Source organism: Leopardus geoffroyi, chromosome X (assembly GCF_018350155.1).
Source record: "Leopardus geoffroyi isolate Oge1 chromosome X, O.geoffroyi_Oge1_pat1.0, whole genome shotgun sequence".
Classification (NCBI taxonomy): Eukaryota; Metazoa; Chordata; class Mammalia; order Carnivora; family Felidae; genus Leopardus; species Leopardus geoffroyi.
Window position 1 is genome coordinate 41,032,205 of NC_059343.1, and position 276,784 is coordinate 41,308,988.

The following is a 276,784-nucleotide window of genomic DNA, read 5'->3' on the forward strand; positions in this document are numbered from 1 at the left end:
CCACATGATTGCAGAAGGGAAACTCCCACAATCAGCCTAGGGCCTCCAAAATAAATTACCACAGACTGGGCGGTGGGGGGCTTAGACAACAGAAATGTATTGTCTCACAGTACAGTACCCGAGGCTGGAAGTCTCAGATCAAGGTATTGGCAGAGGTTGGTTCCTTCTGAGGGCTGTGAGAGAAGGATCTGTCCAGACCTCTGTTTCTGGCTGGTAGGTAGCTGTCTTCTCCCTGTGTCTCTTCACATTGCTTTCCCTCTATGAGTGTCTGTGTCCAAATTTCCCGTTCTTGTGAGAACAGTAGCCATATTGGATTAGGGCTCACCCTAATGACCTCGCTTTCACTTACCTCTGTAAAGGTTCTGCCTCCAAATTAGGGTCCCATTCTAAGGTACTGGAGGTTGGGACTTCAACATAGGAGTTTTGAGAGGACACAATTCAATCCATACATGACACAGCCTAAGATTTTCCTGATTTTTCTGCCACCAGTTTTGCTCAGTTTGGCTAATTTGGTCCAAGTATACCCTTGGACCAAGAGGTTAGAAAAACGAATCATGAGGAAACATTCTTTTGCAACCCTAAAACCCAAAGAAGAGTTAACCAACAAGGCTTCAAATTCCAGACCAAAATTCTTCAGGGACACACTCATACCAATCTTCAAATCTTGTGATTTAGCTGTTGATTACTGGAAAATAGCAGCAATCACACTGCTCCTGAGTAACGTTAAGAAAAATTACATACAATGTGGAAATAAGCAGGGTGGTTTTGTGGCCTTTAAACACCGTTCTGGAGGGGCACCTGGGTGGCTCAGTCGGTTAAGCGTCTGACCTCGGCTCAGATCATGCTCTAACAGTTCGTGAGTTTGAGCCCCGCATCGGGCTCTGTGCTGACAGCTTGGAGCCTGGAGCCTGCTTCAGATCCTGTCTCTGTCTCCCTGCCCTTCCCCTACTGGCTCTCTGTCTCTCTGACTCTCTCTGAAATATAAAACATAAAAAAAAATTTTTTTAAAGAACAACAACACCGTCCTGGAGCACTGTCCTATGAGCTTGACTAAGGTTCAGCTGACTCTGTAAGGGAATGTGACTTGTTTGGTATGTAGTGTGCTACTGATCAGTACTCAGATATTTGAGAAATCTGTAAAGTTAGAGGCCAACTTCCAGAAAACTGGTAAAGTGTGATGATTTTCTTTTCTGCCCAGTTGAAAAGATCCCAAAACTTATGTGTCTTTTTCTTTTATAAAGTTTATTTATTTTTTTTTCAATATATGAAGTTTATTGTCAAATTGGTTTCCATACAACACCCAGTGCTCATCCCAAAAGGTGCCCTCCTCCATGCCCATCACCCACCCACCCCTCCCTCCCACCCCCCATCAACCCTCAGTTTGTTCTTAGTTTTTAAGAGTCTTCTATGCTTTGGCTCTCTTCCACTCTGACCTCTTTTTTTATACTTATTTATTTTGAGAGACAGAGAGAGCAAGCAGAGGGGGGCAGAGACAGAGGGAGAGAGAGAGAATACCAAGCAGGCTCTGCACTGTCAGTTTGGAGCCCAATGCAGGGCTCGAACTCATGAACCTGAGCCAAAGATCAGATCATGACCTGAGCCAAAACCAGGAGTCAGATGCTTAACCGACTGAGCCACCCAGGCGCCCCTAATGCATCTTTTTCCATTTAGGACATTAACCAGATTTGTATCCATGGTAGCAACGTTATTTCAATAGTCCTTTTTCTTTCCTAACTATATAAAGCCCTACTTCCTGTATCCTCTTTGAGCCAGCTGGTTGACCTTTTGACTTCCTCATTAATGATTTAAATAAATATCGGACGCTGGGTCACTGCCGGTTGGTATAGGAATTATGTTTTTAATATTGTGAAAATTAGGCTTTGTTAGTACCCTCTTCAAGCAAGGATTTTCTTATCAACTAGGAGACAATATGGTAAGTCACCATAAAATTGAATGTTACTTTCGTTAAAATAAAAAGCTGGACAAGAGTTGTAGGTATCGAATTTATTTCAGCTTGAAAGAAAGAACGATACAACAGCTTTGATAACAGCTTACACTGTCTCAACAGAAAGTGTAAGCATCAGTCTTATGAACGGTTTGAGAAAAGAAAAATCTGTAGTCATTCCAATTTAGAATTGAAATGCTGGGCCTGCATATAAATGTCAAGATCCTAATTCATCTTTCTCACTGGAAAGTTTTTAAGAGTTTGACCAAATCAGTACGTCTGGTCGTCTGAATGTCTCATTGTCTCTGCGGATGGTTAACAGAGCAGTATAGTTTGCAGCAGGAATCGTTCTTTGCTTATCTGACTCTAGCAGCTGATTTTTTTAAGTTTACTTATTTGTTTATTTGAGAGACACAGAGACAGCTCGAGTAGGGGAGGGGTAGAGAGAGAAGGAGAGAGAAGGAATCCCAAACAAAATCCACACTGCCAGCGCCGAGCCCAATGCTGGGGCTCGAACTCACGAAACCAGGAGATTGTGATCTGAGATGAAACCAAGAGTCTGACGCTCAACAGACTGAGCCGCCCAGGTGCCCCTCTAGCAGCTGATTTTTGATTGGCTTTCATCAGGCTGCACCAATTGACTTCCACTCCCGTTGAGGTTTTTCATAAGTCGTTGGCAATTCTACAACATTACAGTATAGCTAATGAAACATAAGTTGTAGGGCCCTTCAGTTGTATGGCTCCTGTACGTATCCTAGAAGGGGCCCTAGCAATTTGCTCTTCATAATTTTGTATTATTTTTCTTAAAAAGGACCCAACCGCCCCCCCCCCCCCCAAAAAAAGAAAGAAAGAAAGAAATCCTACTCTTAAAAGTCCCAGGAAGTATCAGGCCTGCTTAGTTAGGTGTTGGCCATCTATGTGATAACCATTTTCTTGTGTAAGATTTAGGAAATGTTATCAAATATCCTTTCACTAAAACTTTTGCCTTGTGCATCAGTTATTTTGCCCAAATCTTTCTTTTTCACCATTGTGGAATTATTTTTATATGATACAAATGTTGATGAGTAGCCACGATGTGGGTTGGGATCTTCTAGATGTCAGATTAAGACTTTTTTTTCTTTTTTTTCTCCACGGGTAGAGGAAACCAGAAGATGATCTCTCATTTAGCTTGGGTGAAATGGGAAGTTGCTCTCTTTTGTTAATAAAATCGCAAGGAGGGGCACCTGGGTGGCTCAGTCGGTTGGGCTTCTGACTTGGGCTTGGATCATGATCTCACGGCTCGTGAGTTCTAGCCCCACGTCAGACTCTGTGCTGACAGCTCAGAGCCTGGAGCCTGCTTCAGATCCTGTCTCTGTCTCTGTCTCTCTGCCCCTCCCCTGCTCATGCACTGTCTCTCTCTCTCTCTCTCTCTCTTTCTCTCTCAAATATAAATAAACATTTAAAAATAATTAAAAAAAAATAAAATCACAAGGATAAAAACAAACTTCATGAACTTCCACACTCTGATTACCTCTGTGGGTTTAGTTTTATCCTAGTTTGTCCCTTTCCTGAAAAGTATTGAAATGAATATTTGGAAGATGGAAATTCTACTATAAATTTTTTTTTTAATTCCAGAAGCTATTTTTTTAAATAGTTTCCATTGGAACTGCTTTGCTTGTAAAAAGTTACTGGAATTATTTTTATTTTACGCTGCTAAATCCATTCACTGCTGAGACGTCTTTCTAGACTCTTCCACCCTCCCCACCCTAATCTGAGTAAGAAGTCTGTTTCCCCTGTTATTCCTCTTCTGTACTAACTTCCAAATACTTTTTTCTTGGCTTACTTTAAGAATTTTAGCAATAGCAGTGACTAAGATAGCCTATGCTAAGAGCAGTCAGAAAAGCACAGCATTTGTAACCTGATCACACACGATTTTTGATGCTTTTAAAAATAATTAGCATTGGTGAATAAGGTAGTAAAAGAAAATTGGTAAGAAGTACCTAAAAGCTAACGTATGAGCTGAACGTTGGCTCAAAAATCTACTAAAAGAAAAAAAAATTATTGCCTGAGCAATTTTTTTTTTAAACCTTCCAATACCCTTCTTCAGTACCTATGGGATTCTTATTGACAGAGTTGACTCCCACTGTGGTGGCTAGCCTCTGAGATGACACCCCAAAGGTGTCATTCATTCCCTTGTTTAGTCCCCTCCCTTAGTGAATCAGGACCAGCCCTGGTGCGACCAATAGAATCCAGTGAAAGTGATACTGCGTGGCTTCTGTGGCGTGCAGCTTCTGTCTTGGCCTCTTGGAACGTTTACTCCTGGAGCCCTCAGCACGAGATGCGAAGCCCGACTAGCCTAAGGCCACCTTGCTGGAGAGATCACATGAAGATCCCCTGAGATTTCATAGAGAGTTATTTCTGGCCAGTCCCCTAGCCATCCGAATCCTCCCAGCTGAGGGTCTACACTCAGCATGGAACAGAGCTCAAGTGTCCCCATTAAGGGGCGCCCGGGTGGCTCAGTCCGTTAAGCATCTTGACTCTTGATTTCGGCTCCAGTCAGGATCTCCTGGTTCGTGAGTTCGAGCCCCACGTGGGGATCTGCGCTGACAGTGCAGAGCCTGCTTGGGATTCTTGGTCTCCCTCTCTGTCTATCCCTCTCCCATTCGCTCTCTATCTCTTTCTCTCAAAAGAAATAAATGAACATTAAAGAAATAAATGAACATTAAAAATTTTTTTTAAATAGAGTAGGGATTTTTTCCAGCGGCTGTTGCTGCCGTAATTGATTTATTCATGCTGTGGAGGTATACCTCTTCAGGTCTGTCTTCTGAGAAGCCACAATGTCACTTCTGTGGTCGCGACACGTGGGGAACCCAGACTCTCTCAGGAGCCTGTGGCTAGGTACAAACCCACAACCCAACTTAAAAAAAACTTTTTTTAATGTTTATTTATTTTTGAGAGACAGAGCGAGCGAGTAGGGGAGGGGCAGAGAGAGAGAGAGAGGGAATCTGAAGCAGGCTCCAGGCTCCCAGCACTTGACCGATGGATAACCATTCTGTTATTGACTGGCCAGCAGTTTCTGTGGTTATCTTCCTTGAGAATGGGAACTAAGATATAAAGAGATTGTAGCATGCACTTGGACAGGAAGGCCAGGAGGAATCAGGGTGGGATGGCTATTCTCAGCCACATATATGGTATATGCCCATGAGTACGTAAAGAGAGCTGGTTTGCACACACACAAAAAAGCGGTAATGAGAATCCATGGTGGGAAGGGAAGAGAAAAAGAGAGAGGAGCAGAAAAGAAAGAGTAAGAAAGAGAAAGAAAGAACAGGACAGAGCTCTGTACTAGCTCTGTTCCCTGGCTTTCTAATCCTGAGTTCTTAAATTTTAATTTAATTTAATTCTTTATTTTATTTTTGGTGAGGAGTGATAGTGGGATGGATTTTTTTTAGTAAAATTTTAAGTGTTTATTTTTGAGAGAGAGAGAGAGAGAGAGAGAGCAAAAGCGGGGGAGGGGCAGAGAGAGAGGTGGGGACAGAGGATCTGAAGCGGGCTCCTTGCTGGCAGCAGACAGCCCGATGTGGGGCTCAAACTCAAACTCACGAACCAGGGGATCATGACCTGCCCCAAAGTCAGATGCTTAACTGACTGAGCCCCCTCACCCCTGCCCCCCTGCCCCGGGTTGGGATTATAATTTTTTTTAATTTTTTTTTTTTGTATTTTAGAGAGAGCGAGGGAGAGGGGCAGAGAGAGAGAGAGAGAGAGAGAGAGACTCTTAAGCAGGCTCCACGCTCAGCACAGAACCAACATGGGGCTCAATCCCACAACCCTGGGATCATGACCTGAACTGAAATCAAGAGTTGGATGCTCAACCAACTGAGTCACCCAGGCACCCCGGTGGGATGGAATTTAACAGAAAGGGAACTTTATCTTCACTTTTGCTTAGGATCCCAAAGATTACTGTTGGATATAGATTTTTAAAAAAATTTTTTTAGTGTTTATTTATTTTCGAGAGAGATAGAGACAGAATGCGAGTGGGTTAGGGGCAGAGAGAGAGGGAGACACAGAATCCGAAGCAGGCTCCAGGCTCTGAGCTGTCAGCACCAGAGCCCGACACGGGGCTCAAATTCACGGACCATGAGATCATGACCTGAGCCGAAGTCAGATGCTCAACCAACTGAGCCACCCAGGCGCCCCTGGATATAGATTTTTGTTTTAGGTTTGAGTTTCTTGTTAATGAATACTGCAAAACTATGAGAGTTTTAGGGATCGTTCCTCTAAAATTAGTTTTGTTGGGGCACCTGGGTGGCTCAGTCAGTTAAGCATCTGACTCTGGCTCAGGTCATGATCCTGTAGTTCGTGAGTTTGAGCCCCCCATCTGGATCCGCACTGACTGTGCAGAGCCTGCTTGGGATTCTCTCTCTTTGCCCCTCCCCCACTTGCACTCTAAATAAATAAATAAATAAATAAATATAAAATTAGTTTTGTTGTTTGTTCATTAAGAGGAGCAGCATCACTGTGGGACAGAGCCCCCATAGGCATCAGATGGCCTACACAGATACTTTACTTCTTTATTTCAGATCAGTCAGAAGGGAACACATTCAGGGTACGAGTGAGCTCTGGGTTTTTCTTGTCCCTGCTCAACCACTCTCATTGTGACCACAGATTAGTCCCTTCATCGCTGTGTACCTGTTTCCTCCACTCTACTACACGGTGGTCACAATTTTAACCTTCTATGACTCTAAAATATCTAGGGGTCTTATCCAAAACATCGTCACACAGACCTTTCATCTCAGTCTGAAGAAGAAAAAGTATGTGCTAGGTTAAGACCCTGTTGCCTAAGATCTGGAACTTATATTTGCGGTAATTTCTAATATCTGAGCACATGTACTTTTTCTTCCTGATTGTGCAGTAAAAGACAGGAAGTGAAAAAGGGAACATTCTTAATGCTCAAGTTAAGTCAGAGACCCATTTAGGATACATACTCTAAATGTAAATAAGGGTGGGAAAGTAAAAAGTTAACCAAATTTGAACCTGAACTGATCTGCATTTGCTGTCCCACCAAGATGTCAAAATACTGTGCTCAGAGAATTAAAATAACCTTTTTTTCTATTACAGAAGCAATACATGTGTATTGTAGTAAATTTAGCCCAAGGGTAACAAATGTTAATATTTGGTGTGTATATATATATATATACAGACAGACAGACCCTATGCCATTTGCTCAGAGCTGTTTATATGGCAATGCTTGTGTCCTTCCCTAGGCTATAAATTCCAGAGGAGAACCCCTTTACTAGGACATCTCGCCCTCGCCTCATCGCACACACACTTCAGACACTGTCTTCGATAAGGAATATAGAAAAGGTTGTAAATGCTTCCTTCACTAGCATGCATTCATTCATGCATGCATTCATTTGACAAACATCTTATCGAGCACCTAGCCTGGAGCTGAGCCAGGCCTAGGGAATTCAAAGATACATGCTCTTTGAGATCGGCTCCTTGGTCTCAAGAAATTCACATTTCTAATAGAGAATACACAAACAATTATTTTATTAAGTACTTGTGCAATTTTAGAGTGATATGCAGAAGTATTAAGAAAACACAGAAGAGAGGGCAAAGGGGGGTGTGGCTGGGGGAAGTTTCCGGAAGGGGCGACGGGGGCCAGACGGTGTGGCGCGGGTGTGATGAAGAGAAAATTAACGAATTTCAGGGCCCCTTCCTGTGTCAGCCGCAGTTCCTGCTCCCTCGCCACTTGCATCATAAAACTGAAGCTTAATGTTCAACTAGGGATCCCTCCCGCGCCTAGAACTTGGAAACTGAGAACCAAGGGCAAAAAGACGGCGGAGCCAGCACTCCCAGCGGCTAGAGAGCCCCAGGGAGTCCTCGGAGGGGCGGGGCCGGGCTGGGGGCGGGGTCGGCCTTGCGTGCGCCAGAGCCGGCCGGGCCCGCCACTGGGGGCCGGCGCAGGAGCGGGGCGCGGATTGGTTGTATGGGTCCGTCGACCTCTCTTCATAGGCCGCGCAGGGCCGCTCGCGGGGCTTTGATTGGCTCACGGGGCGCCGAGTGGTCATTGGCTGCGATGGGTCGTCTGGGCGACTAGGAGGAAAAAGAGAAGGGGTGTTGGGCCTGGCGGGCTAACCCGGATTGGGGACAGCTGGCGGTTCCGCGGGGCGGTGTCCGGAGAGCTGCGGGGCCCGGGAGCCCGGGGTCCACGCCACACTCCCAGGAGGTGCCCGAACCAGCGGGCCGGCGAGGAGTAGCGGCCAGCGAGACCCGCAAGCCGGGACCATGGGCTGCTTCTTCTCGAAGAGGCGGAAGGCTGAGAAGGAGTCGCAGCCCGAGGGCGAGGAGGAGCGGCCGAAGCAGTACAGCTGGGACCAGCGCGAGAAGGTAACCGAAGTCCCTCGGCCATTGGTTTCGGCCGTCCCGAGCCGCTCAGCCGGGGTCCCTAGCGGCCCCGGAGGGCTGAGGGGGGCCGACCCAGCGGATGCAGTTCGCGCGCGCGCGTTCTCCTCTCTCTCACGCGAGTAGTTGGAAGTCGGGGGGGGGGGATGACTTTGCGGGGGGGGGGAGCGGTGAAATAACAGCGCCGCGGAAGAGTGTGAAAGCGCTGGAAGGCGCCTTCGAACTCATTGTCAGAGTCCTGGGGGCTTTCCCTCCGGTCCGAGGGCGGACGGTAGGGAAGGAAGCAGAGCCTCAAATGCCCGTAATCTCAGATCTGTTCATTTCACCCGCTGCGCGGAGCGGGGTTTTGTCCAGTCGTCGAGTTACACGTGGGACCGATTCTCATCTCTTTCGCCGCTCACGTTCGTTCTGTGGCTGTTTTCTCTTTTGTCTGCCCCAGCGGGTAAATCTCTTTAGTGCCTAGTGGTGTATTCTACTGCTGAATTTTCTGTTACCGAGTGGACTGTTGATTTTGCTTTCCCTCCTCCCTCTTCCAATTCCCCGAAAGGAATAATGAAAAGCGGACCAGTCTTGGAATGTGTGTTAAGACTGTATGGTGAAAATAACCAGCATAAACCGGGCAGTACTTTACTATTGTTTTCAATGAATGAAAACGCCCTTCTTTTTACTTCGGTCTATAAGACAGAAATGAGAAAGCTTTGAAATGTCCACTGGTGTTGCACAAAACACACTTAGTCATAAATTTCATAATGTTTCCTCTTTCTACATAGTTCTGCATTTGTGCTTACTAAATTACTTTGATAGACTTCTCAATTATTTTTCTTTTCCAGAAAAAGATTTTTTAATAAGCGTTACGAACAGTTAACTCCTTGCTTAATGCAACTTATCTTTACCCGTGAATACTTTAAAGTTGGTATTCATGTTATGATTTCAGAGACCTTCCCGCATGGTTTTCAATCGCCAGAATAATTTATTCATGTAAACTCAGTTCTCCAAGTGTCAGCTTTAAGAAACTGGAAGCTTTTTGCAGAATTTTGAGTCGCAGCTCTCTGTCCCATTTTTCACATCCTTCTTAGATTGCATGGTATATTCTCTTATCTATACTTGATAGTATTATTTTATTGCCTAGGAATGGAAGGTGCTGTGATATCACACACAAATATTGCACCTATGATTTAGGGCACCTGGTTAAGTGTTACGATTTCCTGGTTTCTGAGTTGGAGCCCCACATCGGGCTCTGTGCTGACAGTTCAGAGCCTGGAGCCTGCTTCAGATCCTCTATCTGTCTCTCTGCCCCTCCCCTGCTCGCACTCTGTCTCTCTCTCCCCAAAATAAATAAAGATTAAAAAAATTAAAGTTATTTGGTGGACAGTTTTTTAAAAGATTCATTTCCTCAGTCTTACTATTTCTAACAATGCTCTTTAACCTTGAACTGTCTGCTATAGAGAAGCTTGTGTGTTTGATTTTTATTTCAGCTTTTTGTTTTGAAGTCATAGGCTAAAACTAAAGTGCTTTTATTTTATTTAGAGTAGTCATGGTCGCCCTTTGGATTCATTCATTACTTCATAATAAATTGTCTTAAAGTTAACCTTTATTAATACAATGTTCAGGTTAGTTAGACTCTCATGTTAATTATTCTCCTTTTAGATACGTGGATGTGTTCTGTGATTTTTTTTTCTTTTTCTTTTTGGCTAAGTAAATGCATCGAAAAATACAGTAGTGGACACCAACACCTAAGCTTTCTGCCCCATATGAGCATGTAATAAACCTTCAATTGTAGACACTATTTTGTGATCACAGGGAACATTTTGGGGGAACACTACTAGGTACTGTAATTGTAGAGGTGGAAGGCCTATTACTGGATATGTAAAATAAGCTCATGCCTCTGGATATGTGCATAATAAAAGTTAAAATCTTGATCAAGTCATCTAATCAGAATTTTCTAACTAAATGAGCATTCTATTATGAAAACAGTCCAGTTTTAAAATCTGTTGGGGGCACCTGGGTGACTCAGTCCATGAAGCTTCTGACTCGTGATTTCAGCTCAGGTCATGATCTCATGGTTCATGGGTTCAAGCCCTGCATCAGGCTCTGCACTGATAATACAGAGCCTGCTTGAGATTCTGTCTCTCTGCCCCTTCCCTGCTTGCTTGCTTGCGCTCTCTCTCTCTCTCTCTCTCTCTCTCTCTCTCTCTCTCAGAATAAATAAACATAAAAAAAATTTGTTGGACTTGGGGTGCCTGAGTAGCTCAGTCGGTTGAGCGTCCAACTTCGACTCAGGTCATGATCTCACAGTTCGTGAGTTTGAGCCCTGCATTGGGTTCTCTGCTGTCAGGAGGAACCCACTTCAGATCCTCTGTCCCCCTCTCTCTCTACACCTCCCCTGCTCATGCTTGCTGTCTCTCTCTCTCTCAAAAATAAATAAACATTAAAAAAATCTGTTGGACTGTTCGAGAAAGAGAATTACCAGCTTACATTTTGAGACGGTGGAGGTACCACATTTCCCAACATTGCTTTTTTCTTTTTGGGATTTTTCTTTTTCTTTTGGAATTATTAGGAGTTCACTCTACGGTGCCTCATTTATGGTAGCCTACTAAATTTTATATGATTTTAAAGATTTTTTTTCTAGTTCCTTATCTCTCGTGAGGCCAGTTTGGGCTAGTGTACAAATGTTCTGGATTAGTCCAATGATACTTCTACTGAGTTTAGCATGGTCTTGCTTGCTCCTAGAAGACTTTAGTTGTACCTTATAAGGAACAGAATGCAAATACGTCCCAGAGAACATAAGCGAGATAAGTTTTAAAGTTACATCAGACAATTACCATTCAATTATAGATGCAAAAACAAAATGCATTGCCTGAAAAATTTCCTTGCAACGTGGAAAAGTGGTGTCTAAATTTTTCCTTAGGTTGTGTAATCACAGGATCTTTATTGAGAGGCGCCCTCTGGGTTTTGGGTTTTGACTTGTGTAATTGGGTTGGTCTTAGGGGACTGAAGCTAGGAGAAATTGTCTCAGGATGTTTGGAGACTAGGTGTTGTCATGGCAACTGATTTACTGTAATCAACAGTGTATGAAGCTTATTTTCTATTGCTGCTAACTTTGAAAAAGCAAAAAAGTTACTGTACAATTACTACATTGGCATGAGAAATATTTTCGGGTTGTAACATCAGTTTTTAAATCATTTGGAAAGAGGGGCGCCTGGGTGGCTCAGTCGGTTAGGCCGCCGACTTTGGCTCAGGTCATGATCTCGCGGTCCGTGAGTTCGAGCCCCGCATCGGGCTCTGTGCTGACAGCTCAGAGCCTGGAGCCTGTTTCGGATTCTGTGTCTCCCTCTCTCTGACCCTCCCCCGTTCATGCTCTGTCTCAAAAACAAATAAACGTTAAAAAAAATTTTTTTTAAATCATTTGGAAAGAAATGCTTTTACCCTTGTTATCTGTGTACTGCCTCTCACAGTTAGACAAATTATTCTATATATATATATATATATATATACACACACACATATATATACATATATATGTGTATATATGTGTGTGTGTGTGTATATATATATATGCACTCCAACACCAAGGAAGACTCAAAATTCTAAGAATTATCCCTGCCCTTAATGAGCAGGCTGGCTTTATTGAGTTAAAATAGGAAATAATTTAAGTATAAACAAAGAAAAGAGGAGTGGTACAGAAAAGAAGTTTTCATTTTCTGGTTATTCATACCAATACTCTCCCTAGATGATAGAAATGAGGATTAGTCCTCTAAACAATGCTGGCCTAAGTATGAAATTTGTGAATTTGAGTATGAGCAACACATCTTGTATCCATTACACTTATCTCATGTTTGGTAGAAATAAAACTAAACAAAAGCCTTCTACCGGGGATTCGAGTAACTGCGTTTTATTTGGTGTCTGTGTCGTGACCTATCCAATAAAGCAGTCAATTTGTGTATTTCAGGTTCTTTGGCTATAAAATGGGACAGTGATAAAGAATTTTTTACTATTTAATAAGGTAAAGCCCTGGCCTGAGGGGTTAGACAACAGTGGTCACCTCTGAGGATAGAACTCAGACCAGAGATTGCCAGGGAGGAGGGGGATTGGGGGGGGGGGCAGAACCGGTCTTATTATAAAGCAGATCATAATTCCTAGGGTTATTCATCAGGAGAAGGAATGGCTTTGTGAGGAACTGATGTGCATATTAATCAAAAGATTCAGACAGTGCCTGGATGACCACCTACTAGAAAGAAGCATCTGCATTGAGGAAGGGGCTAGATGCTGTTTTTAGTATTTTAAGTATGAACAGTGCATATTCTAGGTATCCATTGCTGCATACCAAACCACTCTAAAACTTAAGGGCTTAGAACAATGGCAAGTACTTATTTTGTTCACAACTCTGCAATTTGTTTAGGGCTTAGCAAGGTTGACTCTCCCCTCTGTATGGCATCAGATGCAGCAGCTTGACTGAGGACTGGAAGATCTGCTTTCAAATATGGCTTAATAACAGAGCTGGCTGGCAAGTTGATCTGGCTTTCGGCTAGGAGCTCAGCTAGGGCTGAGGGCCAGGGGCCTCTTATAGTTGCGGCTTCCTTGCAGCGTGATGGCTGGGTTCTAAGGGCAAGTGTCCTAAGAGGGACTGGCAGAAGCTGCATGACGTTTTCTTTTCTTTTTTTCTCTTTTCTTTTCTTTCTTGACTCTGAATTCTCTTTATTTTTTTTTTAATTTGTATTTTCCTCTTTTTTTAATATAATTTATTGTCAAGCTGGCTAACATACAGCATGTACAGGGTGCTCTTGGTTTCGGGGGTTGATTCCCGTGATTCATCGCTTCCGTACGACACCCAGTGCTCATCCCAACAGGCACCCTCCTCAGTGCCCGTCACCCATTTCCCCTCTCTCCCCTGCCGCCCCATCTACCCTCAGTTTGTTCTCTGTATTTAAGAGTCTCTCATGGTTTGTCTCCCTCTCTGTTGGAAACTATTTTTTCCCCCTTCCTTTCCCCCTGCATGGCGTTTTCTAACTAGCCTCTTAAGTGATGTAGCATTACTTCTGCCACATTCTGTTCATGTTCAAGGGGAGGGGACCTCTTGGTGGGAGGAGTGTTAAAGAATTTGTCTACGTGTTTTACAAGACCAGTGCTCTAACCCCTGAGCTATGGAGCCAACCATTGTCTACGTGTTTTAAATCTTTTTTTAAAAATACTTATTTATATTTGAGAGAAAGAGAGCACGCCCGTGAGCAGGCGAGGAGCAGAGGGAGAGGGAGACAGGATCGAAATGGGCTCTGCCTTTACAGCGGGGAGCTGGATTTGGGGCTCAAACTCATGAACTGTGAGATCATGACCTGAGCCAGAGTTGGATGCTTAACCGACTGAACCTCCCAGCCACCCCCACATGTTTTAAATCTTTTACATGAAGTTGTTGTTACTGCTTTTAAGCGATAACTAGCTTTTTGTTTATTTGTTTTCAAAATAGCTTTATCAGTAATCAGGAAAATTAAAATTAAAATCGCAGCGAGATATCACCTTACACCTGTCAGAATGGCTAAAAGCAGAAACTCCAGAAACACCCAAGTGTTGGCGCGGATGTGGAGAAAAAAGAATCCTCTTGCACTGTTGCTGTTGGTGGGAATGCAAACTGGTGTGGAATACAGTATGGAGGTTCCTCAAAAAGATAAAAAATAGAACTACCCTATGATCCAGTAACCACACTACTTGGTAGTTACCCAAAATATACAAAAACACTAATTTGGAGGGATATATATACCCCTGGGTTTATTGCAGCATTATTTACAATAGCCAAATTATGGAAGCAGCCCAAGTGTCCTTCAGTAGATGAATAGACAAGACGTGGTGTACATATATGTCAGCATATTATTCAGCCATAAAAAGAGTGAAATCTTGCCATTTGCAGCAACATGGATGGAGCTAGAATGTATAACGCTAAGCGAAATAAGCCAGTCGAAGAAAGACAGATACCATATGATTTCACCCATGTGTGGAATTTGAGAAACAAAACAAATGAACAAAGGAAGAAAACAGAGAGAGACAAACCAAAAAACAGACTCTTAACTATAAAGAACAAACAGATGGTTATCAGAGGGGAGGGGAGTGGGGGTATGGGTGAAATAGGTAAAGGGGATCAAGAGTACACTTATCTTGGGGCGCCTGGGTGGCTCAGTCAGTTATACGTCTGACTTTGGCTCAGGTCATGATCTCATGGTTTGTGAGTTCGAGCCCCGCATTGGGCTCTGTGCTGACAGCTCAGAGTCTAGAGCCTGCTTCGGTTCTGTGTCTCCCCCCCCCCCTCTCTCTGCCCCTCCCCTGCTCATGCTCTGTCCCTTTTTCTCTCAAAAATAAATAAACATTTAAAAAAAATTTTTAAAGTACACGTATCTTGATGAACACTGAGTAATATATGGAGCTGTTGAATCACTATACTGTACTCCTGAAATTAATATAACACTGTATGTTAACTACACTGGAATTAAAATTTTTAAAAAAATAAAAAATGTGTTTAGTCCTGAAAAGGACTAGAAATAAATGTCTAAATTTTCTAAAGTTTTTATAATAAGCACACCTTATTTTTTTTTTTTTTGAGGGAGAGAGAGAGAGAGCACGTGTGTGCGAGAGCACCCATGAGAGAGGGGCAGAGGGAAAGGGAGAAAGAGAATCCTAAGCAGGCTCCAAACCCAGTGCAAGCCCTACATGGAGCTCGATCACAAGACCGTGAGATCATGATCCGAGCCAAAATCAAGAATTGGTCGCTTAACTGACTGAGCCACCCAGGCACCCCAGGCACACCTTATTTCTATAATCAGATATATATGCAATGTATATAAATAGAAATATTAATAAAAATGTAATATCTGGGACCAAATATATAATTAATGGATACCTTGAAAGACTAATATAGATTTCTACTTGACTATTGATTATAAGTCTGTTCAAATCTGTACAAACATAAAACCAGGCATAAATCCCTTATGGTTATACCATTCTAAAATGATAAAATAAAAAGAAAAATTTTAAGCACATGTAAGTATAAAGCTAATTAAATTAAAAAAACAACTTTAATATTAAAAAGTAACTTTAATGAGATAGAATTCATCTACCATACAACTTACTCGAATTGTACAGTTCAATAGTTTTAATAACTTCACAGGGTTATGGTACCACCGCTATGATCTAATTCTAGAATACATTCATCAACCACAAGATATCCATACCTATTAGTAGTTATTCCCACTTCTCTCTGCCCCTGCCCCCCCCGCCAGAAACCACAATTTTACTTTCTATCTCTATAGATTTGCCAAATAACGCAGTATTTAGTCTTTTGTTACTGGCTTCTTTCATTTAGCATGTTTTTGAGATTCACCCATATTGTAGCATGTATCAGTACTTTATTCCTTTTTATTGGTGAATAATATTCCACACAATAGATATCCACTTATAAATTTTGTCTAGGGGCGCCTGGGTGGCTCAGTTGGTTGAGCATCCGACTGCGGCTCAGGTCATGATCTCACAGTTTGTGGGTTCGAGCCCCGCATCAGGCTCTGTGCTGACAGCTTGCTCAGAGCCTGCAGCCTGCTTCAGATTCTGTGTCTCCTTCTCTCTCTCTGCCCCTCCCCTGCTCATGCTCTGTCTCTCTGTCTCTCAAAAATAAATAAATGTTGGGGCGCCTGGGTGGCGCAGTCGGTAAAGCGTCCGACTTCAGCCAGGTCACGATCTCGCGGTCCGCGGCCCGTGAGTTCGAGCCCCGCGTCCGGCTCTGGGCTGATGGCCCAGAGCCTGGAGCCTGTTTCCGATTCTGTGTCTCCCTCTCTCTCTGCCCCTCCCCCGTTCATGCTCTGTCTCTCTCTGTCCCCAAAAAATAAATAAATAAATAAATAAGCGTTGAAAAAAAACAAAAATAAATAAATAAATAAATAAATAAATAAATAAATGTTAAAAAATTTTAAATAAAATGAAATAAATTTTATTTGTCCAGTTTATGTATCCATTCATCAGCTGATGGACGTTTGGGTTGTTTTCACTTTTGGGCCATTACAAATAATGCCGCTGTGAATATTCATGTACAAGTTTTTGTGTGGACATATATTTTTATTTCTCTTGGGGTCATCCCTAGGAGTGGAATTCCTGAGTCATATAGTAACTTCTGTGTTTAACTTTTTGAAGCTCTGCCAAGCTTTTTAAAAGTATACCATTTTATTTTATTTTATTTTATTTTATTTTATTTTATTTTATTTTATTTTTCATGTTTATTTATTTTTGAGAGATAGAGAAACAGAGCACGAGTGAGGGAGGGGCAGAGAGAGAGGGAGACACAGAATCCGAAGCAGGCTCCAGGCTCTGAGCTGTCAGCACAGAGCCAGACGTGGGGCTCAAACCCACAAATCATGAGATTGTGACCTGAGCCGAAGTCCGACACTGAACCGACTGAGCCGCCCGGGCACCCCGCACCATTTTCTGTTTCTACCAGCAGTATATGAGGGTTCTAATTTCTTCAGTCACATAAAATTTTGATAAAGAGGAAAAGCGCAAAGAGTGAAAAATGCATGGGACTGGGTTTTTAATTTGCATTCTACACACCAATATACCTCCTTGGTAGAGGCATTTAGCTTTTCCAGCTCTCAATTTCCTAGGATCCCTTCCAGTTGTCTGATTCTTTGAGCATCTCGGGAGAGGAGAGGTAAGCATTGCTAGAAGCATTCAGGCAAATCTGGGTGAACAAAGCCAATGTGATAGGCTGTAAGATTAGATTAGGTGATATGGAAAATCCTTTTCTTTTTTTAATTTTTTTTACTTACTTTGAAAGAGAGAGCTCTGAGAGTATGAATGGGCGAGGGGCAGAGAGAGAGGGAGAGAATCCCAAGCAGGCTCTGCACTGTCAGCGCGGAGCCTGATGCAGGGCTCAGTCTCACGACCATGAGACCATCACCTGAGCCGTAATCAAGAGTTGGACGTTCAACCAACGGAGCCACCCAGGTGCCCCTTCTCTTTTTCCTTAAAGTTTTTTTTATTTATTTCATAATCTCTACACCCCACGTGGGGCTCGAACTTGTGACCCTGAGATCAAGAGCCACATGCTTTTCCAACTGAGCCAGCCAGGCACCCCAGAAAATCCTTTTCAATCCTAAAATTTCATAATTCTATTTTGTGGTTATATGTTTAGCAACATGGTGAGCTAATATAAATATAATGCTTCACCTTTGTCTTCATTGTACTTAAGATCAAAGTACTGGTATTTATTATTTCTATAATTACATGGCACTACCATTTTCATTTAGGAAATAACCTTTCAGCTGTATAGCTATGTAGTCCTGAAATTGATTTAACAATGTTTAAATTTTAAGTAATTTTAGTTTAATTGAAGTGTAATTTACATACAGTAAAATTTACCCTTTTGAAGTGTACAGTTCTGAGTTTTGGCAAATGAATACAGTCACATAACTGATCACTACAATGGAGATATAGTACAGTTACATCAACCCCCCAAATTTCCTCATGCTCCTTTGCGGTCAAGTCTGCCCCTAGCCTCTGATCAGTTTTTTATCCCTATAGTTTTGTCTTTTTGAGAATGTCGTATAAATAGAATCCAACAGTAACCTTTTGAGTCTGCCTTCTTTCACTTAGCATGATACATTTATTTATTTATTTTTTATTAAAATTTTTTTAATGTTTATTTATTTTTGAGACAGAAACAGAGCATGAACGGGGGAGGGGCAGAGAGAGAGGGAATTACAGAATCCGAAGCAGGCTCTAAGCTCTGAGCTGTCAGCACAGGGCCCAATGCGGGGCTTGAACTCACGGACTGCGTGATCATGACCTGAGCTGAAGTCGGACACTTAACCGACGGAGCCACCCAGGCGCCCCAGCATGATACGTTTAAAATTCATCCATGTTGTTGCGTGTATCAGGAGTTCCTTTTTATTGTTGAGTAGTATTCCATTATTTGGGTGTACCATGCTTGTTTATCCATTCCCCAGTCGAGGAACATTTGGGTTGTTTTCAGTTTGGGTAATTATGAATAAATCTATTATAAACATTTGCAGACAGGTTTTTGAGTGAACATAATTTTTCATTTCCTTTGGGTGAATATTTAGGAGTGGGATTACTGACTCATATGGAAATTGTATATTAAACTTCATAAGAAACTGCCAAACTGTTTTTCCAAAGTGGCTGTGCCAGTTTGCATTCTTACGGGCAATGTATGAGAGATCCAGTTGCTATGCCACCAGCACTTGTTATGTTCAGTTTTTCTTTTTTTTTTTAATCTAATTTTAGCCATTCTAATAGGCATGCATTGGTGTTTCATTGTGGTTTAATTTGCATATCCTTGATGAGTAATGACGTTGAGCATTTTTCCATGTACTTATTTGCTGTCCATGTATTTTTGCTGAAGTGTTTATTAAAATCTTTTGCCCATTTTTTAAAATGTTTGTTTGTTTATTTATTTATTTAGAGGCAGCAAGCATGAGCAGGGGAAGGGCAGAGAGAGAGGGAGACAGAGAATCCCAGCCCGTCTCTTCACTGTCAGCACGGACCCCAACTCGGGACTCTGTCTCACGAACCGTGAGATCATGACCTGAGCTGAAATCAAGAGTTGGATGACCAACCGACTGAGCCACTCAAGCGCCCCTTTGGCCCATTTTTTACAGGATTGTTTTCTTAATTGTGTTTCGAGACTTTTTTTTATATAACTTGGATACAAGTCCCTTGTCATATGGTGTGTTTTACAGATTTTTTTTCCCGCAATTAATGATTTGTCTGCTCTTTACGGTGTCTTTTGAAGAACAGATATTTTCTATTTTGATAAAAGTCCCAATTTTTAATTTTTTCTTTTATGGATTTGTGTTTTTGGTTTCACATCTAGAAAATGTTTGCCTAACCAGGATTACAAAGATTTTTTTTCCCTCTGTTTTATTTTAGAAGTTGTAGGGTTTTTGGTGTTATAGTTAGGTTCTATGATCTATTTTGAGTTGTTTTATATGGTGCAAGATAAGGGAATTCTTTTACTTTTTTTACATATAGATTTCCAATTGTTCTGGCACCATTTGTTGAAAAGACTATGCTTTATTGAATTGCCTTTGCACCTTTGTCAATGTATACACAAGTCTATTTTTGAACTCTCTATTCTGTTCCATTGGTTTATGCGCCTAGTAAACATTGGTTTCTGTTTGAATCTGGTTAACTATGAAGAAGCAGCCAAGAGAATGTTTTAGGAGCCAGATTGCCTGGGTCTCAGACTCAGCTCAAGCACTTACTAACTGTGTGAATTTGGGTAAGTTATTTAGACTCTCGGTGCCTAAATTTTCTCATCTGTAAAACAGAGATAATAGTACACAACCCTCATAGGGGTTTTTATGAGTTTTGAGTGAATGACCGTAAAGCACTGAGCATGGTGACTTGTTCCTGTACATAGCTTCTTATACTCCTGAGCCTTATTTTGGACTTCTGTGCAGATGGGCTTTCCACTAAAATTAACAGATTCTGGGGCGCCTGGGGGACTGAGTTGGTTGAGCGTCCGACTCTTGGTGTTGGCTCAGGTCGTGATCTCACAGTTCATGGTTTGGAGCCCCATGTCGGGCTCCATACCGACAGCATGGAGCCCCCTTGGGATTCTCTCTCCCTCTCTCTGCCCCTCCCCTGCTCATGCTCACTTGCTTGTGCTCTCTCTCTAAATAAATAAATAAATAAACTTAAATAAAAATTAAATTAACACATTCCATTATTTCATCTCAGATTATCATTATGGAAATTTAACTGCAGAGATGAATTTTAATGGAAAATTTCATTGCTGCTCAGTAAGAAAAAATAAGATGTTCACTTTTGTTTTCTGTTAGGAAAATAATGCTTAACTTAGTTTAGTAGCTGTATCGGGTGAACTCCAACTGTTGAAATAGTTTCTTTGATTTCAAAAGTATATCCACTACCTTTTGTGGATTATAGTAAGAAATACAGCCCAAACTACGCTCACTTCATAAGTGGCTCTTGTGAACAGGTAGCTTGAAATATGACGTTTCCATGTTTGTTTCTTTAGGCACTTTATTTGAAAACTAGTAACTTGCAAAATTCCTGTGGTACTAAGCTTCAGGTTATTTATGATTACTTTTTGTTTTGAAGAACTTCCAAGATTTGTTGAGGAAGTATCCTAAGTTTCTCCTTCGTGGACCATATTGACAATCTGAATAATTTTATACTATAGAACTCTTTAGCTAGAGGGTTAGTTTCTCCCCATAACTATTAGAACTGAGGTATCCAGATAAAGTACTTAGACAAATAGTAAATTACATTTAACTCCTTAGCAGTGACATTTGTTATGGACTGAATATCCGTGTCCCTCCAAAATTCATGCGTTGAAGCCCTAACTCCCATTGTGGCTGTGTTTGGAGATGGAGCCTCAAAGGAAGTAATTAAAGGTTAAACGGGATCATAAAGGTAGGGCCCTGATCTGATAGGATTAGGTTCCTTATAAGAAGAGACCTCAGAGAACTTGTTGCATACTCACTCGGGAAGGCCATGCGAGGATATAGTGAGAAGGCAGACGTTGTCTGCAAGCCAGGGAGAGAGGTCTCACCAGAAACCAACCAACTGTGATGGCACCTCAATCTTGGACTTCCCAGCCTCCAGAACTGTGAGACATAAATTTCTGTTGTTTAAGCCACCTGATCTGTTATTTTGTTATGGCAACCAGTCTCAGTCTCCTCAGGCTGCCATCACAAAATAGCATGGGCTAGGTAGCTTTAAAGAGAAATTTATGTCTTAGATGGTTCTGGAGACTGGAAGTCCAAGATCAAGGTGCCGGCAGATCAAGTGTCTGGTGTCACAGGTCAATATTGCTGGACATGAGTTAAAGCGTCAAAACCAGATTTTATTCAGTAACTACTGGCAGTGGGGGACAGAGCTGAGCTCCTTTCCAATTTGTGCGGAAGTGATTTCAGCGATTTTATTAGGAAAATGAGGGAGCAGGGAGAGCAGGGGCTTCGTAGAGTCAGAGAAGTGAAAATTGCAAAGTTGGTCAGTGTGAATGTGATTAGACGAGCTGTGTTCATTAACTCAGTTATCAAAGTGTGGATTCTATCCTCCCACAGAGACTGGTAGACAGAGGCCCTATCCTTCCTGACATTTATATTTCAAAGGAGTGGCTGTCAGGTCCTTGAGAAAGAGATTTCTGAATTTTAAGACTTACATACTCACAGCGGTGAGTTCTTTTTAGTAAATGCTGTAAGAAAGGGAGGTCAGGGGCCCATTATCAGGTATTGGCTAGAACAAACAGTAAATTTTCCTGGCAGAAACATTTTCCAGGCAGGAATTATAATGGGGGGGGGGAGGGGGGTTGAAGGGTCCTTCTAGAGACAGGGCTTTGTGCTGCTAGAAGCCATGCTTGTGTTTGGTCAAGTCTCTTACTCCAGGGATTGGGCCAAAGTTGTAGTGTGCCAGAAGTTTCCCGGTTCTCACTGGTGAGGGCCTGCGTCCTGGCTCCTATTCAGTTACCTTCTTGCTATGTACTCATGGCCTTTCTTCTAGTGTGTACACAAGGAGAGAGGGAGAGAGAGGGAAGATCTTTTCTTTTCCCTTCTTCCTTCCTTCTTTCCTTCTAAGAGCATTAAATCCCATCATGAGGCCCTGCCCTCAGGACCTCCTCTAAACCTAAAGAGCCCAACTCCAAATACCATCACCTTGGGGGTTAGGGCTTCAACAGATGAGTTTTGAGACGACACAGGTATTCAGTCCTCAGTCCATATGGCTTCCTGCGCAGACTACGATAGCAGCTCGGTCATTTCAAAGTTAAGAGTGGATGTTGTTTGTGCATTTGCAACAAGTCTTAACTACAACTACTGATATTGTACTAATTATAACTAACGTAGTTGAAATTTCTCCGTTAAATACCGTGCATCTTATGTATCACTTGCATGCAAAACACATCAGCTAAATTCCTTTAAGTCATAGGTATTAACTGTTCTGTTTTGTTATTTTTATCCAAACACTGGTTTGTTACATACTTAATTCTTAGATAAACGTGCTTGCAAATGTTTGAACTTGCTATCCATATCTCAGACAAAGATAACTTGGCCAGAACCTTGAACCCCAAATTAATTCCCCAGGAAAATACACGCAGAGTGTCACATCAAAGTTTTAAGGAGTTTCTGGTACAGTGAGATAAGCCATAAACCGATAAACTGAAGCTTGAAAATTCCACTTGCCCATTGAACTTGAGGCCTTGGTAGAGCCAGGCCAACTCCTGGGCTCCTTTTCCCATACTCATGGCTTTCTTGCTCTTCTCACTCCCCACTGTGGGAGGTGGATCAGTGCCAAGGTGACAGGCTGAAGAAGACCAGAGAATTGTTTTGTACCCTCCTTAAAGCCTAAAGCAGAACTGGCTGAAACCACTCTTGCATGTTCCTTTTTTCCACTTTAAGGCCTGGACTAGATCCAGATCCCGGTAGCCTGCGCCATGACCACATTCCCATTCCCATTCCCGTCTTCCAAGTGGAAGGTAGCCTCACCTTCCTTTTACCCCAAGTATGGGAGGGAAGAGAATGTAAAAAGGAGAAACCAGGACTGATATTAGGAGTGCCTCTGCCTGGCTTTGTGTATAATTATCTTCCTACTCAAGTTGGCCAACTTGAACGGTGACCTAACTAAATGCCCCTAAGAACATCATTTTTGTTCTTGATCCTTATCAGGGTCTCTCTTCTTTGGAGATAGACTGGAGAATGGGGTGTGAAGTGTATGATTATCAAACTTAGTTACCCTTCACGTTTGTTTATTAAAGAGAAACCTAGGGGCTGCCTCCCTCAGGTTACACTCCGAGGTAACAAAGATTAAGTAGTTTAAATGGATTCAGCAAGGATGTGTGGAGTGCCTCTGTGGTGCCAGGCACTGTGCTTAGGTACGGGGGGAAAGCAAGGGGGAGCAAAACAGATAATCCCTTCCCTCATGGAGCTTATGTCATAATAGAAGACCAGTAGAATACAGATAATAAATATAATTCACACATAGTGCCTTAAAAGGAAGCTAAGTGCTTCGGAGAAAAATAAAGAAGGGTAAAGAGGTAGTATTGGAGGCGGTGTTTCAGTTTTAAATAGATTGGTTATGGGATTCCAGCCCAAAGATCACTGCACAGGAAGGGACGGAGACTGGTATTTAATGTAACGTAGATACTCCGAAAAGGGAGAGCAGGCTTCTGGTTGAGGAAACTGGAAAGCTTCACAGAAAAAGTTTGACAGGTGGACAAGCAGACCTAGGAGAATGCTGTCTGGGCAAAGGAGAATCAGAGGACATAGACAAGTCACAGAAAGTGACTTCAGATCTACTGAGGAAGAAAGGTCCCATAGGAGAGCAATAAGAATTAGGAGTAAAATGTAAGTTGTTATTACATAGTAGTGACTTACATTGAAAGATCTTCCAATATTGAACCATTTTCACGCAACTCGGGATGAATCCAGCTTGGTTGTGGCGCTTCCTCTTTTTATGGGATTGATTTAATTGGCAGTTGTCCCCACCTCCACCCCCCGCCCCAATCTATAGGCATGAGCGAAATGAACCTAAATTTTCTTCTTTTGCTGTGTCTTTGTTTTTCTTCTTAGGATCTCACTGGGAAGGCTAGTAGCACGAGTTAGGACTGTTCCTTTGTTTTCTATTGTCTTTTAAGGTTTGCATAAACCTGGGATAAATAAAATCTGAATCTGCTTATAAAACCATCAGGGCCTGGTGTTTTCTTTGTGGGAACACTTAGCTAGCCCACTGCTTCTATTTCTGTAGTAGTAATAGCATTTTATTTAGGCTTTTAACTTCTGGAGTCAGTTGTGATAAGTTATTTTTCAAGAGATGTGTTCATTTCATAGACAAAATTTCTTAAAGCTTGTTGGTATATAGTTGTTGATGCTGTTCTCTTTTTAACCTCTACTTTATTTAGGGTGATATCCCCCTTTTCATTCATACTATTTGTGTTTTGTTTTTATTTCCTTGATCATTCTTTCCAGAAGTTTGCCTATTTTTTTCCTTTTTTTTCCGCCCACCCCCCCAGCAAAACATATTTTTGGCTTTGCTGATGTTTTCTATTACATATTTAATACCTCAATCATTAACCTCTGATATTATTTTTTTTATCTTTTTTTCTCCTACTTTCTGTAAGTTTATTGTGTATTGTCTAATTTCTTAAGAAGGACATTTAACTGCTTAATTTTGAGTGTTTTTATTATAGCTATTTAAGGTTATAGCTTTCTGTCAAAGCACCATTTTTGCTGCATCCCAAATGTGGTGTCTTAACATTTAATTCAAGTATTTTTAGATTTGATTATGATTTCTTCTTTAACCCATGGTTTATTTAGCAGTATGCTTTTTAAATTTTCAAGTAGGCGTCTATTCATGTTTTCTGCCCAAAGCATGAATAGACACTTCTCTAAAGAAGACATCCAGATGGCCAACAGGCACATGAAAAGATGCTCAACGTCGCTCCTCATCAGGGAAATACAAATCAAAACCACACTCAGATATCACCTCACGCCAGTCAGAGTGGCCAAAATGAACACATCAGGAGACTATCGATGCTGGTGAGGATGTGGAGAAACGGGAACCCTCTTGCACTGTTGGTGGGAATGCAAACTGGTGCAGCCGCTCTGGAAAGCAGTGTGGAGGTTCCTCACAAAATTAAAAATAGACCTACCCTATGACCCAGCAATAGCACTGCTAGGAATTTACCCAAGGGATACAGGAGTACTGATGCAGAGGGGCACTTGTACCCCAATGTTCATAGCAGCACTCTCAACAATAGCCAAATTGTGGAAAGAGCCTAAATGTCCATCAACTGACGAATGGATAAAGAAATTGTGGTTTATATACACAATGGAATACTACGTGGCAATGAGAAAGAATGAAATCTGGCTTTTTGTAGCAACATGGATGGAACAGGAGAGTGTTATGCTAAGTGAAATAAGCCATACAGAGAAAGACAGATACCGTATGTTTTCACTCTTATGCGGATCCTGAGAAACTGAACAGAAGACCATGGGGGAGGGGAAGGAAAAAAAAAAAAAGAGAGGGAGGGAGCCAAACCATAAAAGACTCTTAAAAACAGAATAAACTGAGGGTTGATGGGGGGGTGGGAGGGAAGAGAGGGTGGGTGATGGGCATTGAGGAGGGCACCTTTTGGGATGAGCACTGGGTGTTGTATGGAAACCAATTTGACAATAAATTTCATATAAAAAAATAAATTTTCAAGTAGGCAAGAATTTTTTTAATTGTTTTATGTTGATTTCTGAGAGAGAGAGAGACAGAGCATGAGTGGGGGAGGGGCAGAGAGAGAGAGGAAGACTCAGAATCAGAAGCAGGCTCCAGGCTCTGAGCTGTCAGCACAGAGCCCGACACGGGGCTTGAACTCACAAACTGTGAAGTCGTGACCTGAGCTGAAGTTGGTCACTCAACTGACTGAGCCACCCAGGCGCCCCAGTAGGCAAGAATTTTTAAAATTATTTTTTGTTATTAACTTTTTAAGTTTATTTATTTATTTTGAGAGAGCAGGGGAGGGACAGAGAGAGAGGGAGAGGGAGAGAATCCCAAGCAAGCTCCTCACTGTAAGCACAGAGCCCAATGTGGGGCTTGAACCCAGTACTGTGGGATCATGACCTGAGCTGAAGTCAAGAGTCAGATGCTCAACCGACTGAGCCACCCAGGCACCCCTTGTTATTAACTTTTAACTTAATTACATGTTGGTCCCATGTCATAGTTGATAAGTTATCTATTATTTAAAATTTATTTAGGCTTTATGATCTAGTACATGATTTATTTAAAAAGCGTTCATATGTCCTTAAGAAAACTGTGAGTGTACTGTATTTATTGGATGCAGAACTCAGGCTTATTCTCATGGTATGGTTCAGATCTTATATATTATTGTTGATTTCATTGTTTTGGTCTGCTTGACTAATCAGTAGTTGAGAGAAGCAGCATTATTGAGGAGGGCACTTGGAATGAGCACTGGGTTGTTGTATGTAAGCAGTGAATCATGGGAATCTACTCCCAGAACCAAGAGCACACTGTATACACTGTATGTTTTACATATAAATTATATTTTATTTTATTTTTTTTAATGTTAATGTTTTTATTTATTTTTGAGACAGAGAGCATGAGCAGGGGAAGGGCAGAGAGAGAGGGAGACACAGAATCCTAAGCAGGCTCCAGGCTCTGAGCTGTCAGCACAGAGCCTGACATGGGGCTCGAACTCACAGACTGTGAGATCATGACCTGAGCTTAAGTCAGACGCTTAACCAACTGAGCCACCCAGGCACCCCAATAAATTATATTTTTAAAAAATAAATAAAATAAAAGCCAGGAAACTGAAGGGGAAAAAAGACACTCCTTAGATTTTAATCTGCCAATTATGAGGGTTTGGAGAAGTCCTGGGCAATTGTCATAGTTAGTCCCTACCTATTTTTTTATTATTTATTTTGAGAAGGGAAGAGAGAGGGAGAGAGAGAGAGAGAGAGCGCATGAGCGAGAGCGAGTGCCAGCATGCATGAGCCAGGGAGGGGCAGAGGGAGAGGGAGAATCCCAAGCAGGCTCCACACTGTCAGCACAGAGCCTGACTCGCTCAAACCCATGAACTGTGAGATCATGACCTGAGCCAAAATCAAGAGTCAGATGCTTAACTGAGTGAGCCACCCAGGTGCCCCCCACCCCCACCTATTTTTTCCCAGCTCTTCACCAGCACAGGGTTTCTGCCCTGCCCTAAATTCACTCTGCCCTGCCCTGAAGTCTTGACCAGAGATCTGAGTCCCAGCAAGTGTGGGAGAAATACTGTTGTCTCAAGATTTAGGGGAGGAAGAAGCAAGAGCAGAAACCCTAGAGGTTCCTTTTCTATTTTATCCTCCCACACTGTACCACAGGGATTTCTCATAGTTTCCCCTTTTCTTGGTGTTTTCCTTACTCAGTCCCTTTGGGGTTGATCTTGGCAATAGGGGAGCCAGAAGCTATGCTAGTTGGGTTTCTTGGTAGAGACCAAACTGGAGTATTGCACCTTGATATACGTGCGTCACCTGTAACGTCCTAGAAATAGAACTGCTTGAACACTTCTTTCCACATTAAACCTGTGTTGCCTCTATATTTTTTCTTTTCTTTCTCTCTCTCTCTCTCTCTCTCTCTCTCTGTTTTTTGTTTGTTTGTTTGTTTGTTTGTTTGTTTGTTTGTTTTGTGTGTGTATGACACTACCAAGATCCAAGCACATAAACCAGAGCAGTGTTTTTTCAAACCTAGAGGTGGGATAATAGAAAATATTCAGGGTTTACCACAAAACTAGGGTAAATATTATTTGTGAAGCTTTTACTTCCTCGGTATGTGTACATGCACAAATACTCACAAGTATGTGTGCTGGGCTGTGCTGAAGAATCTACTAATGTGGATTATAGTCGGAAAAGTCGAAAACCACCGAATAGAGAACGAGGCATCATTTTGGACCCGTCCCTCTGCCTTCCCTCCTACAGCCATTGAATTACTAAGTCGGTCGATTCTACTTCCTCAATAGTTCTCAAATGTATCCCGTCTTCCTCTTCCCTCCCAACCACCACTCTGCTTCCAGCACTTTCTGGATGACTGCAACAATCTTCAGATCCGTGCTCCACCTCCTTATTCCGATCAGAGTCATCTTTCCGAAATGTACATTTTCCTTACGTAAATCCTCCTGTGGCACCCTGTTGCCCACAGATGACTTCCAGGCTTTATAACATGGCCCCTGCCTACTTCTCTAGCTTCATCTGCTAGCCTTCTAGTATCACAGCTAAACACCAAACCGCTTTCGGTTTTCCTCACTTTTCTCTGATGAATTTTATTTTGTTCATTCTTTCACTTTTGCCTGGTGTGGGAAGGGAGGGTCCTTTACTCCCACCCCTTTTGTGGGGGTGAACTCCAGCTCGTGTACTCTGACTTCGTATGTGAAGTCTTACACCCCTACATCCCCCACCCCTGGAGTCCCTCCTCTATGTTTCCAGAATATTCTAGGCATCGTGCATTGCACAGCCAAGTTGTTTTTAAATCATCTGTTTAGGTGAGTGTTTACTTTTTTTTTATGGGAAGTAACTAAACATCATACTCATGTTAGTGCCTAAAAGAATATCTAGCTCATTTTGGGTGTTGGTCAGATGTTGGCTGAATGACTGAAGATCTGGAAAGTTCAAGCACCTTTTCCAAATCATGTTGCTTATAGGTGACAGAATTAAGACTGGGAAACAAAGGGCCTCTTTTATTGTTTCAGGCTACAGACGAGTACTCCTTCTAGTACGTAATGTAAAACTGAAAAAGTACATTTATTGTGCAATACCGAATAAATCACTTTAAGCTAGTTTGGTAACAATCAAGATGATTAAGTTAACCTTTGTGAATAATCCATTTTGCCTACTGTAAGGGAGTCTATTTCTGGCACATGAACAGTTTTGGCGTGAAATCTAATATTTGCAAAGAGGTAAAATAGTGCAAGTAGACTCAAAAGTAATTTGGAAAAATCAAAGTGACCTTTTTGTGACTCTATTTTGAGCGGTCAGTTAGAACTTTAAAATATGTAATGTGACGGATTCCAGGCATACTGTTTAAAACGTGATGTGAGCTTTAGTTTAGAATATGTAAAAGATGGGAATGGTGGCATTTGAAGAATTACACTGTAGGAAAAGCTCAAGATATGTTTGAATCACATTTACAGATGCAAGTTATGACATAGAATGATTCTTGTACCTTCAGGTTCTTCCAGTTTCTGTAGCATATTGCAGAAATCAGTCGGGGTTTAGAAACTAAGACCCATCCATCAGTTTATTGAAGGATAGAGAAATATATTTCAATCTGGGCCTATCTCCAATTTCAGAAGTTTTTAGAGAAGCAGAAGCTGTTTCAAATTTCCACTTGTGGAATTTGAGAGGCAAAAACAAATGAATAAAGAAAAGAAAAAGAGACCAACAAAAACCCAGCCTCTTAAATATGGAGAACAAACTGGAAGCTGCCAGAGGGGAGGTGGGGGGGGGTGATGGGTGAAATAGATAAAGGGGATGAAGAGCACATTTATCCTGATATAATGTATAGAATTGTTGAATCATATTGTACACTTGAAACTAATATGATGCTATGTGTTAACTATACTTGAATTAAAAAAATAAAAACCAAAAAAGTGAAGCATCAGAAACAGAAAAAGGGTCAGAGCCGAAATATCCCTTAATAACATCCAAAGTGCTGTGTGTAGGAGGATTTCCCCAATCGTTTCCAAAAGGTATTGTTACAGTTAGTATGTTGAAACAGGATCCAAACAGTGTCCCCACATTGGTTGGCTGATGTGTCCTTGAATCTTCCTTTATCACGGTCTCCTCTCCCTTCTGCCCCCCCCCCTCCTTTTATTTATTGAAAAAAATAATTTGCGCTCTTCATTTTCTTACTATGTTGCAAAGTCGAGGAGAGTAGGAACTTAAGATTTTAGCACTTAAGAATTGTGCCTGGGATCCAGTAGACACTTGACTATCGGACTATAGTCTATCGGACTATTATTTGTCTGATGCTGTTGATAATACTCAAGGCCTGTGTTTTGTCCCTGCAGGTTGATCCAAAAGACTACATGTTCAGCGGACTGAAGGATGAAACAGTAGGTCGCTTGCCTGGCCAAGTGGCAGGACAACAGTTCCTCATTCAAGACTGTGAGAACTGTAACATCTATATTTTTGATCACTCGGCTACAATCACTATCGATGACTGTGCTAACTGTGTGATTTTCCTGGGACCTGTGAAAGGCAGCGTGTTTTTCCGGAATTGCAGAGATTGCAAATGCACGTTAGCCTGCCAGCAGTTCCGTGTGAGGGACTGTAGGAAGCTGGAAGTCTTTCTGTGCTGTGCCACTCAGCCCATCATTGAGTCTTCCACAAACATCAGGTTTGGCTGTTTCCAGTGGTACTACCCTGAGCTAGCGTTCCAGTTCAAAGACGCAGGGCTAAGTATCTTCAACAACACCTGGAGCAACATTCATGACTTCACGCCTGTGTCAGGAGAACTCAACTGGAGCCTTCTTCCAGAAGGTGCCGTGGTTCAAGACCATGTTCCTCTCCCTGCCACCGAAGAGCTCAAAGCTGTCCGCATTTCCACAGAAGCCAACAGAAGTATCGTTCCAGTGTCTCGGGGTCAGAGGCCGAAGAGCAGTGATGAATCCTGCTTGGTGGTATTATTTGCTGGCGATTATACAATCGCAAATGCCAGGAAACTAATTGATGAGGTAAGGAGAGAGACCGGAGAAACAGACACACACCAAGGTAGAAGCACACCACTTTCTGGAGAACTTTCTTTTCAAATTGGCTGGTAGAAATACAGGCAGTCCTTGGGGCACCTGAGTGGCTCAGTCAGTTGGGTGTCCGACTTCGGCTCAGGAACTCGAACTTCAGGAGTGCGAGCCCCGCATCGGGCTCGCTGCTGTCAGCGCAGAGCCCGCTTCAGATCCTCTCTCTCCCTCTCTCTGCCCTGCCTCCACTTACTTGCCCTCAAAAATAGATAAAACGTTTAAAAAAAGAGAAATACAGGCAGCTCTTAAGTTACAGTCCTCTGGGCCTCAAAATACTTTCCCAAAGAAACTTTTAAAAATACAGTCCAATTCAGTAAGCATTTATTAAGCACTTACTGTGTGAAGAGGTACTCTGTTACCGTATTTCATTGATTATAGGATGCACATTTGTTTTCCACGTTTTTGCTTATCTGAAATGCATCTTGCAATCGATGGCAACTTAAAGCTGATGAAATATGGCATGTGCCGGAGATGGAGATACATAGGCGAAATTCTCTGCCCCCAGAGAACTTCCATTCTTTATAATAAATGATTGCCGTGGAAGCTTACAAAGGTAGTACTGCAGAGTAAAGCCTGGCCTCATTTATTAGGAGTTTGGCTAGGGAAGGTAGGAAAGACATTTCAGAGTACAGCTTTTGGCCCCTGACGTGACTGTGGGAACGAGCCCCACACCACTCGCCTTTTCCCTGTTGCTATGTGAAGGGGCAGCTGGTGTGTCAGAACGAGGGTGGGGGCTGGGATAGCAGCTTGTGGGCTCAGGATCAGGGACTTGGTGAATTTGGGACTAGAGAGGAGTTCTATCGGGAGCGGCTCCCACTTGCAGAATACCTGGGGACGGAGAGATGAGGGGCTCCAGGAAGCAGCAGTTCCTGCGTTGGCAGGTGCTCCAGTGGGGAGACAGCAGAAGGCTGTATTAATTATCCAGTAATCAGGTATCCTTCAGAAGGAGTCTTTGAATTTAAAAATCAGACTTCCAGAAATGAAGCAGCGAATGGAAAACTTACCAAGTCTCTTTTTGATTGGATTTTTAAAAATATTTATTTATTTTTGGGAGAGTGCAGGCGGGGAGGGGCAGAGAGAGGGGGACAGGGAATCCGAAGCGGGGTCTGCACTGACAGGCTGACAGCAGTGAGCCCGATGTGGGGCTCGAACCCACGAACCGTGAGATCATGACGTGAGCCGAAGTCGGATGCTCAACTGACTGAGCTACCCGGGCACCCCATGGATTTTCTAGAAATTGTAACAGTTCTGTCGAAAGGAAGATTATAAGGGAAAAAAGCCCCACCAAAGATGACCTCCTCTCTGTGGCTACACATCCTACAGTGTAGAAAACCCGTGTCTGAAATCCATAAAGCAGATCTGAAATCTAGTTTTCAAAACAACAGAAGCCAAAGTGCACATTTAAGACTGTGGTATTTTCTTTTTTGTTCATGCCAATCTGATAAAAACATGCTGTGAATCTGGTAAGATATAGAAAAGTACTTCTGGCCTTCGAGCTATCTAGTCACATATGTTAATCCAACATCTGAGAAGTCAGTATTTGCTTTATCCTGTATGGTGATTTTTTTTTTTAAAAATCTACATACAGTTTGCAGAAGATATCATTATTCAGGTTAAACTCCTTTTTGGTGGGTAACAAGGAGTGGATAGCACACTTATTTTTTAAAAAGCCATCAGAACAAACACCGTCTTTCCTCATGAGTCATCATATGTTCTTTACCTTTTCACTTGCGGTATCTGATGTGTGAAATGACAGTGTCGTGTGCACTTGAAAACAACACGACCAGGAAGAATGATGTTCTTTAGATGTCCTTCTGGATTACAGAAGAGTTTGAAACAAAAACGCAACAACAGCAATAATAATGGCTAACACTTAGGTAGTGTTCACCATATGCCAGGCATCGTTATAAGGGGTTTAAATGAAGTAACTCACTTGATTTAGAGTAACCTATGAAATAGGTGCCGTTTATTTCCCTTTTTGCAGATAAGGAAAATGAACCACAGAGAGGGTAAGTACCTGGCAAAAGGCCCCTCAGCCAGGAAACAGCAAGAGCCATGATTTAAATCCAGGCAGCCTGGCTTTGTAGACCACAGTCTCAGCCCTTAAGTCCGATGCTACTCTGCTGCCTCAGCAGTAGAGGAGAGTTGACAGGTGCCTGGTGGAGCAGGAATGTGAGGGAAGCACGGGGAGTCAAGGCAGATACCACCCTTCAGCCTAGAAGGAAAATCCCTGGGACTTTCGGGTTGGACTTACCGTAACTCTCTAATTCCGAAAGCACAGAATTAGGGACTAAAAAGAACAAAACGAAGAAGACACCGAGTACATGTGAAGAGGGTATCAAAACATGCTAAAAGATCACCAATTTACATGTTAAGAGAGAGAGTACGTATTTATTTTATTTATTTTAATTTTGTAATGTTTATTATTTTTGGGAGAGACAGAGACAGACAGAGAGAGCAAGCAGGGAAGGGTCAGAGAGAGAGGGAGACACAGAATCGGAAGCAGGCTCCAGGCTCTGAGCCGTCAGCACAGAGCCCGACACGGGGCTCGAACTCACAGACCGCAAGATCATGACCTGAGCTGAAGCCGGCCACCCAACCGACCGAACCACCCAGGCACCCCCTTTTTTTAAAAAAAAAATTCTTTTCAGTGTTTATTTTTGAGAGAGCGAGAGAGAGACAGAACATGAGCAGGGGAGGGGCAGAGAGAGGGAAAGGGAGAGGGAGACACAGAATCTGAAGCAGACTCCAGGCTCCAAGCTGCCAGCCCAGAGCCTGACGTGGGGCTCGAACCTGAGAACTGTGAGATCATGACCTGAACCGAAGTCGGACGCTCAACCGACTGAGCCACCCAGGCCCCTGAGAGATTACATTTTTTTTTTTCAATGAAGCTCAAGTTCCCAGGAAAATATGTGTAGGAGCTACTTAATTCTGAGATGGAAAAAACAAGCAAACAACCCTTGAGTCTTTCTCATACCATAACCTAAATACCTTAAGACAGCCTCAACTGGAACTGTGATTGCTGACTCTGGTTGGTTATGTTCAACCCTAGGACCAGCACAGAATTTTGATTCACATTATTTTTATAAATTGAATGTATCCTAAGAGTTTTTTTAGTCTAGGAAGTCCAGAGAAGCTGGATAAAGCAGAAAACACATTCCAGAGTGAATCAAGAGAAGTTACTGGGCCTCAATTTTCTCACCTAAAAAGTCAGATTTCTTGCTTCCTCTTGGCTACATCACAGATATGCACAGGACAAACTAATGTAAAAGTGGTCTGAAATGTTCGGAAGTAATGTATTGCATAATTTAAAGTTGGGTAGTTAAGCACTATTTTCAAGTCTTTAAGAGTAGAAGAGTTTCCATGAAAAAGGAGTCTCCGGATATCTGCAGTAAGATATCGAAATAGATCAAGTTTCATAATCCCTTATTTGTTTTTAGGTAACAGTATTTTGAGTTAATCGTCTTTTGTTGGTTTATGTGTCTGAGTATGAAATGAGAGGTAGAGGTAGTGAGCTCTCTAGAAAATTAGAAACAGAGGTAGGATTATTCCTGCTATTTTAAGTGACTTTGCAGTCATCACCTGGCAGTGATGCCCATGCACTTTTCTGCTACTTTTTTTATGTATGTTTTTTTTCTGAGGCAGCATTGAAGGCTCTCAAAAAGGATTTGAGTTTGAATCCAATTTGATGGAATAGTATGGAATAACGTAGCCATAGGGTGAAATATGATGAGCCACTAAACCTGACTTTATAGTGGAATAGCTGGGAAGTATTCACAGTCAAGTAAGGGAAGATTTGTAGAATATCATATAAGTATCTGAATTATTATTATTATTTTTTTTTTTTAGAGATCTCAGTCCAGGAAGTTATATATGCTAAAATGTTAGCAGTTGTGGTTATTCTTAGGAAGTGGATTCAGAGCAGGACTTTCTTCTCTTTTTTGCAGTTATATGGGTTTTACAATGAACAGGTGTTATTTCTGTAATGGGGGGAAAACGAACACTGGGAGGATAAGAGGAAGTATACCTATATGGCAGGGGCGTCTTTGAGTGATAGCACCTTGGTTCATATTTGTTTCTATTTTTTATTTTTCAAGTGTTCTGTATTGAGCATACATGTTACTTAAATTTTTTTTTAATGTTTATTTTTGAGAGAGGGGGAGGGGCAGAGACAGAGGGAGACACAGAACCCGAAGCAGGCTCCAGGCTCCAAGCAGTCAGCACAGAGCCCGACGCGGGGCTCAAACCCATGAACCGCAAGATCATGACCTGAGCTGAAGTTGGATGCTTAACCAACTGAGCCACCCAGGCGCCCCCATGCATGCTACTTTTATACTTAAAAATCCAAGAGACTTTGCTAAAAAAACTAAGTGGTTGAATTCTGTGCAATTTTTAAAAACTACTTTAATAGTTATTTTAAAAATCAACGTGTACTTGTGGCTTCAGATCCTGTGTCTCCCTCCCTCTCCTTCCCTGCTCACGCTCTGTCTCTCAAAAATGAATAAACATTAAAAAAAATCAACGTGTACTCACTGTACAGTATTGTAGCAATGAAGAAGAGTAGAAATAAACTTAAAAACCATCCATAATGTACTCTATCTTGAATAGTCTTTTTAGGAATAATCTTTAATTTATTTAGTCTATAAGCAGATTAACAGGGTTCGAATCACAGTTCTCTTTATAGCTGTGTGACCTTGGGTAAATTTCTTGGCCACTCTGTGCCTTAGTTTCCTCACCTGTAGAATGAGGGTAATAATAGCACCTACCACACGAGAGGATTAAATGTGTTACACATATATAAAGTGCATAAAATTGCCTGGCACACAGTAAGTGCTCCATAAATGTAGTCTATTATTGTGCTATACCGTATACATCTGTATCATGCTTTTCAAAATTATTACTTAAGCTCTTCCCCCTTTTGTCGTATGTTATATTTCATGAACTGTGCTATTTCATCATGTGATGAATGCACCCTAGTTTACTTACTTAACCATTCTCACTGGACGTTTGCATGTGTCACCAAACTCCTTACGCACCACACACTAATTCTTAACCAGAAACACCCATCTGGAAAAATCTTGCGTATGTGAAAACTTGTTAGAGCAAACACCCTGAATCAGAGTGCTGATTCAAACAAACATCAGCATGCTGTGTCACGGTTTTATGTCGAAAAATGCTAGAATAGGAAAATAATGTTTTAATCTCAGAAGTTCATTTTAAAATCCGAACGAAACTTTATTTTCCACAGATGGTTGGTAAAGGATTCTTCCTAGTTCAAACCAAGGAAGTGTCAATGAAAGCTGAAGATGCTCAGAGAGTTTTTGGGGAGAAAGCACCTGACTTCCTTCCTCTGCTGAGTAAAGGTACCTTCTGGATGATTGGTGTACTTGTGTGGTTATCCTCCTGATGCATGATTAGAACTACTCTTGCCCTTAGCATTTCTCTTACATTGCCTTCTTTTTCTTGTTTATGTTTTTTTTCCTGTTACTATTCACAACTGGCAAAAATTTTGGGGCGCCTGGGTGACCCAGTCGGTTAAGCGTCCAACTTTGGCTCAGGCCATGATCTCGTAGTCCTTCGGTTCAAGCCCCAAGTTGGGCTCTGTGCTGACAGCTCAGAACCTGGAGCCTGCTTCGGATTCTGTGTCTCCCCCTCACTCTCTCTCTCTGCCCCTCCCCTGCTCTCACTGTGTGTGTGTCTCTCTCTCAAACATAAACATTAAAAAAAAAAGTCAGAATTTCACATCATTCAAAAATCCCTGTGTAACTAACTAGAAATTAGGCAGTAGGTCTTTTCCCCCATTCTGTCATGTTAGTACTTGAATGTCACATTTCATTATTATATATTTTGTTATTTCTAATTCTTATTGTATTGTACTACAGTGAGTGACTGTTTTGTTCTCCCTGTACAGTTACAAAGCACTTTATAAGGATTCTTTCTGCTTTAGTGTGCTTTGACCCTACTGGAAAGGAAATAAGAAATATAAACAAAATGGTATACTATTTTATGTATTTAATATGATTAACTTTCCATGCATAATTAGGATTGTTTTCCCCAGTGGACAAATGCCACCAATAAATTTCAGATACTGAAAACATGTCTGCAAACAGAGGAACTGGAATTTGTGTGCCCTCCTGAAGGGTTATATCTGCCTACATGTATTTGAAGGTATACCGATTCTAAAGGACAGAGTTCTGTTTGTCCGTCAGAGCAGGGGCATGGTTTGCTCAAGATTCATCAGGCTTTTCTTGACTGGCTGGAGCCAATATGTGTAGTAATATGCCGTGCTGATGGAATATACCCTAAAAAGATGGCATGTCTGCATTTACATGCTTTTTATGTATAAATTGTAATAACCGTGAAACCTATATGAAAATGTTGGAGGATTGTTGGGAGAATTTTAATAGCTAATGCTGGGTATGACTCAGCCATTAATACAGTACTTCATACACCTTTGTGGTTATTGTAGCAATATGAAGGATTTGCTCTAACCCAGTGCCTGCATCTACTATAGAGTATATATATCAGAAATTATGACCTGGCTCCTTTTTCTTTTTTAAGTATAATTAACATACAGTGTTATGTTAGTTTCAAGTGTACAGCATAACGATTCAACAATTCTGTATATTTCTCAGTGCTCATCATGATAAGTGTACTCTTAATCTCCTTTATCTATTTCACTCCTTTCCCCACTCCCCCTCCCCTTTGGCAACCACCAGTGTTCTGTATTTAAGAGGCTGGGGTTTTTTTTTTGTCTTTTTTCTCTTTGTTTTCTTAAATGCCACATATAAGTAAAATCATAGGGTAGTTATCTTTCTCTGGCTGACTTATTTCACTTAGTATTATACCCTCTAGCTCCATCCATTTGCAAATGGCAAGATTTCATTCTTTTTATGGTTGAGTAGTATTCCATGTTATATGTGCGTATGTATGCATACGCACACGCACACACACACACACACACACACACACACCCCACATCTCCTTTATTCATGCATCTATTGATGGACACTTGGGCCGCTTCCATAATTTGGCTATTATAAATAATGTTGCTATAAATAATGTATACATAGAGGTGTATGTATGAATTATAGGGTTTTTGTGTTTTTCGGGTAAACACGCAGAAGCGCAGTTACTGGATCATAGGGAAGTTCTGTTTTTAACTTTTTGAGGAACCTCCATATGGTCTTCCACAGTGGCTATGCCAGTTTGCTTTCCACCAACAGTGCCTGAGGGTTCCTTTTTCCCCACATCCTCACCAATGCTTGTTACTTCTTGTGCTTTCGATTTTAGCCATTCTGACAGGTGTAAGGTGATATCTCATTGTGGTTTTAATTTGCATTTTCCTGATGACCAGTGATATTGAGCATCTTTTCATGTGTCTGTTGGTCATCTGTATGTCCTCTTTGGAAAAATGTCTGTTCAGGTCCTCTGTCCATTTTTAATTGGGTTATTTCACTTTTTGCTGTTGAGTTGCATAGGAACTTTATATATTTTGGATATTAGCCCCTTATCAGATATTCATCTGCAAATATCTCCTCTCATTCAGTAGGCTGCCTTTTTATTTTGTTGCTTTTGTTTTTCTTGCCTGAGGAAACATACCTAGAAAAATGTTTCTATGGCTGATGTCAAAGAAATGACTGCCTATGTCTTCTACTAGTTTTATGGTTTCAGGTCTCACATTTAGGTCTTTAATCCACTTTGAGTTTATTTTTGTGTATGGTGTAAGAAAGTGGTCCAGTTTCTGGGGCGCCTGGGTGGCTCAGTCGGTTAAGCATCCAACTTCGGCTCAGGTCATGATCTCAGTTTGTGAGTTCGAGCCCTGCATCTGGTTCTGTGCTGACAGCTCAGAGCCTGGAGCCTGCTTCGAATTCTGTGTCTCCCTCTCTCTCTCTGCTCCTCCCCTGCTCATGCTCTGTCTCTCTCTCTCTCTCCTTCAAAAGTAAATAAAAACATTTCAAAAAAATTAAAAAGAAAGTGGTCCAGTTTCATTCTTTTGCATGTAGGTGTCCGCTTTTCCCAACACTGTTTGTTGAAGAGACTGTCTTTTCCCCATTGTATATTCTTGCTTTCTTTGTCATAGATTAATTGACTATATAAGCATGGGTTTATTTCTGGACTCTATTCTATTCCATTGATCTGTGTGTCTATTTTTGTGCCAGTACCATACTGTTTTGATTGTCTATAGCTTTGTAGTATATGTTGAAATCTGAGATTGAGATACCTCCAGCTGTATTCACCTTTTTCTTTTTTTTTAAGTTTTATTTATTTAAGTCATCTCTACACCCCACGTGGGGCTTGAACTCATGACCCCGAGATCAAGAGTCGCATGCTCCTCTGACTGAACCAGCTAGGTGCCCCTCTTCTTCTTTTTCAGGATTGCTTTGGCCATTCAGGGTCTTTTGTGGTTTCATACACATTTTAAGATTAGTTTCTGTGAAAAATGTTGTTAGTGTTTAATAGGGATTGCATTAAATCTGTAGATTTCTTTGAGTAGTATGGACATTTTAACAATATTATATTGGTTATTCCAATTCATGAGCATGGCATATTTTTCCATTTCTTTGTTTCATCTTCAGTTTCTTTCATCAGTGTTTTATAGCTTTCAGAGTACAGATGTCCTAGTTCCTTTGATGCAACTGTTTTGACATGGGAGCATTCTGATGGAACCTTGAAAACAAGCCTTTAAACTCTCAGCAGGTTTCAGAAATTGAATCAGCAGGGGCACCTGGGTGGCTCAGTCGGTTGAGCGTCTGACTTCAGCTTAGGTCATGATCTCATGGTTTGTGAGCTTGAGCCCCACATCAGGCCTGCTGCTGTCAGTGCAGAGCCTGCTTCGGATCCCGTCTCCTTCTCTCTCTGCCCCTCCCCTGCTCATGTTCACTCTCTCTCTGTCAAAAATAAATAAACATTAAAAAAAAAGAAATTGAGCCAATAATAATTGTAATGGACATCTTAAAGTGTGAGATTAGGGATGAAGTGAGTATATGGGCAGGTCTACATTAACGATTTATGTGCTCATGAAATGTTAGTGGAGTGATTTAATAGAAATGCTCCAACCCCAAGTGTAATATTTGTGCTTAAGTAACACAACATTCCACATGGAAGAAATAAAAGGACTAAACAAAAGAACTAAAACCAATGGGCAGATGTTACAGGAATTTCAGCAATAAACATATAAATAACTTTTAAAACCAGAGATACCCATAGGAAGTACTCACAGTCTAATGAGGTCATGCCAGGTCACGGGAGCCAACTTAAATCCCTTTCCACTGGCCAAACTTGGTATAATTTGGGCATCACAAAGGATAATGAATGGAATTGATTTAACAACAGAAATCCATGTATCCTGGGGCGCCTGGGTGGCTCAGTCGGTTGAGCATCCAACTTTGGCTCAGGTCATGATCTCGCGGTTTGTGAGTTCGAGCCCACATCGGGCTCTGTGCGGACAGCTCGGAGCCTGGAGCCTCCTTCGGATTCTGTGTCTCCTCCTCTCTCTGCCCCTCCCCTGCTCATGCTCTATCTCTCCATCACTCAATAATAAATAAACATTAAAAAAAAAAAAGAAATCCATGTATCCATAGTGATGATGAAAAAGGGAGGAGGAAATAAAAGGAAACCTCTTCTCCACTTTACAGAATACTATGAACTAATAAATGTAGAAGGAGTGATAAACTTTGGAAATCACCATCATCCAATCCCCAAGGTAATAATTAATTCAGATAAAGATTATCAGTGGGTGCTAAAACTGTTGGGGTAAAAGTTGCTAATAAATAGGATATTTATACATTCTCATTCAAAAGGGAAATGTATTATTACAGCAGAGATTTGGTAATCACTCCCATCAAACTTACCATCATGGAGGGCAGGACAGCCTGACATTGTGTTTCTTCTGATGCGATGCAATAAGAAATTCATGGCATCACCTGTGATGAGCTCATCCCAAAAATAACTTGAATCCAATCAAGACTTAATTGCTAGTTTATCTGAAAGAACGGAAATCTAGGGACATGTTAAATGACACTATGAGAAAATAATGATTCAGATCTTAAAAAGAAGACATTCTACAGGACGACTGGTTAGCACTCTTCAGATAATGTCCTGGGAAACAAAAATGATGGGGGACCATTGTGGATTAAAAGAAACATAACAACTAAATACCATGAATAAAACTTAATTGGAACTTGGATTGGGATGGGGTGAACTATAAAGCTATAAAAGACATCTTGGGGAAGCCTCAGGAAGTTTGGAGATAATATTATGGAATTACTGTTAGTATTCTTAAGTATGGTAATGATATTGTGGTCATGTGGGAGATTCGTGCTGAAGTGTCATGACGTCCTGTCATCATGTCCACTCTTCAAATGGCTGCAAAACAAAAACAGGGTGGGTGTAGCGTGTGAGAAAGCAAATGGGGCCAAATGTTAACATTTGATGGGTGTTAACATTTGAAGAGCAAATGGATGTTTTATATTATTCTTCCAACTTTTCTATATTGTTTGGAATTTTTCAAAATAAAATACTGGGGAAAAATTTTTGGCTGCCCAATATTGCATTGACTGATATGGAACAGGGAGCAGGCTTGTCAGTGGAAATATTCCAACAGGACTTGGGTGGATTGGGTCCTTATCTAAAAGTGACCATCAATCATCCTAAGGAGGGTTTCTCAACCTCAGCATTACTGACATTTTAGGACGGATAACTGGGTGGGGGGCTGTCCTGTGCATTATACGGTGTTTAACAGCCCCCCTGGCCTCTACCCCCCAGATGCCAGGAGCACACACCCCCAGTTGTGGCAACCAAAAATGTTTCTAGATATTGCCAAATGCCCCTTGGGGGGTAAAATCTCTCCCAGGTGCAAACCACTCTTCTGAGCCAAGGGCAAACTTTTTTTTTTCCAGAAAATTCACTTTAAAAAATTTTTTTTTCAACGTTTATTTATTTTTGGGACAGAGAGAGACAGAGCATGAACAGGGGAGGGGCAGAGAGAGAGGGAGACACAGAATCGGAAACAGGCTCCAGGCTCCGAGCCATCAGCCCAGAGCCCGACGCGGGGCTCGAACTCACGGACCGCGAGATCGTGACCTGGCTGAAGTCGGATGCTTAACCGACTGCGCCACCCAGGCGCCCCACAGAAAATTCACTTTTATTTCAAATACCTTGCACCTCAGAGTCTCTAAATCTTCCTCTCCAGTTAAAGCAGTTACTCACTTTCTTTTTTTTTTTTTTTAATGTTTATTTATTTTGAGAGAGACAGCAAGCAAGCAGAGGAAGGGCAGGGAGAGAGAGAATCCCAAGCAGGCTCTGCACTGTCAGCGCAGAGCCCAACACTGGTCTCAAATTCATGAACCTGAGATCATGCCCTGAGCCGAAATCAAGAGTCAGACGCTTAACCGATTGAGCCAGCCAGGTGCCCCACAAATTATTTACTTTCAATCAGTAAAGCTTTTTGACTGCTAATTGAGAAAATTCATTGTGTTTTCCATCTTGAAAATCTAAACCTGCCGAATCCTCAGAACCATCTAGGGTGCTTTTAAAAACATAAGAAAGACCGATTCGAAAATTTCTGAGACATACTCTTAGAATCTGCATTTTAAAAAGTTTCCCCAATGACTCTAATGATTAGTCAGACTTGGGTTCCTTTGTTTGAGAGGGCCATTCATTCATTCATTTATTCAATAAACACAAGATGAAGTCTGAGAAGTAGTAAAAGAGTCCGATGATAGAGGGCCTTCTAGGCCATTGTAGGGACTTTGGCTCCTAGTCTGAACTGAGAAACTTATAGCTGTGTTTTTGAAGTATAGTTCACATATAACGCATTAGTTTCAGATGTACAACAATGATTCAGTATTTGTGTATATTGTGAAAGTATCATCACAATAAGTCTAGTTAACGTCTGTCACCGTATGCAGTTCCAAATTTTCTTTCTCATGATGAGGACTTTGATGGTCTACTCTCTTAGCAACTTTCCGATACGCAATACAGTATTATTAACTATAGTCACCATGCTTGGCATTATAGCCCCATGACTTACATGTTTTATAAGTGGAAGTTTGTACCTTTTGAGCTCCTCACCCATTTGGCCCTCCCCTCACCCTACATCTCTCTGGCAACCACCACTCTGTTCTCTGTATCTATAGGTTCAGGGTTTTTTGTTTTTGTTTTTGTTTTTGTTTTTTTTCAGATTGCACATATAAATGAGATCATACGGAGTTTGTCTTTCTCTGACTTATTTCACGTGGCATTATGCTCTCAACGTCCATCTGTATTGTTGCAAATGGCAAGGCTTCCTTTTTTATGGTTGAGTAATATTCCACTGTGTATGTGTGTCTGTGTAAACATGCCACATTTTCTTTCTTCATTCATGGACATTAATGGTTGTTTCCATATCTTGACTGTTGTAAATAATGCTGCAGTGATCACGAGAGTGCATGTATCTTTTCAGGTCAGTGTTTCCATTTTCTTCAGGCAAGTACCCAGAAGTAGAATTGCTGAATCACATGGTAGTTCTAGTTTTAATTTTTTGAGGAACCTCCATACTCCTTTACATAGTGGATGCACCAATTTACATCCGTACCAAGAATGTCCAAGGGTTCCCTTTGTTCCACATCCTCACTCACATTTGGTTTTGTTTTGTTTTTTTTTTTAATGTTTATTCTTGAGACAGAGACAGAGTGTGAACAGGGGTGGGGCAGAGAGAGAGGGAGACACAGAATCCGAAACAGGCTCTAGGCTCTGCACTGTCAGCACAGAGCCCAACGCGGGGCTCGAACCCACAAACTGTGAGATCGTGACCTGAGCTGAAGTCGGACGCTTAACCGACTGAGCCACCCAGGCGCCCCTGTTGTTTCTTTTTGATGATAGCCATTCTAACAGGTGTGAGGTGATAAATCTCATCATGGTTTTGATTTTTCATTTCCCTAATGATTAGTGGTGTGGAGCACCTTTTCATGTTCTTGTTGTCAAGCTGTATGTCTTCTTTGGAAAAATGTCTATTCAAATCCTCTGCCCATTTTTTAATGATTGGTTTTTTTTTTCCTATTGAGTTATATGAGTTCTTTATATACTTTGAATATTAACCCCCTATCAGATACAAGATTTACAAATATGTTCTCCCATTCAGCTTTTTTTTTTTTTTTTAAGTAAGCTCTAGGCCCGACATGGGGCTTGATCTCACAACGCCAAGATCAATACTTGAATGCTCGGGGCGCCTGGGTGGCTCAGTCAGTTGAGCATCCGACTTTGGCTCAGGTCATGATCTCACAGTTCACGAGTTTGAGCCCCACATCGGGCTCTGTGCTGACAGCTCAGAGCCTGGAGACTGCTTCAGATTCTGTGTTTCCGTCTCTCTCTCTCTCTCTCTGCCCCTCCCCTGCTCACACTCTGTCTCTCTCTTTGTCAAAAATAAATTTAAAAAACATTTAAAAAAATTTTTTTAAAAATACATGAATGTTCTACCGACTGAGCCAGCCATGCGCCCCTCAGCTGTGTTTTTAATAAACTTTTTATGTTGGAATAATTTAGTTTTACAGAAAAATTGCAAAGGTAGTACAGAGAGCTTCCATATACCCTTTATCCAGATCCCCTAATGTTAGCATAACCGTGGTACATTTATCAAAACGAAGTAATTTACATTGGTAAAATACTATGAACTTAAACTGTAGTCTTTATTCAAATTTCACCAATTTTTTTCCAGTCATGTCCTTTTTCTCTTCCAGAATCCAGTCTAAGATCCCACGTTGCATTTAGTTGTCATGTCTCCTTAGTCTCCTTTAATCTGTGGCGGTTTCTTTTAGTCTTCTTTGTGTTTCATGACCTTGAAATATTTTGACAGTACTGGTAAGTTGTTTTATAGAAGTTCCCTCCATTTGGGTGTGTCTGATGTTTCCTCTGCTTAGATTGAGGTTTGGGGGAAAGAGGTGAAGTGCCCTTCTCATCGCATCACATCAGGGGGTACAGGATATCAACGTGATTTATCACTGGGGCATTGGCTGGCCTTAGTTCAGCCTTGGTTCTGCCAGGTTTCCCAAACACTGCAAAGTTCCTGCTTTTTCCTTTTCGTACTTTGTTCTTTGGAAGTTGAGTCACTAAGACCAGCTTACCCTCAAGGCGAGGAGAATTAAACTACACCTCCTGGAGGTGATGGTATCTGCCTACATTGTTTGGAATCCTTCTCTAAGAAATATTTGTCTCTTCTCCCCCATTTATTTATTCAATCATCTATTTCTATCAGTAGGGAACATGAATATGTACTTTATTCTTTGGGTTATAATCCAGTACTATCAAATTATTCCAGTTTTAGCCATTGAAAGTTCTCTTAGGTTGGTTCCTCTGTCCTTTTGACATGCTATTGATTTGTTTATTGATTTATACCTTATTATGCCGGATAAGACTTCCACTATCATGTTGTATAAAGTAGTGAGGAGAAGACGTTCTTGTTCTGTTACTGGTCTCAGAGTCAAAGTGTTCAATCTCACCATGAAGAATGATGTTGGTTGTAGGATTCTCATCTATACCTTTTATTAGGCTAAGGGAGTTTCATTCTGTCCCTAGTTTGTTGAATTTTTATCAGGCACGGATGTTGAATTTCGTTGAATGGGTTTTTTTTTTCTGTATTTATTGAGATAATATGTTTTTTTCTTATTATTTAGTCATTTAATCTGGTGAATGACTTTTGTTGATTTTGAATGTTGAGCCAGCCTTGTATTCTTGAGATGAACTCCCTTGATCGTGATAGATTGTCTCTTTAATAAATTGCCAGTTTCAGTTTGCTAATATTTTATTGAAGATTTTTGCATCTTTGTTCATGAGGGACATTGGTCTGTAGTTTTCTTGTAATATCTTTGTCTGACTTTGATATTAGGGTAATGCTGGCCTCATAAAATGAGTTGGGATGTGTCCTTTCTCTTCTATGATCTTGAATAAATTTTGGAGAATTGGTATAATTTCTTCTTTTTTAAGTTTATTTATTTTGAGAGACAGAGAGAGCAGAGGAGGGGCAGAGAGAGAGAGGGAGAGAGAAAATCCCAGGCAGGCTCCATGCTGTCAGTGTAGAGCCCGATGTGGGGCTTGAACTCACGAACCGTGAGATCATGACCTGAGCCAAAACCAAGAGTCGGATGCTTAAACTGGCTGAGCCACCCAGGCGCCCCGGTATCATTTCTTCTTTAAATGTGTGATAGAATTCACCAGTGGAACCATCTGGGCCTGGAGATTTGGGGAGAAAGATTTTTAGAAAGTTTAATTTACTTATTAAATTATTTACTTATTAGTTTACTTACAGGGTACTTAGGGCTATATTTTTCTTTTTGAATGAATTTTGATAGTTTTTGTCCTTCAGGGAACTGTTTCATTTCAGAAATCTAAGTTATCAAATTTATGGACATAGAGTTGTTTATAGTATTTCTTTATTCTTATTAACAACTGTGGGATCAGTAGTGATGTCCCACTTATATTCCTGCTATTAGTAATTTGAGAAGAAGCAGTTCTTTGTTTCACTGATTTTTTTTTTCTATTGCTCTTCCCTTTTCAATTTTATTGTTCTCTGCTCCACTAAGTATTATTTCCTTCCTTCACTTGTTTTATATTTGATTTGCTTCTCTTTCTCTAGTTTCTTAAGATTTAAGCTTAGATTATTGATTGTAGATAATTTCTTTTCTAATACAGTTGATTCTCATTATTCACAGTAGTTATGTTGAGTCACTGTGAGCACTGAGGTAGTGAGTACTGCTCCTAGGAGAAATATGGGGTTAAGTTTCTATAAATCTCTGGTCACAACATTTTTGTCAGTCAACCCATACATAATCTTGTCATAAGTTTGTTTCTATCCAAAGACATCTTACTCAGTATATGTTATGATTCGTTCACATCGAGCCAACAGCACTATATAACTCTTACCAAATGAAGCTTATCCAACAGGTATTTTCTCTGAAAGGCACATCACAGCCTTCCTAAGCTTAGGGACATTAGACAGCACTTTTGCACTACATCTGGGGGCCATTTTAAACAGCAGGATCACCAACAAGGCCCACAAAATGTGGGGCACCTGGGTGGCTCAGTCGGTTAAGTGTCCACTCTTGATTTCGGCTCAGGTCATGATCTCATGGTTCCTGGGATGGAGCCCCGCATTGGGATCTGCTCTGACAGTGTGGAGCCTGCTTGGGATTCTCTCTCTCCCTCTCCCTCTGCCCGTACCCCGCTCACATGCACACGTGCACGCTCTCTCTCTCTCAAAAATAAATTTCAAAGACTTTTAAAAATGTTATTAACCCCCCCCACACACACACACACACAAAATGTGGAAAACACGGCACTGAAACTGTGAAAAGGACACTTGGTTACGGTGTGAGAGCTGAAACAAGAAGGCAGGGGATCGCTTTGTTCAGCTTCACCTGGGAACGTGGGTGTCAGGCAGCTCAAAGCTCTTGCTGCTCTGTGTTTGTCTATGAATGACCATGAGAACACCGCAAGTATTCATTTGGGGGTTACAGATAAATTTTACCAAGTTGGCAAATGTGCACATAAGGAATCTGTGAATAATGAGGATCAACTGTGTATGTATTCAGTGTTAAAAAGTTTCCTTTAAGCACTGCTTTAACTGCATCCTACAAATTTTGACATGTAGTTTTATGTAAGTCACGGCATACTCACTGTGTTTTATAAATCTGAGAATCTCTGTCTTTTTTAAGTTTATTTCTTTATTTTGAGAGAGAGAGAGAGAGAGAGAGAGAGAGAGAGCAGGGAAGGGGCAGAGAGAGAATGGGGGAGAGAGAATACCAAGCAGGCTTTGCGCGATGCCCGATGCAGGGCTTGAACTCACAGTGAGCTCGCTGCAATCAGCCTGAGACTGTCAGCGCGGAGCCCGCTTCACATCCTTTGTCCTCCTCTCTCTCTCTCTCTCTCTCTCTCTCTCTCTGCCCCTTTCCTGCTTGTTCTCTCTCTCTCTCAAAAAAAAAATAAATAAAACTTTAAAAAAACGTTAAATTGGACACTTTAAATTCTTTGTGTTTTGCTGCTTTGTGCTATAATGGCAGAGTTGATTAGTTGTGATGGACACAGTATGGCCCACAAAGCCTAAAATATTTCCTGTCTGGTCCTTTACAGAAAAAGTGTGTTGACCCCTGTTGTAGTTCAGACTATTTTCAGTTTCCCTTGAGACTTTTTACTTGATCCATTGATTTAGACGTATATTGTTTAATTTCCAAACATTTGGACATTGTCCAGATGTGTTTGTTATTTCTAGATTAAAGCTATTACGGTCCAAAAACACACATTATATGATTTCTATTTTCTTATAGCCTGTCTTGGTGACTATTCTGTGTGCATGCAAGAAGAATATATACTCTGCTTTTTGTTTGGTAGAATATTCTATAAATGTCCACTAAGTCAGTTTGGTTGATGGTGCTATTCAGTTCTTCTGTATCCTTCCTGATTTTCTGCCTACTTGTTCTGTGAATTACCGAAGGAGGGAATGTTGAAGTTTCCAACAATAACTGAATTTGTCTATTTCTGTTGTCGGTTCCTATCACATTCTGCCTCATGAATTTTGAAACTCTATTGTTAGATGCATATACATTTAAGATTGTTACGTCTTCTCGTTATTATACAGTGTCCCTCTGTCTCTGATAATCTTCCTTGTTCTGAAATCTACTTTGTCTGAAATATAGCTACTCCAGCTTTCATTTGGTTCTTTAGTGTCTCATCATATATCTTTACCCCTTTTCTTTTAATTTATTGAATTCTGTAGATCTAAAGTGAGTTTTTATAGACAGCATATACTTGGTTCTTGCTTTTCAATCCAATCTGATTTCACGGTTCGTGGGTTCGAGGCCTGCGTTGGGCTCTATGCTGACAACTCAGAGCCTGAAGCCTGCTTCATATTCGGTGTCACTTTCTCTCTCTGCCCCTCCCCCCCTCACGCTCTGCCTCTCTCTCTCTGTCTCAAAAATAAACGTCAAAAAAATTAAAAATGGGCACCTGGGTGGCTCAGTCGGTTAAGCTTCCGACATCAGCTCAGGTCATGATCTCACAGTTTATGAGTTCAAGCCCCGCGTCGGGCTCTGTGCTGACAGCTCAGAGCCTGGAGCCTGCTTCAGATTCTGTGTCTCCTCTCTCTGCTCGCTCTCTCTCGAAGATAAATAAACATTTAAAATTAATTAATTAATTAATTAATTAATTTTAAAAAATAAGACAAATATAGATCATATTTTACTGGGGGTTTCAGAGCAGAGGAATGTCACAATCCCTTTAAAATGTAACTTTTACCACTGTGGTTGCTCTAAGGGGGAAGCAGAGCCTGGCCTGGAAGGCCATTGCTGTAATCTGAGACATGATAGCGATTCATTCCAAGGTCATGTTAGATAACATAGAAGACGGTGTTAGATAGGACATCCAGGCATCTTTTTTGCTTACTTCAAAATCTCAGTTTTTCATGACAGCTCAACTATTTAGATTTAAAGCTACTGCCGACTATTTGATAACATGTTCACACTAAAATACTTTTTTAAAAAGGTAACCAGTGATCTTTATTGACCTCCTAGTTCAGTTTGAAATAATCACAGTAATTGTAGTCACCATCCTTAGACAAGTAGGACTGCTTAAAAAGTGCGTTGTCAGGGGAGTGGGCGGGGATGGGCCAGATGGGGGATGGGCATTAAGGAGGCACTTGTTGGGATGAGCACTGGGTGTCATATGTAAGAGATGAATCACTGGTTTCTATTCCTGAAACCAGTACTACACTGTATGTTAACTTGAATTGAAATACAAATTTTTAAAAAGTACGCTGGCAGTATTGTAGGTTTCTTTTTTAATTTCGGATTATCCACACACGTTAATCAAAACTGCTGCACCCGTCCACCTTTTTGGTTGGTGTTTCTTTGTTGGCAAATTATTTGGTCACTTACTGGAAGTTCATCATAATCTATTTAAAAAAATTTTTTTAACGTTTTTTATTTATTTTTGAGACAGAGAGAGACAGAGCATGAACGGGGGAGGGGCAGAGAGAGAGGGAGACACAGAATCAGAAGCAGGCTCCAGGCTCTGAGCCATCAGCCCAGAGCCCGACGCGGGACTCGAACTCACAGACTGCGAGATCGTGACCTGAGCTGAAGTCAGACGCTTAACTGACTGAGCCACCCAGGCGCCCCCATCATAATCTATTTAAAGAATATCAACTGGGGCACCTGGGTGGCTCCGTTGGTTGAACATCCGACTTCAGCTCAGGTTGTGATCTTGCAGTTTGTGGATTTGAGCCCCCCATTGGGCTTGCTGCTATCAGCTTGAGACTGTCAGCATAGAGCCCACTTTGGATCCTCTGCCCCTCTCCTGCTTGTGCACTCACTCTCTCTCTCTCTCTCTCTCTCTCTCTCTCTCAAAAAATAAATAAAACTTAAAAAAAAAAAAAACGTTGACCTGCACACTTTAAATGCATGGACTTTTAAAAAAAATAAAGAATATCAACCAAGTTGGGGCGCCTGGCTGGCTCAGTCGGTAGAGTACGTGACTCTTTATCTCAGGGTCCTGACTGAGTTCAAGCCCCACATTCAGTGTAGAGCTTACTTTAAAAAAAAATCAACCAAGTTACATGCCTGGGTAATTCCAGCAAAACTGTGTTCCTGAATTCTAGATTATGTTCTCTTTACAGAATATAGGAACTTTCAGTAATAAATGTTCGACTTTAAAAAATGTATCTACTGTATTTTCTTGTAGTGATCCTGAATAAAAGCATAATCTGTTCTACCTTAACTCAAACTTTCCACTGTCTGAAAAACTGAAAACCCTACTTTTATCATCAGCTTTTTCTTTGTTGCATGCCTTTGACTTGTGGGGGGAAAAAAAAAAACCTGGTAAGTTGTCCTGTAGTATGCATGGGTTTGTTTAATTTGTTCCTCTCGAGTTCTTATAGATCAGAAGTCAGAGAAAAGCCTTCTTAAACTCAGGTTTAGTTCCATTTTTGGCAAGACTATTTCACAGATGGTACTATTTCCTGTAGCATTCAATGAGAAGGCATATCATGTCTGGTTGTTGAACTTGTAGCTGATTGATCAATAGGTTCAGGTGGTGATGGCCTTAGCTTGTCATCATAGAGTTTCCTGTCCGTCTTCCCTGTAGGATGCTAAAACCACTGATGATTATCACCTGGATCCAATTTTTATTAGGAGTTATGAAATGATCATTTTCTTTTTTAATTTTTTTTAATGTTTATTTTTGAGAGAGAGAGAGAGAGACAGAGACAGAGTGTGGGTGGGGGAGGGGCAGAGAGAGAGGGAGACACCGAATCGGAAGCAGGCTCCCAGTTCTGAGCTGTCATCACAGAGCCCGACGCGGGGCTCGAACTCATGAACTGTGAGATCATGACCTGAGCTGAAGTCAGGCGCTCAACCGACTGAGCCCCCCAGGCACCCCCAAAATGATCATTTTCTAACCATGTCACTTCCTCTGCATATATTAATGGATGTTAACAGACCTTCTCGTACGCCGTAGCTGTTTGGTTAACTTGAAATACACTTCGTATCAGAAAAGCAGAATAAAGGGAAAATAATTAAGCATCTACTTTCAGAGCAGTGAATTGGTGCCCTAGCAAGCTACCGTGACGTCCAGTGAACTTTCTCTCTTTTCTCAATATCATTTTGAGCTCCTGACTGTTTCTATATCCAGTATGTTTTAATACAAATTGCAGTCATTATTCCTTCTGTGACAGTGTCCCATCTTTGGCAACTGGGAGCCCCTTCAGGCTGGCTCCGGTGTCCTTTTGGTACAACCGTATTGACCTTTGATAGTCTCCTTGCTTTTCGGTTCAACAAGATATTCCAGGTTAATTGTCTCCATTTCTTGCCCCTGACAGAGAACCATGCATTTTTCTGAGCAGACGTTCCCCACTTAACCTTCTTTTCTGTATGTAGCACCTATCTTGATCTATACACTGTGATGCCGAAAAACCCATACTTTGTCCTCTGTATCTAATCGTGCGGTTTACATTTAGACGTTGTGCCGTTTCTGTGTCCGTTGTTTGTATTCAGTCACAAGCCCAGGGCGCTGTGATCTTTCTCCTTGTTCCTGTGTCTTGTCTTATGTATTTCATGGCTTAGTACTTAGTTCCTGTGTCTTGTCTCAGTATTTCATGGCTTAGTACTTCATTGGTCTCCTTTGCCCCATATTTGTTTAATGGGTGTATGTCCTTTTTTTAAGAAACTTACAATTTTCTGGAGGTTAGGACATACCCAGTACTTAGGAGTTGAAAAGCCAGTCTACCAGGGAACATAGTGATAAGTGAATAAATACGAATTGAATCAGAGGACACATTTTGCTTGGCTAACTCATGGCCACCTTGGCCAATAATTTGATACCAGTAGTTCCAGTGCTACATTTAAATCCAAGCCAAACTGAATCATAAATCTTGACGCTAGAACTTAAAGTGCAGGTGATTTCAAAGTATTCAAATGAACGCAAGGGCAAGGAGGCACAACTGCTCTACTCACGGAATGAAAACTGGGAGTCTTTGGTTCTAGAAAAGCACTTTCAGATGGTCATTCCTTTTGGTGCCTGGCCTCAATTCCTACTTGGCCTAGAGTCATTTATTGGTGGCCCACGACGTGGCCGGTAAGTAGGAGCATTGGAAGCCAGGCCGGCTGCCTGGCAAAGCCGACTTGTGGGGACTTGGATTGCTTTTGATCATATTTGTCATCAACCCTTTTGTGTGCTGCTAAAAGAGTGGGCTTTTTGTGGTTTTCATAGAAGAATGAAAACCAGAAAAGCCAGACTACCTACAGCACTTAAAAATGTGACCCTGGTCCTGAAAGAGCACCGAAGCTACCCGTCGTGTGATGAGACCCTGTCAGTCTGCCTGATGATTACAGTTGAAGAAGTAGCTGAAGTGATATGGCCCATCTGTCTACTTCCTTCTTCCTCTTCTCTTACCCCCAAGGAAGAGGCTGGGGAGTCTTCAGAATATAAAGAAGAAAAAGATTCATTTCAGGGGTGCCCGGGTGGCTCAGTCGGTTAAGCATCTGACTCTTGGTTTCGGCTCAGGTCATGATCTCACGGTTTGGGAGATTGAGCCCCACCTCGGGCTCCCGCTGAGCACTGAGCGTGGAGCCTGCTTGGGATTCTCTCTCTCCCTCTTTGTCTGCCCCTCCCGTTTGCAGGTGTGCGTGTGTGTGTGTGCATGCGTGCGTGCGTTCTCTCTCCCTCAAATAAATAAACTTAAAAAAATAAATAGATTTGTATTCCTGTTCAGACAACACATCTTGGGTTTTCTTCTAGGTCCTGTTATTGCCTTGGAGTTCAGTGGAGATGGTGCTGTAGAAGGCTGTCACCTTATTGTCAACGAGATATTCAACGGGACCAAGGTACAAGATTTTATTGACTGTTTCTTTTTTTTTTTTCCTTTATTTATTTTTGAGAGAGAGACAGAGTGTGAGCAGGGGAGGAGCAGAGACAGAGAGGGAGACACAGAATCCGAAGGAAGTTCCAGGCCCCAAGCTGTCAGCACAGAGCCCGACGTGGGGCTCAAACTCACGAACCACGAGATCATGACCTGAGCCAAAGTCGGACGCTCAACCGACTGAGCCACCCAGGCGCCCCTTTATTGACAGTTTCTATTTTAGTCACACCTTTCATTTCATTTCCTTTTCCTCATGGTCAAATAGTGCTTTTTTTTTTTTTTTAATGCCTGTTGTTGCTTGGAATTAAAAAAAAAAAACGGCAGATCATGATTTTTTAGACTCTGTGGTGAATAATTAGGAGCCAAGCTTTGGCTGTTCCTTGCCAAATTAAAATTGTAATAGCTTAAAAGTTTACAAAATAAGAATCTACTAATTTCAAGACCTTCAATAATACATGAGTTTCTAATGTAAAAAAATCTCATTAAATGTCTAAGTCCTTCCTTTTTGGAAAACTCATGATACGCTGAAAAATGTTCCGTTTCTAAGATTATATATACTTTGGACAGATGAGCCTGTTGCTTACTGTTCATTTTGATTTGCTTCAGTAATTCTCCATCAAACATTGAATCTCAGCTATATCTAGAAATCATTACGGGTAGGTAGTTTCTAGATATGTTGATGAGGTTGCTGCAGCTAAGGATTTCAGACTTAGTAACTTAATAGAACTCAAAGACCAAACATATAAGAATATTAAATGAGTGCTGATATAATTATTTTTTAAGAAATATCTGAGATGAAATTTTTGGCTTTGTTGTCTGATCTGGCTTATAGTTTCTTTTTTAAAAAAAATTTTAGCAGTTTTTTTTTTAACATTTGTTTATTATTGAGAGACAGTGTGAGCAGGGGAGGGGCAGAGAGAGAGGGAGACACAGAATCCAAAGCAGGCGCCAGGCTCTGAGCTGTCAGCACGGAGCCTGACACGGGGCTCGAACTCACAAACTGTGAGATCATGACCTGAGCCGAAGTCGGATGCTTGACCGACTGAGCCACCCAGGCGCCCCCATGGCATATAGTTTCTTGAACTTGCATAATTTAAAGAACATTGTCTTTTGTCTCATTTTATCACCACGACAGTCCTAAGGGGAAGGGTAGATGTAATTAGGTTGAATAGAAGAAAATGGAGAAAATGGTTATATGATTTGGAGGTTTTAGATCTGAATGAGTCAGAGATAATCTAATCCAACGTTCCCATTTTACAGGTGTAGAACGTGAGCGCAGAGAGGTTTATTGAACTGTCAGCCTCATACAGCTAGTCTATGAGGAAGCTAGACTAGAACCCAGGTCTCCTCTAATCCCTGGCTGACATTTGTAAAAACGAGTTTTGAAGGGTTCTACTGAGTACTGCTCTACTGATGTTTAGAAAATACGTTATTCAAAATTAGTAATATATCTTTAGCAGCTTTCAGAAAGATAATCTCAAGTTTTGCTCTTTAGCGTGTTGAATTTGTTCTCAGGAAAGAGAAGAAACTAAGAGTTCTTTAAATAGGGGCGCCTGGGCGGCTCAGTTGGTTGACCGACCGGCTCTTGACTTCAGCTCAGATCATGGTCTCACGGTTCGTGGGGTCAAGCCCTGCATCGGGCTCTGTGCTGACAGCATGGAGCCTGCTCGGGACTCTCTCCCTCTATCTCTCTGCCCCTCCCTTGGTCATGCACATGAGGGCGTGTGCGCACACACCGTCTCTCTCTCTCTCTCTCTCTCTTTCTCGATGCTCCTCCCCCGCTCCCGCTCTTTCAAAATAAATGAACATTTTTTAAAAAAAGTTCTTTAAGCCTCTTTATTCAGTGGCTTTCATAACATTGACTGTTGGATATTTACAAAACAGTAACATCCCAAGAGTGATAAAGTACAGCTGAAGTATTATGAAAGCAAAGACCTTAATTACACCGTAAAATGCTTTTAAAAGAGTTCAGTGTGCATTATAGCTACTGAAACTGTGTTCTATGGATTCTACAGAATACTGGTTAAATATTATAGACGATGTACTTGAATTTCTTTTAATAGCAAGCTTGTTCTGCAGATGACGTGGGCTTTGGAATTTGGGGATTACTGGTATTTATTTTTTTGCTTCTTTTGTATTTAAAATAGATGTTTGTATCCGAAAGCAAGGAGACAGCGTCTGGAGACGTAGACAGCTTCTACAACTTTGCTGACATACAAATGGGAATATGAAGTGCAACATGGAACCAAGGACTTGATATTAAGCCCTTTTTAAATTGTGTGTTAGCGGTTTTTACTAATGTTAAAACTGTCAAAGCGTACTTTTAAATAAACTGTTGAATACTGCATTATTTACTTCAGGTTCGAAAACAGTTCGTTTTGGGGGCGCCTGGCTGGCTCAGTCGGTAGAGCGTGCGGGTCTTGATCTCAGGGTCGTGAGTTCAAACCCCGCACTGGGCGTGGAGCCTACTAAAAATAACAGAACAACAACAACAAGTTCATTTTAAGTTAAGTAGTTTTCATCAGCTTAAAAACTACTTGGCCCACTTCAATAAGCTTGCAGTTTTGTTTCTCTGCTGAGGATACTGTCATTAGGACATAGAAGTGGCTAGCAGTTCATCATTTTAATCCTAATTAGATATTCTTTCAAATCCCTAAGAATTTAAGCTTTCCTCAGTGCTCCATACTATCGTTTGAGAATACATTCCATTGCTTCTTTTCTTCTTTAATTTAGAGAGATTTGTTACTAGCTGATCGATTAGAATGAACCTCTGCACATTTGTTTTCACGTATTCATATTCGGTTAAATAATTGCTTCCTAGTTGCATAATACGACAAATGAGATTTTGTACGTGGAATTGAGATAATGCTTTGTAAATTGAATTTTTTTTTAACAAATAGGTATTTGACGACCAGTTTTGCAATTAACTCTACTAACTGATGTTGGTATAGCTGTTTAAAGACTACTTCGTGAGTAGTAGGATTATCTGAATAAATTCCACGCCGTGTCGTTTTTTTACTACAACTGCTAGATACCCTCTTCTGCTTCTTGGTGAGAAAATGTATATGCAACACTAAAAGCACAGGAACCCCGTCACCGGCAGTTTTCAGAAAGGCGAAATCACCTGCTTGTGTGGGTCATCAGAAGGATGAGAACGAAACCTTGTGACATTCAGGTACGAAATGCTTAGTCACGATGAAAAGCTATGCAGGTTATTAAAAAACTAGATCAATTTGATGGCCAGTAGATACACCGCTCACCAAGTTCTGTTCACGTATGACGAAATTCCTTCGACTGCTTTAAAGCACTATTTTCCAAATCAACCTGACTGTAATAATTTCCCAGGAGGTAGGGGAGAGCTACGGGTTTAAAAACCCACATTCCTGGGCCCAGTCCCCAGATACACCGATTCAGTCTCCGGGGGAAACCTGGCGGTGAGGAGTTTGCCGTAATCTGAAGTGATCAGTTCAGAAGATGTTGATGGGGTGACCTGAAGAGAAGGGGCTGAGCCTGCCATGCACACCACATTTATTTAGCAGCTAATAGGAAATTAGCTTTCATAGCTCTATTTTTAAAAGGAACCTTAAATTTAAATCTATTTTGGTAAACCAAGACTGAACATAGCCACTTATTAAAAATGCCTCTTATGATTGTTACTAAAAATGTACTTTCGTGTGTTAACTGCTTTTGGATACTTGCAGATTAATTTATAACTACTACATTGAACTGTGTGTGGATGTTCAGAAATAACGCAAAGACTTTTCACTTTAATAATATTGAGGGGCGCCTGGGTGGCTCAGTCAGTTGAGCGACCGACTTCGGCTCGGGTCACGATCTCCCGGTTTGTGAGTTCGAGCCCCGCGTCGGGCTTTGTGCTGACAGCTCGGAGCCCGGAGCCTGCTTCGGATTCTGTGTCTCCCTCGCTCTCTGCCCCTCCCCCACTCATGCTCTGTCTCTCTCTGTCTCAGAAATAAATAAACATTAAAAAAATTTTTTTTAATTAATAATATTGACCACCTCCCCTATGTCTGGCCTCGTGGTAGCCATAGCATTGTGTCATTTTGGTCTTTTGTAAGAGCATTCTATACTACCTACTCAGCCTCTCCTTAAATCCGAATGATTTCATAAGATGCAAATAAGAATTGGTGACAGGTTTAACATCATTTCGCTCATAATTCACAAGCTTTGCAATTAGTGGTCAGAGGGCATTAACTTTTCCCGTAGTTAGGCCAAATTAATTGTATTCCTTCTGATCATTAATTAAATGGCGATCATTATTCAACCCCATTATTCACACTTTAAAATGATTGCAGTACTTTTTGTTTTTCAAAAATATAATCCAGAAAGATTCTTTTGTAGTCCATAAGCGTGATGATTAGGTATTCATGCCGCTGTGTGACATGTGCCTCCCTCCAATCCTGCTATGACCTCGGCACATTACCCATGTGATGTGAAAAAAAAAATCACACAACGTTACGCAAAGCTGTAAGCTGAGTTCTTTATTTTATCTATGGCATTTTGGCAAAAAAAAAAAAAAAACCCTCAGGAATATAACACATAAGGGAGATGGGAATTTTAAAATATCTACTAAATTTAGGATCTATTAACCAAAGCCTAAAATTTTATATTCTTCAGTTGGACGAGAGCTTTTACCTAAGTAAGCTTCATTTGTCTTTAAGGACAGTCATTTGACTTCTGAATGTTTGAAAAGGTTTTTAAAAAGTCGTGCTACGGTTGTTCTTTCTATAATTCTAAACTCTGATAGTAGTTATCCTACATTTAATTTGTGAATAGGTTTTGAATTCATGAACATTTATTAGCAATGAAAAATTAGTAATTTTATTAAGTTATACATGTTTAAACGTTATATTAGCTCATTTCTCTTGTGTGATCAGTACTGCTGTTCTGGCTTCTGTATATTTCTGCCTAGCTTTTGTATGTAATTTATGCCTAGTGTTTATAAAATGTGATTTGTAATAAATGTTGTTAAAATGAAAATGGCTGGGGTGCCTGGCTGGCTCAGTCGGTAGAGTGTGCGACTCTTGATCTCAGGGTCGTGAGTACAAGCCCCACGTTCGGGGGGTAGTGTTTACTTTTTAAAAAAATTTTTAAATGAAAATGCCTTAACACTAATTTTTCGAGTGCACTTCTAAAACATACATTTACTTGTATGTGTGCCAAGATGTGACCATGGCACATATTTTTTAATGATAAAGGTAAAATAGACTGGTCTAATCTCTGTCTTATGCTAATGAGAAACAAGCTGTGTGCCGTGTGTGTGTGTGTGTGTGTGTGTGTGTGTGTGTGTGTATACACAAAGCACTCTAGAGAAATGCAAAGGAAGCAGAAAACTTGTTTTAATCTCAGGAATTCCCAATATAATGTTTCCTTTGTTAAAAGATACATTTTCTTATGATTCAATATCTACTAAGATTAGGCATTTCTCTCTTTCATATTTAAGAAAATAATGAATTGTTTGTGATATAATTTCTTTCAGGTTTATACAAATGGACCTTATTTTTAAGTTACTACCAGATTGGGGTGCCTGGGTGGTTCAGTCGGTTAAGCATCCGACTTCGGCTCAGGTCATGACCTCATGGCTCGTGAGTTTGAGCCCCGCGTCAGGCTCTGTGCTGATGCCTTGGAGCCCGGAGCCTGTTTCCGATTCTGTGTCTCCTTCTCTCTCTGCCCCTCCCCTACTCATGCTCTGTCTCTCTCTGTCTCTCAAAAATAAACAAACATTAAAAAAATTACTACCAGATTTACTAGCTTTTTGTACTCAACCTCTCCCCCCTCCCCCTGCCCCCGAGCCCATAAAGTACTGAAACTGTAGATTGGTTAGTTTTTAAAATAACATTTTTTCTATGTATGAAGCTTCTCCATGTGCATTTAAAACATGGGGGGGGGGGGAGACAGAAATGTACAAGACAATAGAAAAATTCCTTCCTATTTATTGGATAATTCTCGCTGCGTGGAGTTTAGATCTTATTTTTCTCATTTAAAAGGGACATATTTAGGGGCGCCTGAGTGGCTCAGTTGGTTAAGCGTCTGACTTCAGCTCGGGTCATGATGGCACTGTTGGTGAGTTCAAGCCCCACATCAGGCTCTGTGCTGACAGCTCAGAGGCTGGAGCCTGCTTTGGATTCTGTGTGTGTGTGTGTGTGTGTCTCTCTCTGCCCCTCCCCCACTCATGCTCTATCTCTCTCTCTCTCAAAAGTAAGCATTAAAAAAATTTTTTTTAAAAAAAGGGACGTATTTAACTGTGTTCCCTATAGGAAGAAACGATACTGTCATTAGGGTATGATTACTCCTTCAAAATCCATCCTGGAAACTAATTTATCCTTTAAAAGCATAACACTAAAAAATGTGAATTTTAGTTATGAAAACCTTTTTGTTCTAAAAATGGAGTCATTCACTGTTGACTTGGGTTTTCTTCTCTGGTAGATCGTGTTGGAGGGGTTGGCAATCAGTCTTACACAGTAAGCCTTTAAACTACGTACTTCTCTCTTGACATTTTGGCTTTTAGTGGCAAACTCCAGCAAGATGATCAGAAAAGCAATCTCTTCCTTTTCCAGTGTTTGGGGGCTTTCCTGGTGAGGGCAGGTGCTCACGTATAAGTAGGTGGCGAGGGGGGCAGGAGCACAGGTCGGCGAAGTCCCAGCCTTGGCACTTGGGTTCTGATCCCCGCCCCCCACCCAGTGGGGTCCTGCCTTCCCCACTGAAGTTTAATGTGGTGCACTTGTAATCATACTACTGAGAGGTAGCTGGCAAGTGGTATGACAAGTAATTAAATGATGTTCATAAAGTGTACCTGGGAAAGAAGACATACTTTATGAATGGTAAGTATTCATAAAGCGAGAATGGTGTTCTTTTCAAGTAGTTCAGCTGGGTAGCCATACACCCACCTACAAATGAGCGACTGAATAGGAGAAACCATGTATAAGAGGCTGTTAAGACTTAAGTGCTGTTTTGTTTTTTCCTTTGCTTTTTTCTCTTTTTTTTTAATTTGTAATTTTTTTTTTTTTTTTGAGAGAGAGAGAGAGCATGAGCTGGGAAGGGTCAGAGAGAGAGGAAGACACTGAATCCGAAGCAGGCTCCAGGCTCCGAGCTGTCAGCACAGAGCCTGACGCGGGGCTCGAACCCACCAACCACGAGACCATGACCTGAGCTGAAGTCCGACACCCAACCGACTGAGCCACCCAGGCCCCCCTCTTTTTTTTTTTTTAACATTTATTTATTGTTGAGAGAGAGAGACAGAGTTCGAGCAGAGGAGGGGCAGAGAGAGAGGGAGACACAGAATCCAAATCAGGCTCCAGGCTCTGAGCTGTCAGCACAGAGCCCGATGTGCCAGGCTTGAACCCACGAACCGCGAGATCATGATCCAGAGTTGGATGCGTAACAGACTGAGCCACCCAGGTGCCCCCTAAGTGCTGTTTTCTTATGGTTGACGTACTTACATTTGTCAAATGTAGGTCAATTTGTCAGGCTCATTAATAAAACCTTTTGGGGCGCCTGGGTGACTCAGTGAAGCAGCCAACTCTTGATTTTGGCTCAGGTCATGATCTCACGGTAGCGAGATCGAGCCCCGTGTCGGGCTCCTCACTGACAGTGCGGAGCCTTTTCAGTATTCTCTCTCCCTCTCTCTCTACCCCTCCCCTGCTCGTGCTCTCTCTCAAGATAAATAACCAAAAAAAAAAAAAAAAAAAAAAAACACACACACAAAAACCAAAAAACCTTTTATAGTTGTCCCTATGTATGTACACCTAACCCCAGCTGGTCCGCCTGAGACCCCGTGAACACCAACCCTAGTCCCCTTCACAGCCCTCGTTCCACTCCGAGATGAAAGAAACCATCAAGAACCAGGAGAAACTCGCCTAACTCCAGGCACAGTGCGCATTGGTGGAAAAGCAACCGCTCGCCCAAAGAAGATGGTTCATACAACAGCTATAACAGGGCCACCTGGGTGTCGGTTAAGCGTCTGACTCTTGATTTCCTGCTCAGGTCATGATCTCGCGGTGGTGACATCGAACCCAGCCTCGGGCTCCACGCTGATCACGGAGCCTGCCTGAGATTCTCTGTTTCTCCTTCTACCCCTCCCCCTGCTCTCTAAAATAAATAAACAGGGCCACCTGGGTGGCTCAGTCGGTTAAGCATCCGACTTCAGCTCAGGTCATGATCTCGCGGTTCATGGGTTCAAGCCCCCGCGTCAGGCTCTGTGCTGACAGCTCAGAGCCTGGAGCTTTCTTCGGATTCTATGTCTCCCTCTCTCTCTGCTCCATCCATCCCCACTCATGCTCTGTCTCTCGAAAATAAATAAACATTAAAAAAATTTAAAATAAAAAGAACAGCTAAAAGCAGATGAAAAAACCTTCAGCTCTCCTTAAAGGAGTCAGGGGTAAACAATACCATATTGAAAAGGTGAATATGTTCACAAGCCAAGTTAAAGATAAAGATTCCCCAAGATCAAGTTGTGGGGAATTGTGATGAGGCTTCTGAGAACGAAGCACCCTGAATGGAGTCAACTGCTGAAGGAGATACGACTTGAGCAAGTTACTGGGAGCCGCTATTTTCTATAATGGCTGCTTATTAACATTTTGTTTATAGATGTGATCAACCCTGTATCTCTCCTATTTTTAAGCCCAAGCCCCTTGAACACTTCCGCTCTTTTCAGTCTGGGCTGGTACTCCATTCATTCTTTGCTGCTAGTTAAGCTGAAGAAACCTGGAAATAAAGTTTGAAACAGGGTTAATAAAGCTCCTTGCCTTGGGGCGCCCGGGTGGCTCAGTCGGTTAGGCGCGGACTCTCGCTTTTGGCTCAGATTGTGATCTCATGGTTCGAGGGTTCGGGCCCTGCATCAGGCTCTGTGCTGACGGCACAGAGCCTGCTTGGGATTCTGTCTCTCTCTCAAAAATAAACATTAAAAAAAGAATATTTTAAAAATAATAAAGTTTTTGCCTTTATTAAATAAATAAATAATCAAACCTTTTATACTATTTCACCCTAACTTCCAAACAGATCCTACGTTAAGCGATTTTAAAGTGTATCTCATTAGAGTCATCTGGTTTTAGTCCTTTGAAGGATCTGGACATTTTCAGTCCCTTATCTTGCAGATGAGAAAGTCAAGGGTCAGAAAGTACAATCACTGGGGGCGCCTGGGTGGCTCAGTCGGTTGAGCGTCCGACTTCAGCTCAGGTCATGATCTCACGGTTTGTGAGTTCAAGCCCCGCGTCTGGCTCTGTGCTGACAGCTCGAAGCCTGGAGCCTGCTTCGGATTCTGTGTCTCCCTCTCTCTCTTTCTCTGCCCCTCCCCTGCTTGCACTCTGTCTCTCAACAAAAACTAAATGCTAAAAAATATTTAGAAAGTTTAATCACTGGGGCACCTGGGTGGCTCAGTGGTTGAGCCCGCTACTCTCGATCTCCGCTCAGGTCATGATCTCTGGGTTCGTGGGTTCCAGCCCCGCATCGGGCTCTGTGCTGACAGCACGGAGCCTGCTTGGGATTCTGTACCTCCTTCTCTCTGCCCCTCCCCTGCTGTGCTCTCTCTCTCTCAAAATAAATAAACTAAAAAAAATTAAAAAAAAAAAAGTTTAATCGCTGAACTACAGCGACTAAATCCCTTGACTTTCCCCCCAGATCACCGGGAAAACGAGTCTCAACTCACCTGTCTTCTATATGATGCCTCTTTGAACTCTCATTTCCTCCTCAGTGCTCATGCAGTACTCTAAATAGATTTCCGAGTACCTGTAACACTTTATTCTATTTCCTTACCCACTTTTCCCTCGCATTCAAAGTGCGATCTGTGGACCAGCCTCACCTGCATCACCTAGAGCTGGTCGGAATCTCAGGCCCCGCTGCAGATCTGTCGAGTAAGTTTCTACGTTTTAACAATGTTCCCGGGATTCATACGGACATTCAGGTTTGAGAAGCTCTGTCCTAGACCACTAGTTCGTCAAGCGCTGGAATCAAGGCTTAGAAATCTTTGCGTTCCTAGAGAGCAGCGTAGGGGCCAGTAATATGATCTATAATTCAATAAATGTTTTTAATTGAATGACACAATCCAGTGGTTTACTCTCCTCTCCTCGATTGCCTTTGGAACAAACACCATTTTTTTCTATATCTACACCCCCCCCCCCACCGCTGCTCTGTGTTATAATAGTAAACCCCGGTGTCTGCCCACTTCAGGCTCCACGGAAGCTTCGAGAGCTTCAGGGGAATTTGCTGGAAACAGAGATAAGAGCGCATCAGTTTCTGACTGAAAATTTCTTCCGCTGTGTATTCATATTCCAATTTGTTTATTCAATTAGGAAATAAGTTGCAAAAAAAAAAAAAAAAAGCCTAAGTAGTGATTTGTAGATGTTGGGGCTGAGTTGGGGGGAAAAAAAAAAAAGCTGCTTGCTTTGGGTTTATGGAGGAAAGCTAGTCAGTCTCAGATCTGTTACCCTCCCTCTTTATTTCTTGACATCTTCCCACTTCTTGTGTTCAGGGACGAGCTTGTGGCCACCATCAATAAAACACGGGCAGGACTGTCCAGGGAAGTGTTCAGTGTTGCTATAAATCTGGGGATGGGGGGCGCGAAATATGGCGGTGACAACGACTTTTACTTCTTTCCTGGAACAAAGGCTTAATTATAGATGTAAAATTTGAAAGAAAAGTAAAACCCTAAGCGCCCACGCTACCCTTTATTTACTTTAAGTGGTTTTTCTTTCTGTTTCCTTAGTAGAAAATAATGATGTCTTCATATGAGACTTCGCTGTCATTTCCTATAGGGAGAAAGCGTTTCTTTGCATTTAGTCGGTATAGACCAGGATTCAGATGGCATATGATCACTCCCTTCCTGTTACTGTTGTCAAGGTGATAAAAGAGAAAACAGAACGCCTGCATAAATGCGAGGCTCAGGTTGGAAAAGTCAGAGGTTTTGTAGCTTGAACCAGGGCTCAGCTTGAGATGAAAAAAAAAAAAAAATGTGCTGACCGCCTTTATACATCTTTGCTCAAGTGTATTTTATTTTAAATCGTTTGGTGTTGACATGTACTTGTAAAGCGAAATAAATGATTGAAGGCTATATGGCAACGGGGCAGCGTTTTTGAGGCGTATATGGCATTCCTCATAGTGAATCTGACAGGACTACGTATAGGTGCTGTCCTGATTATTGTTATAATGACGTTAAATACAGGTGACCCTTCAACAACATGGCTTTGAACTGTGCAGATCCACTCCTCCGCAGATTTTTTTTTTTTTATAAATACAGTACGGTACTGTACATGTATTTTCTCTCCCTTAAAATGTTCTTTTCTCTAGCTTCCTTTGTTGTAAGAATATAGTATATAATACACAGAACATATAAAATGTGCTGATCGACTGTTTGTTACCACAGTAAGGCTTCTGGTCAACAGGAAAGCTATTGGCAGTTAAGGTTGGGGCGGGGGGGGGGGGAGTCAAAAGTTATACTGGATGGGGGGGCCGGCACCCTTGACCCCTACATTGTTCAAGGGTCAGCTGTATAAGGAAAATGGTAAACCGTGGTATATATAGTAAATAGATGCTCAGAATGTTCTAGTGCCCTTCCTTCACCCTCATAAAACTCATTTCTAGGAGTGAATTTTTAAAAATTGTGGTAAAAAGGGGCATTTTTATGGGATAATGTTGCGTTCCCCCTGCCCTCTCCCCCACCTCAATTGTATGTGAGGAGGTACCTCCCACCTTATTTGAAGGGGCAGAAATATTTCTTTTTAATTTTTAATGTTTATTTATATTTGAGAGAGAGAGAGAGAGACAGAGAGAAGGAGTGATAAGGGGAGTGGCAGACAGAGAGGGAGACACAGAATCCGAAGCAGGCTCCAAGGCTATGAGCTGTCAGCACAGAGCCCGGCGCGGGGCTCGAACCCACAAGCCGTGAGATCATGACCTGAGCCGAAGTCGGAGGCTTAACCGACTGACCCATCCAGGCGCCCCTACAAACCTCTGTTTTTATGATCGAGGACACTGAAGCTTACGGAGGTTAGCTAAGTTGACTGTGGTCAAACAGGTGCTAGGAGCATAGTCTAGACAAGGCCAGAGAGAGCAGATTAACTCCAAAATCCATGCTCTTAACCATCGCACGGTACCGCTCAGCAATGATAACAATAGTAAAAATGATTGCAGCTGTTTATTGAGCACCTGCTATGACGGCCGGGCACTGTGTTCAGGACTTTGCATACATTAAGCCGCTTGGCCTTCACATCAAATATACGAAGGCTGTGTTATCGGTCCCGTTTTGCCAGACAAAGAGATCGAAAGTTAGGCCTAGCACCTCATTCGTTTAGGGTCGCCCGTTTGAGATTGGTAAGTGGGGGTACCCTAAAGGATGAGATCAATACGGTTCAGGATGCGTTTGGCCAGGGTACGGCAGAACCTGAATCCGGCCCCGATGCCCCGCTTCCAGGGGGTCTCCCAAGGGAAATCTATGCTCAGAGGATAAAACAAACCATAGCGTCCCTTTATTATTAGCTGGGGCCTTGGCCCCAAACTCCAGTGTATCCCACCATAAGGAGTGAGGCCATGAGCCACCACTGCAATTTCCCATGCCCGATAGGCCTGAGGCCTCCAAAGTCCACATTCTAGGCTTGGTTCTTCCTCCACTGAGGTGACAAGGCCCTGGCTAGGGGGGTTAGGGGAAAGAAAGACCGTTTGTCTTGACGCCTGGGAGTCTCTGCCCCCAGAACAGAGCTGCTGCAAAGGAAGGGCGAGTGAAATGGCCCTTCCAGACAGAAGATGGAGACAAACCTATACGAACCACTTAGCTCTTTGCTCCTCTGTAAGTGCCACCCACTGTGGCTGTGGTTCAACCCAGTGTTCTAGAATCTTCCCCGTCCAGATCAGCACTCCTTTTTGGGGTGGTGGCGATGGGGGTGAGAGAGGAGAAGAGTAACCCCGAGCTTCCTGCCCCCTCAAGACCAGCATTAGTAAATAGCACATAGTAAACGGTAGAGCCGAGGTTAAAACTAACGTCTGTCTCTTAACCACTATTCCAGAGGGAGAGGCATATCCAAAGTCCTTGTGGGTATGGGTCAAAATACATATGACTGGGACACCTGGGTGCCTCTGTCGGGCGAGCGTCCAGCTTCGGCTCAGGTCATGATCTCACGGTTCGTGAGTTCGCGCCCCGTGTGGGACTCTGTGCTGACAGTTCAGAGCCTGCTTCGGATTCTGGGTCTCCTTCTCTGTCTCTGTCTCTCTCAAAATTAAGTCAACATTAAAAAAAAAAAAAACAAACAATAAAAAAACTAACGAAAAAAGCAAATAAAAAATAAATCGCACTTTTCATCACTCTCATGTGCTTTCAAATGTCTCCAAGCTGCCACAAAATGTATTGCATGTTTTCCAGCCCGTGGGTGTGAAACGTAGAACCAAATAATATTCGGGTAATACACCTGTACCCAGATGCACTGTGTGTTCATTTGCTCCTTCACTGATACGTCCACTAGGTTATTCGTTAACTTAAAAAGGGAAAGGTCATTTGGTGCCAGGTACCATCCTCGTGATGACGAACGCCGCTCTCCACCCTCCGCGAACTCGTTGAGCGTGGCTCCCGGGGCCAGGCACCGTGCGAGACCCCTTTCCTCCCACTTGGTTGACACGCCGTCCCCTTTGGCCGGCTCATTTCTTTTCTCTGCCCTTCCTTGTCTGCCCTGCACCTCTGCTGTCATCAGGGGACAGAGCTCCGCCTGGGGTCCTCTGCCTCCCTCACACGAACTTTTCTCACACCTTCGACCGGCACCCCTAAGCCCAGCCATTCCCCTGAATTCCACCTTCAACCCCCCGCAGTAGGTTCGTTGAAGAGCCTGACGGTCTCGCTCCGAGTCTCACCATCTACCAAACTGAACTCCTCGCGCTCCTCCTTCCCAGATGGTCTCCCTGACCTGGCATCCTCATTTCCGCGGATGGCACGCAATTGTCTGAGTCCTACCATTGACCTGTGGGGGGTCATCTTAGCATGTGGCTTTTCTTTTTGTCACCCCCACGAGGCAGTTCTTAAGCAGCCTCGTTGCTGAAATGCTCTCATCTTCATCCTCTCCTTTTCATGTTCATCCTCGCCAACCTAACGTGGGCCATGGTTACTACTGTCAGCCTCCTTGCTGGGGCGCCTGCTGAAGATCCCTGCTTGCTTCTTGCCACGCGTCGCATACACGGCAGGGCAAAAGAGCTAAATCGTTAGGAGCATGGCCCCTGGGGGTGCTTTTGTTATTAGTTTTGTATCGTCTTGTGACATCTTCTATTCTGGCACTCTTAAATCATTTCATTTTCTCCCAAACTAGATTGTCAGCTTTTTAAAAAATTTAAAAAAAATTTTTTTTTCTTTAATGTTCGTTTATTTTTTGAGAAAGCGCGAGCGGGGGAGGGGCAGAGAGAGAGGGAGACACAGAATCCGAAGCGGGCTCCAGGCTCCGAGCGGTCAGCAGAGCCGGACACGGGGCTCGAACTGACACTCCACAAGATCATGACCTGAGTCGAAGTCGGACGCTTAACAGACTGAGCCACCCAGGCGCCCCTAGGCTGTCAGTTTTTTGAGTAAGCTGCATAACGCGTGCCCTTGTGTTGAAGCCCGGGACCACTTTCTTAACAAAAGCAACATCAAAAACTGAGCGGCAACTGACATGCCAGGTACTTTCATAAAATTAACCTTGGTATAGCCCACAGTGACTATCACACGATGTGGAGATAAGCCAACAGATACTTATCTGTTTGAAGAGCTCAGTCGTCCATTTTAGCCATTTGATATCCTGTCAAATAGGGCACGATCCGTGGAAACTGGTCTTTGCTTAAATTCCTCTCTCCCTGCCTGGAATCCCTTGATCACTCTCCCCCTTCCCTCCCTCCCCCTTACCCCAAAGCTTCACATTCTGCCCCTTCTTCAGGACTGGCCCGAGTTCTGTATCCTCCAGGAAGCCCCTGACCCCTGGTCATTTGAACCGGTCATGTCAGAGTTGCACCGAACAACAGTGTGGACATGAGAATCCTCAGACCTGGATTTGATGTACAATTCTGCTACATATTTCCTGGGTAGCTCTCCACAAGCTGTGTTAGGTCTTCAGTTTTCTCATCTGTAAAATGAGACTTATGATGGCTTTGCAGTTATTTTGAAGTATTCAGGGAAATAAAAGTAAGTAAGAGGGCTAGCCTCAGCGTTAGTTTTTCTCTTTGATCATACCAAAACCTTGGAGTTTTACTTTTCTCGTGTCTTATTTTTCCAGAATGATGCAAATAAGTCCTGTTTGGATGAGTACAAACATGTTGGGGGCGGGGGGGGGGCTCTGCTACTCTAATACCTGCCACTCGATCGAGAACTTCTTTTGAATATCTATGAGCAGTGAACCTATGAGCTGAAACAGTAGGGTGTGTGTAGGAGGACAGAGGAAACTGTTAGCAGGGTACCAAAAAAAAAAAAAAGAAGAAGAGGAAGAAGAGGGGGAGGAGAAGGAAGACGATGATGCTGGGTCTCACGTAACACAGTCTTTTTTGTTAATGTTTACTTATTTTTGAGAGCCAGGGAGAGAGAGAGCGTGAGCGAGGGCGGGGCAGAGAGAGAGAGGGAGGCACAGACTCCAAAGCAGGCTCCAGGCTCTGAGCTGTCAGCACAGAGCCCGACGCGGGGCTCGAACTCACGAGCCGGGAGACCATGACCTGAGCCGAAGTCGGGCGCCTAGCCAACTGAGCCACCCGGGCACCCCTCATGTAATGCAGTCTTGCAGTAGGCAGATAGTCAGCCAAGCAACTCCATGATGTGTGTAAGACCCTAGGCTCTCTCTTCCTGCCCTGCTCTCCTAAACTTGTAGCTTTTTCTTTGCACCAGTAAGATGGGTCTCATCATCCAGGATCGTGACTGCATTCCAAGTAGAAAGAATGGAGAAGGTGAATGGCAAAAGGCCAGCTGAGTCTGTCCTCTTCGTCAAGAAAACAGTAACTTTCCCAGAAGCCTTACTCAGTAGACTTCTACTCTTCTCTCTCGTTTGCCGGGGCTGGATCACATGGCCACCTGAACTTTCTAGGGAGGCTTGCAGAGGTGAGTATTCTTCCTGAGCACATCATCTCCTTGGGAAATGGAGGTTCTGACGGTGAAGGTGAAAAGGATGCGTACTGGGTAAACAACACCCAGTATTTGCCACAGGAAGCTTACCATCTGTTCAGTTAGGATACACCATGAACAGATGGGGGGAGAAAAGGCTAAGAACATTTCCAAAAGTAACCAAAAGGTTTCCGCAGAGGGAAAAAGAATGGGCTGAAATCATTTGGCTGAGGTCTCACGGGGAAGTAAATTCCTAAGAAGCTTCCAAAGAACTTTCGGAACAAAATTATTGCTGTTGTGATTAAAACGAACGCTGGCTCACGTATCCCATCAGACACGTAGGGTTCACGGATGGACTTGGATGGAGCGCAGAAAGGCTGGAACCGTTTTCACGGGCTCCTGTCCCACAAGGTCATGGGGTTTCTATCTTCAGAAAGCTGAATACAGACTCTGAGAACTCGTTTAGATGATGGTTCCCAAGAGGAACCACTCCTGGGCCACACATGGTGTGGTTTACTTTCAATATGGAATACGATGTTTAGTCTCTAAAGCTGAGCATTCTCTGGAATCAGACACTTCCTTAACCCTTTTGACATTTCTGATTTAGAATCCAATCTAAAGAGAGCATACAAAGTTCAGGGAAAATTTAAAAAAATTTTTTTTCTTAAGTGCATATCGATGCTGGGTTTACACATAGAAATGAAAACAGTGATTGTACCATCCAGAATGCCACCAGAGAAACAGAATCTTTAGGATATATATATATATATATATATATATATATATATATCTCAAGAATTTTAGGGGCGCCTGGGCGGTTCAGTCGGTTAAGTGTCCGACTTCGGCTCAGGTCATGATCTCGCGGTTCACGAGTTCGAGCCCTGCATCAGGCTCCGTGCTGACGGCTCGGAGCCTGGAGCCTGCTTCGTTCGGATTCTGTGTCTCCCTCCCTCTCTGCTCCAACCCCGCTCGTGCTCTGTCTCTCTCAAAAATAAATAAAAGTTAAAAAAATTTTTTTAAATCTTATTGGAATGAATGGGCTTGGGTGATTGTGGGGGCTGGCTAGGTCAAGTCCAAAATCTTAAGTCTGTAGGGAAGAGCATCAAGAAGGGCAGGATGGAACTCAGGCACGAGCAGATGCTGCCCTCCACAGGTGAAAATTCTACTTTAGGGGAAGCCTCCGTTCTGCTCTTAAGGCCTTCAACTGATTGAGTCAAGCCCACCCAGATTATCTCGGATAATCTTCCTTACTTCCAGTCAACTGCTTAGAGATGCAAATCACGTCTATAAAATACTCCTAATTTAGGTTAGCATTTGATTGAAAAACTGGGGACTGCAGCCTAGCCGTGTTGACACAAAACTGAGCCTTCCAGTGATGGTTGGTGTTTCATTTTGTTTTCAGTTTTCCACCAGTGAACACTTTCTTCTTGGTGAAAATAAATCATAAGCCCAGACAGGCTTCCAAGAAGGGAGAGAGTCAATATCATCAATCTGTGGGATTGGCATTAATACGTATTTGGTCTATGAAGGTCATTAACCATCTGGTAAAAGGAAGCTTCATTGATTACAGCTCCTCCTTTGGGTGTCTGCTGTTGCCTGATTCCACTAAACTGTTTCCAGTTTATTGGTAGGAAAATTAGTTCTCCAGTTCAATCGATGTTTAACACCTAAAAAAGGAAGGAAGCATTTCAAGGAACAGGTGTGTGTTTCTTCACTTGTAAATCATTTCTTCATGCCACAAATATTTAATGAGTACTGGGCTAGGTTACTTGTTTATTTCCACTCTCCCTTGAGATCAAAATGGTGGATTACACTTGTAGGAAAATATCACTTACCCGAACTGACTTAAGGATACATTGTTTTGAAACCGAAATAAACCAGTCACCATTAAAAAAAAAAATGGTGGACACTTGGGGCACCTGGGTGGCTCAGTCAGTTAAGCAACCGGATTCGGCTCAGGTCATGATCTCATGGTTCATGAGTTCGAGCCCAGAGTCGGGCTCTGTGCTGACAGCTCGGAGCCTGGAACCTGTTTCAGATTCTGTCTCTACCCCTCCCCTGCTCATGCTTTGTCTGTCTCTCTCAAAAGTAAACATTAAAAAAAAATTTTTTTTTTAATGCTGGATGCTTTAAATACTGAAACCTACACAAGAGCAGAAAGCATTTTGTTTCGAAATGTACCTACCGTCTACGACTAATGTGGGAAAAGTTATTTTCTTTCGGAGCCTCAGTTTGCTTATCTGTAAAATGGGAATAATGCTTGCTATCTTGAGAGTTTAGGGGAGGATTAGATGAGAAAATATGTTCAACACTTGGAGCACAGCTGATGCTCTACAGATACTGATTTTTGGCCTCTATGTATATCGTCTCAAGTTGATAGCATTGTTTGGATATCAATATGAGGCAAAGAATCAAGCGAGGTTGCCAGTGTCCATGAACTGACTATACTCTCTGTAGTTTCCTTTGTAGTTACTTATGTGCATATAAAGACCATTTTTACACGTTACCATTTCTACACAGGTGTAGATAAACTTGTCAAGTATTTACGATTGCTTTTTTGCCCGAAACATCAGCATTCTTTCCCAATTTTATCTGGAAATGTTCCCGTGAATCATAGTGGTGAGGTTCTGAGCAAATGTTAGATGCCACCAGATTTCTCAAGTTTGAAATCGTTTCTGACTCAGGAAAAAGGAGTATTCTTAAATTCTTTTCCAGATCAGACTTGGTCATGTCTGATGCACTAGTTGGCAGATGTCCAAGTTGTTTCGTTTTATTATTAACTGTTAATTATACAAATAATATTTTATTTTCCCCCCAAAATGTAAATGAGTCTAAAATCTCCTTTGATCCCTACTACTCAGTGGTAACTACAATTATCAATTTGGTCTGTATTCTTCCCGACCATTTGTCTGTGGATTTACACATATATTACAGGATACAGACAGATGAACTTACGTGGAAAGTAGCTATTTTACTCCTCTAAGGAAAATGGGGCCCATTATTGATTTTATCATGTAAACTTTGGTGTGATGGGTAGGAGAGATTGGAGAGGAGAGAAGGAAGAGAGGTCTCTCCGAAAGTGATTGTTTATTTCTCTATGGTCCATTTCACTTTGGTTTTTTGAGTCAGTTTCTTGCAAGTTACACCACCAGAGTGTCTGCTGTGCACATGCAGAAGCAGCTTAAGGATGCTGCATCCAGGGGCTCCTGGGTGGCTCAGTCGGTGGAGCGTTCGACTTTGGCTCAGGTCGTGATCTCGTGGTTTGTGAGTTCGAGCCCCACATTGGGCTCTGTGCTGACAGCTTGGAGCCTGGAGCCTGCTTCAGATACTGTGTTTCCCTCTCCCTCTGCCCCTCCCCTGCTCATGCTCTCTCTCGCCCTCAAAAATAAATAAACATAAAAAAAATTTTTTTAAAAGCCACTTCTAGTTTCATCAAAGGGTCACGGCTCGACAAAGACTGGATACGCAACCCCTGTGCCTTCTGAAAGTATCTCTCCACCAAAGCCTATCATCAGTCCCATTTTACAAATTAAAAAAAGAAAAAGGAAAAAACTTTGGGCTTTAAAGTGTAAACTGGGGGTGCCTGGCTGGCTGAGTCAGTAGAGCATGCCATGCTTGATCTCCAGGTCATGAGTTCAAGCCCCACATTGGATGTAGCGATTGCTTAAAAAAAAAAAAGTGCAAACTGAGGTCCCAAGGGTAAATTCTGTTTTCCAACGGAAACAAATCTCTTCGTTAAGCATTTCATCAATTTCTTTTAAAATAGGAGGGGAGGGGCGCCTGGGTGGCTCAGTGGGTTGAGCGTTGGACTCTTGATTTCGGTATAGGTCATGATCCCAGGGTCATGAGATCGAGCCCCGAGTTGGGCTCTGCACTGAGAGTGGAGCCCACTTGGGATTCTCTGTCTGTCTGTCTCTCTGCAAAATAAATAAAACGGAAAAAGAAAATAAAATGGGAGGGGATTTCAAGTTCCAGACAAGATGGCATAGACTCCTTCCTCCCTGCTCCTCCCTGCTAAGAACAGCTAGAATCTGGGTAAAGAATACAAAAGCCCATCACAACCAGACTCTAGTGGTGGCAGGGGGACCGTGGGCCAGCTGGAGACCACAGGATTTGAAGAAACACGGTAGTGTGCTCCCTGGTTTTTCAATATCCCCGGCCGGGTTCTGGAAAAGCCTGCAACCTAGAATCTCCAGAGCAGACAACAACCAAACAAAAGACGAACAAAACCAAAGAAAAGCTTTTTCTTTCTGGCCCAAAGACCAGGAAAGGAAAGAAACCTTTGACAACACCTACCCTAACCCAGCCAGAGGTGTCAGCAGAGACTGGAGCAGGGACTGTAGACTATGGTTCCTGTCCGTCCAATAGCCTGGGGTGGCTGGGGGCAGGGGGCGGGGGGAGGGAGCCCCGCTTTCCTCTCCCTCCGAGAATACCAGCTCTAGACAGTGGGAGCGTGAGCAGCACCAGGCAGCCTGGGGAAGCACTCTCCTTCCCTGCTGCTGGCGCCGGTCCAGAGCAAGCCGGGAGCCCCAACCGCACCAGGCTCCCCCGGGGGAGCCACGCTCTGCCACCCCCCCTGCGTGCCCCCACCAGTGGCACCAGCGGGAACCCGCCGAAGAGTCCACACTGTCGTGCCCTGTCCCTGGCAGCAGCAGGTAGCCGGGGTGAGCACTTTCAGCCCCTGCAGGCCTGGCATCGCCCAGTCCCCCATCTGGTGATCTCCTGACCCCCACCAAGTGGCAGGTGGCTAGGAAGGCACTTTTCTCTCCTGCCAGTGGTGTCGGACCAGAGACTGGGGGGTGGGGGTGGGGAGTGTGGACATCTGCCGCTCCCCTCCCACCTGGCGTCCGCGGAGGATCCAGAGAGATGTTTCCCGGACCGGGTGTTGCTGTGTCAGCGGAGACAGAGCGAGGAATCTGGACTTTCACCCTTGTCTGCCAGTGGCAGCTGGTGCCCCTCAGGCTTCTAATTATAGAGTGAAGGAAGGATCTCAGGAGGGAGCTGGAGAAAGGGATTCTGGAAATCGGCATGGGAAGTAATGAAAGACACCTGACTGGCCCAAAGGTAAAAGGAAATCAACAGGCCTAAAAATCCGAGAACAGAACCACGATCTACGTTTCCAAAGTGGCTTCAAGTAGCACACAAGCAAAGCAGACCAGAATGGCGCTGCAGGGGTTCTAAAAACTAAACTGTCGTTGGAACCAGAGTCCACAAAAGTAGGCCACGATCCGCGCGCGCTCAACCTAAACAGAATAACTGCCTGCTAACAAAGAAGATTTAAGTAGGATCCAGAGCCTCCTAACATCCAAAATGTCCAGGAGACGATGGAAAAGCACACAGCATCCCCAGAGCTAGTCAAATCACAACTCGAAAGGGAAAAAGACAACACACAGCACTGAGATGAATCCGATGTTGGAATTACCTTACAAGGACTTTAGAGTGACCGTCATAAAAAAAAAAAATGCTTCAGGGGACGCCTGGGTGGCTCAGCTGGTTAAGTGCCGGACTCTTGATTTTGGCTCAGGTCATGATCTCACGGTTCGTGGGTTTGAGCCCCACATTGGGCTCTGTGCTGACAGCACAGAGCCTGCTTGGGATTCTCTCTCCCCTTCTCTCTCTGCCCCTCTCCCGCTCACCCACTCTCTCTCCCCCCCAATACATTAATAAACATTTTTAAATGCTATAAACATCTTTTAAAAACACTTAATAAACATTAAAAAAATAGTTACAAATTCTCTTGAAACAAACTGAGAAAAAATATAAAATTTCAGCAAGCAAATAGTTATAAAAAACAACCAAATGGAAATTACTGAAGTGAAAAATAATCAAAATTAAAAACGGACTGGATGGGCTCATAGTAGCATGAAGATGATGGGATAGAATCAGTGAACTTGAGAACAGAACAATAGAATTTCTCCGATCTGAACAAAAGAGAGAAAATAGATGAGGGCAAAATACCCCAGAGTCTCAGAGCCTGGTTGGACAATAATATTCATAATATTCATATCATTGAAGTCCCTGAAGGAGAAGAAAGAGTGAGACTGAAAACAAATTCAAAGAAATAATGGCTCTTTAAATTTTTTTAATGTTTATTTTTTTTTTTGAGAGAGAGAGAGAGAGAGAGAGACAGAGATGGAGCATGAGTGGGGGAGGGGCAGGGAGAGGGGGAGACACAGAATCTGAAGCAGGCTCCAGGCTCTGAGCTGTCGGCACAGAGCCGGACATGGGGCTCGAACTTGTGAACTGCGAGATCATGAGCCCGTTGGACGCTTAACTGACTGAGCCACCCAGGTGCCCCAAGAAATAATGGCTCTTAACTATTGAGAACAAACTGATGGTTACAAGAAGGGAGGTGGGTGGGGAATGGGTTACATAAGGGATGGGGATTAAGGAGTGAACTTGTCTTGATTAGCACTGGGGGCTGTATGCAATTATTATTTATTTTTAAAAAATGTTTTAGGGGCGCCTGGGTGGCGCAGTCGGTTAAGCGTCCGACTACAGCCAGGTCACGATCTCGCGGTCCGTGAGTTCGAGCCCCGCGTCAGGCTCTGGGCTGACGCTCAGAGCCTGGAGCCTGTTTCCGATTCTGTGTCTCCCTCTCTCTCTGCCCCTCCCCCGTTCATGCTCTGTCTCTCTCTCTGTCCCAAAAATAAATAAAACGTTGAAAAAAAAATTAAAAAAAATGTTTTAATGTTTACTTTTGAGAGAGAGAGAGAGAGACTGAGCGTGAGCAAGGAAGGGCAGAGGGAGGGAGACAGAATCCAAAGCAGGCTCCAGGCTCTGAGCTGTCAGCACAGAGCCCGATGTGGGGCTCAAACACTCAAACCACGAGATCATGACCTGAGCTGAAGTCGGATGCTTAACTGACCGAGCCACCCAGGCGCTCCTGCAATTATTGAAGCACTATATTTCACACCTGAAACTAATAAAACACTGTATGTTAACTACACTGGAATTAAACGAGAATTCAAAAAACACACAATATTGAATATGTAAATAAACAAAAGTAATAATGTTAAAAAAAAACACAAATAAATAATGTTTGAAAATGTCCCAAACTTGGCAGACATAAACCTACAGTGGTTTTTTTTTTTTGTTTGTTTTAATGTTTATTTATTTTTGAGAGAGAGAGAGAGAGAGAGAGAGAGAGAGAGAGAGAGACGGGGAGAGGGGCAGAGAGAGAGGTAGACACAGAATCCTAAGTAGGCTCCAGGCTCTGAGCTGTGAGCTCAGAGCCGGACATGGGGCTCAAACTCGTGAACCATGAGATCATGACCTGAGCCGAAGTTGCACACGTACCCTACTGAGCCACCCAGACGCCCCTAATATAAACCTACAGTTTTAAGAAGCTCAGTGAAACCCAAACAGGAAAACCCAAAAATGCAACACCAAGACATATCGTAAATAACTTCTGAAAACTAAAGAAAAAGAAAAATTCTTGAATGCAGCCAGAGAGAAAGAAACTATTACCTGTAGAGGAGCACTGATTCAGTTGATAGCAAATTTCTCATCTGAAATCATGAAGGCTGGAAGGAAGCGGTACAGTTTTCAAATGATGACAGAGAAGACCTGCCAACTCTGAAGTCCATGTTCAGCAAAAATATCCTTCAGGAATGAGAGGGAAATAAAAGACATTCTCAGATGACATAAAACTTATTAAATTTTCACTAGCAGATTTACCACTAACGAATGGCTAAAGGAAGTTCTCCAAACAGAATGGAAATGACAGCAGAAGGAGGCTTAAAACGTCAGAAAAGAAGGAAAACAATGAAATGTGTATAAATAAAGATAAATATCATAGACTCTCCTTTTCCTCCTTAGTTTAAAAAAAAATTTTTTTTTAACGTTTATTTATTTTTGAGACAGAGAGAGACAGAGCGTGAACAGGGGAGGGGCAGAGAGAGAGGGAGACACAGAATCCGAAACAGGCTCCAGGCTCCGAGCTGTCAGCACAGAGCCCGACGCGGGGCTCGAACTCACGGACCGTGAGATCATGACCTGAGCCGAAGTCGGACGCCTAACCGACCAAGCCACCCAGGCGCCCCATCTCCTTAGTTTTTTAAATCATGATGCATTGCTGAAGCAAAAATTGTAACACCATCTGATTTTGGGTTCAATGTATGTAGAAGAAACAGGTAAGAAAATGATATTTAAAACATTGCAGAGTAAAGGGACCAAAGGGAAAATGAGGTTTCTACACCCAGTAGACGGAGATAAGCTACATATGCGTATTTTTTTGCTTTTCTAAAGTTTATTTATTTTGAGAGAGAGAGGAAGTGGGAGAGGGACAGAGAGAGAGGAGGAGAGGGAATCCGAAGCAGGCTCTGTGCTGAGCCCTGATGCGGAGCTCGAACTCGCAAACCATGAGATCACGACCTGAGTCAAAGTTGGACATTTAACAGACAGAGCCACCCAGGCACCCTACATACGCGTATTTTAATACCTAGAGCAAACATTAAGAAAACCATGTAAAGCGAAATACTCAAAACCACTATGTATGTCAAAATGGAATTCTAAAAAATATTCAAGTAACCCACTGTAAGGCAAGAAAAGGAAAACAGAAGAATGAGAAATAGAACAATAAAATGTTAGACTTTAGCCATAAGATATCAATAACTATGTTAAAGGTAAATAGTCTAGGGGCGCCTGGGTGGCTCAGTCAGTTAAGCATCCGACTTTGGCTCAGGCCATGATCTCACTGCTCATGAGTTCGAGCCCCGCATCAGGCTCTGTGCTGACAGATTCTGTCTCCGTCTCTCTGCCCCTCCCCTGCTCGCGCACTGTCTCTCTCTCTCTCTCAAACATAAAAAAATAAAACATAAAAAAATTTTTTTAAAAGGTGAATAGTCTACATACAGAGATTCACAGAATGGTTTTTAAAAACAACCCAACTATATGCTGTTTACTAGAAACTCACTTCAAATATAATAACATAGGTAAGGTAGAAAGTAAAAGGATGGAAAAAGATGTACTACTTAAATGGTCATTTATGAAAAGAGTGGTTATATTAATATCAGATAAAGTAGACTTCAGAGCAAACAAAATTACCAGGTACAAAGAGGGATACTGCATAAAAGGGTCAATCCACCAAGAAGACACGGCAATCCAAAATGTGTACGCACCAAACAACACAAGAGAGCTTCAAAGTACATGAAGCAAAATCTGATAGAAGTGAAAGGAGAAATAAATCCACAATTATCGTTAAAAACTTCAATATGCCCTCTTAGCAGAACTACTACACATGAAATCAGCAAGATTATACAACTCAAAACCATCAAGCAACAGGATCTAATTTATAGGACACTCCACCCAATAATAGCATAATTCACATTCTTTTCAAATACCCACGGAACAGTCACCGAGAAGGATAGCTCATAATCTGGGTCATAAAACAGACTTCAACAAATATAAAAGAACTGAAATCATACAGAGTATGTTCTCTGACCATAATGGAATCAAACTAGAAATTAGTAACAAAATCAACAGGAAAATCTCCAAACAGTTGGAAACTAAACAACACATTTCTCATGGATCTATAGGTGAAAAAGGAAATCTCAAGAGAAAAATTTCAAAATACAATGAATGGAACAAAAATGAAAATATATCAAAATTTGTGGAATGTAGCTTTAGCCAAAGCAGTGCTGACGTGGGAATTTAGAACACTAAATGCTTACTTACATCAGAAAAGGGCAAAGGTCTCAAATCAATCATGTAAGCTCCCACCTAAAGACACTAGAAAAAGAGGAGCAAAATAAAATGAACTCACAACAAGCAGAAGGAGAAAAATAATAAAGATAAGAGCAGGAATCAATCAAATTGAAGAAAGGAAATCAACAGAGAAAATCAATTAGACAAAAAGCTATTTCTCTGAAAAGATCAATCAAGTTGATAAACCTATAGCAAAAGAGGAAGATGCAAATCACTAATACCACAACTGAGACAGGAGAATCTTACTACAGATCCTTATAGCCATTGAAAGGAAAATAAAGTCCTCACCCCAGTCCTCAACGCTTCTTTGGAAGAAAGATGCTATGTGAATGTCTGCCCATAACACATACATAGTCAATCCATGAACAAAATGTTCATAAACTCTGTCAGTATTTGGAAAAGAAACTAGCAAACTATGAAATTTATTTGACATTAACCCCCACCTCCCCCGCAAAAAGAACTACTATATGATCCAGCAATCCCACTTCTGGGTGTATGTCCAAAGGAAACAAGACCATTATCTCAAAGAGGTGTTTGCACTCCCATGTTCATTGCAACTTACTCACAATAGCCAAGGTATGGAAACAACCTAAGTGTTTGTCAACGAATGAACAGATGAAGTAAATGTGGCATATATATACAATGGAATATCATTCGGCCTTACAAAAGAAAAAGATCCTGTCATTTGTGACACCATGGATGAACCTGGAGGGCATTATGCTAGTGAAATAAGCCAGACAGAGAAAGACAAATATTGCATGGTATCACTTGTACGTGGAATTGTTAATCAGTTAAGCATCCGACTTTAGCTCAGGTCATGATCTCACAGTTTGTGAGTTTGAGCCCTTCATTGGGCTGGAGCCTGCTTTGGATTCTGTGTCTCCCTCTCTCTCTCTATCCCTCCCCACTCATGCTCTGTCTCTCTCTCAAAAATAAATAAACATGGGGCGCCTGGGTGGCTTGGTCGGTTGAGCATCCAGCTTCGGCTTGGGTCATGGTCTCACGGTCCATGTGTTCAAGCCCCACGTCAGGCTCTGTGCTGACAGCTCGGAGCCTGGAGCCTGCTTCAGATTCTGTGTCTCCCTCTCTCTCTGCCCCTCCCCTGCTCATGCTCTGTCTCTCTCAGTCTCAAAAATAAATAAAAACATTTAAAAATACATAAATATTAAATGTATGTATATAATAGGAAATAAAAGGGCAAAGTCACAGAAACAGAGAGTAGAATAGTGGTTACCAGAGGCTGAGAGGGTGGGGAAAATAGAGGTTGGTAAAAAGGTATGAACATTCAGCTATAAGATGAATAAGGTCTGAATTTCTAATGTATACCACAGTGACTATAGTTGATAACACTGTATTGTATAATTAAAATTTGCTAAGAGAGTAGAACTTAAATGTTCTTACCAACAAAAAGGGTAAATATGTGAGATGATGGATGTGTTTTTAAAAAAGGAATACCATGGGGGCGCCTGGGTGGCTCAGTCAGTTAAGCATCTGACTCAGTTTCGGCTCTGGTCATGATTTCATAGTTTCGTGAGTTCGAGGCCCATATCAGGCTCCCTGCTGACAGAGCAGAGCCTGCTTGGGATTCTCTCTCTCTCTCCCTCTCTCTGCCCCTCCCCTGCTCTCTCTCTCTCTCTCTCTTTCTCTCTCTCTCAAAATAAATAAATAAGCTTTTAAAAATTAAAAAAATTAAAAAGGAATAGTATGAAAACCCCTAGGCATTTAAATTTGACAACTTAGATAAAATGGACCAATTCCTTGAAAACCACGAAAACTCAACCAATATGGGATTTATAATCTGAAGAGCCCCATAACTATTAAAGAAATTAGATTAGTAATTTAAAAGGTCTTGGGGTGCCTTGGGTGACTCAGTCACCCACTCAGTCACCGGTTGAGGGTCCAGCTCTTGATTCGGCGCAGGTCATGATCTCACAGTTTCATGAGTTTAAGCCCCGCGTCAGGCTCTATGCTGCGCAGAGCCTGCTTGAGATTCTCCCTCTTTCTCTGCCACTCCCCTGCTCGGACTCTCTCTGTCTCTCTCAAAACAAATAAATAAACTTAAGTAAAAATCAAAGGTCTTAAAAAGAAAGCTCCAGGTCCAAATGGTTTCACTAAACAATTCTACCAAACGTTTAAAAGAATTAATACGAAAAAAATTTCTACCAAACTACCAAAATTCTACCAAACATTTAAAGAATTAATACAAAAGAATTTACACAGTCTTTTCCAGAATACCAAAGAGGAGGGAACACTTCTGTGTCAGTGGTCCCCAAGACCATGCCTGGGCCCAATGATTCACTAGAAACTCAGCACATAGTTAGGCTCAGGGCTATGATTTATTACAGTGAGAGACTGCAGAGCAAAATTAGCGAAGGCACAGGGGGTGATGTCCAGAGAAAAAACCAGGTACAAGCTTCCAAGAGTCCTCTCCGACTGGAGTCATACAGGACATACCTTAGTCCTCCAGCAAACAGTTGTGACAACACATGTGAAATGCTATCTATCAGGGAAGCTCCTGAGAAACTCAGTTCCCAAGGCATTTATTGGGGTTGGTCACATAGGCACCGTCTGCCTAGCATTTACCAAAATTCCAGACTCCCAGAAGGAAAGCAGGTGTCCCACACAGACCATATTGTTTGTACAAACAGCTTAGGCACAGCGAGCCACTCTTATCAGTCCTGGTAATGATGGGAATCCTCCTCAAATCCAAGTTTCCAGATGCTAACCAAGGACCAACCTTGCAAGCAGGCCCTTCAAAGGATGGCAGTCAGGCCTGCTATGTTAACTCTTGTCTGCACAGCTTGGATATCAGGAGATTTGAAATTTAGTCGCAGCAGAAATCACACATGCTCAAACAGTTCAGGCATGGCGAACCACTCTTATCAATGCTGGGAATGGTGGGAACCCTCCAGAAATCCGAGTTCCCAGTAGCCTTCCAAGGGCCTTCTGTGTTAACTCTTTTCTGCACAACTTCCCCAACTCATTTTATGAGGCCAGTATTATCCTAATTCCGAAACCAGCATTCGTTCATGATAAAAACTCAAAGCAAACTAGGAATAGAAGGGGACTTTTTCGGCTTGATATAGAGCAGCTGGTAGTTTTCTTTATGGTGAAAGATGGCACGTTTCCCCCTAGGACAGGGAACAAGGGAAGTATGTCCACTCAAATCACTCTCACTCAACATAGGACCGAAAGTTCTCGCCTGCACAATAAGGTAAGAAAAGGAAATAAAAAGCAGACAGATTGGAAGGGAAGAAATAAAACTGTGTATTCACAGACAACATGAGTGTTGTGTAGAAAATCCCAACGAATCTACTAGAAAATTTCTAGAACTAAAAAATGGGTTCAGCAAAGTCAAAGGATACAAGATCAACACACAAAGATTAATTGCATTTCTATATACATACTGATAATGAGCAATGAAACCCCTCCCACAATACTATTTGTAATCACTCCAAAGAAAATGAAATACGGTGTACAATGAACAAAACACGTATGGGATCCGCGTGCTGAAAATTCCAAAATGCTGAGGAAAGAAGTCAAAGATCTAAATAAATGCAGAGGCACACAAATCATCTTCGTGGACTGGAAGATGCAATATAATAAAGATGTTAATTCTCCCCCAAATGGATCCGTAAGTTTAACACAGTCCCTTTAAAAATCCCAGCAGAGTTTCTGCAGATATAAACAAGCTAATTCCAAAATTTATATAGAAAGGCAAATGACCTTGAATGGCTAAAGCAATTTTGAAGAATAAAGTGGGAAGAATCACTCTACCCAATTTTAAATCTTCCTATACAGCTACAGTAATTTAAACTTTGATATTCACAGAGGGGTAGACACATAAGAACAACAGAACAGAATAGGGAACCAAAAATATCCCCACACCATTCGTCCAACACAACATGCCCAACTGATTTTGACAAAAGCAATTCAACGGAGGAAAGAGAGTCATTTTAACAAGTTGTGTTTGAGCCATCAGACCTCTATAGAAAAAAATATGAATCTCGACCTCATTAAGTTCACATTTTATAGCAAAATTCAAAATGAATCATGGTTTAAAAGTAAAGTATACAACTACAACACTTTTAGAAGGAAATAGAAGAGAAAATTTGTGGAACCTGGTGCTAGGCAAAAAATTTCTTAGACACGACACGGAAAGGACAATACGTATATGCAGACATTGAGGGGTGCCTAGGTGGCTCAGTGGGTTAAACATCCATCTTGGGCTCAGGTCATGATCTCATGGTTCGTGGGTTCGAGCCCCGCGTCAGGCTCCGTGCTGACCATTCAGAGCCTGGAGCCTGCTTCAGATTCTGTGTCTCCCTGTCTCTCTGACCCTCCCCCACTTGCACTCTGTCTCTCTCTCAAAAATAAATAAACATTAAAAAAATTAAAAATAAACGCAGAAGTTGGACTTCGATAAAATGAAAAATTTGGGGCTGCAAAATCCCTTAAGAAGATAAAAAGACTGCTACAGACTGGGGGAAAAATTGCGAACCATGTATCTGACAGAGAACTTGTATCTAGAATATATATAGAGAATTCTCAAAATTTAACAGTAAGAAGCAAACAATACAATCAGAAAATAGAAAAAAGACATAAACGGACATTGCACCAACGAGGATATACAGATGGCCAATAAGAACATGAAAAAATGTCAACATCATTAGGGAAGTGCAATTGAAAACAAAGAGAGATCACTAGACACCCATTAGAATGGCTAAAATAAAATTATAGTGACAATACCAAATGCTGGCAAAGATGTGGAGATACTGGATCTCTCACACATTGCTGGTGGGAATGTAAAATGGTACAGACAGTCTAGAAAATGCTGGCAGTTTCTTGTAACACTAACCTTACGCTTAGCATCTGACCCAGCAATTGCACTCTGGGACATTTGTCGCAGAAAAAGGAAAACTTATGTTTACACAAAAAACTACATGACTGTTCATAGCAGTTTTATTCTTAATAGGCAAAAATTGGAAACTATCCAAATGTTCTTCAACGGGTGAAAAAACGCACCGTAAACACTGTAGAACACCAAAGCATAACAACACTGCTAGTTAGCAGGGGAAAGGAATCAACTATTGATACAGGCAGCAACCTGGGTGGATCTCAAGGCAATTATGCTGAATGAAGAAAAGCCAATTTCAAAAGGCATGATTCCATTTCCATATTCTTGAAATAACAAAATTATAGAGATGGGGAACATGTTAGAGGTTGCCAGGGGTTTAGGGTAGGTGAAGGAGGGGACTGTGACTATGTTGTGTAGCAGGAAGAATTTTTGTTGTGGAGGAACCGTTGATTGTGGTGGTTACACAAATCTACACATGATAAAATTGTGTAGTAGTATATACACAGACACAGAAATTAGTGCATGTAAAACTGGTGAAATCTGAATAAGGTCTGTGGATTGTCCCAATGTCAATATCTTGGTTATGTAAGATATTAGCACTGGGGGAAACTAGGTGAAGAGTACATGGGTCTGTCCTGTAATATTTTTACAGATCCTGTGGATCTATCATTATTTCAAAATGAGTTAATAAGACAAGGTAAATCTGGAGGACAATGAATGTTTTAGAACTCACACATTTGTGTATTATGAAACGGAATTACAGCTTTACTATGTAAGTCAGACAAAATACAGGAGAGCCTACATTTTTGTCTAGCCAAGAAATGTAAATGAAAATGACAATATGAGTTCATGGTAATTGTACATGGTCCATTTCCAAACCCAGATAGGAAAACCATAAAGGGTTTGTTGCTTAAACATCTGTATGAGTTAGGATTCCACCAGAGAAGCCAACCAATAAAACATTTTACACACACACACACACACACACACACACACACACACACACATTATTTATTTATTCATTCATTCATTCAAAGATATTGGCTTACACGACTGTGAGGCTGGCTAAGCAAATCCAAAATCTGTAGGGCATGCAGTCAGAAAGGAATGATCGGGCCCACCCAGATTATCCAGGATAATCTCCCTCACTTTAAATCAACCGATCAGGGGCTTTAGTTACATCAGCAAAATATCTTCACAGCAACACGTAGATTAATGTTTGATTGAATAACTGGGGCGGTAGCCTAACCACGTTGACACCTCAAAAAGCCACACAGCATCACAGGCCATTTGTGCTGGCAATTGAATAAATTTATTCTGTTCCTAGCCACCCTGGCTTTATTATTATAGGTAATTCAAGCGCAAACAACTTAAATCAACAGTGGCCCACAATGAGTTTTATACATGAGGGTCCACTTACAGAACTTTAGAGTTGAAAAGGGCCACGAAAGGCTTAGTTTGTATTTCAGCACAGCCAGGGCACCTCCCCATCGTCCTCTCAGGCACTTATCCGGGCTGAGGCTCCCCCCAGGCAGCAGCGCGCCCAGCAGGAGCAGAGAGGAACCCACCTGGAGCACGACGCCGCGGGTGCGGGAGCACTCAGGGGGCGGAGCCTCGAGGCGCGCGGCGGTGGCGACGGCGCCCAGCCCGCCAGAAGAGCGCGCGGCGGGCGGACGGCGGGGAGCCAGTCGGGTAGGGCGAGCGCGGCCGGCGGTTGGGGTGGGGGGGTGATTGGGGGGGGCTGGAAGGAAGGGGAAGAGGCGGAGCGTGGGAGCGCACAGTGTCAGGAATACAATAGTGCTCCGCGCCGCTTCAGCCGCCGCCGCCACCGCCGCCGCTGCCGCCGCCGCTGCCGCTGCCGCCGCCGCCCAACCGCCGGCCCAACGCTGAGGCCTGACGGGCCGGGCGGGCGAGGGCCGAGGGCGGGAGCTGAAGCGCAGGGGGCGGCCCGGGCGGATCAGGCGGCGGGGCGGGGGGCGGGGGTGGGGAGGAGATTAGGGGGCAGGTGCGAGGGAGGGGAGAGAAGAAAGCGAGCGGTTAGGGGGGCGGTTACCACCCCTACCGGACTCGCCCGGCACATTGCCGGGCCCGAGTGTGGAGCCGGGAAGGAAGGAGCCGCGACCTAGCTGCGCGAAGGTAGGCGCCACCGGAGCCGGACGCGGGGCGAGCGGGGCTGGGGGCGTCGCGCCGGGTGGGCAGCGGGAGTGGCGGCCTCGGGGAGTGGAAGCGGGCGCCGCGGAGCGCGGCGTCCCGGCCCAGCCTCGCAGCGTTCCGGGGCGCCCCGGCCCCACATCGCGGTCGCTCCGGCGTCCCCGGCGTCTCCGGGCCGAGAGCGTGTGTGGGCTGAGGTAAAGTGCCCGCCGGCCCCTCAGTCGGCCGGGGGAGCGCCGGCTGGCCGACGCGGGGGGCGGGGGGCGGGGGGCGGACGCCGGAGCTCGGGCTCGGCTACGGCTCCGCTCGGGCAGGAATTGAGCGCCATAACTGTTGCGGCCGTCCCCTCCGGTGCCCCCTCCCGGCGCCCCCTCCCTCTCTGTGCTCTGCCCGGTCTCGGGGCTCCCGGGGTCAGCCCCGCGGCGGGAGGACCTGCTCTGCGGGCCGCCCCGGGGCCGGATGCTCCGGGGAGCGGGGGCGCGCCCCTGGCTGTTTCGGTGTTGGGGGGCGTGCGGAACCGAGTGCTTGGCGAGGGGGGCCGGGCGGCTCGGGGGAGCCCGGGTGCCCCCGGAGCAGGAGCGTGAGCGCCCCGCGGGCTAGCGAACTTTCCCTCCCCCTCCCGTCATTGTTCGGGCGCTGCCGGTCCGGGGCCGCGGCGACCGCCGAGCGCCGGGCGGTCCGGGGGGGAGGGGGGTGGTGGGAAAAGCGGGAGGGCTTTGCGAATCTTACGGGAAAATTTTCCCACCGCTGGGCACGGCAAAGTTAACTTTTCTCCAGCGATCGAGTTGGTTTTATTCCCTCGGCCGTGGGGCGATCGATTTAAAAAGAGAGAGAGAGAGAGTGAGAGCGTGCCTCCCTCCAATCTTTTTCTCTCGCTTTTCAGAGCCACGGCTTCGGTGAAGTCTGGCTTTAAATTGCGCAGGGCAACCTGCGTTTATTATTTGTGAGGAGAGGTGTGTGTGGGGGGGGGCGGGATCTCGAGTGAGTGACTGTAATGGTGGTATGTGAAGGCATGTTTAAAAGTTGGTATCATTGTGTAGCCCTGGGACATATGTAGTTCCCAGGCATTTGGCAAGAAACTTGTCTGGCCGCTTCTCTGACTTTCTGAGTTGCTAGGAAATCATGCCCTCAGATGTGCGCAAGGTTTTTTGATGTGAGAACCGTTTATCTGTGATACTGAGGATGGGATCCCCGCCCCCCCCCCCCCCCCCCCCCACTCCGGACGCCGTCTGATTGTATAAGAAATCAAAACCGTGTTGGTGGTGATTTCAGTGGCCTGGAGGGAAGAGCGACCTCATTCTCTGTATTCAGTCCGGTAAAGATAACTGTCTGCTTCTCTCTAAACTCGGAAAGTAATGGAAAATAATTTAGGTAAAGACTGGTTGCACAACATCTTGGCTCAGTTTAAGCAACTCAGAATCCACTTTCCCAGAGTAGTTCTCTTAAATACCTTCCCTGAAGCCACTTCTTGCCAGCCTGGGGATGGGGGTGAGGGTGAGAAAGGAGTCGGTCTGAACAAAGCATTGTGTTTTATTTAATTTAATATTTTTATAACATCTGTAAACAATGGGAATGTGGATCCCTGCCTCTGTACCCTTTGAATACCTAGTTTTCATGCTTTTATAGCATCATGTGATTACTCTCCGGATAAGTGAAAATAGATTTTTTTTTCTTTTTTGTTTAGCCTAGGAGCATTTTACCTCTACAACATCGTTTTCTTTTTTCGTTTAAAGTGAGCTCTGAGCTGAAATACTCGAATCGTAAACGATAATACTTCTCTTCAAAGGGGTGAAGGGATTACATGAGATTTTGGGGATGTGCTTCTCAGTATTAGCTACCATCATTGCCACCTTTTCTTTAGCTGTGCTCTTCTCTACAATTTTGTTTGCTAGAGAAGAGTTCTTAACCCAGTATCTTTGCCTGGAAACAGCTCCTTGCATTTTTCATCCAATCAGTCCTGGGATACTCTGGGATGCAGGTCTGGTTCTAGAACCCACACATTGTCTCCCTCCTTTCTGAGTCATGTTGCTGTGCCTTGGCAGTGTGATGAGTGCCTTCTCACTTTGAGTAGCCTGTGAATCTTGGTCACAGGTAAGAGAAAGTGGAGAAGGGCCTTCCACTCCTTCCTGAGGTGTTTGTGATCAGCTGTGAGAGCCAGGAGTAACGTGGAAGCAGCCTTAGGGGTGCCTGTGTTCCCCCTTCTGGCCTGTGGATGAGGTTCTGAGAAGGACAAGTTATGACGCGGAGCTCTCAAAGTTGAGACACATGGGTTAGTGAAAGTAAAAATAAAGAACAAACGATGTGAGGCTGGTAGGTTGGGTATGATCCTCTCCTTTGATAATGTTTGTCTTTTCCCTCCCTTGTGTTCCACCAACCATAACAATCCATTTCTCTCCTCAGCTACACCAGTCTATTTCGTCTTTTTGCCCACTACTTTGAGGTCTGACTGGAAAACTAGGCAAGTATTTTGGGGGACGTTGGGGGAGGCAGGAGGCACCGGGTGTTTGTAAAGGCATGGCATTACAGAGGGCTCTTAATAAGCCTTGATCAGGGATACAGAGGTCCTATTATCATAGGACATAATGCATCTACCTCCTCATGGAGGTTATACAAAACAGGATCTATCTGAGGAGGGTAGAGATCATATGCTGGCTTACATTAAAAAAAAAAAAAAAAGTCTCAGGGTGCCTGCATGGCTCAGTCGGTTGAATATCCAATCTTGATTTCGGCTCAGGTTATGATCCCAGGGTTGTGGGATCAAGCCCAGCATTGGACTTTGTGCTGAGAGTGGAGCCTGCTTAAGATTCTCTCCCTCCTATGGGGCGCCTGGGTGGCGCAGTCGGTTGGGCGTCCGACTTCAGCCAGGTCACGATCTCGCGGTCCGTGAGTTCGAGCCCCGCGTCAGGCTCTGGGCTGATGGCTCAGAGCCTGGAGCCTGTTTCCGATTCTGTGTCTCCCTCTCTCTCTGCCCCTCCCCCGTTCATGCTCTGTCTCTCTCTGTCCCAAAAATAAATAAACGTTGAAAAAAAAAATTTTTAAAAAAAGATTCTCTCCCTCCTCCTCCCCATGTCTCCCTCTCCTCTCCCCCTCCCTCCCCCTCCCCCTTCCCCTGTTCCCCCTTCCTCCCCCTCTCTGCCTCCCCCTCCCCCCTCTCTCCCTCCCCCCTCTCCCCCTCCCCCCCTCTCCTTCCCCCCTCTCCCTCCCTCTCCACTTCCTAATTACCCCCCCTCAAATAAAGTTTAAAAACTTTTTAAGAAAAATCTCATCAAGGAATAACTTACCTCACCTTATAGGTGAGGGGTGAGTGTTGGGTGACACCCATCTGGCACTCTTCTGAAGTGGCTAATATGAGGACACTTCAGTGGTTTAGAAGTTTCTCACTGTTGTTCAGTTACAGTGGCTGGGAAAGCTGAAGCATTCTGGTTTGTGGGGGAGAGTCTAGGATGAATGGGTAAAAATAATTAGTGAATAAAAAGGTGTTAGCAAATGCTCATTGGAGACCAAGTAACTACCACATTGAGTTTTTTGTTTTCTGAAATACTTGTGACTCCTCTATGGTTATTTTTGCCTCCTGCCTGTAGGTCTCTCCATAGACAATAGCAGTAAAGCTCTTATCATCAAAACTGCCTCTGTGGTTCTCTTGGGGGACAGAAAGAAGGGTCCTGGGAAGAATTTGCCTGACCCCATGGCTAAGCTTGGGAAAAGTAACTCAGAAGGCAGTCAACTGAAGAAAGTATGTAGGGTGCCTGGTATGGGGAAATGGTACTGAGGTTTTGACCAATAGGAGATACCCATGTGTTCGTTAATACTGTTTAAGCAGTAAATAATTTAATCTCCATCACAACCCAGAGGCCATAGCTGAGCTCTGCTACCCAAGGAGTTCCTTGTCCGTTGATGTTGGCTGACAGGCAAGGAAATCCAAGCCTGGAATGTGCTTTTTGGAATAGCTGACAAGAGAATATGGTATCAGCATGGCCAGTACACCAGCCAGACCTTGTGTGTTGGAGTCTCCTGGGACAGTTCTTCTTATTAGATTTTAAAAGCTTCGGGGCGCCTGGGTGGCGCAGTCGGTTGAGCGTCCGACTTCAGCCAGGTCACGATCTCGCGGTCCGTGAGTTCGAGCCCCGCGTCGGGCTCTGGGCTGATGGCTCAGAGCCTGGAGCCTGTTTCCGATTCTGTGTCTCCCTCTCTCTCTGCCCCTCCCCCGTTCATGCTCTGTCTCTCTCTGTCCCAAAAATAAAATAAACATTAAAAGCTTCTTATTTTGATTATAATTACAGAAATATTGCAAGAATAGTACAAAGAACTTCTGTATTCCCTTTACCCAAGGTCACTAATTATTACTAGTTCACTCCCACTTGCTTTATCATTTGTTCTTTCTTTTTCTAAACCATCTGAAAGTAACCATTGCCAGATTAGCACTTGTCAAGGGCATCCTGTCCTGAAGGGTGGCTCAAGTGTAGCAGTGGAGTATAGCAGAACTTTGGTGGTGATGCAGGGCCCCAGAGGTAGAGGGGCGTCTACCTATAGCTGTAAAGGGCATATGTGTAAGTCAGGTGAAATCAATGTATGGTGCTACATATAGAAATCATTATCAGTTGTAAAAGTGGTTATGATAAACTCTACTTTTGTCATCCTTCATGTCAAGTTTGTTGCCAACTATGCCAAACTTCAAAATTGTTATGAAAATCCACTCCACCACTCCAACTTTGCAGCCGTAATGTATTCTCCAACATTTTCATTTAATTCGTTCAGCAAATGTGTATTAAGTGCCTACTGTTTGCTAGGGGTATAAGAGGTGAAAGACAACTCATCCCACTGAGAGTTCAACATCCAATGTAAAGGAAGAAGGAAATCTATGGGGGGGGGGGGGCGCGGGCGGAATTCGGTTGAAGGAGTTTACAGGAAGTGCTTAAATACCAGACTCGTTAAGGATCTGAAGAGTAGATACCTGGGAGTAGAATGTGAAGATCCATCTTCTCTGAGGCTTGCTGCTCTTAGATAACAAAGTTCATGATTGGGGAAGCCTTTGGTGGTGTATACAGCACAGGCTGTGGGTTCAGGCCAACTTGGATTTGAATCTGCCACTTGATCTTGGCCGGTACTTCTCTATGCCTCAGTTTCTTCATCTGCCTAACCACATCTCCAAGGTAATAATTAATTGAGGTCAAAATTGCTCTGTAAACATTCATTTTATCTTCCCCCCGCAAGAAATGCAGTATGTGGGGAAATAGCATGAGCAGTATTAGGTATTAAAGTGGGATGCAGGGGAGTGTTTCTATTTTTCCTACAAATATATATGTAATTGCTAATTGTACTGAGAGCTATGATGAAGATCACTATAAGGGATAATAACAACAGTAGCTCTGATTTGTTGACCATTGCCTGTGTACTGAGCACTGTACTAAGGTACTTAATATAGTATATCTCTGTGAGGTATGAGGCAAAGCTAACTTGCCCACGGTCACACAGCAAGTAAGAGGTAGAATGCTTTTGTAAGGGAGACTAGCAAGGTTCCCTGGACCCTGAATAATGAGCAGGAATAAGCAAGGCAAAAGGGAGGAGGGATTGCCAGGCCAAGGGAATACCAGGTGTTGTGAGGGCACTGAGGTGGGAGAGAGATGTGGAGAGGATCCACAGAGGTTTGGCTAGGACCTGGGGAAAGAGAGATGAAGTAGGCAGGGGGAGATTGACAGGGCCTTATGGGACCTCATTAAGCAGCTTGTATTTTATTCCAAGGGCAACGGGAGGCTGCTGGAAGGTGTTTTCCACCTTAAACCATATGGGGTGTGTTGGGGGGGGGGTGTGGTGGTGTGGTGTGTGTAATCCAGAAAAACATCTAGTGAGGCTTAAACAAAAGTAGCCTATAAGTCATTTCCCCTTCAGTGTCCCACTTTGTGATCCAGTGGAAGCAGTGTTTCTGGCCCAAATGTGTAGATCTTAAGCAGTTTCTACTGCCCACCATTAACACGGCTAAAAAGAGTTGCTGTGATGCTGGAAGAAGCTGGTCCTGCAGACTGTTTCTAGAAGGTTTAATTAGGTTTATATATCTGATGCATTTTAGGCTGCAGTAAGGGAGGTCTTTCAGCTTTCACTGAGCCCTGTCAAATGGGGAAAAAAGTAAAATTGGGAGAAGTCATTCCTGGAAACCTGAGTTGTGTTAGAAATGGAACTGTTGAGTATAAGACTTTGGTTTAAATATATCATGATAAAGATGCTTCAGTGACTAAATGGAAATTTTTAATGCTTTTTGTTTTTTTGGTGTGTGCCATCTGTGATGGCAGACAGCACATTTGTGAGAATCTGGGAAGACTTAGACATTTTTTCAGTACTTATATATTTATTTATTCTCGTCCAGGTACTGCAGGTTTTTCTGTTTGAAACTATTTCTTTTGTGCAGAATCAACTTCACAGGAGGAAAACCAGTGTTCTCTTCCCCTTTCCATATGTACCAGACTGCAAACATACTTATTTTGAAGTAGCCTATGTCAGTTAGCTTTTGGGGGGCAGGGAGGGTGGTTGGCTGATCTAGGTTGGCCTTGCTCACACATCTGGTGCTTGTCAGGCCGGTTGGTCTAGGCGGCCCTAAGCAAGGATGGCTCATCTCCACTCCAAATGGTCCCTCCTTCGGCTGGCTGGTCTGGATGGGTTAACATTGTGGTCTCAAAGACACAAAGAGTAGCCAGCAAGAGCAAGCTCCAGTGTACAAGCACTTCTCTTGTGTCTGCTTGTGTCATATTTGGTATTGTCCCATCAGCCAAAGTAGGGAAGTCCTTCCTTGGCTAAGCCCAGAGTCATAGTGGGAGGGAGACATCTAAAGGTGCAAACACCAGGTGCCTGGGTGGCTCAGTTGGTTAAGCGTCCGATTCTTGATTTCGGCTCCAATTCTTGATTTCAGCTCCGGTCATGATCTCACAGTTTGTGAGTTCAAGCCCTGCATGGGGTTCTATACTGACAGTGTGGAGCCTGCATGGGATTCTCTCTCTGCCCCTCCCCTGCTCACGCTAGCTCTCTGTCTCTCTCTCTTTCAAAATAAATAAGTAAACTTATAAAATTAAAGGTGCAAATTCAAGGAGATGCAAAAAAAAAAAAAAACTGGGGGCCATTACTTAAGTAATGCAAGATAATTATTAATGTAACCTCTTTTCCTTTGATAAATCTTGTTAAACACTCATTTCTAAATGTACTGTATTCTTGAGATTAAGTAATACAATTGGGCCATCTTCTCTTCTACTGAGTGTGGAGCTGAGTGGTGTTTTTTTCCAGAAGGAAACTGAAGGGAGACAGTGTGCTCTGGATGTAAATATTCTTGTGAATGGCTTGACTGCTCACTGATTTTGTGTAGCTATTAACAAAGGAATTCGTGGGTTTTCTCAACCTCCTGTTCAAGTTTTATTACAAAAACTTAGTGTACTAGGCTGTACTGCATTTTGTAGTCAAGCAAAAGGATAGTTAATTGGAAATCCATCACTACCTGAAAGATGAGAGAAACATTTGCAGCCTTTCCTTATAACCTTTATGTGATTTATAGTTTTTACCTGAGAAGAAATCCTTATTTGGGCATTATAATAAAGACAGAGGATTCCCTCTAGGTGTGTTTCATTTGGTCAAGATTTTAAAGTCTTCTGGGGTGCCGGGGTGGCTCAGTCGTTGAAGCTTCCAACTTCGGCTCAGGCCATGATCTCGAGGTTCCTGGGTCCGAGCCCCCTATCGGGCTCTGTGCTGACAGCTCAGAACCTGGAGCCTGCTTCAGATTCTGTGTGTCTCTTTCTCTCTCTCTGCCCGTCCCCCGCTTGTGCGCTTGCATATTTTCTCTCTCTCTCTCTCTCTCTCTCTCTCTCTCTCTCTCAAAAAGTAAATAAACACTTAAAAAAAGACTTTAAAGTCTTCCCTGTGGTTGTAGTGAAGAATCCAGTATTGTGCTGTGAAGTGAGTGGTCAGTGACCAGCAGTTTGGGGCATTAGCCTTTGGCCTTTGCTTGTGAAGTTTTCTGAAGTAACTAACACCTTTCGCATAACTGAAATAGGCTTTGCAACCAGCTTGTGGCCTGAAATATATTACATGAAAATGCAACTAGACCCTAGGAACCATGTGTGGGAAACTGAGGAGAAGGCTCACTTTGTATATCTTAGCGATGTACATTCCTCCAGAAAATTGCCTGGTGATAGAATCTTAGCTTCCTTTCTTTCCTCCTAGGATAAAAATAAAAAATGGAAAATCCCTGACATTTTAAAAGTCAGTGACTTGAAAATAGCCATCAAAATTATAAATGCCTGTATCATTTGACCCAGCAAACACATCGAAGAATTTATTCAACAATTATTTGCATATTACTTGGAATGTTGCTTATGATAGTGAAATATTAGTAATATTCTAAGTATTGAGCAAGGCTTGGTTATTACACTGATAGTAGAATATTACACTGATATTGCATGATCTCTAAGATGTACAAACTTAAGAAAAACAGGAAATGGAAGAGTGTGTATTGTATGCTGCCATTTGTGATAGCTACTGGGGCAATAATATGTGCTGTATAATATGTACATTTTTTCTTACTTGGACATAAAATATTTCTGGAAAAGTGTTCAAGATACTGATAGCTTTAGGGCATATAGAGCCAGGGTAGAGGGTTGGAAGAAGATTCTTCACTGCATAAACTTTTGTATATACCTTTTGACTTTTTTTTTTTTCTTTTTGGCTGTCAGATGATCCTTTATTGAAATATTTTCCTTTGTGGTCCTTAACTAGCTGGGCATTCCACTGAACCATTATTGGTGTTATCTGTGATATCATGAGGGTGGCAGCCGTCAACCTTGCAGACCACAGATTGGGGAGTCCCCAGGATCTCTTCCATGGTTCCAGAGAGTTCTCTGGCTAAAGATCAGTGCCGCATCTGTTGGGCAAGGTTGACAGTCTCATCAAAAGTGATATTTCTACTGTGCTTAATGTTTTTCTGCTTCTTTCTGTCTCTTGGCAGTTCCTGAAAGGCTTTGATAATCAGGGCAGAGGAAGAAGGTACCACTTCAGTCTGAGCCTGTCTGTTCTGAATGGTCATTTTCAATGTAATCCTTAGACCCTTCCAATCTCTGGTTGCCTTGGCAATGTCATTACCAACGTTTTTTGGAGACAGAACCAGGGGCCAATTTTTGCAGCCAGGACAGACATGGCACTGACTTCCCCACCTGTGCACCTTAGGTTTACAACTTTGATCTTGTTGGGGTCGAACTTAGGAGGCATCGTGGAGGTGGCCTATAACCCAGATTTGGGAGGACTTTCAAAGAGAGTTGCACCTTCACCTCCTCTAAGGTGAAAGTCAAAAGTACCTTTTGAATTTTAAGCCGTGTGAATACATTACCCCATTTTAAAAACCAAATACATTTATTTTAAAAAGAGATGATATATGGTGATGGTGATGTGAACTTCCATGGACTCCCACCCAACAGCTATGGCTGTTAAAAAATATATGTATCCAGTCAGTTTTGTCTCATAGAAATGCCTCAGAATTTCAGAATATCACTTCTGAATTTTTAGCTGAAGTCCTGCATTTTCCAGAATTTCGTACGAGTGGAATCATACAATACATAGCCTTTTTTGGTCTGGCTTCTTTTACTTGATTCATCCATTTTATGTGAACTAATAGCCTGTTCCTTTTTATCACTGAATAGTATTCCATTGTACGGATGCCCCACAGTTCATACAGTTACCTGTTGAAGGACAACTTGGCTGCTTCCAGTTTCTTGGTGATTATGAATAAAGCTGCAGTAAATATTAGCATACAGATTTTTTTGTGTGAAACATAAGTTTTCAGTTCATTTGGGTAAATACCTAGGAGTGGGACTGCTGAGTTTTTATGAGAAACTGTCAAACTGTCTTCCAAAGTGGCTCTACCATTTTGCATTCCCACCAGATTAGGTGTGTGTCAAGTCTCATCTTCCTGCATATGGATGTCCAGGGGTTCCAGAACACTTGTTGAAAAGTCTATCCGTTCTCCATTAATACTGCTTTTGCACCTGTGTCAGAAATGTGACTATGCTTGTGTGGGTCTATTTCTGGGCTCTCTATGCTGTTGCATTGATCTGTGTGTCCATTATTGTGCTATTGCCACACTGTCTTGATTACTGTTGCTTTTTGGTAAGTCTTAAAATTAGGTAACACGAGTACTCTTACTTTTTTCTTCTCTCCCAAAATTGTAGTGGTGAGAGAGGACATCCTTAAGTTGTTCCAATCTTGAAAACCATTCCATCTCTCACCATTAAGTATGATGTTAGCTGTATGTTTTTAAAATATATATACCCTCTTGTGCTGAAAAGAGTTACCATAGCAGTCCTGATGCTGCTTGCTGTCTTTAGCAGGCCTCACAAGATTGGCCCTTGCCTGGAGTCTTGAAAATTGGCTTTTCAATCATTTTGAAAATAAAATCTTACACTCAACCTTCATTTGTTACTTTTCCAGTGTTCTTCATTTCTTTATGCTAATCCAAGCTCCTACCTTAATCATAATTTTCTGCCTGAAGAATTTTTCCTTAATGTTTCTTTTGTGCCAGGTCTGCTGACAGTATATTCTTTGCTTTTGAGAGTCTTTCTTTGTTTCTTCACTTCTGAAGGACATTTTTGTGGGATATGGAATTCTGGGTTGACAGTTCTTTTCCTTTGCAACGTATTACTCTACCGTTGCCTTGCTTGCATGGTTTCTGATAAATTGGCTGTAATTTTTGTCCTGTTTCTCCATGTGGTTAATGTGTCTTTTTTTCCTCTGACTGCCTTCAGGCTCTTTGTCTTTGCCTAGATATGGCTTTTTAAAATTTCATCATATTTATCCTTCTTGGTGTTCCTCTGAGCTTCTTGTATCTGTGGATTGTTGTCTGTCACTGATTTTGGAGAGTTCTCAGTCATTATTTTTTCACATCATTCTTGTGTTCAATTTTCTCTTTTTTTTTATTCCTCTGGAATTCCAGTTTACAAGTATGTTATGCTGTTTGATATTTTCCCACAGTTCTTACATGCCATGTTCTAATTTTTCACTCTCTTGTCTCTTTTTATTTTAATTTTTATTGATCTGACCAATAAACTCGATCGTTATGCTCACAGATTCTTTCCTTGGCTGTGTCTAATCTTCTGTTGAGCATGTTGGGTTTTTTGTCCTTTTTTTGAGCATGTTGGGGTTTTTTAACTTTTTTTTTTTTCTAGCATTTCGATTTCTTTCTTATCCTTTCTTTTTGCTGAAATTATTCATCTAGACTTGCATGTTGCCTACCGTGCAACTCTACCATTAGAGTCTTTAATATATTAATCATAATTCTTTTAAATTTCATTCCAGATAGTCCCAACATCTGTATTCATATTGAGTCTAAATTTGATGATTGCTTTGTCACTTGGAATATTTCCTTGCCTTTTACTATGCCTCATAATAAAAAGCTGAACATGGCTGAAAAGCTGTTGAAAGCTGTTGAAACTGAACATGGGCAGGAGATACTGAGGTAAATATTTGATATGTTTGGAGAAGAACACAGGTGTCCTTCTGCTAGGCCTTTAGTGTGGAGATTTGAGTTAATCGAGTCAGGAGTTGGCTTGTATTTGATGTTTGTTTTTGGTAGGGCACCAGAGATTTCTGACTCCTCTAGTGATACCTTCTTTTTGACTCCGGCTTGGCTTTGGGGTTTTCCTTTGTGCTGTTTCCCAAGAGCTATCTCTCCTAGCCTTCCCAGTTGTATTCCAGTGTTACTAACCACATAGCTGGTTTGGCAGGTGGTGGCAGGGGGGAGGAGGGAGTTTTCTGATGACTGGATGAAACCTCAGACTTAGGCAGGTATTGGAACCTGGGTCTTGAGTATGTCCTTTACAAGAATTCCTGCTCGCCCTCCAGGGGTGAAGCTTCTTTTTCTTTTTCCTGTCTTCCTCTTCCCCAGCTGCAGTTGAGTGTCCTGAAGCCAAGGGTTTCAAGCCCTTCCCCCTACAGATTAAGCCTTTTGTTCTGTACTGGAGATAAAGGAAAGGGGTCTGGGTGGATTTCACAGTGGGTGTTGTTTTCCTCAGCCAACCGGCACCAGGATGGGAGCTTTGTCTGGGATTCCCCTGATTCTTTCTCTAAGAGCCTGGTGGGATTCCTGTAGGAAAAACTTGTAAGAGGATGGGAATTCCTCCACCCCGTGTGGAACCCAGGAGCTTCATACTCTCATGACATCCCATACTTTGGCCTTCGGTAACTTGTTAGAATTTCTGGTTTAATCTTCCTACCAGTTTACATGCCCAGATCCTGTATCTTCCTGCAGGCATCTGTCTCTTCAGATATCCGGATGGTAGTTTGCCCTGTACTCCATTCTTTGATAAGTCTGAGAAGAGTCATTGGTTTTTCAGTTTGTCTAGCTTCTTTCTCATAATGGTGAGAATGATGGTTTTCCAGGCCTTTACAAATCTGCTGAAACCTGAGTCCTAAAATGAGTTTTAATCTATATAAATGTCTAATGCAGTGCACGGCCCATAGAAACTCAGCACAGGTTAGTTTTTCCTTTCTTTTTCTCACCTCTTTGCATGTTCTGGTTTTATGGCTAGGGAACCAGGAGTAATTGATTCTCGTTTGAGTTCTGCATGTTTTAGGCTTTAAGGGGGCGCCTGTGTGGCTCAGTTGGTTAAGCATCCGACTTCAGCTCAGGTCACCATCTCATGGTTTGTGGGTTCAAGCCCCACATCGGGCTCTGTGCTGACAGCGTAGAGCCCACTTGGGATCCTCCGTCTCCCTCTTTCTCAGCCCCTCCTCCATGAGCTCACTCTCTCAAAAATAAACAAATATTAAAAAAAAAGAAACCTCTACACCACTGGCAGTATGTTGTTATATGTTTGTCTTGCTCTCTTTCAGAATTCTATATATGCCTTTGTAATTATCGAGAACATCGTTAGCGCTCAGAAATAATTTGCCTCATTCAAAATTAGAGCTTGATTTAGTCTTCCCACAGTGTAGGTTTTGTTAGTAACCATGTGTTTGTCATTTTTATTCCCCACATTTCCGGGTGCAGTTCAGTTCAGCAGATATTTTAAGTGCCCACTGTGCTATGAGTGAGGCAGTAGGTGTTGAGTAGAATACAAGCGTGACCTGGTAATTGGAGTAAGAGGTTCTCAAAGGCAGTGGAAACCCTCTGGATGGAAGGATATTGCAACTTGGGAAATATCTCCATTTCAATCTAGATGGATTTTTAAAAAATTTTAATTCTGTTTGTAGTTATACTAGAGATATACTAGAGATGCATTCTAGTAAAAATTGAAAAGCTGTAGAAAGAGCCATGGTTGTCCATGACATCCTTATAACATCCTCATTTTATCACATTGTCCTTCCCAGGGTTAATTTTGATTACTTATTTTTGTTTTACTATGCAAATTTCTGTGCCAGATGTCATGCCGTCTAATAACTTACTGAAATACGTGTATTTTTAAGGCACTAAGCACACAAATTCATTTAACCTTTAAGGAATGTTTATTTAAAGGGATAACTCATCATTCAGTTTGGACGTGTGACCTGGTAATGGTTCTTTGCTTCACATTGTAGTGTAACTCTTAATTTTTAAATCTGAAAACTAGTGTTAGTGATAGGTAGAGTGGTATTGTGAGTAAATGGAAAATACAGAAATTAGTATTGACCAAAAAGAAGATGGCCTCTTTTGATTTTCTTTAATTATCATCCAGTAAATTGACTTTCAGGGGATATACATAGTCTTGTGGATTTTGATACATGTATAGATCAGTATAACCACCATCATAATCAAGGTACAAAACAGTTCCATCACCCCCCCCAAAACTCCTTTGTGTTACCTCTTCAGTGACATTTTTCCTTCCCCAACTCTTGGCAACCACTGATCTGTGCTCCGTCACTAGTTTTATCACTTTGAGGATGTCATATAAGATGGAGCGAGGCTGAATGTAATCTTTTGAGTCTTGAATTTTTTTTTCACTCACCATAATGCTTTTGAGATTCATCCAAGTTGTGTATATTAATAGGTGTTCCTTTTTTATTGTTGAATAGCATTCCATTGTAGAAATGTACCACATTTGGGTTGTTACCAGTTTTGGGTAATTATAAGTAGAGCTGCCATAAGAATTTATGTGCAAGTGTTTATAGACACATACATTTGCATTTTTAAAGGCAAATACCTGAGCGTAAGATTGGTAGAATTATAGTAATGTTCATGGTGAAACTAGTTCGCTGGTGTTTTAACGCTAGAATGGATAGAGTAGTAGAGACTCAAGTTGTTTGAATTATGCTTACTTAGTCATGCAACCGTGAGTGAGTTTAACCTCTTTGTGCCCCAGTTTCCTCTTTTGTAAAATGAAGTTAATAATGATAACCACTGGGATTGTTGTGTGGAATTAAAGACTTCTTAAGGATACAATGCCAAGCAATGTCTGGCATACCAAATATTATTATTATTTCATGTTTAACTGAACCTTGTCAGAAACATTCATCTGTAATTAAAATAGGGAAATTAAGTAATCCATAAGTGTGATGTGTTTAGTAGGCAAGCCTCCAAAGCAATGCCGTCTCTAGGGGAAATTTTTGAAGTTATCTTTAGGGGAGGCCGGGTGGCTGAGTCAGTTGGGCATCCAGCTTCAGCTCAGGTCAGGATCTCGTGGTTTGTGAGTTCAAGCCCCACGTCGGGCTCTGTGCTGACAGCTCAGAGCCTGGAGCCTGCTTTGGATTCTGTGTCTCCTCCTCTCTCTGCCCCTCCCATGCTCACGCTCTGTCTCTCAATAATAAATAAACATTAAAAAAATTTTTTTTTAAAGTTATCTTTAGTGGTGAAAAAGTTCAGGACCATATGTATGGGAGTCCTATGTAATAGCCAAAGATTGGACTGCATGCCCATTTTTGATGATTTTACTTGCCCTCTCAGCATTAAAGAATCACATTCACCAAAATTTAGTACATTGCTATACTTAATGAAGAAACTGCAAAACCTACCTCAAAATCAACTAACATTCGTTTAGTGCTTGCTGTATACCAAGCCCCAGGATAGGCATTCCTCAAGGGTATAAACCTGAGTACCTCCCCACAAAATAAGAAATTTGGATAATCACTAAATGTTATTTTTATACTTTCTAAAGGTAACTGTTGACACTGACGAGGCATGATTTCTTGGAGCCCCTATGATGTGAGCCGTCTGTGATTTCTCAGGTCCTATCTTAAAACACATCTTTTTACAGGAAACCTCCCCAGTTTTGAGGAGAGAATTGCAAAACTCAGCATGCCTGAGTAAATCTCTCCCTAGAGCACTGTGTCATTAGGAAATGCAACAGAGGCCCCTTTCTTGCATAACTGCTCTATAGTATGGTCTGGCTCAGTCTGAGAAAGCACCAAGGGCAAAGGGGATGTGTTTTCCCCTGGAGAACTCCCTGTCCTGTGAGGTACACACAAAGGCCTACCCATCCACCTACTATACAGTGAATGAAAGCCAGTGTGTGCAAAGAGGAACCTAAATATCCTTTCTTCTCTTGTCTGTTCAGTTGTTTTGTAATGTATTCACATGCCGCGGTCTGTCAACTGAGGACAATTCTTCACCTGCACTTTCAGGGGAGCTAACTGGGTGGAACAAGAAGTTTAGAGCACACACTCTAGGATGTCATCTCTAAACTTCCCTCACTGCCTCCCCTCCCCAAGTATCACCACCATCCAACACTCAGGTTTACCTGGAGCCTTTCCTCACAATTGGAGCCTCCTTCCCTCTTTGCCCTGCCAATCCTGCCTAGGCCATTTCTTGCATATTCTAGCCCAGCAAGAGACTCCCCCGCGCCTCAAAACCTGCTCATTTGGACGCCATCCTTTACTCCATATTTCCTCATTAAATCATGTCTTGTCTTTTCACTTTGTCACCTGATGCCATGCTTCCTTATTCTGTGACCTATTTCGTATATACGTGACCTGAAAGTTGTACAACTAGACTGCTATTCCCAGAGTGTAGGAAACCCTCTAATTCTCCATATCCTGTCTCCCACAAATACCTGAAAGAGAATTGCTGCCTGCTATTTAATAAACAAACTAAATATCTGTTCTCATTTTGTGTTTAAAAATTACATGTAACATGTTCTAATGGCCACAGAAGTCCTGTGGATAGTGATAGTTTGGGAAATAAATATGTGTCTTGTGGACTGTCAAAAGAAAACTGGTGCTTTGCCACGCTGCCACTGTGAAAAGTGTGACTATATAGTCTGCCTGCGCAGAATATGACTCCATAGTATAGACTGCAGTCAAAACTGCAGGCAACCTTTTTCTGGCTCCATCATGGTTTCTGACCTTCCCCATAGTTCTTTTCCCATTTACATTGTTAAAGAGCACTAGAAATTTTTTTCAAATACAGACGAAGCATTGTTAACAGTTGTATTGTACTTGTCTCTCATGAAACTTGTATCTTATACAGGAGACTGGTGTGTGGGTGGGTGTGTGTGTGTGAGAGAGAGAGACAGAGAGACAGAGACAGACAGAGACAGAGACAGAGAGAGAGATGAGCCTGAATTTAGCTCTCTGGGATGACCAATTTAAATCCAGGATAAACAATTTTTATACCTCTAAATAAATCTGGAGGTAAAAGCTCCAGTTATGCCCTTTAGCCCCTTGAAGAGAATCCATGCAGGCACTTGCCTTTAGGGAAACCATCTCTAGGCTGCTCTCTTGCCATGATCTCTATGCCACTATACTCCAGAGCCAGTTCAACTTCCTTCCAGACTGCTGTCCACGAAGATGCAGGTCCTAAAGGCCTCTTCCCTATACCACCATTCCCACTCCTGCCACGAGGCCGCCACTGACTCCTTGCTGCTCACTGCATGGTGGGTAGTGTCTGTATTCCCGAAAGCCTAGCAGTTAAGGTCTTCCACATCCAATCATAACCTTTCCCACCATCGTTACCTCTTAATTTTTCAAATCCTCGTCTCTACCCATTCCAGCCAAGTATGCATTGACTAGACTCTAAACATACCATGAGTCATCCTGCCACTCCTGTGTGTACTGCCTTTGCCTGAAGTTCTCCACATTCCTCTGGGTTCGTTCCATCCTGTACATTCCTCAGGACCCACTCAGAAGCTTATCTTTTTCATCTCAGTGGTTCCTTCCATCTTTGAAGGTGCACAGGATTTAATGTGCTCAGCACTCATTTTCCCAAACAGGATGGTGTGATAGAATGGTTAATGGCCACAGAGTCCTTTCATTTCTGTATGTATGTATGTATGTGACATTGCAGCCCCTCCCATCAAGGTAGAGTCCAGTTCTCTACTCCCTGAATCTGGACTGTTCTTGTAACTTGCTTTGGCCAGTAAAATGCCACGTGAGTAGTTGTGTGTGACTTCTGAGCCTAGGTCTCAAGAAGTCTTGTAGCTTCCCCCTTGCTCCCTAGGGACCCTGAAGCAACCTTATGAAGAAGTCCAGCCAGCCTGCTGGAGGAAGAGATGACATGGCAAGAGAGGCCAGGCAGCAGCCACGCATCAGACATGTAGGCAGACATGAGTCCTAGTCACGTCGCCAGATGACTGACCATATGAGGGACCCTAGGAAAGAGTCACAGAAGAACCACCTAGCTGATGCTACTGCAGATTGCTGACCCACAGCATTGTGCACACATAAAATGGTTGTTCTTTTAAGCCACTACGTTTTGGGATGATTTACTATGCAGCAATAAATAACTGAGGGCATGGTTTGTAGCGTTGTATTCCCAGGGCCTAGAAGACAGGCCTATGGGAGGTTTTCTTGAAGAGATTACTGTGGATCACTGTCATGGTGTCACTCCTCTCTCTACTTCATAGACAAATAAGCTTTCAGATCTTCGTGTCTCTCCCTGGTGCTCAAGCAGTTCAAAGCTTGGGCTCACCACTGTCGTCGAGAATAACACCTTGCGGTTCTTCTGTACTCCACAGGACCGACATCCCTCTATTTGCTCCCTTCACAGACCCATGGCAGGTCGCACCTCTCAGCTCACTGCTGCATCTCTTACCGTTCGCCCTTGGTCACTAACACTGTAGGGTCAACCCGTGGACTGCCTGAATGCCATAAAGCTGTTCTCAACCTCGCAGCCTTCCACCATCACTTTGAACGCTCATACCTGATTCACGTGTGCTTATTATTAGGAGAGACCTTAGAGATTGTCTCAGACAGACAACCCCTTCAAGTTATGAATGAGGAAAGGAATGCCCAGATAAGAAATAACCATAAAAAATGGCTTGTTGAGGTCATATGTTGGCAGTACCAATACCAGAACCCACATCTCCTGCAGATTATTACCCAGTAGATTGCTCATTTGTGCTTGGTTCATGTGTACTTCACTGGTTAGACTGTCAAGTTCTTTGGAGGCAGGCATAATCTTTTACTTCTGCCGTTTCACACTTTCCTGCTATCCCCAAAGCCTGACCAGTGACCACTGGACATACCTGTAGTCAATAAGTACTTGTGGATTAATTGACACTTGAAAAGCACTTATGCTTGGAACTCTTCTATATCTTTTTTGTAGGGTTGCCAGTTTTTTGAAAAAAACTACTAAGGTACAGTTGACACACAATGTTATGGTAGTTTCAAGTGTACAACATGGCGATTCAACAATTCTGTGTGTTATTCAGTGCTCACCATGATAAGTGTGGTCACCAGCTGTTAGCATACAGTGTTATTACAATATTATTGACTATATTCCCTAAGATGCACTTGTTTATTTTATAACTGGAAATTGTTACCTCTTAATCCCTTTTATCTATTTTACTCATACCCCTACCCACTTCCCCTTTGGCAGCCACCGGTTTGTTCTCTGTATTTAAGACTCGGGGTTGGTTTGTTGTTGTTGTTGTTGTTGTTTTTGTCTCTCTCTTTTTTTTTCCTGTTTGCTCATTTGTTTTGTTTCTTAAATTCCACATATGAGTGAAATCATGTGGCATTTGTCTTTCTCTGACTGACTTAATTTCACTTCACATCATACCCTCTAGGTCCATCCATGTTGTTGCACATGGCAGGATTTCATCCTTTTTATGGCTGTGTAATATTCCATTGTATATACCATGTCTTTATCCATTCATCTGTGGATGAACACTTGAGTTGCTTCCATTTCTTGGCCATTGTGAATAATGCTGCTATAAACATAGCATTTATCTTTTCAAAGCAGTGTTTTTGTTTTCTTTGGGTAAATATCCAACAGTGGAATTACTGGATCTCGTGGCATTTCTATTTTTAATTTTTTGAGAAACCCGCATAATGTTTCCCACAGTGGCTGTACCAATTTACATTTCCACCGGTACTGCGTGTCCTTGTCATTCCCCCACGTCCTTGCCAATGCTTGTTATCTCTTGCCTTTTTGATGCTAGCCATTCTGACTGGGTGAGATGGTATCTCATTGTGGGGAATTGTTCTATATCTTGTTTGTGGTGGTAATTACAAATGTATGCATTTTTCAAAACTCGAATTGTACATCAAGAAGGATAAATTATACTGTGTATAAATTTTTAGAATTAAGGTATAATTCAAGGCAATTATGCTGAAGAAATCCATTTATTTGATAAATGCGGCTAAATGTATAGGTTACATGTTACCGTGAGAAAAGGAATTTGGCCCTTTGAAAATAAATGTGCACATAATGAGCACTCATGCCAGTTTCCTTCCTCCTTGCACACAAATGCTTCAGGATCATCTGTCAAGACTGCTAAAGAAAGGATACATGCCCGAGGAGATGGCGGGATCTCAGATGACTTCTAAGATCCTGTGATTGGTTTGAAAGGTAAATAAATGATATTTTGGAATGCTTGGGTAAAGCAAAATATATAAGCACCACCATACTATTCCAAAAGCTGGTCCCCTAGAACCTTAATTTTAGTTACAAAGACTTACTCAAATATAAAATAAACTATTAGCCCTCTGTTAATAGAAATTATTTAAAACTTAAAAATAATACAAAAAGATTGTCATATGTTCTTTCATTGTTATACTGGAACATTGAGAGGCCCACCCAAGGATTATTTAGTTCTTTGGGGGATTGCATCTTTGTTTGGAAGTGATGCGTTAAAAGATTTTTGTCGGGTAGGAGATGTAAAAATTCTTTTGGGTAGAAGAAATAATCTGAGAGTACAGATGAACTGTCCTGTAGACATTAACCACTTTTCTGTCCAATTTAGCTATCTTACTGTAGCATTTTTTAATTTTAGTACCTCTGTATACCAAATCTCTCAAATATTCTTTGAATTATCCTGGTTCCCTCACAGATAAAGTAGTCTTTGACATGTGTTCACTCTGTGTTTGTAGGAGTCACGTTTTTAATTTTGAAAATTACATTTTTTGACACCCGAAACATCCTACAGCATTGCCTGTGGATCATGCCCCATCCTGTACAAAGTCCCTGAAATCCACTACTGATTGCTGGTTTTAATGCTGTACCAGCACCTTGAAATACCTTAGTGATCATGCTGGTACCTGAAGAGCTCTTCGCAGGAAAAAACACTGGATGCCTCTGCAAAAGACTGCAGAAAGACTTTCTGGAACTACTCTCACAAAATGAGAAACTGATGTTCCTTCCTATCATGTTATTGTTCTATTTATAAGCCAAGAGGATGACATTAAGAACCTTTGTTTTAGGAGATCCAGAGCAAACAGACTCACACTGGGCCCTTCTTTCCTGTCAAACACTATTCCTTATAATCCAGTTTTGCTGGTAATGGCCATAAAATAACTATATTGAAGAAATAAAAATTGATAAACTACCAGCTGCCTCAAAAATCTAATAGCTTTGGCAAAATATACTGCAGCTCGTTCTGATAGAGCCTCCTTTTCTCTAACAGGTTTTATTTTAATACTTTCCTTTTCACACTACTGAATAGCATAATCAAATCAACAATTCTGCAAATGGCCAGTGTGTTTCAGGCACTAGGCACTGTTCAGCCCTGACCCCCCCCCCCCGCCCTCTACCCCCCAGGCTCCACTGGTACTCCATGTCAGTCATTGATTTGCAGTTGTCCGGGATGAAAATGGAGAACAGAGTGAGCTCAAGTGCAGGGTTGCAGCCTGCCCTGTTAGCACCCACAGAATCCAACAAAAGAGTGGATCGTTTTCACATTAATAAAACCTTAATTGTCTACAAGACCATTGAGTATTAAATATATACAAATTTGAAACATCATGTGAGACAGGAAGGGCAGGTTAAAACATGGTTCACTAACAAACTGAATCAGCTTGACGACTTTATTGAAAGAGGCATAAAACAAGTATCTTGTAATAAAAACTCCAATTCAGAAATTATCCAGGTATGGTGCCTAATTATACAAAGACCAAAGTGCCAGCTTTCCATGCAGCACAGGGAATCCTCTACAGAGGAATTCTGAACCAAAATTCTAAAACACCAGGGAAGAGGGGGTGGAGTGGGTTAGGGATATGGGACAAGTAGGAGACATTTTTTCAACCTGCTTTTTTTTCCTGGTTATTATTAAAACAAGTTCTCTAATACTTCATTATAAAGTGTTTTTGAAAAAATAATCACTTGGGCCACCTTCTGCCCTGGGGTGTAGTTAGGTGAAGGAACATTGCTCCCACCCTTAAAATTTTAAAAAGCCAGGGGCGCCTGGGTGGCGCAGTCGGTTAAGCGTCCGACTTCAGCCAGGTCACTATCTCGCAGTCCGTGAGTTCGAGCCCCGCGTCGGGCTCTGGGCTGATGGCTCAGAGCCTGGAGCCTGTTTCCGACTCTGTGTCTCCCTCTCTCTCTGCCCCTCCCCTGTTCATGCTCCGTCTCTCTCTGTCCCAAAAATAAATAAACGTTGAAAAAAAAATTAAAAAAATTTTAAAAAGCCAGACTGACTTCAAATTCATGACTTTTATAAAACCCATCAGAGGGAAGTATTTTGCTCAAGTATTTGTTGAGAGGATTATTTGTTCAAGTATTTTCCCCATTTTTAAATTTGGTAGTTTGTTTTCTCGCTGTTGAATTTTTTTTTAATTTATGTATTTTTAAATATTTTTAAGTAATCTCTACACCTAATGTGGGGCTTGAACTCACAACCCTGATATCAAGAGTCGTATACTCTACCATTTGTGCCAGCCAGGCCCCCACGTTTGTTTATTTTAAGTAATCTCTACACCTAATGTGGGGCTTGAACTCACAACCCCTGAGATCAAGAGTCACGTGCTCCTCTGACTGAGCCATCCTGGTGCCCCTCTTACTGTTGAGTTTTGAGAGGTTTTTTTTTTTTTTTTTCAATATTCTGGTTAAAAATCCTTTGTTGGTTACATAATTTATTAACAAATATTTTCTCTGCCTCTTTGGCTTGGCTTTTCATTTTCCTAACAGCGTCATTCACCAATTAAGATTTTAATTTTGATGAAGTCCAATCTATCATTTTTTTAAAAAGGACTCTTATTAATTCTGGGTCATGAAGATTTTCTCCTGTTTCCTTCTTTTTTTAAATTTTTTTAAATGTTTATTTATTTCTGAGACAGAGAGAAACAGAGCATGAGTCGGGGAGGGGCAGAGAGAGAGAGGGAGACACAGAATCCAAAGCAGGCTCCTGAGCTGTCAGCACAGAGCCCTATGTGGGGCTCGAACTCACAAACTGAGATCATGACCTGAGCTGAAGTTGGTCGCTCAACTGACTGAGCCACCCAGGTGCCCTTCTCCTATTTTCTTCTAAAAGTTACTTGTAGTTCCATGTTTTACACTTAGGTTTATGCCTATTTCCAGTTAATCTTTGTATATGATGCAAAGTTTAGATGGAGGTCTCGCTTTTACATATGGATATCTTATTGTTCCAGCACCGTTTGTCCAAAAGACTATTCTTCCTTCTTTAAGTTGTTTTTGCACCTTTGTCAAACATCAGTTGCCTATATTTATGTGGGTCAATATCTGAACTGTTTTGTTCCATTGGTCAGTTTTTATCACTTCACCAATATCACTGTCTTGATTACTGTAGCTTTATAGTAAGCCTTAAAATCAGTTAGTGTGGTTTCTCTATTCTTTTTAAAATTTGTTTTAGCTATTCTAGATCTTTTGCTGTTTTTTTATAAATTTTTTAATAAATTTTAGGATCAACCTGTGTATTTACAAAAAAATGCTGCTGGGATTTTTATTGGAATTAGGTTCAATCTCCTGATGAATCTGATGAATTTGGAGATAACTGACACCTTTAATATGCTGAACATTTCACCGTATGACTATAGTATATTTCGCCATTTATTTAGATTTTTGAATTTCTTCTAGTAGTGTTTTGTAGTTTTCAGCATATAGATCCTATACGTGTTTTGTTAGAGACATACCTAAATATTTTATTTCTTTAGAACTATTGTATATAATATATTTTTAAAATATTCAGTTTCTAATTGCTTGTTACCACCACATAGAAATATGATTTATTTTTGTGTTGACCTTATGTCCTCCTCCCTTGCTAACTGGTTGTTAAAGGATTTTTAAAAAATAGATTCTCTGATATATTCTAAGCAAACAATCATGTTGTTTAGGAGTAGGAGTAGTTTCATTTCTTTCTTTCAATCTATATGCCCGTTTTTCTTGAGAGAGAGTGAGCGCGAGTTGAGGGGCAGAGGAAGTAGGAGGGAGAGAATCTTAAGCAGGCTCCACACTGAGCACGGAGCCCCACACGGGGCTCAATCTCATGACTGTGAGATCATGACCTGAGGTGAACGCTTAACCGACTGAGCCACCCACGGGCCCCTATTACATTTTAAAGATTTTAAGTAATCTCTATACCCAACCTGGACTTGAACTCACAACCTCGAGATCAAGAGTTGCATGCTCCACTGACTGAGCCAGCCAGAAACCCCTGTGTGCCATTTATTTATCTTTTTATTCATCCGTCCATCTATCCATCCATCTGTCTATCCCTTATTGCACAGGCCAGGGCTTCCAATATGATGTAATAGGAGTGGTGAGATAACACTGTATGTCAGCTATACTCAAAAAATTTTTTTAAATAGGAGTAGTGAAAAAGAACATCTTTTCTCCTGTCTCACCCTCAAGTCTGTCGTCTTTAAGTTTTTTTATTCAGTTGAGGAAGTTCCCTTGTATTCCTGGTTTGCTGAGAGCTTCTATCATGAGTGCATGCTGAATTTTGACAGATGCTTTTGTCATCATGAACGGAAATGCTCATGTGGATTTTCTTTTTTACACTTAATATGGTTGATTACATTGATTGGTTTTTAGACATTGAACCTGCCTTGCATTCCTAGGGTAAACTCCACTTGGTTTTAGGGTTTTATATATTGCTGTTAGATTTGCTAATATTTTGCTGGGGATGTTTGCTTCTGTATTCATGAGGAATATTGGTCTATAGCATTCTTTTTTTGTATTGCATTTGTCTGGGTTTGGTATCAGGGCTTGATAAAATTTGTTGAGAAGGATTCCCTCCTCTCCTGTTGCCTGGGAGAGATCTTGCAGAATTGGTGTTATTTTTTCTTTAAATGTTTGTTGAAATTTGCCAGTGAAACCATCTGGGCCTGAGTATTTCTTCTTAAAAAGATTTTTAGCTGTGAATTTAATTTCCTTAATAGATATTGCATTATTCAGGTTATCTATTTCATCATCAATGAATTTTGGTGGTTTGTGGTTTTTGAGCAATCAGTCCCATTTCATTTAAGTTGTCTAATTTATATGCATAGAATTATTCATCATATCCCTTTATTATCCTTTCAGTGGTTGCAGAGTCTATGGTGATAATTCCCTCTTTCATTCTTCATATGGCTAATTTGAGTGTTCTCTCTTCTTTTCTCTCTCAATCTTGCTAGAGGTTTATCAGTTTTATTGATTTTTTTCAAAGAACCAGCTTTTGTTTTCATTGATTTTTCTCTGTTGTTTTTCTGTTTCTCTGTTGTTTTTCAGCTTCATTGATTTCTGCTTTATCCAGATTATTTCCTTGTTCTGACTGCTTTGGATTTATTTTGCTCTTTTTTTTAGTTCCCTAAGGTGGAAGTGTAGATTGTTTATTTGAGACCGTTTTTTTTTCCCCTACAAGAGCATTTAATGTTATAAATTTCCCTCTAAGCACTGCTTCAGCTGTAGCCCTCAAATTGGTTTATGTTGTATTTCATTTTTCTTTAATTCTGAGTATTTTCTAATTTCTCTTGAAAGTTTCTCTTTGAAGGGCACCTGGGTGGTTCAGTCACTTAAGCATCTGACTCTTGATTTCAGCTCAGGTCATGATCAGAGTCATGGGATCAAGCCCCACATTGGGCTCCATGCTAAGCATGGAGCCTGTTTAGGGTTTGTGCATTCTCTCTCTCTCTCTCTCTCTCTCTCTCTTTCTTTTTCTTCCCCTCCCCTCCCTCGCTCCCCCTCTGCCCCTCTCCCCCACTCATGTGTGCTTTTTCTCCCCCTCTCTAAGATAAAAAAATTTTTTTAAAGTTTCTTTTTGATTCATGGATTATTTAGATGTATGCTATCTAACATCCAAGTGTTTGGAACTTTTCCTCTTATCTGTGTGTTCTTGATGTCTATTTTAATTGCTTTATGGCCAGGGAACATATTCTTTATAATTTCAGTTCTTTTATATTGGAGGTTTGTTTTATGACCCAGGATATGGTCTGTCTTGTTGAAAGAATATATATTCTGCTGTTGTCAGGCAGAGTGTTCTATATCATGTCAACTAATTCCACTTAGTTGATAATGATGTTCAGTTCTTACATACTCTTGCTGATTTTGTGTCTACTACTTCTGTGTATTAATTAGAGAAGAGTATTGAAGCTTCCAAGTATAACTGTGGATTTTTCTACTTCTCATTTTTGGTTTGACAGTTTTTGTTTCACATATTTTAAAAGCACCATTGTTAGGTGTGTACAAATTTAGGATTGTTAAGTCTTTTTGGTGAGTTAATAACCTTTTAGCATTATGTCATGTCCCTCTATATCCCACTTTATCTGTTATTATTTCCTTTTTTCCCCACTTCCCTGCCTTTTTTTGGGTTACTGGAACATTTTTTAGCACCCCATTTTAATTTATTGACTGTGATTTTTGAGTTCATCTCTGCATATTTTTGTGGTTACACTAGGAATTATAATGCATATCTTTGCACAGTCTATGTAGCATCAATACTTTATCACTTCAAGAGGAATGCAGAAACCTTACATTTACCCAACATCCTTTGTGTTATAGTTGTTTTATATTCTATTTACGCCTATTGAAAATCCCTTCACACGTTATCATTTTTGCTGTCAGCTATGAAACATATTTTCAAGAACCAAGAGAATAGTCTATTATATTTACCCAATTATTTTCTATTTATGTTGCTGTTCCTTTGTCCCTAATGTTCTAAATTTCTGTCTGCTATAATTTTCCAACTGTCTGAAGAAACTTCCTATTGCAATTCTTTTAGAGCAGGTTGCTGGCTATCAATTCTCATTTCTGAAGGTATTTTTGCTGGATATAGAATTATGTGTTGATAGTTCCTTTTTCCCCACACCTCAAACGTTTTGTTTCCTTCTGACCTTCATGGTTTCTGATGAAAAATCCACTGTAATGTCAAATTTTTGTACCCCAATGAAATGATATGGGAAACAGGCAAAAGAAAAAAATTAAATTTCCTTACAACTTATAGCCCATTGACAAGTCCTTGAGACAGGCAGAGTGACATTCCTCTAGGAACACAGCTGCTTCAGTGACCCTTTGCTAAGGGCAGAAGGCAATCTTAGCTTAACATTATCCTGATCTCCAGGATCCTGTAAGTCTAAGTTTCCAAGTCCTTTGGAAACTTCCTTTATCTCTAACCTCCCAAATATATGTTAGTAGTCATTCTCCAAGCATATGGCCCGCTGATAAATATCTGAAGGGTCCCATGACTGAAGGTTTAGTAAACTTGCAAAGTAAATGACCTTTTCCTAACAATAGCTGGCCCCCTCAGGGTCCTGTAAACCTTGTTTCCAAAATACCTTGGAGGCTTGTGCTGTCTCTAACCCCCTCCCAACCAACTCAAAAGTATATAATCAGTCACTCCTTACAACCCCAGTGCATCTTTCTGCTCACAGGTCCTATCCCCTTGCTTTACAAAACCATATTTTTGCCCCAAAGACTTCTCATGAATTCTTTCTTGGCCATCAGCTCCAAACCCCAACATTTCCACATCATTTGGCACCCAGTGTGGGGTGGACTCTGGACTCTGAGCCTCGGTGCAGACGTGGTGAATACTTTCTCTTCTCTTCCTTTATTTTCAATCCAGGGGCTTTTCAAGGAGTATGGTCTTATTGGAACACTTTATGCCAATTGCTCAGGTTGCAATCCTCTAGCCTGTGGCTACTCTATGGGGAGGAGAAAGCCTGCCTTTTGGCTGGAAGTTAGTACCATGGCCAGAATGGTAATAAGACCCAGAAATTTGATGCCCTCTCTTTATTCCTGTCCTTAAACAAAGTTGTCTGGGCATGGGGCAGTCACCTAAGTCATCAGGACAGCTGCCAATCTTAAGTCTCCTGTGTGAGGTTTCTTCCTCATTGGTCTAATGTGATCCCCCTTCACATCTCTGGTCTAGCCACTTCTGGTTGTAGGACCTCTACTCATTACCGGTGGAAACTAGGACCCAGTTGAATTAAAACCCAACTGGGGACCATTTTCTAGAGAAGTTAGCCGTAAAGACTACATGTGTTGAAATGTTGCTTAGACTATGATGGATTTCTCTATCTTTACTGTTTTCTGTCAGTGTCCTCTACTAACTACTTAAATTACAACATTGGGTAATTTCCCCCTTGTAAAACTTCTCTAGTATTGTCCATGGGTTACAAACGGTGGGTTCTTAATGGCAAGGCAAGGGCCAGCCTTCACGGCACAGCTTTCAAGGCAAGGTACGGCACAGTATCTCGGTCCATACATCAGCACCCATTTTACAGTCTAGAATGTAATGGGGGAATGGGATGTTAGCATCCCTCCTACAGAGTCTTTTAATGATAGGGCGATGATCATAGCGATTTCTTTTGAGGGATGCCTCAGGTCGCTTTGACACCAGGAACCTGTGTCATACCCTGTGTATAGTTACTCCTATAATGTAAGGTTTTTGTCTGGTTGCTTTAAAGATTTTTTCCTTTGTGTTTTTGTTCCGCACTTTGATTTAGATATGTCTGGATGTGCATTTCCGTGGGTTTCTCCTGTTTGGGGTTTTTCACTACTCCGGCTATTCAGAGTATCATAAGTAGGCTCTAGATTCCAGAATAGACTGGAATAATAATGATAAAAGATTTTGAAATATCTTTGCTTCATAGGGACTGCACATAATAGAAATAGAAATATTTGCTATATATCCCAGATAGAAATTAACATTAGTTTAGTAAATTATGGTTATAACTCCTGCTCCCTTTCAGCAATGTGGAAGATTGTTGCAAATGGACCAGGATGGGGGAGATTGAGCTCCAGAAAGAATGAGTGATTTTTGTAGCTTTACATACCTAATAAACTGCAGGTCTTTAAGTCAGTTTTCCAGTTCTCTTTCCACTATAATATGTTGCTATACACTTACAGAGTTTGCCCCTACTCCCCAAGCTGAAACTTTAGCAGAAGTTTATGGTGAGATGTTGGTTTGAAATGTATGCTTTTTTTTTTTTTTTTTTAATCAGGGAGTGTGTGAAATTTTAAATTCCTTCTGGGAGGCATCAGGTCTTGGTTTGAGCAGGGATTGGTACATTACAGCCTGCCAGCCAAATCTGGCCTACTACCTGTTTTCATACAGCCCACAGACTACAAATGGATTTTTTTCCTATTTTTAAATGATTGGAAAAAATCAAAAGACGAATATTTCATGATATGTAAAATTTATATGAAGTTCAAATTTCAGTGTCCATAAGTGAAGTTTAACAGTTCGTTTCAGTGCCCATAAATGAAGTTTTAAGTTTATCAGAACACAGCCATGTCTATTTGTTTACATATTGTCTAGTGTCTTTTGTGCTGCAGTGGCAGGATTGAATAATTACGACACAGACCAAATGGCCTGCAAAGCAAAAAATATTTACTCTCTGTCCCTTTACAGAAAAAGTTTGCTATCTCCCGGTTTAGAATAATGTCTAAGTCAGTTGAGTTAGAATGTCAGTGATCTGAGCTGTGAAAAGGGTAGCCAGAATTCAAACTTTGCTCTTTGGATAAGTGTCTTAGGTATAAGTAGAAGTTAAGAGTTACTAAATGATCATTGCACTTGTCTTTTTAACAGATATTAAGTATTTTTAGTTCTAGAGCAATATTTCACATTGTCTGTACTTTTAAAGTTAGCTCTTCAGGAAATCCTGCCATTTGTGACAACACAGATGAACTGGAGGATATTATGCTAAGTGAAATAAGCCAGACAGAAAAAGACAAATACTGCATGGTGTCACTTATATATGTGATTTTTTTTTTAAGTTAAACTAGAAACAGTAGAATAGTGGTTGCCAAGAACTGAGGAATGGAGGAAATGGGCAGAATTTGGTAAAAGGGTATAAATTTTCAGTTGTAAGATAAATAAACTCTGGGGATCTAATGTACAGCATGGTGACTGTAGTTAACAATACTGCATTACATATTTGAAAGCTGCTAAGAGAGTGGAACTGAAATGTTTTCACCACAAAAAGAAAAAAAGTATGTGAGGTAATGGATGTGTTAATTTGGTTGGAGCCCTTTCACAATATATATCAAATCATCACATTGCATACTTTAAATATTGCCATTTTATTTGTCAGTTATACTTCTGTAAAGCTGAGGGAAAAAATAAAGGTCAATCAATCAAATTAGGAGAAATTGGAAAAAAAATAAAGGGCAATCAGTCAATCAACCAATCAAATCAGGAGAAATTGATTGGAAGAAAAGCCAGAACTGTTTCTGTCTAGTTACTTGAAGATTTAAAAAAAAATTTTTTTAACATTTATTTATTTTTGAGAGAGAGAGAGAGAGAGAGAGAGAGAGAGAGAGTATGAGTGGGGGAGGGGCAGAGAGAGAGGGAGACACAGAATCCAAAGCAGGCTTCAGGCTCTGAGCTGTCAGCACAGAGCCGACGTGGCACTCGAACCCACAAACCATGAGATCATGACCTGAGCCAAAGTCAGCACTTAACAGACTGAGCAACCCAGGCTCCTATTTGAAGAAGATTTTCATTTGGAGTCACTTGACACCCAATTGTGAGGGGCTTAGGGAAGTTTTCTTGTGTAGAAGAGATAAAGTCTGTTATTTAAATTTTGTTTTCCTGCTTCTGAGTTGAGCTTTTTACAAGTCTAATTACCTAGTTGACTTTCTGTAGACTTCTTTTGTGAGGCTGTTTTTCTGTGACTAGTGAGAGGAAATGTCTGGTGACTTTTTAAAATATTCATTCATTCATTCATTCATTCATTCATTCATTCATTCAGAGTGAGCCAAGAGCAAGCAAACGAGGGAGGGGCAGAGAGAGGAGGAGAGAGAAAATCCCTAGCAGGCTCCGCACTGTCAACACAGAGCCCGGCATAGGGCTTGATCTTCTGAACTGTGAGACCATTATCTGAGCAGAGATCAAAGTTGAACACTTAACTGACTGAACCACCCAGGTGCCCCATGTCTAGTCACTTTTAAATGTAGAGGGGGGACGCCTGGGTGGCTCAGTTGGTTAAGCGTCCAACTTCAGCTCAGGTCATGATCTCGCGGTTGGTGAGTTCGAGCCCTGAGTCAGACTCTGTGCTGATGCCTCAGAGCCTGGAGCCTGCTTCGGATTCTGTGTCTCCCTCTCTCTCTCTGCCCCTCCCCTGCTCATGCTCTGTCTTTCTCTCTCTCTCAAAAATAAATAAATGTTAAAAAAAAAAATTTAATGTAGAGGAAATCCCAGCTCTGACCAGGAGCAGAGCCTGCCCTTGCCCCTCACCCCTACCCTATACATTTTTTAATGTTTATTTATTTTTGAGGGAGAGACAGAGCGCAAGCAGGGGAGGGGCAGAGAGAGGCAGACACAGAATCCGAAGCAGGCTCCAGGCTCCGAGCTGTCAGCACAGAGCCTGACATGTTGCTTGACTCACGGACCGAACCGTGAGATCATGACCTGAGCTGAATTTGGATGCTTACCCGACTGAGCCACCCAGGCGCCCTTCACCCCTACCCTATAGTTGGCCTTTCCTGTCACCTGCGTATCTGCCTTGCCAGCTGGCATCAGTAGTCTATTGAGATGTCCATGGCCTATTTCTTCCACCCTCTTACCTCCATCTCAAGGACCAGATGAGCCACATTTGTACTGTGCATGCACTTAAAGATGTCTTTAGGCCCAAGTTAACTTTTGTTGCCCTTTGAAATGTAAGCTTCTTAAGTGAGTTGCCTATCACAGAGTTCCTAGAAACAACTAATTTTAAATGTACTATTCACATTGATTTTTAGGGTAAAAACATTATTCTCTTGATTTGGAAATTTACCTTTTAGGTGACAGGAAAATAAACATCTCTTTGTGCTATGCATGTATATGTATTCTGTATGTATGTGTGTGTGTGTTCTATAACTATATTCACTCTTGGATCTATTACCACCATGAAATATAGCTGTCCTAAATACTATGGGCCATACCATCCTGGAGGTGAAACCAGAGTCTGGATAATAGTCACTCCATAGACTTTTGCTAGCTCTCTTACAGTTTTTCAGCTTCCAGAGCAGTCTTCAGATACAGCCAGCTTATCCTGGAGGTATCTGCTGTGTTTTCCTGACTGGGTATTCTAGAGCTCCAAGTGTCATCTGCCTCCTTCTCGCACTTTTGGTGACCTCTGGGTCAGGATCCTTGCTGGGCTGCTAGTGCTTTCAGTCCCTTGAGGCTGTTCTCATGTGTTTGCACAGCCCCCAGTGTTGCTAATACAACAATGCCAGATTCTGCCCATGTGGGTGACCCACTCATCCAGTACTCACTGGATGAGTTAAGGGCACTGATGTCTGTGCTGAGGCTCTTGACTCTCTTGTCCTCCTGCTATAGCTAGAGCTTCCGGGCCTGTAGGGGTTGCATGTCAGCTTGTTTAGGTTTCTTTGGAAAGCCCGTCTCTGACTGGGATTCTTAATCAAGTCCTTGAAAGCTGAGCTTTTAGATAAACCTGAGTTACATGCTTCACAGCCATTTTCTGAATTGTTACTCCCTCATACTTTGGGGGACCACGAGGTCAGGTTGGTGAGCTATTGTCTTCTCCCGGGACTACCTTCTTTACTAGGAGTATCCTTGTCCCCTCAAGAACCTAGATTCCTGGTAAGATAGGCTGCTCCTAGGCATGTCCTGACAGGCGAGAATCCCACTGGTACGTTAATCAGCTGCTCAAGTGGGGCCCCTCTGTGGGTTTATGTATCTGTGTTGATAATATATGTCCTCTGGTGCATACATTTCTATTCCTCTGTCTCCTTGAGATGTTTAAAGCTGGTCAGCTGCTGTAGGAAGCCCAGAGCTTAATTTCTACCTTTCCCTAAACTATGCCAGCTCCTATATTCATCTGAGATATTGGCATTAGTTTGGTTGTCTTCCTGCCCAGGTATTCTGCCAGGTACTACCTCTGCCCACTTCAGGCCTAAGTGGTTGACCTACCTATCCAGTGTTAGTACTTCATAGAAGTTGACTTTTGTTCTTCTCAAATCTTCATCTACTTTTGTATCCTATTCCAAGGATTGTTATCCTCCTTTTTCTAGTTTCTGGAGGTAGGAGCTTAGATTACTGATTTGGGGCTTTCATCTCTTCTTTTTTTTAAATCAGTAACTTTAATGTGTATCTATTTTTGAAAGAGAGAGAGACAGAGACAGAGACAGAGAATCCCAAGCAGGCTCCACGCCATCAGCATAGAGCCGGACGTGGGGCTCGAACTCACAAAGTGTGAGATCGTCACCTGAACTGAAATCAAGAATTGGACTCTTAACCGACTGAGCTGCCCAGATGCCCCAAGACTTTCTTCTTTTTTTTTTTTTTTTTTCTAACGTTTATTTATTTTTGGGACAGAGAGAGACAGAGCATGAATGGGGGAGGGGCAGAGAGAGAGGGAGACACAGAATCGGAAACAGGCTCCAGGCTCTGAGCCATCAGCCCAGAGCCTGACGCGGGGCTCGAACTCACGGACTGTGAGATCGTCACCTGGCTGAAGTCGGACGTTTAACCGACTGCGCCACCCAGGCGCCCCTCTTCTTTTCTAACGTAAGCATTTAGTGCCATATATTTGCCTCTCAGTACTGCTTTACCTGTGCCTCACAAATTTGGGTATGTTGTGGTATTTTCATTTTCATTCAGTTCAGTGTATTTTTAAAATTTCCCTTGAGACTTGTGACCCATGGCTTATTTAGAAGTACATAATTTAGTTTCCAAATGTGTGGAGATTTTCCTGTTATCTTTCTGCTATTGATTTCTGTGTTTATTCCATTGTGGTCAGAGGACACACTCCATATGATATCAATCCTATTAAATGTGTTTAAGTTTGTTTCGTGGCCCAAGCTATAGTCTTTTTATATGTTATGTGGGTACTTGAAAAGGCTGTAGTCTACTGTTGCTGGATGCAGTGTTCTACAAGTGTCAGTTAAATCCTGTTGGTTGGTTGATTGTGTTGAGTGCTGTCTCCTTGCTGATTTTGTCTATTGGCTCTATTTTTGAGAAAACAGTGTTGAAGTCTCCAACTATAACTGTGGATTTGTACGTCTTACCTTTCAGTTCAACCAGTTTTGCTTCACATGTTTTACAGCTGATGTTTTGTTTTGTTTTGTTTGTTTTTTGGTTCATACGTATTTAGGATTGCTATATCTTGGTAGATTGGCCTATCATTATTTAATATTCTCCATCTGTGGAATTTTCTTTTTATTGATATTAATATACCCACTCCTGCTTTCTTTTGAGTAATGTTTTGCATCTTATTTTTTCCTCCATTTTTTTTTTACTTCCAACCTACTTAATTCCTTACATTTGAAGTAAGTTGTGGTAGATAGCATATAAATGGATCGTATTCTTTAACACACTCTGCTAATCTCCACCTTTTGATTGGTTTATTTAGACCATTCACATTTGCTGGTCCTTCAGAGATCAATAAAATGTCTGTCCCTAGAATACATTTTCTGGAATCATGTTTGACTTCTTCATGAGTGACTCTTCAAGTACTTTATACAATGGAAAGCTTCCTAGATGAAGAGAGAGATGACCTGGGGCTTACCCTTCCTTTGCTGTACAGCATCTGTGACCTTGGGCAAATGATACCACCCAGTTCCGTTAAAAAAATGCTCAGTGAGCTGTTGGGCATCACATACTGGGCTAGTTACTAGGCATACAAAGAGAGGACATGACACACTCCTTGCCTTCCAAGAATTTAGAGTCCAGTGGGAGACATGTGCAAGTAATCAGGTAATTATAGGGGGTAAATATTATGGTAGAGGTTAGAAGGGGCATTTATACAGCTTGGGAGTAGGAGAGGAAGTTAAGTAAGGCTTCTGATAAGAGGTGAAGTCTGTGCTGAATTTTAAATGACCAGGAGAGATCAACCAGGTAAAAGGGATCAAAGGGAGAAAATTTTGAACACTTCTGAGATTTTGTTTCCCTGTGTTTAAGGTGAGATTGGCAGTCCAGTCAAGACAAAATCTAACCCTCATTCCACACACACACATTTAATATTGTGTAATCTAGATGTCCTCAGGCCTTGGTATCCTATGGGCTTGTTTATATCCAAATTGCATGGTTCTTGGTTTCGTTGGCCTCTGCTGGACTTGCAGCCTCCAGCAGAGTGTTCATGGTTAGGTCCACAAGTCATCATGGGGTATTTCACATGTCTCCGTAAATCACTGTCAATTATAGTCACCTTTCTCCTGTGTAAATAATTTATACAGTAGATGCTTAGGGTAGGCGGTAGTGAAGGGGACAGAATCAATCATAGGCTTCAAAAGACTATCAAATTTACACTTGATTTTTGTTATATTTCTAATTCCTGTATTCACCCTAGTGGTATCTTTTGCATGTCAGTAAGTTTTATATTTGTTTCTTTCTTCCGACCATGTTCGTATTTATTAGTAAGGATTAAATCGTTTTATTTAAAAAGTTCTAAACCATCTTAATCATTCTTACTCCTTTTTTGAGAATTCCTTTTCCGCCATCAATAGTATTTCTAATAATTGGATAGATATGTGTATGCACAGAATACAAGAGCTGCTGTGTAACCTCATGGTGTTCACCAGTAGCCATGCCTTTTTAGATGAGTGTCTGGTTTGGAGAAACATGAAGAATGATAAAAAGAGTTGGGATGCAAGACTTTAGAGTAGCAGGTAAAAGATTATGATCACTAACTCTGCAAAAGAGAAGATTAAGAGGGTGCCCTTTCCGTACTTAAAACATTTTAAACAAAATTTGGTAGTGGCTAGTTATGAGTACTAAAAATAATATAAGGACTGTATTGCTATGATGGGTTTAGGAAAAGATGGAAGCATTTCTAGCAATTGTTGAAATGGATCCCAAAGAGATATGGTAGAATTTTCTAGCTGGGCCTGAAAGAAAAATTCCAAAGTCTCTTTTTTGGGCGTTCAGGTAAATGTAGAGGACTTGAGGGGCACTGGGCAGGATTGAGGAAGGGGCATTCTTACGTCACCCAACCTTCCCATGGAAGTAGCATGACATAGCAGGGAGGTATGGCTGTGGCAATCAGTCCACGGGTTCAAATCTCAGCTCCCTGATCTCTTACTGAGGCTCTTTTTTTTTTAATAAATGGATAATATGTGAATAGGTATGACTAAATGAATTAAATTATGTGAAGCATCTACCACAGAAAAGGGTGCCCCCCATAAGTATAGTTCCCCATGCCTCTCTTTACAATCTATTCATAGTTTGGCTCTCCAAACTCACTGCTCACCAGTCTTTCATACCAGTCTGTAGTATAATATACAGAATTGCTTACAGGATTTTTTTTGTCTGTTTGTTCATTTTACTTTGTTTTCAGCATGTTGTGCCTTTCCCTGCCATCATGTGTGATATGCCTTTCACCTTGGAGAATTTATCTTAGTCCAGGGCTGGCTTTCCACTTGGGGTGCTCCAAAACCCAATCTTGTTCATATGGAGGATGAACCCCTACTTAAAGATGGACTTGAGGTCACGTAGCTCTTGAAATTTGATCTGTATAAGCCAAGGTAGCAATTTATTGATATATAGTGAAAATTTCACTGATTGCATTTTTGTGTGATGTAGCTACCTCACACCAGATTGAAAGATCTAGTTGTATATATCACTCTCAAACTCCATGGTGAATGACATCATCTTAATAGCTTCAAGTTGACCATGGTGGGAATGTCTACATCACAGAAATCAGTAAGCTACAAATCACAGCACACCCCACCCCAAGCCTAATGTTAAACATTTATCACCACACCACTGATACTGTCTCTGTCTCTTTGGGAGAGTTGTGTGGGAGGCCAAGTCATCTTGTTAAGGGTAGACTTGGTCCAGGGACCTTAGCGATGTGATTCTCATGTTTGATGTCATCAGCATGAGAGCTCCTTTTGGTCTTTCTCTGAAACTGGTATTCCTGTCCCTTAGCCAAGAGGGATGGGTACTTGGACATGACCTCCATCTCCCTCTGGGCCGTGCTTGGATGGGAAATCCCGACTGTGGGACTCTCCTTTTTTTGATCCTTCAGACCGATCTCCCTTTTATTCTCGCGGTCCATCCTAAGTGGAGTATCAAATAAAATTGTTTGTTTTTACTAAATTGTAATCATATTCCAAACCTGATTCCCTGAAATAAAGTCAAATTCACTTCTTCTTTGCATCCATTCCACTCCTAGATTAGTTTGTTTAGAGGTTTGAGTGTTGATTAGCTTTTTGGTCCCCTGTACAGGCAGTAACAGGGTTTGCCCTCATATGTGTCCAATCACTTCCAAATGTGTTTTTAACCAGTCTTTTTCTCAGAGCAAACACCTGCATTTTGCTCATCTCTAAAATCCCAAGAAGTACCATGCTGTTTGGTTGGTCCATGGCCTGATAAGGTGTCACTTCCAACATGGAGCCTCCACGCCCTCTCTTAGTAACTATCCTTCGATGCCCCTAGGAAATTTGGAGCCTTCCCTTCTTATAAGACTTATCGCTCTAGGTTGTGGTCATTTGTTTTCCTGTCCTCTTTATCCATCCACCAGAGCCCTGAGCTCCTCAAAATTACAGACCTTGCAGTTTACCTGTTCCTGTATCTGCAGTACCAAGTGTGATGTAGTATCTTGTACATAAATTTGTAGCATGTATAAATTAACAAATAACATTCTGTGAAATTAAAGGTAATGTGAAAGTTAAATCAGCCTGTGGGTGTTTTTAAGATTAACATGCCTAAGTCCAAATCTTACACTGTGGGTTAAGAATCAATTCCTGGACAGCCTTTTTGCCCCCTTTACACTATTTTGCAGCTCTGATGATTGCTAAAGTATGTGAAAGTGCCTTTGGAAAGATTTCTATACAGGAAGGGTCACATAAAGGAATGCCACTCTGTGTCTATAACTTTGTCTATAAATCAGTGCTGTGATTTGTAGCTTACTGATTTCTGTGATGTAGACATTCCCACCATGGTCAACTTGAAGCTATTAAGATGATGTCATTCACCATGGAGTTGAGAGAGTTATGTGGGCAAATGAACTAATCCTTCTATTTAAAGGATAGTTTCTCCTCTGTGGATAGACCAGGTCTAGCTTCTTTAATGCTAACTTCTAAAATCCTGCCTGTGTGAAGAAAGGATGCCTGTGTTCTCCCTGCAGTTATTTTGTGGGCTCTCTTTTCTCACTGTGGTTTTGCCTTTACATGATCCCATCACTGGCAACAAAGATTTAGGTTAAGTACCAAGTATTATTGATAGTTCAGCAGACACGAATGCAGAGAGTAAGAGAAGTGCACACGCTAAAGAAGGATAAAGGGGGTAGTGGTGGTGGTAGTGGACAAAGAGCGAAGACATTGAGTATGCGTGCATATGACTTAAGGGACAGAATCCAAAATGTATGTGGAAGTACAACATACCTGAAGAAAAAGTGAACAAGTCATAAGTGTACAACTCCATTGATAATTTCAACATGAATATACCCATTTAACCAGTGCCTCGGTCAAGAAAACATTGCGGGCTGTCTGGGTGGCTCGTTTGGTTGAGCGTCTGACTTCGGCTCAGGTCATGATCTCCTGCTTTGTGAGTTCGAGCCCTGGGTCGGGCCCTGTGCTGGCAGTCATCTCAGAGCCTGGAACCTGTTTCAGATTCTGTGTCTCCTCTTTGCCCCTCCCCCACTCGCTCTCGCTTGCTCTCTCTCTCTAAAATAAACATACATTTAAAAAAATGAGGATATCTGGGGCGCCTGGGTGGCGCAGTCGGTTAAGCGTCCGACTTCAGCCAGATCACAATCTCGCGGTCCGTGAGTTCGAGCCCCGCGTCGGGCTCTGGGCTGATGGCTCAGAGCCTGGAGCCTGTTTCCGATTCTGTGTCTCCCTCTCTCTCTGCCCCTCCCCCGTTCATGCTCTGTCTCTCTCTGTCCCAAAAATAAATAAACGTTGAAAAAAAAATTTAAAAAAAAAAAATGAGGATATCTATTAAAATATATATATATATTGCCAGCACTGCAGAGGTCCCCTTCCTACTTCCTGGCAATGACTACCCCTTCCTTCTACCCCAGAGGTTACTGGTTTACCACCATACTTAATTCTATTGCTGTAGATGAATCCTATTTTTACACTTTGCGTAGGTGAAGGATATGTGTGTGTATATATATCTTGTGATCAGTAAACTACAAGGTTTTTTCCAATTTGGGGCTACTACATACAGTGCTCATCTGAATGTCCTTGCACATCTTTCGAGGGACAAATGTGTACATTTCTGTTAGACACACATAACTAAGAGCTGGGTCATAAGGTATGCATATGTTGAGCCTCAGTAGATATTGCCAAACAGGTTTCCAAAGCATTTAAACTAATTTACAGTCTCACCAGCAGTATACAAGAGGTACCGTTTGGCAACATTTGCCAACACTTGCGTTGTAGAGGTTTTGAATATTAGCCATTCTAATGGATACTAGTGGTATTTCATTATGGCTTACTTATTTCTTTTTTATTGAAGTATAATTTATATGTGGTAAAATGCAAGGATTTTAAAGAGTACAGTTTGAGTTGTGACAAATGTATATACCCACGTAACCCACACTCCAGTGAAGATAGAGATGATTTCTGTCACCCCAGAAAATACCATCATGTTTCTTTTCAGACAGTATTCTACAACCAGAGGCAACCACTATTCAGGTTTCTGTCACTCTAGACTAGTTTTGCCTGTTATTGCCCCTCATGTACATAAAGTTATACAGTATGTATTCTTGTGTCTGGATCATTTTTGGCTTCTTTTGTTCAACATAATGGTTTTGAGATTCAGCCATGATGTCGTATTTATCAGTGGCCCATCCTATGTTATTGCTGAGTATTTCATTGTATGAATGTACCAGAATTTGTTCATCTGTTCTTCTGCTGATGGACATTTTGGGGTTTTTTGGAAGTCTAATTGTTATTTTAATTTGTATTTCCCTGATAACTAATAGTGTTGAACATCTTTTCATAGTTTATTTCTGTTTGAATATCTACTTGTAAAGAACCTGTTTGAGACTTCTGCCATTTTTCTGTTGAGTTGTCTGTCTTCTGATTAATTTATTAAAGTTATTTATATAGCCTGGAAATGAGTCCATTCTAGTCTGAGAGAATCTTTTCACTCTCTTAAGAGTATCCTTTCCACACAAAAACCTATTCAGGAATGTTCATAGCAGCTTTATTTGTAATAACCCCAAACTGGAAACAACTCCCATAGCTTTCGGTGGGTGAATGGTTAGACATGCTGTGGTACATACATATAGTGGAATAAAAAGAATGAACTACTGATACGTGGAACAACTTGGATGGATCCCAGGAGCATTGTACTGAATGAAAAAAAAAAGCCAATCTCAAAAGTTTATATACTGTATGATTTCATTTATATAACGTTCTTGGGGCACCAGGGTGGCTTAGTTGGTTAAACGTCTGACTCTTGATTTCCGCCCAGGTCATGTCATGATCTCACAGTTCCTGAGTTTGAGCTGCCCCACCCTGCCCAGTGCTGTGCTGTCAGCAGGGAGCCTGCTTGGGATTCTTTCTCCCTCCCTCTCTGCCCCTCCCCCATTTCCCCACCTGATACACGTGCAGGAGCTCTCCCTCTCTCTAAAAATAAATAAAATAAAATAAACTTAAAAAATTCTTAAAATGACCATTTTATTAAGGTATAATTTACATACAACAAAATTCACATGTTTAAATATACAATTCAGTGCTTTTTAGTAAATTTACCAAGTTCTGTAACCATCTTCATAATCCAGTTTTAGAGTATTTCCATCACTCCAGGAGAATTCTTTGTGCCCATTTGCCATCGCTCCAACCCCTCCCTGCAGGCCTAGGCAACCACTAATCTACTTTCTTTCTCTATAGATTTGCCTTTTGTGGATACTTCATGTAAATAAAATCATATACTATATGGTCTTCTGTGTCTGGCTTTCATGTAGCATAATGTTTTTGAGGTTCATCCATGGTTGTGCCATGTATCAATAATTCATTCCTTTTTATTGTTGAATAATATTATACGTATATACCACATGATGATTATTCGCTGTGGATGGACATTTGGGGTATTTCTAGTTTTGGGTTCTCATGAGTAATGCTGGTGTGAACGATCATGTACATGCCCTTGTGTTAGACGTATTTTCTTTTATTTGGGGTAGATTCCTAGGAGTAGAATTGCTGGGTTGTATAATAAATTTCTGCTTAACATTGACCAACTGTTTTCCAAGGTGGTTGAACCATTTTATAGTCCCACCAGCAATTCCTGGAGAATATTCCATGTATACCTGAAAAACATATACGTATGTTGTTCATCTTGGTAGGAGTATTTTGTAAATGCTAGCTCAATTTTTCGGTAGTGTTGTGTAAGTTTTCTACATTCTTGCCGATTTTCTTTCTAGTTGTTCCATTATCAAGAATGGGTATTAAACTCTCTGTTAGTGTTGAATTATCTATTTCGTCAGTTCTTTGTCTTTAGTTTTCAGCAGTTTGATTATGATGTGTCTACATGTGGATTTCTTTGTGTTATGTTTAGTGTTCTGTCAGTTTCTTGGCAATTCTCAGCTATTTTTTCTTCAAATATTTTTCCAGCATCACACTCATTTTCTTCTCTGTATTGGATTCCAATTATACAAATGTTAGATCCTTTATTGTTATCCTGCAGGTCCCTGAGGTTTCCTCACCCCACCACCATCTTTTTTCTATTATTTAGATTGGCTAATTTCATTACCTATCTCAAGTTCACTGCCTCCTCCATTCTGCTATTGTGTTCTCCCAGTGAATTTTTTATTTTGGCTTTTTTAATTTTTCATTTCTAAAGTTTCAATTTGATTATCCTTTATATCTTCTCTTTCCTTTGCCAGTACTTCGTATTTTAACTTGCTTTCACGAGTGTTCAAGTTTGGTGATTGCTTATTTGAGCATTTTTTATAATAGCTGCTTTAACATACTTGTTAGATAATTTCAGCATTTGTTACATCTCATTGTTAGCATCTATTGGTTGTCTTTTCCCATGTGAGTTGGCATTTTTGTGGTCCTTTGTATAGCAAGTAATTGGGGGTTTTATCCTGGACATTTTGAAGATTATGTTATTAGATTCTGGATCTTGTTTCATTCCAGTGGAGAATGTTGATGTATTTGTTTCAGCAGTCAGTTGACCTGGTTAGGTTCAGGGTGCAAATTCCAACTCCCTTTCTGTGGACTGTAGTTCCAGTGTTAGAATTCAGGTCCTTTGCAGTGCTATTCATATCTGTACCGTGTGTGACACCCACTGGTCAATCGGGGACCTGAGTGTTCCTCTGTTAGCTAAGTTCTCAAAGTCTTTGACATGATAATTAGGATCAAGTCCACATATGTGTGGGTGGGGGTGATCCGAATTGTTCATAAGCAGCTTTATGGGTTTGCTTTCCTGAGCTCTTCTCTCTTTGTTATTTTCATGGTACTTTCTGGTTTCCTAGAGCTTTCCTTTTTGGTCCTCCAGTCAGAAACCACCTACTTTCATGATGCACAGCCTCTGGAACACAAGGGGCAGGCAGACAGAGAAAGAGAGAAAGTGAGAAAAAAAACAATGGGATTTGGTTTTGCCCTTTTGGAGCTATAACTCTACTGAATGGAATGTAAGTTTCCTTTCCCTTGAGAGTTTTAAGTCCTAGGCCTTCCTTTGCCAGTTAATTTCATTGCTGCAGCCTCTACCATGAGATTTTCTGGGCATGGAGAAGAGAGGAAAAGGAGAAAAAAAACCCCAGGGGATTTCCCCCTAGTTTCTCTGAGTTATAGTAGTTCCTGTTTCAAAAAAAAAAAAAAAAAACACCTTGCATCAGAACATGTGCTCTAACCACAGTGTTCACTCACTTTTAAGTTTTGTTGTGTTGGGTTCAGGCCAGAGAGTACTGGAGGTTAAAAAAGTGGTAAAATCATCACTAGTTCAGTTGTACTTTGCATTCTGGTATTCTTCCCTGATCTACCTGCTGATATATACTTTAATGAGTTCTCTAATAGCTGCCACATTCTGTACAAATTTTATAGTTGCATTCAGTGGACAGAAAATTGAGTATGTTTATTCCATCTTACCTGGAGCCACAAGTCTTAACTGATATTGTAAGTGATGTTTTGGATTGGTTCCCTTCTTCCCCAAAGTATTTATATCTCTGAAATAATAGTTCTGGACATGTAGCTTTTGGTATAATTAAGTAGACAAGTTTCTAAGGGTAAGCAGAGGAGCTGCGTTATTGGGCAGAATACATAAGGCCTGAAAACCAAAGCCACTTTTCTGAAGGCATTTGTGGTAATCTCACCCGGAAGCACAGTTCTTTGTCCTCATATAGCATATCATTGACCTCGTTGTTTTCCTTGGCCCTGCCTCTCTGTCACATTCTCTTACTTCTGTCCTGCTGTTTTCCAGTAACCTTTGCCCCCAGGATTTCATTCATCAAGCCCTTTCTCCTCCTTCCTCCCCTGTTTGTCTCTGGTTTCCGCCAGCCACACTCCTTCCTAGCATTACAGTCTTGCATTTTATCACCAGACACTGTCTTCCAAGGATAAATACACTTCCCTGTGGCATCTTAGGATGTAAGTGCTTGCACTTGACGGATGGAGAAGCTAGGCTAGGGAGGTGGGGGGTGAGTAATCAGCTTTTGCTGATAGATTAGGGCCAGACCTGAGTCTCTGCAAGGCATTGTGGTGGTCTAGCCAGCTGCTTTTCCAACATATTACGGATTTTTCTTTCATGCCATATTTCTGGGGGTTGTGGGGCGGGCCACATGAAGCTCCAGCACAGCCAGGAATATGGGTCTAGAAAGAAGGTAGTATTCAAACCACACTAACTCATTAATTTGGGAATATATAAGAACCTTTTGAGCTGTGGTTTGGTGTGGTTTGGTTTGGTTTGTTAATCTTGAAATTTAATAGGAAGAAACTACTAAATAACAATACTTTTATGAAAGTATTTCCTATTGTTAGTTACGTGGTACAGAATCGCTGCAGGTAGGAAATCCTAAGTGGGCAAAAATACATGGACAGAAAGCACATGGTTTTTTTGTTTCAGCATGCTTTCAATATTTTTATGGTGGAAACACATTCCTTAAAAACCACAGTGGGCTTCCCTGGTGTCTTATTCAGATCCATCAGATTCCAGGCACATAAAAGCTACTCAATTTATAATCTTCTGGGCATATATTCACCATGTACAGATAAAAACTTGTTGGTACAAAAGATAACGGTACCTTTTGGAAAGAAAATCCTCAGGTACATTATGTTGTCTCATTTACTACCACTGAAATTTCTTACCTTCTTGGACTGGGAGCAAGGCAGCCACAGGGAGCTGCCTGAGTTCTGACCCCACTGTTTTTATGCCAGACTGACCCTCCTCGCACAAGGACAGGTCAATGATACTCGTTTTCCACTGCTAAGACTTTTGTTTTTTCTTTGGCAGTAGCCAAAGCAGCTAGTTAAAAAGAAAACACTCGTTATTCTTACTCTTTGATTTTACCAAGTAATATTTATTTCAGTGGAATGTTTCTGTGGAGATCTCTTTAGCTGTGGGAGCAATTTGACTTTGGTACTGGGAGAACAACTGATAAGTCACAGAAGCAGTGATTAAATAGGCAACAGTTCAACAAATAATACTGATTTAATTATGTGCATAAGGTTGACCAGGCATGAGAGTTAAAGGTAGCTTTATTCAAGGCCAGAATAATTTTTGTAACCCCTCACCTATATTAATTTTCAGGCCCAATTAAATGAATTAATCCTTATTGATTGTGAAATATTCCCGGGTAACACCATTAAATGCTCTACTGAACTCAGATTGTTGCATTATTTTTTAAAGCTTGTCTTGGGAAAATTTTGCTGCATTTTCCAGAGCCTGTGAGCTCTAAACTGGGAGGTTCTGGTCCCAGGTTAATGGAATCTGAGAAGTGGAAGGACCGTGGAGATCACCAAATCCAGATACCTTCCCTTTGCTGGAATCCTCTCCACGATAGTCAGTCAGGCTGACTCTTTTAAAAATTTTTTTTCAACGTTTATTTATTTTTGGGACAGAGAGAGACAGAGCATGAACGGGGGAGGGGCAGAGAGAGAGGGAGACACAGAATCGGAAACAGGTTCCAGGCTCTGAGCCATCAGCCCAGAGCCCGACGCGGGGCTCGAACTCACGGACAGCGAGATCGTGACCTGGCTGAAGTCGGACGCTTAACCGACTGCGCCACCCAGGCGCCCCTGTCAGGCTGACTCTTGATCACTTACCCCTCCCCAACAAAGAGTATGTATTTTTCCTCCATACATTTTTGAAGCTACTCAGTCCTCTTTCCATGATAAGTTGTTCTTTATTCCCAAGCCAAGATCTGCCTCCTAGGAACTCTCACCATTGAACCCAGCTCTCCCCTTCATAGCCGCACAGAGCAGATCTCCTTTGTCCAAAATCATTAAAGCCATCTATTTTCTTACTTGCTATCCCCCTGTTTCCCACCTGTGGTCTTCTCAGGCCAAAATATTCCTGGTTCTTTTCAACAGCTTCTTATTTCAAGGATTCTAATGCAATGGAAAGATTCAAACAATAATATAATGAACACTCAACTCTCCACCAACCACAATTATCAACAATTAAGATTTTATCATATTTTTTTCTTAGAGACATTAAAACATTACAGAAATAATTATTTCCCTTTGATCATCTCTTCCAGTGTCATCCTCCTCCTTCCTCAGTGTCATGCATATATAGGTATGTATAAACAACATATAGATTTGTTTTAGATCTGTTTTAATTTACATAAATGGTGATATTATGAATGTGTGTTCACACAGCAAAATGTCTTAAACCTTTTCATTTATTTTGTATTACTCTTTCCATGTTATTTGCATATATTTGTATAATCTTTCCATACTATATATTATATTAGTCATTCTATGTAACATAGTATTTTTGTCTGCCTGCCTTCTGGGCATAAGGTGGGATTGTAATTCCTGCCCCATTTGAAGTTCGGTGTGGCCATGTGACTTGCTAATTTGCTAACTTGGTTTGTGACTTGCTAACTTGGTCAATGAAATATCAACAAAAGTAATGGGTATACTTCCAAATGCAAATTTTAAGAGATTTCATGCCCTTGGCAAATAGAGATGGGGCCTTTTTCAGCCCGGGTCTGAGAATAACTACATTTAGCTTTTCTGTAGGCTCACTTTAAACATGTAGCATGAGGAATAAATAGACTTGGGTTTTGTTAAGCCCCTCATATTTTAGGTTCCTTTTGTTACTTTGGCAAACTTAGCCCATCCTGGTTGATAACTAGACCTATATCATTGTTTTCAGCTGCTGCAAAGTATCCCAGAGTGTGAATTGACCTTATTCTGTCTGGCCACTCTCCTATTGACAGAAGCCTAAATACTTCCTGAATTTTTCTTTTATCAATAATTTTATATTGGTGATGTAAGTTTGTGAGCATTTCTCCAGTATATGTACCTAGAAATGGGATTGCTGGGTCACAAGGTATAGATATTTTCAGTTTTATAGGATTCTGTCTTTGCTATCCAAAATGGCTGTACCAATTTACATCCTCACCCTTTCAACTGTCATTTGTGTGACATGATTCCCAAACCTTTTTCTAATATTGGTTCTCTTCTCTGGATTCACTTTTGTTAGTTGTTGTTTCTCTGTAATACACAGAAACTTGGTTGTTACTTGTTAGCCAACTGAGGTAGATGGTATATTTCCAAATTTAGCCCAAATTGTATAACTGCGTCACCCTGTGTGGTATTTGCTGGCATCCTACATTTAGGAAATAGGGTTTTTAGGGACGCCTGGGTGGCTCAGTCAGTTGAGCGTCAGACTCGTGATTTCGGCTCAGGTCATGATCCCAGGGTCGTGGGATTGAGCTCCACGTCAGGCTCCATGCTGAGCGTGGAGCCTGCTTAAGATTCTCTTTCTCTCAGGGTGCCTGGGTGGCTCAGTTGGTTAAGCGTCCAACTCTTGATTTTGGCTCAGGATCATATCTCACTGTTCATGGATCAAGCCCCGCATCAGGCTCTGCACTCACAGCTTGGGATTCTGTCTCTCCCTCTCTGTCTCTGCCCCTCTTGCATGCTTGCATGCACGCACTCTCTCAAAAATAAATAAACTTTAAAAAAGATTCTCTCTCTCCCCCCCTCTCGCTGTGCTCCCCACTCTCCCTCTCTTAAAAAAAAAAGAGGAAATAGGGTTTTTAAAATTACATTGGCTTTACATACGTTCTAGTTAAATTTCATCCTGTTTTTTTTTAATCATATTAGCTTTTGAATCCTCCCCTTTCCTCTAATCAGTGTTACCCCTCGTAGATCAGTAACCATAGGTTCATGTACATTACTGATCAGAGTTTTGATCAGCACAGGGCCAAAGGCATAGGTAGCTCTGTGTCCCACCACAAGACACCTTTCAGGTCTGTCTGCAGCCTACATTCTTCATCTTACCAACTGGAAAATCCTGATGGCCTTTGTGAGCTACCTCCATATACACTGTACTTATAAATATTTATCTCCATAAATCAGTCAAGTGACTGGAACAGAAAGGAGTCTAGAGTAAGTTGAGTGTGTTGTGATTTTGAAGAACCTGAGCTAGCTGGTAGTGACTGTTTCTTTTTCAAATGCTTATCCAACTAATGCTTTATTAATTTGGTCTAGAATTCAGTTTGGAGTGAGATTCACACTTTATTTATAATGATTATACTCCATGCCTCTGAAAATAAGGGAGATTTTTGTCTCTATCCAGTCTGTTGGGAGGTCTGGTTTCTGTAAGCTTTCTTAGATGAGAGGAAGTGATTCTGCTGTCATAGCTGGAAATCGTTTTTTAGCCCAGAGGAGAGGAACAAGGCAGTTTTTAGGACTATGACTACCCAGGATGCCTGTGCTCTGCTCCCCAGTCAGGGTGTCTTTTCCCACCCTGCACCACCAGAACCAAACCTGTTCATAGTTTTGGGTGGTTTTTGTTTGTTTGTTTTAGTTTTTTAATGTTTTATTTATTTTTGAGAGAGAGTGTGCAAGTGGGAGCAGGATGGAGAGAGAGGGGGAACAGAAGACCCAAAGCGGGCTCTGTGCTGACAGCAGCAAGCCCCATGCGGGGCTTGAACTCACAAACTGAGGTCATGACCTAAGCCAAAGGCACATGCTCAACCAGCTGGGCCACCCAGGCACCCCAAACTTGTTGGTAGTTTAAGGAACTGTGAAGATTCCCTAGGCTAGTAGCTCAAGTTAGCCTTGCTGATGGTCTTTCTGTTGTTCTTTGGGATCAACTGCATGTCTGACTTCAGTTATTATTTTTGTGTTAGGATTCTTAGTGACGTGTCAGAAACCCAACTCAGAGTTAACCTAAGAAACAAAAAGTTCACTGGCAAAAGAATAGCCTTTAGGAATGGCTATATCCTCACGCTCATCATAGCCCTGAATCTCCTTCTCTCACCTTTGCTTTCCTCTGAGTTAGTTTCCCTCTCAGGCGGGCTGTCTGCAGCATATACAATGCCTCTTTCCCAGTGCTTCTGTCAAAACCCTTGGATCGCTTGTTGGTACAGCCTTGGTCATGTGCCTTAGACCCAGAAGGTGTGTATTTGCTAAGGAGGGAGGGATAGAGTTGCCCTCACCCAGACCACATGGACTGAGAGTGAGCCCTCATTCATTCCTCTTTCATACGTTTACTGAGTGCCCACTATGTGATAGGTATCGTGTTAGGCTCAGAGGTTATCAATTGAACAACACAGGCACAGTCTCTGCCTTCTTGAAGTGTATAAGTGTAAAAAAATGGACTTTGATGTGCTCACAGTGATAGAGGAAAAGTTACTGGTGCAGGAAAGTAAATGACAGAGTTTCTGATGTACTCTGGGGCAGGTGAGCGAAGGCTGCCCTGAGGAGGTGGTGTTTGGATTGAAACCTAATGTGAGGAGTAGATGTGTGAAGTAGGTAGGGCAATGACGAACAATATGGCGGGGTAGGGGGGGTGAATAGTATGTACAGAACTTTGGAAATAGAAGCATATTCCAGGCACTGAAATGAGGCCAGAATAGTTACATCACAGAGAGTGAAGGGGTAGAGAGGCACAGGTGAGGCTGGCGAAGTAGGTTGCAGGGCAAGGCCACATGGCTTGCGAGAGGTTTGGAAGCCATACAGTTTAAGCAGGGAATCAAAGTGATTAATAGCCTTGGTCCATGTGGGCAACTCATTTCCTAAGATACAGTTTAGTTAATTAACTAGCCAAGATCACCCTCCTGGTTGGGTTTTAAATATAGACACACCACAGTATTTGTCATGTGTCCAGACCTGGCTCAGTCATTGCCTCTCCCAGAAAGCAGTCCTCATTGCCCCTTTTTGCCACTGGGAGAGGGTAGGGATTTCTCCATTCCTGTTCCCATAGTATGTTGATCAGAGAACTCTCATGATTTTGTCCCCCCCCCCCCCCCCCCCCCCCCCCCCGTCAAGGTCTGGACAGGATTTGTTGGTACCTGCCCAGGCTAATGATTGGCATCTGTGCAACAAAGTACCCTAGCAGATCTGGCTTTGAAAGGCCTGCTTACAAGGTTGTCCCTTGGTGGGTATCTGGGAACTTGATTTTCAGGAGGGTTCCCATCATTCCCAGAACTCATTGTGGCCCATTGTGCCTGCACTGTTTATACAAACAATGTGATTTCTGCTGAACACCTGCTTTCCTTCTTGGAGTCTGGAATTTGTGTATTTGCCAGTCAGAGGGTGCATATGTGACCAGCCTCCAATCGAAACCCTGGGCACACTGGGTGGCTCAGTCAGTTAAGCATCTGGTTTTGGCTTAGATCATGATCTCACGGTTCGTGGGTTCAAGCCCTGCATCAGGCTCTGTGCTGACAGCTCAGAGCCTGGAGCCTACTTCAGATTCTGTGTCTCCCTCTCTCTCTGCCTCTCTCAAAAATGAATAAACATGAAAAAAAATTAAAAACCCTGGGTACTGAGGCCCTACTGAGCTTCCTTAGTGGACAGCATTTCACATGTGTTGTCACAACTCGTTGCTAGGGAGATTAAGTGCATCCTTGTGTAACTCCACTGGGAGAGGACTCTTAAAAGCTTGTGCCTGATCTCCCTTGTATTTCATCCAGTGTGCATTTGCCCTTTGCTGATTTTGCTTTGTGTCCTTTCACTGTAGTAAATTATAGCCGAGAGTGTGATTATATGCTGGGTTCTGTGAGTCCTCCTAGCGAATAACAGAAGTTGGAGGTGGTCTTGGGGACCCTGATTTAGCACCCTTGCAAAACTGTTGTTAAATATTTGTTCAACACTTACTTAAAGGAAAGAGTGAGCCTGATGAGGAACCGGGGCAGGGAAAGGGGCTCTCTGGTGGCATCACGGACTCTCCTCTCCTTTTGAGCAGTCAGCTTTGGCCCTAAACTTGTACTCCCTACTCCACTAAATTACAGCCCTACGAGGGCCTACAAGGAAATCTGTGAGCACTGGGGAACAATGGAACGGTTTTACACTAAGGAGTATCATGATCAGATTTGCATTTTGGAAAGAACAAATGCCCAAGAATCATCAGGAAATTTTGTGAGGAGAGTTTGTTTTACTAGATTAAAATTTACTACAAAGCCACTGTAATAAAAATGGTGTGGTGTAACGGACTAGAAATTTGAGCCAACACCCAGGTGCCCCAAATTCCAGCCCAAGTTCTTTCATCACATCTTTATCGAATTACTTGATGAGCCCTGTAAGAGTGAACCTGTGAGACTCAGTTCCTTCTCGGCTTTACTTCTGAGACAGGTCCATGCAAAAAATAGGGCATCACTTATACCATATGCAACAGAACCTTCTGAACCTTTTTAGGTGGTTGTAATGCTGTCAGCTGTTGAAGAAAGAACATGGGATTCTGAATTCAGAACCTGGGAAAAACAGTAAATAAACTAAGAACTTTTTACCAGTCTCCTGTGAATTACTGATATTTCAAATCACTGCATATGAATAGCTTAGGAGTAATTTTGGCACTTTTGATTTTTTATAGTTTTTCAATGGGTAGAAACGAAGTATTCCTGTTTCCACAATCTGCCACCATTGTTTTGTCTCTTTGCATGTCAGGGATGATGTTTCCTAAGGGACAACTTAATTAGACCATGCAATGATCTGCTTGGGGAAATAGAGAAAATCAGTTATTTAAAACACACTGGATGAAAAATCTTATTAAAAAAAAAAAAGACCTTTGAAAGAGGAAAACATCCTGTACTGAGGGAACAGAGGTGGGATGATGGAGTTTTGCTGTCCCTATTTTGCATTTCTAACAGTAAACTTGAAAGCACAGGATCTTCTGACCGTTGGAGCTGAAATTATGTATTCAGTGTTTCTCACGAAATAACATTAACCATTAAAAAAAAGATTGCATTTATACTTGCCTTGGGTAATTCTAAAAATTTCTGTGCAGAAAATTGTAAAAATTTTAATGTGGAAAATTTGCCAGCTCAAGACCCATGCAAGCACACAAAAGCATTACATTGATTACATGTCTGTGTATTGGCTGATTCCTGAAATGGTGTCTCAGAAGGATTAAAATTGAGCCTCTGTTCTGAGCACGTGGTGTTGACTGTAGCCTGGGAGTGTGCCAGTTAGTCACAGCACCTGCGCCTCCTTGCAGGGTCTTATTGCGGCTGCCCAGGCAGATGGAGGGTAATTGCCTCACCACTCCAGCCACACACACAGGGTTAGGAATCCTGCTTCTGAGGCTTCTCCTGCTCTGACCGAAAAGAAACCCAGAGAGTCTAGCCAGCTGGCTGCAACTCTGGGGCAGGAAAAGCAGAAGAAATGAGGATAAAATCAAGCCCCCCCACCCCCCACCCCAGCCCATGCTGATAATAATGATCAGACGCCCTTTTGTCTCTTGCATTAAACAACATTCAGGAATCCTGGGTGTGATGGCCTGTTTGCAGTGTGCAAATGGAACATGGGAAGAGGGTGCTCAGATCTGACCTAGAAATTTGAGATGTAGCTGGAGAGACCTAATATCCCCACTGGGGACTCACAGGCCAATTACCTTGAGTCTGGTAAGTGGAATACAACTCCTAAAGGAAACTAGGTGTTTTGAACTAAGAAATAATGTATAGACAGGGCTCTGTGTATTTCTTTCTTTATTATAAGTCCTCAAAAGTCCATAAGAATTGAGATTCTCCGGTGTGTGTGAGGGCTTTGAAGGCAAAGGAAGGCATGTTTTCTTACATATTTTTGTTCATGAGCAAAATTCTGGAGTATTAGGTTGAACGATATGACATTGCTGATACTCAAAACATTTTGACCTACAACAATGGCAGTTTCGTGTGGTTCAACCAAATATAAACCAATTTTACCATACGAATGATTTGAAAATATTTTCAGTTTATTCTTGCTTTAGGCGTAATTTCATCAGAGGGGAAAGGATCTCATAAATTCTTAGAGAGTCTTTATCTTTATAATAACTTGTGACATATCCATTACCTATCAAACTAGTGTTTTTTAGCAATTCTATTATGGTATAATTGATGCACAAAAACTGCATATATTCAGTGTATACAATTTGATGAGTTCGGATATACGCATATACTTGTGAAACCATCACCACAGTCAAGGTAATAGGCATATCCATCATCTCCAAAAGTTTCCTTGTTCTTTTTTTTCCCTTGTTCTTTCTGTGTTATAATACTTAACATGAGATCTACCCTCTTAAATTTTTGAGTGTATAGTACAGTATTGTTAATAGACACTATGTTGTACAGCAGGTCTTTAGAACTTATTCATCTTGTATAACTCTATACTCATGGGACAACAATTCCCCATTCCCCCCTCCTCCCAGCCCCTAGCAACCGTCACTCTACTCTCTTGTTTCTATGAGTTTGACTACCGTAGATACCCCATATAAGTGGAATCAGGTAGTATTTGTCCTTCTGTGACTGGCTTATTTCACTTAGCATAATGTCCTCCAGGGTCATCCTTGTCACAAATGGTAGGATTCCCTTCTTTTTAAAGGCCAAATAATATTCCGTTGTATGTATATGCCACATTTTCTGTATCCATTCATCTGTCGATAGACATTTGGGTTGTTTCCGTGTCTTGACTCTTGTAGATAATGCTTCATGGGTGGGCAGGTATCTCTTCAAGATCCTGACTTCAGTTCTTTTGCATATATATGGCCAACAGGTATATGAAAAGGTGCTCAACATCACTAATCATCAGGGAAATGCAAATCAAAACCATAATGAGATATCATCTCACATTTGTTAGGACAACAGCTATTATGTTTCTTTTTAAAATATAAGTGTTGACAAGGAAGTGGAGAAATTAGAACCCTTGTTACACTGTTGGTAGGAATGTAAAATGATGCTGCCACTATGGAAAACAGTATGGAGATTATTTTTAAAAACACCCTAAAAATAGAACTAGTAAATGATACAGCAATTTCAGTTCTAGGTATATATATCTAGAAGTAATGTTTGTTTTTAACTTGGATATCTTGAGAGAGAATCCCAGAAATCCAGAACTCCAAGGCCTGCCATCTTAAATACAGTAACACGGCGATCGATGGTCTAGGTAGACTAGAGTAGCCTGGAATTTTTAGTTCATTTCTGGCTCAGTACCTGATTGAGTAGGCCTTCTTAGGCAGTCATTAGGCATGACTACAAATCAGTTGCCGTTCCAATGTTTCCTACTTCATCCTCAAAATACATGTTGAAGGCTAGTTACTTATCCCCTTGCTTAGAATGTCTTTGGAGCTCTCCTTTGTGGAATTACCTTCAGAGCCATTTTATAAGCCATCCAAGGAATTGATTCATTGAATAAATATTTATTTGAGTCACGTACAGTGTTGGGCAATGTATCACGTCTAGAGACAGATGACATGGATATAGAGGGCGGTTCAGGGGAAGAGTGTGAACAGATGTATGGATGCAAGAAAGCATCAGGACATGTGAGTGGGGAGCAGTGAGGGGTTTAGCTTCCCTAGCAAAGAGACTTCACAAGGAAAATAAGACTGGAAAGGTGAGCTGTGGCCACACTGTGGAGGGCCTTCGATACTAGGCCTAGGAGTATGAAATTTGTGCTGTAAGCGGCAGGGAGCCATTGAAGGGTTTTTGTACTTACAGATTTTTAACCTGCCAGCCAATAACTGTAGAATTGGAATTATAAATCAGCCTTGCAGTTTCTTTTCCCAACTTGTTAGTGACTAAAACTGGTTTTACACACCTGAGTTGCATGTTCACTTGAATGGACTTTGAATGACATGTGATTGTGTCCAAAACTGAAATTCATCTTCAAAGGAAAAAATTTGCTTCCATTGACCTTAGTCAAAGGAATATGATATGTCAAAGGAACAGAAAGCAAACTCAAGCAAAAAATGTCCTAAGTATTTTGAGAAATTGCATTGTTGGAACAAATATTTGCTGCCTCAGAGGGTCTCTTGGAAGTTAACCTGTAATTGGATGTGTGAATTCTGGTGTGTGTGTGTGTGTGTGTGTGTGTGTGTGTGTGTGTGTGTGTATGTGTAGTTACCTGAGTATAATTAATCTTTTGAATTGGTATCTGCCCTGCCTTTACTGGAGAGCACCAAAGGGTAACACTGGGGCCAATAAAGAGGATGGGGATTATAGCTAAAAGGAACAGGCATTCTAATAGCAATGTTAAGTTCTCTTCAGGTAAAGTATTAGGGATGTGGGATGTGTTGTTCTGACATTCTAGTTAACTGGCTAACTGCTGGTTGCACGTGCCACTTCCCTCTGGCCTGAGGGGGCACCTTATGGCTGCCTTGGCATCAGGTAAGATGAAAGATTGCAGATGGAGTGATGTTTGCTATTTATATGGCTGCTATTACAGATTTCTTCTCTGGGGTCAGGTGTCTGACCCCTGGGATCGTGGCGTTAGTTTGAGTGCCCTTCTCAGTGGAGCCTGGCAGTAGTTCCTGCTTTGGAGAATCATTCGTTGCCCGAGGTCATTCAGTGTAGTGAGTCTGAAGTGTGTGATGGCATTTCCATTTTACGGTTAGTCATTAAAAACTGCCTTCTAAATTCTATCAGTTAACTATTGCTGTGTATCTAGCCACTTCAAAAGTTGGTGGCTCGGGGCGCCTGGGTGGCGCAGTCGGTTAAGCGTCCGACTTCAGCCAGGTCACGATCTCGCGGTCCGTGAGTTCGAGCCCCGCATCAGGCTCTGGGCTGATGGCTCAGAGCCTGGAGCCTGTTTCCGATTCTGTGTCTCCCTCTCTCTCTGCCCCTCCCCCGTTCATGCTCTGTCTCTCTCTGTCCCAAAAATAAATAAACGTTGAAAAAAAAATTAAAAAAAAAAAAGTTGGTGGCTCAAAATAGTAATCATTTGGTTCATTATTCTAAGAGTCGGCTATTAGAGCTGGGTTCAGCCGAGTGGTTCTGCTGTTCTTAGCTGGTCTCCCTTATGCCTGCATTAACTACAGGTCAGCAGGGAGCTCTGCTTTTGAGGTTGGCTGGTCCGCTGGGGCAGTGGTAGCAGGTAGGAATACTGGGTTTTACATCTCTCCTCCTGCGGCAAGCTAGCCTAGACTTGTTTTCGTGGTAGCTGGGCGGGTTTCTAAAACTGAGTAGAAGTAGCCGTGCCTCCTGTGGCCGAGGCCTAGAGCTGGCACTCCCTCACCTCTGCTGTATTGTGTTGCTGTAAGCAAGTCACAAAGCCAGTCTAGACTCAAGGAGTAGGAAGGAGCTTCAGAGTCACCTTGAAAGGGCATAAATAACGAAAAGGGTAGAGAATTGGAACCATTTTTGCTATTTATGACACAAGTGCAGATTACTCTTCTTAAAAGCTTCAGTTACTTCTGTAACATTTAAAAACTCACGTGTTCGGAAAAAAAATTTTAAAAACTCCTATGTTCTGTATGTTCAGTATGTTCAGAGTTAAAGGCTGATCAGAAACAAATAGAAAAGTATTAAAATTGTTCACAAGTCAGGGCCTTGATGACAGTCCTTTTGTGAAGCTGAATTTTTTTTTTTTTTTGAAACTTGGTTGCTCTGATACGTGTGCTTGTCACACTTTAAGTCAGTCATTAATTCTGGATCCTTGCTACTAAATGATATGAAGACCATAAACGCAGGTTTAAAACATAGCTGCAGATTTTTTGACACTACTCTCATCAGGAGGCAGGGCCTGTGTCTCCTTCTAGTTAGATCTGGGTTGGCTTGTGACTGCTTCAACCAGTAGAATAGACTATGTGGCTTCTGAGGCTATGTCATAAAAGGCAATGCAACTTCTGCCTTTGTTCATTAGAATATTCATGCTGGGGGGCGCCTGGGTGGCTCAGTCAGTTAAGCGTCCGACTTCGGCTCAGGTCATGATCTCGCGGTCCGTGAGTTCAGGCCCCGCGTCGGGCTCTGGTCTGACTGCTCAGAGCCTGGGGCCTGTTTCAGATTCTGTGTCTTCCTCTCTCTCTGACCCTCCCCCATTCATGCTCTGTCTCTCTCTGTCTCAAAAATAAATAAACGTTAAAAAAATTAAAAAAAAAAGAATATTCATGCTGGAACCCCTGAGCTCCATGTAAGTAGTCTGACTACCCTCAAGCCACCTCTGCTGGAGAGGCCTTATGTGGGCATATGCTGGAGATGGTGTCTGCTGAGCCCAGTCATCCCTGTCAAAGGTGCCAGATAAGCCTCCAGATGATTCCAGCTGTTTGTCTTCCCAGCTGAGGGTTCCAGACATCTTGGAACAGGAAAAAAGCCATTCCTGTCATGCCTTATCTGAATTCCTGACCCACAGAATTCCTGAGATGAATTTATGCCATTCTGTTTTGCAGTGGTTTTGTTTTTAATTTTTAAAGCTTATTTATTTATTTATTTTGAGTGGGGTGGAGCAGAGAGAGGGAGAGAGAATCCCAGCAGGCTCCGTGCTGCCCAGTGCGGGGCTCAAACTCATGAACCTTGAGATCACTACCTGAGCAGAGATCAAGAGTCAGACACTTAACTGACTGAGCCACCCAGACACCCCTGTTTTGCACTGGTTTGTTACATAGCAGTTGATAACTGGAAAGCATAAGTGAATGAGTATGACTGTATTCCAATAAAACTTTTTGGATACTGAAATAAGAATTTAACATAATTTTTACATGTCATGAAATATTACTCTTCTTTTGATTTTTTTCAACCATTTAAAAACATCAATGCCATTCTTAGCTTATGGGCTGTACCAAAAACCAGCAGTGAGCTAGATTTGACCTAGGGGCTGTAGTTTGCTGAATGATCCCTGATCTAAAAGATTATGTAGTACTTGTAAAATTTAAACCTAAGGACTTCTGGTCAAGATGGATCTGATTTCATACTTTAAACTCGTATCTCCATTCTAAACAAAGTGATAATAAATAAAATTAGAAAGACGTATCTGTGATCAAGAAAAGTAAATCTCTGAACCAGAAACACATCAAGCAGTCAATGGAGACTATTAGTCATGGGCTTCTAGTTACTGATTTTCTGGACTCTAGATCCAGAAAAAGGTAGAGATGTCTGGGGATTGTATTTCTGTAGATCATGGGGATCAAAACATTCAGTGAATGGAGGAAATGATCCCTGACTGTGAAGTCAAGGATTGCCTATGGACAGAGACAGAAAAAGATGTTACTTCTATTCAGAGTGGCAGGTAAGAAAGCAGGGAGAGACTGAGGGCCAGAGACAAATTTATTATTGGCTTACTGTCTAAATCTGTACTTTTCTCCCTCTTGGTAAGATGGGACTGAGAATCCTGGGAGGAAACACCTCTCAATGGAGAGGGTGAATGAAGAAGGGGGTAAATGAACTTTTCCAAGGTTAGCCTGCAAACTAAAATTTCAAAGTGAGAACACTTGTCCAAACTAGCAATCAGCAAATAAGAAGCATTTTACTCCCACTCCCAATTAGAATAATTCTAGAATGACTTTAAAGTTTAAGATTTTCTTTTTTTAAGATTTATTTATTTTTGAGAGAGAGAGTGCAAGCAGGGAAGGGGCAGAGAGAGAGGGGGACAGAAGATCCCAAGAGGGCTCTGTGCTGACAGCAGCAAGCCCAATGCGGGGCTCAAACTCACGAACCACGATACCATGACCTGAGTCAAAGTAGGACCCTCAACCGATTGAGCCACCCAGGCGCCCCTAAAATGTAGGGTTTTCAAAGAGATAAAGGAAGAATAACATCCATTACAAATTTTTCAAAAAAAACCTAGCCCATGCCTGGTAGGAACTCCTATTCTAGTTGGAGATTTTTTAAATATATGTATCGGTGGTCCCAAAACAGTTTAAGTTAGTGATGGTGCTATACACAGGCCATTCCTAGGGCATATTGCTGTTGGGATTGTCAAGGTGTGGATGAGTCAGACAAGGGAGGCTTTCTAGAAGAGGTGACATGTTTTCTAAGCCTTATAAGGATGAGTTTATATGTTTCTAAGTGAGGAAGTGAGAAGAGAACCTTCCAGGCAGAAGGGATGGTATGATTATATAAAGTATATGGGTGAGAAGCAGCATGGGGATGGGAACTACAGAGATTCAGTGTTGCTAGAACATAAAACCAGGGCAGTGTGGTGAAGGATAAAGCTGTAGAAGTAGATGCAGCTTGATTGTGGAGGACCTTGTTGGCCTTCATGAGGACCTTAATAAAGATCTCGACATTAAAAAGTGGGGGGACACCTGGGTGGCTCAGTTGGTTAAGCTTCCAACTTTGGCTCAGGTCATGATCTCATAGCTCATGAGATCGAGCCCCGCATGGGGCTCTGTGCTGACAGCTCAGAGCCTGCAGCCTGCTTCGGATTCTGTCTCCCTCTGTCTCTGCCCCTCCCCCACTTGCACGCACACGCACGTGTGTGTGTGTGTGTGTGTGTGTGTGTGTGTGTGTCTGTGTGTGTGTGTCTGTCAAAAATACATAAACATTTTTTAAAAAAGATCTAAGAGCAGGGGCGCCTGGGTGGCTCAGTTGGTTGGGCATCCGACTCTTGATTTTGGCTCAGGTCGTGATCTCACAGATTTGTGGGTTTGAGCCCCACGTGGGAGTCCGTGCTGACTAGTGCATAGCCTGTTTGGGATTTTGTCTCTCTCCCTCTGTCTCTGTTCTCTCTCAAAATAAATAATTTTTTAAAAAAATATCTGAGAGCAAAGGGAAGCCATTGAAGTCTCTCAGCAGTGAAGGGACATAGTCTAATTTATGTTTCAGATAATATTTGGCAGTTGGGTGTAAGGTGAAATCAGTAAGTTAGGAAGCTCCTATCATAGTCTTGGTTTTAGGAGGCGGTTAGGTCCCAAACTAGGAAAATGAAGGTTAAAAGGGGAATATTGATTTAGAAGATTATTTCGGAGTTTAACTTGGCAAGATTTGATGACTGATCCAAGGTGAGAGAAAGGAAAGAATTAGGAGACTTTTCTCGATTTTGTGACCACATAAAGGAGGGTACCAATGGAGACCTTAGTGTTGATCATCTTCCAGGTTGATATGTATGGTTGACAGGGGGTTTTGGACTTGTTCTTTTTTTTCTTCTCCCTCTTCCCCTCCCTCTTTTTTGCTTTGTTTCCTTCCTTGGTGCCATAAGCATGTGTGTAGTGTAGGGCACTTTGGGAAAGCATCATCACTTATAAGACAGAGGAAGAAAAGGATATTAGGGAGCAACATAGGGAATCTGGGAAAAACCCTTTGGAAACCAAGGCAGTTGTTTCAAGAGGGATGGTGGGAAGGAGGGAGGGAGTGATCAGTATGTCAAATTCAGCATACAGGTACTTAGAGACAAGGGTGGAGAAATATGCTCAAACTGGTGACTTTTTCAAGAACGGTGGTGTGGTCGAAGCCTGTTGAGGAGTGACTGAAAGCAGGGAGGGGAAGAGAGAACATAGACTACATTTTGAGGAGTTTGTAAGATAAGGGAAAGAAAGGAATTGGATGTTAAGTAGAGAAAAATGATGTAGGGTCAAGAGAGAGTTTGGGGTTAAAGGTAGGGAGAGATTTGAACCTGTTAACAGGTATAAATCCTAGTATAAAGGCAGAATTAAATTTGGAATTTAAAAGGCAGATTTTTTCTGTTCATAGAAAGTTATTTCTTCATTTAGAGCTGTCTAAAAATTGGAATGATTGCCTTGAGATAGTGAGCTCCCTCACTGAGTGGTCAAGTAGAGGTTAGGTCTTTTCTGGTGAGCTGTGTAGAAAGATAGATTGGTGACTGACATTGGGTATTTTAGCCTCTGTTCAGTTCTCAACAGTTTTTCCAAAGTTGTTTTAAACATTATCAACTTATGAGTTATTCCGTGGACTTGTCTTGCCTGGCAGCTTTCCGTAGATTCATCAAATCAATGGGCCAAGTCAATTTATGTGCCTTTGATCTTGAAGGATGAAATTAAACTGCAGATTTTCAGATAAGAAAATATTGAGTCTTAGTGTCCAGGAAAGTTTCATCGTCATGACAATCAACCACAGCCTGGGCTCACAGATGTTTTTGAGAAGGGTAGTCACTTTCCACACAACAGCAACAATGAGTTTTATTTTAAATTTTTGAGAGTTTATTTTTTTTATCTGTCCATCGCTTTATAAAAACAGTTACTTGGAATGATCGAAATAGCACTGAGATGATAGGAGAAATGGATAGAGAAGAAGAAAAACCTGTTTCCTTTTCCCTGTGATTCATATTCCTATATGAGTGCTTTTAGTTTACACAGAGGTTTAATTTCCTAGGGCCAAGAGGAGATAATTAGTTTCCAGCTATGCTCTCTAATCCTTATCTTAGATTGTTTAGTGATCTCTTTGGTTAGCATTTAAAACAGTTCAGGGGTAACCTTTTGCAGTTTTGTCTCAAATGACTACTTACCTGTATCCAAATCTGGCTTCCTGGGGCACTGAAGCATGAATGACATAAATGACTGAACACAACTAATTCTCAGAAAGCCACATTTTAGTCAGTACTTTCCAGCTTTCTCACTCATCATTTCTTTTACAGAACTAACAAGTGGTATAACTAATTAATGAGAGTTTTATTACTTCTCAAGTTATATATACATTTTAAATTCCCTCTGTTAACCTTTTGAAAATGTCAGTAAGTAGTAAAATAACTAAAACCCAGACAGGGAAACTAGAAAATGCAGGAAAAACAGCTCCTATCCACAAAGAAATACCAGGAGCACCAGGTGTGGTGAATATTGATCTTTTAATGAAAAATAGTTACATTCTTGTTAACCAACTGATTTTCCTTGTTACCAACTGGCCCCCAGATAGGTAGTCAGCCTCCCAGTTACACTCAGGCCTGTAAATTTTACCTATTTTTTTTAGCCCATTTCTTTCCTTCTTCTAGGAGAATGCAGTAAGTGAAAGTCTCACAAGTCCTTCTTAATTTAATACTCTCCAGATATGGTAGGAACATAAGATGCCCTTTTATCATGTATTTCCTTTTTTTAATCATTAATTTTTTATTTGGAGATAATTTTTTGAAATGAGAGATTTTGAGATAATGCCTAAATTTAATGCGAGGAGTTACAAAAACAGTAGAGTGAGCGAATTTGCTGTTCCAGACAAGATGGAGTGAACACATTTCACTGTATCCCATGTTAAATGTAATGATACAGGTCGTTTACAAGTAAGTGGATGCAAAAAGATATACTGTGCAAGCACCAATCAAAAGAAAGCTGGAGTGGCTACATTACTAATTTCAGACAGATTAGACATCAGAGCAAAGAAAATTACCAAGGACAAGAGGGATGCTACATAAAGATTCAAAGAGTCAGTCCATCCAGAAGACACAACAATCTTAGATGGACTTTTTAAATTTTTATTTTGTGGGGGAGAGAGAGAATGAGAATCTCAAGCAAGCACACCTAGCGTGGAGCCCGATGCAGGGCTCTATCCCATGACCCTGGAATCATGACCTGAGCTGAAATCAAGAGACGCTCAACCTAGTAAGCCACCACCCCCCCCTTCAATTTGTATCCACCAAATAACAAAGCTTCAAAGTACAGAAGGCAAAACTGAACTAGATTGAGAAAAAGACAAATCCATAATTAGAGTTGGAAGTTTCAGTGCCCCTTTCAGTAACTGATAGAATCATTAGACAGAAAATCAGCAAGGATATAGAAGAAATAACACCAGCAACCAACCAGATCTAATTGACATAGAATTATATCAGTTCTATACAGGGTATATTCATTGACCATAATGCAGTCAAACTAGAAATCAAAAACAGGAAGACCGCAGAAAAGTTTCCAAACAGTTGGAAGCTAAATAACACACTTCTCATTAATCCAAGGGTAAAAGAGGAAGTCTAAAAGAAAAGAAAAAAATACATTGACCTGAATGAAAATGAAAATGAAAATACAGCATATCAAAACGTGTAGGATGGAGCTAAATAAGCGCTGAGTGGGAAATTTATGGCACTAAATGCTTATGTGAGGGATAGGTGAAAGATCTCAAATGAATAACCAAAGCTTCAACCTAAAGAAAATAGAACAAAAGAAGAGCAAAGTAAACTCAGAGCAAGCTGGAGGAAGGAAATAATAAAGGAAAGAAAAGTTAATGTAGTTGAAAACAAAAACAACAGAGAAAAACAGTGAATCCAAAAGCTGGTTCTTTGAGAGATTCTGACTTAATTGGCAATGGGTGCAGTTTGGGCACTGGGAATTTTACAAGGTCCCCAGATGATTCCAGTGGGTAATGGGAATGGAGAACCTCTGCTGAGAGGCTAGATACATTTTCTTGGGGCTTAACCTGTGTTGGCATCTGGGGCGCAGTCCCTTTCATTCCTCCTGAGGAAAATTTGTAGCTCCGTATTTCATTTTCCTTCACTTTTTGTTGCCCTCAAAGTCAGTACTGACTCTTTCCCTTGTGTGTCAGTTTGCATATCTGACTGCTCCTTTGCCATAGGCATTGCTCAAACCAGAGGTGAGAGTTTAACCTCACTCCCCCCTCCACTTCACCCCCAACCAACTTGATTGATTTTGGGATTAACACCGAAACCCCTCTCTGGTTGGTTTGTCACACGTCATTGGTTACCAGTTTTCGGCTGTGATCATCCAAGCCATTGTGACAATGTGTCTAGTGCACCTGGTCCTGTGACCCTGGCCCTGAGGGAGCCAGAGGACTTGGTTTCTCAGTTCTGGTGGCCACTGCAATGTCTGCCCTCTTTAGTAGCACAGTATGAACTGTTGGTGTGCAGTGGATTTGAACTTGCTCAGTAAGTTTGGGATTGTTTCTGTTTCTTTGACTTTATATGTGAGGCTGATATGCCTTTTATTGTTACTAAAACCAAGGTTTTAATATAACCAGGGTTATTTTTTTCCTCCTAATTCTGATGATCACTTTAAATTGGATAGATATTATAAATGTGTTAGGGGTACATGTGAACAAAAATTTCAATGTGGAAGCAACTCACAGCAGCAGATAAGACATATTGGAAACCGCTATTTTTAAAAATTGTTTGAGTTTCTATCTGGAGAAAGAATTATGTATTTCATAGTAAAAGCTAGTCTTACCGATTTACTTTTTTCTTAAGAGGTCTTATTTGCAAATGGTATTTTCTCTCAAAAGGGTTCATGTTTTGTACATATATCTCTTTTTACTCTTAAAATGCCAAACCTACTTATTTGGGTAGTTGAAATTGTTGAATACATGTACATAAATTAAAAAGAACACGTAGTGCTAATTTTTAAAAACTTGCTGGAACTGGGGCTTTTTTCCCTTAAAAGACATCAAACAGATTTTAATTTAGAAAGACCTAGGACCATTAAAATCTGTCAAGATAATATCACAGAATAGACCACCCAGGCTGAAACCTTCCAGTGAGGTCTGTGTCAGCCAAACAGTGTGCTGAGAGGTTAGGAAGAAGGGGGTGCTGTTAAGAGAGTGATAATTCAGTTGTAAGCTTCCAATTTTCAATACTTTTCTTTCATTAAAATAAAGGTTTCTTGTAGTTTAGACTAGAGGTTGGCGAGCTGTGGCCTGTGAGCAAAATCTCGCCTGCCACCTGTTTCTGTATGGCCTGTGAGCTCAGAATGGTTTTTACATTTTTAAGTGGTTGAAAAATGAAGAATAATATTTCATGATGTGAAAATTATATGAAATTCAAATTTCAGTATTATAAAGTTTTATTGGAACAGAGCCATGTTCATTTGTTTATGTGCTGTCTGTGACTGCTTTCATGCTACAATAGCAGATTTAAGTAGTTGCAACAGAGACCATATGGTCCATAAACTCTAAAATATTTGCTAGCTGGTCCTTTCCAGAAAAAGTTTACTGAACCCTGATTTAAACTCACTTCCCAGCCTGGCCTTTCCATGCAAGATGGTTTCTACTCAGGAGGTTTGAAATTCCCAAATAATTTGTTAACAAGTCTGTATATTAAAGAGGGTAAGGGGCGCCTGGGTGGGTCAGGTTAAGCATCTGACTCTTGGTTTCGGCTCAGGTCATGGTCTCATGGTTCACGAGATTGAGCCCTGCATCGGGTGCTGTGCTGACCGTGTAGAGCCTGCTTGAATTCTGTCTCTCCCTCTCTCTCTATCCCTCCCCCCCCCAAAATAAATAAATAAACACTTAAAAAAAAGTGAAGAGGGTAAGCCTGCTTCCTGGTAATAGAGATAACTGTGGCTGACAGTGGAAATACTTCTCTGAGTGGCAGGAACCTACCTAGGTAAATTCATATTTTCTTCCTCTTTTTTCTCTAATGCATTTTGGAGACTTTGGAAAAGAGTTGATTGACCTCCAACCTCCTCATCTGGTCACAGGGAATTCATGAGGCACACGATGTGTCTTGATTTTTAAGAAACAAGCTTTAAAATGACAAATGACTGAGATGAAGACGGTCCTTAAGAAAGTACAGAAAAGTTCATCTGCTCCAACTTTTGGTATCTCTTTTTTAAAGACAAAGATTTGTTGGGGATGAGGAGAAGCAGTAAAATATGTAGGCTATGTTCTTTTTTCTTCTGATTATATTTTGTTTACTCAGTCTCTAGATAGATATGGCTTTAGTCACTGGACTACTGAAATGTGGCAGAGGAGAAAGATATGCGAGGTGAACAGACTTGAAGGGAAGTTTTGTTTCCACAGCACTGAAGCAGCAGTGGATTGAATCGTTTCGTAGAGAGGGGTGAATTCTGAATTAAACCATAGGCAGTAGACTCAAATGGCCTCAGCCTGGAGGTTAGTATTGTTTACCCTAAAGCAGAGCTAATCAGCTCAAGAAACACATTAATAACATTCCTAATTTCTGTTTAAGGAATAGTTTAGGAGGTTCTTTGCCCACATGGGCAGGACTTGACCCTAAAGGATGCAAGAAGTGTTCTGCTCTGGTCTGACCAGTGACCTAACTCAGACGTCTGTCTCTGTTAATGGCTCTAAAGGATATTTTCCTGAAAGCCTAAGGGAGCTGGACTTTCAGATGTTTCTTTACTTAAGGATTACTTCCAAATACCATCATGGATTTATCCTCCTTGATTTTATCTCAGTCCTTCTTGAACCTGTTTACATTTTCATTCTGTTCCACTTCTTGAACTGGTGAGTTCTCGAAGTTCCCTAAGCATTGCTCAAAGTCCTGCTTTCTTTTTGATAAAAATTGCCTTTAGGTTTCAAAGAGCGCCCCTTTGTTACTTTTATTCTGTGACAGGGTGAATGAACTGAAGCCAGTCGTTTCTAAACCCTTCTTGAGTCTTATCTATTTTTGCTTCATCCTTTTAGAGCAAGATTTCTCAACTTTGGCTGTATTAACAGTTTGGGCCAGATACATCTGTGCATTATAAGAGACTATCCCGTGGGTTGTTGGATGGTTAGCAACCTCCCTGGCCTCTAGCCCCATAGATGCCGGTAACACCTCCCCCCCTTCTGACTCATGACAACCAAAAATGTCTCCAGATACTGCAAAGTTTTGTGCTTTTTGGACTACCTTTATAATATGAAGACTTCTCTTGGGGCACCTGTGTGGCTCAGATGGTTAAGCACCTGGGTCTTGATTTCAGCTCAGGTCATGATCTCATGATTTGTGAGATTGAGCCTCCTGTCCGGCTCTGTGCTGACAGCACAGAGCCTGCTTGAGTTTCTCTCTTTCCCTCTCTCTCTGCCTCACTCTCTCTCTCTCCCTCTCTCTCTCTCTCTCCCTCCCTCCCTTTCTCTCTCTCTCTCTCTCTCTCTCTCTCTTTGTCTCTGTCTCTCTTTTTCAAAATAAATAAACTTTTAAAAATATGGAGGCTTCTCTATCCAATTGATTGTATTATGCTTTTCTGGATTTTTCCCAGCTCTGGTTAATGTCCATTTTGAATGACAGCGACAGCTATTTTTATAATCTCAGTGTTTCAGGTCAGCTGTATCATTTGTGGGCGGCATGAGAGACAGATACCTTGAAATCTTAGAAGTTTTTTTTTTTTCAAATAATAAATGTACTGTAAAAATGTGGGCAATGGAAAAAAATGGAAAGACTGTTTTTACCACCCCAAAATCCAACTTTAATTTTACTAATGTAACTAATGTTAGTAAATTGGTTTATGGCCTTCATCTATTTTCCATATATTTTATTTCATAGATGTAATCTCTCCATAAAAACCATTATTTATACTGTTTTTTCCACTTAACGTTTTAACCTAAATGTTTCCCTTTATACCATGTTTAAGTGATTGAATGAAATATGATAGATAATATGCTTTAATTATTCCTCTTTCGTTTGATAGCTGGGTTTCATTTATTTTTATTATAGGGTTTTTTAAATTTTTATTTATTTTTAAGAGACAGAACATGACCTGTGCCAAAGTTGGATGCTTAACTGACTGAGCTACCCAGTGCCCCTATTGTAGAATTTTAATGGACATCTTTGTCCATAATCATTTTCTGTGTTTTGGATTATTTTTCAAAGATGAATGTTAGAAGTAGAATTCCTGGGTCAAAGGGTGTGAATATGTTTAAAGCAGAACCTCAGATTATTTTTAAACTCCTACATGGCCCCACAGAGGGTAGTGAAAAGGAGCCCCTTGCACTGACCATGCATTTCAAAAGTCTGTCTCCTGGGCATATAGAAGGAAAGGGCTGTGTTTAAGCTAATCACTTTTCCTTGCCTGCCTGCTCTTCTATGAGAATATTAATGGGGAGTCAAGTAGCCACCAAACCACAGACTTAGATTCCAGTTCCAAATAATCCCAGTTGGGTTGACTTCCAGACAGTGCTCCTTTAAAAGGGAGTTTCACCCAAGGAAGGCATTTACTGTATACATTTATATTTTGCCTGGCTTGCAGTCACTGTTAAAATAAATCAGCATGCTGTTAATCATTTTGGTTGAGATTGTAGTAGGAATAAGATCTGAAAACTGCCGTCAAATTACCGCTCCCAAGGGTGCAAAGTGAGGCCTGGTGCACATTTCATTTCTGCCAAAACAAAGGAATACTCACTGTGGGAGGTAAGGAAGAAAAGAATGCCTTTATAAAGTCTCTACCCTGCAAAGAGGGCTAGTAAATAAACAGCTGAATAATATATCCAAAAATAAGACATTGAGGCACATCATGAAGTTACTCAAGATTGCACTGTACTTACTTATAGTTTTGCTTAACAAAAAATTTTATTTTGAAGTGCTTTTAGGGGCGCCTGGGTGGCTCAGGCGGTTAAGCATCCGATCTTGGCTCAGGTCACGACCTCATGGTTTGTGGGTTCGAGCCCCGCACTGGGCTCTGTGCTGACAGCTCGGAGCCTGGAGCCTGCTTCGGATTCTGTGTCTCCCTGTCTCTCTGCCGCTCGCTCGCACTCTCTCTCTCTCCCCCCCCCCCCCAAATAATTAAACAAACAAATATTGAGGTACTTTGCAAAGTATACCACTTTAATGAAGATTTACAAGTTGTCTTGAGTGTGGGTGCCTAGAAGCAGAACCTGGGACAGTATTTGAACGTACATGATTTATTGAGGGGGAGTGCTCTCAGGAGAAACTGATAAAGGAGTGAGACCGAGAGGGTAGGGAAGAAGGAGCTAAAGTAAGGATATGGTCCTAGCAAAGTCTAGCCTTATCATGTTTTGGTTAGAGGGGGGAAGGTACAGAACAATTATTGACTGCTTGGCGCCCTGGGGAGGGAGACTGGGAGAGGATAATCTCCCTGACGAGACTCCTGCACTTGGGAGGGGGATAGCTGTGAACCATCAGTAGCCAGTAGGCAGTAGCTGGGAGATGGATATGTTAGCTAGGTAAAGGGGATCTGGGTGGGGCACCAGAGCATCTACTACTCTTTTGAATGTTTATTTTGTACAGGACACTGTGCTAAGACTTGGGAGTAAGAGATGAATGTGACATAGTCCCAGCTTTTTCTTTTTTTGAGAGAGAGCGAGCAAGCGAGCTAGCTCGAGTGAGGGAGAGGGCCGGGGCCGGGGGTGGGAGAGAATCTCAAGCAAGCCTCCACACTCAGCACGGAGCCCGACATGGGGCTCGATCCCAAGACCCTGGGATGATCATAACCTGAGCCAAAATCAAGAGTCAGATGCTTCACCGACTGAGCCACCCAGGCGCCCCAACATAGTCCCAGCTTTTAAGATGGTTGTAGTCTAGTGGCAGGACTGACCGTGTAAAGAATATTTACAGTGTAAGTAAGGTGTTTTTTACACTGATAAAAGCATGCACGGAGACTGGAATAGAAAACAAAGGAATGCATAATTGTGGGAGAGGGATATCTGGAGAGCTTCATTGAAGGGATCCAACAAATGGGTAGGACCAGGTTGGGAGACCTGGTCAGGGTTAACAGAGAAGGAACTGTAGACAGAAGGAAGAGCTCCGTGCAAAGCTGGCAAGTATGAAATAAGAAGTGTTCATGGAATCACGTTGGGCCTAGAATGTGCTGGGGGTAAGGGAGCAGCAGCTGAGGAGGCCTGATAGATTGGATCCGGAGTATTGACTGTGGGCCTCGAAGGTCACGCTGAGGAGGCTGGGCTGAGAAGGGGCAGCCTTCCTGCTGTCATCCACCCAGCCTGCCTAAGGTCTCAGGGTCAACTGGGGAGTGCCCAGGCCCAATATACCTGCCAGCATTGCCCTCTGGTGGCCATGTGGCTCCAAGCATGTCCCTTAAACATTTCTGAGCCCCAGCTTCCTCATCTGTAAAATGGCTGGTTGATGGTAATATTTATAGGACTGTTGTGATTAGAAATAATAAGTAAAGACAGATCTAAAGACTTACTATCATTGTGCTGCATTTACTGTTCTTTGTAATTTTCCTACAGTGATTAAAACAGTGCTGTCTCAGAAATGGATAGACCGATCAATGTATACTATAACAGCCCAAACCAAAAAATTTTGCTTGCTTTATTTTTTTTCTAAAAATCATTAACAGTTCACTTTCTTATTTCCCAGGACTGGTATTAATTGGTGTTAGATAATCTGTTTCCTAGACTCTGTATTGATAATTTAGGATTTTTTTTGTTTTTCATCTTTCACAAAGAGTGAATGTTACCGTAATAGTTTTATAAAACAAAATTTGGGGGACAAAACATAAGAGACACTTAAATATAGAGAGCAAACTGAGGGTTTCTGGATGGGTTCTGGGTGGGTAGATGGGCTAAATGGATAAGGGGCATTAAGGAAGACACTTGTTGGGATGAGCACTGGGTGTTATACATAGGGGATGAATCATTCCTGATTCCTGGAATCTACTCCTGAAATCATGATTGTATGCTAACTAACTTGGATGTAAATTTAAAAATAAAATAAAATAAGCAAAAAAAAATTTTAAAAACCCACAAAATGTTGTAGATTCTTAAAAATTTTCACCTCCCTCAGTCATGAACAGTTTGATAACAAACTCAAAGAATAGGATATTACAGAAAATGGAAATTATTCTATTGTACACCTGACACTAATGTAACACTGTATGTTAACTGAAATTAAAATAAAAACATAAATACATACATAAAAACATTAATTCATTCAGGGGCGCCTGGGTGGCGCAGTCGGTTAAGCGTCCGACTTCAGCCAGGTCGCAATCTCGCAGTCCGTGAGTTCGAGCCCCGCGTCGGGCTCTGGGCTGATGGCTCAGAGCCTGGAGCCTGTTTCCGATTCTGTGTCTCCCTCTCTCTCTGCCCCTCCCCCGTTCATGCTCTGTCTCTCTCTGTCCCCAAAATAAATAAACGTTGAAAAAAAAAATTTTTTTTTAATAAAAAAAATAAAAATAAAAAAAAACATTAATTCATTCATTACTTAATGAAAAGAAAATGGAGATACTGTTTTAGCCAAAGTTTCTAAGACCAGAATTTCAGATAAGAGGAATATCTTTCTTACAAGAAGTCGTGGGTCTCCTAAAACTCAGGGAAGTGAGGAGAGAGGGTACGGTCCATGCTCAGTTGGCTTTCTTCACTGAGAGTTTATGGAGAATAAAACTATTTCTTCTATGGTATATGCTACCTTCGATTCCAGTATGAGTTATCCATCTAGAGGTAATGTTTAATAGACATAGAATATTTCTATTGCTGGACATTTGGTATAAATGGAATCACATAAGTGATCTTGTGTTTATGACTTCTTTCGTCGAGCATACTGTTTTGCTAGGTTGTTTTTTTTTTACATGTTTTATGTAGCATGTATCTACACTTTGTTCCTTTAAAAATTTTTTTAATGTTTTTATTCGTTTTTGAGAGAGAGAGAATGGAGGGAGAGTCAGAGCACGAGCAGGGGAGGGGCAGAGAGAGAGAGGGAGACACAGAATCCGAAGCAGGCTCCAGGCTCTGAGCTGTCAGTACAGAGCCCAACTCGGGCCTCGAACTCACACACCGTGAGATCACGACCTGAGCTAAAGTCGGGTGCTTAACCAATTGAGTCACCCAGGTGCCCCTTATATGGCTACTTTGAAGTCTTTACCTGTTAAATCTGATATCTGATGGCTGTCACAGGCAGTTTCTGTTGCCTGCTTTTTTTTTTCTGGTTTATAAGTCATAGGTTTCCTGTTTCTTTTCATGTCCCGTAATTTTTTGTTGGAAACTGGACATTTTAGATAACATAATGTAGCAACACTGGGTATTGGCACCCCCCACCCAAGGCTTTTTATTGTTATTTGCTTGTTTACTTCTTTAAGGATAGGCTAGATTATTTTACTGAAGTCTATTTACTCCCCACCTTTGCCCTGCAGTGTAGGTCTTGATGTTGTTCCTTAGAGGTGCAGCCTTTGGTATGCCCCAGTTACCTGGGGACGATACTGGTTTTGACAGGGCTCTTGTTGACAGTCTTTTTCCTCACCACACCAGCCTGTTAAGTTGAAGTACTTACTGTCTGATTGTTCTGTTGTTTTTAATAATACCCTGGGACATAAATTGCTATGCAAACTGATCCAATCAAGTTAGGGCTCCTTTGAAGGGATAGTTCCTGAGATAAGTATTGAGATTTTTTTCTGACCCCAGGACTGTTCCTCCCAGCTGAAGTCAGCTCCACTGGGGAGAGATTTGGAGCCCTCTCTTCTGTGGTCTGCCTCTCTCCCTGGGAAAAATCTCTGAGCCATAGCTCTAGGATAGAGGGTGGGGAAGATGATGTACTTCCCTCTGAGTGGCAGCCTCAGGTCTCCTAGGTTTGCCTCTCCTGACGTAGAATCCCCACTCGATGAGCTGGAGTCAGGGCAGTTGGAACCTCTGTATTCTCAGTGGCACCACACCCAAGGCATAGCCTCCATCCCACGAGTGGGGGAAGAAGAAAGGCCCAACCATTCAGCTACTCTTGTGTAGAACTTAACCTCAGCAACAGGTAGCCGGGACAGGGTGAAAAATGCTGACATCCTGCGCCTCCCAGGAAGAAAGCCTTCCAAGTGGGAGCTGGAGGAAAGGGAGCTCTGTGTTCTTGGCCGTACCAGTCTGGTATGAGATCTGTGCTGAGAAAGGGGGTGAAGGAAAGTGGTTCTAGGTCCATATACCACAAATTCTTTCTTTACTTACCGAGTTTTAGTTGATTTTCTTTAATAAGGGCTGCTTTATTTGCTGTATGCCCTTTGAGCCATTTCCAGGGATTTTAAATGAATAGTTTTTTGCTTCTTTTTTAAGTAATTTTCACCAGTTTCACTGTGGAGTGGGTTGGTGAAGCTCTTCACACTGCTTGGGCTTCCTCCTAAGAATCATATGTGGCCTCCCCAGTCTTTGGTACCTTCTGTATTGGAAAATGTGATAGAAAGGCCAGAAAGGGAGGCATTTCTCCTTGTACTTGGGTTTCTATCTCCTTGGTAGATGAGTGGCTCGAAAGCAGTAGTCCTGACCTTTATTCCTTGTGGAATCATGATTGCCCCTAATAGCATCTTGTATACTGTGGCACATAAAAGAACGTCAGTTACTGGTTGTATCACTGTCTTTTCATTTTTTTTTTTTTTGATACTTCTTTTTTAACTTTCAGTGCCTTCCTTTTTTCTTATACTCTAGTGCTGGTATGTTCCCAGAAAAGTGGTGCCTCTTTTTTATCTGCCATTGGCCACACACACACAAGGAAGGGCACTGAAGGTTTAGTCAAAACCATTCTGCATTTGTCACAGTATAGGAGTGTTTTAACAACATTCCTTGTGATGTATAGATAGATAAAATTTTAAATTAGGCTAGTTGTTTGGGGGACGGAGACAGGGAGAAAAGAGGGAAAAGGGGCAGACAGAAGAGTAGTGTAGTTGTGCTCTTAAAGGTGGGACATGCCTCACTTGTTGACCTTGGCCCTTGACAGCTCTGCCTTGCAAATGCTTTTTCCTTTCTTGTTCCTCCCGGACTGGGGTTCCCTGGCTGGTGATGGCTCCATGGCTATCCCCGCTTTTGGGTAGACAGTGATGTGGTCACACCTGAGGCTCCAGCCGATTCTAGACCATTAATCCATTGCTGCATGGGCTTCCTCCTAAGAACTATATGTGGCCTCCCCAGTCTTTAGTACCTTCTGTATTGGAAAACGTGATAGTAATCTTCTCCCATCACTGTAGGTCATTTGAGGATATTCTTGACAGAAATCATTTGATTTGTGTGATTTGCCTGCTACTGCTTCTTGAGATCTATAGGGCAGTGTTGACTGCCCCCTGGGATGGATGTCGTGTGTATTGACTGTTTTATTCAGTGTTGTTCTCTTTCCCAGGATGCTCCAGGATGAAACGCCATAGAACTCTCAGCAGCAGTGACAGTTCAGATGACTGTGAGTAGAACTGGCCAACAGGTGGTAATCTCTGTATCTATACTCTTTGAGGACTTATTCTTTGACTTAAACTCTTTCATGTTTCTTTCAGTGGTTAAAAAAAAATGTTTCTAGGAAGGAAAGCTTGGGGTATTATTTTTCTTATTTAAATTTCATTAGAAATAGATAAGTTAGGTGGGAGGATTGGGTTTTTTGTGGCATATTGCATTTTTTTCACTTTTCATTTATGAAAACAACAGAAGCCAAATCTAATAATGATTTAACAGTGCTTTTCTGGAAAGGACAAAAAAGTATGGGAGCATAAATTGAGGGCCCCACAAGTCTAATTGTAACTCAGGTATTAAAGGTTTGATGGGATGAATCATCATTTGTAAAAGGCAACAACCTCATTAACAGTAGCATTTGGGGGAGGGCTGAAGGATACAGATTACTTGCCTCACATTTTTAGGTTTTCCAGTTGCTTTTGCAGATATTGTTTCTCCAGGTGGAACATGAATCATGTTATTCCAAAATGTTATGAGGTATGATTACACCCAATCAAATCTCCTCAGCATTAGCAGTGTCAAAGCTTTTACATGCTGGGAGGTCATCTATAAATGTGGTTAAACTCCATTATGAGTCTTTCTTGATTGCAATTTAACTGTTTTCTTCAGTGGTATGAGATCACTGTGCTCTTCTCCATTAATACCTTTCATATTCTCTTGGATGACATTGAGTTATATGACATTTAGTAATATCAGCAAATAAGAAGTCTCAGTATTTTTTTTTTCTAATTATCTTTTTCAGGTCCTTCCACTTCCTTTACTCCCAGCTCAATGTATAGGAGCAAGTCAAAAATTCCAAAACAACACAAGAAGCCTGCTGAGGTGAGATCAGATATTCAATTTGTAGATGTATGCCTGCATACCTCCAATGCCCAGATCCTGGAGATGTGAGGATTAAGCTATGTGCCAGTGGATAGACTTGTTTTCCTATGAACTTTTTGGTTTTTAAGAAAGATTCCATTTTCTTTTCCCTTTGGGAAAACCGTAATCTTCACACTGATTTCATTTTGGTGATGACACTTTTAAGTACCTGGCTTTAGAATATAAAACCTTCCCTAACCAAGAATTCAAAGGGAAGCCAGAGTTGGGGAATTGGGAAGGACCCAAAGATCTGGTCTGTGATTGGAGAGAGCTAAATTGGCAGGTGGGAGGCAGTGCAAGTAGATATTGATGAAGAGGTGATGGATGGAGAAGGGAAGGACTAGGTTGAAGATCTGGGCTGTGGGCTTTGATGGGTCTTTACCCTCCAGCCCAAGGAGAATGGATCACTCCTTGCGAGGCTGGTCATCTTCTGCCCCAAGGACAGCAAAGTGCCAGGGTTGCACTTGGACTTGGTTTAGTGGATCCTACAGACTTTCCTCTGGGATAATTAAATGATGAGAAACTGACATTGTGTCTTCACTTCTATGAGTAGACTTCCTTAGCTGCAAAGGAAAAGGAGTGTATTAGTTAACTGTTGCTACATTACAAATTATTACAAAATTAGTGGCTTGAAGGGGCACCTGGGTGGTTCAGTCAGTTAAGCATCCAACTCTTGATCTCGGCTCAGGTCATGATCTCACAGTTTGTGAGTTCAAGCCTCACGTCAGGCTCCACACTATCAGTGCAGGGCCTGCTTGGGATTCTCTATCTATCCCTCTCTCTCTACCCCTCCCCTGCTCATGCTTGCTTGCTTGCTCACTCAGGTGCGCTCGCTCTCTTCTCGCTCTCTCTCTCAACAAATAAACTTTTTAAAAAAACTTGAAGAAAAAAATGAGTGGCTTAAACAGCACACATTTATTATCTCAGTTTTTGTGGGTCAGGAGTCTGGGCACAGCATCCCTAGGTTCTCTGTTCAGGGTCTTTCAAGGCTGCCATCAGTGTGCTGGTTGGGCTATGTTCTAGAGGTTCTACCAGGAAAGGAGTCACTTCCAAGTTCATTTGGATTGTTAGCGGAATTCATCTCCCTGCAGCCAGAGGACTGAAGTCCTTGGGGTTTTTTTGCTGGCTTTTGATGGAGGATTACCCTCTGCTCCTAGAGACTCATAGTTTTTTACAGTGTGGCCTTCTCCATACATAGTCTCAAAACATGGCAGCTTACTTTTTCAGAGCCAACAAGGGGAGAGTCTTTTGCTCCAGTCTGCTAAGACTGAGTCTTATATGACATAACATAATCATGGAAGTGATATCCCATCCCATTTGCCACATAACATAACCTAGTCAAGGGAGTGACACTCCATCATGTGTGACATATCCTATTGATTAAAAGCAAGTCACAGGTTCCACCTACCCTTACGCAAGGTAGGGGAGGGGCATCGCTTTAGGGTGTCAGCCCTAAAAGAGCATTTCTTTCTTCCTTTCTCAGTGGTCACTTTTCATTTCCATCTTTTGCTTGGGATCTTTCTGGGCACAGTAAAATATCAGAGTGTATTTATATGGATCCGTTTCATGCAGAAAAACTTAGGGAGTAAAATGCATATAAACAGAAGCAGAACAAATTTCCCATGTATCCAGAGGAGTCTTCGACTATAGAATGATGAGAAAGAAACTTTGCTACTTTTCCATTTAGACAGCCAGTCCTAGAGCATGAAGTGACTCTCTAGTTTTGGGTCTTGAGTCCTCATACCTCCAGTTCAGCGAGAATAGCAGTCTTTTGTTGCAAGGGATAGGGGTCCTGGGCTACTGGAAGCGAATTTTTGACTTTATATTTCACATTCTACTATAAAAGAGAGAACCTGATATTGTAAAACAAAACGAGCTTTGGCATTAGAAGAGAATGAGTCCATGTTTTGCTTTGCTGGCTTATTTCATCTTGCTGAAATAATTTGTTTCGTCATAAAACACAGACATTATTTATCACAACTACTTCTCATAGCTACCGTTTATTGAAATTTTATGTGCCAAGAGCTTTATATTAGAGAATCTGTTGTTTCCCAAAATTAAGCAATTTGTAAGAATCTCCTTGGGTGATTTTAAAATTTTTATTTAATTACTTCATTTAAAAATTTAAAAATTTAATTTTATTTAATTTAAAAATTTTATTTAATAACTTTATTTAAAATTTTTATTTAAAAATTTCATTTAAAAATTTTATTTAATAACTTACCTATATCAGTATGGACTCACGTATATTTATTTTATACTTTGGGCTATAATCCAATAGTACATAATTTATTGTGTTGCTCAAATTGTTTCATAAATCAGTGAAATCATCTCTTATTTTTCTCTTCAATTCCATTGATTTCTGTTCTTATTTTTATTATTTTCTTCCTTCTTGCTTTAGGTTTACTTTGTTCTTTTTCTAGATTCTTCAAATGGGTGCTTAGGCTATTTGAAACTTTTCCTCTTTTCTAATGTAAGAATTTTAGTTCTATAAATTTCCCTTTAAATTTTTTTAATGTTTATTTTTGAGAGAGACAGGGAGAGAGGAGAGAACGAGTGGGGGTGGGGCAGAGAGAGAGGGAGACACCGAATCTGAAACAGGCTGCAGGCTCCGAGCTGTCAGCACAGAGCCAGACGCTGGGCTCGAACTCACAAACTGCAAGGTCATGACCTGAGCCGAAGTAGGATGCTTAACTGACTGAGCCACCCAGGTACCCCTGTGAATTTCCCTTTAAACACTTCTTTAGCTGCATCCCATTAATTTTGATATGTTTTTAGTATATGTGCTGCCGAAGCAAGCACAATTTTGACATGTTTATTTTCATTTTCATCCAGTTCAGTGTAGTTTTTATTTTCCTTGAGACTTCCTCTTTGACCCATGGCTTATTTAGAAGTATGCTGTTTAGTTTCCAAGCTTTTGGAGACTTTCCTGCTATCTTTCTGTTAATTGATGTCTAGTTTGAGTCCATTTTTGATGGAGAACATAATCTGTATAGTTTTACTTCTTTTACATTTGTCAAAGTTGGTTTTAAGGCTAAGGATATGGTTTATCTTGGTAAATGTTTCACGGGTACTTGCATGGTGTTTGTCGTGCTGTTGTTGAGTCCTACTGGATGTCAGTGTTCTTCTCTATCCTCACCGATATTCTGCCTAGTAGTTTTATCTATTGTTTAGAGAGGGTTGTAGAAGTCTCCAACTGTAATTATGGATTTGTGTATTTCTCCTCTCCGTTCTGTCAGTTTTGCTTCATATATTTTGAAGCTTTTTTGTTAGGTGTATTCATATTTAGGACTGCCATCTCTTGGTAAATTTAGCATCGCTTAATGTCCCTCTTTGTCTTTGATAATTTTGTTTGCTCTGGAGTCTGCACTATCTATATTAATATAGTTTTTGGCTTTCTTTTGATTCATGTTTACATTGTATGTCTTTCCATCCTTTTACTTGTAACTTCTACATATGATTATATTTGAAGTGAGTTTCTTATAGATGATGTATAGTTGGATCATTTTTTATTTTTATTTATTTTTTTCAATATATGAAGTTTATTGTCAAATTGGTTTCCATACAACACCCAGTGCTCATCCCAAAAGGTGCCCTCCTCAATACCCATCACCCACCCTCCCCTCCCTCCCACCCCCCATCAACCCTCAGTTTGTTCTCAGTTTTTAAGAGTCTCTTATGCTTTGGCTCTCTTCCACTCTAACCTCTTTTATTTTTCCTTCCCCTCCCCCATGGGTTTCTGTTAAGTTTCTCAGGATCCACATAAGAGTGAAACCATATGGTATCTGTCTTTCTCTGTATGGCTTATTTCACTTAGCATCACACTCTCCAGTTCCATCCATGTTGCTACACAGGGCCATATTTCATTCTTTCTCATTGCCACGTAGTACTCCATTGTGTATATAAACCACAATTTGTTTATCCATTGATCAGTTGATGGACATTTAGGCTCTTTCCATAATTTGGCTATTGTTGAGAGTGCTGCTATAAACATTGGGGTACAAGTGCCCCTATGCATCAGTACTCCTGTATTAGTTGGGTCATTTTTTAATCCTCTCTTTCAATCTCTCTTAATTGGAATATATAGGCCACTTAATATAATTTTAGTGTAAACTTTTGGTATGATTTAGTTTAAGTCTGCCATTTTGTTGTTTGTTTTCTATTTGTTCTCTCGTTTTTTGTCTTCCTGTGGATTACTTGAATATTTTTTTGAATTCCATGTTGATTTTTCCATAGTGGTTTTGAGTGTATATCTTTGTGTAGATTTTTTTAATATTTGAATTTTTTAAATACTTATTTTTGAGAGAGAGAGAGCGTGAGCAGGGGAAGAGAAGAGAGAGAGGGAGACACAGAATCCTAAGCAGGCTCCAGGCTCTGAGCTGTCATCACAGAGCCCGACCAGGGCTCGAACTCACAAACTGCGAGATCATGACCCAAGCCAAAGTTGGATGCTTAACCGACTGAGCCACCCAGGCACCACTTTGTGTAAATTTTTGTTAATGTTTATTTATTTTTGAGAGCGAGAGAGCTTGCATTAATGGGGGAGGGGCAGAGAGAGAGGGGGGCAGAGGATCAAAAGTGGGCTTTACCCTGATGAGAGGCTCAACCTCACAGACCATGAGTTAATGACCTGAGCCAAAGTCGGACTCTGGACTGAGCCACCCAGGTGTCCCTCTATTTGTTCTGTTTTTTGGTTCCTCTGTTTTATTTTCTGTCTTCCTGTGGATTACTTGAACATTTTTTTGAATTCCATGTTGATTTTTCTGTAGTGGTTTTGAGTGTATATCTTTGTGTAGATTTTTAGTGGTTGCTCTCGGGAAGCAACCTTTAAAAAGGAAAACCTTTTCAACGTGGTCTCGCCATTTTATCACTTCAAATGAAATACAGAAACCTTAAGCACTGGGGCACCTGGCTGGCTCTGTTGGTAGAGCATGTAACTCTTGATCTCAGGATCATGAGTTCAAGCACCACATTGGGTGTGGAGCCTTCTTAAAAAGGGAAACAGAAGGGGCGCCTGGGTGGCGCAGTCGGTTGAGCGTCCGACTTCAGCCAGGTCACGATCTCGCGGTCCGTGAGTTCGAGCCCCGCGTCGGGCTCTGGGCTGAGGGCTCAGAGCCTGGAGCCTGTTTCCGATTCTGTGTCTCCCTCTCTCTCTGCCCCTCCCCCATTCATGCTCTGTCTCTCTCTGTCCCAAAAATAAATAAACGTTGAAAAAAAAAGAAATTTAAAAAAAAAAAAAAGGGAAACAGAAAAGGAACCTTACCACCATCTAGGTTCATTTATCCACCCCCACCTTTATAATATAATCGCCTTAAATATTTTCTCTACATACTTTGAGAACCGTACTAGACAGTGTCATGATATTTGCTTCATCCAACGAACATCATTTATAAAACTCAAGAGGAGGATAATCTATTATATTTACCTATATTTTTACTCTTGTTCTTCCTTTTATTGATGTCCCAACTTTCCCTTTGTTCATTTCCTTTCTGTTTGAAGAACTTCCTTTAGCCATTCTTTTAGGGTCAGTATGCTGATGATCATGTCTCCTGGTTTTCCTTAATCTGAGAATATCTTGGTTTCACCTTCATTCCTGAAAGATATTTTCACTTGATACAGAATTCTGGTTTGACAGTACTTTCCTTTCTGCACTTGAAAAATGTGCTGCTTCTTTGTGGCCTCCCTGGTTTCTGGTGAGAAATCTGTTCTCATTCAAATAGTTGCCCCCTGCAGGTAATCAGTCATTTCCTTTCCAGTTGCTTTCAAGACTGTTCTTTGTCTTTATTCTATTCCCAAAGTTGGATTATGATGTGCCGGGACATGGATTTCTTTTGGTTTATCCTGTTTGGAGTTTGATCACCTTCTTGAATCTCAGTTTATATCTTCTGCCAGTTTGAGGCAATTTTCAGCCATTTTTTTCTCCATCTGTTTTTTTCAGCTCTGTCTGCTTTCTCCTCTTCTTTTGGGTCTTCAACTGCGTGAATGTTAAATCTTTTGTAATTTCCCCCCAGGTCCCTCAGACTCTTCTCTTTTTTTCAGTATATATTCTTTCTTCTGATCAGATTGGGTAATTTCTCTTGTTCACTGATTCCTTTTGTTCTGTTAATTCCATTCTTCTATTGAGCCTCTCATGAGATTGTTATTTCAGTTATTGTATGATTCCATTTCAAATTTTTTATTTGGTCATTCTTTACATCCTCCATTTCTCTGCTGCAACTTTCAGTTTGTTTTAAAAGTGTTTGTAATTTCTTACTGAAGCATTTTTATGATGGCTGCTTTAAACTCCTCATCGACGATTCCAGCTTCTGTGTCATCTCGGTATTGGTGTCTGTTGATTGTCTCTTCTCATTCCTAGTTCTTAGTATGATGAGTGATTTTCTTTTGTATTCTGGACTTTTTTGGTATTACATTATCAGACAGTAAGTCTTATTTAAATCTGTTTTAGCAGGCCTCCATGGTAACCAGGCCAGTGGGGAAGTGGGGTGCTGACTCTACCACCAGTTTCAGAATTTCTAGACTTCTATCTTCTGTTATCTCTCTAGGAAGATGGTTCTGTTATCTCTCTGGAACAGGGGACACGTGTCTCCCTACAACCTGGTGGGGGTGGAAATCCCTACCTTGTTGCCTCTACTGATAGCAGGGCGAGTGGTGGTGGTCAGGGGTACTGCATTACCAGTGGATGCTAGGGACGGCGCCAATGTAAGAGAGTGTTTGAAATTTGTTATTGCTGTGGGCACCAGAGACTTCTCTAATTCTTCTGGTGACTTTGTTTTTGTCTCTTGTCTTGGATTAGAGTCTTCTGTCTGTGCTCGTCCTCCGAGAGATTCTGTCTTTTGCAGCTCTCCCAGCATAAGCCACTGTTACTATCGCTGGAGGCTCAAGCATGGTGGTAGAGTACTGGGGAGAGACATTGTTCTCTGACCTTCTGATTATATCTCAGTCTTTGAAATGGGTAGTGGTCCCGTTTCTGGGGTGAGATGGGGGAAGCGTACTTTAGGGGTAGAGCCTTTTTTTTTTTTTTTTTTTTTTTTTTTTTTTTTTTTGCCCTTGCCTCCTGTTCCCCTGTCTGCCTCTAGCAGGTAGCCTCTGGAATTCTGTCTCTGTCCTTAGAATTCTCCCTCCTCTAGATGAAGGCTTCTTTCCCCCGCCCCCTACGTTGTAGGCTGAGGTTGGATGCTTTTCCCTTCTCCCTGGCACTAGTGAAATTACATCAGTGCCGTCACCTGATACCCTTCCCCTGCAGGTGAAACTTTTTGTTCAGCAAGGGAGCCAGGACACAGAGCACCAGGGACCTAGACAGCACCACTGGGGGAGCTTTCTCCAGGTTTCCCACCATCCTCCCTGTGAGAGCCTAGTTGGGTTTCTAGGGAAAAAAGCTTACAAGAGGGTTGGAACCCCCCATGACTATAGCCCCAGGAACTTCATTCTCTCTTGGTTGTCCCCACTTTGCTCACAGCAGTTCGTCAAAATTTCTGGGTTAAATGTTTCTGCTGTGGCTTCTGCCCCAGGGAAGCAAATGCTCCTGTCCTGTGTCTCCCTGCAGGCATACCCATCTTTCCTTGAGTTGGCCGTTTGTCCTGTGACTCATTTCTCTAGGGGACTTACCAAAAAAAATCGTTAATTTGCTGCCTGTCTTGCCTTTTTCTCCTTGTGAGGATGGGAGTTTCTTTTTTTCTGACTGAAGCCTTATGTTTGTAATGGGAGTTTGTCATTGAAATGCAGTAAAAATGATTGTTTTCACTGGGGCTTAATTGGCTGCATTAATAGATACATATTTTCTTTGATGCTTAGTGCTTCAGTGAGATTCTGGTGTATGACCACCCCTGGTTTATCCTCTAGAGAAGAGTTTCCTAGTGGTGTGTGAACGTATGGTTCGGGGGCTTTCTTTGGTAACTTCTGCAACTTGTATGCAGTTTTTTAAGGGTATGTTTTTAGTGTGTGTGCGTGTGTGTGTGTGCGCCTGCGTGCTAGTAGCCTTCATCTGATTCTCAAAAGGGCCTGTACTCTTAAAGGTGTTTTTAAAAAGCCAGCTTTGGGGCGCCTGGATGGCCCAGTCGGTTACGCGTCGGACTCTTGGTTTCGACGCAGGTCATGATCTCACATTTTTATGAGTTCAAGCCCTGCATCGGGCTCTGTGTTGGCAGCACGGAGCCTGCTTAGGATTCTCTCTCTCTTCCTCTCTGTCTCTGCCCCTTCCCCACTTGTGCTCTCTCTCAAAAACTAAATAAACTTTTAAAAAAATAAATAAAAAATAAACAAAAAGCCAGTTGTTATAGAAAGAGCACATTGTACCAGATGACTAATTTGAATGTATTAAAAAGTCTTCTTTCTCAAAAGCCAGGACATTTTTACATATATTAGTCTGACTGGTCTATAAAACATGTCAACCTATCTTAAAGGATTGATAGCATATCATCTGTAGCTCTGGAGTCTCATTTGTGTGTCCAGGACTTTCACAGCAACAGAGCGAAAGCTCGCATATTTTAACTCCGCAGAGAACACTGCAATACCCTCAAATAGAGCCTGTTTACACCCCTTTACCTGTATTTCTAACATGCTTGATTCTTTGGTTTTCTGACCCACAGGAGACAAAAACTACCAAGCTTGCAAATACACACTTACTGTACAAGAAAGGGATAGTGAGGGATGGGAGAAACACTTGCAAAGTAAACCTCAGATGTCATCTTGTGTGTGCAAGTGGCCCCGGTCTCCAACCCAGACTCAGTTGCTCCCCCGCGTCCATTACCAGGATGCATACACCTCTGTTTGGCAGTGGGCGAGGGGAGTGATCAGACCTTCCTGAGCTGCCCCAAAGCACTTCGCTTTATGGTAATTGATGTTTCCATTGATGTCAACCCCAAGCCATCAAAATGTCCTGTTTGTTCTTTATAAGAAAACGGAGAAGTATTTTAAACTATTTAAAAAACATTTCTGTGAAGAACTATTTACATGGTCTTTAAAGTTTTCAACTTAGAAATTGAATAAGCTTTGCTCCATTGGAAAAACTAGCCTGGGACACAGTGTCTTGAACAGTACAGGCTACTTCATCATCACATAAGAACGAGCTTGGATTCTTTACCAGGTTTTCTCTGCCTCAAGTGGTTGATTCTTTTAGATGACCTACACATCTTTTTTTTCACCCTAAGATTGTATAATTCTAAGAAAATCCCTTACAGTTAACTCCTTTTGATTAAATACAGTTAACCACGCGCTGTTGGGGGGTGTCATCTGTTTGTGGTCATTTATGTATAGTTTCAGATTTCAGTGACTATGAATCACAACTGGTCCGTTTCTTTGCTACATTCACATGGACCAGGCAGTTTTCCCGTTTGTGTCATACAGGAAGTAAATGTTTTTTTGGCTTTTCCTCTAAAAAATGTCACCGAAATGTTCAGACTGGCTGTGCTTTAAGAAACTGCCCACTGAGAGATGTTAATGAGAGCAGTAAAAGCCAGAGCTGTCCATGAAGGACATTTTCATTTTGTGGCTGTGGCAGGTTAAGCATTGATATTCTAATTGAATTCATAGCGAGGCCTCCTTTGTTTCTGCAAGCATCCGAGAGGCCAAGATGTACATGCCCTGTTAGACTTGGCCTAGCTGCTGAATCCCCGTGTATGTTAGCCCATGTTAGCTGTATGTTAGCCCGTGAATCCCCTCTTTGACCATAAATGAGCAGATATCTGGTAAGTACAAAGGTTTTTTGTCTCAGGCACTTTTGGGGAAACTACCAGTGCATATAAAACAGGCATACAATTAAGAACTTCTAAAACTTCTCAACTTCATTACCTAGGTCAGTGTCCGCATCTAGTTCCTTCATTCATAATCTTTCATTTAGCATCAAACGCCAGGTTGTATTTTGTGAAGTTTCTGTGTTACCTTGTGGCCCATGGAGTGTTTTCTGAAGTTTTTGATGGGCCTCTTGCTTGGGAATCCTGTCTTTGGGAGCCAAACCATGCACGTTTTAGTTGAGCTGTGAACTCTCATCTCCTTTATCCCATTGATGATTCCTTTATGGACTAGATAGATAGGAGAACTCAGCTACGTACTTCTTTCTGCTTTTGGAAGCAAAGCTGAGACTGTGATGATGATAATAGAATAATAACCGCAGCTAGACTTTGTTTAGCAATTATCATGAGTCCAGTACCACGCTAAGCCCTTTACGTAAACTCATCCATTTACTTCTTATAACAAGTGTTTTTATTACAAGGTGTTTTTATTATCCCCATTTTAGAGATGAGTGAACTGAGGCCCAGAATTTAAATAACTTGTCCCAAATCAGTTGGTGAATCCAGTAGACCAGTCTGGGTAGACTGTTCCTGGTCCCATCTTACTTTCTTAAAAAAAAATTTTTTTTTTTGAGAGGGAGAGAGAGAATGCCAAGCAGGCTCCGCACAGTCGGCACAGAGCTGGACGCGGGGCTCAGTCTCATGAACCATGAGATCGTGACCTGAGCCAAAATCAAGTTGAATGCTTAACTGACTGAACCACCCAGACACCCCCATATTCCATTCTTTGAAGACTTTTAATTTCATTTTTGACTATATAAAACATTTGCCTGGTTCAGATATCCAACTGTGACCTAAAATACGTTCAGAGAGGTCCAGCTTTGGTCTGTTTCTCATCCCTATTTTCTCCCCCCTCCTGAGAATTAACCATTTTTTTAAAAAAAGCTTTTCATTTATCCTTTTATTGTTTCTTTATGAAAGTACATACAAATATGTGTATATGCGTGTGCCTCTGTGTGTGTATAAAACGCACACCTCTACCCAGGATACGCTAAAGCTATTTTGTTTGCTTGTATTCATTAAAAAAAAATTCCTTTTCTTATCAAAAGCAGATTCATGAGACCAGTTTGGTAAATATATTTCATATCACTTTGCAGATATCTTCCTAAGTACTGAACTTGCATTCCTATCCCTTCTTCGGCATTTTATGTTCTGCCTCATGCTTGGGATATTTCTACAGCAAGATAAAGCAGACTCTTGCACTCTGCCTTGAGTAAAAATGCTTCTCTGGAAACCTTGGGTCTGATGCCATTTAATCTGGCTAGCTTATAAAATTGAAATCAGGCTTATCATATAAGTCTGCTATTTTTCTCTAAAAGTGAAAGGAAAATTATAATAGTCATTAGATTCAGCCTTCATTTTAAGGAAAATAGGTATGAATTGATTGGTGTTCCTGCAGTCAGGTTTCCAGACTTCACAGAATGTCTGTTCCCTGGAGGTTTGGTATTTCTGAAGCCGTGGACAAGGGCCAGATTTCACTGGCCTCTGCTTTTATATCGCTTTGTCTAAAGTCTTCAAGTTACTTTTTCTGTTTGGTAAACATGTGTATTAGTTTCCTGGGGCTGCTGTAACAAATCACCACAAACTGGGTGGCTTAAAACAACTGGAATTTATTGTCTCACAGTTCTGAGGCCACAAGTCCAAAATTGGCCAGGCTATTAGGGGAGATTCCATCCTTTGCGACTTCTAGGTTCTGATGACTATCAGCATTTATTGACTTGTGGATCAGTGAGTCACTCCAAACTCTGCCTCCCTGGTCACACTGCTTCCTCCTGTTCTGTCTTAAATCTGTCTCTGCCTTCCTCTCGTAAGAACACTTGTCATTGGATTTAGAGCCCACCGAAAAATTCTGGGATGACCTCTTCATCTCAGAGTCCTTAAGTTATTTATGTCCGCAAAGATCCCTTTTCCAAATAAGGTAATATTCACAGGTTCCAGAAATTAGAATGTAGGCATATCTTTTGGGGGGCCACCACTCATCCCACTACAATATGTTTCCAGGCTACTTAGGAAACTATACAGGACAGATGTTCATAAGCAGTTACATCAAGTGTAAAGATATAGCTTAAGCTATATGGTTAGATGGTGTGACATATATTAAGTCTGAAGCATGATTTGCAAATCAGTTAATTTATTTTGCGAAGTGTATCACATGGAAAACAATGAAATATTTTAGGAGGTTGAAAATACTTAGCTTTAGTATTCTTTCCAGATCTAACATAGGATTTCCCACAGCACACTCTCTCCCAAAGACAGTAGTTTATTAGCACAATTGTAAATTGTCACCACTCCTTAACCACTGGCTCATTAAAGTCTCTCTAGTCATTTATAGAAATGGATCAGTGTTCAGGAAAATGGTGATTGAGATTTTCCCCCTAGCCATGCAGAACACTAAGCTCTATGCAGAACACGCTAAATGGATATGTCTGTGATCCTCTCTTACCCTCTTATACAAAGAACTTTGTAATAAACCACCAGTTTTTTTTTTTCTTGTAGACAGCTTTCTCCCTGCACAGCACCCAATTACCTTTAATTGGCTAAGATTCTTGGTAGGTAGGTCATTTTGTTGCCACCTGGCCACTAGCATGAAGTTTAAGGTTGGTTTCCTTCTCTACTTTGCTCAGAGCATATTAATTCTAAATCATCCCTAAGTGAAAGCAACAGGCGTTTGCAGGGTTCTCCCTGTAAAGTAGCAAATGGAATGAGTCTTTATTCGTTTAAATGGCATCATTTGATTATGTGATAATTCAGTCCTATACTCTGAAATGTTGTCAGTTTAAGCAGAAGTGCACCAACAGAGAATTAACTGCTTTATTAGATCACGCTCTGTGCCTCTACTCCACGTTACACAGAATTTGAACAGCGCTTCTCCTCAGAGAACCTTTATTAGCATTAAAGGCTAAAGTGTTTGATTGATAGCATTTTTTTCCTTTGACCTTCCAGAAATTTGCACATGTTTACCTTCAGCCTGCCGGTGGTTGGTTGAATTTTTTTAGAATTAGAAATTAGTAGATGACGTATAGACCAGTGTATGTATACTTTTATGTAAAAGTATATTCCCTCATTGCTTAGACCTCAACTGGGCCTTCATCACTGAAATCGTTGCCAGCTTAGCTTACGATCTCATGGCATGCTTTTTTCTGTTGTTGAAAAGGCAGAATCACAAAGCTTAGGCTTCCACGGCCATTTAAGTTATGTTTCCAGGCTGGTAAGCATATTTCTGTGCCCCTTAGTCACCCAGGGACCCTTTCAACCAGAGGATGACAGTACATCAAACTTTAGATGGATCATGGTTCCCATATTGTCAGTGCCTAATTGTACTTAGGGTACAGAAAATGAGCTATGAAGAATCTCTTTGTTTCCCTGAGTCCAAGTTGTAGCTGTACTCATATGATCATCCTCTATCTCTGTCCTTTGAAATTATCACACAGCTAGGGCTCCCTTGCCAGGGATAAGGTTAAGGCTCGTGCTGGGATCCTCTTGGCTGCCACAGTAGACATTTCATTCCTATCCTCCTCACCTCTGAGGAGCTCACTGAGAGCAATAAAAACTGATAAACCAGATAGTAAAAGGTTAAAAAAGACAATGAAACTAAGGGCATTTTTTTAAAGATCTAACTACAAAGATAACAAATAGAATAAAAATATGAACCTTAAATGCAAAAAAAAAATACTGTAATTAAAAGAGCAAAGAATACGCATCTGGTAGAGAAAGATGCACAAGGAAATATAACACATGTAATTATCAAATATGACAGTTGAGACCAAACATCTGAGTCATGCCAGTAAATATGAATGGGCTTAACAGCTATTAAAGAAAAATATTATTTTGGCTCACAAAACAAGACGTAACTATATGCTGTATACAAAAATATACCTAAAACACCTACTCAGAAAGGCTAAAAGTAGAGATGGACAAAGGTATACCAGGAGGACGGTAGGAGGAGGAGTGAGCCTGATAGTAGACAAAGTAGAAATCAAGCCCCCAAAACAAAGAAGACTTTTTAACATTCTTTGAGTCTGTTTATTTTTGATAGAGATAGAGTGTGAGTGGGGGAGGGGCAGAGAGAGAAGGAGACACAGAATCCGAAGTGGGTTCTGGGCTCTGAGCTGTCAGCACAGAGCCTGACGTTGGGTTCGAACTCGCGAACCGTGAGATCATGACCTGAGCCAAAGTCGGACTCTCAACCTACTGAGCCACCCAGGTGCCCCAAAGAAGACTTTTTAATGTTAAAAGCTACAATTTACCATGAAGATGTAATACTTCAGAGTATTTGTGCACTGAATAACCCAGCAACCACCTTTCTGGAGCAAAAACTATAGAAGAGTCAAGGAGACATAGGTGGAAACACACCAACCATAGGGGGCTTTCATACACTTCTCTCAGTCTCAGATTAAGTGAACAAAAAAATAAGTGAGGAGATAGAAGATCTAAACAACTTAAGCAGTAAGGTACATCTGATTAATATCTATCAAACTCTAACCCTTGATATTAGAGATAATAGACAATACACCTCCTCAAATGTCTGTGGTACACTTACAGAGTGATCAAATATTAAGTCACAAGGAAAAACATTTCCATTATGTAGACGTGATGTAAACAAAAATTCTGGTCACAACGCAGTAAAATCAGAAATTACTAACAAAAACAGGAAGGTCCTTTCCTATGGAAACTTTAAAACCTATTAAACAGGGGCGCCTGGGTGGCGCAGTCGGTTAAGCGTCCGACTTCAGCCAGGTCACGATCTCGCGGTCCGTGAGTTCGAGCCCCGCATCGGGCTCTGGGCTGATGGCTCAGAGCCTGGAGCCTGTTTCCGATTCTGTGTCTCCCTCTCTCTCTGCCCCTCCCCCATTCATGCTCTGTCTCTCTCTGTCCCCAAAAAAATAAATAAACGTTGAAAAAAAAAATTAAAACCTATTAAACAACTCTTGGGTGAAAGGGGAAATACAAACCAAAATCATAGATTTTTTTAATTTTTTAATGTTTGTTTATTTTTGGGAGAGAGAGAGAGAGCACAAGCAAGGGAGGGAGAGCAGAGAGAGAGAGAGAGATACAGAATCCAAAACTGGCTCCAGGCTCTGTGCTGTCAGAACACAGCCCAATGCAGAGCTCGAACCCACGAACCGTGAGATCATGACCTGAGCTGAAGTCAGACGGTTAACCGACTGAGCCACCCAGGCGCCCCTGAAATCATAGATTTTTAAAAATAATGATTAATTGAAAACATTCCATCTCAGATGTTTGTTCCATATCTTAAATTTATGATCAGAAAAAGGTGAGCATTGTTCCACCCACTCTTGATAAATCTTTAAATAAATATTAACTTAAGTTCTCAATGTTTCCATTGTTTGATTACAGTATACTAAATAAATACTATATTTTTCATTTTTATATACACTTATAGCCAACAATAAGAGAGTTTCTAATATGTTTACCAAAATATTTAAAGTGCATAGAAAAATCATAATTACCCCATTAATGATTAATATTGCTTTTCACAGTTTCTATATGCACCATCATTTTTATGATCCCACACTTCTGTCCAAAGTAGACCTCCCTATACTTTGCAAGCCTCTGCAGAAATAAATTTGAAAAACTGGATAAGATAGATAACTCTTATGAAAATACAGATTACCAAACTTGACTCCATTAGACTAAGTAGAAAGCTTAAAGTGATCAATTTCCAAAGAATAAGTAGAGTATGTTATTAGGAACTACTGCACAATAAAAGCACCAAGTCCAGGGGCACCTGGGTGGCTCAGTCGGTTGAGCGTCCAACTTTGGCTCAGGTCATGATCTCACAGTTCGTGGGATTGAGTCCCATGTCGGGCTCTGTGCTGACAGCTCGGAGCCTGAAGTCTCCTTCCGATTCTCTGTCTCCCTCTGTCTCTGCCCCCTCCCACTTGTGCACACTCTCTCACTCTCTCTCTCTCACTCTCCCTCTCTCAAAAATAAGTAAACGTTAAAAAAAAAGTTTTTAAAGCACCAAGTCCAGATGGTTTCATAGGGACCAGTTAGTCCCAGTAATTCTCAGATTATTCTAGAGCATTGTTAACAGAAGGAAAATGTTCTAATTCTTTTTATGAAACATGCATAACATTGATACCTAAACCTAAAAGACAAAGGCAATTAAAAAAAGAAAACTTCAGATAAATATCACTCATGAATATGATATAGAAATAGTAAATAACGGAAGACAGAATACAAAACCATAGTAAGAAGGTATACCATGACCAAATAACATTCATTCCAGAAATGCAGAATTTGTTTGGTATTAAGAAATACAATATTATCATACAGTATATTAATATATAAGGAAAGTAATTATATAATTATTCTCATATTCACTGAAGAAGCCTTTAACAAAATTCAGTACCCAGGCCTTCGAAAACATTCAAGAAAAAAGGAACTGTAAGATAATTTAACATATATACAATGTATATACACCATACACTAGGTGTATATACTAGGTCCTCAACCTAGTATCTTAGTTGATAGAGAACACTAGATGCATTTCCCCCAATTTCAGGAAGAAGGCAGATGTGTCCACTATCCCCAATACTATTCCAAATGTTAGTGCAATATCTGCCAATTCCATTAAACAAGAGAAACCAATTAGAGACAGAAGACTAGGTAAAGAAGATATGAAATTCTGTTTGCAGATGATATGATAATATATCTGGAAAACCGTAGGAAAATCAATGATAAGACTAACGCAAGCAATAAAAGAATTCAGTGAAGTTAACATATAAGATCAATAGCTTTTATAAGCAGTTAGAAGATACAAACGTGCCTGGAACATGTTGTAAGGTAAAGAATTAAGGAAATACTCAAAAAAGGATGGGATGCATTGAAAGAGCACAGATGCTAGGCAACCCAAAAGAGCTCCTAGTGATCAAAGGTGAAACAATTTGAGCAACAAAATAAATAACACTAATACTAGATTATAACTGAAAGAATAAAGAAATATTTACAAGTCTATAATGATCTAACTAAACAATTGAAAAATAAGGCGGAAGAAAGGACAGATCTTTCTTACAGAGCAATTCCAATTGATAAATGTAGGACTGAGAGACATAGAAAATCACCATTAGAACACCACAGTAATAATTGTTGCAGGCAAGTTATCCACCAGTGGATGCTAAAGTTTGAGGAGAAATGGGATATTTTTATAATCTCAAAGTATCTCCTCTAGGATATTTATAAATTACAAAGGGAAATACAGTAACCTAACAGTGGAGAAAACCAGCAAGACACTACATTAACCAAGTGATCAAGTTTAATATCACCACTGACAGGACGTTGGCATTATACATTGCTGATAAAATGGAACAAGAAAGGCACAGCATCGTTTCTGTGGTGTTCTTGCCAAAAGCGAATAGCTTTAATCATGAGAAAACATCATTCAAACCCAAATTGTGGGGATATTCTCCAAAATACGTGACTAGTACTCTTCAAAAGTGTCAGGGTCTTGAAAGACCAGGAAAGACTGAAAAAGCCTCACATACTGGAGAATACTAAGGAGCCATGACAACTAATTGCAATGTGGGATTCTGGATTGAATTCTGGAACAGAAGAACATTAATGGGAAAATCAGTAACATTTTAATAAGGTCTGTAGCTTAATTAATAGTATTACAGCAATATTAATTTTCTGGTTTAGGTAATTGTACTTTGGTTATGTTAGATATTAACATTAGAAGAAACTGTATGAAGGGGAGCTCTGTACTATTTCTGTAACTTTTCTATGTGTCTGAGTAAATAATTAAAAAATAAAGTGATGGCTAAATAAATAACTATAAGTTATCAAAGGATACTTACTGCTTAATTTGAGAGCGTTAAAGGTTGTTTGTTTTATACAGTTTTAGAGTAACCTGTATTGTTGATTTAAATTCAAAGAGCCCTCGGAAATAATTCGAGAAGAATTTTTTTAAGTTTATTTATTTATTTTGAGAGACAGAGAGAGAAAGAAAAAGCGAGCAGGGGAGGGGGGGAGAGAGAGAGAATCCCAAACAGGCTCCATGCTGTCAGTGCAGAGCCCGATGTGGGGTTCGATCTCACAAATGGTGTGATCATAACCTGAGCCAAAATCAAGAGTTGGACACTCAACCGACTGAGCCGCCCAGGCACTCCAAGAAGAATTTCTTTACTCTTTATTAAATTCAGAACAAACTGGCTTCCCTGTCGGTACCTCAAACACTTTCCAAATAAAAGTTGATCTGGCCATTTAGGAAGTTAAAGGTGTCTCTTGTTGAAGTGTAGAGTGGGTGAGGATAGTCTTTTTAAAAGGAGAACATTAAATGGTTTTAGTTTCATAGTGATGGTCTTCTCAAGATGTGTACAATGTCTTCTCAGGTATTCCGGAAGGACCTCATCAGTGCCATGAAACTTCCAGATTCTCATCATATTAGCCCTGACAGCTATTACCTCTTTGCGGATACATGGAAGGAAGAATGGGAAAAGGGAGTCCAGGTACCAGCCAGTCCAGACAATATTCCACAGCCTTCTGTCAGGTACTTGCTTTGACTTAAGGAATGAATGATCTTACGGTTATCTGTGCGCTGGCTGGGGAGAGACTTTGAATGGGTAATGATACATTTATAATACAAAGTCATATACTGCCACCAGTGGCAGATGGTCTGAGGCTAGGGTAGGCCAGTAGTTAAAGTCAAGCTCATTTATTTAGGGATATAATATGTGCCCATTCGCAGGGTTAAACTATCTTGAAGTCCGATCTGAACTTGTGATAAGGTTTTAGAGACTAGGATTTCCAAGTGTACTAGCATTTACTAGTCTTTGAAGAGAAACAACATTAATGACATAACCTTGTAAGAAACCTATTAATATATAATCCCATTAGAAGTTGCTTCATTTTAATAGGGGCCTTGTCGTGATAGCATCTGTAAATAGAAGGTCAAAACATACAGTCTGTGAAATGCATAAACCCAAATGAAAGGGGATGAAACTGGAATATCGGGTTGACTATAAGCACATAACCTTCATTTACAAAGACTTGAGAAGAAAGTTTAAGTAGGAGAGGACTTTTCTGCCAGAGAAAGGAGTAAGTTCAGCTCCTCAAGAGTGATGACTGGGGTGCCTAGGTGGCTAAGTCAGTAATGTGTTCCACTTTGGCTCAGGTCATGATCTCACGGTTCGTGAGTTTGAACCCTGTGTTGGGCTCTGTGCTGACAGCTCAGCGCCCGGAGCCTGCTTCGGATTCTGTGTCTCCCTCTCTCTCTGCCCCTCCCCCGCTCCCAATCGATCTCTCTCTCGAGGTCTGTCTCTCTCACACAAACAAACAAACATTAAAATTTTTTTTTAAAAAAGAGTAATGACTGGTTTGGAAGCCATGTTTTCATATTGGTCTTTGTGTTTCCCAGTGCTTTGCGCAAAGGCTGGCATGAAATAAAATGCTTGGTATGAGTTTTGAGTGCAGAAAAGAAGGAAGGAATGGAAGGAAAAGCACCAGATAAGGGGACTGGTGGGACCCGCTGCTCACTATGAGAATTACCTTATTGTACATCTTATCTTTTTCTGGCACATGTTAGGTTCCTAAAGGACAGCAGTTACATCCTTGAATTCTGTGCCCCTCGCCTCAGGTTTTTAGGTCCTCGTCATGCCCCGGAAACACTTGTCAGATCACTTCTAGAAGCCCGAGCTCAGGCCACTCCACCCATGGAGAAAGCTCCACAGTCTTGCCCAGCACATTTCCTGAGCCTCACTAGCTCTGTCGTCATCAACGCCATCTCCTGTCTCCTCAAAATCAGTGCAGCATCATGAGTGAACACAAGAGTCAGACATTTTCATGTCCTTCTTGTCCGTATTTTCATATACCATAGCAGTAACACTGGGAAGCCTATATACATATGAACAGTCATCACAAATAGAGGAGCATAAAAATGGGTAAGAAAATGTGATAGTGGGCACAGGAAGGCACAGAAATGCGTGATGAGAAGAGAAAAGAAAGACAACAAGATGTGACTATAAGCTACCTAAAAGCAGAGCTCCTGTTGTCAAATAGGAGGTTTTCAACGCACACTTATTGATGTGAGGAGACTAGGACAAAAGCAAAGAGGAAAATGAGTGGATGTTAGGAAAGAAAATTAGTGAAGAACCAAAATACATTACAAGTAAGAAAAGCAAAGATGACGTTAGGAAGGGAAGGGCATAAAAACAAAGAAGATCAGGGAATAACAGTAAGTAGGAAGGGCTAATAATAAACCTTCTCTTTTAACCACTTGTATTTCCTATACTAAAAGTGAAAAGATTTTTCACTTTCTCAAGCACTTGATGGAAAGAGTTTATTGTAAGGAAACCTACAACTAACAAGTAAACTTTAATAGATCAAACTAGGAAATTGGGGTGGGTGGGTACCTGGGTGGCTCAGTCAGTTAAGCACCTGACTCTTTCAGTTCAGGTCATGATGTAATGGTTCATGAGTTCAAGCCCCGCATTGGGCTCTGTGCTGTGTCAGCAAGGAGTCTGCTTGGAATTCTGTCTCCCTCTTTCTCTGCCCCTAGCCCTCTCACCCTCTCATGCTGGCTGTCACTCTCTCTCGCTTGCGCTCGCTCTCTCTCTCTCTCTCTCTCTCTCAAAATAAATAAACTTTAAAAATTTTTTAAATAGGAAATTGGGAGGTAGGGGGATTTCACTAAGTTCTTCAGTCAAGTCTAGTTTCAGGTTTGTCACATGACCATCATGTATTTTTATAAATGTGCAGCTTGCCTTTTTTTTTTTTTTTTTAAAAGATTCTCACGTGGCCTTTCCTCTGTGTGCACAGAGGGTGGGGGAGAGACAGAAAGAGAAGTCAAGGTCTGGCATCTCTTTTTCTTCTTATAAGGACCCACCAACCCTATCAAGATTAGGTCCCCACTTTATGACTTCACTTAACCTTTGTTATCTCTTGATAGGCCCCATCTTCAACTATAGTTACACTGGGAGTTAGAGCTTCAACATTAAAATTTTGGGAGAACACAATTCAGTCTATAACAACCACTAACCTACTTTCTGTCTCTATGGATTTGCCTTTTCTGGACATTTCATATAAATGGAATCATACAGTGTGTAGCCTCTGAGTCTGACTTCTTTAATGCAGCATAACATTTTCAAGGTTTATCCACGTAGTAGTATGTATCAGTATTTCGTTAACTTATTATGGCCAAATAATATTCCATTGTATGGATATACCATATTTGTTAGTTTGTTCATCAGTCGATGGATGTTTGGATTGTTTCCATGTTTTAACTATTATAAATAATGCTGCTGTGAGCATTCTTGTACAAGTTTTTGAGTGGACTTAGTTTTCATTTCTCGTGGGCATGTACCTAGGAGTAGAATTACTGAGTCCTGTGGTAACTGTGTCTTTAACATTTTGAGGAACTGTCAAACTGTTTTCCAGAGCATCTGTATCTTCTATTCCTACCAGCAATATATGAGGGTTTCATTTTCTCCGTGTCTTTACCAACACTTGTTATTGCCTGTCGTTTTGATTATAGCCATCCTGGTGGATATAAAGCAGATCTCTCCATAGTGTTAAGTTGCATTTGCCTAATGGCTAATGATGTTGAGTATCTTTTCTTCATGTGCTTATTAGCCATGTGTATATTCTTTTTGAAAGAGAGCTTTTCTACTTTATTACAAAAAGAAGCCTTTGTGTGATTTTTTTTTCTCTTCCTATGAAACACTGCTGTTCAGACAGCCAAAGTGAATCACCTCGTCTTTACTTCTTTATGTTTCATCACATTCACTTTGGAATAGATGCCTTCAGCTGCTAAAAATCTGACCCGTTGGTGAACAAGGCAACAGAGTCCCCTGACCAGCGGTTTTGGAATGTCCCATTTTTATATACTACATTCATACATACCTCGTATATATTTTTTCTTTGGAGAAATTATTCAGATCTTTTCTCCATTTTAAAAATTGGGCTGTTTGGGGCGCCTGGGTGGCGCAGTCGGTTGGGCGTCCGACTTCAGCCAGGTCACGATCTCGCGGTCCGGGAGTTCGAGCCCCGCGTCGGGCTCTGGGCTGATGGCTCAGAGCCTGGAGCCTGTTTCCGATTCTGTGTCTCCCTCTCTCTCTGCCCCTCCCCCGTTCATGCTCTGTCTCTCTCTGTCCCAAAAATAAATAGACGTTGAAAAAAAAAAAAAATTAAAAAAAAAAAAAATTGGGCTGTTTGTTTTGTTACTGAGTTCTAAAAGTTCCTTACATATTCTGGATATAAGTCTCTTATCAGACACATGATTTACAAATAATTTCTCTCATTCTATGAGTTGTCTTTTCACTTTCTTGGTAGTGTCCTTTGAAGCACAAAAGTTTTTAGTTTTGATGAAGTTTAGTTTGTTTTTTGCTTTGGTTGCTTCCCCTTTTGGTGTCATATCTAAGGAGTCATTGCCTAAACCAAGATTTTGAAGTTTTGCACCTGTTTTCTCCCAAGAATCTTATAGTTTCATCTCCTACACTTGCGTCTTCGATCCATTTGAGTTAACTTTTGTATATGTTGTGGAGTGTTAAGGCCCAGCTTCATTCTGTCACATGTGGACGTCCGTGTGTCCCTGCTCATTTGTTGAGCCAGCCTCCTTTTAGAAAGTGATAGGCGCGAGACCCCAGCGCCCCCCCCCACCTCGGTGCCATGCCGCTGTGGAAGAAAACCCAGTTCTTGAATTGCCAAGTAATCCCAGTCCTATTTTTACAAATCCCTTCTTTCACAAATCTACCAAGGTGACTTTAAAAATTTGTTTTCCTACTTTGACTTGAGATGCTGATTTCTCTATTTATACTTCACTCTGTCCAACTATGTTACTTTTTTCCCCCACACTATAAGACAGAACAGTATTTGTGTTCCTTTTTATTGGCTAATTTTCTAACTTTTTGCGTTAGTGTTTCTTTTTATATGTCTTCAGTATTGTTGTTTTCATAGATTACAAACCTCCTACCAGTTAAGGAGGTGCGTGGTAACAGTTGAGTTATTTACACAATTGAGAGAATATTTGAACAGTTTTTTAATTAAAAGATGGTAGCTTTATGGGGCATCTGGATGGCCCAGTCAGTTGTGTCCCAATTCTTGATCTCGGCTCAGGTCTTGATCACAGGGTCGTGAGTTCGAACCCTGCGTTGGGTGCCACACTGGGCATGGAGCCTACTTTGTGTTTTCCTCTAATATAACTGCCAAATCTAAACAAATGTAAATGCTTTATAATTAGACCTTAGAATGATTGCTTTTAAATTGAAAACCAGTATCTTCAGTGATCATGTATTACTTTCATATAAAGAAGAAATGTGAATTGTTTAATTGTAAACATTCTTCCCACCTTCCAAAATTTAAAAAATCGTAAATCAGTGTGCATCAAGAGCATGATGACATTCCTTAATTCTATGCTAAAGGTTTTTAATAAAGACTCTAGCAGTTCACAATAGGATATAAGTAATATCAGAATGTAAAAGCAAAACTCTTCTAATCCATTATTTTGGATCAGCTCGTCCATGTTGGTTTAGTAAAATGAAAACCTAATCGGTTAGTGACTTTATTTTCTACTGGTAGAAATCTCACTTCTCTAGAGAAAATATTCTAAAACATAAATTTGTTAGAGAAATTTAAGAATGAATCTAATGCAGTACAATACAGTAGTCCCCCACCCCCCATTCACTGGGGATACATTCCAAGACCCCTACTGGTTGCCTGAAACTGGATAGTGCCAAACCCTATGTATGCTATGTTTTTTCCTATACATACACACCTACGATAAAGTTTAATTTCTAAACTAGGTACAGTAAACGATTAAGATAACTAATAAAATGTAACAATTACAACAACATACTATAATACAAGTTATGTGAATGTGCTGTCTTCTCTCAAAATATCTCACCCTTCTCGTGATGATGTGAGATGATAAAATGCCTACTTGATGAGATGAAATGAGGTGAATGACATGGGCATCGTGACATAGCATTAGGCTACTATTGACCTTCTGATGATACATCAGAAAGAGGATCATATGCCTCCAGACCACGGTTGACTGTGGGTAACTGAAACCGTGGAAAGGGAAACCACAGACAAAGGGGGACTACTTATTTAAGTTAAAACATACATGAAAATATTGGGAAGTAACTCTTTACAGGTTCTTCTTTGTATTAGTCCAGATAGGCCATTTACTATAACAGACATCCCCCCCCCCAAAGTCTCAGCGTATTAACACAGTGAAGGTTTTATGTATTGCACTTATCTCCATCCAGTGTAGGTGGGGATGTGAGTCACCTCTGCCCCATGTAGTCCTTCAGGGACTCAGGCTTTTTTATGAGTGGCTTCTCTGTTGGCTAGGTCCATTTCTACTCCCATCTTTCCCCGCAAAATTCTAAATCCAGTCTGCAGGAAAAGAAAAGACAATGTGGAGGGTTATACAGGTAGATTTTGGGGGTGCTAGGGTTTGAAGTGGCTTATCCACCTATATTCCATTGGCCAGAGCTCACTCACTTGGCCCACCTGACTGCAGGGAAGGCTGGGGAGTGCAGTCTTGCTGTGTGCCTAGATGGAAAACGAAACAGTTTGGTGAGCACCTAGCATTTCTCTGCTACTCTTTGATAGTGGCATTACAAACTCAAAGCTCCGTGAGCGCAGGGACCTTACTGATACTATTCACCAATGTAACCCTGTAGTTGATGCTGTGACCTGCACTGCCCAAATTCCCATATAGTCTTAGGACCTTTCCACATGATCTCTCAACAGCATAATTTGACTTCTTACATAGCACCTCTGGGCTCCAAGAGTGAGTATTCCGAGAGATAACAAGTGGAAGCTGCTAGTCTCAAGACCTGGGCTCAGAAACTCGCATAGTATTATTTCCACCATAGTTTTTTTTTTTTTTTTTAATTTATTCTGATTTTTATTTTTTTATTTTTTTATTTTTAAAAAAATTTTTTTTTCAACATTCATTTTTGGGACAGAGAGAGACAGAGCATGAATGGGGGAGGGGCAGAGAGAGAGGGAGACACAGAATCGGAAACAGGCTCCAGGCTCTGAGCCATCAGCCCAGAGCCTGACGCGGGGCTCGAACTCCCGGACCGCGAGATCGTGACCTGGCTGAAGTCGGACGCTCAACCGACTGCGCCACCCAGGCGCCCCTCTGATTTTTATTTTAAGTAGGGTCCATGCCCAACGCAGGCTTGAACTCATGACCCTGAGATCAGGAGCCTTGCTCTGTACCGACTGAACCAGCCAGGCACCCCACTTCCACCATATGTTATTAGAGCAGGTCACAGAGAGCTCCCGAACTGAAGGGGAGAGAAATAGACCCTACCTCTCGACAGAAGGAACATCAGATGATATGTGACCCTCTTCAATCTGTCACAATAGTAATATTTTTAATGTTTGTGTTTCAGTTACTTGCCTAATTGCCTGCAGACAGATTAATCAGTCGGCTAGAGAAACTTAAATACTAATAAGCTAAACACTTGCTTTTTATTTATTACCTAATCCACAAGATTGTCAGAATGCTTCAGAATTTTATTTCCTAATGGACTTAAGTAATTTTGGATATATAGAAGTTAATTGACCTGATCCTTGGGGCTGTCATAACTGAAAAGGAGGGGAAAGTGATACAGCAGAGTAAGTGAAGCATATTTCAGAATCTTTGTTCTGGTTTTCAAGCCAGATCTTTCCCTCTGTTGCACTGTCCTTTCTGCAGTTGTTTCTTTAGCGTAGTGCAGGGTGTGTGGCAGTTGAGGGGAGAGGTGCAGACAATCACAGAGCCAGCTTGCACTGTAAGTTACGGCTGTTGAGATAAGTCTGTTGACTACCACAAGGAACTTTTTGAAAGCAAGTTCAACAAATGAAGTTGGTGTTAACTTCATTACATGTTTTTAGGTAGACCATGGATATTTTTTAATGCTAGTCAACAATAAACAAGCTTCAGATCATTTTTTTTTGTTTTAGGTTTTCATTTGTATATTTAAATAGTTTCTGTTGCCACAAGGTTACAATGGAAGGAAAACAGTGCTTCATGTTTGGTTGAAAGGAAGCATGCATTATAATTTCTATGACACGCAAGTGGTTGATGTATTTACTGTGTGTGTGTGTGTGTGTGTATGCTTTTAATTATAGATGAATTACTGACTTAATGTGAAAACAAAAATGAATCAGAATACAAACCATCAACTGCATTGTATATATGCTTATACACACGCTTGTCTATATATATATATATATATATATATATATATATATATATATATATAAATGGGAATGTTCTAGAACTTGCTTTTTTCACTTAACAGTTTATTATCAATCACTAATGATACTTAAAGAGGGATATTCAGATATTCCTCTTTTAGATATTTTGGATAGATATTCAGACAGGCCCCTATTTCTTTTTGGAATGTAAACATTGAACTAACTGGACTATGGAGAGCAGCACTTTCTTCACTAAATTCCAGGCTCAAATATATAACCACCAATTCAGCATCTCCATTTGGATGTCCAGTAGGCATCTGAGACTTCAAATGTCCCAAACTGAACTATTGATCTTCTTCCCAAACTAGCTCCACCTGTAGTTTCCTGTGTTTAACTGATGGCAGATCCATTCTTTGTGCTGTGTCTTTTCAGTCTTTCGAGCCAAAATTCTTGGAGCTGTCTTTGATTCTTCTTTGCCTCATACCCCAGACTCAGTATTAAAGGAGATCTTCTTGACCCTACTTTCAAAAGATACTCAGATTCCATATAGTGAGTCAAAGGAAGAATGGCCCTGATGATAAATGGGAGCCCAAGCCTGCCTCCCGCTCCACTGCTCCATTTTATCATCCTGCCTCTCTCACCTCCCCTGTTCTCCTTGCCCCACTCTCCCCACACTTCCTTTCCTGTTCCGTTTCATGCGGCACCAGTCTGCCACTCTTGCTTTCAATTATGAGACTCCGTCAGAAGCACAATGTAGAGAGCGCCTTCATACACACATCTTAAAGTTTAAAGCAGCCCTCCGGTGGCTTTCCCACTTACTATTGCCCCCAGACTTAGCAGCTTCAAGCAGCTATGTTACACTCATGGATTCTGTGGGTCAGGAAATCGGATGGGCAGAGTGGAGATGGCTTGTCTCTGCTCTGTGATATCTATGGCCTCATCCAGCAAGACTTGAAATTTGGGGGTGACTCAGCAGCTGGGGGCTATAATCATCTGAAGGCGTATTCACTAACATGTCTGTCACCTGGGCTGGGATGACATAGACCGTACATGGCTTCTCCATGCGTTTTGGTTTCCTCACAGCACAACAGTCTCAGCACAGACAGACTTCTTACAGGCCTCAGGCACCTGCGCGTGTTCCGGCCAATAAGGTGAAAGGTGTATTTCCTTTTAAGACCTGGCCTTGCACTTCTCATAGCATCACTTCTGCCATATTCTGTCGGTGGAAACAGTCGTAAGCCCTCCCTGATTGAAGAAGAGGAGAAATAGACTTCACCACTTGATGGGGGAGTAGCAAAGTCACATTGTAAAAGAGCATGTGAGATTTTGAAAATACCAGCTGTCACAGAGGTTATAATTGTCCTTTGTTTCATAGATGAGGCGTGGAGTTTGATAGAGAGGCAGTCAACCCAGAGTGGCCAGATTAACAGGAGAAATTTGGGGAACTACTAGAGATAGTAATATAAAGGGGCTCCTATTTAGGTAGTTTTTAAGACATTTATTTCAAGCCTTTAAAAAACCCATAATGATAAAGTATTGTGCAATTTCTGTGCTGTTCACAAATGATCCTAATCCACTCCAGGAAATGAAGCATAGTCTCTACCTGCCAAATATTTAGATCAACCAAAGACACACTAAAGATTCATTGTGCATAATATATAGGGGAGGCCGTCGGTCAGGTTAGAGTAGTTGCAGCTTTCTTTTGTTGCCTCCTCAGTGTCAAACAGCAGTGTTCACATGCTGTGAATCTGGCCTACCCTGAGGAGCCGGTGGGTAGGCCTTTTTTCTATGGAGCTAAGCAGGTGTGGCTGTGGGTCCTTTCACCAAAGGTCAGTCACCCACGAAGTTATTACAACATTCATTTACATTCGAGCATCCAAATCAAAAACTGCCCTTACTTAACATCATTCTGGCAAAATTGCTCATACCTCTGGGCTTATGAGCTTTTGCTGATTTGATCAGTTGTTCTGGTGACCATTCAAAGAATGTCTCTATACCTAGGATATATTGCCCAGAGAAGAAAATGACCCAGGGATAATCCTGGAATTTTCCCCAGCTGCAGCCATGTGGTATGTACTTGAAGATGTTAAAGCTGCATTTTAAAAATCCCAAAGTAATATTTTTCACTAATTCTCATAGACCTTCCCCTCTACACAAATTTCTCCATGCGAGATTTGAATTAACTTCACCTTTACCCGTACATTTCCTTGCCTTTAGTATTACCGTTTCAGTCTATAGTATGTTCGCTGCTATAGATTCGGTCCTTAGATTCAGACCTTTAGTTCAAGTTACATATGAAAAGATGAGTGACATAACGTCATTGTCATCATTATCATTATAAATCTTGCATTGAAGTATAATATACACATAGAGAAGTGACCAGAGCATAACTGTATAACTCAGTGAACTTTCATGAATGAAGTACACTTGTTTAACTGCCACTCAGATCGAAAAATAGAATGTGACCAACACCCCAGAAGCCCTCCTGCTCATGCCCAGTAACTGACTTCCCTCTCCATAGGTGACAGTTTTTGAACTTGATATTGAGGCTAGATTGTTCTGTTCATCATAACAGTTGTGAGATTTATCCATGCTGTTGCATGTACTAGTTTATTAAGCTTCACTTCTGTGTCATAGTCCATTTTGTCAATATTCCACATTTTATTTATCCATTCTGATCTTGATAGGTATTTGTATCACTTCCAGTTTTCAGCTAATATAGACATCTTTCTTCCTTTGACATACGTATGTCTATTTTTTTGTTAAGTATATTCCTCAGAGTGGGTTTACTAGGTCCTAGGGTATGATGTTCAGCTAGGATATCTGCTGCTGAGTAGTTTGCCAAAGTGGTTGTACTAATTCACACACCCACCGGCAGTGTAGGAGAGGTCTGTTTGCTTCCTTACAAACACTTAAGTAATGTCAGTTTTTGGTCAGCCTTTCCAAGTTTAGCCATTCTGGTAGGTAATAGTAATTATGATTTCGATCTGCATTTCTCTGATAACTAATGAGGTTGAGAACCGTTAAGAAGTTTTCTTGCCATGTGGATAGCCTTATTTGTGAAGTATCTATTCAAGTTTCTTGTCTACTTGTCTGTCTTTTTCTAATTGATTTGTAAGAGTTTATTATATATTGGTGATAAACACGTTTTTTAATCTCTTCCTTTATATCTGATGGCTTTTTTTTTAAGTTTCACTTATTTATTTATTGAGAGAGACAGAGGGAGGGAGAGAGAGCGTGAGTGGGGGAGGGGCAGAGAGAGGGAGGGAGAGAGAGTGTGAGTGGGGGAGGGGCAGAGAGAGAGAGGGAGAGAAAGAATCCCAAGCAGGCTCCACACTGTCAGCACAGAACCCGACACAGGGCTTGATCCCACGAACCGTGAGATCATGACCTGAGCCGAAAGAACATCCAATTTCTTTAAATAAATGATGAATAAAATATATTTGCCTTCAGGGCACCTGGCTGGCTCAGTCAAAGAAGCATGCAGCTCTTGATCTCATGTTCATGAGTTCAGGCCCCACATTGGGTGTAGAGATTACTTATAATAAACTTTAAAATATATATGTGTGTATGTATGTATATATGTATAAGATATATATATATATATATATATATATATATATATATATATATATATATATATATATATATAGTGTGTGTGTGTGTGTGTGGTCATAGTCTGAGGTTTCTTCCAGAAGCTTAATAAACATGTTAGTTTAAGTCAAGAACATTTATAGTCTACCTTGTTCCACATAGAATTTGAGGCAATCAATATGAATAGTTAGCAAAATATTCTTTCTTTTAGAACAAGATGAATCTTGAAAAAAATTAGATATTCTATAATTACCTCATAGGCCATGCACCAAATAAGCATAGCATATTTAATCTCATTGTCTTGGGAGAATTCATATGCATGTCCTGTCCTTTTCAGTTGGGTTCATTTCAGTTGGAAGCAGGCCTCTGTCAGCAGTTCCCAAGTTTTTAGCTTCAATAAATATTTTAGGGTTCTGCTTTTTTCCTCAAATATTTGTCGCCTTTGGCTTTAAAAACTTCATATGGTAGGAAAGTTAAAATGTGCAAAAGCATATAGTTATTAACTTTATTCAACATACATTATGTGGAATCATAACCTTGTGGAAGAATGCTTAGGAAGAAATATTTACTGTATATTTACAAGGTGGACTATGCCTATGTATACTTACATGTCTTTATACGAATACATTTATGTTTATGAATCCTTCTACATATATAGTAACTCTCGAGTAAAGAAACTGGCTCCACAACAGAGAAACAGTTTTCATTTTATGATATATGTACATATTTCTTTCTCTCTTTTTTAGAGGGTCCACTGTGTTCTTTAAAATTTCCAGGGAATGGGGCGCCTGGGTGGCTCAGTTGGTTAAATGACTTCAGCTCAGGTCATGATCTCACGGCTCATGGGTTCAAGCCCTGCATCAGGCTCTGTGCTGACAGCCTGGAGCCTGCTTCAGATTCTGTGTCTCAGTCTACCTCTGCCTGCCTGCCTGCCTCTCTCTCTCTCTCTTCCTCCCTCCCTGTCTCCCTCCCCGCCCCCAACAATAAATAAACATTAAAAAAATGTTTTTAGGGGCACCTGGGTGGCTCAGTCGGTTAAGCATCTGACTTCAGCTCGGGTCATGATCTCGCAGTTCGTGAGTTCAAGCCCCGCATTGGGCTCTGTGCTGACAGCTCGGAGCCTGGAGTCTCCTTTGGATTCTGTGTCACTCTGTCTCTCCTTCTCTCAAAAATAAATAAAAATTAAAAAAAATTTTTTAATTGCCAGGGAAGAGTGCCTAGGTGGCTTAGTCTGTTAAGTGTCTGACTATTGATCTCAGCTCAGGTCTTGATCTCTGCAATCTCAGCATCTTGAGTTCAAGCCCTACATTGGGCTCCACACTGGGCATCGAGCCTACTTAAAAAAATAAAAATAAACTAAAATTGCAAGAGAATAAGAATCCAGATTTCCTCTTGTTTGTATTCTGATGCTTCATGCAGTATCTAAAACATTGATTGCAGAATACGTCATTAGTGAGAAACTTCTATTTCTTCCCTTGCTTGGTTTCCTTGGCTTGGGTTCCTAAGTGTCAGGAGGGGTGAGAGGAAATACAGGTTTGCTCAGGCTTGCTGGAGAAGTTGATAGAGGAACAGGAATCTTTCATCCTGTCATGTTACCCTGGCCCAGACTTATGGTCACTATCATGTATGGCTAGGAAATGCCTGAAGTTTATAGAAGTCCGTGGCCTTTAGGCTTCACCTCATTTACATAAATAGTGAAAATAACGAGAAATATAGTAATAACATTATTAAACATCTTTTTTTTTACTATATACTATGCTAAGCACTTTATATATTTATTTCACATGTCATAATAGCCCTGCAAGTTTAATATTATTGTATCATAATTTATGACTACTGTCCTTACTTTTTAGCTAAGAAAACCAAACCTTATAGAAACTAAGTAGTTCCCAGGGTGCCTGGGTGGCACAGTCGGTTAAGCGGCCAACTCTTGATTTCGGCTCTGGTCATAATCTCAGGGTTGCTGAGTCCAGGCCCCACAACGGGTTCTGCACTGTGTGGGGCCTGCTTAGGATTCTCTCTCTGCTCCAACCCCGTTCGTGCTCTCTCTCTCTCTCTCTCTCTCTCTCTCTCCCCCTCTCAAAATAAATAAAACTTAAAAAATTAAAAAAAAAGAAAGTAGTTCCCCAAGATGACTATGTGAGTAAGTGGCAGAAAAACCAGGCTTGTGAGTCTATAGCCTGTACTTTTTTTTTAAGTTGGGAAGGGGCAGAGAGAAAGGGTGAGAGAATCCCAAGCAGGCTCTGTGCTAGTAGCCAAATCAAGAGTTGCACGCTTAACCAACTGAGCCACCCAGGCGCCCCAGTCTATACTCTGTGCTCTTAACCACCATCCAGTATTGCCTCCATGGCAGAAAATCATGACTTTGGCTGAAATATATCTTTGGTATGGAATCTGCTGTGCCTTTGTGCAGGTATCACCTCTTCCTCAGTTCCCCCTTCTAAACAAACGTGGTAGCTATTGCACCAAGAACACACAATGCAACATTATTAGAATGAATGATAATAGAGACCCAGGAGCGATAAGTATAACTGAAATATCTCATTAGCAGTCAGAATGTTCACGGCAGATGACAAAACTGAATCTGTAGAACCATTTACTTTCTAGGTAGGGATCTGTCGTACCTCTCAGTTGGCAGAGCAAGGGATCTCCCCCTATGGAGGCAAGGGAGAACATTCAACTCCACCATATGGCCTGAGTGCCGTTGGTCCCACCCAGTCAGTCCCTAGAATCTGTCATTTGTCGACTGTTATCAGTATCTTCCTTTCACTTTTCTAGGGTTGTGGCTGAGAAAGTAAAGGATGTTCTGTTTATGCGGCCCCGGAAGTACATCCGCTGCTCCAGCTCGGAAAGCACAGAACCTGGCTACATCAACATCATGGAGTTGGCAGCATCTGTGTGTCGCTATGACCTAGACGACATGGACATCTTCTGGCTCAAGGAACTCAATGAAGACCTCGCAGAAATGGGTAAGTTCTTTTCTTACAACTAAGTTATTCCTTGACTTGACTCGTGGTTTTTTTTAAGTTGTCAGGACCATTTAACTTGCTTTCATCTTGTGGCTTCTTTTCTTTTCTGGCCTTTTCATTTATTTTTCTCTTTGATCTTACCTTAATGAGGCATTTCTTGAAATGCATAAATATACTGAAATAGAGCAATAACATTTAAATCTGACCTTTTCTTTCCTTGTTCATTGTGAATAGCACAGGTCAGGGATGGCATGTAGGTTTTATAAGATTGTTTTCCAGTTCTGATTGTGAGAGTGATCATGGCTAATTGGACTCCTGGTTGAGGATTCTGAAGCTGGTGCCTGGCTCAGCCCTGAAAAACACTCTGATCCGTGGGCAGGGCCAGGGGCAGCAGCACTTCTGCCATCTCTGCCGGGTGGACAGAAGTTCTAACTTCAGCATTAGGCAGCACCGCTGCACCCGACAGGTCCGTGTGTCCGGTGAGCCTTGATGCCAGACTTGTCATTTCCTGCCGGAAGGAGAACGAAAGACCTAGGGCAGAACTTCCCCTAAGCAGTTCTCAGCTATCTCACTACCTTTAGCGAGTTCTGAAGTTGTCATGCAGGTCTCGAAAAATAAAATTCAATGAAGCAAAGGCAAGCAAACAAACAAACAAACAAAACTTGGAAGTACACGTAATAATAGTGGTAAAGTGATGGTATGCCGTACCGTACCGTGCTGGCAGTGCTGGGAAATGCTAGGCTGAAAGGAAACTCACTTTATGCTTACACACAGCTCTTTGACCAGTCTTCAGCCTGAGCGGTGTTTAGGTCCAAATGGTCCTTTGGAACTCTGTGGGTGGTTTTATTTAAGTCTCCGTAGGAGATGCGGTAAAGCATACATTTGATTGCATTTTTGCTTGAATCACGTTTATTCATTGTTAGCACAACAAGGATCAGCGGTTCTCCTTTTCTTCCCTCCCTCCCCTTTTTTTCTTTCTTTTGAGGTTGGTGTCTGAATGCATGTGAATAAAAACTTAACATCGTATTACATCCGGTTTGCCATGATGGTGGCAGTTATTCTGTCAGTAACCAGTACTTCTTGCTTTTGAAAACTTTTTACTGTATGTCTTCTCTTGCTCTGCCTTCCAAAAGGAGAGAATGGGTGTCAGTTTAGGGTGAGAACCACAAAGGGAAGAGAATGAAAGACTGACAGAGGGGGTAAGTCAGAGTATGAGAGCTTAATCGAGTGGATTGACGGTTCAGCGTGCAGTTGTGCTTAGGAACCCTATGACATCTATATACATTATGATCATTCCAGGCCTGCCTTCGGCATGACACCACCTGATGACGAGGTCCCTTTGGTATTTTGCAGATAATTCCCTTTGGATGATTTTTTTATGGCCTTTTTTTATTTTAGAATAGTTTTAGATTTACAGAAAAGTTGTAGACGTAATACAGTTGCCATGTACCCCTCACACAGTTTCAGTTTCCCCTAATGTGAATAATGTCTCACTTGCCCACAGTACATTTGTCAAAGCTAAGGAACCAACACAGGGACATTACTATCATCTAAATTCTAGACTTTGTTGAGGTTTCATCAGTTCTTCCACTAATGATCTTTTTCTGTTCCAGGATCCCATCCAAGACACCACATTGCATTTAGGCTTGGAAGAATTTTAAAAAAGGATTGCCTTATCTCAAGTCTTACTCTTTAGAGTAAATGATATTGTAGTGAGGCTTATAAAAGCTTAAAATAAACTTGTAAAACCAACATTAAATTAAGCATATTTTTTGGTTCAGATTAAGTAATTTTAAAAATTGAGTGCTTACTACATATCAGGCACTATACTAAGCAGTGTACAAACATTACCTCATCTCAGCCTCACAAGAAATCAGTGAGTTTATATTATTGTCCTTATTTTATAGATAAGGAAACTAAGCCCTGAAGAGGATAAATAACTTGTCAGAGTTTACGTAACCAATATGGGGTCAAGTGGAATATCCTCCTCCACGCCAGGAAAAAAAAATTGTGTGATTTGTCTTGGCTGGAAAAATGAAACATACTACCTAGGTGGTTTTTGCTTTCATAAGTAACTACGACACTAAAAAGGTTGTTTGGAATTCCAGAGTCTCTTAGTATAGCTTATATTACAAATGAAGTAGAATACTTGGGTAAATTTGTTTTGAATCATTGTCAGAATTGTTCCTGAGTTTACAAGCTGTTAAATATATATGTGCTCTCACTAAATCATTAGTCCCCCCAGAAAGAAGTATGTTTAGTTGTTGCCACTGTCCACCATATGAATCTTTTAGTTGGGTTTATTAAGTTGGTTTTGTTTAATTAAAAGTTTTATTTAATTAAAAGTATAGAAGGAAAAGGAATCAAGAGGCAAAAAAAGGTAATTTCAGAATTTACAGCTAGACCTTTGTGGATGCTAATAGGTTTATTTTATATATCTAGTTTGCCGTTGGAAAATATTATTGGATATTTTTAAAAGTCGGGCTTGAAAAACAAAATGTTTCATATGTACAATGACATTTACAGAACCTAGAATTTTCTTTTATGACTTAATACCTTTTTATGTGAAAATTTTCTCATATAATCATTCGATGGGACTCATTTGCTAAGAATGAATTATTACTTACGTCCAAATAGTTATGTGATCCTAATTATCTTATTATGCTGTAAATTAAAGTGTTCAAAATTACAAAGCTCAGTAGGAACTTCTCCCTCAGTGGGAATAAGAGAAAACAGATTTAGGAGGAGACTGGTTAGGATGTAGACAGAAAACTGAAAGAGTCAGTAATACATCTTACAAGGAATGTGGTGAAATGTATTTCTCCTTTCATGTGTCAAACACTAATACGTGATGATAGGTAAATACTAGAATAGCTCTAGTAAAAGATTCTTTGAAATCTGGCTGTTTTAGATCAGGGAAGAGATGGTTTTATCTTTTAGAATCCCTCCATCCTTGCACCGGGCTCACAGTAGGTGATTTGGGAATGACAGCTGACTGATGGGTTGATTGATTGTTTGTATTTCTGTGCAGGTTGTGAGCCAGTTGATGAGAATCTTATGGAAAAGACAGTAGAAGTCCTGGAACGCCATTGCCATGAAAATATGAACCATGCTATTGAGACAGAGGAAGGGCTAGGCATAGAGTATGATGAAGATGTGATCTGTGATGTGTGCCGGTCTCCAGACAGTGAAGAAGGGAATGATATGGTGTTCTGTGATAAGTGTAACATCTGTGTACATCAGGTTAGTGAGAGTGGAGACCACCGCCTCCCCACGGTCAGCCTTTCTGAAACTCAGTGATGGTCTCCAGCACCCATATCTGGGTAGCAGTTTGCATTTAAGGGGGAAAACAAAGATTTGGCCTGGCTGTTCTTCAGTAATTCCTTTAGAAACAATACTTGTGATCCCCAAGGTGACTGACTTACTAACTTTACCCCAGGGGGCTAAACCCAGATCTTTATCGTGTCCCCTCATACCCATGCTGTTGAGATTTCCTCGTTTGATAATTTTACCATCCCCTGGGGAGTCTCCTTGCTGCTGCCCGGGAGTCTCTCTTCTGCCTTGGAATCCCTGCATGGTCAGTAACCTTGGTGAGTTTACACTTCTACAGCTGGAAGTCCAGACTCTTTTTGCTAGCACCCAGAGCCCTCTCCAGTCCTCCTGATAAAGAACTCCCAGGAAGCTGAGTCCAATACATTTCTAAAGATCATAGAATTTTAGGACTGCAAAAAACTATCCCACTCCTCAGTTTTACGGATAATACCAGGAGAGATGAAATGACTTTACCCAAGCTCTTCCAGTTGGTTGACAGTTATTTGTCATCCTTTCTACCATAATGCCTTCTTAATTAATTATTAATGATGATGATGGTGATGATATCAACATTCTTTTTGGCTCTTTCCTTTTCTTCCTCCCATAATCCCTATCCTCCAGCAAAATAGGGTTACTTAAGGGAGGCAGTGATGACTATTCCTGACACTGTCCTGTCTCCATGTTTCAGCCACACCCCAACTTAAAATGCTTTCTCCCACCTCCATCTATGAAAAAATCTATGTATCTTCCAAGATCTAGTTTAAGTCTTGTCGTGAACGCCCCTACCCTAAGTGATTTTTCACTCTTCTGAACCTGTTGTGTATCTCATTGATTTCATTAATTTATCTAGCAAATAGGTATGCAGCACCATCCATGTGCCAGGACTTACGCCACATGCTGAAGACTCAGTCAGTGATGAAGAGGCAGACATGGCCTTTGCTCCCAGGGTTATCAGAGTCTGGTGTAGAGGCTACATGGAAACTGCCCAGTTAGCACAATACGCCAGGTGTTTTTGTAGACAGAAGTTCCATGCTGCCATGTAAGTGCATGGGAGGGATGGAGATCAGGGACAACTTCCAAGAGGTGGCATCCAAGCTGAATCTAAATGCCACATACAGCAGCAGTGCGTGTTCAGGCAGAGAGGCGAACACATTCAGGCAGGGTAGTGGGAGTGGGCACAGTGTATCAGAGGCAACTCTGAGCTGTTCAGAGCTGCAGAGAGTGGTTGGATGGAGCAGGGGAGGATGGAGAGCGACAGCACAGAGGGATTACAAGGGCCACGAGTGACAGGCCCTTGCTGACAAACTAGAGAACTTTGATTTTGTCCTGTCAGCCCTGAAGGCTATGAGTTCTATTTTAGAAAGACCACTCTGGCTACAAAATGACTAAAAAGATTAAGTAACGCACTGGGGCACCCGGCCGGCTCACTTGGTAGAGCAGGTGACTCTTGATCTCGGGGTTATGAGTACGAGTTCAAGTTCCATGTTGGGCATTAGAGATTACTTAAAAAGGAAGGAAGGGAGGGAGGGAGATAGACAGACAGACAGACAAGGTAGGTAGATAGATTAGGTAACACAGGAGATCAAGGGAAAACAGGGCTTAAGACTTTAATTGCCTGGGCCACCTAACCTAACCCTCTGCATTAGAAGGTACTCAATTATTCTGTGACCCAGTTGGGTCTTTTTCTTCATTTTACTTGTTTCCTTTAAAAGAGTTCATTTCAAAAATTTACCTTCACTCTACCAGTTAATTGGCATTTATGTCACACCTTTAGTGAGAGAGGAAGTATCGTTTAAGTATGAACATAAGTATCTGATAGTACAAGTCCACAGTCCTTCCTCTGTAGTTCCAAAAATTTTTAAAGCTCTGAAAACTGCTAGATTTTGCTTAAGTTTAGCACCAGAACTGACTTGGGGCAATACTAGAACTCACCCAATATGAGGCTGTTTATACTGTTTATCCCATTTTGCATAAATGCTCATATAGTTTGCTAGAGAAATATTAATGTATTTGAGAATACGGTACTGCCCCTGGTCCCATTGGGAGTTAGGTAATATACCATGTATGTACTTAATACTTTCCTAAGATCTGACCAGTTTTGAATTTCCTTATGTTTCTCACCCTGAATCTAATCATTTAGATAAATGATTGTGGATCTATAGTAGGCTTGAAGGGAAAATAGTACAAAGGTCATCTGTGTATATTTTCTGTATTTATCCTTCACAGTAGGGACAAACACTAAGGAATTATTTTCAGATTCTTTGACTAAAAAACGAATGTAGCCTAATAATTCTCCTCAAAGATTATTTTATCTGTTTTGAAAATATATCCAGTAATGACTATAAATGATGCCCTTTCCTCACGTAGAAAGTGATGACAATAACACCTGGCCAGGCCTTGCAGGATGTAAGCTGGTATGTATTAAAGCTGAATGTTGTTGGGGCGCCTGGGTGGCTCAGTCGGTTAAGCGTCCGACTTCGGCTCAGGTCATGATCTCACGGTTTGTGAATTCGAGCCCCGCGTCGGGCTCTGTGCTGACAGCTCAGAGCCTGGAGCCTGCTTCGGATTCTGCGTCTCATTCTCTGTCTGCTCCTTCCCCACATGTGCTCTGTCTCTCTCTGTCCCTCAAAAATAAATAAAAATGTAAAAAAAAAGTTGAATGCTGGTGCCACACAAAGTTTCATATAAAAGAGATTCTTCCAAAGTGAGTATATTCACTTGAATTCTGAAGAGATACTGAGGTTAGAGCTCCCTCTGTTGACTGAAAAGTGACTTAAAATGATTTGGAAGATTTGGTTTACTCCTTAATAGAATCAGGGACATGTTGACATCTCTATTTTTTAAACATAATTTTTTTTTTCTTTACCGCCACCATATTATGTCAAATGTTTGTTCCTATGCCACTTTAATACACTTGTGTCAGTACTTTAGAAGAGAGGTTTACATCAATAGACTTGAGGTTTTAACTTTAAAAATGTGAAAATCAGGACCATTCCAAGTCCCTTTGTATGTTCCATTTTTTGGTTTTTAGCCCAGGTATTGAACACTCAAACCAAGGCCTAAATTAATTTGCCTGAATTTTATGCTCATAGTTTTTGTATCTGTCATATATACATTTGGCACTGAGTTTATTAACCCCCTGAAACTATATGTAACACATATGTCTGTGCACGTGTGCAGTTTTCTCAGGAGAATCCACCTTTTACCATTTTGTAGTCTGGAAAAACTTGAGAACCACTGCTATGCAATACAAGCTTTTATGATCCTATGGCCATGAATAAGTATATACGAGGGCTCAGTAAATGATTTTCTGCCCAATAAAAGGACCAGGAGATAAAGGGGATCCCTAGAACCACTGGTTTTTCTTTTGCTGGTCTGTAAGAGGCTCTCTTTTAGGGAAGAAACTTGCTTTCATTTCCTGGCAAACATTCTGGACCTCAGAGAAAGAAAAGCTCTGACGGCTAGGAGCCTTATAAAATGATGCCCTACTGTTGGAAGAGCAGCCTGGTTGGAATTCAGCCTCAGTTATTGATACAAATTAATTTGTTCTACCAAACCACCTATTCGACCTCAGCATAGAAAGCATTCCAGATAAACTGGTGATAAAAGACCTACCCCCCAGTGACCTTAGAGTCTCACTGAGGAGATAAAACATAACAGCTAGAGTCAGGAAGACTACACGATGCCGCCACGTATTTGGTGAGGGAAACCATGTTGAGTAGAGGGCAAGGGTCAAGAAGTGGAGAAGACACAAGGGGCTCTATGACCTGAGAAGTGAGGTGAGGAGCACCAGGCTTTAGATCAGGGGCTGGCAGACTTTTTCTTTGAGGGGCCATATGGTAAATATTTTAGACTTTGAGGGCCGCATACAGTCTCTGTTACATATTCTTTTTTTTTTTTAAGATTATTTTATTTATTTATTTATTTATTTATTTATTTTTGATATGAAATTTATTGTCAAATTGGTTTCCATACAACACCCAGTGCTCATCCCAAAAGGTGCCCTCCTCAATACCCATCACCCACCCTCCCCTCCCTCCCACCCCCATCAACCCTCAGTTTGTTCTCAGACATATTCTTTAAAAAAAAAAAAAAAACATTGCTCTAAAAATACGAAAACCATTCTTAGCTTGTTGGCCTTAACAAAACAGGCCTCAGGTAGTAGTTTGCCAACCCGTAATTTAGATCAGGGTGGGGGTGAGAACAGAAGGAATTTCTAGAGGGTTTGTTGCTGTGCAATGGTATGAAATCTTTGTTTTAGTAAGAAGAATATGGCAGCCAAAAAGAAGAAGGATTGAAGGTGTGAAGGGGGTGGAAGAGAATTTAGGAATAAATCAATTCAGGCATAACATGATAAGGACTTGGATGGAGCAGTTGTGGTGGGGATGGAGAGGAAGGTCAGAGCCCAAGGGCCACTCTGTAGGGAGGACTGGTATGCCCCAGGGACAGTGGATGAAAGGAAGTGGATAATATGAGTACAGGAATTTTGGATCTGGAAGCTGGGAAGCATGGTGGTGATATGGATAGAGAGAGTTTGGAAAAGGAGCCAGTTGAGGGGTAACACGATAGTAACTGTTGGAACCTGAATCCGAGCTATGGGTGAACCTCCTGGGGTACGTACAGATTTTGAAGTTGCCATGGTCAATCAGTCAGCGGTGGAAAGTTTGCCAGGCCACATGGGGATCCAGGAGGCCCCCCAGGTTTAGTCTTTAATGGTGAGAGTAGAGCAGTAAAGAGGGGAAGGATGGGCGGGCGAGATTGGAGGTAGTAAAAAAGGAAATCTAGAATGTTTTCCAAACTAACCCCCCCTCCCCCACCAGTAGTTCATTTATTTGTCCAAATTCATTCCATGAAGGATTTGAAGCAGCTTCTAGAACTCTGTGGAGTATTGTGATTAGTCTAATATTCTCTTCAATTCAGGATTCATTCACAAGTCCGTTTTTCTTCAACCCAAGCAAGTAATTGCTGTGATTTGCTGAGTGCTTTTTATACACCAGGCTCTGTTAGGCTCTTGAAGCATTAGCTCATTTGCTCCACAAAAGTTTCATTCTGTTTCTTTTTCAGCACTTTTTTCTTGATTACAACAGTACATGACATGTAGAAGTTATTCCGTTAGTGTATGACTAAGTATAATACATAATTTTGAAGAAGCTTTAGAAAACAGAGGCAGAAAAGAAGTATGTAATCCCCAAACTCAATAACCGTTGGGCCAGCCTTTTTGTATGTATTTCCTTCTAGTCTTATTCTATTGTCCTTAAAGTCAGTTCTCGTAGACAGACATGCTGATCTTAGATGCTGGAAGGTGCCTTTTTTTTTTTTTTAAGTGTTTTAAAATTACTAAATCCTGGATATGAGCTTTTGGGGCCTTATTTGCCTTTCTCCTAAAAGCAGAGAGTACTCTGTGACTGCACCAGAGCAGACATCAGCCCTGCTGAAAAGATGCTAACCATTCTCCCCTCTCCTGCTCGTGCCTCCAGGCCTGCTACGGCATCCTCAAGGTCCCAGAAGGCAGCTGGCTGTGTCGTTCCTGTGTCCTTGGCATTCATCCACAGTGTCTGTTATGTCCAAAGAGAGGTGGGGCCATGAAGACTACCAGGACAGGGACTAAATGGGCTCATGTCAGCTGTGCCCTGTGGATTCCAGAGGTAAGACTCATCCAGGCTTGAGCCCATTTGCTCCAGGTGCACCTGTTTCCCATGGCATTCAGACCGACTCAGGCTTCGTGGAGATGCTTCATTCCTGCTCCTGCTCCTGAGGTGATAATGCTTCCACTTGAGCTCTCTCACACCCTTCTTGGATGCATGTGAGCATGGAAGCCCACGCTGATTAATTTATAGATGGTGCCACCAGTGGTAGTGAATGAATTTGTATGAGAAGAGAGCCAGGATATGAGCAGATTTTTTTAAGGTGCAACTTACACTTAAAATACCAAATACTAAGTGTACAATTTCATGACTTTTACACATATCTGTAACCACAACCCAGACCAAGACAAGGAAAACCTCAGAAGTAGACATAGAGCACCCCAGAAGGATCCCTCATACCTGCTTTCCAGTCCCTATTTGGGTCCCTATTACCATTTTGATTACTATCACCTATAGATTAATCTGTTTTTGAATTTCATGTAAATGGAATCATACAGTATGCATTCTTTCCTGTCTGCCAGCACTCCATGTTGTAGTATGGATCAGTACTCATTTGTTTCTTGCTGAGGAGTATTCTGTTGCATTGATCTACCATGATTTATTTATCCTTTCTCCTTTAATGGACACTTCCGTTTCCAGTTTTAGGTTATTCTGGATGAAGTGAGCATTACCTCTTTTGCCCACTATGATGGTTGCCCTTTGATTTTTGAAGCCTTTTTTTAATGTTTTTTTTTTTTTATTAAAGAGAGGGAGCACGAGTAGAATAGAGGGGCGAGGGGAGAGAGGGAGTGAGGGAGAGGGGAGAGGGAGAGGGAGAGAGGGAGAGAATCTTAAGCAAGCTCCATGGTCAGCATGGAGCCCAATGCGGGGCTTGGTCCCATGACCCTGGGATCATGACCTGAGCTGAAATCAACCAAGTGAGCCACCCAGGCGCCCCTGATTTTTGAAGCTGTTTTCAGAGCTTAGACTCAACATTTGTCTAAGAGCCTCTTTGTTCAGAACTCCATCCCTAACTATTTAATCTGGTCCTTCGGTTGCTGATATTTCATAAGAGGCTGTGTGCTCACAAAATTGATTGAAAAGGGCTTCCAAACATTACTTCTTCTTACTTATGGCTGCTCTTTTTTTTTTTAACCTGTTTAAACATCCCACGCACATCCTCTTTCCCCAACCCCTATCCAAGCCAGCACATTTGTTAACTGCAAAACAAGAGAGACTTTAGAATTCAGTTCATGGGAAAGCTGATGATCAGTAATTCATTCTCCCTTAAAACTTCCTGGCACCTGGCTGGCCCAGTGAGTAGAGAATGCGACTCTTGATTTCCAGGTTATAAGTTCGAGGCCCACGTTGGGTGTAGAGATTACTTCAAAAAAATCAAATAAAAAAATAAACAAACTTCCCTGGCTTTATTCTTGTTAATGACAGTTCCAGGGGAGTTAACTATCTAACAATTGAGCTTAGAGTCACATAGTTAAACTGAAAGTCCTCGATAAATACTACAGTATTCTTATGGATATAGGAATAAGTATTTTTTTTAATATTTGGATAATGGTTCCTTTTTCTTACTAAGAATGTCCAGCTCATAGACTGACATGAACTCTCAGGTTTCTGGCCTGAGAGTGACTGGTCTCCAGCAGCAAATGTCCCAACTAATAGAGCAGGCGCTCTCAGCATATAAGAGTCTAGAACATGACTCAGGAAGAGTCCTTTAAAAATAAAAGGAGCTGGGGCTCCTGGGTGGCTCAGTCGGTTGAGCATCCAATCTTGATTTCAGCTCAGGTCATGATCCCAGGGTTGTGAGATCAAGCCCTGCATTGCGCTCCACGCTGAGCATGGCCTGCTTGGGATTCTCTCTATCCCTCTGCCCCCCTCCCCTGATCACATTCTCGCTCTCTCTAAAATATAGAAAGAAAAGAAAAAAGAAAAGAAAAGAAAGAAAGGGAAAGAAAAAGGAAGGAAGGAAGCTGTCTTACCTGTTGACATTGCTTATTACGGTTGTTTTTAGTACCTTTTGGGCTGCTCAAGATCTCTGTGATCTTTCTGTTAGTTTCTGCATGTGGGTAGAACTTGTACTAGTTTAACCAGCCTTATTCAAAGTCCTTCACTTTTTAAAGTTGTATCTCTCTTGGAAACTCCTGTACACATTTGTAAGCGAGAGGGAGAACACTTCTTATCAGAAGTTGTTTGACCCCTTGTTTTCATATGGAAAAAAATGTTTTCCATCTTTTGTTAAAGCATTCTTTCCTTTCAGCACTCTCCCAAAGACTAATTTCACTTTGAAGCTACTTTGGCTGAGACCGTAGAGCAAACTGATGATGGTTACATGATTTAAAAGACCATGGTTTGAAAATGTTACCATCCTCATCCTTCCTACTTACGTGCTGCGACCTCTTCATTACACAGATTGCTGCGACTTTGCAACAATATCATGATTCTTTATAAACCGAACTGAAAGGCTTGTCACTGCCTGTTTTTCATCCTCAGTTGATTAAATGACAAAACGAGGCATGTGGCACCATCTCTAACAGACAATAGATGCTAGATTTTGTGCATTTTAATTCCTTTCCTTAGTGGCTTTCTTTGGTTCCTAAGTAAAGTGTAGATATGTATCTTGGACTCATTAAGGTAACCGTGCCTAGCCTCCACTCCTGCCCTCTCATCCTATATATGAGTCAGGTCCGTTACTGGAAATGATCAGAGGTCTGAGCAGTGGCTAGAGACAGGTTTTATTTATTCTTGGTTCCATAGTAACCTTAAGAGATGTGGCCCACCTCATTGTCTTGATGGCCTGAGCGTCACATAACATCATTTGTGGCTTGTGAAAGGTACTTCTGGAATGCCTTGGTGCCTCTGCCTTATGGTGGTGTTTTATTTATAGGTCAGCATTGCTTGTCCTGAGAGGATGGAACCAATCACCAAGGTGTCCCACATTCCACCCAGTCGATGGGCCTTAGTTTGCAGCCTCTGCAAGGTGAAGACAGGGGCCTGTATTCAGGTAAGTCACCGAGAGAAGTGGTGGGGTGGGTACCACTGAACTGGCCAGACTCAACATCCCAGTGAGAGCAGCCTCTTAACTGAAAGTTTACTCGGGAGGCCCCCCACTCACTCCTCCTCACAGGGGCTCTGCCATGGTACAGACCATTTCTGGAGCGTTTTTTTTTTTTTTTCAGACGTTGCCTCTGGACCCTTCAGCTTATTCTTTTCATTCATAGTGGTAGTTAACTTCCATCCTTTGCTGTCGGATCTGATGAATTAGGTGATTTCTGAAGCTAGATGATACCATCCTGGGTGGAAACAAGCCATAGATCTAAAACAACCAGGCCCAGGTTCCAGGATGATTTAATCAATGACTCTGCTGCTGAACTAAGTACAACTCAATTTGGAAGGGAAAGATGCATCTGAATAGATAAATCCTGGTGGATAGGCCCGAAAGTCCTGCTCACAGTCACGTATGTTGCATACAGTAGTACAAGTAAAGTTTTCTGAGACGTCTGAGGTATAGGAATTCAGCTGCATAAAGTAGAAGTAGTAGCTGGTGTGCCCAACAGCAGCAGTTGGGTGGTCGATGAGACTGGGAGAGGCCAGTTACCTCCAGGAAAGGCAGAACAGTTGACCCTTCTACTCCCCAGGCCTCCTGCATAGGAGCTACAGATTGGTTGGAGTTAGATTTGCCTGCTAAGCTTCTTCACAGAAAAGGGGCCTTATGATGTTACAGCTTAGGGACAGTGGCTCTAGGTATTTCATGAAGTTTCTTGCTGTCTGGCTCATCTTCTAGATTTCTTGCTACAGACCCGGGATCAGCGACTCCTCAGAATAACCTTGGTTCATTTACTGGGAAATGGTATTTAAAGAACACAATATGGGAGCGCCTGGGTGGCTCAGTCAGTTAAGCGGCCGACCTCAGCTCAGGTCATGATCTCACAGTTCGTGAGTTCGAGCCCTGCGTCAGGCTCTGTGCTGATGGCCCGGAGCCTGGAGCCTGCTTCGGATTCTGTCTCTCTCTCTCTCTCTTTTCCCCTCCCCCACTCATGCTGGCTCTCTCTCTCTCTCTCTCTCTCTCTCAAAAACTGAATAAACGTTAAAAAAAATTTTTTTAAAGAACACAACATGGACCCCAAAGGCCCTTTTAATTTTTTAAATTCATTTTTACACCTGACAGAATTGGGTACTTTGTCCTGCTTTTTTTAACTTTTTCCTGCTGATACTATTTAACTACAGCAGTTACAAAGGAAAAACACTTGAGGGAAAACTATTCCCACGGGGTCTACTACCATAATACATTGCCTGTGCCTGTTTAGGTTTTCCTAAGTTCTCTCCCGGTTGTTTCTCATATGTGAGCCCCTCGGGGGCCAAGGTTGTACATCACTCTTCCATGGATTGCCCCTAGCACAAAGGAGAGTGTGCCTGCCCGTTGTCAGTGTTCAGTTAGTGCTTACTGAATAAATATATCCATACTTAATGGTATCATAGATTTGTTTATAACATGCATTCTCCCCACTAAAACAAGAAAAGATTTTCCGTGTTTTTATAATTATTAGTAGTCCTTTTATAATAGCACATTGAATTTATATCCATTAATTTACTTATTTTCATTATCGTGGTACCTGCATTTTTCTCCTATCTTTGCTATTTCAAGGGATGGTTTTTTAGAATAGTTAGTACTTGGTGGCATGACTGTGGAGAGAGAACACTGGCCTTAACCTTAGCCGACCTGAATTTGCATTACAGCCCCACATTACCACATTCTGCCACATTGTCTGAGTTATTTATCTGAGTTTTATCTTCCCTTATAGACTGTGAGCTCAGACTGTTTCCTCCTTAGATTCCCCCAACCCCTGACATGGCGGACAGACAGTAAATATTAGATTGATGGATGGATAAAACATTCTGGAGTCGGTTTTTCATCTTCAGGGCAATCGTTCTTATTTTTATTAGAGTTTAGAGTCTGTATTTTGTAAAGACCTTACCAAATTAAGACTCGTAATTTTCTTACAAGGAGTTACATTTGTTTAATTCCTTATAAGGAATATTTGAGCGCCTGATTGTGTGCCAGGCACTGTTCTAGGCACTTGGGATTTCTCAGTGAGCCAACAAAGAACTCACATTTGAGTTGGGAGAAATAGAGAATAAGAAATAGATATTAAATAGCGTTTAGAAAATGGTAAGTGTTGGGGCGCCTGGGTGGCGCAGTCGGTTAAGCGTCCGACTTCAGCCAGGTCACGATCTCGCGGTCCGTGAGTTCGAGCCCCGCGTCGGGCTCTGGGCTGATGGCTCAGAGCCTGGAGCCTGTTTCCAATTCTGTGTCTCCCTCTCTCTCTGCCCTTCCCCCATTCATGCTGTGTCTCTCTCTGTCCCAAAAATAAATAAACGTTGAAAAAAAAATTAAAAAAAAAAAAAAGAAAATGGTAAGTGCTCTGGAAAGGAAGAATGTGGAGTATGGTAGGAAGAGGGAGAGTGTGGGGCAGGGGGCATGTGTCACAGGTTTGTTTAAAACGAGTGGTCAGAGTAGGACTCATAGAGGTGACATTTGAGAAAAGACTTGAAGGTGAGAGAAAACGACACAGTTATTTTGGGTAAAAATATTCCAGGCAGAGGGATCAGCCAGTACAAAGGCTCTGAGATAGGAGGTGTGTCTGGCCTATTTGAGCGACAGGAAAGAGGCCAATGAGGCTGGAATGGAGTGTGTGAATATCAGAGAGATCATATGGGGACTTGACTGGTTAAGGTAAGAGTAAGCAGGGGTTTTTTTTCTATAAATGGCCAGATAATAAACACTTTAGGCTTTGCAGGTCATATAGTCTCTAACACAACTACTCAATTCTGCCTTGAGCACAAAGACAGCCAGAGACTATACTTAGCAAATGAACATGGCTTTATTCCAGTAAAACATTATGGACTCTAAAATTTAAATTTCATATTCGTTCATATGTCATAAAATGCTCTTATTTTTTAAATTTTTTAATATTTATTTATTTTTGAGAGAGAGAGAGAGAGAGAGAGAGAGAGAGGCCGAGTGTGAGTGGGGGAGAGGCAGAGAGAAAGGGAGACACAGAACTTGAAGCGGACTCCAGGCTCTGAGCTGTCAGCACAGAGCCCTATGCAGGGCTCGAACTCACAATCTGTGAAATCATGACCTGAGCTGAAGTCAGATGCTTAATGGACTGAGCCACCCGGGCGCCCTGAAATATTCTTATTTTTGTTTTTTACATCATTTAAAAATGTAAAAACATCCTAAGCTGCCATTCTTAGCTCTTGGACCACACAAAAACAGCTGCTGCATTTGGTCTGTGGGCCATAGTTTGCCAGCCCCGGGGCTCTCATGAAATCTTTTGTTTTCACTCAGAGCTTAAGGGGGAATCATTGGCAGGCTTCGAGCAGACAGGTGACATAATTTGATTTATGTTTTTAAGGGATCACTCTGTGGAATGATATGTCTAGTACTTGCTTCAAAATAATCCAGGGGGCAGTGTGCTATGGGAGGTTAAAGAAAGACGAAATAAGATTGGTCATACATTAATTGTTATTGAAGCTGGGCGATGGGTATATGGGGGTTAGTATAGTATTCTCTATTATATAGGTTTTTAAATTTCCATAGTAAAAGGTGAAAAACAAAAAATAGACTGGGGCGCCTGGGTGCCCAGTCAGTTAAGTGTCCAACTTCGGCTCAAGTCATGATCTCATGGCTCATGGGTTCAAGCTTTGCGTCAGGCTCCGTGCTGACAGCTCAAAGCCTGGAGCCTGCTTTGGATTCTGTGTCTCCCTCTCTCTCCGCCCCTCCCCTGCTCAAGCTCTATCTCTCTCAAAAATTTTTTTTAAAAACCTTAAAAACAAAAATAGGCTCTGGCTGCTGTATTTAGAATAGACTAGGAAGGGAAGGTTAGAAAGAGGAAAAGCAGTTAGGAGGCTGTTACAGTAATCCATGAGAGGTGATAGTGGCTTTGACTGGAGTGGTAGCCCTGGAGGTGGTGAAAAGTGATAAGATTCTGGGTGAATATTGAAGGGAGAGCCAACAGGATTGACTGAATCAGATATGAGAGAAGGATAGGAGTTGGGGATGCTTCCAAGTTTGGGGCCCAAATGGTGGGAAGGGTGAAGTTGCCACAAACTGAACGGGGAAATCTGCAGGAGAACAGATTTGGGGGAAGAGATGATGAGTCCGGTTTTAGACACTTAGGTTTGAGGTATCTACTTGACATCCTGTGGAAATGTCAAGCTGGCAGGTGTCTGTGTGAGTGTGGAGTTTGGGAGGAAGCCTGGACTGCAGACCTGCATTTGGGAGCCAGTGGCCTATAGATGGCTTTAGCCTGGACCGGGGAGGATCGCCGAGCGAGTGAGTGTAGATAGCGGGGAGAACAATACCAAGCCCTGGGCCTTGAAGCATTCCGGCGTGAAGAAGTCCAGCAGAGGCGGAAGAAGCAGCTGAGTAGATGGGGAAGAAGCAGCCCGCAGGGAGACGGGAGGAAAACTGAGAGTGTGTAGCAGCCTCTAAATCAAGAGAAGAAAGCATTTCAAGGAGAGGGAAAGATCTGTGGTAGAAAGAGGCTACTGAAGTAAGATGAGGACTACAGATTGACCCCTAAATGTAGCAAACGTGATTATTGGTGATCGGGAGGAACAGTCTAGGTGCAGTAGTGACAGCAAAAGCTACGTCACTAAAGGTCAGGGCAAAGAAGGAAGTGAGGAACAGTTTGAAAAAGTGGGGTAAAGAGGTCTTTCCTTTAAGGTTAGAAGAAATACCAAGTCTGTATGTATACTTGTTAACATCTAGGACTTGCGTGAAAGGCAGTGATCCAGTGCAGAGGAAAAACTGCTGGAGTGCAGTTTTCAGTAGGTGAGAGAGGGTGGCGTGAAGTGTGCGACGGAGGGGTGGCCTTGGGCAGGAGCGCTGATAGTTCTTCCCTGGTAACAGCCTTGAAGGTAGAGTGTAGGTGCAGTATTAAGTAGATGTGTCGATGGGAATCTGCAGGAGCACTCTTTCAAGTGTTTTAATTTCCTCAGTGAGGTAGGAAGCAGGATCATCAGCTGAGAGTGAGGTCCAGAGGTTTGAGAAGAGAAGAGGTGTGAAATAGTTTTGTGGTTTGGGGAAGTGTGGTGTTGAGTACCTGGCTGTATGAAAGACCCTCCCTCTAGGTGAGAGGGAATGAACTTCAGGTGATCTGCTGAAGTGTGTATTTTTCTCCACCTACATTCTACTTATACTAATAGAATGGCCTTTGTTTTCCATGGTTGACATCTGGTTTTCTGGTGGGGAAGAAAGACCAAAATCTTTTTTTTTTCCTTTTAAACCACCACTAAGTAAAGTTAATTCCAAACTCATTAGTAATTGAACATCTTGTCCCCTGTATGTGAATCAAAAACACAGTAACCAAATACAGTAATTCAGTAGGGGTCAAGTTTTTTTTTTTTTTTAATGTTTATTTTTGAGACAGAGACAGAGCATGAACAGGGGAGGGGCAGAGAGAGAGGGAGACACAGAATCCGAAACAGGCTCCAGGCTCTGAGCAGTCAGCACAGATCCCGACGCGGGGCTCGAACTCACGGACCGTGAGATCATGACCTGAGCTGAAGTCGGACGCCCAACCGACCGAGCCACCCAGGTGCCCCAGGTTTTATTAGCCTCATTGTTCTTGGGAAGTTTATTTAAGGGTCTTTGTGATTAGTGTCCTATTTGGGGTATTTTGCTTTATTAACTCTTTCTGGAAATTTCTTAACTATCCATGAATTGTGTTTATTCTTCCTGTCTTCCAACAGTGGGAATACACGCAACTATTCTCTTCTTTTGATTTAGGAACATTCCCTGGGGAAGGATAGAATCCAACACTGGTGGGTTTGGGGGTCTAACCTAGCTAGTATCTATAGCTTCCATATCTGGAAGGTAGAACCTTTCTCCTGAGCATGAAGTCTTCTGATAATCCTGAACCAGATCATAAAGACTGGGTTCAAATGAGATGCCCTCAGACGGCTCTGTATTTTGCCTAGACTTTGAACACAGTCCCTCTGACAGCTGGCTTTCCGGAATTCCTGTAGGGTCCTCACATGTTTTATGTTCAAGCCCCCTTCAGCCGAGAGCCAGATGCTTTAGGTTTTCCCTAAGAGGAAAGAAAGAACAGTGGTTAAACATATGACCTTTGGAGCCCGACTCCTGGGATTCAGATCTCGGTTCCACCCCCTTGCTTTTTATACCATCTTAAGGAAGTTACCTGCCATATCTGTGCTTCAGTTTTCATATCTCTAAATGGAAATGATAATAGTACCTACTTAATAAAGGTGGTAAAGAGTGCAGTGCAGTACCTAACAGACAGCAAATACTCAGTAAATGTTAGCGGTGAAAGTACTTGTTTTGTTCTTCATTTCTTATTCTCAGGAGTCCATCTGACTTTGCCGATGGACAGCCGTAGCTCTCATCCAGCCAGACTGAGTAGTAGAATCCTCAAACATTTGGTACAACAAATGAAAATTGGCAACAAGTGGGGGAATGCAAGGAGGCCCACTCAGTGACTACATTGAATATTTTTTTCAAATATTCCAAATTTGGTTCAGTACACACTGTTCTTATTCTAAGGCATTTCTGGCCCCTGCCTTCAGGAGTTGGTCGTCTATTAGGGGAGGCCAGATATAAACACAGGAAAAGTTAACTATCACTGAAGTGACATCTCCCCTCAGACCTTGCAGACCCTTAGGGACGACAGGTGAGAAGGGCTGATGGCCAGTGTTGGTGCTGGAGTTTAAATATACAGTGGCTGGAGGAAGTTTGGTAGGCTGGCTTGAACCATTTAGGACATTGTTTCAGTGACACAGTTTTGACAGAATTGCTGTGGTACCACCCATTTGTCTGTTCACAGATTATTGGGGATTAAAGACAACCAAATGGACACTGTCCTGCAGCGAGACAGGAACTGCTGAGGACATATGGACCAGGTCCTTGGGGTTCCAGGCATGTGTCATCCCCTTTTGAGGAGGACACGCTATGTTCTTTTTGGGGGTGACAAAATATTTCCCAACTCATTTATTTTCTACAGTTTCTGAAAAATATACAGAAAACTATTCCTTTTCCTCCTTTAAAGATACATAAACTACAGTGAAATACTACTTCATACTCACTAGGGTGATAATAATCAAAAAGGTGGTGGGATCCCAGGGTGGTAGAATCAAGCCCTGCGTCAGGCTCCGTGCTGGGCGTGGAGCCTGCTTAAGATCTCTCTCTCTCTCTCTCTCTCCCTCCCTCCCTCCCTCCCTCCCTCCCTCTCCCCGGCGTCTGGGTGACTCAGTCATTAAGCATCTGATTTTGGCTCAGGTCATGTTCTCACAGTTCATGAGTTCAAGTGTCACACATTGGGTGAGCTCGTGCCCCACTTCAGGTAAGCATGAACCACACTTTGGGTGAGCCCCGCTTCTCTCTCTCTCTCTCTGCCCCTCACTTGTGCTCACTCTCCCCCCGAAACAAAGATTCTCTCAAAAACAAAATTAGGGGCACCTGGGTGTCTCAGTCCATTGGGAGTCTGAGTCTTGACTTTGGCTCAGATCATGATCTCAAAGTTCATGAGTTCGAGCCCCATGTCGGGCTCTGTCCTGACAGCATGGAGCCTGCTTGGGATTCTGTCTCTCCGTCTCTCTGCCTTTCTCCCACTCGTGTTCTCTCTCTCTCTCTCTCTCTCTCTCTCTCTCTCTCTCAAAATAAATAAAAATAAACTTTAAAAATTTTTTTAAATAAGAAAAAGATTCTCTCCCTCTGCCCCTCTCCCCTATTCTCTCTCTCTAAAATTTAAAAACAAAATTTTTTTTAATAAAATAAAAACAAAAAAAATTTTTTAAGGCAGGCAATAACAATGTGGAGAAATTGGAACCCTCGTGCTTTACTGGTGGGGATATAAAATGTGCAGCCACTATGGAAAACAGTTCGGCAATTTCTCAGAAAGTTAGATGTAAGAGCGCCTGGGTGGCTCAGTCAGTTACGTATCTGACTTCAGCTCAGGTCATGATCTTGCGGTCCTTGGGCTTGAGCCCCGCATCGGGCTCTGTGCTGACAGCTTGGAGCCTGGATTTGGATTCTGTGACCCTCCCCCACTTGTGCTCTGTCTCTCTCTGCCTCTCAAAAATAAACATTAAAAAAAAATGTTTTAAGTCAGATGTAGAATTGTCATATGAGCTAGCAATTCCACTTCAAAGCATATACTTGCAGTTGAAGAGGTGTCCAAGACCCCCCTCAGGTTCAATGATTCACTAGAAGGACTCAAAGAACTCAGAAAAGCCATTCTAGTGGTTACAGTTTATTACAGTGAAAGGAAGGATGCAGATTAAAAACAAGGGGAAGAAGCACATAGGACAGGGGTCCAGGAGAGAGTAGGCATGGAGCTTCCAGTTGTCCTCCCCAAGTGGAGTCTTGTGGACAGTGCTTATTTCTCCCCCCCAGGGACGTGTGATGATACACAGAGTATTGCCAACCAGGGAAGCTCACCCAAGTCTTAGCGTTCAGAGATTGTATTAGGAGTTGGCCACTTAGACACAAGTGACCCACCCGCATGGCTGACCTTAGCCTCCAGTCCCTCCAGAGGTCAGGCTGATACCATGTGGCTCAAAGCCTCCACCATAAATCACATTGTTAGCATAGGCTATCTGACATGGTCCAGGGACCCCTGATAAACAAAGACACTCTTCTAAGTCAGGACATTCCATAGGCTTAGAGGTCACCTCTTAGTAGCTGGGGGCAAAGGGCCAAACCTTTCTTTAGGCAAGGTTAATCCTTTAATGCACCTTCCCAAAGAGAAACGAAAACATATGCCTACATAAAAACTTGTACACAAATGCTCATAGCAGCATTATTTCCTAATAGCCAAAAACTGAAAACGACCCAAATCCCCATCAAGTGATGAATGGATAAACAAATGTGGTATAGTCATACAATGGAATGTCGTTTGGCCACATTTTAATTTTTTTTAAGTTGATTTATTTTGAGGGAGCACACACACAGCGAGGGAGGGGCAGAGAGAGAGGTGGGGAAGAGAATCCCAAGCAGGCTCCTCACGCCTCAGCACAGAGCCTAACACAGGGCTCGATCCCATGAACCATGAGATCATAACCTGAGCCAGAATCAAGAGTCGAATGATTAACCAACTAAGCCACCCAGGCACCCTCCCATATTTTTAAAAGAATGAAATTCTGATACATGCTATGACATGGATGAGCCTTGAGAACATGCTAAACCGGACACAGATGCCACATGTATGATCCCTCCTTATGAAGTGTCCAGAATAGGCCTATAGATGAGTGGTTTGCTTGGGGCGGGGGTTGGGAACAGGAAGTGACTGCAGGTAAGCATGAGATTTCTTTTTTGAGGTAATGAAAATGTACTAGAATAAAAACTTGAAACAACACCAGAAAAGAAAATGTACTGGAATTACGTAGTGGTGATGGTTGCAAAACTCTGTAAACATGCTAAAACCATTGAAACGTATACTTAAAAGTCGTGAGTTTTTTGGCACAAAAAAAGTTTTCTCGTATCTCAATAAAGCGTTATTTTAATGGGCATAATATATACCTTCTCTGTCACCTTTAAGTGGTTACAGTAGAAATAAATGAGATGTATATATATAAAGGCATTTTGTTTACTAGAATATTCCAAGTGTATGTGTTTGGAAAAAGATAAATAGGTATTTGGCACCAAAACTTGGTTGGCACTTCTCCTTTACCACCAAAACACAGCGACCTTCAGCTATTAAGCATCATAGAAAGACCTTTTTTGCGACCAGATGGATTTTATGGCACAGTTCCGTAAGGACGTATTCCATTTTTCATCTAAGCACCCAGTTCTTATTTGTGTATTGTCTTTTATTTTGACTAATTTATATTTACGTCTCCACAGTCTATAAATGTGACCTGAGACACATGGTCTGTTTTCAGCTTCTGATCAGTAGTAGTTTTATGTTACACATTCATCCCCTTGAATAGGACACAGTCCTTTTGCTTTCTCTTTCCACATTTTTATCAGTTACTAAACAGCGAAAGAGCACTATACCCAACACTTTTAATCTTCTGCTAAAGAATGCCTTTTGCTTCTTGTTTTTTAAATGACTGGCTAGTTTCTTAGCCGAGTGATAACACAAGGTGCCCAGATAAAAGTACATTTTTGGCTTTCATCATCCTCATTATCATAAGGCCTTTCAAATACGTGGACATTTTAAGGATACAGATTTCAGTGTAAGGTAACAATCTTTTCCAGTAGAACTGTCCAAAGCTGGGGTGGGCTGTCTTAGGAATGTAGTTTAAGTGGCTAGATTACCACTTCCTTGAAAAGTAGAAGGAGTTGGGGGGCAGGGCAGTGGAGGTAGGAAACCAGGGACTCTAGAGGCACGTACAAGCAGTGATAAATGCGGTGCTGGATAAGATGATCTTAGAATTATATTTCATCTCTGGAATTCTTTATCCTGTACAATTGGCTTAAATGCAGTCTGCCTCCTTTAAAGCTTTGATGGTTGCCAGCATTCTTTTAGGTGTTGAATTTCTCCGTCTATTAGAAGGAGACCTGTCAGGTTTTGCATTTTTTAGTCTTTATTTGTATCTGAGGTCATTCCCTATTTGTAGTTATCACAAACCCCCAACATATAATTAATTTGGCAGTCTGCCCTCCAGACTCAGGCTTCCAAAAGAGTTGAGACTTGGCTTTCACCATGGGAATTCTCCACTATTTTTAGAAACAAATCCTCCATTTCTTTCTCTCCCATGTATTTAAAATCTTTCGAAGGAAAGCTATAGCATTGTAACCATAACAAATGGTAATTGAGACTAACTAAAACACAGGAGTACAGCAGTCATGGGCCGGCTCTTCCTACTCTGTTGCCCTGTAAATGAATCCTCAGTACATGCTATGCAGTGATACTTAACAAATGTGTTGCATCTATAAATGGCAAAACATTACAAACTGAATTTCAGATTGTCTGTAGCCCTAATGTTCCTTAGAACGTTCTGCAGTGATGGAAATCTGTGCTGTCCAGTATGATTGAAATGTGGCTAGAGTGGCTAAAGAGTTGAATTTTTAATTGTATATCGTTTTATTTTTTTAAGCTTACTTTGAAAGAGCGAGAGAGAAAGTGCACGCACACGCACTTACGAGAGTGAGGGAGGGGCAGAGAAAGAGGGAGAGAGAGGATCCCAAGCAGGTTCTGCACTATCGGCATAGAGCCCAACGTGGGGCTCAAACTCACAAACAGATCATCACCTGAGCCGAAATCAAGAGTCGGATACTTAACCGACTGAGCCACCCAGGTGCCCCAATTACATGTGCATACTGTATATGTAATTAAATTAAATTTAAATAGCTACTTACGGGTAGTTGGCTACCATGTTAGACAGCACAGCTCTATAAGAACAATTTCAAGAAGTTGGGTTGCTTAGATACTGGAGTTCCTGGGACCTTTTTAGAACGAGTAGATACTCTGGCAACAATATTGACTTCGTTTTTTCTTTTGTTTGTTTACAAGCATTTCTTGAGCGCCTGATTGTTCAATAGTTGATGGCAATGCAAAGATGAATGACACGGCTTCTGTCTTTAGGAGCTCTGGCCAGGGTTCTGACGCTCACTATACTGTAGGTACACTGTAAAAAGTACTACTATAGAAGCATATAATAAGGCAACGTGAGGGCCACAGAGAAGGTACAGCATGACTCTTCACAGGAGCCAAGGAAGACTTCTGAGAAAAACTTCAGGCCCGAGCTAAAGGGGAGTTTGAATTTTTTTTTTTTTTTTTTTTTTTTTTTTTTTTGCCTCTTCTTTCTGTTTTCTATACAAGCAGATTTCCTGAGTTACTTGTAAAGCATCTGTCATAGTCAGTTTAGGGCCTGTTTTCTCCCTGCCTCACCTCTGCTTCCCGTGAGCAGCTCTCACATTAAGCCCTGGGATATGCGGTTCCCCTTCCCCCCCCCCCAGCCCTGCCCCCTTAACGCATCTTTTCTTCCTACAGTGCTCTGTGAAAAGCTGCATGACTGCCTTCCACGTCACCTGTGCCTTTGAGCACAGCCTAGAGATGAAGACCATCCTAGATGAGGGGGATGAAGTGAAGTTCAAGTCATACTGCCTCAAGCACAGCCAAAACAGGCAGAAGCTCAGGGAGGCCGAGTACCCCATGCACAGGGCTACTGAGCAGAGCCAGGCCAAAAGTGAAAAAATCAGCCTGCGGGCGCAGAAGCTTCGGGAGCTGGAGGAGGAGTTCTATTCCCTGGTCCGCGTGGAAGATGTGGCCACAGAACTGGGGATGCCCACGCTAGCTGTGGACTTTATCTATAACTACTGGAAACTGAAGCGGAAAAGTAACTTCAATAAGCCATTATTTCCTCCGAAGCAGGATGAAGAAAATGGCCTGGTGCAGCCAAAAGAGGAGAGTATTCACACTCGCATGAGAATGTTTATGCATCTACGCCAAGACCTAGAGAGGGTAAGGTGATCAGCTGTGGCTACTGTTCAGGTCTCAGTCTGCATAGAAATGGAGGCCCCGCTTCCAGTTTCGTTTCTGTTTTTAAAGGTCAGCTCATTTAAAGTGTGGGCTTCTGTGTCCTTGCTTATCTTCTGATTACATTGTGGCCCCGAGCATTGGGCTCTGTTTAAATTTTTGGCAGTCACTTTCAAGGGAACTGGAGAGCCCTCGCTTACATGCTTATGAAGCTTAAATCTGAGATAAATTCTCATTTGGTTTACTTTTTATTCACTGTTGAGCCTAAATTGGCTCAGCTCTATTTTACTGACACGTGAGACTGTGGGCTAAGTTAAGAATTAATTTTATTGAGGAAAAAGCAGTTTCTCAAACTCGGCACTAGTGACATCTTGGGCTGGCTAGTTCCTTATTGTAGGGGGGACTGTCCTTTGTCGTGGGGAACACTGGAAGATGTTGAACAGCGTCCCTGGCCTCTACCCAATAGCCAATCCCCCTCCCAACACATACCCAAATGATGACAGCAGAAAATGGTTCCAGATTACCAAATGCTCCTTGGGGGGTCAGAATCGCCTCTGATTGAAAGTCTCTACACCAGATAATTTAGTTTAACTCACTTATTCAAAGATAAGTTAGGCCCTGTATTTACCCTACAGAATTTTATAATCAAGTGTAATTATAGAGATGGCTTGTTTTTTCTCTCTGCTACCAGAATCTGGAAGGGAACAGATTTGGCTCACTTTGTAAAATTTAACTCACACATCGATAGCACTTACTATGTGGCAACACTGTTCGAAGCATTTCATAAATATTAACTCATTTAATCCTAACATGCCTGTGAGGAAAGTACTGTCGTTAGCCCTATTTACCGATAACTAAACTGGGGCACAGAAAGGTGGGATGATTGGTCCGGTGGGGTGGGAAGTATGGGAGCACGTGGATCGCACCCTTGGGGCTGTAGAGATTTGGCTGAGCAGGAGGTGTGAGCAAAAAACCACTGTCAGTCTGTCCGGCAGACCTTTATCCTGCTGGTCCAGCGCTCATTAGAAAATTGTACTGGATCCAGCATCGCCAGTGTTTTATTCAGGAATTTAAAGGGAAGGCCAGAACACTACGTCATCATTCGGTCTTCCCAGCTTGGCTGTGCGTATAAACATCGAGCCCATCACACTGCAGGGAGAGTAGGTTTCAGGAGGTGGCTTGGGAGCGTTTTATTGTGCTGCCGATCAATGTGGGAACCACGGTCCCGTGCCGCACCATGCTACGTGACTTCCCCTAGAGTGGCTCTCCTTATGCAGCGTTTTGTGTTGTCTTCTCTCCTCACCGCCCCCGTGCTCCCACTTGGTTTTAGTTGCCTTAATTTTGGCTAAACGATTTCAATTGTCGGGTTCACGTAACATGACAAAAATCTCTATTTGCCGGGGATTGGGCTTTCAGGTGCGAAATCTCTGCTACATGATAAGCAGGCGAGAGAAGCTGAAACTGTCACAAAACAAAGTACAGGAACAGATCTTCGGTTTGCAAGTCCAGCTTCTCAACCAGGAAATGGCTGCAGGTAACCTTATGTTAAAGATGCCCTGGGGCACCTGGGTGGCTCAGCAGGTTAAGCGTCTGACTCTTCATCTCAGCTCAGGTCTCCATCTCAGGGATGTGAGTTCAAGCCCCGAGTTAGGCTCCACACTGGGCATGGAGCCTACTTTAAAAAAAGAAAAAAAAGTCCTAAGCAATATATAGACTCTGATTTCATCCTATTTTAACAATTTAAATTTTCTGTCGGTTGTTTTACTTAAAAATCTTTTAAAATTCTTGTCGAATATCTCATTTGCTCTGCTCCAACCCTGATGTAACATGGCCCATCTTGCTGTCAACTCATGAGGCAAGAAATCCCAAGGTGGGGTTGGGGGACTTGCAGGTCTGGGGCGGATAATCTAGGTGTCAGACAGATATTAGAGGCCACTAGTTAAAGCCATGAGCTATTCTGTAATCATCAGATTGACTTAGAAATCCATACGATAGGGCCTAATCCTAGTTTCCAGAAAACATTTAACTCCGAGGTTACTCATCTTAACGATATTTTGTTAAAACCTTAGCCAGTAGTTAGGAGATCTGGGTTCTGTCTCTTATTTACTAATATTTGTCGAGCACCTGCTGTGGACTAAGAACTGGGCAAGAAAGTAGAGCAGTCCGCAAGACAGAATCCCTGCCTGTAGGGTATGCTGCCCGCTTAGCGAGAGAGACAGGAGAGCATAATTCCAGTGCCCTAAGCACGGGGAGCTCGGCTGCGATGACAGTCCTATTCAGTGACATCTGTAACCCTCCTGTACCTCCTGTAATACCGAGGTTGGCGGCAGAGCCTGGGCAGCCGGGAGTCAGTGTGTGGGGTGCGCAGAACCCAGCTCCGGCCAAGGGCCAGCCGTAGAGTGAGAGAAACACCCAGAAATGAGGTGTCAGGTAGGCATCGAAGGCTCTGGGGTGTTTATAAGTATCCTAGGTCACAGCAGAATGCTATAGCAGGAGGCGGCAGGGCTGCTCAGCCACAAAGCCACTGTGATGGGCAAGACCAAGAAAACCAAAGGACAGCAAGGAGGGTCCCTGCGTGCCAGGGAGATTGTCCCCCTAAGCCATGTGGCTTCTGATTGGTGGGTGCCAGCCCCGTAACTGCTTGTGGTATCAGCAGGTGGCAGCAACACGGGGGCTGTGAGTATTCAACATGCACCCTTAGGGAACACCTGTTGCCCAGGTACTACCTAATAGTTATCCTCTCACGGGGAAAAGTTAAGTCCCTATGCAAAGAGGAATTATTTAGAAGTACTTTTTTAATTTCAGAGCACCCAAACTAATAGAGAAAGGAAGATCTGTTCTAAAAGTGATCGTAGGATGACAGAACCAGGTAACTGATTGCCAGTACTCCACAGGCCGAGCCCAAAGCAGGCCACTGGCAGGAATGTCATGATTCTTTTCTGCTGGCCTTGCCACCACAAAACCTGCCCCGCCCACCCCTCGATAATGGACATTCACAGTGAGGAGACTATTTGAGGTTACAGGCATAAAGTACACAGGAACCACCCGCTACCATTTCTACTGTTGCCAAGTTAAAACACATACTCACGTGCTCTTCATCCACCAAAACCTATGCTGTGTTCTTGAGGGTTTGGATTTGACTTTGGGGGAAGGGTGGGAGAGATTGGAGGGTAGGGTCTGACATGTCTTTTCAGGCACATCCTGAGTCCTGTGCAATACCCGCACCTGCACACACACAGACACCCCAATAGGGAGACCCTGTTCCAAACCACTGCTAGTGACATTCTTTTCAGAAGTGGAAGGGGGCAGACATGGGGATGTAGGAGGTGGCACACTAGTCTTTGTGATCATTGTACAGCCTGGGAGGGCAGAGGTGAAGAGGTCGAGAGCCACATGACAAGCAGCGGCTCCGCTGAGTTTCCCACCTGTAGCCATCCCCACCCCACCCAGCCTCTAGTTCAGCCCCTCCGGCTCCTATCCCGTGAGGCACATACACATCAAAGTCAGGGGCCCGTTAGACATTTGGAAGAGTGGGTATGTGAACTCACCATGCCGTAATAAGCATATACGCCATTATTTAAATCAGTTGTTAAAATGAGTCTGTCTTTTTGATCTCAGGACTTCCTTTGACAAGTACACTAGAAAACTCATTGTTCTACCCGCCTCCAAGAATTACCTTAAAGTTAAAAATGCCGAGATCAGCCCCGGAAGACTGCAGAAACAGCTCCACAGAGCCTGATCATGGACCCCTCTCTCCTGCCAGCAGCTCCCCTGTTTCCAATATAAGGAGCATGCAGGTGCCTCAGGAGTCACTAGAAATGAGAATGAAATCGTACCCAAGACATCCACTAGAGAGCAAGAGTAACCGTCTGCTGGCCAGTCTCACCCACTCTAGAAGTGAAGCAAAGGACCCCAGTCCTGCTTGGAGAACTCCATCCCCGGAGTTCTACCACGGGCAGTCACTGGGAAAGCCTCTGGTCCTCCAGGCTGCCCTGCATGGCCAGTCTTCCATCGGGAATGGGAAGAGTCAGTCTACCTCCAAGCTTGCCAAATCCAACGGCCTGGAGGGCAGCTGGTCTGAAGATGTCACCCAAAAAGACAGCTCAAGTGAGGTGTTCTGTGACCAGGAGTCCATGCTCAGCTCCCACTTGGCCAGTCAGGGCGCCTTTAGAAAATCGACCGTGGAACACTTCGGTAGGTCCTTTAAGGAGGCCACCAACAGGTGGGTGAGGACCACGGAGGACCTCCAGTGTTGTGTGAAGCCAACCAAGAACGTCAGCCCCAAGGAGCAGCTCTGGGGCAAGCAGCTTGTGAGGCGGTCTGCAGGGAGAGCTCCGTATCAGGAAAACGATGGGTATTGCCCAGATTTGGAGCTGAGCGATTCAGAAGCAGAGAGTGATGGGAATAAAGAGAAAGTCAGGGTAAGGAGAGTTAGCTCGGACAGGGAAAATCCTGCCCACGACTCTCGACGGGATTGCCATGGTAAAAGCAAGACACATCCCCTTTCCCACAGTTCAATGCAAAGGTGATCGGAAACCTCCAAGAATAGCTCAGTCTTTGCCTTTGCCCCATACACTGGGGCAGACCCCCACACCAAAAGGATTCTAGTGTACTTTAGGAGGAACTGTAGTGAAAGAATAAAACGTTTCACAGCGAATTTGCAAGCACATTCTAGGAATTACAGATTGTCCAGAAGTCTTTTCTGCCAGAGGCTGTCGAGAACAGCTGGGCCCAGAGTACTTGCTCAGTAAATACTTTGGGACAGCTCTCCAGTCCTGTTACCACGTTGATGCACATATGTATTAAGAGTCCTTGCATCGTTAACGCATTTGCAAGAGACCGTGATTATCAGACACTAAAACTACTTCCCTTTTGAAGCTACGGCATGTGACCTCCCACAGCTCCTGTCTGTAGGAAGTTGCTAACTCCATTGGTACCTGGAAACCCGCTTCAGGGAGAGCCCAGGGACCAACATCTCAGATACTGTCAGATTCACTACCCTCTTCCTTGGCTCAGCACAAGGTTGAGCTCCTTTCGCAGTATCTTACCTACCAAGTCAATACTCCTGATGCTTCTTAAGTGTCCAGTGCCTGTTCCTAGACTTGCTGGTCAGGGGCGCACTTGTAACTACTTGGCCCATCGAACGAGCGTGAGAGGCTAACTTGTGGATAGTGTTTACAGAGGTACAAGGAAAATGCTCAGATTCTCTCCACTTAGGCGTTTGGGAGGGATCCCAGAGCCTTTCCCAAAGTGAGACCAATTCCGGAGGATTTGTACCAGGTCAGGGGTTTTGTGTTCTTGTTTTCAAATCAGTTTGATTTAAATAAGTTTGGCTGACAGTTTTTTGTATACCTGCTTTAATGTTTATAAAGTTTCTATTGAGGTATAATTAAAATATAGTAAGATGCACAGAGGTTAAGTATTCTTACCTGCTTTAATTTTGAAACAGATTTTTATTGTCAAACAGAATTTGAAAGCATGTGTTTAACACATGGATATAATTTAGCTTTGTATCAACTTTGAATCCGAGGCAGTTCCCCACACAAAAAGGCTGGAGCCGTTTTTCAGAAGTTGCTTATACCCTGTTCCCAAACAATCAGCCTTGAATAATTTGTGGGAGGAAGAGAATAATTACATTGGGGGGGGGGATAAAACACGTCTGCTTCCCATTTAAAAGAAGGGGAACATGTTACAGTTTTTAAAATGTGAAGCCGACTATAATTCTCTGCTCTCTCTTCTTAGCCTTAAATTAATATTCTCTTTCTTCTGGTTTGGGAAAGCATAGTGGGAATTTTCAGACAAAAAGAGGCCATTTTTCGATCTTTAAAGTTGGTTCCTGGTAAAGCAAACAGCCCAGCTGCAGTGGGCGCGCCAGTGGCCCAAGGGCAGGCCAGGGCCCCTCTGTCCCCTCCCCCAGTGCGGGAGGGAGCCTCTGCGGCGTTCCTGTCCCCACTTCTGTTCTCGAAGCCTTGTTAATGGGTCCCGTGGCTCGTGTTTTCTCCTCCCTTTTGGAAAACTTCTGTATTTTGCCTCCTCTTTGGCCACACCTTGAAAATGTTTCTTTTATGCCTGTGTACACGTGTGAACGTGCCAGAGCACGTGTGGTAGGCGTCCTGTGTTTTGTTTGAGTGGAAGCAGCTAAGAATCATCCACACGAGGAAGACTGTTCCTCCTTATGGACGCACTAGGTTTCTGTGCTTTTCCCTCTGAGCTCTGCTGGGGTAGATGTGAATTTGACACCTTCCCTCTAAGGAAGAGGTAACGAGCTCTGCTATAGGGGCCTTCTGTTCCGCTCGAGGCCAGTAGCCCGAGTCCTTTCATGCCTTTTGGTTCTGAGTGAGTGCAAGGAAAAGCAAACATTGAAAAAGTGCTTCAGCCAAATTCCATATGTAATGCCATGGGGAGAGTATTGACTAAAATAACTTCAGTCAGGGAAATATAGTTGTAATATTTTTACAAGATTTTCCTAAGTAAATGAAGGAGCCTTCAGTTGTGTACATTTCAATTGCCCCAAAATGTATTTGCTACATTTTGCTGTTGTTTGAAGTATTACCTCTTAACCTTCTTTTGTTAATTTTTTTTCATTTTGTCTTATATAGTCCAGTTTTCCAAGACAAATTCAGTCTTTTTTCAAATGTCACCTTTTTACCAATACTTTTTCATTAAATTATGAAAACTGCTAACGACTGTCAGTGTGGTAATTTCTTAATTTGGCATGCGGGTTTTAGAAAATCTTACATATGTTCCTCTTATATTTAAAAAATCTCATCCGTTAAACAAAACAGATGGTGGGGGGAAAGGGACGGAGGGGGAGAAGGAGGAATTGAATGTTTAGAAGCACAGATCCATGATTCATGTCCAATACCGGGGACCAAAGAGAACTCTGGGACCTTGGACTCTACCCCAAAATCATGATTTCATCAGGCTAATAAGACAAAACCATCATTTAAAATCACCAAGGAAATGGATCCTATCTAAAGTCACAAAGTCCAAAAGGCTTAGTTCGGGCATCACTCGAATACACACACTTTACGATACTCATTCTGCTTGGAGTCGTGTGAGCATATGAATGTGATACAGGTTATGTAGTGTCACGGGGGGACGTTGGGGGCATTAAAAAACATTTTCATTACGTTTTGAGAAATGTACTTGCTAAAGGTCATTGGGTAAATCAGTAGTGAAGATAGTTAAGAGCCACGGTTGTTTCTCTCTCCCTTCCTCCCTCCCCCCTCACCCACCCTCCCTCTCTCCCTTCCTCTGCCTTTCTCCTCCTCCTCCTCCTCCTCCAAAACCCCTGCCTTCTCTCTCTCTCTCCCTTCCCTCCCCCGCCTCTCATTAATGGCCAACTCTTTTGACTCAGTACATTGTTAGGTAAGATGTCGGAGAACTGAAACTACAAATATACCCAGTTGTAGCCCACAAAAGCTTTGGGTCTGTACTTCTAATGGGAGATGAAGCCTTTGTCTGTGTTGAAGAAACTTTTGGGAGAATAAACCAGACGCTGCATTGTCCTGGGTTGGATTCCCCCCCGCCCCACAATCCTCAGCATGTTTGCTGACCCTTAAGAATTGAGGAAAACTCTTATGACAGGAGTAAATCCGTACTTGCCCCTGAGTGACTTCCATGTGACATTTTCCAAAAACGCACCTTATTTATAATAAATGTTTTATTAGAGTCCCGCAGGATTAATCCAGCTGTTTCCAAGTTTTATGGAAAGCAGCAACGCAACGGTGTGTTGATTTTTTTTTTTTTTTTTTTCAAAAAAAGAACTCCGTTAACAAAGGCCTGCGTTCCCACGCAGGGAGCTCTGTCCCTGTGACACTCCGCCCGCCCCGCGCGGCACTGTTTAAAGGAGGCTTCTGTGGATTCAGTTAATGTTACTTCATGGATTGGAACACACTGTATGGCCTGAAGCCATGAGGATAATTGCCCTTGAAATGAGGTGGGGGAGGCCTTAGACCCAGGCCGCTGTCCCCTGCCCTGTCCGGTCACCGATGCGTTCTTCAACCCGAAGCCCCCTAAAAATAGTCATCGTCTGAAGGAACTGCGGAAGCATCGAGCAGCTCTCATCCCGTTGAGACGGGTTTGGGTGGGAGCATTCCAGCCTCCAGGCCTGGGCATCCCAAGCTTTTAGCTTCCCTTCACCTCCCCGCTTCTACCCCACCTTCTCAATTTTCCTTTCTTCTCAGTGAATGTCAGGTTGTAAGGAGGCCGGAGGGTGGAGTCGGGCTGCTCAAGCTCTACCCACCGCAGCAAGTTCTCTGAACGTGGAAACCACGGGCAGAACCGCCGAGCATTCACCATTACCTTCCAAAGTATTGGCGCGCGGTCCTGAAGGCTGCTCCCGGAAGTCACACATGGAAATGGGCCCGTTATTTCATAGTCATTTCTCACGTGATGAAAAACCTCCAAGCTTAGAACTGCTGACGTTTTTGGAAATGATAAACTCCTTGAATGAATCCCCTCAGCTTCAAGAAAGAAAGGCACTTCCAGTTGGGCAGTCTTCCCCCCCCCCTCCCCCCCAGTGTCCTCAAAGATGGACTGAGAAGTACATTGGCAGAGACCAGGCTGAATGTCAGTCTCAAGACAGCTACGTGGGTCCCTTAGGGAAGCCAACCAAGGCCAAAGCCATTGGTAGGACAGTCCAGGACACTTGTGTGGGACCAGCCAAGCCTTCAAATAATAAGAATGGCAATATTCATTGAGCCCTTAACTATGTCTGGCCGTTTGCTGATTAAGCATGCGCTACCTTATGTTTACGGCTCCTGATGACTGTATGAAGGTGATACTCTTAGCTCTATTTGATGCATGTCAAAGGCCAGATGGTTCCAGCAGTTATTCGAGGTTCCCCAGCGAGTATACAGCAGGATTGGGACTAGAACCTGTGAGGTTGCCTCTACAACTCTTACTCTTGGTCACTTTGCCTGACTCTACGTGCCCCAAGCCCCTTCTCTAAGTGCTCCTTCTCAGCTTCGCCCTGAAGAAAGCGACCTGAGTTGCAGGTGGCCGGAGTGATGCTAAGAAAGGCCATGAGCCAGAGCGCCTGGGTGGCTCAGTCAGTTAAGCGTGCGACTCTTGATCTCGGCTTGGGTCACGATGCCACAGTCTGTGGGATCGAGCCCTGTGTTGGGCTCTGAGCTGGCTGCGTGGAGCCTGCTTGGGACTCTCTCTGCTGCTCTCCCACTTGCAATCTCTCTCTCTCTCATATAAACATTTTTGTAACTTTAAAAGACAAAAAGAGGGGCGCCTGGGTGGCTCAGTCGGTTGGGTGTCCGACTTCGGCTCTGGTCACGGTCTCACAGCTCGTGAGTTCAAGCCCTGCGTCGGGCTCTGCTGACAGCTCGGAGCCTGGAGCCTGCTTCGGATTCTGTGTCTTCCTCTCTCTCTCTACCCTCCTCTGCTCATGCTGTGTCTCTCTCTGTCTCAGAAATAAACATTAAAAAAAAATTAAAAAGGCCATGAGCCAAGGAACGCAGGTGGCCTCTAGAAACTGAGAAAGGAAAGGAAAGGAAGTCTCTCCTAAGGTCTCCAGAAGGAACCTAGCCCTGCCTATGCCATGACCTTAGACTTCTGACCAACAGGACTATGAGAATAAATCTGTGTTGCTTTAAGCCACCAAATGTGTGGTAAGTTGTGACAGCAGACATAGGAAACTAACACGCTAGGGCACAGAGGAGTGCTCCTTACTCTTTCGGAGGAGCACTCCTCCTTCCCAAAGGGCCCACCTGGGCTGTGGCTGACCACTCTGTTGCTTCTGTGCTGTCTCTCCTAGTCAAAAAGCTTTCTGGAAATGGAAAACAAGTGAGGTTTTTTTTTCTCCTATCGATCAGATCCTCCCCTGTAGAAATTAGTTTTGTATGTCCTGCCCACCCCCCTACTTTTTCCAAGGTGGCCTCTGGTCCTTCTCAGGTAGCCTTGGGTAAACTTCCATGGGCCTGATTGATCCCCTGTGGCTGGATCTGGCACCTGCCTGAGTAGTTGCCATGGGTTTGGATGTCCCTGTCGTCCACAGAACTGTTCTAGGGACGTGGAAATAACTCTCTGAGTGCCACCCCGGTGGGAAGATGATAGAAGGCAGGTGGGGCTCCTCAGAAGGACTGGTGCTCTAATCATCAGAACCTTCTACAAAAGTGGGCAGCTTGGAGGGTTAGAGAGTTCTTGAAGATCCCAGGCACCCGAGCAGAGCTCGGGGATTAAAGAACGCAACTCTATGCGGCCTATAAGAAACCACTTTTGGAGCGCCAGGGTGGCTCAGTCGGTTAAGCGTCTGACTCATCGTTTCGGCTCAGGTCATGATCTTGCGGTTAGTGAGTTCGAGCCCCGCATCGGGCTCTGCGCTGACAGCTTGGACCCTGGAGCCTGCTTCACATTCTGTGTCTCCCTCCCTCTCTGCTTCTCCCCCGCTCATGCTCTGTCTCTCTGTCTCTCTCAAGAATAAACATTTTTAAAAAATAAATTAAAAAAAGAAACCCATGTTTAAGTAGAAAGACACAGGTTAAAACTAAGAAAAAGATTCCATGCTGACCCTAACAAAAAAAAAAAAAAAAATCTGTGGCTATATTAATACCATACAAGGGCAAGTTCATCAAGAGAGCATAAAAGTCCCAGGTGTCTATGCATCTAATAACATAGCTTCAAAATACATTAAGGAGAAAACGATGGAACTGCAAGGAAAAATGCACAAACCAACAATTATAGTTTATGTCTATAATAAAGAGAACAAGTACGGAGAAAATCAGTAAGACTGTAGAAGATCTCAGCAAAACTATCAACCGTCCAGATTGAATGGGACATTCACCACGCCACACCACAACAGCAGAATACACATCCTTGTCAAATGCAAATGGAACGTTTACCAAGATGGGCCGTTAAACAAGTCTTACGAAACTTGAAAAGATTCAAGTCAAAGTATGTTCTCTGACCGCACTGGAATGAAATTAGAAATCGGTAACGGAAACACCTCTGGAAAATCCAATCATCGGGAACTGAACAAACTTCTAAGTACCACACGAGTCAGGGAACTCAGAAAATTAAAAACTATTTTGAACTGAATGAGAAAGAAAAGGCAACATATAATTTGTGGGATGGCACTAAAGCGGTACCTTGGGGAAATTCTACGGCGCTAAGTGCCTGGATCAGAAAAGAAGGGTCTCAAGTCAGTGACTGTAGCTTTCATCTTAACAAAACTCAAAAGAAGAGGAAATGAGATCCAAAGTAAGGGGAAGAAAGGAAATAATAAAGGGCAGAGCTGAAATCAGTGAAAGACGAAAGGAAATCATTGAAACCAAAAGCTGGATTTTGAGAAGATGAAATAAAATTGACAAATCTCTAGTGAGACTGATCAGGAAAAAAAGAGAAAAGGCCAATTACCAATGTTAGGAATGAGAAATATCATTGCTGCAGGTTCTATGGATATTAAAAGGATAATAAGGGAATATCATTTATTTTTACATTTATTTATTTTCGAGAGACAGAGAGAGAGAGACAAGGCATGAGTGGGGGAGGGGCACAGAGAGAGAGAGAGAGAGAGAGAGAGAGAGGGAGACACAGAATCCGAAGCAGGCTCCAGGCTCCGAGCTGTCAGCACAGAGCCTGACGCGGGGCTCGAACCCACAAACCGTGAGATCGTGACCTGAGCCGAAGTCGGACGCTTAACCCATGGAGCCACCCAGGCGCCCCAATAAGGGAGTATTATTAACAACCTTTTGCCAGTAAATTCAACAACAAAGAAGAAATGGACACAACCCCTCAAAGACACAAACTACCAGAGTACATTCAAGAAAAAAAAATAACCCAAAAAGCTTTTTATTATTAAATACGTTAGCATTAAAAGCTTTCTTATGAAGGCCGCCTGGGTGGCTCAGTTATTAAGCATCTGATTTTGGCTCAGGTCATGATCTCACGGGTTCGTGAGTTCAAGTCTCACATCCAGTGACCTTGAGCCCCGCTTCGGGTGAGCCCAGCCTCTCTCTCTCTCTCTCTCTCTCTCTGTCCCTCGTGGGATTCTCTTGCTCCTTTGCGCCCTCTCTCTCTCTCAAAAAAAAAAAAAAAAAAAAAAAAAAGCTAGAAAACTCCAGGCCCAAATGACTTCACTGGCAAATTCTAACAGACATTTAAGGAGCAAATAAGGCCAATTCTACACAAACTCTTCCCAAAAATTGAACAGAGGACAGTTCTCAGCTCATTCTATGAGGCCAGCATTACCCTGATACCAAAACCACACAGACGTAATAAGAAAACTACAGGCCAATGTCCTTCATAAAAGTAGTTGCAAAAATTCTTAGAACCTGAACAAATTGAATCCCGCTAATATATCAAAAAGATAAATACACCAAGACTGTCTTAGCTTGGGGCTGCTATAACAAAAAACTCTAGACTCGCTGGCTAGAGCAACAGAAATTTATTTCTCACAGTCTGGAAGCTGGGAAGTCCAAGATCAAGGTGCCATCAGACTCCTGTCTGGTGAGGGCCCACTTCCTGGTTTGTGGACAGCTGCCTTCTCACTGTGTGCTCACGTGGCCTTTCCTTGGTGCATACTCACGGAGAGAGAGAGATCTCTTCCTCTTACAAGGGCATGAACCCCATCATGAGGGGCGCACATAAACATTCGGTCCATAACAACGACCAAGTGAGATTTATCCCAGAAATGCAAGGTTGATTTAACCTTCAAAAAACAGTCAGTATAATTCATCGTATCTCAAAGATACATAAAAAGCACTTGACAGAATCCAATATCCATTCCTGATAATAATGCTTGGCAAACTAAAAATAGAAGGGACCTTCCTGAACCTGATAAAGGACATCTATGAAAAACCAACAGCTAACATCATATTTAATGGTGAAAGATTTAACGCTTCCTCCCTAAGATCAGGAATAAGACAAGAATGTCACTACTTCTCTTCAATATTGTGCTAGCATTTCTAGCCAGTCCAATAAAGCAAGAAAAAGAAATGAAAGGCATCCTGATTCGAAAGGAAGAAATATAACTCTTTTTATTTTCAGATGACATGATTATCTATGTAGGAAATCAGACAGAATCTACCCAAAAAAGCTACCAGAACTCATAAGTCTAGCAAGGCTGCAGGATAAAAGGTCAATTTATTAAAAACTATTGTATTTGGGGCACCTCGGTGGCTCAGTCGGTTGAGTGTCCAACTCTTGATTCTCTCTCTTGGGATTCTCTCTCTCTCTCTCTCTCTCCCTCTGCCCCTCTCCCCTGCACTCACTCTCTTTCTCTAAAATAAAAAAAAAAACTGTTGTATTTTATTTTTTACTGTATTTTATATACTAGCAAGGAACAATCAGAAATTGAAATTTTAAAAATAATACCACTTATAACAGTACCAAAAAATGTGAAATTCTTAGGTATAAATATGACAAAAGATACGAAAAGACCTCAATGGCATCAATAAAACATTTCTGAGAGAAACAGAAGACCTAAATAAATGCAGAGATACACCATCTTAATTTGTCAGAAGGCGCAATATTAAGATGTCAGTTATCCCCAAGTTGGTCTATGGATTCAATGCAATTCCAATCAAAATCACACCAACTCTGGGGGTGGGAATTGACAAACTGAATTTAACAGTCATATGATAGGGCGCCTGGGTGCCTCAGTCAGTTGTGCGTCCAACTCCAGCTCAGGTCATGATCTCGAGGTCCATGAGTTCGAGTCCCGCGTCAGGCTCTGTGCTAACAGCTCAGAGCCTGGAGCCTGCTTTGGATTCTGTCTCCCTCTCTCTCTGCCCCTCGCCTGCTCGTGCGTGCTCTGTCTCAAAGATAAACATTGGGGCGCCTGGGTGGCTCAGTCAGTTAAGCGTCCAACTTCGGCTCAGGTCATGATCTCACGGTCTGTGAGTTCAAGCCCCGCGTCGGGCTCTGTGCTGACAGCTCAGAGCCTGGAGCCTGTTTCGGATTCTGTGTCTCCCTCTCTCTCTGCCCCTCCCCCGCTCACGCTCTGTCTCTCTCTCCTTCAAAAATAAACATTAAAAAAAAAGTTTATTAGGGGCGCCTGGGTGGCGCAGTCGGTTAAGCGTCCGACTTCAGCCAGGTCACGATCTCGCGGTCCGTGAGTTCGAGCCCCGCGTCAGGCTCTGGGCTGATGGCTCAGAGCCTGGAGCCTGTTTCCGATTCTGTGTCTCCCTCTCTCTCTGCCCCTCCCCTGTTCATGCTCTGTCTCTCTCTGTCCCAAAAATAAATAAACGTTGAAAAAAAAATTAAAAAAAAAAAAGTTTATTAAAAAAAACCCTAAAAGTATAAAGCTACTAGACAAAACACAGGAAACTTTTAAGAGCTTGGTTAGGCAAAGATTTCTTTGATATGCCCATCAAGAGCACTTTCCATAAAAGAAATTATTTACATATTGGTAAATTGGACTTCAGTAAAATTAAAAACTGCTACTTTTTGAAAGACAGTGTTAAGGCTGAAAGGAGAAGTCACAGACTGGGAGAAAAGATTTGCAAATCATTTATCTGATAAAGGACTGGTATCCAAAATATGTCAAGAACCCTCACAGCTTGGGGCTCCTGGGTGGCTCAGTCTGTTAAGAAACCAACTCTTGATTTCCGCTCAGGTCATGATCTCACTGTCCTGAGATTGAGCCCCATATCGGGATCCTTGCTGAGCGTGGAAGCTGCTTGATATTCCTTTCCTCCCTTTCCCTCTGCCCCTCTCCTGTTTGCTCTCTCTCTTTCAAAAAAATTTTAAAAATATATTTTTAAATTAAAACCAAAGAACCCTCACAACATAATAACAAGAAAATAACCTTTTTTTTTTTTTTTTTTTTTAATGAGCAATCTCGGGGTGGCTGGGTGGCTTCGTCAGTTAAGTATCTGACTCTCGATAACACTTCAGGTCATGAGTTCAAGCCCCTCATTGGGCTCCACACTGGGCATGAAGCCTACTTCAAACATTTTTTTAGTTTACGTATTTATTTTGAGAGAGATAGCGACAGCATGAGTGGGGGAGGAGCAGAGACAGAGGGAGAGAGAGAGAATCCCAAGCAGGCTCCACATTGTCAGCCCAGAGCCCGATGTGGGGCTTGAATCCATGAAACAATGAGATCATGTCCTGAGCTGAAACCAAGAGTCAGATGCTTAACCGACTGAGCCACGCAGGCGCCCTGAAACCTACTCAAAATAAAATAAAGGGGCGCCTGTGTGGCTCAGTCAGTTGAGCGTCTGACTTCGGCTCAGGTCATGATCTCACAGCTCGTGAGTTCAAGCCCCACATCGGGGCTGACAGCCCGGAGCCTGGAGCCTGCTTCAGAGTCTGTGTCTCCCTCTCTCTCTCTGCCCCTCCTCTGCTCATGCTCTGTATCTCTCTCTCTCTCTCTCTCTTTCTCTCTCTCTCTCTCTCAAAAATAAACATTAAAAAATTGTAAAGACTCATACATAAATGTCCATAGCAACTTTGGTTGTGATAGCCAAAACTGGAAACAAGTGGTGTCCATCGACACGTGGATGGATAGACAAGTGGTATTTACATGCAGTGGCCTACCTCTTAGAAAGAAAAAGGAATGGGGCGCCTGGGTGGCTCAGTTAAGCGTCTGACTTCGGTTCAAGTCATGATCTCACGGTTTGTGAGTTCGAGCCCCGCGTTGGGCTCTGTGCTGACGGCTCAGAGCCTGGAGCCTGCTTCAGATTCTGTGTCTCCCTCTCTCTCTATCCCTCCCTGACTAGTGCTCTGTCTCTCTCTGTCTCTCAAAAATAATAAATGTAAAAAAAAAATTTTTTAAGAAAGAAAGAAAGAAAAAGGAATGAACTACACACAGCAAGAGAGATGAATCTCAAAATAATTATGCCGCGTCAAAGGAGCCCGACAAAACAGAACACATACTGTATAATTCCATGTACGTACAAATCTAGAAAATGAAAAGCAGCGTGGTTGCCTGGGAGATAGCGTGGAGGGCTGGGAGAGAGCTTTCATAAAGAGGCAGGAGGAAACTTTTGGGAGTGACGGATGCGTCGTTCATTATCTTGACGGCGGTAATGGTCTCGGGTGTGCGGACATATGTCAGAACTAACCAAGTTATACTTGTTATGCATGTCGGTTTATTGCATGTCTATTCTACATCAACAAAGCTGTTAAAACCTTGAAAGGACTCCTTCGGTTATATCTTTGTGTCCCTAAGAACTTTGCTACACTGGCCCAGAATCAGGAGGTTTTCTGCAGCCTCTGATGGATAATGGTTGACCTTCAGTCAGGCTCTAGAGACAAGTTCTCATGGGGTCTTCTGGATCCGGAACTGCATCTCAACCCCCTGCCTCCTTCATATTTTCCAAGTATGTTCTGTACCTGGCGTGATTTCTCTAAGGTCAATTTCAAATTACCATGGCCACATTGGGGAATTTTTGACATGAACAAGATTGTTGACTTAAGGGGCACCTTAGAACACAGGGGGAAGAAACCCTCACAAGGAGATTGCTCCTGTCTAAGAAATTCTGTTTATGTTTAACATAGGAGACTATGTTAGCTTCATTTCCAGATTTCAAGGATTAACTTGAAAGAGCTTTAAAATTACTTAGATGGGTGGGGCCCCTGACCGGCTCAGTTGGAGGAGCACGTGACTCTTGATCTCGGGGTCGTGGGTTCAAGCCCCACGTTGGGTGCAGAGATTACATAAATATAAAAAATCCAAATCTTTACAATTATTTAGATCGGTAAAATTGTCAGTGGCCTGTTATTGTCTGAACCAGCTGCAATCCCAATCTCTATCTCTATCTCTTTCTCTCTCTCATATTTGTCAAAATGGGTTTTTGGTATCTATACCTTCTTCCTTCTCCTTCACGAAGGAACATAATTAGGGGCGTCTGAGTGGCTCAGTTGGTTAAGCTTCTGACTCCTGATTTCGGCTCGGGTCATGATCTCACAGTCTCTGGGTTCGAGCCCCGCATCGGGCTCTGGGCTGACAGTGCGGAGCCTGCTTGGGATTCTCTGTCTCCCCTCTCTCTGCCCTTCCCCTTGCAGGCATGTATGCTCTCTCTCTCTTTCTCACGAGGTAAATAGACTTACAAAATTTTTTTTAAAAAGGGAGGAACATAATTAGCCTTTTATAACGATAATTTCGTATTTGTCTGAAGCTGGCTCCCTGTTAATTTTTTGGTTTCTCTCCCTCTCTCTTACACACTGGGGAAACTTTAAAGATTAACTGATCAAAAAACCATCCCGTCGTTATGTGTACACTCTAGGAATATCCAGCCCAGACAAACTGTCAAAGTCTAAAAGAAGAAAAGAAAATGTTACTCAATGATGTCTCTTTTTGTGGACACTGAAAAGTGTCCTAATAGCCTCTGTTACTCTAGTTGTGAGGAAAGAAGAAAAGAACTTAACCCCAGGATAAAGAGCTTTTGATGGGATCAAGAGTATTTTTTTTTAATTTTTTTTAACGTTTATTTATTTTTGAGACAGAGAGAGACAGAGCATGAACGGGGGAGGGGCAGAGAGAGAGGGAGACACAGAATCGGAAACAGGCTCCAGGCTCTGAGCCATCAGCCCAGAGCCTGACGCGGGGCTCGAACTCACGGACCGCGAGATCGTGACCTGGCTGAAGTCGGACGCTTAACCGACTGCGCCACCCAGGCGCCCCAACACACTATATTCTTAAAGCTAGAGAAAAGAAAATGTTATTAAAAAATCATAAGGAAGAGAAAATACATTTGCAGTACTGTGTTTATCAAAAAAAATCCACGTAGAAGTGGACCCACACAATTCAAATCCATGTTACTCAAGGGTGAACTGTATATATGAACACAATGAAATGATAGTGTCTTTTTAAAGGGTTCAATTTTGGGGCGCCTGGGTGGCTCATTCGGTTAAGCAGCCGACTTCAGCTCAGGTCATGATCTCGCGGTCCGTGAGTTCAAGCCCCGCGTCAGGCTCTGGGCTGACGGCTCAGAGCCTGGAGCCTGTTTCGGATTCTGTGTCTCCCTCTCTCTCTGACCCTCCCCTGTTCATGCTCTGTCTCTCTCTGTCTCAAAAATAAACATTAAAAAAAATTTTTTTTAAAAAGAGTTCAATTTTATGAACGAATTAAATTCTTACAAAGCACAGATTTGTAAGATGTAACATGTTAGCTAATTGAAATTTCTGGATCTTGACTTTAAGACTTTAGGTAAATGATTAGGGTTTTTGTTCCCAAGTGTTTTATTTAAATTCTACGTAGTTAACATACAGTGTAATACTAGTCTCAGTGTAATACTAGCAGACTTCAGTGATTCATCACTTCCATACAACACTCGGTGCTCATCACAACACGTGCCCTCCTTAATCACCATCACCTATTTCCCCCATCCCCCCACCCCCCTCTCTTCTGGTAACCATCGGTTTGAAAAATGATTAAGTTAATTGATAAGTAATCTTTAGATGCCTGGATAGTTTCTCTTTTTTTATTAAAAAAAAAAAATTTAGTGTTTATTTTTGAGAAGGGGGGAGGGGCAGAGAGCGAGGGAGACACAGAATCCGAAGCAGGCTCCAGGCTCTGAGCCGTCAGCACAGAGCCCGACACGGGGCTCGAACCCACAGACTGTGAGATCATGACCTGAGCTGATGTTGGACGCGGAACCAACTGAGCCACCCAGGCGCCCCTGGACAGTTTCTCAGTAAGAAATAGATGCAAAACACTAGTCACTGAGCATAATTGTTCTTTAATTTTATTTATTTATTTATTTATTTATTTGGTTTATTTGTTGAGAGAGAGAGAGAGCAGGGGAGAGAGGCAGAGGGAGAAGGAGAAAGAGAGAATCTTAAGCCGGCACCATGCTCAGCTTGGAGCCCAACTTGGGGCTTGAGGTCACAGCCTGGAGATCACGACCTGAGCCGATGTCAAGAGTCGGTCGCTTCACCGACGGAGCGACCCAGGAGCCCCAAACATAATTTTTGTTCTTATTTTCTAGAATGGCACTGTGCTTATCCATAAATTCAGGAAAAGTGCAGACAAGTAATGGAATTGGAAAGCCCAAATTGTCAAAGCTCTCAGAAACCCCTTGAATGCCCATGGCCTAACAAAGAGCATACCTTGTTTCACTGAGTGTTTTACGAATTGAAGGTCAGTGGCAACCCCTCCATCGTGCAAGTCTATCAGCGCTATTTTTCCAACAGCATTTGCTCACTGCATGTCTCTGCGTCCCATTTTGGTAATTCTCATACTATATCAAATTCGTTCATTCCTATTTGTTATAGTCATCTGGAATCAGTGATTATGACTCACTGAAAGCTCGGATGATAATTAGCATTTGTTAGAAATAAAGCACTTTTTTTATTTTTTATTTTTTTAAATTTACATCCAAATTAGTTAGCATATAGTGCAACACTGATTTCGGGAGTAGATTCCTTAGTGCCTCTTCCCCATTGAGCCCATCCCCCCTCCCACACCCCCTCCCGTAACCCTCAGTTTGTTCTCCATATTTATGAGTCTCTTCTGTTTTGTCCCCCTCCTTGTTTTTATATTATTTTTGCTTCCCTTCCCGTATGTTCATCTGTTTTGTCTCTTCAAGTCCTCATATGAGTGAAGTCATATGATTTTTGTCTTTCTCTGACTAATTTCGCTTAACATAATACCTTCCAGTTCCATCCACATAGTTGCAAATGGCAAGATTTCATTCTTTTGATTGCCGAGTAATCCTCTATTGTATACATATACCACATCTCCTTTTTTTTGTTTTAATTTACATCCAGATTAGTTAGCATATAGTGCAACAATGATTTCAGGAGTAGATTCCTTAATGACCCTTACCCATTTAGCCCATCCCCCCTCCCACAACCCTTCCAGCAACCCTCAGTTTATTCTCCATATTTATGAGTCTCTTCTGTTTTCTACCACATCTTCTTTATCCTATAACTATAAACATGGGGGTGCATGTGTCCCTTTGAAACAGCATCCCTGTATCCCTTGGATAAATGCCTAGTAGGGCCATTGCTGGGTCGTAGGGTAGTTCTATTTTTAGTTTTTTTGAGGAACCTCCATACTGTTTTCCAGCGTGGCTGCACCAGCTTGCATTCCCACCAATAATGCAAAAGAGATCCTCTTTCTCTGCATCCTCGCCAACATCCGTTGTTGCCTGAGTTGGTCATGTGAGCCATTCTGACAGGTGGGAGGTGATATCTCGATGTGGTTTTGATTTCTTTTTCCATGATGATGAGTGACGTTGAGCATTTTTTCATGTGTCGGCCATCTGGATGTCTTCTTTGGAGAAGTGACTATTCATGTCTTTTGCCCATTTCTTCACTGGATTCTTTGTTTTTTGCATGTTGAGTTTGATAAGTTCTTTATAGATTTTGGATACTAACCCTTTATCTGATATGTCCTTTGCAAATATCTTCTCCCATTCCGTCAGTTGCCTTTTAGTTTTGCTGATTGTTTCCTTCACTGTGCAGAAGCTTTTTATTTTGATGAGGAACAACAACAACAACAACAAAAAAAAAAAAAAAAAAAACAGTAGAACACATTAATGAAACCAAAAGCTGGTTCTTTGAAAGAATTAACAAAATTGATAAACCACTATCCAGTTTGATCAAAAAGAAAAAGGCAAGGACCCAGATAAATAAAATCAAGAATGAAAGAGGAGAGATCACAACCAACACAGCAGAAATAAAAACAATACTAAGAGAATATTATGAGCAATTATATGCCAATAAAATGGGCAATCTGGAAGAAATGGACAAATCCCTAGAAACATATACACTACAAAACTGAAACAGGAAGAAAGAGAAAACTTGAACAGACCCATAACCAGTAAAGAAATCGAATTAGTAATCAAAAATCTGCCAAAAAACAAGAGTCCAGGGCCAGATGGCTTTCCAGGGGAATTCTACCAAACATTTAAGAAAGAGTTAACAACTATTCTTTTGAAGCTGCTCCAAAAAATAAAAATGGAAGGAAAACTTCCAAACTCTTTCTATGAAGCCAGCATTACCTTGATTCCAAAACCAGACAGAGACCCCACTAAAAAGGAGAACTATAGACCAATTTCCCTAATGAACATGGATGCAAAAATCCTCAACAAGATATTAGCCAACTGGCTCCAACAATACATTAAAAAAATTATTCACCATGACCAAGCAGGATTTATACCTGGGACGCAGGGCTGGTTCAATATCTGCAAAACAATTAACGTGATTCATCACATCAATAAAAGAAAGGACAAGAACCATATGATCCTCTCAATAGATGCAGAGAAAGCATTTGACAAAATACAGCATCCTTTCTTGATAAAAACCCTCAAGAAAGTAGGGATAGAAGGAGCATACCTCGGGATCATAAAAGCCATATATGAACGACCCAATGCTAATATCATCCTCAATGGGGACAAACTGAGAGCTTTCCCCCTAAGGTCAGGAACAAGACAGGGATGCCCACTCTCGCCGCTGTTATTCAATATAGTATTGGAAGTCTTAGCCTCAGCAATCAGACAACACAAAGAAATAAAAGGCATCCAGATCGGCCAGGAGGAGGTCAAACTTTCACTCTTCGCAGATGACATGATACTCTATATGGAAAACCCAAAAGATTCCACCAAAAAACTGCTAGAATTGATTCATGAATTCAGCAAAGTTGCAGGATATAAAATCAATGCACAGAAATCGGTTGCATTCCTATACACCAACAATGAAGCGACAGAAAGAGAAATCAAGGAATCGATCCCATTTACAATTGCACCAAAAACCATAAAATACTTAGGAATAAATCTAACCAAAGAGGTGAAAAATCTATACACTGAAAACTATAGAAAGCTGATGAAAGAAATTGAAGAAGACACAAAAAAAGTGGAAAAAGTTTCCATGCTCCTGGATAGGAAGAACAAATATTGTTAAAATGTCAATACTACCCAAAGCAATCTACATATTCAACGCAATCCCTATCAAAGTAACACCAGCATTCTTCACAGAGCCAGAACAAATAATCCTAAAATTTGTATAGAACCAGAAAAGACCCCGAATAGCCAAAGCGATCTTGAAAAAGAGAACCAAAGCAGGAGGCATCACCATCCCAGACTTCAAGCTACACTACAAAGCTGTAATCATCAAGACAGTATGGCACTGGCACAAGAACAGACCCTCAGATCAGTGGAACAGAATACAGAACCCAGAAATGGACCCACACACGTATGGCCAACTAATCTTTGACAAAGCAGGACAGAATATCCAATGGAATCAAGACAGTCTCTTCAGCAAGTGGTGCTGGGAAAACTGGACAGCGACATACAGAAGAATGAACCTGGACCACTTTCTTACACCATACATAAAAATAGACTCAAAATGGATGAAAGACCTCAATGTAAGACAGGAAGCCATCAAAATCCTCGAGGAGGAAACGGGCAACAACCTCTTTGATCTTGGCCGCAGCAGCTTCTTACTCAACACGTCTCCGGAGGCAAGAGAAACAAAAGCAAAAATGAACTACTGGGACCTCAGCAATAAAGCATTTTAAATTAAGGCATGTACATTAAAAAAAAAAAACTTATTCTTCATTTTTGAGAGAGGGACAGAGTGCGAATGGGGGAGGAACAGAGAGAGAGGGAGACACAGAATCTGAAGCAGGCTCCAGGCGCCGAGCCTGATGCGGGCTTGACCCCCTGATGTACATTTTTTTAGACACAATGCTATTGCACACTTAATAGACTACAGTATAATTTTTTTAATGTTTATTTTTTTAATGTTTATTTTTGAAAGAGAGAGAGAGAGCACGAGCAGGGGAAGGGCAGAGAGAGAGGGAGACACAGAGTCCAAAGCAGGCTCCGGGCTCTGAGCTGTCAGGACAGAGCCCAAAGCAGGGCTTGACCCCACGAACCGTGAGATCATGACCTGAGCCGAAGTCGGCGCTCAACCGACTGAGCCACCCACGCGCCCCAATAGACTACACTAACAAATGAGCTTTTATATGCATTGGGAAACCAAAAAGAAAAAAATTTCATTTGACTCACTTTATTGAGAAATTCACTTTGTTGCGGTGGTCTGGAACCGAACCCGCAAAATTTCCGAAGTATGCCTGTATTGCCATTTCCCTTGATGGCAACGAGGTGGGTCCCCTCTAAGATCCACAAGTTATTTCCTAGAGAGTTAATAAGGGGTCTGACCCCTGCGTTTCAAAAGAACTTCCAATCCTCTGCTCTAGCCGATTACAAGCTGATGTGACTAATTACCCCAAAGGACTCACATACCTCCAGCTTTATCACCGGCAGGTCCAAGCTGCGTTTTCAAAACACCCCCCTGCCCAACCCCTGCAAGATCTCAAACCTGAAAGTCTGGTTTTCTGAAAACTGCCCGGGAGCCTCAGTGGAAAAGACCTTATCAAGCACTCTTAACAACTGACATGGCAATAAAGTTCATGTTTCTCAACTCAAAAGCTACACATCACTTTATCCTGACTACTGGATGACCATCCCACTGGGACACTAGACAGGATTCTTAGGAACCTTCCAGAAACCACGGACCACAGAAGGGGACGGCTTCTGCCCAAGGTTAATTTTCTGATTCTTTAGCAGCCTTTTTCTTCCTGTTGTTGTACTTGACACTCCCCAGTAATCAACTGAAAGGCTTCTCAGTAGGGTCCGCCTTATCTTCATCCTGTGACTTTTGACCCTCTGTGATCTTCTCCCACTTAAGAAAAAAAAAAACCCCCGGGTTCTCTCAGTCCACAGCTACTGCTCTCAATTTAACTGCTGACAAAAAATTTAATCATTCTTCCTTTATTTTTGTTAAATTTATGTATTTGTTTTGAGAGAGAGAGAATGCACACGCAGGGAAGGGGCAGAGAGAGAGAGAGGGAGAGAGAGAGAATCTCAGGCAGGCTCTGCACGGCCAGCGCGGAGCCCAGTGAGGGGGCTCGAACTCACAAACCATGAGATCGTGACCTGAGCCAAAACTCAGGCGCCCTTAATCATCCTTCCTTTAAATGTACCTCTAGGGGCGCCTGGGTGGCTCAGTCAGTTAAGCAGCAGGCTCCGGGTCAGGTCATGATCTCACGGTTCACGAGTTTGAGCCCCGCGTCAGGCTCTGTGCTGACAGCTCGGAGCCGGGAGCCTGCTTTGGATTCTGTGTCTCCCTCTCCCTCTGCCCCTCCCCTGCTCATGCTCTGTCTCTGTCTCTCTCTCAAAAATAAATACACATTTAAAATTTTTAAAAATAAAATAAAAGATCCAAGACTTAACCTGAGAGTTCATGAGGTAGCAGGAGAGCCAGACAAAGCAACAGTTCTCAGTCGATGTGGCGACATAATTTGCCTCCAGATGCTACGAAGGATACAGCACACTTTCGTAGTATTGCCAACAAGGCATAGCCTGAATTAACCATGAGGAAAACTCAAAGAATCCCAAATTAAGGGACATTCTACGTTTCGAACTCCAAAAATGTCAATGTCATGAAACAAAGGCTGAGGAGCCCTTCCAGATTAAAGGGGAAGAAACACAGCTAAATACAACGCTTTACTCTGGATTCGATTTGGGAATGGAATGGGTTTTTTTTTTCTCCTTTTATTAGAAAGGACATTAGTGGGACATGAAATTCAGGTAGATAATATTGTATCGATGCTAACTGCCTGATCTTGATTAACTGTGCTGTGCTGTGGTTATATAAGAGAATGACCTTTTATTTTCAGGACATGTATTCCAAAGTATTTAGAGGTAACAGAACATCATGTCTGCGACTCACTCTCAAACTGGTCGAGAAAAAAATATATGTGTTTGCATTTATATGTAAATGAGACAGAGGAAAATAAAGCAAATGTGGTGGACTGTTAACATTTGAGGAATCTAGGGGCGCCTGGGTGGCTCAGTTGGTTAAGCGTCCAACTCTTGATTTTGGCGCAAGTCATGTTCTCATGGTTTGTGGGTTTGAGCCCCGCATGGGTCTCCACGCTGACAGCGTAGAGCCTGCCTGGGATTCTGTCTCTTTCTCTCTGCCCCTCCCTCGCTTGCTCTCTGTATCTTTCTCAATATAAATACAAATAAACTTAGAAAAAAAAACATTTGAGGGGCAGTTAAGTGTCTGACTCGTGGCTCAGTCAGTTAAGTGTCTGACTCGTGATTTCACCTCAGGTCATGATCTCACGGTTTGTGAGTTCGAGCCCCATGTCGGGCCCTGCGATGACAGTGTGGAGCCTGCTCAGGATTCTTTCTCTCTCTCTCTCTCTCTCTCTCTCTCTCTGGCCCTCCCCTGCTCTCTGTCTCTCTCCAAAATAAATAGATACACTTAAAAAAAAAATTTGAGGAATCTAGGTAAAGAGTAATCATGAATCCTTTGTACCATTTTTGCGACTCTTCCATAAAGGTCACATTTTTTCAAAATAAAGTTGACATCCTTCCTACCAAACAAAGTGCTGTGTCATCACTCTGGCGGGCCCTGGGGGGGGGGGGGCGGGCAGCAGGGTGAAGGTGAATAAGATTGCATCCCTGCCCTACAGGACTCGGGATCTAGTGGGTCATTTTGGCTGCAGATCCAAAGGGATGAGGCTAGCCCTCCAGGGAAGTGACAGCAATGTGGGCAAGAAATGGGGAAGCTTGAATGAACTACGGAAGTGCCAGCAGAGCCAGAAGGGCATTAAAAGGACAATTTCTATGATCTGGTGACTAACCGGACTTGAGGGAGGGAACAAGAAGAGAAGGGCTTCTTACACAGTCTATTGCTTATAGACCATGGTCCCATTCCCAGGTTTGTGGAGAATAATGTGATTGGTTTGGGACAGCTCCATGGGGGCAGTCGAGTAGAGAGCCTCTGAACTACCAGCCTGCGGTTTGGGGGGAGAGGTCGGGGCTGAGATACAGTTTGGGGTGTCGTCAGCATTAGGGAGGTAGAAGAAGCCATGTGATAGGGAGAGGACACAATAGAACCCCAGAGAAGCATCTGGAGACCGCGGTCCCGTTCTTGGCCCCACCCAAGGAAGTGTCCTTCAAGTGTTTTTTTTTTTTTTTAATGTTTTTATTTTTGAGAGAGAGAGACACACACACACACACAGAGTGCAAGCAGGGGAGGGGCAGAGAGAGAGGGAGACACAGAATGGGAAGCAGGCTCCGGGTTCTGAGCTGTCAGCACAGGGCCCGATGTGGGGCTCAAGCCCACGAGCCATGAGATCGTGACCTGAACGGAAGCCAGACGCTTAGCCAACTGAGCCACCCAGGCGCCCCAGGTTCTTATTTTTCTACTGATGGTTTGGCCTATTTGCCAGAACCCTCCCAGCTTAATGTGTGACTGGGAGTCTCCTCACTTTGCAGACTTGTGTTTTCCCATCTTTAAATGGGGGCACGGGAGAGCGGTTGACTTAAGTAACCACCCCGGGGATGAAGGGGAAATAATTGAGGCCGGAAGTGCCAGTTACTCTAAGTTTCTAACCTTAAACTTTGAGCGGCGATTCCTCCAACCATCTCCTGCCCGTCTAGAGCCATGTGCCTTTCCATCTTGGTTTCTGGCCCTTCAACTGGAACTCCAACAGTGATTGTGACTTGAGTGTGCTAAGCGGTTTTAGGGCAGTGCAGATGGCAAGGAATGTGACACCGGATTGAGAGAGATCAATAATGAGGTAGCACTGACCGCCTGGGTGGCTCACCTCGGCTCAGCGCATGATCTCCTGGCTCATGAGTTCGAGCCCCGCATCCGGCGCACTGCTGTTAGCGCAGAGCCCGCCTCGGATCCTCTACCCTCCTCTGTCTCTCTGCCGCTCCCCCGCTCAGCTCATTCTCTCTCTCTCAAAAATAAAAATAAACATTTAAAAACAAATAATGAGGCAGCACCGACCTCGCATCCAACACATACAATAAAAACACACAAATCTCAAGCGTAACCATCCCGATGACTTTTGACAGTTCGTATTTCTGTGCAACGCAAACGTGCATCCGGATACACGTCCATCACCCCAGAAAATGCCTTTCACCCCTTCACAGTTAATCCCCGGCTCCCATCCCCCAGCGGCAACCACCGTTCTGTTTACCTCCCTCCCTGATTTTTTTTTTTTTTTTTTTTTTTGCACTGTTTTAAACTTGGAGGTTCTTTAGAGAAACTGCGAAGAGTGTGGAGCTGAACCGTACTTAGGATCGATAGGATCTTTAAATCCAATCAAACAAAGCCTTTCCGCTTCCCCCACCAAAAACGCTTCGCAAGAGTTGGCCTCCAGCCACCAGGCTTTCTTCTCCGCTAGGAAAAGGGTGGATTTGTTTAACCGCTTTGTTCTTTCCTTTTTTCACCTGTTTGTGTTTAACCGGACCCTCGACCGCAATGTCTGCTAGGTTTTAACCATTTTTCTTGTTTAAGTAAGAGAGAAACTCGAGCTCTCCGTCCAAACTCCGAGGCTTAGGTCCCGCGGGCTCCAAGCCTGTGCCCCGCCCCCTCCCCCCTGTCCGGGGTGGCTTCGTAGGATTCTTCCAGGAGCCCCGGAGGAGGGGCCCAGCGTTGGGGGTTGCGAGTCCCACCCCCCACCTGCCGAGCCGCCGCGTCCCCCGCCCGGCCCTCACGGCTGGGCTGCCTGACCTTTGAGCCGCCTGCAGGTCGCCAGCTTGGTGAGTGCCGGGGTCGGGCCGGCCTCCCCGCCCCCCCACTCTCCGGGGGAGGAAAGGTCTGGCGACCGCCTAGCGAAAGCCCCTCGGCCCGCTCTTCCAACCGGGGCCGGCCGGCCGGAGACCGACTGCCCCCTGCGCGCCCCGGGGACCCCGCGCCCTGCGCGCCCCCGCTCGGCCGGCCCGTGCACCGGGCGGCCTCGACCTGCAGCTTCCCCAGGGCCTCGCGGTCGCCCGAGGCTGCAGCGGCGCCACCGGGTCGCGCGGAGGCCCCTCACCCGCACAGGTACCGCAGGTGCAGCGGGGGCACCCGCCGCCGCGTGCCCGCTCCCCCCTGCCGGGCCGCGGGTGCCCGAAAACCCCGGGCGGGAAAAGGACGTTTGCCGGCGCGCCTGGCTTGCACGCCGGGAGCGCGGGGTTAGAAGTCGCTGTTGCAAAAGTCCCGCGTCTGATCTTGGGCCTTATCTCAGACTGATAGCAGGAAGGCCTTTGGAGCCCGTGCCAAATTTTAACAGCCGGCGCGGATTCCGAATGCTACGACGCTGGCAGTCAGCATTTAAAGCCTATTTGAGCCGTGTCTCTTATTAAAAAAAAAAAAAAAAAAGCAATGTATCGAAGGAAATTTAATTAAAACAAAGATTCTTTTCCCTTTCCCCGTGTCACTCATTTGCCCCATCCGTGGGTGGGACCCCTCACTTCAAAGCAGAAAGATGCCAGGGAGAAAGTTGCCTGTTTTTCCTGCCCACGGGGTTACTTAGGTAATGTTGTTGGTTTATTTGTTTCTTTTCTGATCGTTTTTCTTTGTCTTCTCCCTGTTCGCTGGTCACGCTCTGGCCTAAAGTCCCAGCATGAATTGTTCCTGCCTGCGGAGTTCAGACTCCTTGCCAAACTGGCACCGTGCCTTGCTAGGCGGCCAGAAACAGCTGAGAGGCTGTCCCACGGGGGTGCCCAGACCGTGCCCTTTTCTGCACCCCTTCCATCGCGTGCAGTTGAAAAGGGGTGTCCGTTCTCATTCAGTTCACGGAGGAACGTATTTCGAAAAGTGCAGTTCAGAAAAAGGCAGAGCAGGAAGGTTCTGGCCTTTGAGCGGTCAGAGAAGGGAATCCGCACCATCCGCGCAGGGGGAGGGCGGCGGGAGCTGGTGTGCTGCCGGCGGGGGAGGGGCCACCAATGAGGGAGCTGCCCGCCCCCGCCCCACCTTGGGGGCTAGGGCGCAGGCATAAAGGGCAGCCTTACCCCGTCCGGCCAGCTCTCCGAGGGTCATTGGCACCGAGGTATGGATGTTGGGGTGTTGTGATTTTTCCCCCTCTCTTTTCAAAAGATAGCTTGAAAATAGGCACTGGGAAGTAAGTCAGTTGAAGATGTCTCATGCTGGACTGTCAGCTCTGTCTTCATTTTCCTATGCGTGTCTTCCTGCCACATGGCGTTATTTTGTTCTGATGAAGGGAAAAGTGGCTTTCCTGTTCTGGTAAAAACCCAGTCTGTACTTCCCAGCGCCTCAGGCCAGGTGTTTTGCTGAAGTTGCCCGACGCGGTTACATTTTATCTTATCTCTGTTAACCTTCCAGAGATCTCTCGCATGATCATGTCTTCCGTTAAGATTGAGTGTGTTTTGCCGGAGAACTGCCGGTGCGGCGAATCTCCCGTGTGGGAGGAGGCGTCCAACTCTCTGCTCTTCGTCGATATTCCGGCAAAAAAGGTTTGCCGGTGGGATTCGCTCAGCAAGGGAGTGCAGCAAGTGACCGTGGGTAAGGATGAAGGCGGGGCTCTCCCTGGGACCTGCCCGGGATGGCTGTCTTTTCCCTGGGGAGTGGCTGTCACCTGATGTGTCATTCCCCAGGGACCTTCCTGGTAAAGGGTACTAGGTATGCTTTAACACTTTTGGATTGTCCTGCTCTCTGTATCCCCTGTGTCCTCCCACTTTGACCCAGGAGAAACTTCTGGATGGTCAATACGTTCCTCTTCCTCTGTGGGGGAGACGGCAACATTTCCCCATCTTGTTTTGCTCAGGGGGCGCACAGTAGGGTCTTTCCATAACATCCTCGGGTAACAGCTTTCAAAGTTGCAGACCCCGTTTGTGGCACAGCAAAGGCTGTCTTATCCTGGGTCAGGCCAAGCCCTCAATCCGCGAAAAGAAATAACAGGCATATCCCTTTGAACATAAAAAGAAGGGCTTTCAGACTTACAAAACATCAACCAGGTCCTATCCGGTCATGGTAACAAAATAAGATTCAGGACGAAATTCAAGGGCATTTGGATGAGATTGTTTATGGCCACGTGGTTCCCAGTGGAGGGGTTTCTCATTCTCTGGCTTGAAGGGTGTGGGCTTGGTTAGAGATAAGGACGTTGCTTATTTTGTGTTAATGAGAAGAGATACCAGGAATTCCTGTGACCTCGGATGGCTCATCCCAGAACTGGTGACCTCAAACTTTTTTTTTAATGAGTGGGAACAGCTTCTTTTTTTAAATTTTTTAAATTTATTTTGAGAGACAGAGAGAGCAGGAGAGAGGCAGAGAGAGAAGGGAGCATGACCTGAGCCGAAACCAAGAGTCAGACGCTCAACCTTCTGAGCCACCCGGGCGCCCCAAGAGGGAACAGCTTTTTAACTCACCCAGGCATATCAGTTCGGCTGGAGGCAAAGTGATTGTGACCAGCGGTCAGAGTGGGGAGAGGGACCTGTTGCCTTCCCCAGTCTCTCTGCCAGCCTGCACACATTAGGGATATATCCCCACCTCCAATCTGGCAAACTACCCCCCACAAACCATAGAAAAGGCTTATGATGTCAGCAGTCACTTAGGAAGTCTCAGGCCACAGGTCAGGATCCACGATGAGAATGTGACCTTCCCAATAGTGTCCCGCACATTCTCCGGGCCCCTCGATGGCTGGAATCAACTTCTGAACCGGGCTTTTAGCTAAGACCTGCTCCCGGAGCACCTGGCGCCTTGTGCTTGTTGAAGAGGTGCTCAGAAAATGTTTTCAAAATAAATTCCGGTCAATTGGTTTCCTGTGATTGCTCACCATGGTAATCAATCTCTCCACTTCAGAGGAAGAAGTCTCCTTATACGCGGAAAAATATTAAACCCAGGAAACCTAACATTTAAAAAGTACAAAATGTAGGGGCGTCTGGGTGGCTCAGTCGGTTAAGCGTCAGACTTTGGCTTAGGTCATGATTTCGCGGTTCGTGAGTTCAAGCCCCACATCAGGCTCTGTGTTGACAGAGCAGAGCCTGGAGCCTGCTTAGGATTCTGTGTGTGTGTGTGTCTCTCTCTCTCAAAAATAATATAAAAAAAAAAAGAAAAAAGAGAGACAAACCCTGTTTCGGAGGGAGAGTGAGATGTCGCAAAGCCTAGTTACCAGAACCAAACGCAGTTTGTAGCTCTGGGTATCCTGGAGACCAGGTGAATCGAGCATCACTTGCTCTGTGACAGCTACTCTGGTGCCCCCTTGTCCCCCACCCCAGTTAGGGACCCCCTCCTTCGAACTTGATGTGACACCCGCCCCAGTGTATGGTGGCTGTCGCGGTGTGACTTCCCTGCTTCTCCCACTAGACTGGAAGCTTCCAGAAGAGTTGGGTTTCATTCCCCTTTCTAGCCCTGCTGCCCAGAACACTGCTCAATGAATATACTCGGTTAGGTAGTCTGCACCCTTCAACTGAAGGGAGAGGGCACTCCCATTGTCAAAAGAGCTGGAATCCCCTCGGGGATGTCTGGTGGTGCGATGCCTGCGGTGGGCCCCTGGGCCGCTGGCCCACTTGTCGAGTCCTGAATGCTACTTTTGCTTCTGCAGATGCCCCCGTCAGCTCTGTGGCCCTTCGCCAGTCAGGAGGCTACGTCGCCACCATTGGAACAAAGTTCTGTGCTTTGAACTGGGAAGATCAGTCGGTGGCTGTCCTGGCCACAGTAGATAAAGATAAGAAAAACAATCGATTCAATGATGGGAAGGTGGATCCCGCTGGGAGATACTTTGCTGGTATGGTTTATCTCTAGCACCTGTTGACTGAGCCTTGGCGATAAGCAAGACTTAGAGTTGTACTGGTAATGGGTCTTGGGGTCTTTTATCATTACTTGAGTAGCCTTTGACTGAAAACAAAATCCCGTAAGAAAGGCTTCATAAATATCCCTTTCAATTTCTGTCTCCAGCAGAGACTAAAGCGTGCATGGTACTTTTGTAGTTTAAATGAGTTTTAAAATAGGGGTTTTGTGGGGTGCCTGGGTGGCTCAGTCAGTTAACCGACTTCATCCGACTTCGGCTCAGGTCATGATCTCGTGGTTCGCGGGTTCGAGCCCCGCATCAGGCTCTGTTCTGACAGCTCAGAGCCTGGAGCCTGCTTCGTGGATTCTGTCTCCCTCTCTCTCTGCCCCCCGACCCCCACCCCTGCCCCTGCTCATACTCTGTCTCTCTCTCTCTCTCTCAAAAATAAATTTAAAAACATGAAAATTTTTTTTTAGACAAATAAATAAATAAAAAGTTTTGGGGCCCCTGAGTGGCTCAGTCGGTTAAGCGTCCGACTTCAGCTCAGGTCGTGATCTCACGGTTCATGGGTTCGAGCTCTGCATTGGGCTCTGTGCTGACAGCTCAGAGCCTGGAGCCTGCTTCGGTTTCTGTGTCTCCCTCTCTCTCTGCCCCTCCCCCGTTCATGCTCTCTCTGTGTCTCAAAAATAAATAAACATTAAACAAAACATTAAAAAAATTACATTGGTACAATTTCATCTGATGTACTATCTATATTCCAGTTTGGCCATTAACCAAATAATGTCCTTTATAGCATTTTTTCCCCTCTGGCACAGGATCTAGTCTATGATTATGTATTGCATTTACTTGACATGTCTCTTTAATCTTCTTTAGTTGGGAACAGTACATAGCCTTTCTTGTTTTTTATGACACTGCCATGTTTGAAGAATATAGTCCCATCCAACTCCCCTTGTTTTTTAAATTTATTATTCTTGTTATTCTTATTATTAATGTTTTATTCATTTTTTTTAAAGAAAGAGAGAGAGCATGAGCAGGGGAGGGGCAGAGAGAGAGAGAGAGAGAGAGAGAGAGAGAGAGAATCTTAAGCAGGCTCCACACTCAGCTCAGAGCCCGATGCAGGCTCAATCCCATGCCTCTGGGATCATGTCCTGAGCCAAAATCAAGAGTCAGACGCTTAACCAACTGAGCCACCCGGGCGCCCCAGTTCTGTGGCACTTTGTGAGACAAAATAAAGATGTCGTCAGGGTCACCTAATATTTTGATCAATATTTGCATGGTGTAGATTTTCCTATCCTTTCACTTAGTCACTATCTGTATCATTATATCTGAAGTGAGTTTCTTATACCTAGCAGATAGTTGGATTTTTTTTTTTTAATTTTTTTTTTTCAACGTTTTTTTTATTTATTTTGGGGACAGAGAGAGACAGAGCATGAACGGGGGAGGGGCAGAGAGAGAGGGAGACACAGAATCGGAAACAGGCTCCAGGCTCTGAGCCATCAGCCCAGAGCCCGACGCGGGGCTCGAACCCACGGACCGCGAGATCGTGACCTGGCTGAAGTCGGACGCCCAACCGACTGCGCCACCCAGGCGCCCCAGGATTTTTTTTTAAATCATCTTGAAAATATTTTAATTGATGTGTTTAGGTTATTTACATTTACTGTAATTACTAATATGTTTTGAGTTAGATCTACCATTTTGTTAGTTGCTTTCTCTTCCTTCCCTCTGTATTTTTTGTTCCTCCGTTTCCCCTTTCCTGCCTGCTTTTGGGTTGTGTGAACATTGTTTTAGAATTCAATTTTAACTTATTTGTGGTGATCTTTTCCTATATCTCTCTGTATAGTTTTTAAGGGCTTCTGAAGAGATTGCAAAATATACAGTTAACTTTTTGCAGTCTAGAACCAATATTTTACCACTTCAATTGATCTTCACTTATTTATGCTATAGTTGTCTTTTTTTTAATGTTTACTTATTTTGAGAGAGAGAGAGCACGCCCACAAGAAGGGCAGAGAGACGGGGAAAGAGACAATTCCAAGCAGGCTCCTCGCTGTCAGTGCAGAGCCCCAGTCAGGGCTTGATCTCATGAACCATGCGATCAGGACATGAGCCAAAATCAAGAGTCGGACACTTAACTGACTGAGCCACCCAGGCGCCTTTATATGTGTTGTCTTTATATATGTACATGCAAGCCCCATCGGAACATGTGATTTTTGGGGCGCCTGGGGCGGCTCAGTCGGTTGGGCATCTGACTTCAGCTCAGGGAATGATCTCAAAGTTCATGGTTTCAAGCCCCGCATCAGACTCTGCGCTGACAGCTCAGAGCCTGGAGCCTGCTTCGAATTCTGTGGCTCCCTCTCTCTCTCTGCCCCTCCCCTGCTCACACTCTATGTCTCTCTGTCTCTCTCTCTGTCTCTCTCTCTCTGTCTCTCAAAAATAAATAAACGTTAAAAAAAACTAAAAAAAAAAAACCCTATGGCAAATCTTGACACATTCATCTTAGTAAGTAACCTGTATGTTTAGGTTCAGAGCATTTACCAGAAAAGCTGTGACCTGCTGTGTGTGAGGTGCTCCTAGGATCTGGTCCCCATGTGGGCCACTCAGCGCCGGTCTGAGACTCAGGAGTTCTAACCACAGCTTCATTCCCAGTCTTTGGTATGCTAATTAGAACCAGATTCGTGCACATACAAGTTGAAGATGAGCCCGGAGATCATAAACAGCTTTATGGGATGCCAATTTCTGAGCAACATCCCTCTTCACTATTTCTGGGTGCCTTCCATTTTCCTGGCTCTCTCCTTGTCACTCCTCCAGCCAGAAACCACCCTGTCTCTTGGACGGTGCTGTCTCTGGGGACCAAGCAGCAGGAGGGAGGGAGAGAGAGAGAGAACGTAAACACAGCAGTGTTTGGCTCTGCCTTTTTGGAGCTACACCTTCACCAAATAGAGAGGAATGTCCCCTTCCCTGAGTCGTGGTTCCTGCAGTTTCTGTTGCTGGCCACCGTCTGCCGTTGCTACCCTTGCCGCGGAACTGACGGAACGGAGAAAGGCGTGGAAAATACCCAGTCTCTGAGCCTCAGGAGTTTCCTTTTCTGCTCCCTGGGCCAGATTCAGAGGGTTCCTCTTGGATCCCGGTCTTCGCCACAGCGCTCACGTCCAAGTTCCAAGCCGTGTTGAGTTCAAGCTGGGACATACTGGAAAATAAAACACAGCACTCCCCACCAGTTAGGTGGCATTTCACATTCTGGTGTTCTTCCCCGGAGCTGCCTGATATGTACTTTTCAGAGTTCCCAAATAGCTACATGGTTACAGACGTGATAGTTGTGCTCAGGGCAAGAAAATGGGGTTGGCGAACATGTACTCCTTGTCTGGAAGAACTATCCATAACCTGTTGGTATAAGTTTAATTTGCATTATAAGCAAGGTAGGTGTCGTTTATTTAAACTTTTTTAATGTTTATTTTTGAGAGAGAGAGAGAAAAAGAGGGTGCAAGTGGGGGAGGGGCAGAGGCAGGAGGACAGAGGATCCGAAGCAGGCTCTGCCCGGACAGCGGGTTCGAACTCACAAACCATTGAGATCTTGACCTGAGCCGAAGTCGGACGCTCAACTGACGGGGCCACCCAGGCACCCCAGTAGTTGTCATTTTTGGAAACAGGGGACCCAGGTTAGGATTGTATGATCATTTCCTTGATTTGATGATGGGCAGGGAACCCTGGGATAAGAGGTGGTGCAGGGCACGGGGCAAGATGCTGTGGAGCTAACCTCAGTGCTTTTTGGGCTTTGTAGGCACCATGGCCGAGGAAACGGCCCCAGCAGTTCTGGAGCGGCACCAGGGCTCCCTGTACTCGCTCTTTCCTGACCACCACGTGGAAAAGTACTTTGACCAGGTGGACATCTCCAATGGTTTGGATTGGTCCCTGGACCACAAAATCTTCTATTACATTGACAGCCTGTCCTACTCCGTGGATGCCTTTGACTACGACCTGCAGACAGGAAAGATCTGTATGTACTTTTTCATTATTCTTTTTAATACTGCTGGTGAGTTTTTTTTCCCCCCCTCTGTATGTAGCCAGTAAGCTGCCTCTTCCTCAACTCATCTGAAAAGGTCCTTATTTGGGAGGGGCGCCTGGGTGGCTCAGTCAGTTGAGCATCCGACTCTTGATCTCGGCTCGGGTCACGATCTCACGGTTTGTGAGTTCGAGCCCTGAGTCAAGCTCTGTCCTGACAGCGCAGAGCCTGCTTGGAATTCTCTCTCCTTCTCTTTCTGCCCCTCCCCTACTCATGCTCTCTCTAAATAAATAAGTAAGTAAGCTTAGAAAAAAAGGTCCTCACTTGTCAAATAAGGGACTGTCTAGTGGTTACTACGCCAGTATAGTCACAATTACACAGACTTGACTATTTTTTCCAGTGAAGCCATGGCCCTCAACACAACTAATGGTGGCTGCCGTTGCAATAATATGAATAGATCCTTAATTCCCTTTCTTGCCACCATCTCTAGAAGGAGGTTCACCTTGAAAGGGATATTCTACCAGGATGTGCCTATAGGGAAGCAATACACAGGACAATGAGCTAAAGGAACAGAAAGTTAAGGTTTGGGGTTGAAATCTCTCATTTGCGCTTTAGTTAACCATAGGAAGCTACTCAGAGACAGATGAATAATCTTCCAAAATAGAGAAGTTTACAAGGTAGTTGCAGATTGTTCAATTCCGTCAATGGGTTCTACATGAGCCGTAGTTGGAAGCTGGGAGGGAAGGAGTTCTTGAGAAAAATCTAGAAGGGAGTGCTTGAAACTGTTTTGTGAAAGGTGCCAAACCACAAGAGCCAAACCCATAATGAAAATGACATGAAAAAAATCACAAGACTCTCGTATAATTTAACCAGAGGCAAACTATTTCAGTACTGATGTTTTTGCTCTGAAATATAAAGTGCTCTGTTTTATGACTGTTTTTACCCATTTTACTTACGCCTTTTTTTATTTTTTTATTAAAAAAATTTTTTTAATGCTTATTTTTTGAGAGAGAGAGAGAGAGTGAAACAGAGTGCGAGCATGGGAGGGGGAGAGAGAGAGGGAGACACAGAATTGGAAGCAGGCTCCAGGCTCTGAGCTGTCAGCACAGAGCCCGACGCGGGGCTCGAACTCACGGACCGCGAGATCATGACCTGAGCTGAAGTCGGATGCTTAACCGACTGAGCCACCCAGGCGCCCCTACTTACACATGTTTTTTTTTTTTTTTTTAATTTTTTCTTCCATTATAACCCAGTGCAGTTATTAGAATGACCTGGATTTCATAGTTTAAAGTTCCTCTGGAGTTTCATGGTTTTTTTGTATACTGTGATTTCCCCTTTAATGCCAGCCAGTTAGTTGGCTTCAGAATACCTTTCCTTTCAGGAGCAAGCTTTTTTTATGTTTTTGAATGTTTCTTTATTTTTGAGAGAGAGAGAGTGTGTGTCTGAGCGTGAGTAGGGAAGGGTCAGGGAAGGACGGAGACAGAATCTGAAGCAGGCTCTGTGCTGACAGCAGAGAGCCCGAGGTGGACCTCAACTCAAGAACCCCGTGAGATCATGACCTGAGCCGAAGTTGGATGTTTAACCAACCGAGCCACCCAGGCGCCCCAGGAACAAGCTCTTCAATGTTTAGTTTTGATAAGATGATTTTGGAGCATTTGGCAGAAACAGAACTGGTACATCTTACTAGTTTTTGCACGTGAACTGTTCACATGGTACCATTATTTTTATAACCATAAACTGAAATGTATCAGGTCTAACCATAGACTGAAATGTATCTAAGATGTGCCAGAGCTTCAGTTCGGGCCAGCCTCAAAGAGAACTATTGGTATTTTATTAAGAATTCTACTTTTTGGAGCACCTGGGTGGCTCAGACAGTTGAGCGTCCAACTTTGGCTCAGGTCATGATCTCATGGCTCGTGAGTTTGAGCCCCGCATCGGGCTTTCTGCTGTCGGCGTGGAGCCCCCTTCGGATCCTCTGTCCCCCTCTCTTTCTCTGCCCCTCCCGTACTTGCAATCTCTCTCTCAAAAATAAATAAACATTAAAAAATTTCTACTTTTTTTCTCTCCTCCTCTGAAAGCTTAGACAGATAGGTCTGTACCCAAACCAAAGAGAGTGTAATCATCCCCAAATCATGTGGTAAAAATCCTTTGTTGAGGAGTGCCCACTTACGTTTCTGGACATTTTTGTTTTTTATTATCTATTTAATTTTTAAAGTTTATTTATTTTGAGAGAGACAGAGCATGAGTTGGGGAAGGAGAGAGGGAGAGGGAGAATATCAAGCAAGCTCTGGGCAGCCAGCACAGACCCAGACACGGGGCTTGAACTCACGAAACCACGAGATCATGACCTGATCCGAAACCAGGAGTCAGATGCTTAACCAACTGAGCCACCCAGGCACCCCTGGACGTTTTTGTTTTAAAGTTATGAACTCTTGGGCACCTGGGCGGCTCGGTTGGTTGAGCCTCCGACTTCAGCTCAGGTCATGATCTCGTGGCTCGTGGGTTTGAGCCCTGCATCGGGCTCTGTGCTGATGGCTCAGAGCCTGGAGCCTGGTTCGGATTCTGTGTCTCCCTCTCTCTCTGCTCCTCCCCCAGTCATGCTGTCTCTCTCTCCTTCAAAAAGAAATAAACGTTAAAAAAAATTATAAAAAATAAAGTTATGACCTCTTCTGAACCATCTCACATGCCAGACCCTGACTAAGGAAACGTGATCAGGATTTACAGTCAGCTTGAGCATCACTGTCTGATGCTCAGTACTGAGCGGCCTGTTGTTTCGTTGTACGCATGTGTGTATTTGTTTGTTTTTAACTACAGCCAACCGCAGAAGTGTGTATAAGCTGGAGAAAGAGGAACAAATTCCGGATGGAATGTGTATTGATGCTGAGGGGAAGCTCTGGGTGGCCTGTTACAATGGAGGAAGAGTGATTCGTTTAGATCCTGAGACAGGTAAAAATAAAAAATAAAAAAAATCCCTGCCCTATCTAGAAAAAAACAGACACTAGCAATGAGAGAAACTACATTACTGACAAAGTTATACAGAGATATATTCAAAGGTCTCGGTAGAGTGATTTTGGAAATAAAGACCAAACATATAGCCCCAAATTTACAGTCAGTCTTCCTTTCCTGCGGAGGTAAGTCTTTTGGGCCAACACAAATCATCAGGGAAGGTTAAGTCAAATACATGGCTGATATCTGACCTCCACTTTTTGACTCCTCTTTTTGGAATATCCCTAATCCTCTGCAAGGAGTCCAGAAAGGCTGTGCAGGTTGGAGATTTGCTGGAGCTAGACTTTCAATAAAATATTTGCTCCTCTAGGGAAAAGACTCCAAACCGTGAAGTTGCCTGTTGATAAAACAACATCATGCTGCTTCGGAGGGAAGGACTACTCTGAAATGTACGTGACATGTGCCCGGGATGGAATGGACGCGGAGAAGCTTCTGCAGCAGCCTCAGGCTGGTGGGATCTTCAAGGTGATCTGGCTCTTTCTTTTATCTTGAGGGTGAGATTGGGGAGATCCTTGGCTAAGTAACTGAGCCATTAGTGCCTTTTCATACTTGTAAACATCATGCTAGACTTTTAAAAACATTTTATTCAGGGGCGCCTGGCTCAGTCAGTTGAGCGTCTGACCTCGGCTCAGGTCATGATCTCGAGGTTCATGAGTTTGAGCCCCGCGTCGGGCTTTCTGGCATCAGCATGGAGCCGGCTTTGGATCCTCTGTTTTTCTCTCTCTTTCTCTCTCTCTCTCAAAGATAAATCAACATTTAAGAAATAGCCTAAAAATTTTTTTATTTAGATTTTCTAGACTATAAGCCCAGGACGATGTGTTCAGCCTACTTTGTGGTGTACTTCAAAATATTTTGGGGCTTCAGTAGTGCTTGTTGAAATTCTATAAATTGGTAGAATGGGCTTGGAAAACCAGTGTTTGAAACATGTTTATAAGATCAATTGAGGGGAGCCTGCGTGGCTCAGTCGGTTAAGCGTCTGACTTCAGCTCAGGTCATGATCCCACAGTTTGCGAGTTCAAGCCCCACTTTGGGTTCTGTGCTGTGACAGTTAAGAGCCTAGAGCCTGCTTTGTATTCTGTCTCCCTCTTTTTTCTGCCCCTTCCCCACTCATTTTCTCTCTCTCTCTCTCTTTCTCTCTCTTTCAAAAATAAATATACATTAAAATTTTTTTTAAAAAGATAGGTGATTGTTTTGATGTCACAAAAATATCTTTGGGTTTCTTAACTTCTTTTTTGTAACAAAACAAACACTGGTAAAAGTCATAGACCTCTCAAGCTGAAAAGAAATAAAAAGATGGTAGAAATAAAATCAGGTATTTTTAAATTTTATTTTAGAGAGAGAGAAAGACCACACACAAGTGGGTGAGAGGGGCAAACGGGGAGAGAGAGAGAGAGAGAGAGAGAGAGAGAGAATCTTTTTTTTTTTTTTAATTTTTTTTTTAACGTTTATTTATTTTTGAGACAGAGAGAGACAGAGCATGAACGGGGGAGGAGCAGAGAGAGAGGGAGACACAGAATCAGAAGCAGGCTCCAGGCTCTGAGCCATCAGTCCAGAGCCCGACGCGGGGCTCGAACTCGCGGACCGCAAGATCGTGACCTGAGCTGAAGTCAGACGCTTAACCGACTGAGCCACCCAGGCGCCCCGAGAGAGAGAATCTTAAGCAGGTTCCATGCTCAGCACAGAGCCTGACTCTGAGCTCAATCCCACGACCCCGGGGTCATGACCTGAGCCAAAATCAACAGTTGGACGCTCAACCAACTGAGGCACCCAGGTGCCCCAAATTCAGGTTTAAATACAAGTTAATTGTAGATGGTTGCCAGTTGGATTATTATCAATGGACCACCTAATCAAGTAATTCCTTGATTAGGAAATAAAACAAGGATGATTGGTGGCTAAATAATAGTATTATGAATCACAAAACTGCTCTTAAAGAATACTCGGGAGTTATCTTTTAGCAAAGTTTCTCTCCTTTCTTTTTTTAACAGATAACTGGCCTGGGAGTCAAAGGAATTCCTCCCTATCCCTACGCAGGATGAAGACACAGGAAATTCTAGAGCTGAAATTTCAGTGTAGTTACCAAAAAAATAAAGAAATGATATGATTAACAAGGCTAACTTTTTATTTACAATTTTTTTAAGGTAGAGCATTTTAGTAAGGGGTGACAGGTAGTTTTGATAACACTACAAGGCCTTCTGAAAAGGTATTATAGAAATGTAGAGAATTGTTCAACTGTAAATTAACCTCTTGATTCTTTGCAAATAGCTAGAAGCAGAGTGGGGAGGGACCCTATCTGTTCTGTATTCCTTACTTATTATACCTAAAGCTTCAAAAAATTAATAAATACTGGCCTGGTAATGACTTATTATGATTATATTCCTTTTTATTTTTATCATAATTTTATAAATATACTGTAATGCTAACCTACCCTCATATGATTCTTCCTATATGCTATTTTTTACAAGCTAAAATATTCCTGGAGGTTAATAATTAAACACTCTAGCAAAATCCATGCTTCCAACAGCCACCTAATAAATGTAAAAGTACTATATGACTTTATAGAAAGAATACTTTTATAAATTTTAATGTGTATTTATTTATTTATTTATTTTAATGTTTTTAATGTTTATTTTTGAGAGAGGGACAGAATGTGAGTGGGGTAGGAGCAGAGGGAGAGAGGGACACAGAATCTGAAACAGGCTCTGGGCTCTGAGCTGTCAGCACAGAGCCCGATGCGGGCCTTGAACTTGCAAACCATTGGATCATGACCTGAGCTGAAGTTGGACACTTAACCGACTGAGCCACCCAGGTGCCCCTAGAAAGAATACGTTTAAAAAAAAAAATAGCTTTATTGAGGGCGCCTGGATGGCTCAGTCGGTTGGACATCTGACTTTGACTCAGGTCATGATCTCATGGTTCGTGAGTTCAAGCCCCACATCAGGCTCCATGCTGACAGCTCAGAGCCTGGATCCTACTTTGGATTCTGTGTCTTCCTTTCTCTCTGTTCCTCCCCTGCTTGTACTCTGTCTCTCTCTCTCTCTCTCTCTCTCTCTCAAAAATAAACATTAAAAAAATTTATAAAAAAATAGGTTTATTGAGTATAATTGACCTATACATAGTTAAAGTGTACAATTTGATAAATTTGGCGCATATATACATCAATGAAACCAACACCACAAGTAAGATAATGAATTTCTCCACTACTCCAAGACTTTCTCTGTGTCTCTTTATAATCTTTTCCTTTGGTTCCTCTGTGTGTCTGCCCTCAGCCCCAGGAAAACACTGATCTGATTTCTGTCACTATTAACTAGCCTTAAAATTGGGTAGTGTGAGGGGCGCCTGGGTGGCTCAGTTGGTTAAGCATCCAACTCTTGGTTTCGGCTCAGGTCATGATCTCATGGTTCATGGGTTCAAGCCCCACATCAGGCTCTGTGCTGACAGCATGGAGCCTGCCTGGGATTCTGTCTCCCTCTCTCTCTGCCCCTCCCCTGCTCTCTCTCTCTCTCTCAAAAATAAATAAACATTAAAAAAAAAGTTTTAAAAAATTGGGTAGTATGATTTCTCCAACTTTGTTCTTTTTCAAAATTGTCTTAGCTATTCTAGTTCCTTTGGCCTTCCATATAAATTTTAGAATCTGCTTAACTATACCTACAAAAAAAATCATGTTGCAATTTTAATTGAAGCTGCTTTAAATCTTGTAGAACAATTTAGAGAGAATTGGCATCCAGGAACGTGGTGCGTCTTTCCAACTGTTTAGGTCTTCAAATTTTTTCATCAGTAGTTTGTAGCTATCAGCATATAGATCTTGTACATGTTTTGTTAGATTTATATTTGAGAGCGATGTGCATTCTGCTGTTATGAGTGTTTTATAAAAAATTTTTTAATGTGTATTTTTTAGAGAGAGAGCGCATGCGCAAGTAGGGAAGGGTCAGAGAGAGAGGGAGACAGAATCCGAAGCAGGCTCCAGACTCTGAGCTCTCAGCACAGAGCCCGACACGGGGCTCGAACCCACAAACCGCGAGATCATGACCTGAGCTGAAGTCCGATGCTTAACCGACTGAGCCACCCAGGCTCCCCATGACTTGGGTGTTTTATAAATGCCAGTTAGATTCAGTTGGTTGTTGGTGGTGTTGAGTTCTTCCATATCCTTCCTGAGCTTCTGTCTTCTAGTTTTGTCAATGAGGAAGGAGTGTTGAAATCTCCAGCTATAATTCTGGATTTGTCTATTTGTCTATTCAGTTCTGACAGTTTTGGGTTTGAGTATTTTGGAACTCTGTTGTTAGGTGCATACACCTTTAAAATTGTATGTTTTGAAGGGCGGGGGGGGGGGGACACCTGGGTGGCTCAGTTGGTTAAGTGGCTGATTTCTGCTCAGGTCATGACCTCATAGCTCGAAGGCTCATGACTTTGAGCCCCGCATCAGGTGCTGTGCTGACAGCTCAGAGCCTGCAGCCTGTTTCGGATTCTGTGTCTCCCTGTTTCTCTCCCCCTCCCACGCTCATGCTCTGTCTCTCTCTGTCTCAGAAATAAACATTAAACAAGTTTTTTTTAATAAATAAATAAATAAATAAATAAATAAAATTGTATGTTTTGGGGGCACCTGGGTGGCTCAGTTGGTTAAGCGTCCGACTCTTGATTTCTGCTCAGGTCATGGTCTCACAGTTCATGGGATCAAGTCCCATGTCGGGTTCCATGCTGATAGCTCAAAGCCTGCTTGGGATTCTCTCCCTTCTCTCCCTCTGTCTCAAAATAAAATAAAGAAACATTAAAAAAAAATAAAATTGTCTGTCTTTTTGGTGAATTGACTTTTTTTCAGTATGTAATTTCTATCCCTTGAAAATCCATTGAAATCTATTGAAAATTCGTCAAGATTAAATCCTTTTTTTTAGGTAGAATGTGTTTTTTACCGACTGATTTGGCATATAGACTTGATCTAAAATGTTTACCAGAATTTTTATTTATTTATTTATTTATTTATTTATTTATTTATTTATTTTAATTTGCATCCAAGTTAGCATATAGTGCAATGATGATTTCAGAGGAGTAGATTGCAGTGATTCATCTCCTATGTATAACACCCAGTGCTCATCCCTACAAGTGTCCTCCCTAATGCCCCTTACCCATTTAGCCCAGCCCCCCACCCACAGCCCCTCCAGCAACCCTCAGTTTGTTCTCTGTATTTAAGTCTCATGTTATGTCCCCCTCCCTGTTTATATTATTTTTGCTTCTCTTCCCTTATGTTCATCTGTTTTGCATCTTAGTGTTTGTATTTATTTATTTATTTTTGAGAACAGAGCTTGAGTGCAAGAGGGGCAGAGAGAGAAGGAGACGCAGAATCCAAAACAGGCTCCAGGCCCTGAGCTGTCAGCACAGAGCCCGACGCGGGGCTCGAACTCACGGACCGTGAGATCATGACCGGAGCTGAAGTTGGGTGCTTAACCGACTGAGCCACCCAGGCGCCCCTGTTCCGCACCTTACATTACACATAGGAGTGAAGTCATACAATATTTGCCTTTCTTTGATTGACTTATTTCACTTAGCATAATACCTTCTAGTTCCAAGGTTAAATCTTTTTTAAAGATTTTATTTTTTAAGTAATCTCTACACCCAGTGTGGGCCTCAAACTTAGAGCCCCGAGATCAAAAGTCACATGGCTCTACCGATTGAGCTGTCCAGGCATCCCATCAAGGTTAATTTTTTTTTGCTCTCAGCCATCAAGGTATTTACCATTGCTGTTATTACTTCATTCCTGATATACTAGGTTTCTTTCTGTCTCCTTTTTATTGTTTGAAGAACTTCCTTTAGCAGTTCTTTTAGAGTAGGTCCGTCTGCTGGCTTTGAATTCTTTCAGTTTTCCTTTATATGAGAATGTCTTTATTTCACCTTCATCCCTGAAGGTTATTTTCACTGGATATGGATCATGGTTGATAGTTCTTTTCTTTCAACCTCTTGACACTTCAAAAACATGCTATTCCTGGGGTGCCTGGGTGGTTCAACGGGTTAAGCATCCGACTCTTGATTTCAGCTCAGATCATGATCTCACAGTTCATGAGATTGAGCCCCGTGTTGGACTTTGCTCTGGCAGCAAAGAGCCTGCTTGGGATTCTCTTTCCCTCTGTCTCTGCCCCTCCTCCACTTGTGCACGCTCTCTCTCTCTCTCTCAAAATGAAAAAAAAAAAATGAAGTTTTTAAAGAAAAGAACTTTAAAAATGTGCTATTTCCTTTTGGCCTTCATGGTTTCCAATGAGAAAAATGCAGCCTTTGAAATCATTGTTTCTCTACAGGTAATAATTTTTCTCTTGCTGATTTCAAGATTTTTTATTTGTCTTTAGTTTTCAGCCATTTGATTAGGATGTGTCTGGATATGTGTTTCTATGTATTTCTTTGGGTTTATCCTGTTTGAGGTTTTGTTGAATCTGTAGGTTTGTGTTTTTTACCTAACTTGAGAAGTTTGGGCAATTATTTCTTCAAATATTGTTTCTGCCTCACATTTCTCTTCCTGGGACTCCAGAAACTTGAATACCAGACTTTTTGTTGTTATGCCACGAATTCTTGAATTTCTGTTAAATTTTTTTTCAATATTTTTTTTCCTCTCTGTTGTTCTACTCATCTATCTTCAAGTTCGCTGGCTCCTTTCTCTGTTTTCTTTGCTATTGAGCCCACCTAGTTATTTTTGTTGTTATTTTATTTTTCAGTTCAAAAATTTCCATGGGGTTAATCTTTGTGTTTTTTCTATTCCAATACTTTCCATTTCAATATTTGGAGGATTTTCATGATTGCTCATCCAATCATTTCTATAATTGCTATTTTATTTATTTTATTTTTAATGTTTTAATTTATTTTTGAAAGAGAGAGAGAGAGAGAGAGCATGAGCGGGGGAGGAACAGAGAGAGAGGGAGACACAGAATTCGAAGCAGGCTCCAGGCTCTAAGCTGTCAGCACAGAGCCCGATGCGGGGCTCGAACCCACAAACTGTGAGATCATAACCTGAGCCGAAGTCGAATGCTTAACCGACTGAGCCACCCGGGTGCCCCTGTTTTATTTATTTTAATATTTACTTATTTTTAAGAGAGGGAGAGAGAGAAAGAGAGAGAACATGAGTGGGGGAGGGGCATAGAGAGAGGGAGACACAGAATCCGAAGCGGGCTCCAGGCTCCGAGCTGTCAGCACAGAGCGTGATGCGGGGCTCGAACTCACAGACCACGAGATCATGACCTGAGCCGAAGTCAGACACTGAACTGACTGAGCCACCCAGGCGCCCCACTGTAATAGCTGTTTTAAAGTGCTTTTCAGATCATTACACCTCCCTCTTGGCACCTGTTGATTATCTTTTTCCATTTGAGTTGAGCGTTTCATTGTTCTTCGCATGATGAGTAATTTTAGATTATATGAAGAATGTTAATATATTTGTTTTAGCAGACAATCTACACAGTTACATTTGGTCCAGAAGTTCACTTATCTTCTGTGGGTGTGGTTCCAATGTCAGTTGTTTTTACAGGCTTTGCAGTGTTGGGACTTGGGAAGAGGTCTAGCATGAGCTCAGTTGTACAAGTCTTTGATATGTTAATCAGGATCCGATTCCTGTACTTGCAAGTCCGGAGCTGGGGAAAGCGACTCCATAAAGTTGTTTATGAATGCCTGAGCTCAAACCCAACCTGCAAACGCCTTTTCACTGGGGAGCTCCAGGGAACATGGTGGATCTGACGCCCCAGGACAGCCCCTTCTCCAACCCTCACTGCAAACCACGAGTTGTCTGATCTGTGCTTGTCCTTTCCCGTCCTGATTTCTCCATCGCGTGAGTTCAGAGAACAATAAGGCTGCCATGGGACTACTCCCAGGGCTCCAAAGAGTGTGTAGCAGGACTTTTTGGAGTCCATCAGGAGACCAAAGATGATCTGAAACACGGAACTGGGGACCCTGCTCCCCATCCCCATGCTACAGCTGGCTAGCCTCCTAGCCCAGGCACCTCCAGCCCATTTCTCATTCAAGGTAAGTCAGAGAGTGGTGGAATTGCTGTGGGATTCCAGAGGCCAAGATGGAGTTCTCCGAGGACTTTGAGGAAGGAATCTCCTAAAGTGCAGGAGATCCCAAGCTCCCCAGAATGGCTCTCCTGCTCTCTGCCGGACCCCCGAAACTGGGAATTCAATTTTGTGGGATGCAGGTTCTAGCACCCTTCCCTGGTGGTGGAAGCCTCCCCCATGACTAACATTAATGTTTATTTATTTTTGAGAGAGAGACAGAGACAGAGACAGAGCACCAGCGGAGGAGGGGCAGAGAGAGAGGCAGACACAGAATCCGAAGCAGGCTCCAGGCTCCGAGCTGTCAGCACAGAGCCCGATGCGGGGCTCGAACTCACGGACCCTGAGATCATGACCTGAGCCACCCAGGCGCCCCTCTAGAATATTATTCCTGTCTATAGGAACCCAAGGCAAGGGCTCTGCCTATCTTCAGTGCTGAAGATACATAGCAGGCGACTAGAAGTTTATTTCGTATTCAAGAAATATCTTCCCACAAGGAAACCAGTAAGCCCAGGTGGCTTGACGGTCAAGTTGTACAACACATTCAAGAAGCAGTTCATTTAAGGTTATATAAACTCTTACAGAGAATATGGGGAGGAAAGGGTAAAAGCCCCAATTCATTTTATGAAGATAGTGTATTTGTTTCCCATGGCTGCCGTAACAGAATGCCACAAACTGGGTGGCTTAAAACACAGATACTTATCACTGACCAGTTCTGGAGATTGGAAGTCTGAAACCATGTCAGTAGGGCCACGCTCCCTGTGGAACCTATAGTAAACCCTTCCTTGCCTCTTTCTAGCTTCTGGTGGTTTTCCAGCAATCTCTGGTGCCCCCTGGCTTGCAGCTACCTAATTCACTCTTTGCCCCTGTTACCACATGGCATCCTCCCTGTGTCTCCCTGTCTTCACATGACCGTCTTCTTTTTTTATTAAGAAAACTCTACCCCAAACGTGGGATTCGAACTCACACCCCCAAGATCAGGAGTTGCACGCTCCACTGACTGAGCCAGCCAGGAGCCCCTGGCCATCTTCTTATAAGGACATGAGTCATGGGGTGCCTGGGTGACTCAGTCAGTTAAGCGTCCAACTTTGGCTCAGGTCATGATCTCACAGTTTGTGGGTTCAAGCCCCGCCTCGGGCTCTGTGCTGACAGTTCAGACCCTGGAGCCTGCTTCGGATTCTGTGTCTCCCTCTCTCTCTCTGCCCCTCCCCCACTCACACTCTGTTTTTCTCTCTCTCAAAAAACAAATAAACATTAAAATTTTTTTCGAAATAAAGGACACGAGTCATATTGAATTAGGGTCCTGCCTTACAGTAGTATGACCTCACCCATGTGCAATGACACTATTTCCACATAAGGTCACATTCTGAGGTACTGGGGGTTAGGATTTCAACATCTTTTTTGCAGGTGCACAATTCAACCCATGATTGCATAGTGAACAACAACAAAAATTTCAGGTTTATCCCATTCATGAACATAGATGCAAAAATCCTAAAGGAAGTATTAGCAATATGTAAAAAGAATAATGTGTTTTTAATGTTTATTTATTTTTGAGAGGGAGAGAGCGTGCACAAGCTGGAGAGGGGCAGAGAGAGAGCGAGAGAGAGGATCCAAAGTGGGCTCTGTGCTGTCAGCGCAGCGCCCAATGCAAGACTCGAACTCACGAACCGTGAGATCATGAACTGAGCCAAAGTCACACACTTAATCAACTGAGCCCCAAAAGGATAATGTATCATGACAAGTTGAGTTTACCCCTGGAATACAATGTTGGTTTATTATTGGAAAACTGGATAATATAACTTAAACCATGTTTACAGATTAAAAGAGAAAAGTCGTGATTGCCAAGAAAAACACAGAAAAAGTATCTGACAAGTTTTAGCAGCCATTGGTAATTAAAAAAAAAAAAAACTTAGTGGGGAGGCCGGGTGGCTTAGTCGGTTGAGCAGCCAACTTCAGCTCAGGTCATGATCTCGAGGTTCGTGAGTAGGAACCCCGCATCGGGCTCTGCGCTGACAGCTCGGAGCCTGGAGCCTGCTTCAGATCCTGTGTCTCCCTCTCTCCCTGCCCTCCCCCGCTCACATTCTGTCTCTCTTTCTATCAAAAATAAATAAACATTTAAAAAAATTTTTTAAACTTAGTAAAGTAGGAAGAAATGGGAATTTCTATAACCTGGTAAGGATCTCTTAAAACACGCGTACACACACACACACACAAACACACACATTATTCTTAGTGGGAAACGTTGAAAGATTTCCCTTCAAACCAGAGAAAACAAGCCCACAAGCGTTCTACTATCAATAATTCTCTGCACCATTGTACTGAAAACTCTAGCCAATTCAGTAAGAGCAGGAAAAAAGGGTATAAGGATCAGTGGTCTCTAGGGTCAGTGCAGAGAAGCAGGTCTGTGAGGCTCAGGTCAAGAGCTAGGCTGCAGGGTGACAATGTCACGGACATTTAAAAGAGAGCATCTGGATATTTCGATGTACATCCTCAGGAACCTCCACAGCCTACTTTCTAAGCTAACAGCATTTAAGACTTCCCAGATACCTACCTGGGCTAACACAACCAAAAGATCTGTTTCTGGACTATGACCATGCTGGCTTTTCTCTGAGCCAAACCGCAGAACCTGATAAGGCAGGTGGAGATCAGATTTACCATCGAGAGTGAACACGATGCACTCTGCAGTTTGCTACAAACCTGCTTCGCCAAAAGCCACTTCCTACTCACATTGTCACCCCGCATCCTCCAAGTACTGAATTCAGAGGGGTGTACCCCAGTGTATTACCATCCTTATTCCCCAAAATTGCGTATAGTCTTACACTGATGGACATGCTGAGGATTTCCCGCGATGCCATTAAGATATTATAGGGATGCCCGGGTGGCTCAGTCTGTTAGGCATCTGACATGGTTCGTGAGTTCAAACCCTGCATCAGGTTCCCTGCTGTCTGCACAGAGCCCGCTTCGGATCCTCTGTCCCCCTCTCTCGCTGCCCCTCCCCCACTCACGCTCGCTAGTTCTCTCGCTCTCTCAAAAATAAAAGTAAACACTAAAAAATAATATGAAGATATTATATACTATATGTATCATATGATACATTATCTCCATTTTATAGATAAGGAAACTGAGGCTCAGAAGAAATCTGACCAAAGTCAAACTATGCTGGCGTGAGATGATAGAAAATATAAAATATCGGTCTCTGCCCCTGGTTCCTGGCACAGAGCTCCTAAAACCCTTGCATTTCGTAAATGATAAGAGCTCTAGGAGGATCTCTTGTTCAAATACTTGTCTTTGACCCTGGTTCCTGACACAGGGCTTCCCGAAACCCTTGTACATTTCTAAGTGATAAGAACATTAGGAGCGGGTCGCCTGGCTGGCTCAGTCGGAAAAGCATGCAACTCTTGATCTTGGGGTTGTGAATTTGAGCCCCATGTTGGGTGTAGAGATTACTTAAATAAATAAATAAAACTTGCAAAAAAAAAAAAAAAAAAAAAAAAGAACTCTAGGACCATCTTTTGTTCTAATGAGGTGACTGTAGGTGAGTCCTGGATGGGGGCTGGTCACCAGAAGGATCAAGCCACGATTAGAAGCTTGGGATTTTCAGCCTCCCGAGAAGGGAGAGGGCTGAAAACAGAGTTAATGATCAATCATGCCTACATGAGGAAGGCCTCATAAAAATCCCAATAGTAGGGGGCTCAGGGAGCTTCTGGGTGGGTCAACACATTCGCATTCTCGGAGGAGGATGAACCCCATCACCACAGGGACAGAGAAGCTTCTGTGCTCGGGACCCTCTCAGACTCCACCCTATGTATCTCTTCGTCTGGCTGTTCATCTGTATCCTTCCTTTATCATGTCCTTTAATAAACTGGCAAATGTAAGTAAGGGCTTCCCTGAGTTCTGTGAGCCGCTCTAGGCGATTAATCAACCCTGAGGAAGGGGTTCATGGAAACCACCAATCTGTCGCCACAACTCCCGTGGGCAACCTGGCAACCTACTACTTGTAATTGACATCTAAACTGGGGAGAGGGGCAGTCTTGTGGGAGTGAGCCCTCAACCTGTGCGATCTGATTCTATCTCCAGGTAGATGATGTCAGAATTTAGTTAAATTATAAGACATCCAGCTGGTGTCGCAGAGAATTGCTTGGTGTGGGAAGAAACCCCCACACATCTGGTGACCAGAAATGTCAGAAGTGGGGGCACCTGGCTGGTTCAGTCGGTTAAGCGGCTGACTTCGTCTCAGGTCATGATCTCACGGTTCGTGGGTTTGAGCCCCACATTGGGCTCTGTACTGACAGCTCAACACCTCAAGCCTGCTTCAGATTTTGTGCCTCCCTCTCTCTCTGCCCCTCCCCTGCTTGTGCTCTCTCTCTCTCAAAAATAAATAAACATTCAAAAAAATAAAAAAGGGTCGCCTGGGTGGCTCAGTCGGTTGAGCATCCAACTTCGGCTCAGGTCATGATCTCAGGGTCTGTGAGTTCGAGTGCCACGTCGGGCTCTGTGCTGACAGTTCAGAGCCAGAAGCTGCTTCAGATTGTGTGTCACTCTCTCTCTCTCTGCCCTTCCCCCGATCATGCTGTGTGTCTCTCTCTCTTAAAAATAAATATTAAAACTTTTTTTAAATAATTAAGAAGTGTCAGAAGTGAAATGTTCTGTATAAAAGTAAAAGAGAAGCATTAGGGGGAGTCTGGGTAGCTCAGTCTGTTAAGTGTCAGACTCTATCTATTTCGGCTCAGGTCATGATCTCACAGTTTGTGAGTTCGAGCCCCGAGTGGGATTATCTTCCTCTCTCTCTGCTCTTCCCCCTCTTGTTGTCTCTCTTTCTCAAAATAAATAAACTTTAAAAAGAGAGAGAGAGAGAGAGAGAGAAGCATAGGAAGAAGGACTGGGTGGTGTTTCTCTTTTTTTTAACACGACTGTAAGTGGTAGAACTAAGTGCCAAATGCAGACAGGTCTGAATGTAAAAGATGCCAATTACCTAAGAAAAATCCAACTCGGTATCTTCCTGAAGACCCATTCTTCCTTGGGGCATGTGGCAGCTCTCCTTCCCACAGGGTCCTCCAAAGCCTCCAGGCACTAATCACACAAAGTGCCAATCACTGATCCTCGAAGAATCCAATTAAGGAAACAAACTCCAACTCAGAGCTTCACCCGTCACCGGCCCACGTGAACACCAGCACCGTGGCCCCTCTCGCAGTGACTGACAGCCACAGACCCTCAGCAGCGTCACAGGCCTCCAGCCACTAATCACCTCGGGGCTCAGCATCCCCGACACCCCTGGCAGCTGATCACTGACCTTCAGAAACTGCCCATGGCCAGACCATAGGGGATGTCAGAACACACAGGAAAACCCCTCAATTCCGGACTGTCAGGGTCTGAGATTTTACCCTCTTGGAAGCTAACAAGTTTTACAGCTGCTGACAGAAGGCACGAGACCGCTGGGGACTTTACAGAGGATTTTCTACTCCTTGCACAGCAGACAGCACGCACATCACGTCGGCACTCCGCATCCCCCAGGTCTCAAAGGGGTGACACGGAGGGGCCCCGGGGGCTGCCACACATGCAGTGGGTTTCCATGACAGCCAAGAAACGCTGAGCTCGGACAATCCAGCGCCCGTTTTGTCCCAGCGGGAGACGTTACCTCATCCCCCCCGAGGTTGCTCGCTGTTGACACAATCCTGAGAATTAGCCAAGGTAATGAGTGGTCAGGGCCTTGTATTCTTTTAATTTCTTTTTTTCAACGTTTATTTATTTTTGGGACAGAGAGAGACAGAGCATGAACGGGGGAGGGGCAGAGAGAGAGGGAGACACAGAATCGGAAACAGGCTCCAGGCTCTGAGCCATCAGCCCAGAGCCTGACGCGGGGCTCGAACCCACGGACCGCGAGATCGTGACCTGGTTGAAGTCGGACGCTTAACCGACTGCGCCACCCAGGCGCCCCTCTTTTAATTTTTTTAATGTTTATTTATTTATTTTTAAAAATTTTTTTTTCAACGTTTATTTATTTTTGGGACAGAGAGAGATAGAGCATGAACGGGGGAGGGTCAGAGAGAGAGGGAGACACAGAATCGGAAACAGGCTCCAGGCTCTGAGCCGTCAGCCCAGAGCCTGACGCGGGGCTCGAACTCAAGGACCGCGAGATCATGACCTGGCTGAAGTCGGATGCTTAACCGACTGCGCCACCCAGGCGCCCCTTTAATGTTTATTTTTGAGAGAGAGAGAGAGGGAGAGAGACAAAAAGTACAATCAGGGGAGGGGCAGAGAGAGAGAGGGACACAGAATCCGAAGCAGGCTCCAGGCTCCAAGCTGTCAGCCCAGAGCCCGACGTGGGGCTTGAACCCACGGACCGCGAGATCATGACCTGAGCCGAAGTCGGACGCTTAACCAACTGAGCCTCCCAGGCGCCCCAGGGGACCTTGTATTCTCAGACATCCTGGAAGTCATCTAAGGCCAGGCTATTACACCACAAGCCGCAAGCCACACAAAGGAGTTTAGACTGATTTTGCTGGTTTGGTGTCACTGTTCCCCATGCTTGCCCAACACCCCCCCCCCCCGTGCACAAATAGATAACCCAAAGGGGCACACTTTATTCCAGTTCCGAATTTGTTGTTGAACTTGATTGGAAACACCATTGCATTGGTTGGGTTAAGTCTAATGGGGTAGTGACATCAAGTGCCTGTAGCCAAGTTGCTAGGCATGGCATAATCCGAGGCCACTCGGGTGTCAAGAGCAGCAGATGAATTTTTATCAGTCAGATCTAAACAAGGCCGCACTGGCCCGTGTGTGTGTGTGTGTGTGTGTGTGTGTGTGTGTATGTGTGTGTAGGTATGAGGGAGGCTCAGGAGGATGCCTGATGCCTCAGGCACAGCAGAACAGTTGAGGACCGGCCACGTTCAGAAGTTCTTCTGTTTTTTGTCATCGCAGGGAAGTGGTGATAAACCTGGTGGCAGGTGGGATTGCCAGCTGCATCTGGCAGCTGACTCCGGGAGACCGTGTGATTGTTTTTCCAGGCTTCAGCGCTTGACCTAGGGGACAAAGAGAGGATGGTCTCCTCACCTCACACCTCTCAGAGGCTAGCCCACGTGCTCCCCCAAGTACCCTCTTTCCACAGCCAGGAAATCGGTGTGTCCCATCCCAGGGCCTATAACTTCACTTTTATCCAATCTTCTCCTACCTGCACCCAGACCTTTCATCTAGAAGGGCAGGTGCAAAAAGACCAAAGGCGTTTTTATAAAGAGAGAGAGAGAGCGTGCAGGAGAGGGGCAGAGAGAGTGGGAGACAGAGATTCCCAGGCAGGCTCTGCCCTGTCAGCACAGGGCCTGACGCGGGGCTCGAACTCACAAACTGTGAGATCATGACCTGAGCCGAAGTCAAGCGTCGAAATCAAGAGTCGCTTAACCGACTGAGCCACCGAGTGACCCCTAGTTTTTAATTGGTTTTTAACGTTTATTTACTTTTGAGACAGAGAGATACAGATCATGAACAGGGGAGGGTCAGAGAGAGGGAGGGAGACACAGAATCGGAAGCAGGCTCCAGGCTCTGGGCCATCAGCCCAGAGCCCGACGCGGGGCTCGACCTCACGAGCCGTGAGATCATGACCTGAGCTGAAGTCGGACGCCCAACCGACTGAGCCACCCAGGCACCCTGACCCCTAGTTTTTTAAATGTCTTCTATCTTGGCCACTGGGGGCCACCCACCGTAGGGGAACTCCATGAGCATGGACTCAATCGAGTAGTGGTTATCCTTATATTCTAGCACCACATCCATCCAATGAGGGAATCCAGGTGACTGAACCAGGATGAAGTTTGAATCTCCTAGGCGTCCTTGGGGCTGAGCTGTCACCCAGATGGTTATGAACCAGGTTAGCCTGGGATGGCCATGAAGAGAAGGAAAGATACATGGTGCCCAGGCATGGCAGGGCAGAATCCCTGATTTTCACCACTTTTGTCCTGATCATTATCTAGGAGGTATCTAACAGGAAATGGTCCCTTTTTGGTGACAGCCACATTCAGTGACCAAACTGCCTTACTAAGGTGTGTGGACCAGGAGGAAGTGAGAGGGGTAGAGTCTGAGATCCTTTTGAGCCCAGTTTTGAGGAGCCAATGTTCAACATCGGCTATCTGCCAATGGTAGGGAAGCACAGGATGTCTATCAAATACTTTGACTCTTGGCCCATTGTCGGATGGCCTTTGCAACAAGAGGTACACCACTGTCAAGACTGCGGATGGTCTGCATCTGAAACAGAGTCTTTTACTTTGTGCCCAGTCTCTGATAATGGATGCCTTACATGTCCAGGGGACAATGGCAGCCTTTGGGGCAGCACCAGCTCCATCAGCGGCTTGATTCCAGTACAGTCTCATCAGAGAACAGGCCCTTACTGTGGACGGCCACATGGCTGATCCAGACTGATCCAGACTGACCTCAAACACTAACCACACTAACCTTACTGATCCCCATAGGCCTGCATCATCGGCCCCCCAAGCCCCCACCATGCACACCAGAGACCCTTTGTCAGACAACATGTGCCACCCCTCCCACCCCCCAAGAGTCTCTCAGGCGCTGAAACCTCAAATCGAGTTTCAATCTTATGCCAATTGCTATTAAGCTGCTTCTGAGAACCACTTCTATTTCCTGTCCCCATCCCTAAGACCACCTTCCCTGAGAGTCACAGGTGCAGTGAGACCACCATTTCCTATTAGCGTGGTAAAGCCAAATTGCCCTAAAGCTGTGATTTTTTTTAACTCTTTTAAAGTATCAGATCTTTTCTTTTTTCCCCTCAACATTTATTCATTTTTGAGAGAAAGAGACAGCATGAGTGAGAAAGTGGGAAAGGGGCAGAGAGCGAGGGAGACACAGAATCCAAAGCAGACTTCAGGCTCTGAGCTGTCAGGACAGAGCTGGACTCGGGGCTCGAACTCACAAGCCGTGAGATCATGACCTGAGCTGCAGTTGGGCGCTTAACCCACTGAGCCACCCAGGCGCCCCGGAAGTCTTTTCAAAGACAGATAAACGGAGGAGGCTCCTCCTGGAATCTGGGTTTCCTCATTAAATTAAAGGAGGTCAAGAACAAGACCCCGCCTTTTCTGCAATCACTCGCCCCGCCCCCAGCTCAGGCAGGCATATTTATTGGGTGAAAAGAGTGCCAGTCAAAGCAAGACGCGCCCCTTCACAGCCAAAAGGCACGTGCTACTTAAGGGCAGCCGGGATCAGACGTTCTCACTGGTTGAAATATCTGTCAATCAAATCTCCGCTCCCGCCCCCTGGCCGCGTAAGAGCGGCGGATCCAGGTTCAGCAGGAGCTAGAGCTCTTAGTTGGCTGCACGCTGGCCCATCATGTGGAGAGCCCACCTCCCACCCTCTAAAGGTGTCATAGCTGCTCTGATGAACAGCTGATTAACCCCAGGACTGTCACTGGCCCACAGTTCGGTGACAACTGGCTCTGCCTCTTTCTAAGCAGCTAATGGCACAGAGACAGGCAAACCCTCGTAGGGGCTCTGAGCCCAGCCGGCTTCTGTCCGCTGGTCCCGATAAGGTGTAGTGTTCAGTCTCCGGGAAGAGAGACAGTGAGACAGCGTTGTAAGTGCGTAGTGGGGCAAGGAGTCTGCGCAACATACACACTAAGGAACGCAAAGACCTGGGGGCGGCCCAAAACACCACTGGTCTCATCTAGCTCTTAGGAATGGACTGCAGACCGCCTGAGTTTAATCCCAATATAGGAAATTTTACCCATGTGTGTGCATGTGTGTGCTTCTTTAAAAAATATGTTTACATTTTCTGTAATTGTATTTTCTGTAAGATTCTGTAATATGGCCATGGTGGTACTGTAATTTACAACCCTGGTTTAAAAGTTAAACAGGGGTGCCTGGGTGGCTCAGTCGGTTAAGCATCTGACTTAAGCATCTGTGCTGACAGCTCAGAGCCTGGAGCCTGCTTTGGATTCAGTGTCTCCCTCTCTCTCTGCCCCTCCCCTGCTCACACTCTGTCTCTCAAAAATGTATAAGCATTAAAAAATTTTTTTAATAAAATAAAAGTTAAAAAGACAAAAATCATAACTGTTATGATCTGTTATTGATTACACAATATATAAAATATATAAACGTTAACATCAATAATCTGAATTGTGAGGGGGGAGGAATAGTAAAAGTGTCAAGTTTAGGAATGCTACTGAAGTTAGTTTTTTTTAATATTTCTTTACTTTTGAGAGAGAGAGGGAAACACAGAATCCAAAGCAGGCTCCAGGCTCTAAAAAGAGACCCTGCGAGATCGAACTGCGAGATCATGACCTGAGCCGAAGTTGGCCGCTCAACCAACTGAGCCACCCAGGTGCCCCTGAAGTTAGGTTTTTACCGGCTTATAATAGGTTGTCATAATTTTAAGATAATTTAAGTAATCCTCATGGTAACCACAAGGGAAAAACATACAGTAATTACACAAAAGAACATGATAAAGAAGTCAAAGCATACTGATACCAAAAGACATCAAAGCACCACAACAGACTGATTTACAAGCACCAGAACAACCAAATTACAAAACAGAAAACAATGAGCAAAATGGCAATAGCAAATCCTTACCTATCAATAATTAACCTTAAATGTAAATAAATTAAATTCTCTAATCAAAAGACAAATGGCTGAATTGATTGAAAAAAAAAAAAAAACCCAAGAGATTCACTTTAGCCTTAAGGACATACATAGACTGAGGACAAAGGTTTGGTAAAATTTCAAGCAAATGGTAACACCAAAAAAGCAGGTGTAGCTATATATATATTAGACAAAATAGACTTGAAACTAACAAAGGTAAATTTTATTAATCAAAATGTCTTTTTCAGATCCCAAAGTGACCCCTCTGAGCTTGCTGTTTTTTCGTCAAAATTAAAGCTTCCCACAAAGAGGCCACGTTTGTAGGGCAATTGGAATTTTTCTGGAAAGGGGAGAAAGCAGTTCCAGTTAAGAAGAATGATGGCCCAGAGGCTGATATGACTTAGAATCTTGCCAGAAGCAGAAGCTGAAAAGTGTGTGCAGAGAGTGTTTTTCATTTAGATGGAATCTGTTCGAATCCACATACGCCCTCGCATACCAAACCCAATGCGGTTTGTGTGTGCTGTGGAGGGGGAAAAATACTCAACAACAAATGTGGAGAATGAACAGCAAGGGGAATTGAGATTTTAAAAAAGGGGAGTCCTCTCTGAGAGGCTGATACTTAGCAAAGACTTGAAGGAGGGAGAGGAGTTGGAAAGAGAATAAAAGGACAAGACTACAGCATTTCTAGTCCCCCGGAGATGTACGTGTAATTGGCACCCCACAGCCTTCATCCGTGGCTGCTCTTCCCCCAAACTTCAACTGAGACCCTGGCTCCTCATTCTGACCCTGGCAGAGTTCCCCAAACCCTCTCTACCTTTGAGATGATTGACTCCAAGAATCCTGCCACTTTTTCTGACCACTACTCCCAACGACCCAGACTGGCCTTAAGTCATTTTTCAAGCCTCGTCTTCAGAAACCTCCACTTTCCATACCAGACCCCAAGCCTCCCAGAAGTAACTGCTAGGGGTCCAAAACCGCCTTCTATTTCGAGTCCACAATCTAAACATTCCCAAAACCATGATTGCCACGATTTCACTTGTTAGGGCACTCATTTAAAAACTTCCATGGTCACTAATTAATGTTAATGAGGATTCATTCATTCAACTGATATTTACAAACACCTATTCCGTGTCAGGCAATGTTATAAGCACTCTCAGATTAATCCTCTCAATATCCCTAGGTAGTTAATGCCTTTAGCCCCAGTTGATAGAAGAGTAAAATGGGAACGTAAGGTCACACATTTGGTATGGAGGGGGCTGTGATTTGAACCCAGGCAGTCTGGCTCAAGAATCCGTGCCCTTAACCACTATGACTAGCAATCGTGGCTCTTGTTTCAAAGTTCTCTCTTCAGTTAGATACTTCCTTTAGGTCTTTCTCAAATGCTATCTCAGTGAGGCCTTTTTCCTGGCCACTCCAGCTAAAATTGACACACACACACACCCTCTACCCTTTCTTGCTTCATTTTTCTCCTTCACATTTATCACTATATTATACATTTTACTTATTGATCTAGCAATTAACACTACTCAAATTTGTTATTTACATTTATTTATTATTATTTTTAACATTTATTTTTGAGAGAGAGAGACAGAATGTGAGCAGGGGAGGGGCAGAGAGAGACACACACACAGAATCTGAAGCAGGCTCCAGGCTTTGAGCTATTAGCGCAGAACCCGACGCAGGGCTCGAACCCACGAGCTGGGAGATCATGACCTGAGCCAAAGTCGGACGCTTAACTGACTGAGCCACCCAGGCACCCCTGTTCTTTACATTTCTTATGTCTCCTATAGAAGTCAGCCCCTAGAGGGCAGAGATGTGTGCCTGTTTTATTCACTGCTGTAGCCCCTGTCACACAGTAGGCACTTGGTAAATATTGGTGGGATAGATGAATGAATGAATACGTGAGGGAATGAGTGATTGAACCCTTCCAATGACGGTGAATTCCAAGCTGCCTTGCCTGGATCCTGGTTGGCCCTGGATTCACTCCTCTGACTCATACACAACTGACTTGGCTCTGCTTACAGAGCCATTTAAACTTGCAATTATACCACTCCGATGAATTTCTATTGAGAAAATTTGCCCTAGAGTGAATTACGAGCCAATTTAATTCCTTGTTCAATGTCATACAGCGGTGCACTTCACCCAAAGCCAATTTTGGGCTATTTTAATTTTTCTGAAATTGTTTTCAGTGGGATGAATCATTTTCGGGTTAACTTTTACAATGATGATTCGATCTATGCATCCATTTTCTTATCTGTGTCATGTTTCGGCAATAATAGCTTTGCCCCAGATATCTTCCTTGGTCTCGGGCTGCTCCTTGAACAGCTCAGGCACATTCTTGCTTCAGGGACCGTGCTGATTGTTCCCTCCACCAGAAATGCTGTCACATCTGTGAAGTTCATCTATTGTTTCCTTGACATTTTTTTTCCTTAAAAAAAATCATCTTTTTTAAAAATCATTTTTCAATAAGGTCTAAGCTGACTATTCTATTTAAATACAAACTTCTGTCACCTTACACTCCTGATCCCCCTTGAATTTATTTATTTATTTATTAGTAATCTTTGTACCCAATGTGGGGCTTGAACTCACGACCCAGAGATCGAGTCAGTTGCCCCACAAACTGAGCTAGCCTGGTGCCCCCCGGTCCCCCCCTTAAATTTAACGTATACTTACCATCTCACAACATACAAATAAACATAACTGGTTGCCTTGTTTATTGTCTGTCTCCCTCTGCTGGAACAGAAGCTCTAGGATGGCAGGGAATTTTGAATCTTATGTTCCCTGCTGTGTCCCCACTGCTTATAACAGTGTCTGGAACCCAGGAGGCACTCAGTAAATATTTGTTGAATGAGTAGCTCCTGTCATTCTGTGCTTCGTTTGTGGCCAGTTTTCACCAAGTCTAATATTTCAGGGTCAAAATTCGCAGGTTCACATTTTGTTGAGAACATTGGATCCTTCCACCGATTAGTTTTCCCTCAACATGTTTTATTTTTTTACGTTTGTTTATTTTTGATGGAGAGCACGAGTTGGGGACGGGCAGAGAGAGAGCAGGAGAGAGGACCCCAAGTGGGCTCCACGCTGACAGCAGCGAGCCTGATGCAGGGCTCAAACTCACAAACCATGAGATCATGACCCAAGTTGAAGTCAGATGCTCAACTGACTGAGCCACCCAGGTGCCCCTTCCCTCAACACATTTCAAAGTTCAGAGTTCTGACTGTCATCAGTTTACTCTGGGGTGCTTATGGCTATCAGTGACGGTTGTGAATCTGGTAAGATGTTTTGTTTTTATTTCCTAGGTAATCCATGACAAAAACTGTAAGCAAGGCCCCTTCTGCAGTCCAGAATTGTCTGAGACGGGCTTCGCTAACCTGGCAGGGCAAAGGAGAGAAGGCAGCCAACGGAGACTGTTAGTAAGCAACGTGGCTTTGTGGGTAATGAGCGCATTCCCACTGCGGAGTTCTGGAGGCTGGTGGAGAACACACAGTTTAGAGATGTCCCACCTGAGGGCCCAGGGAAAATGATGGAGAGCGCTGGGCAGTGGCGACGACGTGGCCTTCACTGCTGGGCGAAGTGGAGATTGGAAAACTGCCGTGATTTACAAAAGCTGGTCACATGTTTACCCCATGACTTAGCAATTCCGTTCCTAGGTATATGCCCAAGAGAAATGAGTGCATCTATCCATCAAAAGATGTATACGACAATAACAAGATGTATGCAAGGACGGCCACAGAATTATTCTTA

At 42.5% G+C, this 276,784-nt stretch overlaps 3 protein-coding genes, 1 non-coding gene and 1 pseudogene across 15 annotated transcripts; 4 read left to right on the top strand and 1 right to left on the bottom strand.

Annotated features, from left to right (window-relative positions):
- The first annotated feature begins 7,989 nt into the window (after nt 1-7,989).
- RP2 (RP2 activator of ARL3 GTPase) lies at nt 7,990-57,987 on the top strand. The gene is made up of 5 exons (XM_045471026.1): nt 7,990-8,311; nt 29,880-30,545; nt 35,857-35,971; nt 52,869-52,954; nt 55,137-57,987. Exons 1-5 carry the CDS (start codon nt 8,210-8,212, stop codon nt 55,218-55,220), a joined length of 1,053 nt encoding a protein of 350 aa, XP_045326982.1. The 5' UTR covers nt 7,990-8,209; the 3' UTR covers nt 55,221-57,987.
- On the top strand, nt 57,337-57,440 carry LOC123595569. Its single transcript, XR_006711256.1, has one exon. It is a non-coding gene; the product is annotated as a small nucleolar RNA U13 (small nucleolar RNA).
- A 27,264-nt stretch (nt 57,988-85,251) lies between the features above and the next one.
- Nucleotides 85,252-222,684, top strand: JADE3 (jade family PHD finger 3). 10 transcript variants are annotated; one of them, XM_045473247.1, is made up of 12 exons: nt 85,269-85,289; nt 88,149-88,206; nt 158,134-158,190; nt 158,977-159,056; nt 177,235-177,392; nt 191,414-191,604; nt 194,636-194,847; nt 200,394-200,561; nt 203,440-203,556; nt 215,516-215,986; nt 217,418-217,535; nt 219,620-222,684. In XM_045473247.1, exons 3-12 carry the CDS (start codon nt 158,145-158,147, stop codon nt 220,528-220,530), a joined length of 2,472 nt encoding a protein of 823 aa, XP_045329203.1. In that variant the 5' UTR covers nt 85,269-85,289; nt 88,149-88,206; nt 158,134-158,144; the 3' UTR covers nt 220,531-222,684. The 10 variants fall into 10 exon arrangements, 9 of the variants coding, with proteins under 9 accessions (XP_045329201.1, XP_045329208.1, XP_045329203.1 ...); XR_006711171.1 differs by lacking the exons at nt 85,269-85,289; nt 88,149-88,206 and adding exons at nt 85,598-85,733; nt 218,807-218,870 and having other exon boundaries at nt 219,620-219,698; XM_045473246.1 differs by lacking the exon at nt 85,269-85,289 and adding an exon at nt 85,601-85,733.
- Nucleotides 93,691-95,499, bottom strand: LOC123595448 (annotated as a pseudogene).
- Nucleotides 222,685-243,376: 20,692 nt separating the features above from the next.
- RGN (regucalcin) lies at nt 243,377-256,812 on the top strand. Of its 3 annotated transcripts, none has more exons than XM_045471530.1 (7): nt 243,377-243,483; nt 245,048-245,227; nt 247,266-247,448; nt 251,227-251,442; nt 254,263-254,394; nt 254,765-254,919; nt 256,440-256,812. In XM_045471530.1, the coding sequence occupies exons 2-7, from the start codon at nt 245,059-245,061 to the stop codon at nt 256,488-256,490; spliced, it is 906 nt and encodes a 301-aa protein (XP_045327486.1). In that variant the 5' UTR covers nt 243,377-243,483; nt 245,048-245,058; the 3' UTR covers nt 256,491-256,812. The 3 variants fall into 3 exon arrangements, with proteins under 3 accessions (XP_045327486.1, XP_045327487.1, XP_045327485.1); XM_045471531.1 differs by lacking the exon at nt 243,377-243,483 and adding an exon at nt 243,523-243,766; XM_045471529.1 differs by lacking the exon at nt 243,377-243,483 and adding an exon at nt 244,575-244,754.
- The last annotated feature ends 19,972 nt before the right edge of the window (nt 256,813-276,784 follow it).

What these genes read in the sequence shown, in the direction of transcription:
- RGN (XM_045471530.1), top strand. Translation starts at nt 245,059, where the DNA reads ATGATCATGTCTTCCGTTAAGATTGAGTGTGTTTTGCCGGAGAACTGC. An exon ending in CCTGCAGACAGGAAAGATCT is followed by an intron (nt 251,443 to 254,262) that starts GTATGTACTTTT and finishes TTTTAACTACAG; the next exon opens with CCAACCGCAGAAGTGTGTAT. An exon ending in TCGTTTAGATCCTGAGACAG is followed by an intron (nt 254,395 to 254,764) that starts GTAAAAATAAAA and finishes TTGCTCCTCTAG; the next exon opens with GGAAAAGACTCCAAACCGTG.
- RP2 (XM_045471026.1), top strand. Translation starts at nt 8,210, where the DNA reads ATGGGCTGCTTCTTCTCGAAGAGGCGGAAGGCTGAGAAGGAGTCGCAG. An exon ending in CCTTCCTCTGCTGAGTAAAG is followed by an intron (nt 35,972 to 52,868) that starts GTACCTTCTGGA and finishes GTTTTCTTCTAG; the next exon opens with GTCCTGTTATTGCCTTGGAG. An exon ending in AGATATTCAACGGGACCAAG is followed by an intron (nt 52,955 to 55,136) that starts GTACAAGATTTT and finishes TATTTAAAATAG; the next exon opens with ATGTTTGTATCCGAAAGCAA.
- JADE3 (XM_045473245.1), top strand. Translation starts at nt 158,145, where the DNA reads ATGAAACGCCATAGAACTCTCAGCAGCAGTGACAGTTCAGATGACT. An exon ending in TGAAGACCTCGCAGAAATGG is followed by an intron (nt 191,605 to 194,635) that starts GTAAGTTCTTTT and finishes ATTTCTGTGCAG; the next exon opens with GTTGTGAGCCAGTTGATGAG. An exon ending in AGACAGGGGCCTGTATTCAG is followed by an intron (nt 203,557 to 215,515) that starts GTAAGTCACCGA and finishes TTCTTCCTACAG; the next exon opens with TGCTCTGTGAAAAGCTGCAT.